The 288358-nt window shown below is 37.5% G+C and overlaps 3 protein-coding genes and 1 non-coding gene across 6 annotated transcripts; 2 read left to right on the forward strand and 2 right to left on the reverse strand.

The window, feature by feature from the left end:
- Positions 1-35551: 35551 nt before the first annotated feature.
- KCNMB3 (potassium calcium-activated channel subfamily M regulatory beta subunit 3) lies at positions 35552-57378 on the forward strand. Its single transcript, XM_061192751.1, is given in 5 exon segments — positions 35552-35658; positions 48890-49081; positions 52708-52770; positions 52772-52901; positions 57310-57378. Coding segments are annotated over 5 exon segments (561 nt in total).
- A 5532-nt stretch (positions 57379-62910) lies between these two features.
- PIK3CA (phosphatidylinositol-4,5-bisphosphate 3-kinase catalytic subunit alpha) lies at positions 62911-162420 on the reverse strand. Its single transcript, XM_061193403.1, has 21 exons — positions 162257-162420; positions 93791-94218; positions 93045-93254; positions 89916-90166; positions 87943-88188; positions 87147-87232; positions 83112-83217; positions 82482-82634; positions 82251-82385; positions 76583-76707; positions 75598-75679; positions 74602-74766; positions 74281-74384; positions 72707-72878; positions 70422-70528; positions 69785-69906; positions 68870-68948; positions 65501-65671; positions 64768-64885; positions 64209-64360; positions 62911-63398 (listed from the first exon to the last, which is right to left on the reverse strand). Exons 2-21 carry the CDS (start codon positions 94140-94142, stop codon positions 63128-63130), a joined length of 3207 nt encoding a protein of 1068 aa, XP_061049386.1. The 5' UTR covers positions 94143-94218; positions 162257-162420; the 3' UTR covers positions 62911-63127.
- On the reverse strand, positions 107367-107475 carry LOC133094151 (U6 spliceosomal RNA). The gene has a single exon (XR_009701370.1). It is a non-coding gene; the product is annotated as a U6 spliceosomal RNA (small nuclear RNA).
- A 51330-nt stretch (positions 162421-213750) lies between the features above and the next one.
- Positions 213751-239992, forward strand: ZMAT3 (zinc finger matrin-type 3). 3 transcript variants are annotated; one of them, XM_061193404.1, is made up of 7 exons: positions 213751-213943; positions 214119-214208; positions 217463-217789; positions 233602-233721; positions 236798-236964; positions 237083-237183; positions 239121-239992. In XM_061193404.1, exons 3-7 carry the CDS (start codon positions 217520-217522, stop codon positions 239330-239332), a joined length of 870 nt encoding a protein of 289 aa, XP_061049387.1. In that variant the 5' UTR covers positions 213751-213943; positions 214119-214208; positions 217463-217519; the 3' UTR covers positions 239333-239992. The 3 variants fall into 3 exon arrangements, with proteins under 3 accessions (XP_061049387.1, XP_061049389.1, XP_061049388.1); XM_061193406.1 differs by having other exon boundaries at positions 239124-239992; XM_061193405.1 differs by lacking the exon at positions 214119-214208.
- The last annotated feature ends 48366 nt before the right edge of the window (positions 239993-288358 follow it).

The following is a 288358-nucleotide window of genomic DNA, read 5'->3' on the forward strand; positions in this document are numbered from 1 at the left end:
GAAGTCATTTTGTTTTCAGACAAGATTTGAATGAAGCTATACGTGCTTTGGATGCCTTACTTGCATGTGTTCCCTCCCCACCTAGGTGAGGTAAGGCAGTTACTTATCTTCCCTTACGGCCAGTGATGGAGACTCAGAGAACATAGGTATGTATTACGTCGTAGACTTTGCAGTGAAATGAGCATTAGAATGTTTAGGCTGCACAATAATAGAATTAATTCTTTTTTTTATTCTGCTAAGCTCTCTTTCTTTCTGCTTTCCTCTAAATGTATAGGAAATCTATTAGATAAAAATCACCTCTAAAGTTCTTATTTCTTGTCAAAGACAGCACTCCCCAGATAAGAAATGGTATTCTAAGTAATAAACATCAAAATAAATAAACGATCCGGGTGGGAGGTTGAGGGAGACGATCAGTGGTGTTATTTAGCTTGCCACTCCTCCCAACCTTTTAAAACAGTTTTATTTTTATTTTTTTTATTTTTATGTTTTTTATAAATTTATTTATTTTTGGCTCCATTGGGTCTTCGTTGCTGTGCGCGGGCTTTCTCTAGTTACGGCGAGCGGGCGTTACCCTTCGTTGAGGTGCGCAGGCTTCTCATTTCGGTGGCTTCTCTTGTTGCAGAGCATGGGCTCTAGGTGCACAGGCTTCAGTAATTGTGGCTTGTGGGCTCTAGAGCGCAGGCTCAGTAGTTGTGGCACACGGACTTAGTTGCTCCACGGTATGTGGGATCTTCCCGGACCAGGGCTTGGACCCGTGTCCCCTGCATTGGCAGGAAGATTCTTAACCACTGCACCACCAGGGAGGTCCCTAAAACAGTATTATTGTAAAAGATTGCACATGTTTTCAGAAATATGCATCAACTTATTGGCACAGTTTAACAAGTATTTACTATAAAGCAAACACCCATGTAACTGGTACTAAGGTTAAGAAATTAAACATCATGAGCACTTCATCCCAATCCATGTATCAATTTCTGATCCCAGCTCCTCTCCTCTCCCAAAAGGTAACTGTTACCTTTCTTTTACTTTTCTTTTTGTTTTCTTGCTTTTCTTTATAGCTATACCATATATGTGTGCAGTATCTTTAAACAATGTTGTTGTGTTTGCCTGTTTTAGAACTTTATATAAATCAGACTGTATATATTCTTTTGTATCTTGCTTTTTTCTTTTTTACTCAACATTACGTTGTAAGTCACTCATATTATTGCATGTAGTTGAAATTCATTAATTTTGTTGTTGAGTGATATTCCTGTATGAATATACTCTGTATTTTTATCCATTCTATTGAAAATAGATTGCTTCCTATGGACATTTTCATATACATATTCTGGTTTGTATGTATACACATTTCTCTAGGATATATGTCCAGGAATATAATTGCTGCATCACTGGGTGTGTATATCTTCAACTTTACTAGATACTATCAAGTTGTTTTCCAAAGTGGTTATACTGATTTACAGCCTCACGAGCAGTGCATGAGCATTCCAGTTGTTCTGCATCTCTGTCAACATTTGGTATTTTCTTTCTCCTTTTTCCCTTTTCTTTTCCTTTCCTTTCCTTTCCTTCCTCCTCCCTCCCTCCCTCCCTCCCTTCCTTCTTTCCTTTCTATTCCAGTACCAGTATAGTATATATCCTTGTGGTTGAAATTTGCACTTTCATGATGACTAAAGAGATTTAGTACTTTTTCACTGGCAATTAGGATTTCCTGTTTTGTGAAGCAACTACTTAAGTCTTTTTTTTTTTTTTTAATTGAATTGTGTGCCTTTTTCTCAATAGATTTGGTTTGTCTTTCCTTTCATGAGTAATATAGGTGGATGTTGATAGAGAGTGGAGTTATGTGGTCATATCCCACCTTTTAGAAAACTGCCAAATGGAGTTTAAGTTATTGTGTGTGTGTGTGTGTGTGTGTGTGTGTGCGTGCGCGTGCGTGCATATGCAGGAGGTTTATTGAGTCAGTTCTTCTTTTCACATGTTACCTCCAGGCAGTTCGTGAGTTTTCTGCCCTGGAGTTTGGGCAAGAGATGCTTGGTAATATTTGAGTAAACGCCATCAAGGGAGGGCACAGGAATACGCCCTACCCCCCACCCCAATCAGGAGATCACTTAATAGAGGACATCATAGGATGTCCATTGCTTGGGGAAGGTCTCCAGTTAATCATTACCTAGAAGTAGAGAGCAGAACATGGTCCAGTCAATCCCCTGAACTGGTCAGACCCCTTTAATCAGTGCTTTGAAGACCTTTAAATTCCTGTTAGACCCATTAGTTCATCTGGAAACTAATGTTTACTTGGAAATGAGACAAATAAGAAGGGGATTCTCTGAAACAATCCTCTAGAGGAATGTGTCTTCACTACCCTTAGATAAAGATAAAGTGAAGAAAGTAGGAGAAAGTTACTTGCAACTTCTGATAAATAAGCTGCTGGAGCATTGCTGCATGTCTTTAAACATAATTTTTTTTTAATTTAATTTTATTTATTTTTTTATACAGCAGGTTCTTATTAGTCATCCATTTTATACACATCACTGTATACATGTCAATCCCAATCTCCCAATTCATCACACCACCACCACCACCTGCCGCTGCTTTCCCCCCTTGGTGTCCATACATTTGTTCTCTACCTCTGTGTCTCAATTCTGCCCCGCAAACCGGTTCATCTGTACCATTTTTCTAGGTTCCACATATATGCGTTAATATGCAATATTTGTTTTTCTCTTTCTGACTTACTTCACTCTGTATGACGGTCTCTAGATTCACCCACGTCTCTACAAATGACCCAATTTCGTTACTTGCTATGGCTGAGTAATATTCCATTGTATATATGTACCACATCTTCTTTATCCATTCGTCTGTCGATGGGCATTTAGGTTGCTTCCATGACCTGGCTATTGAAAATAGTGCTGCAATGAACATTGGGGTGCATGTGTCTTTTTGAATTATGGTTTTCTCTGGGTATATGCCCAGTAGTGGGATTGCTGGGTCATATGGTAATTCTATTTTTAGTTTTTTAAGGAACCTCCATACTGTTCTCCATAGTGGCCGTATCAATTTACATTCCCACCAACAGTGCAAGAGGGTTCCCTTTTCTCCACACCATCTCCAGGATTTGTTGTTTGTAGATTTTCTGATGATGCCCATTCTACCTGGTGTGAGGTGATACCTCATTGTAGTTTTGATTTGCATTTCTCTAATAATTAGTGATGTTGAGCAGGTTTTCATGTGCTTCTTGGCCATCTGTATGTCTTCTTTGGAGAAATGTCTATTTAGGTCTTCTGCCCATTTTTTGATTGGGTTGTTTGTTTTTTTAATATTGAGCCTCATGAGCTGTTTATATATTTTGGAGATTAATCCTTTGTCCGTTGATTCATTTGCAAATATTTTTTCCCATTCTGAAGGTTGTCTTTTCGTCTTCTTTGTAGTTTCCTTTGCTTTGCAAAAGCTTTTAAGTTTCATTAGGTCCCATTTGTTTATTTTTGTTTTTATTTCCATTACTCTAGGAGGTGGATCAAAAAAGATCTTGCTGTGATTTATGTCAAAGAGTGTTCTTCCTGTGTTTTCCTCTTAGAGTTTTATGGTGTCTGGTCTTACATTTAGGTCTCTAATCCATTTTGAGTTTATTTTTGTGTATGGTGTTAGGGAGTATTCTAATTTCATTCTTTTACATGTAGCTGTCCAGTTTTCCCAGCACCACTTATTGAAGAGACTGTCTTTTCTCCATTGTATATCCTTGCCTCCTTTGTCATGGATTAGTTGACCATAGGTGTGTGGGTTTATCTCTGGGCTTTCTATCCTGTTTCATTGATCTATATTTCTGTTTTTGTGCCAGTACCATATTATCTTAATTACTGTAGCTTTGTAGTATAGTCTGAAGTCCAGGAGCCTGATTCCTCCAGCTCCGTTTTTTCCCTCAAGACTGCTTTGGCTATTCGGGGTCTTTTGTGTTTCCACACAGATTTTAAGATTTTTTGGTTCTAGTTCTGTAAAAAATGCCATTGGTAATTTGATAGGGATTGCATTGAATCTGTAGATTGCTTTGGGTAGTATAGTCATTTTCACAATATTGATTCTTCCAATCCAAGAACATGGTATATCTCTCCATCTGTTGGTATCATCATTAATTTCTTTCAACAGTGTCTTATAGTTTTCTGCATACAGGTCTTTTGTCTCCCTAGGTAGGTTTATTCCTAGGTATTTCATTCTTTTTGTTGCAATGGTAAATGAGTGTTTCCTTAATTTCTCTTTCAGATTTTTCATCATTAGTGTATAGGAATGCAAGAGATTTCTGTGCATTAATTTTGTATCCTGCTACTTTACCAAATTCATTGATTAGCTCTAGTAGTTTTCTGGTGGCATCTTTAGGATTCTCTATGTACAGTATCATGTCATCTGCAAACAGTGACAGTTTTACTTCTTCTTTTCCAGTTTGGATTCCTTTTATTTCTTTTTCTTCTCTGATTGCCGTGGCTAGGACTTCCAAAACTATGTTGAATAATAGTGGCGAAAGTGGACATGCTTGTCTTGTTCCTGATCTTAGAGGAAATGCTTTCAGTTTTTCACCATTGAGAATGATGTTTGCTGTGGGTTTGTCATATATGGCCTTTATTATGTTGAGGTAGGTTCCCTCTATGCCCACTTTCTGGAGAGTTTTTGTCATAAATGGGTGTTTTATTGTGTCAAAAGCTTTTTCTGCATCTATTGAGATGATCATATGGTTTTTCTTCTTCAATTTGTTAATATGGTGTATCACATTGATTGATTTGCATATATTGAAGAATCCTTGCATCCCTGGAATAAATCCCACTTGATCATGGTGTATGATCCTTTTAATGTGTTGTTGGATTCTGTTTGCTAGTATTTTGTTGAGGATTTTTGCATCTATATTCATCAGTGATATTGGTCTGTAATTTTCTTTTTTTGTAGTATCTTTGTCTGGTTTTGGTGTCAGGGTGATGGTGGCCTCATAGAATGAGTTTGGGAGTGTTCCTTCCTCTGCAATTTTTTGCAAGAGTTTGAGAAGGATGGGTGTTAGTTCTTCTCTAAATGATTGATAGAATTCACCTGTGAAGCCATCTGGTCCTGGGCTTTTGTTTGTTGGAAAATTTTTAATCACAGATTCAATTTCATTACTTGTGATTGGTCTGTTCATATTTTCTATTTCTTCCTGGTTCAGTCTTGGAAGGTTATACCTTTCTACGAATTTGTCCATTTTTTCCAGGTTGTCCATTTTATTGGCATAGAGTTGCTTGTAGTAGTCCCTTAGGATGCTTTGTATTTCTGCGGTGTCTGTTGTAACTTCTCCTTTTTCATTTCTAATTTTATTGATTTGAGTCCTCTCCCTCTTTTTCTTGATGAGTCTGGCTAATGGTTTATCAATTTTGATTATCTTCTCAAAGAACCAGCTTTTAGTTTTATTGATCTTTGTTATTGTTTTCTTTGTTTCTATTTCATTTATTTCTGCTCTGATCTTTATGATTTCTTTCCTTCTGCTAACTTTGGGTTTTGTTTGTTCTTCTTTCTCTAGTTCCTTTAAGTGTAAGGTTAGATTGTTTATTTGACATTTTTCTTGTTTCTTTAGGTAGGCTTGTATAGCTATAAACTTCCCTCTTAGAACTGCTTTTGCAGCATCCCATAGGTTTGGATCATCGTGTTTTCATTATCATTTGTCTCTAGGTATATTTTGATTTCCTCTTTGATTTCTTCAGTGATCTCTTGGTTATTTAGTAACGTATTGTTTAGCCTCCATGTGTTTGTGTTTTTTTACGTTTTTTTCCCTGTAATTGATTTCTAATCTTATAGCGTTGTGGTCAGAAAAGATGCTTGATATGATTTCAATTTTCTTAAATTTACTGAGGCTTGATTTGTGACCCAAGATGTGATCTATCCTGGAGAATGTTCCGTGTGCACTTGAGAAGAAAGTGTAATCTGCTGTTTTTGGATGGAATGCCCTATAAATATCAATTAAGTCTATCTGGTCTATTGTGTCATTTAAAGTGGGTGTTTCTCTATTAATTTTCTGTTTGGATGATCTGTCCATTGGTGTAAGTGAAGTGTTAAAGTCCCCCACTATTATTGTGTTACTGTCGGTTTCCTCTTTTATAGCTGTTAGCAGTTGTCTTATGTATTGAGGTGCTCCTATGTTGGGTGCATATATATTTATAATTGTTATATCTTCTTCTTGGATTGATCCCTTGATCATTATGTAGTTTCCTTCGTTGTCTCTTGTAACATTCTTTATTTTAAAGTCTATTTTATCTGATATGAGTATAGCTACTCCAGCTTTCTTTTGATTTCCATTAGCATGGAATATCTTTTTCCATCCCCTCACTTTCAGTCTGAATGTGTCCCTAGGTCTGAAGTGGGTCTCTTGTAGACAGCATATATATGGGTCTTGTTTTTGTATCCATTCACTGAGCCTGTGTCTTTTGGTTGGAGCATTTAATCCATTCACGTTTAAGTAATTATCGATATGTATGTTCCTATTACCATTTTCTTAATTGTTTTGGGTTTGTTTTTGTAGGTCCTTTTCTTCTCTTGTGTTTCCCACTTAGAGAAGTTCCTTTAGCATTTGTTGTAGAGCTGGTTTGGTGGTGCTGAATTCTCTTAACTTTTGCTTCTCTGTAAAGCTTTTGATTTCTCCATCGAATCTGAATGAGATCCTTGCCGGGTAGAGTAATCTTGGCTGTAGAGTCTTCCCTTTCATCACTGTAAGTATATCATGCCACTCCCTCTGGCTTGCAGAGTTTCTGCTGAGAAATCAGCTGTTAACCTTATGGGAGTTCCCTTGTATGTTATTTGTCGTTTTTCCCTTGCTGCTTTCAATAATTTTTCTTTGTGTTTAATTTTTGCCAATTTGATTACTATGTGTCTCAGCGTGTTTCCCCTGCATTTATCCTGTATGGGACTCTCTGCACTTCCTGGACTTGGGTGGCTATTTCCTTTCCCATGTTAGGGAAGTTTTCGACTATAATCTCTTCAAATATTTTCTCGGGTTCTTTCTCCCTCTGTTCTCCTTCTGGGACCCCTATAATGTGAATGTTGTTGTGTTTAATGTTGTCCCAGAGGTCTCTTAGGCTGTCGTCATTTCTTTTCATTCTTTTTTTGTTTATTCTGTTTCGCAGCAGTGAATTACACCTTTCTGTCTTCCAGGTCACTTATCTGTTCTTCTGCCTCAGTTATTCTGCTATTGATTACTTCTAGTGTATTTTTCATTTCATTTCATTTTCATTACTTCTAGTTCATCTCTGTTTGTTTGTTCTTTAATTCTTCTAGATCTTTGTTAAACATTTCTTGCATCTTCTTGATCTTTGCCTCCATTCTTTTTCCGAGGTCCTGGATCATTTTCACTATCATTATTCTGAATTCTTTTTCTGGAAGGTTGCCTATCTCCACTTCGTTTAGTTGTTTTTCTGGGATTTTATCTTGTTCCTTCATCTGGTACATAGCCCTCTGCCTTTTCATCTTGTCTTTCTTTCTGTGAATGTGGTTTTTGTTCCACAGGCTGCAGGATTGTAGCTCTTCTTGCTTCTGCTGTCTGCCCTCCAAACGTAATTTTAAGAGAGCTGATGCATTGTCCCTGCAATATAATGACTGATAATTTCTACATTTGAACAGTTTTTCTACCCAGAGGATTAACTTATTGAGAATTTTATTAAAATAATACTTGGGCTGGTTGTAATTTTGCAAGGCATCATTTCTTAAATAAAAAATGTAATTATAGCTTTTGCTAAGCTCCACAGGGGCAGAGATTTGAGTCTCTTGTATTCGCCATTGTTTTTTCCAGAGGCTAGAGCAGTGCCTGTTACATGGCGGGCCCTCAAATATTCATTGAATAAATGGATGAATAGGTGATGGATGTTGAAAGCTGATAGCCTAATAACAGAAGGAAACAAAGATGATGCTTATTATTATGTGAACACACTCACTACTTTAGTTTGACTATATTTATGACTTTACAGGGAAAAAGTTGCAAAATTTCTGCCCTTAGGAAGATAATGCATATAAATAACTAACGAGCATGAGAATAGTCGTAAAACACAACCAATAAACTTAAAGGTAAGGTCTTAGTTTTTGAGGGCAAAAACTGTTTTTCTCCTCTTTTATTTCTTAAGGATCTTCTGACTTAGAAATGCCTAATATAGGCTCTGTACTCAGAAGGTTATCAAATAAGTATGCAAAGGGTAAATATTGTTTCAACACAGTTTACCTGGAATTAGAATTTAATTCATTGCAAATCAACACATTCTTTGCAGCATTTTTGCTTGTTGGAAATAAGCTCTGAATCAGGAAGTGTATGGGTGGGGCAGCAGCATATTTGTCTTGGTGTTCTCAGTGCATGTCACCTGGGATAGGACTTGGTCATGTTGCATGAATAAATCCTGTGAAGAAGAGTTGAGGGCATTAAGAATGACTAACTTGGAGAAGGAGAAGTCTTTGGGGAGCTGGCAAGATTGCTGTCTTTGGATATTGGAAGGCCTAACCTGTAGCAGAAGGAGAGCCAAATGAATACACTATGTGGGTGCTTCCAATAGGCAGATTTTTATTTGTCACATGTCAGCAGAGGAACAACACCATCTTAAAACCAAAACCTGGAAGAGAAAATAGTTGCATTCCTTTTCTGGTTTTATTTTTTTCCAGGGCATCTTTATGGTATACCTCCTTCCCCCCTATTATTTATTCCCTTATTTTCTCCAAGTTTCACTGTATGAGTTCCCTGATTCAGCAGGATCAGAAAACTCCAGCTTTCTATCAGCATATCTACTTTCTGGGGAATGATGATTCTCTCTGGGCCATTAAATGCATAATTCAAGGCTTAGGATTCCATGGCTACAGTCAGTTAAGAGCAATATATGGTTCTACCTTTGCCCATAAAAATGAGATCTAAGACCTGAGGTAAAACATAAATCAATTTTGGGACTATCTAAACCTCCACAGCATTGCTCCTGATGAGTGTCATATTGCTAAGGACTCCTCACAAATCAGCATGAAAAATTAGTCTCTATAGACAGTGCTGTGTCTGTTGCCCTTGGTATTATTTGTGTATTACCTTGTTGTTAACATGCATGGTATCTTGGATTAAATATATTAGTTTTACCTCGATTTTGGTTTGGATGATAAAATCTCAGTTATTGGGCTATTACACATCAATCTTTTCTCTTTTAAATTCAGACCTCATCCCTTGTTTGGAAAATGCAAGTAGTTTAGGAGAAGTGTTATGACTTAGAGAGATAGACCCAGAACAGGAATAGAAAGTGTCCCAACCTGAAGTCTGCTTCAGAATCCTTATATAATCTTAGGTAAATTGCCCAACTTCTTAGTATCTCATTTTTCTACCCATAAAATAATGTTAACAAGGGAAATTTACCATATTCTTCCTGTTGAAGAATGAGGTATACTTAAAGATTCTTGGCATGTAAATATTAAATTGTCCCTGAAAAGAAGTAGTGTAAAGATGACTAACTTTGAGTCACTGTCATATTGTTTTTTGTTTTTGTTTTAAATCTTTATTCATACTTCTAGCCTTCTTTACAAATAGGACTGTGTGGGACCTGGCTTTGGGGCACTCAGTGGCTGATGTTTACAGAGTGAATCATGGTGAGGAAGCAGGAGTCACCATGGTGAACTTGTCCAAGAAGGGAGAGAGCTGGGATGGACATGTGTTAGTTTGAGGGATGACCCCCCAAAATGCCAGCAAATCAACTACAGCAGCCCATCAGTTCAACAGTGCCTCACTACCTTGGTGTGGTAGAAAGGTCAGTGTTGAGAAGCTTGGGTTCATTCTGGCTCAACTACTAACTGGCAATAACCCTGAACAATTCACTTACCCTTTCTGAGCTTCAGTTTCTTTGTCTGTAAGTCTAGGGGGATTGGGCTAGATCTATACTGTCCAAAAACAGTAGCTGCCAGCCACATGGGGCTATTGAGCACTTGAAATGTGGCTAATGCAATTGATGAGGAGCTGACATTTTAATTTAATTTAAATGAATTTGAATTTAAATTTAAAAACGGGAGCAGTGTAAAATATTTTTCTCTTAAACACAACGTTATAACTTTGGTAGGACTACATTTCACTTAAATGGTTGAAAATGTAGCGTCCTTATTGGGATATGTTGTAAATGTAAACTACACCATATATCAAAGGCAATATGAAAAAGAGTGTAAAATATCTCATGAATAGTTTTCTGTATTGGTTACATGCTGAAATGATAATATTTTTAATATATTAGGTTAAATAAAATATCTTACTTTAGAAATTTCACCTATCTCTTTTTTACTTTTTATAATGTGACTACTAGAAAAATTTGAATTACATATAAAGCTCACTTTTGGATAGTGCTTGGCTAGATGATCTCAATTACATCTTCCAACAATAAAGCCTATTGTTCTAGGTAGCTATTGTGAAATTTCAGCTCTGAGGGGCTTTGAGCATGAATTTTAAAGTAGAGAGTGTGAATTATAAGGCCACTTGATAGCTGTGTGATTTTGGACAAGTTATTTAACCTCATTGGGCCTCAGTTTCCTCATCTGAGGAACAGAGATAAACACATCTACCTCACAGAGTTGATGAAAGGGTTAAATGAAATAGTCTATGCAAGGTGCCTGGCAAAGTGCCTGTGACCATGTTGAAATAAATTCTCTCCGATCTTCTTGTTTCTTTGATTGTAATTTTTAATACCCATGAGGACCAAAAGAGGAAACCAGGAAATTGACTCAGAGAAGTTAGAAAAATTTCCAATAATACACAATGGTATCAGGACTACCATTCAAATCCAGGTTTTTTCCGACCCCAGAGAGCTTATTTTCCTCATCACTATGAATAATCAATAATCAAACTAAAACTTGTGATGAATAAATATTGATCAAATAAAACTATTGTATGCCATACATCTGTTATCCTTGACACTTGGGATTGCTCCATTTCCTAAAACAAGTTTTCTATAGACCTTGCCCTTTTTATGTTTCATCATCCTGTCTGGGGACCTTTCTTGGGAGTTAGGGTGATGGGGTGGATATGAGGAGCCCATACTAAGTAAGACAACATTGACACCTGCTACAAAGTATTTTTTCTCACCTGCGTCCTAGAAACGTCCATGGTCCACAGTGATACCCAGGAAGGGAGGGGGACATGTCTTCTTTCCCAAACAGTCTGAATTATGTCTTCCAACATACCTACTTCCTGAGAGCAGGAAGCTTCAAAAGCCTGGAATATAACTAATTAGAAAGACTGTGAGGGCAGAAGGGGAAGAGAAAAATGAGACATGAGCATGTCTGGCTAGAAAGTGGGCCAGTGGATCACATCAAGGATCAGACCTGAACATGGCTGATTCATGGTAACAAAGCTACATGTTTCCCATGACCGCCTAGACCTCTGCTCACTTTGGGTCTTAATAAGACTGGTGCTTGTGCTAAAACCCTCATGTCCCGGTTTCCTCTTTTGGTCCTCATGGGTATTAAAAGTTACAATCAAAGAGACAAGAAGATTGGAGAGAATTTATTTCAACATAGTCATAGGCACTTTGCCTTGCACCTTGCATAGACTATTTCATTTAACCCTTTCATCAACTCTGTGAGGTAGATGTGTTTATCTCTGTTCCTCAGATGAGGAAACTGAGGCCCAATGAGGTTAAATAACTTGTCCAAAATCACACAGCTATCAAGTGGCCTTATAATTCACACTCTCTACTTTAAAATTCATGCTCAAAGCCCCTCAGAGCTGAAATTTCACAATAGCTACCTAGAACAATAGGCTTTATTGTTGGAAGATGTAATTGAGATCATCTAGCCAAGCACTATCCAAAAGTGAGCTTTATATGTAATTCAAATTTTTCTAGTAGTCACATTATAAAAAGTAAAAAAGAGATAGGTGAAATTTCTAAAGTAAGATATTTTATTTAACCTAATATATTAAAAATATTATCATTTCAGCATGTAACCAATACAGAAAACTATTCATGAGATATTTTACACTCTTTTTCATATTGTCTTTGAAATATGATGTAGTTTACATTTACAACATATCCCAATAAGGACGCTACATTTTCAACCATTTAAGTGAAATGTAGTCCTACCAAAGTTAGGTGGATAGAGCCACCTCATTACTTGGCCAGGTTCCCATGGCCCTTCGCCCCTACCTTTATTCCTGCACCTGTCACACATAGTTATTCCTTTATAGCACTGTCACTGATGGGAATATGAATGCCTCTGGCAGAGTGGTAAACTCCCAGGGACCCCATTCACACAGTAGCTGGTATGAATGGCACTGCCTAGTGGTGTGCCACATCTAGCCTGAGCAGCCGCTCTGTAGTGCAGGGGCTCTGCCTGGGGATGGGGTGGAGTGGGTAGTTAGCAAATTGGCCCTGTACATTTTTTTCCTGGCATCTGGTACATGGTAGGTACTCAACAAATATTTTTTGAATGAATGACACTGGTCTTACAATTTATTTTAAGTTGATTTGATCCATTTTCTTAATATGTGGATCTTTTCATCTAGACAATTATCTTATTATTATGAGATTCCTGCCCCCTCCATCTAGGAAAGTGCTTCAGCTTTAAAGGATTGATGTTATTGATGTTTCTTGTGCATCGAGCAGAACTTCTAGAGAGGTGAGCTCACTGTGGAGGAGCTGGGTGTGTTCAGGCTGCTTGGTGCCGCTGGGGTCTTGACTGCTGGGGTGACTGGGCTTGCAGGGCCCATTTGGTCCATGCTCCACCCACTTTCAATGCTGAGGAACAACTCAGTGACCTTCTGGCCTCATTTTCAATGTCACAGATATGGCTCTGGAAAAGAAACTGAGTTTATATTTTCAGCATATAATAGCATTGAGTTTGTGTCACAGCTGCAGCAAAATCAACCAGAAACAGATAAACAATACGTAAACAAAGTGGGGATGAATTTGATCCATTTTCCTAATGTGGAGTGTGGAGCTGGTTGGCGGGTGGGGGGAGATTGTGGGTGGATTATCTGTCTTGGATTCTTCTGATTGCTTGAATTCATACTTCAGTGAGGAGAAATTTAGCCCAGAATGCTAACAGTACCAGGATGGAAAAGCCTCTCCAGTTCAGGTGGATAAACAGTCACGGGGCACTCACTGTGTGTCAGGCCTGGGGCGGCCGGGACAGTTACTTCCCCCCAGGTCCTTTCATTGCGCACTGCCAGCATCATGTCCTAGGGGAGAAGAAAACATATCCTTTTTATGGTTTTGAAGAAACGGAGCTGCCCAGACCTGAGTTCACCTGATTTGCTTCTTCCTTTTTTTTAAAATACATTTATTTATTTTTGGCTGCATTGGGTTTTCGTTGCTGCACACGGGCTTTCTCTAGTTGCGACGAGCAGGGGCTACTCTTCGTTGCAGTGCACAGGCTTCTCATTGTGGTGGCTTCTCTTGTTGCAGAGCACAGGCTCTAGGCACACGGGCTTCAGTAGTTGTGGCATGCGGGTTCAGTAGCTGTGGCTCTCGGGCTCTAGAGCTCAGGCTCAGTAGTTGTGGCGCACAGGCTTAGTTGCTCTGCGGCATGTGGGATCTTCCCGGACCAGGGCTCAAACCCATGTCCCCTGCATTGGCTGGCAGATTCTTAACCACTGCACCACCAGGGAAGTCCCTGATCTACTTCTTGATTGTTAAAAAGGAACATAAAGACATGTAGGAAACCCTTTTTTCCTGACCAAGCCTGCTTTTCAAAATCTGTTGTGCTGCTGCAGACCCCAAAGTCACATATTTGGGTGTCAGGAACTGAATATGGAGTCTTCTTCTCTTGACATTCCTGCTGGGAAAATCCTATCCCCTTCTCTCTGCCCAGGTACCCCAGAGAGTTGTATGTCTCTGCCTGACTAGAGAGAAGATCACACACATGGAGATGCAAAACAGGAAAATCCATTAATATATTTTAAAAATGCTTCCTGTGATAACAGAATTCATGTTGAGACAAGAAGCTTCACAAATCCTCAGCTTCCCAGAGGACAGAAAATATTTCATGCGGAAAATGGAAAGAAACCCAGTACCAGGTGTTAGGACATGAGGATATGGTTTTGTCTCAAATTTCCCAGGCAGTTTGTGCTGTTGTCTTACATGTGACCCCTCACTCTACCCATTTCACTTACTTCCCTGACAATGGAAGCATAGCAGGGCACATACCAGGTTTGTGAAATCAAGCTTCTATAATTCTCTTTGTGAGGAGCAAATGGAAATAAATCGAGCTAATTAATATAAGGGTTTGTAAGAACTGACAGGCCATGCTATAAAACACAATTTGGAAAAGGGGAAACAAATCTTTGCATTTGGTGCTTAGGATCCAGTCCAGGATTGTGACATGGGGTTTCCTTTTCAGCTTTCTTCTTTTTTCTTTTTAACTTGGCAGGGAAATGTGGCCTAGATATTTCAGCTTGGATGAACCAGATGGGGTGATCCATGGAGTTGCTGATCGTTTTTGCTCCATGTGGCTGCAAAGCCAGGCACCTAATTGTGTGCTCTGGAAATAATCATGGTGTAACACGTCCTTTTAAAAGGGAGGTTGGTTTCCTTGCTGCCAAAATGACGGATGGCTGGTAATTTAACTTTGCCAATATTGGTAGATAGTTATTGGCTTTAATTTATGATTAATAATTGGCACAAAGAGAAAATTAGATTTTCTAGCCTATTTGCTCCTTCATAGATCCTTAGGCATTTAAAGTGGGTGAGTTGATGTGTACTGCTCTCTTCATCATCTTTCCACGTTTCCACGTGACTGGGTCAGGTTTTCTATCAAGGAGAGCAGAGAATAGGAATACTTACTTTAATATTCTGGTGAAACTTTTTCCTTTTACTGAATGGCTTAGAAATTGACTCTTTTTTTCAGAGACAGATGACAGAAACTCAACTCCATCTACCTTGAGCAAAAAAGTGAATTTATTGACTCATATAACAGGAAAATGCAGCCAGCAGTGGATTAGCTTCAGGCACAGCTAGATCTAGGGGTTCAAACATTATCATCCAGGCCACTTCCCTCTCTCTACCTTTTTGTCTGTCCTTGTCTGTTCTATAGGCAGGTTCCCTTCATGTGGTAGGCAAGATGGGTGACAGTAGCCCTAGGCCCATACTCTCCCGCTTAGCAACCCTGAGTGAAAATAGAACGTGTCTCTTCCATTGTCCTGACATTGCCCTCAGAGAAAGTGCTCATTTGCTGTGCTTGGGCCATGAGTTCATCTTTGAACTAGTCCTTGTGACCGGGGGTAGGTACATGTGAACTGGAGAGTCTGCCCAAGTGCTCATCCCTGGGGTGGAAATGGCAGGTCCTAACCCCAGAAAAAGTTCCTTTATGTCTAATTGGCTGTAATTCAGTCACATGGCCACCCTGAATCACACACCTGACCAAGGGGATATGGTGCTCTGATTGGCCAGGCCTGAGTCACCTGTGTCAGCTCTGGAGACAGAGACATAGGACAAGAACTGAGAGTGAAGGGGGGCGGGGGTGCCGCAAGGAAATTGGGGCACTGGCAGAGGGAGAGCAGAGGTTGGCTAGCTGAAACAAAAACTATGAAGAGACTTCAATAACAGCTTGCACTTACTGTCTAAACCTTTGGAGGTTGGATTTGTTTTTTATGTGACACTATATTGAAACCTAAGGAAACATAAGTTTACCCTGGTTACAAATCCCTATATTTAGAGAGTGTTTTTGATTTTACAGAGTTCTTCCCCCAATCCCAATAACAACCCCATGGAGTTTGTAACTATTCCCATTCTACAGGTGAGGAAACTAAGGTACAGAAAAGTTAACTAACCCCACACTACACAACTAGCAACCAGAGGAGCCAGTGCTCAAACCCAGGTTGACCCTACAGCCCTTGCATTTTCCACCCTGCCCTGTGAGAGAGAAGGACGGCTCATGGAAAGCCATTCCAGTGTGAATAGGAGCAGGGCACAGATTCAACAGACAGTTCAAAGGAGCTGTTAGCAGTAGACTCTGGTGACTCACTGATGGTAGGTGGAGGCGGAGGTGGAGGTGAAGGAGAGGAGGTGACTCAGCCTTCAGCTTGGGTGACGGGTGGGGTGATGCTGCTGCCATTAATTTAGATAGAGCTCACAGGCTGAGATGATTCCCAGCTTCTCAGGTGCATCCCCCCTCCCCACTTCAGTGCTTGAGCCATTCCTGATGACACCCAAGAGATGACCACCTCCCTTTTCCCTATGCCCTCCCCTATCTTGTGGGGCTCCTTCTTCTAGGCCTGGGATCCAGTGGTCTGGCTAGATTTGGCTTTTACGGTGGTCTAGTGGTCTGGCCTGTATGTCTTCTCTCAGAGTTCTCCAAGACTCAGGCTCCATTGCTGCCAAAGGGACCCTGAGAGTGAATCCTGGTGATTGGGTGGCCTGAGTTTCAGCACACAATAAGCTACCTCAGTTTCCCCTCCTTAGTCTTAGCACTCCAGCGCTGCTTGAGGACCTGTCCAGTGGCTGAGCCTTGGTGTCCTACTCAACTCTTGCAATCCCCTCTGTCTGATTTTCTGGCATGTTGGTTACGGCCATACCTCACATGGACAAATATCCCTCAGGGATGATCTATCATCCTGACTCCTGAATATTGGCCACAGTCTGGATGTCCCAGAGCATTGCTCTGCTGGACTATCTACCTGGCCGGGGGCCACTGGGCTTACCTCTTCCAAGAGTCTTAGATGCTGCTTCCCCATGTTGGGGTCCCTGCCAGAGGTATTAGGTCTATTCCTGTTCCCTTTGCTGATCAGACTCTTCCCACCTTGGAGCTTTTGCCCTGGCTGCCCCACTGTCGGCAGTGCTCTGCTCCCTAGTCTGGTCGGCTTTTCCTTGCCATTCAGATTGAGCTTAAACATCATGTTCCTATTCAATGTTGCCTGCCCTCTTCCCACCTCTTTCTAGATCCTCACCCCATTTCTTGTTCCTCATCACACTATATATTTGGAATTCTTTTATTTGGGTCTTTGCTTCTTATCTGTTTCCTCATTAGAATCAAAGCTCCTGGAAGGCAGGGATCTCCCCTCTTATGCTCACTGTTATATTGCAAGACCTGGAACAGGCCCTGTGATACAGGAGGTGCTCAAGGAACTACTTATGGAATGTTACTGAATGATTCTTGATTGCTGAGCTCATATCATGTCTGGTCTATACCAGTGGGAGAAGATGCGATGGATTTTGTGCAGGCCGAATTGGAGGACTGTCCACTTGGAGCTGTCTAACGCTGTCTGCCGGGAACTGTCCACCTGGTCTGTCAGGCAGACTCCTAGATTCAGCTTGGAATTGCCTTCTCACAAACCTTCCCTTGCCCTGACTCCCAAAGCAGTACTAGGCACCCCTTCTTCCTTGCTCTGGGAGCACCTCTTTCCAACCTTTAATTATCCACCTGTCGCACAGCATTGTATACTTGTTTGCTTACCTGTATTCCTCCCCAGTTAGACTGTGACCTTTTCACCAGCAGGAATTCTGTGGGGTTTGTCTTTGGACCTGGTGTCTCATATAGACTTACAGTTCAATTCCACAGTTATGTGTGTGGGAATATATAAGTTGGTGAGTGGGTTAATAGACTGGATGTATGAATCTGATACGCAAGAGATAAGTCAGGGTTAGTGATGCAATAATAAAATCAACTAATTAACAGCCATTTATCCAAAAACAGTGTCACTGAAAAACCTTTGAAACTTTGGCCAGTCGTGTGCAGAGAGCTCAAGTCATCATTATTGTGTCAAATTAAGTCCATCTGAGCCATTCTCCAATCACATGCTCCTATTCATAAGCCTAGAATAGAAATTCAGAATCGTGTCCTGACCCACTGGAGGTAACTCCAGAGTCATGGCTGTGACGTTCTCAGCTCTTGAACAGCTCTATTTTCATCTAACCTGAGTTGTAGTCACTAGCTCTTGAGAGTCTCAGCCTCATTAATCATAAAAGCATCTGTGCAGGGGAGGCGCCTACCTCATCCTGCCCACGTGTAGATTAATGACGCACAGCATGAGGGTTAGCTCAGGCTCATTCTTTTCACTTTTGATTCATTGATGGGTTTACTCTGTACTTGGCTAACTGTGTTATCACAGATTTAAGACCTAAAGACATAATTCATTTGGTAATTTTATGTAATGTCACCCCTGAGATGAAATTTTCATTGTGAAAGAAAATTAGTTGTTTATTCACCAACCATTTTTAAGTTGTGTGTTACATTGCAGGCATTGTGCTAGGGTTTGAGGACAAGGATGAGTATGATGCGTCCTTGTCTTTGAGGAGCAGATAGTCTAAAGGGTGATGCAAGACAAGAGGGCAGATGCTTTCAGTCTCATTTGGTGAGGGCCACGGTAGGGTAAATTCTTGGGGGATGAGTACAGGCAGGTCAGATAAAGGATAGAGAGCAGGGAGGGAATAGCAAGAACAAGAAACAGGAAAGCATGAACTGGGAGTGGCATGAGACCAAACCAGAGCCGTCTCTGGACCCCATAAGGCACTTGAATTTTAACCTGTAGACCAGTGTTTTTCAAAACGTATTTGAAGGAATACTTGTTCTGTGTGATGATAATTGCTCTTGCATGGTAAAAGGGTTTCCTGGTTAACCAAATTTGGGGAACACTGATTTAAAGGACAGTATTAATACTGTTCAGTTGGTTCCTGTTTTTCTCGAGTGCTGTGCACCATCCTGTGACAGGCGAGGGGGACAGAGGGGAACAATACCTACGGTCCCGTGCTCGTGGGGCTTGTAGGCCAACGAGGAAGACAGGAATTAAGCAAATGGCTATAAATGATTTCTTAAGTCTATACAAGTAGGAACATCCCAGAAAGGAGTTCGTGTTATAGGATATAAGCTAAGAGGTTAATAAGAACAAGAATTAACATTCTTTTAGCCCATGCTATTAGCCAGACATTGGGCTAAGGGCTTCACAATCATTATTACGTTTAAACAAAGCTAATTGGGGCAGTATGCTGGGTGCTTTTTGCATTTCCTGATGTTGGACATAGTCATAGGGCATTTCCTAAATGGGTTGGACCACAGGACCGTTTTTTCACAGATCACTCATTCACTCGTTTTAGCGTGGGGAACCATTGAAGGGTTCTCAACTGAGGAGAGATATGGTCAAGTTTAATTTTCCAAATGGCAGGAAACGTACTTTGTCATCCTGGTGACTCAAAAATGGTCAGAAGCTTTAGAAAGAGTTTAGGGATCTTCAGCCTTGCCAATGCATAAGACTTACCTGGGCTTCCCTGGTGGCGCAGTGGTTAAGAATCTGCCTGCCAATGCAGGGGACACAGGTTTGAGCCCTGGTCCGGGAAGATCCCACATGCCGCAGAGCAACTAAGCCCGTGCTCCACAACTACTGAGCCTGTGCTCTAGAGCCCGCGAACCACAACTACTGAGCCCGTGTGCCACAACTACTGAAGTCTGCGCGCCTAGAGCCCGTGCTTCGCAACAAGAGAAGCCATCGCAATGAGGAGGCCACGTACCGCAACAAAGAGTAGCCCCCGCTCGCTGCAACTAGAGAAAGCCCATGCGCGGCAACAAAGACCCAATGCAGCCAAAAAAAAAAAAAAAAGACTTACCTTTGTTTTCCAAAATACTGACCTATTAAATCTGAGTTTCCTGGAGGGCAGTCTGTAGCTCGTGGATACATAGGAAACTGGTAATATTGTCTACCTCTGGGGCGAGGTCCTGGGTGACTCTGTGACAGAGACAGGAGGAAGGCTCTTCACTGTAAAGTGGTGAACCGTGGTTACACATTACTTATTACAAAATAAATGTGGAAATTAAAAAAATCTCCATGGATGATCCAGATGTAGCAAGGATTGAGAACCACTAGTAGAGTTAATTAGTGAATTAAAAACAAAATAGTGTGAAACAAGTAATTAAGATTTTGTATTATAAATAAGATGTACTAGAATAGATTTGAGCATTAGGAGGATATTAGCCGTAAAGAAGCAACTTTCTAGTGATGGCACAGAGAAGTCAGACCACGAAGGGTTAAGAAGACAGAAAAACGGGGAGTGGAGGCCAAAGACTAGAAGCTGTTTTCTGGGAGAACCCTGACCCCTCTACTCACTAGCTGATTGACTGTGGGACTTGGGAAAGTTTCTGAGTCCCCTGGATTCCTAACTGTAAGGCAAGAATAATACTAGCCTTAGAGGTTGGTTAGGAAAATCAAATGAAACAATGAGTGAAGGTTTTACGCACGCACACGCATGCACACGCACACAGCACTTAGCATAGTGCCTCGTGCAATGTGAGCAGATAGGGTAGATCTGGACATTTTGGTTGGGAGAGCAGAAGGCTGAAATTACAAAAGTGGAGATAGATCAAGATCCTGTAGAAAATAGAAGGGGACGGGGGGAGCAAACGCATCAGCTGAAAGTGTTTCTCGGAAAGGAGGAGGACCCCTTTCCTCTGGTGGGGAGGGGAAGGAAGGAGAGGCTGAGCCAGTATAGAGGTGATTTGGCAACAGAGACATTTTGAGAGGGAGGAGGGAAGCTGAAGGAGACAAGGGTAAGAACCCTCACTCCTCTTCTCTGCAAAGAAAGAGGCAAGGTGAGAATTGCATAAAATGTTTCAAGTGCCAACAACATTTGATGCACAAAAGCCACATTTTTGGTTAAAATAAATTGGTACCAGTCATCCTATCTGAATAAAAATATAGGCAGCCTCCTTACTGTGTCACCTCCCTGCTTCTCCTCTTTTTTTTACTGCATTACTTCTGGCACAGATACCTTCAAGGGTCATTTATTCATTCAGACCTTTTATTTTGAGCCTACTGTGTGGCAGGTCCCAGACCAGGGAGGTCCTCATGCTGAGGGTGGTACGGGGCAGTGGGGGTGTGGAGGGATGAGGGAGAAAAGCACAGTTCACCTCTTCTTGTGCATGGTGTGTGAACTTAGCAACTCAGAGAAGGCTGGGTGTTTCCAGGGCAGGAATCGTGTGGGTTTCTATTTGTATGGGTGTGTTGACACCTGCTTATTTCCCCAAATGAGCTGATTGAGATGGGACTATGAATCTACTTGAGTAGACATGTCCCATTTGGCCCAAGAAAGATACTGGCACACTGTATCAAAAAGCCTGGAAGAGAATATGTTGGGGGGGAAAAAAAAGAATACGTTGAGTCAAGTTTTAAAAAAATTCCTGAAACATAATTATCCAATTTCTTTTTCTTTTTTTTAAAAAATTAATTAAGTTATATTTTGGCTGCGTTGGGTCTTAGTTGCTTTGCGCAGGCTTTCTCCAGTTGCATCAAGCGGGGGCTACTCTTTGTTGCGGTGCGCAGACTTCTCATCGCAGTGGCTTCTCTTGTTGCAGAGCTCGGGCTCTAGGTGCACGGGCTTCCGTAGTGGCTCACGGGCTCTAGGCGCGTGGGCTCAGTAGTTGTGGATCGTGGGCTCTAGAGCGCAGGCCCAGTAGTTGTGGCACACAGGCTTAGTTGCTCCATGGCATGTGGGATCTTCCCGGACCAGAGCTTGAACCCGTGTCCCCTGCATTGGCAGGCGGATTCTTAACCACTGCGCCACCAGGGAAGTCTCTCCACTTTCTTAACAAGGAGGACAGTAGTGTTCAATCCTTTCAGACCCAATGTCCCCTTCATAGCAAATATCAATACTTTACTATTCTGAAATGAGATCCATAGATGATATAACCTACCTACACATGTTTAAAAAATATAATGCCCAAACTGTGTTATATAGAAGAAATTAAAGTTGAGTAAATTCCCATTAAGTATGTAATTCTCCATGCGAATTCTTAGGCATGGCCACATCAGTGGTACAGTGAAGTACACATGCTGACATTTATATGGATAGTCATGTTGGATGTGACGGCTGAAAACATAGGCTGATTTGAGTTTTATTGGTAACTCAGATACCACGTGCAGCTTTGCTGATGGTAATATACGTTTCCAAAATGGTGAAGAACTTTTGATAAATTTCTGAACAAAACAAATACACATTTCTCTCAATTTTCACAGTAGGTGCATTTTGGAAAATTCAACAAATACTGAAAAATGCAAAAGCCAGTCAAACACAAGATATTTTGTGTTCGTATGTAAAACGGTGTTTGATTTTAGCTCAGATCATTATTAACAGACTTTTCATCTACATGAATGTCCAGCGGGCACGTGGAAAGTTCCATGGCACTCAGGGCAATTGTTTGTTGTGTGGGACTTTCCTGCAAACTGCGGGACATCTGCCACATCTGGCTGTCCACTCCAATCATGGTGACAACCAAGAAACACCCGACAGGTTTCCAAAATGTCCACCAGGGGGTGGTCCCGTCCCCTTTGAGAATCACTGCTGTGTAATATGTGACTATAATTGAACTCTACACTAAGAGAAGCTCACTAAATTCCTGTTGGATAGAATGACTAAGAATCTTGCAGATCCTCACAACCATCATTTTGAACTTTAAGTCACACCATGGAGAGGCTGTAGATATAAATGGAAGCTGTAGACAGGAATAACCAAATGCTTCAATCTTGCAAGCCTATCCCAACTGGTTGGAAGTGGTTGCCTTTAACACCATCCACAGAATAATTTCTGAGGTAGTGTCCAGCTTGTTCAGTCGTTCAGGAACTATTTCCCGGGCATCTGTGCTAGGCACTGTTCTAGGAGCTGGTGGTACAGTAATGAATAAAACAGACAGACTCAGACCCTCATGGAGCTAAATTTTTCAGCTCACGGGGAATGGACATTAAAGGTGTCTGCAGTGGGATCAGGAGTCCACTAGCCAAAAATTACCTGAACAAGGAGAGTGATCTGTATCTCTACTAACCTAGGAACTCTCCTGGAATTTTAAAAAATTAAGTGTCTCATATAAGTTCATTTTCATATACTTCGTTGTCTTCTCCTTGGAAAGAGAAACAGGAAACAAAACAAAACAACTTTTAGTTAATTGAGAATTCTGATTGAGTTTTTGTTAACAGAGTTATTCTATCATTTTAAAGGATGCATTAGAATTAATGACTGCATATCACTTGACAAGAAATGAGGGCTTGGTCAAATCAGAAACAAGAATTTGTCTAAAAGTGACTAAGACACCCGGACCTATCAAAATTTATGAACATCCTGTCTCTGTGAAGACCTGGCCACCAACATTCCTGGGCAAACCTTGAGAATAAGGCACATGTCCCAAGCCACTGAGTGAGAAGGCAGACTGTTAGTAAAAGCTGGGCTTTGAATCTGATCTCTTCTGGAGTCCTGGACCTGCCCCTTCTTGCTGTGGCTTTGTGATTTGGGTCTCTGTGTCCTCATCTGCAAAATGAGTGAATGCCTACCTCCTTGGGTTATGTGACTAAGGGAAATAACGTTCCCAAGGCACTGAGCACGACACCCGGCGCAGGGTCGCTCAGGGTGCCTAAATTGTTATTAGTTCTCTAGGAGAAGTAGGTTGAGGGCGGTTGGTTGGGTTCTCTTTTTTCTAGGTGAGCACTGTCACTCAGCAGGTGAGGTGAGGTGTTCTTACATTATTGTCACTCCAGGAGAGGAGATAACTTTTCCTTGCAAACTAACTTATGGTTTCATATACTCCATTGGATCTTAAAGATGGAAAGTACATTAAACATCTGTTCCAACCCCCTCACTGCATAGAGGAATAAGCTGAGTTCCAGAGAGGTCTAGTGATCTGGGACTAGAAACAGTGTTTAGGATCCCAAGGACCAGGCCTCCAAGACCTATTAAACCCATAACATGACCCAGCGTTTTCCAATGTATGAATGTAGGACCACCTGTATTAGGATCACATGAGGAGCTTTTCAAAATGCATGTTCCTGGGTGCTACACCCCAACTATTTGATCAGAATCTCTAAAGATGGGGCCTGGGAATCTGTATTGAATAGGTCACACTTGGAATCAAGTACCATTCAAGCAGTGATCAGTTACCTTGACTTACATTATTATATAATATGTCTGTGCCCAGTGCCACCTGGTGAAGACTTGGTCACAGTGGATTGCAAACGGGACCATAAATCAAGGGCTCTTGAACTATCTAACAATTTCAGCTATTGTTTCTATTAGTTTCTGCTTCAATTATCCAATGAGCTTTTTCTATGCCAGGTTGGACCAGTTCTGTGGCTCTTGTGAGGTTTTGTAACTCAGTGTAGCTCTCTGCTCTTAAAAATGCCCAAGGAACAGTCAGCTCTACCCACCACCAGAGCCTCCCATCAAGCCTCTTAGATAGCCTCAACCACCAGAGAGCAGACAGCAGAAGCAAGAAAAACTACAATCCTGCAGCCTGTGGAACAAAAACCACATTCACAGAAAGATAGACAAGATGAAAAGGCAGAGGGCTATATACCAGATGAAGGAACAAGATAGAACCCCAGAAAAACAACTAAATGAAGTGGAGATAGGCAACCTTACAGAAAAAGAATTCAGAATAATGATAGTGAAGATGATCCAGGACCTCAGAATAAGAATGGAGGCAAAGATCGAGAAGATGCAAGAAATGTTTAACAAAGACCTAGAAGAATTAAAGAACAAACAAACAGAGATGAACAATACAATAACTGAAATGAAAACTACACTAGAAGGAATCAATAGCAGAATAACTGAGGCAGAAGAACAGATAAGTGACCTGGAAGACAGAATGGTGGAATTCACTGCTGCAGAACAGACTAAAGAAAAAAGATTGAAAAGAAATGAAGACAGCCTAAGAGACCTCTGGGACAACATTAAACACAACAACATTTGCATTATAGGAGTCCCAGAAGGAGAAGAGAGAGAGAAAGGACCAGAGAAAATATTTGAAGAGATTATAGTCGAATACTTCCCTAACATGGGAAAGGAAATAGCCACCCAAGTCCAGGAAGCGCAGAGAGTCCCATAGAGGATAAACCCAAGGAGAAACATGCTGAGACACATATTAATCAAATTGGCAAAAATTAAAGACAAAGAAAAATTATTGAAAGCAGCAAGGGAAAAATGACAACATACAAGGGAACTCCCATAAGGTTAACAGCTGATTTCTCAGCAGAAACTCTACAAGCCAGAAGGGAGTGGCATGATATACTTAAAGTGATGAAAGGGAAGAACCTATAACCAAGATTACCCGGCAAGGATCTCATTCAGATTTGATGGAGAAATCAAATGCTTTGCAGACAAGCAAAAGCTAAGAGAATTCAGCACCACCAAACCAGCTCTGCAACAAATGCTAAAGGAACTTCTCTAAGTGGGAAACACAAGAGAAGAAAAGGACCTACAAAAACAAACCCAAAACAATTAAGAAAATGGTCATAGGAACATACATATCGATAATTACCTTAAACGTGAATGGATTAAATGCTCCAACCAAAAGACACAGGCTTGCTGAATGGATACAAAAACAAGACCCATATATATGCTGTCTACAAGAGACCCACTTCAGACCTAGAGACACATACAGACTGAAAGTGAGGGGATGGAAAAAGATATTCCATGCAAATGGAAATCAAAAGGAAGCTGGAGTAGCTATACTCATATCAGATAAAATAGACTTTAAAATAAAGAATGTTACAAGAGACAAGGAAGGACACTACATAATGATCAAGGGGTCAATCCTAGAAGAAGATGTAACAATTATAAATATATATGCACCCAACATAGGAGCACCTCAATACATAAGACAACTGCTAACAGCTATAAAAGAGGAAATCGACAATAACACAATAATAGTGGGGGACTTTAACACTTCACTTACACCAATGGACAGATCATCCAAACAGAAAATTAATACAGAAACACACGCTTTAAATGACACAATAGACCAGATAGATTTAATTGATATTTATAGGGCATTCTATCCAAAAACAGCAGATTACACTTTCTTCTCAAGTGCACACGGAACATTCTCCAGGATAGATCACATCTTGGGTCACAAATCAAGCCTCAGTAAATTTAAGAAAATTGAAATCATATCAAGCATCTTTTCTAACCACAATGCTATGAAATTAGAAATGAATTACAGGGGAAAAAAAGTAAAAAACACAAACACATGGAGGCTAAACAATACGTTACTAAATAACCAAGAGATCACTGAAGAAATCAAAGAGGAAATCAGAAAATACCGAGAGACAAATGACAATGAAAACACGACGATCCAAAACCTATGGGATGCAGCAAAAGCAGTTCTAAGAGAGAAGTTTATAGCTATACAAGCCTACCTAAAGAAACAAGAAAAATCTCAAGTAAACAATCTAACCTTACACCTAAAGGAACTAGAGAAAGAAGAACAAACAAAACCCAAAGTTAGCAGAAGGAAAGAAATCATAAAGATCAGAGTGGAAATAAATGAAATAGAAACAAAGAAAACAATAGCAAAGATCAATAAAACTAAAAGCTGGTTCTTTGAGAAGATAAACAAAATTGATAAGCCATTAGCCAGACTCATCAAGAAAAAGAGGGAGAGGACTCAAATCAATAAAATTAGAAATGAAAAAGGAGAAGTTACAACAGACACCGCAGAAATACAAAGCATCCTAAGAGACTACTACAAACAACTCTATGCCAATAAAATGGACAACCTGGAAGAAATGGACAAATTCTTAGAAAGGTATAACCTTCCAAGACTGAACCAGGAAGAAACAGAAAATATGAACAGACCAATCACAAGTAATGAAATTGAACCTGTGATTAAAAATCTTCCAACAAAGATTACTCTACCCAGCAAGGATCTCATTCAGATTTGATGGAGAAATTAAAACCTTTACAGACAAGCAAAAGCTGAGAGAGTTCAGCACCACCAAACCAGCTTTACAACAAATGCTAAAGGAACTTCTCTAGGCAAGAAACACAAGAGAAGGAAAACACCTACAATAACAAACCCAAAACATTTAAGAAAATGGGAATAGGAACATACATATCGATAATTACCTTAAATGTAAATGGATTAAATGCTCCCACCAAAAGACACAGACTGGCTGAATGGATACAAAAACAAGACCCATATATATGCTGTCTACAAGAGACCCACTTCAGACCTAGAGACACATACAGACTGAAAGTGAGGGGATGGAAAAAGATATTCCATGCAAATGGAAATCAAAAGAAAGCTGGAGTAGCAATTCTCATATCAGACAAAATAGACTTTAAAATAAAGACAATTACAAGAGACAAAGACGGACACTATATAATGATCAAGGGATCGATCCAAGAGGAAGGTATAACAATTGTAAATATTTATGCACCCAACATAGGAGCACCTCAATACATAAGGCAAATACTAACAGCCATAAAAGGGGAAATCGACAGTAACACAATCATAGTAGGGGACTTTAACACCCCACTTTCACCAATGGACAGATCATCCAAAATGAAAATAAATAAGGAAACACAAGCTTTAAATGATACATTAAACAAGATGGACTTAATTGATATTTATAGGACATTCCACCCAAAAACAACAGAATACACATTTTTCTCAAGTGCTCATGGAACATTCTCCAGGATAGATCATATCTTGGGTCACAAATCAAGCCTTGGTAAATTTAAAAAAATTGAAATTGTATCAAGTATCTTTTCCGACCACAACGCTATGAGACTAGATATCAATTACAGGAAAAGATCTGTAAAAAATACAAACACATGGAGGCTACACAATACACTACTTAATAACGAAGTGATCACTGAAGAAATCAAAGGGGAAATCAAAAAATACCTAGAAACAAATGACAATGGAGACACGACGATCCAAAACCTATGGGATGCAGCAAAAGCAGTTCTAAGAGGGAAGTTTATAGCAATACAAGCCTACATCAAGAAACAGGAAACATCTCGAATAAACAACCTAACCTTGCACCTAAAGCAATTAGAGAAAGAAGAACAAAAAAAACCCCAAAGCTAGTAGAAGGAAAGAAATCATAAAGATCAGATCAGAAATAAATGAAAAAGAAATGAAGGAAACAATAGCAAAAATCAATGAAACTAAAAGTTGGTTCTTTGAGAAGATAAACAAAATTGATAAACCATTAGCCAGACTCATCAAGAGAAAAAAGGAGAAGACTCAAATTAATAGAATTAGAAATGAAAAAGGAGAAGTAACCACTGACACTGCAGAAATACAAACGATCATAAGAGATTACTACAAGCAACTCTATGCTAATAAAATGGACAACCTGGAAGAAATGGACAGATTATTAGAAATGCACAACCTGCCGAGACTGAACCAGGAAGAAATAGAAAATATGAACAGACCAATCACAAGCACTGAAATTGAAACCGTGATTAAAAATCTTCCAACACACAAAAGCCCAGGACCAGATGGCTTCACAGGCGAATTCTATCAAACATTTAGAGAAGAGCTAACACCTATCCTTCTCAAACTCTTCCAAAATATTGCAGAGGGAGGAACACTCCCCAACTCATTCTACGAGGCCACCATCACCCTGATACCAAAACCAGGCAAAGATGTCACAAAGAAAGAAAACTACAGGCCAATATCACTGATGAACATAGATGCAAAAATCCTCAACAAAATACTAGCAAACAGAATCCAACAGCACATTAAAAGGATCATACACCATGATCAAGTGGGGTTTATTCCAGGAATGCAAGGATTCTTCAATATACGCAAATCAATCAACGTGATACATCATATTAACAAATTGAAGGAGAAAAACCATATGATCATCTCAATAGATGCAGAGAAAGCTTTCGACAAAATTCAACACCCATTTATGATAAAAGTCCTGCAGAAAGTAGGCATAGAGGGAACTTTCCTCAACATAATAAAGGCCGTATATGACAAACCCACAGCCAACATTGTCCTCAATGGTGAAAAACTGAAACCATTTCCACTAAGATCAGGAACAAGACAAGGTTGCCCACTCTCACCACTATTATTCAACATAGTTTTGGAAGTGTTAGCCACAGCAATCAGAGACGAAAAAGAAATAAAAGGAATCCAAATCAGAAAAGAAGAAGTAAAGCTGTCACTGTTTGCAGATGACATGATACTATACATAGAGAATCCAAAAGATGCTACCAGAAAACTACTAGAGCTAATCAATGAATTTGGTAAAGTAGCAGGATACAAAATTAATGCACAGAAATCTCTTGCATTCCTGTATACTAATGATGAAAAATCTGAAAGTGAAATTAAGAAAACACTCCCGTTTACCATTGCAACAAAAAGAATAAAATATCTAGGAATAAACCTACCTAAGGAGACAAAAGACCTGTATGCAGAAAATTATAGGACACTGATGAAAGAAATTAAAAATGATACAAATAGATGGAGAGATATACCATGTTCTTGGATTGGAAGAATCAACATTGTGAAAATGACTCTGCTACCCAAAGCAATCTACAGATTCAATGCAATCCCTATCAAACTACCGCTGGCATTTTTCACAGAACTAGAACAAAAAATTTCACAATTTGTATGGAAACACAAAAGACCCCGAATAGCCAAAGCAATCTTGAGAACGAAAAATGGAGCTGGAGGAATCAGGCTCCCTGACTTCAGACTATATTACAAAGCTACAGTAATCAAGACAGTTTGGTACTGGCACAAAAACAGAAATATAGATCAATGGAACAGGATAGAAAGCCCAGAGATAAGCCCACGCACATATGGTCACCTTATCTTTGATAAAGGAGGCAAGCATATACAGTGGAGAAAAGACAGCCTCTTCAATAAGTGGTGCTGGGAAAATTGGACAGGTACATGTAAAAGTATGAAATTAGAACACTCCCTAACACTATACACATAAATAAACTCAAAATGGATTAAAGACCTAAGTGTAAGGCCAGACACTATCAAACTCTTAGAGGAAAACATAGGCAGAACACTGTATGACATAAGTCACAGCAAGATCCTTTTTGACCCAGGTCCTAGAGAAATGGAAATAAAAACACAAATAAACAAATGGGACCTAATGAAACTTAAAAGCTTTTGCACAGCAAAGGAAACCATAAACAAGACCAAAAGACAACCCTCAGAATGGGAGAAAATATTTGCAAATGAAGCAACGGACAAAGGATTAATCTCCAAGATTTACAAGCAGCTCATGCAGCTCAATAACAAAAAAACAAACAACCCAATCCAAAAATGGGCAGAAGACCTAAATAGACATTTCTCCAAAGAAGAGATACAGATTGCCAACAGACACATGAAAGAATGCTCAACATCATTAATCATTAGAGAAATGCAAATCAAAACTACAATGAGGTATCATCTCACACCGGTCAGAATGGCCATCATCAAAAGATCTAGAAACAATAAATGCTGGAGAGGGTGTGGAGAAAAGGGAACACTCTTGCACTGTTGGTGGGAATGTAAATTGATACAGCCACTATGGAGAACAGTATGGAGGTTCCTTAAAAAACTAAAAATAGAACTACCATATGACCCAGCAATCCCACTACTGGGCATATACCCTGAGAAAACCATAATTCAGAAAGAGTCATGTACCAAAATATTCATTGCAGCTCTGTTTACAATAGCCAGGACATGGAAGCAACCTAGGTGTCCATCATCGGATGAATGGATAAAGAAGATGTGGCACATATATACAATGGAATATTACTCAGCCATAAAAAGAAATGAAATGGAGGTGTTTGTAATGAGGTGGATGGAGTTAGAGTCTGTCATACAGAGTGAAGTAAGTCAGAAAGAGAAAAACAAATACAGTATGCTAACACATATATATGGAATCTAAGGGGAAAAAAAAAAAAAAAAAAGAGGTCATGAAGAACCTAGTGGCAAGATGGGAATAAAGACACAGACCTACTAGAGAATGGACTTGAGGATATGGGGAGGGGGAGGGGTGAGATGTGACAGGGTGAGAGAGTGTCATGGACATATATACACTACCAAATGTAAAATAGATAACTAGTGGGAAGCAGCCGCATAGCACAGGGAGGTCAGCTCGGTGCTTTGTGACCACCTAGAGGGGTGGGATAGGGAGGGTGGGAGGGAGGGAAATGCAAGAGGGAAGAGATATGGCAACATATGTATATGTGTAACTGATTCACTTTGTTGTAAAGCAGAAGCTAGCACACCATTGTAAAGCAATTATACTTCAATAAAGATGTTTAAAAAAAAAAAAAAATCTTCCAACAAACAAAAGTCCAGGACCAGATGGCTTCACAGGTGAATTCTATCAAACATTTAGAGAAGAGCTAACACCCATCCTTCTCAAACTCTTCCAAAAAATTGCAGAGGAAGGAACACTCCCAAACTCATTCTATGAGGCCACCATCACCCTGACACCAAAACCAGACAAAGATACTACAAAAAAAGAAAATTACAGACCAATATCACTGATGAATATAGATGCAAAAATCCTCAACAAAATACTAGCAAACAGAATCCAACAACACATTAAAAGGATCATACACCACGATCAAGTGGGATTTATCCCAGGGATGCAAGGATTCTTCAATGTACGCATATCAATCAATGTGATACACCATATTAACAAACTGAAGAATAAAAACCATATGATCATCTCAATAGATGCAGAAAAAGCTTTTGACAAAATTCAACACTGCTTTATGATAAAACTCTCCAGAAAGTTGGCATAGAGGGAACCTACCTCAACATAATAAAGGCCACATATGACAAACTCACAGCAAACATCATTCTCAATGGTGAAAAACTGAAAGCATTTCCTCTACGATCAGGAACGAGACAAGGATGTCCACTCTCACCACTATTATTCAACATAGTTTTGGAAGTCCTAGCCATGGCAATCAGAGAAAAAAAGAAAGAAAAGGAATACCAATTGGAAAAGAAGAAGTAAAACCGTCACTGTTTGCAGATGACATGATACTATACATAGAGAACCCTAAAAATGACACCAGAAAACTCCTAGAGCTAATCAATGAATTTGGTAAAGTAGCAGGATACAAAATTAATGCACAGAAATCTCTTGCATTCCTATACACTAATGATGAAAAATCTGAAAGAGAAATTATGGAAACACTCCCATTTACCATTGCAACAAAAAGAATAAAATACCTAGGAATAAACCTACCTAGGGAAACAGAAGACCTGTATGCAGAAAACTATAAGACACTGATGAAAGAAATTGAAGATGATACCAACAGATGGAGAGATATACCATGTTCTTGGATTGGAAGAATCAATATTGTGAAAATGACTATACTACCCAAAGCAATCTACAGATTCAGTGCAATCCCTATCAAATTACCAATGGCATTTTTTATGGAACTAGAACAAATCATCTTAAAATTTGTATGGAGACACAAAAGACCCCGAATAGCCAAAGCAGTCTTGAGGGAAAAAAACGGAGCTGGAGGAATCAGACTCCCTGACTTCAGACTATACTACAAAGCTACAGTAATCAAGACAATATGGTACTGGCAGAAAAACAGAAACATAGATCAATGGAACAAGATAGAAAGCCCAGAGATAAACCCACGCACCTATGGAGAAGAAGAAAAAAAAAAAAAGAAGAAAAGAATGCGCAAGAAGTGAATTAATGCATGTAAAGCCTTAGAACCATGCCTGGCTCATAGTAAGTACTCAGTAAACGTTAGTCATTAGTATTATCACTCATCAGAGCAGGGAGACCATCTGCAGAGAGGTGACACTGGTTTCTCTGACATGAGCCTAGGTCATATAGGGTCAGTGTCCATTTGATTAGCAAAGACGTCTGGAGTTAGTCATTATGATAAAGGAAAAGGAAGATACCATCTAAGACTCTGTAAATGTGTAGCACAAATCATACTCCCTTATTGTTTGTTTTTCCTGCAAAGAGAATGTAAGATCAGATATTACTCTAATTTTTTTTTTTTTTAAATATTTTATTTATTTATTTATTTATTTATGGCTGTGTTGGGTCTTCGTTTCTGTGTGAGGGCTTTCTCCAGTTGCAGCAAGTGGGGGCCATTCTTCATCGCGGTGCGCGGGCCTCTCACTATCGCGGCCTCTCTTGTTGCGGAGCACAGGCTCCAGACGCGCAGGCTCAGTAATTGTGGCTCACGGGCCCAGTCGCTCCGCGGCATGTGGGATCTTCCCAGACCAGGGCGCGAACCCGTGTCTCCTGCATTGGCAGGCAGATTCTTAACCACTGCGCCACCAGGAAAGCCCTACTCTACTTTTGACAGTTTAAATTGCTGCTTGCACCAGCAAAAACTACTCATACCAGGATGATTGTTCAGTTAGAGGTTTATTTATTCTCCTACAAATAACAGAGACAGACAAAGAACATAAGCTGTTGTATACTTTTTAGGTTGTTGTATATGATTTGTACATCTTCAAATTTGAAGAGAGATACAGTTCTCATGAACATGGAGAATTTCAGCTACCAAAGAATTCGTAGCTCTAATAAGTAGTATGTAATTGAGAGAATATGAAAATGAGTGAGGAAGTGGTTTCTCTAGCCTGGTGAAAGGGAGAGATGGTTCTTTTTTCCCTTGAGTAAAGCATCTGTTCAGTGCAAAAGAAAATGTGGAGCCAAGAATCCATGATGCCAGCGTTTTGCAGTAACACCCCCTTTCATCTTCAGATCTCACAACAGTTTATGGGCACTAATTAAGTTACATCACACTCACACAACTCACACTGAATTTTATTTACTTTCTTTTTGCTAAGGAAAACCAGGGCAGGGAATGTATAAAGTGTTACCTGAAGTTACAAACCTGGGATTTGAACCCAGTACCCAAATCCTCTGGCCCAGAGAGGGAAGGGGGCCCAAATGGTGGGCTTGATGGTTGACTCATGGCTTTTGTGGAGTAGGAAGTGATCTCCAGCAACTCTGAGAGGAAAGAGTAAGCTGGGGACTCAGGGACGGTCTGAGGGACCAAGGATGGGGATCAGAGATCCTGATGTATAGTGAAGGTCCGTGCACCTGGCGTCTCTTACCACCACACTCCTTCTGGCTTAGCTTGTGTGTTCCTGAATGGATGCATTGGGATTGCAATTCATAGCAACCACTCTAGGTTCTTCTTGAGAGGTAGGCTGTGAGCCTTGAGTGGAGTGTGTGTGTGTCGGGCACTTGTTGTTAGGGTGAGAGGGGAGTGGTCTGCTATTGGTGGACAGAGAGACCAGCAGTTACCAAGTGAAGGGGCACCAGGAAGAAAATCAAAGGGTAAGAGGTTAAGTTACTCCTCCCACTTAACATCATGACCCTATGTAAAAAGGAAGAAAAAACCAAGCATAGGCTGGGTCCGAGGTCAATCTCAGATGGCCAACTCTGCCAGCTACTTCTAAGACATACCAGACCCAGACTTGTCCAGGACCCAAAATAAATCTGTCTGGATCTATCAGAACTTTTGAATTGGGGCTAAAAGTAATTTAAAATAACTCACTTTTTTTGTTCACACCCTCTTAAAATGAATTTTTAAAGATTCTGCATGAGTGTTTTCACTTAGGTGGAACTAGAATTATAAAATGGGAAGCCCCAGTAAAGGTGAGTGCAAATTCAAGTAGGGGGTCTTAGGGGCTCAGAAAGTACCCTATTTTTGAGGTTGAATCAAATACATAAAAATAGCAGAAAACCACTCATTTCTTCAAAGAGAGTTACATACCAAATTGCAGGGGAATTTATTAGCACATCTAAATCTGAAAAAGAAGATTTATTATATATTTATAAGGCTGTTACAAGTAGGAAGCAGAAGGAAAAAATTCTAGTTGGTATCAGTTTTTATTCCAAATTGCATTAGTTCATTAAAAACAAATAATTTACAAAGGAACTAGTCCATAACTCTAATAGAAAATTAATACAAATCATAAGTATATAAGTATGTTTTTTTCATTAAGTGATATTAATACAGCTGCAAGTAACAGTTAATAAATATGGCTGTATATATATGATGTTTATAGATGAGATTATGCTTACCTTCTTGCTAACACCAATGTTTTGGAAAATGTTAATATTACATTTACTAAAAAACATGCAGCAAAAGTAGTCTACCTAACATTCTATCATCATTTCGGTAAGCTACAATATAATAGTAATTTATGTTCATGATTTCGTGGTATTGAAAGATCCCCCAAATGTCTTTTAGTTATCAAAGAAAGATAAAATATCATTTGATACAGTTTTTTAAAACTTTGTTATAGTTTTAATGGTGAGTTATTTTATGACCCTTTGAGTCTTGAAAATTTGGGAAATCACATATGGTATAGAAACGAATTCTCTTAATCAGTTCATGCAATTAACCAGAAAAAATCCATCCTCTGAGCTTGCACTCTAACAGAAAATTTATGAAAAAGGAAACGTGGCCAGGGCAAAACATTTCCTCTTTTTATAAACCTTGAACTGCGTATGTCCTCCGCAAATTTTACAGGGTCCCTTGGGCCTCAGAACTTTCCACAAGCCTGTAGGTCTCTATGGCGACGCACCGGCTGCTGAAGCAGAGCCCAGGTGATAAGGCGGCGGCAGGCATTGGGCGACCACGGGGAGACGGTCTGGCTGCAGAAAACCACTTAGGGCCTTGAGCCTTTTGGACGGACCGCCCTGCCAGGAATCTGCAGAACCCCCAGACAGGCCTGCCCTAACCCCCCACCTTCCCAGGAGAGCGGGCACCGCACACCACCAGGTGGCAGCTCTGGAGGCGCACGTGCTTCCGATGGCTGCCTGCGCCGGGGACTGGTGGCTCCCCTGGGACCCCACTTCTGTTGATGTTTAAACTTCACCCTTCTGGAGCCCTCAGAGGCTATGGCTCAGGTGGAAGGAGTCCATTTTGCCCAGCCGCCTGGTCTCATGAAGCTGTTCAGCATCCCCGTGCAAATTACACTCCAGGGCGGCTGGAGACGCCAGGGGAGGTAAGTCACCACCGGAATCTCTCAGCTTTCATGGGCATCTCGCTGAACAAGTGGCTAGAAGAAGAGTGGCCATAAGGAGTTTGGGGGTTGAGTTTGGTCTTCATCCTCTGAGGGTGTCCACTTGTCATGCCTCCCAGGGGACCCTGGAGGCTTCCGCAGCAGCACTGCTATCCAGGGGTTGCATCCTTTCTTGTTGGCTTCCTCATCTAGGCTGCAAGTTTTTGGAGGCTAGGGATCTTTTTAAACTCCTCTCTGGCTCCCCAGCAGTAGAACATGGCCCAGCACATAGTTGGTGCTCAACAAATGTCTGTTGGTTAAATGAAATTACTACCAGCATTTGTCGCATTGGTGAAATCTGCTTGGGTCTTGGAGTCACAGCCTGGGTTCAAATCCAGCTCCATCACTTAAATAGCTGTATGACTGTGGGCAAGTCACTTAGCCTCTCTCTGCCCCATCCCCTTGTCTGCTGATGGAGATAGTAATGGTCTCTGCATGCCTTAGCATACTCTCTATGTACTACTTTCTATACTATTCCATTTCACATTTTAGCTGTGGTTATTAACCACCAGCCTCTACTATTTAAGGGGGAAGTGAGACAGGTTATCTTGAGGAGCAGGGGAATGCAAAGCAGAGGGGCTGTACTTCTGCCTGCCCCCAGGCGTGGGGCAGTGGGGCATTGAGAAGTGGGCACCAACATGGAGAGAAGAGCAATGCCTGAGGGTGTTTGAGGAATGAGATATTAAAACTTGCCAGCTTACTCCTGGGAGGGTACATTTCACAGCTAAGTTCACTCACTCTATCTGGAAACCTGGATGGTTTGTTAGCGGCTCAAGTGGAGCTGGGAGCTGAGAAAGTGGAAACAGTAAAGATCATAATGGTCATCACATTGCCCACTCCCATTGTTCTTTAACTACACTCATGGGCCTTTATGTATTTGGGAGAAAGAATGCAGGAGAGTGAGAGGGGTTTGGATGGAGGTTGGGGCTGGAGGAGGAAGGAACAAACAGAAGAAAGCGATAGAGGCAAAAACATTTCTCTCCTACAAGTGAACTAATGCTTTTGTGAGAAGACATTCAAAGTGAGCCATTGTATGGCAGAAGATCAAATGACAAACATGCAAGGGAACAATTTTTAATGCCCCATTAGCTATCAGAGCAGTTGTGTTCTCCCCAAAGCAATACAGCATCCCATTTTCACTTCTGAAATGCACAGTTGGATCACCCATCTTGCCTCTTGCTGAACTTATGAACCATGTTGACTTTTCTCAACCTCCTTTGCTGTTTCAAAAGAAGTTGTTAAATAATTTTGTAATTAAAAAATAGAAGGGTAAAAATAATTACCCAAATCTCTGCAACACAAACAAATTACAGGGAAATATTTATTTAACGTACTCAGCGCTTAGAAATTACATACACATGTGAAATGAATGTCAGCTGAATTATCAAGCTTTGATCAACCGCATCATCCTTCTAAGGAACACTACCCAAGTTACAGTGTTGGAGGGAGAGGCTGCGGGCTTCCGCAGGGATCACACCCAGATGAACATGTTCAAGCTCTTTGAAATTGAATTTGCCTCATGCTAAGCCAGAAGGCACCTGTAGCAACTGTGGTAGTCAGCGCTGGTGGGAAAGTCAGTTCTGTCTGCAGGGGAGCAACAGGAAGGGGTGGGTAATGCCTCCAGGTAACACATTGGTTAGAAGTGAAGATTATTGCTGGCAAAGAGGAATGAAAATGTTATTCACTCATCTCACTGGCTTGAGAACAAAATTAGATCACTCTTAAGCACTTTGAGGTCCTTTGATGAAAGGTGCTTGTAAATACCACAAACTTAATTACAGGACTGTTTATGGCCTCAGAAAACTGGAAAAAACCTAATATTCAACTATAAGGAAATGGTTAAGGAAATTATGGTATATCCAATTCATGGAATATTATGTAGCCAACAGAAGGGTTACAGAGAATTGCTACCAACATGGGAAAGTGGTTATTATGTTAACTGAAAAATACAAGCTTAAAATAAATAAATAAATAAATAAATAAATAAATAAATAAATAAATAAATAAATAAATAAATAAATAAATAAATAAATAAATATATATATATATATATATATATATATATATATATATATATATATATATATATATCTCCAGTGTGATCTCATTCTATTTAAAACAATATAGACGAGGGGAATAACCCAGTAAGTGAATAATAATTCTCTCTGAGTGGTAGAACTGTAGGCGATTTTTATTCTCTTCTCTAGACTTACCCATATTTTCAAAGTTTCATAAAATGAGCATACAAAATAAGTTCATTACTGTTACAAATCCTTTGACATTTATTGATGCTTTCTTTATGGCTTAGTTTGTGGTTAGGTCTCAAATATTTCATGTATGTTTGAGAAGAATATATATTCTGTAGGGGACAATATTCTACCTTTATCATTTAGAAAAAGCTTGTTAATTGCTTTGCTCAAATCTATTTCCTTACTGATTTGTCTGGTTGAGCTATCAATTACTGGGGGAGTGTGTAAAAATATGTCAGTCTGATAGTGGATTTTGTCTATTCCTATCGTTCTGTCAGTGAGGCAATGCTATCAGGTACATATAAATTAGTATCATTATATCTTCCAGGTGAATTGAACCTTAAATCAATGTCATTACCTTCTTTACTTCTAATAAAGCTTTTTAACCGTAACGTTCATATCACCTTGCTTTTCATTAGACTTTGCCTAACAAATTTCAACCTTTCTGTATATCAGTGTGTTTTATTTATTTTTTTAACATCTTTATTGGAGTATAATTGCTTTACATTGTTGTGTTAGTTGCTGCTGTATAACAAAGTGAATCAGCTATACATATGCATATATCCCCATATCTCCTCCCTCTTGCGTTTCCCTCCCACCCTCCCTATCCCACCTTTCTAGGTGGTCACAAAGCACTGAGCTGATCTCCCTGTGCTATGTGGCTGCTTCCCACTAGCTATCTATTTTACATTTGGTAGTGTATATATGTCAGTGCTACTCTCTCACTTCATCTCAGCTTACCCTTCCCCCTCCCATGTCCTCAAGTCCATTCTCTACGTCTGTGTCTTTATTCCTATCCTGCCCTTAGGTTCTTCAGAACCATTTTTTTTTCCAGATTCCATATATATATGTTAACATACGGTATTTGTTTTTCTCTTTCTGACTTACTTCACTCTGTATGACAGACTCTAGGTCCATCCACCTCACTACAAATAACTCAGTTTCACTTCTTTTTATGGCTGAGTAATATTCCATTGTATATAAGCCACATCTTCTTTATCCATTCATCTGTCGATGGACACTTAGGTTGCTTCCATGTCCTGGCTATTGTAAATAGTGCTGCAATGAACATTGCGGTACATGACTCTTTTTGAATTATGGTTTTCTCAGGGTTTATGCCCAGTAGTGGGATTGCTGGGTCATATGGTAGTTCTATTCTTAGTTTTTTAAGGAACCTCCATACTGTTCTCCATAGTGGCTGTATCAATTTACATTCCCACCAACAGTGCAAGAGGGTTCCCTTTTCTCCACACCCTCTCCAGCATTTATTGTTAGTAGATTTTTTGATGATGGCCATTCTGACTGGTGTGAGGTGATACCTCATTGTAGTTTTGATTTGCATTTCTCTAATGATTAGTGATGTTGAGCATCCTTTCATGTGTTTGTTGGCAATCTGTATATCTTCTTTGGAGAAATATCCATTTAGGTCTTCTGCCCATTTTTGGATTGGGTTGTTTGTTTTTTTTGATATTGAGCTGCATGAGCTGCTTGTATATTTTGGAGATCAATCCTTTGTCAGTTGCTTCGTTTGCAGATATTTTCTCCCATTCTGAGGGTTGTTTTTTCATCTTGTTTATGGTTTCCGTTGCTGTGCCAAAGCTTTTAAGTTTCATTAGGTCCCATTTGTTTATTTTTGTTTTTATTTCCCTTTCTCTGGGAGGTGGGTCAAAAAGGATCTTGTTGTGATTTATGTCATAGTGTGTTCTGCCTATGTTTTCCTCGAAGAGTTTGATAGTGTCTGGCCTTACATTTAGGTCTTTAATCCATTTTGAGTTTATTTTTGTGTATGGTATTAGGGAGTGTTCTGATTTCATTCTTTTACATGTAGCTGTCCAGTTTTCCCAGCACCACTTATTGAAGAGACTGTCTTTTCTCCATTGTATATTTTTGCCTCCTTTATCAAAGATAAGGTGACCATATGTGTGTGGGTTTATCTCTGAGCTTTCTATCCTGTTCCATTGTTCTATATTTCTGTTTTTATGCCAGTACCATACTGTCTTGATTACTGTAGCTTTGTAGTATAGTCTGAAGTCTGAGAGCCTGATTCCTCCAGCTCCGTTTTTCTTTCTCAAGATTGCTTTGGTTATTTGGGGTCTTTTGTGTTTCCATACAAATTGTGAAATTTTTTGTTCTAGTTCTGTGAAAAATGTTATTGGTAGTTTGATATGGATTGCATTGAATCTGTAGATTGCTTTGGGTAGTATAGTCATTTTCACAAAGTTGATTCTTCCAATCCAAGAGTATGGTATATCTCTTCATCTGTTTGTGTCATCTTTAATTTCTTTCAACAGTGTCTTATAGTTTTCTGCATATAGATATTTTGTCTCCTTAGGTAGGTTTATTCCTAGGTATTTTATTCTTTTTGTTGCAATGATAAATGAGAGTGTTTCCTTAATTTCTCTTTCAGATTTTTCATCATTAGTGTATAGGAATACAAGAGATTTCTGTGCATTAATTTTGTATCCTGCTACTTTACCAAATTCATTGATTAGTCCTAGTAGTTTTCTGGTGGCATCTTTAGGATTCTCTATGTATAGTATCATGTCATCTGCAAACAGTGACAGTTTTACTTCTTCTTTTCCGATTTGGATTGCTTTTATTTCTTTTTCTTCTCTGATTGCTGTGGCTAAAACTTCCAAAACTATGTTGAATAATAGTGGTGAGAGTGGGCAACCTTGTCTTGTTCCTGATCTTAGTAGAAATGGTTTCAGTTTTTCACCATTGAGAACGATGTTGGTTGTGGGTTTGTCATATACGGCCTTTATTATGTTGAGGTAAGTTCCCTCTATGCCTACTTTCTGGAGGGATTTTATCATAATGGGTGTTGAGTTTTGTCGAAAGCTTTGTCTGCATCTATTGAGATGATCATATGGTTTTTCTCCTTCAATTTGTTAATTTGGTGTATCACATTAATTGATTTGCATATATTGAAGAATCCTTTCATTCCTGGGATAAACCCCACTTGATCATGGTGTATGATCCTTTTAATGTGTTGTTGGATTCTGTTTGCTAGTGTTTTGTTGAGGATTTTTGCATCTATGTTCATCACTGATATTGGCCTGTAGTTTTCTTTCTTTGTGACATGCTTGTCTGGTTTTGGTATCAGGGTGATGGTGGCCTCGTAGAATGAGTTTGGGAGTGTTCCTCCCTCTGCTATATTTTGGAAGATTTTGAGAAGGATAGGTGTTAGCTCTTCTCTAAATGATTGATAGTATTCGCCTGTGAAGCCATCTGGTCCTGGGCTTTTGTTTGTTGGAAGATTTTTAATCACAGTTTCAATTTCAGTGCTTGTGATTGGTCTGTTTTTATTTTCTATTTCTTCCTGGTTCAGTCTCAGAAGATTGTGCTTTTCTAAGAATCTGTCCATTTCTTCCAGGTTGTCCATTTTATTGGCATATAATTGCTTGTAGTAATCTCTTATGATTCTTTGTATTTCTGCAGTGTCAGTTGTTACTTCTCCTTTTTCATTTCTAATTCTGTTGATTTGAGTCTTCCCCCCCTTTTTTTTAATGACTCTGGCTAATGGTTTATCAATTTTGTTTATCTTCTCAAAGACCCAGCTTTTAGTTTTATTGATCTTTGCTATTGTTTCCTTCATTTCTTTTTCATTTATTTCTGATCTGATCTTTATGAATTCTTTCCTTCTGCTAACTTTGGGGTTTTTTTGTTCTTCTGCGGTAGTTATTTCCACTATTTTATCTTCCAGGTCACTTCTCCGTTCTTCTGCGTCAGTTATTCTGCTATTGATTCCTTCTAGAGAATTTTTAATTTCATTTATTGTGTTGTTCATCATTGTTTGTTTGCTCTTTAGTTCTTCTAGGCCCTTGTTAAACATTTCTTGTATTTTCTCCATTGTATTTCCAAGTTTTTGGATCATCTTTACTATCATTACTCTGAATTCTTTTTCAGATAGACTGCCTATTTCCTCTTCATTTGCTTGGTCTGGTGGGTTTTTACCTTGCTCCTTCATCTGCTGTGTATTTCTGTCTTCTCATTTTTTTTAACTTACTGTGTTTGGGGTCTCCTTATTGCAGGCTGCAGGTTAGTAGTTCCCGTTGTTTTTGTTGTCTGCCCCCAGTGGCTAAGGTTGGTTTAGTGGGTTGTGTGGGCTTTCTGGTGGAGGGGACTTGTGCCTGTGTTCTGGTGGATAAGGCTGGATCTTGTCTTTCTGATGGGCAGGACCGCGTCCGGTGGTGTGCTTTGGGGTGTCTGTGAACTTATTATGATTTTAGGCAACCTCTCTGCTAATGGGTGGAGTTGTGTTCCTGTCTTGCTAGTTGTTTGGCATGCGGTGTCCAGCACTGGAGCTTGCTGGTCGTTGAGTGGAGCTGGGTCTTAGCGTTGAGACGGAGATCTCTGGGAGAGCTTTCACTGTTTGATATTACGTGGGGCCAGGAGGTCTCTGATGGTCCAGTGTCCTGAACTCGGCTCTCCCACCTCAGAGGCTCAGGCCTGACACCCAGCAAGAGCACGAAAACCCTATCAGCCACACATCCAGGTATGTGGGGAGTTTCTTGCCTTTTGGGAAGTCTGAGGTCTTCTGCCAGCGTTCAGTAGGTGTTCTGTAGGAGTTGTTCCACATGTAGATGTATTTTTGATGTATTTGTGGAGAGGAAGGTGATCTCCATGTCTTACTCCTCTGCCATCTTGAAGATCCTCCCCATCTGTGTGTTTTAGATGTAAAAACATATATTTAAATCCAGTCGGACAACCTTTATCTTTTAACTGGATCATTTAATCCATTTAGATTTATTGTAATTACTGGTGTACTTAGAGTTATTTTATCATGTTTTTGTGCTTTCTATCTGTCTTGTCTTTTCCATGAGTTTTTCTTTTTCCCCTTCTTCCTTGCTTTCTTTTGGATTGATTTTTTCCCCCTTTCATTCTTTCTCTCTCTACTGGTTTGGAAGTTATATCACCTATTTGTACTCTTTTAGTGGATACTCCAGCAATTTTAGCATGCAGACTTGAACTTAAAAAGTGAAATCAATATCTTTATCATCTCCTCAAAAAATATTAGTAATTTAGAACACAGTAACACTGTCACCTCCTATAAGGTACGTGCTCTTATAATGTATTTGTCTTTTCTTTTAACCCCACAAGACGACATCATCACCATTATCATCATCATTTTAATTAAAAAATTTTAAAATTTAAATATTTAACTATTGAAGTTTTATTATTACTGTTATTTTGTAAGGTTTGTATCTTTACTTACCTATTTACTCCTGTAATTGCTCTTCATTTCTGACTAAATCTCAGCTCTTCTACCTGTATTGTTCTCCCTCTGCCTGAAGTAAATACTTGACCTTTTTCTTTAGTGAGGGTCTGTTGATGGCAAACTCAGCCTTGTGTGTGTCTGAAATGCCTTTATTTCATACTTATTCTTGAGAGATTTTTGCTGAGTATAGAGTTCTGTTTTCTCTCAGCATATTGACAATATTCCTGTCTTCTGGCTTCTTTTGTTGTTATAGGGAAGTAGGCTTTCAGCCTAATTGTCATTCCTTTGAAGTTAATCTGTCTTTTTCTCTGGCTGCTTTTAAGAATTTCTCTTGTCTTGGTGTCTGTGCAATATCTCTGTGATGTATATAGGTGTGGGTTTCATTTTATTTTATCCCACTTGGCTTCTGGAATCTGTGGACTGGGTCTTCATCAATTCTGTAATTTTATTGTTTTTTTAAAAATATTGCTTGGCTTTCTTCTCTTCTTTTTCTGGAATTCTGAACAGACTTTATGTTAGACCCTTTCTATCTATCTTCCATGCTTCTTAACCTTTCTTCAATATTTTCCATTAAAGAAATCTCTGTATTATACTTTAGCTAAAGTATATTTAGCAATATACTTTATTTATTTTGCAGGTCCATCTATTTACTAATTATCTTTTCAGATGTATCTAATCTAACTGTTAAATCCATCCATTGATTTTTTTATTGAAGTATATTTGATTTACAATGTTTTAGGTGTACAGCAAAGTGATTCACATATATATAATATATATATTATATGTATACATTCTTTTTCAAATTCTTTTCCGTTATAAGTTATTACAAGATATTGACTATAGTTTCCTGTGCTCTACAGTAGGTCCTTGTTGTCCATTGAGCTTTTTATGTCAATTATTTTATTTTTTATTTCTAGAAATTCTGTTTGGTTCTTTTTAATATTGGCTTGGTCATGTTTTAGAGTCTTTTGCTCTTTCTGATATCCAATCCCTCCTTTATTTCTTCAAACATATTGTAGATATATTTTTATATATTGTCCAATATCAGAAGTTTTTTTTTGGATCTGATTCTATTGCTACTTTTTCTCACTCCAAGGTCCTTATTGTGTGCTTTATGACTTTAGAATGAGAGTACATACTCCTTGAAACTTTATAGGATTCCTTCGAGACCTAGGTTGAAGGTGATCTCCTCCAGAGAATTTATATCTTTGCTTCTGCCAGCTGCCAGAAGGCACTAACTACTTGAGATAAGATTAAGTGAAATTCTTAGCTTGAGGGTTTTAGATTTCCCAAGTAGTGTGAATTCTGGCTATAAACTCTCTTAAGGATCACCTTAAGGTTATGAAATCTCAGGGGAGATTATAGTTTTCCTCCTGTACTCAGTGTCAGGTTAGAGTAAGCCATGTTCCTTGCAGTCTCCTAGGGAGTTGTGTGTGGGAGGGAGGTGGCTACTTCCAATTCAGCCTTACACTGAGTACGAGGTCTTATGGGTCCCAGCTCTCGTTGAGAGCATTACCTCCCACACCTTTGATAGGCCCTGGGCATTGTCTCCTGTCCCTGTGTCCCCCCCCACCCCGAAACTGTGAGACTGAAGCTCAAGGTCACCAAGTTCTGCAAATGTCCTCAAGATTAAAATTTGCCCCAGTCTACTTTCCCTTCTGGGTTCCTACTTTCACATAGTTTTTGTCCTTTGAGTATTTCAAACTCGTTTTTGAAGCTTTGACCAGAATTTTTATTGTTTACAGTTAAAGTGGGTATCTAGTCCATTTTGCTGGAGAAATAGAAGACTATTATTATTACAACAATAAAAATATAGCTGTGTGGGCTTCCCTGGTGGCGCAGTGGTTAAGAATGCGCCTGCCAATGCAGAGGACATGCGTTCGATCCCTGGTATGGGAAGATCCCACATGCCGCAGAGCAACTAAGCCCGTGCGCCACAACTACTGAGCCTGCGCTCTAGAGCCCGCCAGCCACAACTACTGAGCCCGCGCACTACAACTACTGAAGTCTGCGCGCCTAGAGCCTGTGCTCTGCAGCAAAGAGAAGCCTGCGCACCGCAACGAAGAGTAGCCCCCCTCCCTGCAATTAGAGAAAGCCCGCACGCAGCAATGAAGACCCAATGCAGCCAAAAATAAATTTTAAAAATATATAGCTGTGTATTCATTTTTAGCAATTATTTTATATTATCTTTCCCTCCAAACATGAAATAACTTCTTCACAAGGGGTCTCTGAGGTTGTCAGCTTTTCATGAAGCCTTGAAACAAAGTGGACAGAAATATTAGAAAGATAAAACATAGTCTATTATACTACCAGGTCTGTCCTTATTCCTAAATGAGATCAGATTAGGTTATGCCAGTTGTAACTGGGTATGTTAAATCATACAGTTATAACTGGGTATGTTAAATCAATATGTCAGAAATGGCAAAGAGGCCTCATAGTAACCCTCTTTGTGCATGGATTCCATGGATATCTGAAGATAAACCTCCGGATACTTTACAGTGCAAAGCAACTAAAAGCCCAGTTTCAGAACACGAGGGAAATGCTGGGTGTTGGGTATTGGGAACCTACAAAATATCCAAACCTTCCTTTAGGGCTAAAACTCTTAATCAAGCTATCATATTTGTTGAGAAACTATAAAATATACTGGCTTAACTTTTGTTAAATTTTTCTTTTGCCTTCCCATTCTCTGAGGGTGGGATGATAGAAGGTAAAATATCAAAGGAGACTAAAAATCCCCAAACCAGGTCCTTGATTCCCAAAGTAGTGTAACGACACTGTTACCATCTCCTGAGAGCAGTGCTTCCCAGAGCAGGCTCCTGGAACACCCTGGATCGCCCGACATTCCCTTCACTCTCTTTGGAGTCGAAGATACTGCTAGGGAGAAAGGGAACTAGGGAGAGAAAGGGGGACGGATGGAAGATAAAGTATAAAATATGCTTTTGGAGGAAAACGATTCCCTTGACAGGGTTTTTGCTCACCTTCAGAATTTGGTAAGCTTTTTACACAGCTTGATGGACCCTGAATTTTTACCACTATGGCTGCATTTGTTTGGCTTAAGATTTCGTTAAGCTTCTTAAAATAGAAGGACCTCCAGGACACAAATGCCTGCTGAACAGGGAATAGCAAATCAGTGACAGTGACCACAGGAAGTGGTGGGACTGTTGCAGATTGGAGAAGACCCCGCTGTCCACAGGGGCAGCCTCTACTCGACTTGGCCAGCTGTTCATAGGCAGGAATGTGGACCTTGTGATTTTTTTTCAAAAGTAGAAATCAGGGCTTCCCTGGTGGCGCAGTGGTTAAGAGTCCGCCTGCCAATGCAGGGGACACGGGTTCGAGCCGTTGTCCGGGAAGATCCCACATGCTGCAGAGCAACTAAGCCCGTGCGCCACAACTACAGAGCCTGCGCTCTAGAGCCCGTGAGCCACAACTACTGAGCCCGCGTGCTTAGAGCCCATGCTCTGCATCAAGAGAAGCCACAGCAATGAGAAGCCCGCGCACCGCAACGAACAGTAGCCCCTGCTCGCCGCAACTAGACTGCGTGCAGCAACAAAGACCCAATGCAGCCAAAAATAAATAAATAAATTTATTTAAAAAAAAGTAGAAATCAGCATTTTTGTGAGAAATTTCATGATTTTTAAAGTGTTAGCAATGAATCCCACATTAAAAAAAAAACAAAACCACACACACAGAAAAGGCCAAACAGAACACATCTGTGGGCTGGATACTGTCCATGGGTCACCAGTTGGCAACCTTTGTTTTGGACTTTGATCCCTGGACACCCCCTTGTGAAAGAATTTATCACCTCCTTTGCTAGAGCAGAACAGAGAGAGGGAGAGAAGAGGCGTAAGGCCACTTGAGTGGAGCTGTATGAAGACAGAGGAGAGGTGGGCGAGGGAGACGCCAGCAGCGAGGCCCTCACTGTTCTGAATGGACTGGGCCCTGGGCCAGAAAGCCATGTGGTGGATGTGCTGCCTTCTCAACAGCTGGATATGAAAGAACAAGTCAGATCCTACTTCAGGATGCTATTAATTCCAAATGTGAGCTTGCCGAGTCATTCTTTCCATATGGAATTCATAAAAGAATGTAAAAAATATTTTCAGGGGAAATATGCAATTTCCCTGGAAGATAAGTAAGTTTATAACACTATTTACATAAAGTGAATGAAAGCTACTTATAGGTAATTCTTTCCTAGTCATTGATTAAACAGATCTCTAAAGACTTAGCCCAGGCAACATTCCTTAGTTTTGTTACATGAAAAAAAAATTTATAACACATCATTTTAGCTTGTTTAGATGGACTTTTAACCGTGCTCTGAATATAAGATCTCATTGTGTTGCATCAAGCCTGCTTACAACCCTCAGGTGGGCGGCAAACGGAATCATCCCTCCATCCCCCATGGGTTGGTAAATGTTCCCATTTTTTTTTCTAACATTTGTCAAAAAACGCTTTATGACTGAAATATGACAAATGGCACATATTTAAAGTGTGCCATTTGGTAAGTTTTGACATATGTGTATACCAGTGAAACCATCACACAATCAAGATAAAAAACATATCCATCACCTACTACCATGAAAGTTTCCTTGTGCCCTTTTGCATCCTCTTCCAACCCCCAGGTAACCGCTAATCTGCTTTCTGTCACTAAAGATAAGTTTGCATTTTCTAGAATTTTGTAGGAATGGAATCATACAGTGTGGCCTCTTTTGTTTGGCTTTTTTCACTCAGCATAATTATTTTGAGGTTCATCATGGGTACTGTGTTTATCAGTTCTCTTGCTGAGTATTATTCCATTGTATGAACGTAAGAGTTTATACTTGTCGATAAAAATTTGGGTTGTTTTCAGTTTTGGGCTCCTTACAAATGGGGTGCCATGAACATCGGTGTACAAGTCTTTGTATGATCATACGCTTTCATTTTGCTTGGTAAATAAATACGTAGGAATGGAACACCTGGGTCATATGGTCCCATATATGTTTAACTTTTTTAGGAAATACCAACTGTTTTCCAAGGTGGTTATACTGTTTTATATGCCCATCAGTAGTGTAGGAGAGTTCCAATTCCTTCACATCATCTCCAACACTTGGTATTGTCTGTCTTTTTGGTTAAACCCATTCTAGTGGGGGTGATATGGTATCTCCATGTGGTTTTAATGTACAAGTTACTAATGAGCATCTTTTTATGTGCTTATTTGCTCTTTATATAACTTCTTTGAAGTGGCTGTTGAAATTGTTAACTGGATTGTGTGGCATTACTGAGTTTGAGAGTTCTTTATGTGTTCTGGATTCAAGTCCTTTATCAGATAAATGATTTGCCAATATTTTCTTCCAGTCTGGGCTTGTTTTTCATTCTTTTAACAGTGTCTTTTGAAGAGCAGAAATTTTAAATTTTGATGAAGTCCAATTTACCAGTTTGTTCTCTTTCACATTGTGCTTGTGTGTTGTATCTAAGAAATATTTGCCTAAACCAAGATCATAAAGGATTTGTTTTTTGTTTTCTTCTAGAAATGTTAGAATTTAAACTTAGGCTTTTAAAAACAAATAGTTTACTTAATTTTTTAAATTGAAGTGTAATTGACCTACAACACTATGCTAGTTCCAGGTGCACAACATAGTGATTCAATATTTCTATATTCTACAGAATAATCAACACTGTTCCCAATTCTTTATGAGCTTACTGAAATATCTCCTTCCCTCTTCCCACAAAGGACAGCCTTTTCTACCTCAGGGAGGAAGAGAAACATAGACCACAATGACGGAGACCTGCCAGATGTGCACAGGAAGCTGCCATCCAGTGCTGCAGAGGACCGAGCCATACTGCTATGGTTTGCAATGATAGGCTTCTCTGTCCTAATGTTCTTCTTGCTTGGAATAACCATCCTAAAGCCCTTCATGCTCAGGTAAGAAACAGAGAGAGGAGACCTAGAATTTCCAGTTCAAATCAGGTGCAAGCACAGTGGTAGAGGAGGGGAGGGGAGGCTGGCTTTGGTTTCTCCAGAATCCCTGTTCCTCTCTCAGTGCTGGGTGTGGAGGAAGAGGTGGTAGGAAAGTGGAAGATACTCCTTTGCCGCTCCCCTCCTCCAATCTCAAAATTCTTTCAACAATGGTCCACATATTAGATATTTCTGTAGGTAGTAAAGTCTTTCTTTAACATGTACATATCACAGGGAAGGGGATGAGCATGAGCTTTTGCATGAGCATAACAAAAGTTTTTTGAGTTTGATAATATCTACCTGGCACATAGTAATTGCTCAATAAATATTAGTTTTCTTCCTTTTAAGTAGTTTCCTTAGTAAATACATGTAATAAGTTACCATTTATTAAATATATATTATATGTCAAATATATATTATATTTTATCCTATTTAAACCTATAGCAAGTCCATGATGGAAGCGTTATTTTATTACTTAACTTTCGTTTTATGAATGAGAAAGCTGAGGCTCAGAAAGGCCAAGTAGAATACCCAAGGTCATATAGCCAGTAAAGAATCTGCCTATTCATTCTGATATAAGGCTCCTTGCCTCCTGATACTTAACTGAAGTTTGCTGCAGTGAGGAGGATGGGAGTGTTGATTAGGGCTGTAGAGGAGCGATTTAATTTTGGAGACTGGCTCACACAACATGGGGTACTTTGGAGGAGGGCGGCACTGGGTAGGGGGTAAGCAAGGTATACCTCCCCTTTGGCTAGCCAAAGAGCAACAGAAAGCCCAGCAGGTACGGGAAGAGGGAGGCCTAGGAGTTCAGTGAAGAAAAAGGGTCACAGAAAAGGAACTGTGTGGCCTGCTTTTGTTATTCTGATATCAGATTCATCTCCCACCACTCCTGGGTTACCATTGTTAGGGCAATAATATGGAGGTTATCCTCCACTGTAGCACCCAGTGCCACCATTAGAAGGATTCCAGGGGAATTGTCTCTTTGATATTAGCAGCAGGAGAATCTGTTCTGCTCCTGATCAACCAGTTTGCTTTTATTCAGTGGACACCAGGAATCTTTTATCTGGTTGTGTTTCCTTCATTGCTTTGGCTGCTAGGAAGCTCAGAGCCAAATTTGTGGCCCTGCTTTTATAACTATAGGGGATCTTATGGTTTGGAGGCTACATGTTTGTACCTCACTCTTGCCTTCATTCTAGCTTTCTACCTTCCTTTTCCTGTTACTCCATTTTCCATCTATATATCTATATCTGCATTATATACATCTACATAAGTTCAATAAATGTGTGAGTGTGTGCATGTGTGTGCAGGTCAGATTATTATTATTTTTTTTAAATTTTATTTATTTATTTATTTATGGCTGTGTTGGGTCTTCATTTCTGTGTGAGGGCTTTCTCTAGTTGAGGCAAGTGGGGGCCACTCTTCATCACGGTGCGCGGGCCTCTCACTGTCGCGGCCTCTCCTGTTGCAGAGCACAGGCTCCAGACGTGCAGGCTCAGTAATTGTGGCTCACGGGCCCAGTTGCTCCGCGGCATGTGAGATCTTCCCAGACCAGAGCTCGAACCCGTGTCCCCTGCATTGGCAGGCAGATTCTCAACCACTGCGCCACCAGGGAAGCCCCAGATTATTTTTTTTAAATGTGATATGTGATATATTTGGGAGATGGTTTGAAGTTACCTTCTGTAAGCTAGCACCAAACTGTTACTCATATTTAAAACTTACTTTTCTAAGCATTTCTGGAAACAGTTTGCTGGAAGTAATTAAGGGAATGTTTAAGAGTGGTGAGTTCTCATCTCTCTTGCCTTGTGATCTTGTGCCACCAGAGAATAGTTTTGCTTCATAAAAGATGAAAGTTTTGCTTCATAAAAGATGAAAGTTTTGCTTCATAAAAGTTGAGAGGCTTGGGTAGCTCATACCTATCCCCACTCCCTTATACCCTCATTTCTCAATCAAACGATGGAATTTGTCTATTTGTAGACAGATAGACGCACAATACTATTGAAAGAACATGCTGAATGTTTCAGCCTTAAATACATTCCTGGTTCTACCTGAAAGCCTCTGGCCTGGCCCTTGTACATAGGAAAGAATATCCCACTCTCTATATTGGAGTTTCCTGAAATCTTCAAGGAAGGTTCAAACCAAACTCTGTTTGGCACTTGGTTAGGATTTAGAGAGTTTTAAGTTCTAACACAGAAAGGCAGACAACTCTAAATACTTTAAGATGCCTGGTCTAAATAAGTAGAGAAATTAATTTTGTGAAAATCAGGTCAGTGCTAAACCTGTGAAAGAACCTTATTTTCCATTTTTGTATTTTCACTTGCCCAGTATTTTATTCTTCTAAGGCCATATCTAGTGATTTTTTTTTTAATGCCCTGGGCCTTGAGATCATGTTAAAATGCACTGTGTGTCACGGGTTTGTTATGTTAATAAAGAAAAATGATTACATACAGTCCAAGATCTTAATGAGAGTACAGTCTGAACCTAGCTAAACGATGCTTTTCAAACATTCTGGCTTTAGAATTTGCTAATCTAACTTCTTGTGTTTAAGGCACAGGGAAATAAACACAAAGACTCACCTAGATGTGAGTGTGAGGATACATGAGGAGGTGGACCTGTGCATTCAATCAGAGCCTTTCCTCTCACTCTCGTTTACTTTATCTTGGACCTGTTCTCTAATTATTTTATACACAAGTGTCCTTTCTCTTCAACACCACCGCAAAGTCTTCATGGGCAGGAATTTTGTCTACCCCGTCTCACTGCACCTGTGACATTCTGTATATGCAGTGCATGTGCAAATTCTCAAGGAATGTTTTCCAAGTAAAATTTAATTCAGGACAACACGTATTGAGCCTCTACTGTGTGAGAGGCATTGTGCTTTATGCTTTGAGGAACATAAAGATGAATAGGATATAGTTCTTGATCTTAAGGAAATTACTAATAGTAAAAACATGGCAAGTTTTCTAATGAGAGATTCCCCATATGATTTGCATTTGCCTCTTTGGAAGTAGAGTGGAATTGAACCTTGTTACCACAACTTTCGGAGGCTATGTTGTCTAAGAGCCCTGTGGTTGGACTCCTTCCAGAGGCACGTTTTCACCAGGACAAGCCAGTGGGTGCATCTTGAGATGATGAGGCAGGAGAGAGATTTCTGAGTGTGAATCTTTGTGGTTACGGTATTTAGGATAATATTGCTCAAAGTGTGGTTCTCCAAATACCTGCAACTTAAATACTATTAAATATACAGATTCCTGGGCCTCAACTTGGATCAACTGAACCCGAATCCCTGGGAGTGAAGTCATAGAACCCACGTTTTAACAAATTCTTCATTCTAAGGAACCCACTCAGGTGATTCTGAAGTTTGAAAACCATTGATCTATAGTGAGAAATATGGGTCATATTGAGGGTCATAATTGAGATGGGACTTGGCACTTTGCTGCTGTTTGTCCCATTGCAAGGTTCTCCATGCTCCCAAATCATTGGATGCCTTCTGTAATCATCCTACATTGCTTTGAAATAGATGCCTTGGGTTACCACATTAGAAATATAGGACTAAATTTTCTAGGGGTGAAAATCATTTATTTTTTTCCAAATTGAAGCACCCAGAGAGAAGAATCTAACTGCACTATCATCCACACGCACATCTTGGACGACTGGATGGACTTTCACCTGTGGTGTGGACTGCCGATGTCAGGGCAAGTACCCGTGTCTGCAGGTGTTTGTGAACCTCACCCCTTCAGGTCAGAAAGTGCTCCTACATTATAATGAAGAGGCTGTCCAGATAAATTCCAAGGTAGTGTAAAGTTCATGCGATGAGACAGTTCTAATTACAGCAACTTTTCCATGGCAGACTGTCCCTAGCAAGGTGCAGTAGCCATCTCTAGATAAATCTGTTTTCTTCCAGTGAACATTGTGACAATGACCCAATCAGGATAAATGAAGCTAAAAGCATTCTTGGAGGAAAAATGGGGTATATAGAAAAGAGAGGTCATATTGGTGTCTGGAATTTAAAGACTGGGCCAATGAACAGAGTTATTTATAATTCTTATTTTTGGAGGTCCCATTCCCCATCATATCGAAAAGGTTAAAATGTACTTACAGTCCACCTTAAATCAAACAAGTAATTTTTCTTATCAAAGAAATTTAAATATTATCCTTTAAAGGGTACTGAACAGGTTCATATGATTTAAAGGGTACATTTTCACATAACTATAAAAGTTGAGTTGTATTAGCTTAGTTGACATTTTACACTTTGTCGTGTTTACTTAAGCACTGATTTCAATCTGATGAGTTTGGTTTTCTATTTTGGATGCAATAATCTTTAAGGTCTCAAACAGTTTTGTGGGCCCTTGGCACAGTGTCGTGAGTGCTTAGTGGATATGGCAATAAACCTCAATTGTCTTTATTCCCACATCCTGTTTAGTGCTCAGAAATGGCCATTTCACTATTTGCCCTCCTGGCAACCCTTCCCCATGAGCTATGTAATAGGTTTCATCACCTTCTGAGATTAAAACTCCTCACAGCTTCAGTCTAAAGCGATTTCAGAATTTAAACTTTTGTTTAAGCGCTTGTTTTCGGAGACAGTGCCCTCACCTTTCTTCCTCCTCCATATTCCTAGTGCTTCTATACACCTAAGTGCTACTGGGATAGAAATGATTTGCTCGACAGTGCTCTGAACATAGAGGAATTCTTTGATCACAAAATGGGACCCCCTTTTCATGCTTCCACACTCCAGACAGCCAATCCGAAGACGTCATTCTCATAAAAAAGTATGACCAAATGGTTATCTTCCGCTGTTTATTTTGGCCTTCATGACTGATAGATGGCGCCCTGACAGTTGGCATGGCGAGATTGACACAATACCTGTCCCTCTGATGTGAAAAATATAGCACTGCGCTCAGAGACGAGGTAAGTGACAAAGTTCCTTACATGGCACAGCATCAATTCAAACTGTGGAGTGTTGGGAGGAGCAAAGGAAGGAGCAGAGAAATCTTAAGATGGCGGCCAAATTAAAGTCCTGGCCTTCAGACACCTGCAATTTCTGCACTTGAGGACCTAATTATGCCTGCTTGCAAACTAACCATGTAGAAGCAAGGTATGACATTTCATGTGGGAAAGACAAATCTCATTAAGAAGTCTCATTATGTATTTATTTATTCTATAAATACATATAAATTCACCATGTTTTTTTACTCCAAATCTCTCCACGTCAGCCAGGGAAGCACGTTTTGTTTCCACAGGGCAAACTGAGCTCACAGTCACTGTGCTTCCTCTAATATCAGCTCTAGCTAGAACTCGTCATCGTGGAAATAAATGATGAGGGTTTCTAACCTACTGAGCACTGAACAGCCAGTCTAGTTCTATGCAACATAGTTCACATTAAAACATTTCTCAAAGAAGTCTTAGTGAAGAGCAGTTCATTCACTGTAGGAAGATAATAATCTGATAATTTCAGAAAATGTGGACCTACTGTTTTACCTCAGCATCCATGAGAAAGGAGGAAAGCCGCTGCCTAGGAAATTCACTAAGCTTAGCCTTATTTGTACTTAACCTTGCCGTGTACCATGTGATTTTTCTTTGAGCGACAAGTTTTTCTAATTATGCTTTCCGTAAGCGCATTTTGTTCTTCGTGTACATTCTGGAGGGAGTGGGAGAGATAGCTAGAAATGTGTTATGAAGTAGGGAGAAGCTGTACTGGATGGAATTTAACATTCACCTCAGGTAATCCGCATCACAGAAAAGTCCCACATGGATAGTCAACAATTGTCTGTACTTTAATTAATGAATCAACCATGGTTATTAAATACTGTCACAAGACTCTCCCAACAAGTGCTTTCCAGGTTAAGCTGAATATGAGTTGAAAACAGAGTTCATTCTGAAACCAGTGTTCCTCAAAGTAGCTTTACAATTTTACTAAAAAAATTGTACATCATGGACAATAGAAAGAATGACTTTTGAAACAACTTTTATACGTAGATGTAATCAAAACAGAAACTTTGACTCTAAGCCAATTTAATTCCTTTTAGCAAATAAGTGCAAGTCACACATTATTAAATAAACTGAATAATAGAGCACTATTGACTTCACCAGCAGTGAACAATTTTGGTGTTTTCTCCTCTTTCTAGTGTGGAATAGTGGAGAGAACATGTATCTCAGAGTACAATTTTTTTGCATTTGTAGGCCATAATTACAACTTTTCAGATATGTATCCTTGGGCAATTCAGCTGAACTGTTTGAGCCACTCTTATCTATAAAATGGGGATGATCTCTTCTTTCATGAGGTTATTTTTAGGGAAGAAACAAGGAAGAGTATGTAAAACACCTAGCTTAGTTTCTGGTACATAGTAGAGGTGCTCAAAAATGTTTGTTAGTAGATAACAAAACTTTTGCTAAGTTTCAGTTTTCAGTCAGCCGTATCCCTCTTCTGGGTATATACCCAAAGGAAATGAAATCAGTACCTCCAAGAAATATCTGCATTCCCATGTTCACTGCAGCTCTATTCACAACAGCCAAGATATGGAAACAACCTAAGTGTCCATCAACAGATGAATAAATTGTGATATATATATATATATATATATATATATATATATATATATATATATATAAAATGTGTGTATAAATACATGCAATGGAATATTTTTCAGCCTTAAAAAAAAGGAGATCCTGCCATTTGCAACAACATGGATGAACCTGGAGGGCATTGTGCTAAGTAAAATAATTCAGACACAGAAAGGAAAAAACTGCATTTCACTTATATGTAGAATCTAAAAACATCAAATACATAGAAAGCAGAGAGCAGAATGCTGGTTACCAGGGGGTGGGGAGGTGGGGGAAATTGGGGAGATGTTGGTTAAAGGGTACAAACTTTGTTACAAGATGAATAAATCTCGAGATCTAATTTACAGCATGATGACTATAGTTAATAATACTGTATTGAATACTGGAAATCTGCTAAGAGAATAGAGTCTAGGTGCTCTCATCACGCACACACACAAAAGGTAACTATGTGAGGAGATGATACGTTAATTGGCTTGACTGTAGCAATCATTTCACTATGTATACGTATATCAAATCATCATATTGTAAACCTTAAGTATACACAATTCTTACTAAAAATAAATTCACTCGGTCTTGGTACCTTTTGTTGGACAGCTGGGCATAGGGGCTGGGGTAGGGAGCTGCAGTAAAGGATTCCTCCCCACCTTCTCTTGGCTAAATATCATATGCATTTAAGGTCCAGAACATGCTGTTTAAAAGGTCGTAATAAATTATTCTGTATGCCAAAGACTTCCCCGTAATAAAATATATGTATGCGTACACACTTTAAATCATTCTGTAAATTGAGATTCTCTAGATTTCTTAAATTAAGGGCACATATCTATTCCATTTCTTAGTAAGTTTGACACCCATCTAACAATATGCAGTTCTTTGGATTTTTCTTCTAAAAAATTCAAAACAGTCTGAAACCTGAAGTGTATGAAAGTGTGAAACCTTAAGTGTTTCAAATACTACAATTTTCCATTTATATAGTGGCTACTTGGTTCATCTCAGGAAAGAGAGACATTATGCTTGAAGAACAAAGTCAGTTTACAACAATGTTAACTCAGTCACTCTAACCATATGGCAGATAAACAAAATTTTAGCAATTATTTGCTGTGAATTGCTTAGAAGTACTAAATATCAATGCCCATGTGCATTACTGGTCCAAGAAAAGCCCAGACTTACCTTTTGCAAGGTTTATGATAGCTGAATGCAAAACCAGTTTGCTTCTAGCCGAACTTCACTTTTAGGTTCTAGTCATCAACTGACTTGGGAAAAAGTCTGTCCACACATACAAACACATTCATACATGTATGTGTACACATATATTTCTGCTTAAAATACAAGCACATAATTCTTCATGCTTAAAGGAAGTTAGTTAATATATAAACAGGTATTTCTCTAATATTCATCACTTCACTGGGACAGAAAAATTGGCTTTTAAGGCATAATAGTTTCAGGTTTTTAGTCAACTATACTTAGTCATTATTGACAAGAACTCAAATTCAGCTAAATTTTGATTATTAGCAACACTGGTTTGCTGTTAAGTATTAAAAAGAAGTGGCAAAATATAATTATCACAGTTTTTTGTTTAACAAATAGTACACTAAGGATTGTTTGGACACAAGTCAAAGTAATATTTTTTTTTTAATAAACAGCGTGACGTTACAGACTGCAAAGTTAAAGTAAAGCAGACATTGACAGTTTCTGATGAGCATAAACAGTAAGTGCAGTCACAGGCCAAACTTCTTGCCAGGAACAGCAAGACTGGGGAGAGGTCTTAAATTTAGTGACACTGTATTAGTCTATATTCTCAGTACAATAACACATGCACTTGCTGTGCCAAATACTTTTTGGGCCATCATTAAAAGAACATTTAAAAACATTTTCCTCCTAACTAATGCAGTATACCACAGGACTCCAACTCATTGAATGACAAAATATAGTGAAATAGATTTGCTACAATAAATCGGGCTAAAGAGGGTGATGGGAACTCCTTTTTGAAGCTTCCAAAGTCAACATTTGATGTATCAGTAGTCTAATTTTGGTAGTGCCACATTCCCAAGATGTTAAAGTGTTACGTTCTAAAAGCATACATTCTTTTAGATTTTATTCAATCCAATAAAGTCTGAGGACTGAGTCACATTGAAACCATTAACTGCATTTGAAACTTTGGTTCCATAGCCAAAAACATTTCTACAAATCAGATGAAGGCCAAGCTGTCCAATACTCTTAGGAACATAAATCTGATAAGAGGATTTTTCTTATGAAATCAATGGGTAGTGACCACATCTGGAAATTTATACTAGAATTAAGTTTCATCTTATTAAAGATATTCTGAGAAAATAATAAAACAGTGAAGGTTTTCTGCCTCCTTGCTATCCTAGAAGGATTAACAGAAGTAAGAATCACCTAAAAGTATACATGGCTCTTAGCATAACCACAAAATTATTGTAGTGAGAGATTAAATAATGTTTTAGATAGATTCATAAACTTAATTTAATGCTTACAAAATGCATTACCCTCCCCATACTTACCAACATGAGGACTGGAGTCTACTGTTGGTAGTGAAAATCAGCTACCAAACTACACTAATATGTACAGTGGACTGATTTTACTTTTTTCTTCCCTGCTAAAACTCTTAAGTGTAGTTGTGTAAAAATTAAGTCATAAGATTTTCTTATGGCTCGTAACTATCACTTTATGCTAACTAGCATGGCTGAAATATGAACATATCTAAAACCAAGCAAAAGGAATGGCGCTGCATTGATAAAAAGTGCAAAACCTTACTCAAGTGGAGTACTTGAAGGAAATAAGCTTGTTTAAAAACTAACATCCCAACTTGGGAAACTCCTAATCAATTTAAAACTTCTGAATTTTAGAACCTTGATGTTTACACCTTTTATAAAAGATGCCTCTTGACTAGGGCTAGCAAGCACTGTGTATACAAATAGAAATGTCTGCAAATATACACACACCAATTTCACTAATAATAAAGAAAACAAAACTAATTTCAAATGCCGAATTCAAGAACCTAGTACCATGAACCTCCTGGCACTACTGCCTTTTCCTAATGGTTGGAGCAATGATTAAATTTTAACACAAATTTTTTCTTAATGTCTCCAGTGCCATTAAAAACAAGGCATGCCAACTCTGACTTTATAAATCTAAAATACAGTGCCCTGCAAATTTCTGTTGTATCAGAGCCGGAAGTACTGAATTTTTGACTCATCTTTTTTCCTTATTAACCTTCTGAGGTAGAGTTACCCATCCAATTTTATCAGGACCATAGTTATCTTGAGCTAAACACTATATTCTTTTCAGAAAGTGAAAATAACTTTTAAGAGAAAAGAAAAAAGGCTTCCCAGGCCATGGCACATAAGATACATTTACAATTTTTAATGTAATAATTAAAAAATAAAAATGGTTTGTCTTTATATTTTAAAAAACAGCCCAGCTGTATTATTCTCTGTCACCAAGAATTATTGATATTGTCTGAGGATTCTATCAGTGCTAAATTATATAGTTCAGCCTTCACAATCCCATCCTTGATGAATAGTTAATTCCCTCATGGTATGCACAATATACTCTCACAACTTTCGGCCATCTCTTAGTGCCCGATCTGAGCAGGATGGATATGAAGGATGTAATTCATTCAAGCAACTCCTCCCTGTCCTGCCCCCTCCCTCCACATTCCCCTCTTCTCAAAAACATCTGAAGTATGAAAGTTGTTTTTAAATAGTAGAAGCACCACAATCCATAACACCACATATGGTCTTTAAACTGAAGTATTTTAGTGATGTCTTGGACATCAAAATCAATTTTTAAGGTGGATTTTGAATGTGTGGGTCCAGCCCAGGTCTGCAGTTTGTGCAGATATAGAAACAAAAGGAACTTACAACATTCAGAAAATGTTAACTTGCTGATTTTAAAATAATGCTGGAAATTAAATTTCTTCAAAAGTTGGCAAGCATGAGCTATTGGTCATGATATGAATTAAATGGATTTACAAATCATTAAGAAACCCAAGTTTATGTACTGTGAAATTTCCATGGTGCCTTTAAAATAGGCTGCTCATAATTTTTTTAATAAACGCCAAATCACTAGATTTTTGATGGAAAAAAAAATACAGATGGACTGTGTTTTACCTATTTGAAAATCACCAATCCATTTAAAATAAAATCCAAGAGGGTATATACATTCTAACAAGTAATTGATTATTTTCCTAATTAATAAGAACTACACTTTACACAAAATACTTTATCAGCAGCTGTTTTCTTCAAAAAACCAATAGTCATAGTTTCACAGTTGAAAAAGTTACACATTAAAATATTTTACAATTCATTGTATATTCACCAGGTTCCCATTTCCTAAAGGGCTTGTAATATAAAGCAGATTAGAAGGGAAAACCTCAAAGTTGATTACTTTGACACTAAGTTTTACAGAGGACACTAAGAACCACAAAAAGCTTAGGTTCTATCGTAAAATAGTGACCAAATTCCATTCTTCTTTAAAAAACCCAATTAGAAACATCTTTTTAAAAAACCAAATTCCACAATATGAGTAACAGACTTTAAATTAACAGCATTCTAAAAATCTTCAAAATAAATCATTTTATATAGCTGAGAATGATAAAAAGTTAAAGCATGATTTTCAAATAGTTGATTATTTCTTGCTAGAATGTGTTTAAATTAGGTTTTATTTTCTTTAAACCTGCTTTTCTTTTCTCCAAAATAGTCATTGAAGGAAATATTGCTCAAGTGACCAAATGAAATTGTTGAGCCAATACTCAGTTATACCACATTCAATGACAAGGATGGTCAGCCACAGAAACTGACCAATTGGAATTGATCTCTGATACTGAAGTACCTGGAAGTAGCTATATTATCACTGACTTGAAACATATCCTAGTCACCCCCTGTAGCATTTAATTCAATTTCTGGTTCCTTGCCTTCTGAGTACTACCTATCCCTTTTCCCTTATTTTTAAGGTTGTTTACATAAACTCTGCTTGGATTTGTTTGAAATGTACTTTCCATTTAGCTAGTTCATTTAATGTATATTCTTTATAGAATTTGTCTACATTTCTTCAAATGGAATTAATTTGGTTGTAATAACTTAAAAATAAACGTAAATGATAAAATAAGTTATGTGGCTTGTGTTTTAATGGTGGAGAGGTCCTAGGGCAAGGGGGACTATCTGGACTGATGTGAAAAATGCAAAAATTGTATAAACTTTGTGCAAGGAAGCTCAAAGCTTTTTTGGCACTCAGTAAAACACAGTTCTCTGTTAAAAACTTCAGTTTCCACCATCAAAGCTTCAGATTTGTACCACTTCACTGAGTTTTCCTGTAATTAATCCCTGATATAGAAAATACTGGGATGTTAGTATGTATTAACTGAATAAATCTAAAAGACACAAATTGTTAATCATGAAATTTTAATGTTACGAAATCTATATCTGCAAAAGAATCTATCTGGTCTCCTGCTTAAAACAAAGTTTAAATTCTTCTTAACTATTCTAAGACAGTTTAGGGAAGTAAGTTCCCTAAATAAGTTCCCAAATTTATTTTTCTTGTTGGCAATATTATGTACATGCTTTAGTGAGGTACCTAAATCTCCAATAATTATGCCCTTTAAGGGTTCTAAAATAGTCAAATATTAAGAGTATTTGTATTAGAGTCCCGTTCACTATTCAAGACTTCCACTATAGGTAACTGATTTCATAAATGAATATTTTTTAAGTGATGCTGTATAAAATGTGTACTCTTCATAAAGTTGTACTCCAATAATATGCCTAGTCTAGAACACTGTCAGTAAATTATTGCACTTTTTCTGGTGTGGCACCTGGACATTTGCTAAAGCTATGTCCTAGGGCATTAATCATTCATTTCAAATACTGAGTAAAATATCAGATTGTAGAGTGATAACTAGCCTTAGCCCCTACATCTTGGGTTAATGTTTTTCAAAATGTTTAAGAATGTATCCTGTGCTCAAATGCAATTTAATAAAGTTGGAGAGTGAGCCCTGACAACTCGGAAATGGGACATGATCTTAAAATGGTTTAAGGCCCTAATTTTATTATGGAGATATTGAATAAATAGCCTAAAAAGGTAAAAAGTTCATGGGTTCTATTCCCCCTATTATAAAGTATTATTCATGAACATACCTTGGTAGAGGGGTTAAGCAATCAGGAAGATAGTCTAAATTGTGTTAATTTTGGTAACCAATTTCATATGGTTGAGGCATTCTCAACTATAAAAGAGGATGGAAGATGGGGGATTCAAGTGAAAACAGAAGAAAATAAAAGGAAAGAGGAGGAACTTTCATCTGTTTTCCTTAAGTAGTTATACACTAGTCATTGGTATAAATGGGATAGTGCCTGAGCCTCACCCACAGATCAAGAGAAAAGCTGACCATGCTGCTACAAACAATAAAAAATTTGGGGTGCAAAACAATGCATGACTATGGGACAGATCATGTAAATAAAGAATATATATTAATGATAGTTTCTATAATATAAATAGCCTTTAATAAAAAAAATAATCTTTTTAATAACATTAATACTCACTTCTATTTTCTGGAAAACATGCATGAAAAATGTATTCAATTCATTGCAAAAGGAGAAAAAAAATCAATCTAAGGTGAATACTGTACAATTCTGGAGCAAGAATTATTCCTGCTCGTTCTTTCTCTATGATGATTATTTGCTTTGTGGGAGCCCAGAATTTCCCTGGGAAATAAGAATCAGATTCTTGTAAATACTGTCCAGAAGAAAAACCCCAAAACACCACCTTATAACAGGTCTCATTTGTGACTGCTTCCCAAACTTTGCAGATAAGACCCCAAATCATCAAAAGGTTTGATTTATTAAAAAGGAAAAGTCTCTGATGAAATCTCAAGAGTCCCTTACACCCCAAGCATTTTTCTTCATCAAACAAGGAGTCAAAAACCCACTTCAAACTATAAGTTGAACAGCAATGGAAAAATAAAAAGTTTCATTATTTTCCAATCTTAGTGTAATTTAACATCAAACTCCAGTTTACTTGGACCTAATGCAATAATAGATTTTGTTGTGTCCACATTTCAAAACATAAAACATTTGCAAGACAAAAAAAGAACATCATTCTTTTTCCTTCTCCATCATTTCTATATATTTTGGGTTTTTTTTTGTTTTGTTTTGTTTTTTAAAAAAAGATACAAACAATCTTTAAAGTTTACCTTTTTTGGACTTAAGGCATAACATGAAATTGCGCATTATTCTAAAGCTTAATTTTGAAATGAACTAGTTTAGTGCTATCGAACCCTGTTTGCGTTTACATTATTTAAATTATATAGTATTTTATTTCTGTTCCTGTTGTAAATTCTAATGCTGTTCATGGATTGTGCAATTCCTATGCAATCAGTCTTTGCCTGTTGACAGTTATTAACAGTGCAGTATAGAATCCAGATACTGAGCTTTCAGTTTCTTAATCATTTCAGTTCAAAGCATGCTGCTTAATTGTGTGGAAGATCCAATCCATTTTTGTTGTCCAGCCACCATGATGTGCATCATTCATTTGTTTCATGAAATATTCCAAAGCCTCCTGCTCAGTTTTATCTAAAGCTAGGGTCTTTCGAATGTATGCAATATCATCAAAAGATTGTAGTTCTGGCATTCCAGAGCCAAGCATCATTGAGAAAAGATTTATGAAGAGATTGGCATGCTGCCGAATAGCTAGATAAGCCTTGTAACACATCTCCTGAAACCTACAAGTAATAAGAACAGTTTGGTTAGTATGGAGTAAATCGTGTTAATACCTTCAGGTCTCTGCTCAAATGTCACAAAGTTAGAGAGGCCTTCTTGGACAAAACTATAAAATACAGCATTCTTCTCCCTACTCCTCTTACCAACACTTTCCATTCCCTTTACCTGACACCAGAATGTGAACTCTGTGAGTCCATAAGGACTTTGTTTACTGCTCTATCACCAGCCCCTAAAAGAATGCCTGGCACATTAGCAATTTAATAAGGATTTATTAAATGTATGAACTGGTCCATACTAAAGCCTCTAGGGATTAGGTTAGGGCCAGGACTGAGTTATAGATAAAAGAGAATTTTATAAAAGGTTTTTAAAAGTACTTTAAGATTTAAGATAGACCAATGATACCTCATATGGTGGTAAGAAAAATTATGAATAAACATGGTATTAATGGTTGACTGAATTCCTCAGATTGTATGACTAAAAAGTGTTGTTTGAAGCACTATACATGATTTGTTAATAAAGAGAAGGTGGAATCCAATTTTTAAACGGCAGTGAACAAAAACTTTTAATGTACTATGAAGTTTAAGGATCACTTTCTTTTTAGGCCTTAACTAACTCAATAAATTAAACTGGTTTTTCTTTCCATTTCCTTCACAGCATTACACAATAAATAAATAATAATAAACACATTAAAATATCCAGTTTATGCTACGATGTTAATAAAACATTTATTTTTAAATTGCTTGAAAAATATCGATTGCTTTGGTAGAGCAGCAAGAATTCTTTATTTTGTGCTTTTGATTTCTTGAACTTACCTCTCAAATTCTCTTGTCTTTGTGCATTCTTGGGCTCCTTTACTAATCACTATTAAGAAATCTTGTGTCAAAACAAATGGCACACGCTCTCGTTTATAACCAAATTTTTTCTTCTTGTGATCCAAAAAGTGTCCAAAATCTATATGAAACAGCTTTCAAAAATAAGAAATTATGTTATAGTTTGACAAATGCAGAAATACAATGTCCTGAATTAGTAAATTTAAGAATGTCGAGGGACTTCCCTGGTGATCCAGTGGCTAAGATTCCATGTTCCTAATGCAGGGGACCCGGGTTCGATCCCTGGTCAAGGAACTAGATCCCACATGCCACAACTAAAAGATCCCTCATGCCGCAACTAAAGATCCTGCATGCCACAACTAAAGGATCCTACATGCCGCAACTGAAGATCCTGCATGCCGCAACTAAAAGATCCCACATGCCGCAACGAAGATCCCGCATGCCACAACTAAGACCCAGTGCAGCCAAATAAATAAGTAAAAAAATAAATAAATATTAAAAAAAAAAGAATGTTGACACATTTAAAAGAGGAAGCTATTACTTGTCCATCATCTTTAACCATGATGTTACTATTGTGACGATCTCCAATTCCCAAAATGAAGGTAGCAACACAATATCCAGCACATGAACGTGTAAATAGATCGATGGCTGCATCATATCTACAAAGAAGAAATAAACAACTTTGGGTTAGTATGGAAATACAGAATGATCCAGTCCAAACTGGGAAAAGATGGTCAAAGTCTTTTAGTAAAGTCTGTATTAAAACAATGAAAACAATCACTGACATTAGGGGGAGGAAGTAATTATGTTTGAAGATCTGAGGAACTTTGGGATTCTGAAGTGTTCAAAGGTTTCTAAGAAAATTTCTAGATATTCTCTGACCAAAGCATAATTCTTATTATAGTGAAAAAATACTTATGTCATTAAAATAAATTTTTTCTAATCATTTTAACAATGAATTAGGAGTAGAATTTTTAATTTTAATTTTTATTAATTTAACCATAACTTTAAAAAAAAGAATAAGCATTAAGAAAAACACATTTTAGATTCTTAAGGTGAATGTACAGGATTTCACCAAATTATAAGCAATTCTGATTATTTAAACTCAATAATCTCAAATATTTCAAAGGTTGAACATATCTTTTTCCAAATTTAATACAGTTTTTTTTTTTTCTTTTCTGGTCTAACTTAAAGAAATATACACAACCATTAAAAATCTTGTCTATCAGATACAAACTTCTACTAGCATAGAAAGAAAAGAATAATAAACTCACATTTCTCCCTTGTTCTTGTCTTTGAGCCACTGATGTAGTGTGTGGCTGTTGAACTGCAGGGCACCTTTCAGGCCTCCTTTACACTGAATTTGCATAATAGTGTGAGAATTTCTCACCACCTCAATAAGTCCCACACAGTCACCAATGGACAGACAACCATAAGGTAACATTCTGAAAAAGGAACAAGACATCTGCAGTTAAATGATGGGATTTTAAAACAGCAAATATTTTATCTTTTTTTTAATGTGAAGATCTAATTGGTTTTATTAGGAGATTCATGAATCGAGCATCATTCCATCTAGCAACTCGAAGGGCGCTCCCTAAAATAGCAAGTATTTTAATAGGCTAATACAGGAATATTCTATTTGCAAATTTTTCATGCATGACCTTTACTCCTTTAACCTAGTTTTACTTTTCTTTTATTACAACATGACAAACATTCCTAGAAAAATCATCAAATTATCTGCCATCATTTATTATAACCTTCAACTGTGAAAGCATTTAACTGTACATGAGAAAAGCATGAAGAAAATTATTGTGGCAATTCAAAGTTTATAAACATTTATGACTTTAAAAATAATGGGTGAATTTAAAGATGTTTAACTGACATCTAAACAATACCTTAGGGTAGCAGTTCTCAAGTTTTTGGTTTCAGAACTCCTTTAAACTCTTAAAAATTATCAAGGATACCAAAGAGCTTTTATTTATGTGGGTTAGATCTATTGACATTAGAAATTAAAATGGAGAAAATTTTAAAATTAAAATATTTATTAATTCATTTAAAGTAATATTTATACTCATTTATATAAAAAATACTATCTTTTACAAAACAAAAACCCTAAAAACAAACAAAAAAACTTAGAAGAGTGACATTGTTTCCCATTTTTTCAAATTTCTTTAATGTCTGGCTTAATAGTATGGAGCTGGCTTCTCATGAATGCTTTTGTATTCAATCTAATGCAATGTTTTGACTGAAGCATATGAAGAAAATCTGGCCTCGCACAGATATGTATTTGGAAAAGGGAGTAATAGCCTTTTCAGATAATTGTACATATTTTTCTTTCCTACTGTTCCAAAACTTGACAAGAGATAGTTTCTTAAGCTGCAATATGGAATGTGAAACCATAACAGTAAACTTTTCATACACTGTTACATGAAGACCCATTTGTTTATCTTGCCTCTGAATGAAATTTCTACCCATATATGACTTTATAATATCCTATATTGGTCATTTGGAAGATATTAGTTCACTGAGTTATGGAGATCTTCCAAATGTTGATACTTTTCATTATACCAACTAAAAAAAAATCACAATTGTTAACATTATCACTGATGTCATCAGAAAAGTCTTTAATTTGGGGGAAGCTCATAGCAGTAGATACAAGGTTTTCAAAATTCTAATTTTTACTTGAAAGCTTAAATTTGATTTTTGATAACAAATACTGTCAGTTGTTCTCCCTGAAGAGTCTCATATTGTTCATTTTCAAGAAAATGTCTACCAAATATCCGTGTCTGAATAATCATAGCTTGTCTGTTAGTTATTCTTTAAGTAAAAATGATGTTCCATGATAAAAGCAGTTAGTTTAGCCCACAACTCAAATAACCCACCAATGCTTTTTCCTTGATACAACCATACTTTGGTGTGCAGTTGAAGTGCTTTATGGGTATTTCCCATTCATCACATGTAATATTAAAAAGGACATGTAGTCAAGGGTAGAGATGTGAGGATTTAAAGAGACAATGAAAAAAAAGCACCTAATACGCCCATTGGCACATAAGTACTGAAGTATGGTTTTTCTTGCTCTCTTGTTCTCATATGCTACTGTCCATTCTTTCCACCTTTCCTTTACTTCCTAAATTCCTAAAAGAGTAACAGTCTAAACTTATTTTTATTTTCTCACTTAATTCCTTGTAGCTTAATTTCTATCACTCTACTGACTCAACTCTTCTTAAAGCTAACCATGAATCATCAAATCCAAGGCCTTTTTCATAGTCCTCATGCTCTTAAACTCCTGAAGCACCTGATACTGTAAACTGTTTGTGAATCTCTCCCCTCTTCTGGGTTCTGTGAATCACTTACTCTGGTCTTCCTACCCTTTTGACCATTTTTCTTGTGGAATCTTTTCTTCTATCTGCTCTGGTAAATACAGGAATTTCTTAAGGTGGTACTCCTGAGCATTTTCTCTTAATTTTATAACTGTTGAACATGCTCATAGTTTAAAGCGTTACATAGTCCTACAGGCTTATTATTAAAAAAATTAAACTTTAAATAAAATTTTAATTTAAATTTACTTAAGTTAAAAAACGTAACAACTTTCCAAAGATCCAACTTACTTTCCAACGATCTAGCTCGTTTAACTTTAGATGCTTTTTTGCATAGCCACTAATTTACAATTAAATATTGTAATTACCAGAGTTACAGACAAAAGTACTTTTGAAGAGGGTGGGCTTTGCCTGAATAACTCTGAATTTGCAAAGGGACAAGTAAGAGAAGGATAAAATATTAGACACAAAAATGACTAGGAGAAGATGTGGCAGGATAGAAAACTTGGAGATGATGCTGATAACTGGGAAGGTTGGGCAGAAACCAACAAAATGGCAAAAATTTTAAGATTAGTTGCTTTCATAAATTTTGCTGAAAAACTGACTCAAGATTAGAGAATTTATAAAGTTTTAGAATTAGAAAACTTATATAATGAAAGAAACCTTCTTTTAAACTCTTAACTTCTAAATGAAAAATGGGGCCTTTTGTGTCTCGTGTCTCCTATGTCCTGTTCCTAAATACAGTTGGCCCTCTATAACTGAGGGTTCTGGATACTCGGATTCAACCAACTGCAGATGGAAAATATTTGCAGAAAAAAATCGAGAAAGTTCCAAAAAGCAAAACTTGAATTTGCTGTGCACTGGCAACTATTTACATAGCCTTTACATTGCACTAGGTATTATAAGTAACCTAGAGATGACAAAGTATACAGGAGGATATGCATAGCTTATATGGAAATACTATGCCATTTTATATAAGGGACTTGAGCATCCATGGACTCTGGTATTGGCGGGGTCCTGGAACCAATCTCCTGCAGATACCAAGGGAAGATGGTTAGTGACCAGTTGCAGAGTCTTCACCAGCTTATTGGAGATAGCTCTTCTTACCTAGCTGAATCTCATTAGCTATTCTAAGCCAAGGAAGAAGAGGACAAATAGAAAGTACCACAGTGTAATCAACTAGTGTTAATTATTACTCCATACATTTATTTATAGATATATGCCTCTATATTGTTTATAATTAATATATTTTACAATTAATATTTACTAATGGTTTACTTTTTCAGGATAACTTTCAGCATACATGTTGTCTTATTGGTTACCTACCGAAGATCAAGACCTTGATTTTGCCAGATATTTTCCATAATGCGAATAATTTGAAGTGTTAGCATATCTTGCCGTAAATCTGAAATTCAAAGAATATGTATACCAACACTTAATGCCACAAGCACAAATTTGAGTATCACATCATCACAATGTTTTCAAACAGAAAATATACAGAACTATGTTTGCTCTTCAAAATAATCTGTAAGGAAGCAATAATCTTAGTCTTTAACCCATTTCTAAAGTATCTGCATAAACACATCTGTATAACAACGTAGGATAAGGTGGCATGTATTTCACAAAAAAATTAAATTAAAATATTTAAATTACTTATTTTTCTGAATCCTTAAACTTGAACATGTTTATATTAAAATATTTGGATTAACAGAATTCAGTGCTGAAAGGTCATTTCCTAATGAAAACCCATCAATGATACATTTGTTTAGTATATAAAAATGTATTCCCCCACAGCCTGTTCTCCAAATAAATTAGGACCTTCTTTTATGATTCCTTAGCAGACTACACTTTTCCTTTGTACCAGGGTTGTAATTTTGTTTTTGTAGTTATTTGTTTAATGTCTCTTTTCCCTGCTAGACTGTAAACTCTAAGAGGGCAGGGATTCTGTTTTGTGTATTCTTACAACTTCAGGGCCTAGCATGTCAAATATTTATGGAGTGAATGGATACACAGCTGAACAAAGTGATTTTCAGGCCTTCTGACTCTAAACCTAGTACTTCTTTCCTTTTCAATAATTATAAATACATATTCTAAAGGTTAAGACATTTGCTTAATATTAAATATTTTACCACATGCATATTCCTTAAATGGCTTTCAATAATCTTCATGGTTCATAAATATCCTGTGTATAAAAATATAACTAAATTCATGCATCATAAGTCCATTAATATTCTTCCTTACCATCCCCATTTTTAAAGATGATCTCATTGTTCTGAAAGAGTAATTCTGACATGATGTCTGGGTTCTCCCAATTCAACCACAGTGGCCTTTTTGCAGAGGACATAATTCGACACTCTTCAAGCCTTTAAAATAGTTGAAAAATTTACTAGGCACCTTAGCTGTTATTCTTTGTAGCCTCAATTTATTTTAAAATACATATACTGTACAACTTTTTGAAGTGTTATAACAATTTTAAACTTTCTCCTCAGTTTTATTTATGAATTAATTTCTGAGGTAGTATAAAGAAAAAAATACATATTAAGCTTAAAAATTTCTTATAAATGGAATATGAATTTTCCACAAATATAGGGACATCTCATTTGTTTTACAGATATTACATTCCATTTCTTATCCAATGACACCAGAAATTCTGGCCATAAAAAGTTTTAAATTCTATTATTAAAGTAGTAAAAACTCATTCTGAATAAATGCAGCTCTGAACTTAAGAAAATTTTACTACTCTTATTTTGCAGGGTAGGAAAACAGGAGAGAGAAGCGTATATTATTGAACACAATGACATTCTGACTTTTTCAAGATTTTCTCCAGAGAAAGTACTTGTTTAAATGTATCAATAAAACTTCCAATAAAGTACCTTACCTGAGATTTCCCAGCTGATGAGCAGGGTTTAGAGGCGATAGAAAGCCCTGTAGAGCATCCATGAAATCTGGTCGCCGCATTTGCTCAACTAAAAATTTCATCTGTACCTGATAAATGAGCATAATCATGGTTAGAAGTTGATTTGATAAAGGTAAAACTAATTGCTAATCTCTTTTATACACTGGAAGCTCATTACTGTGTAGTCTTTGAATCCATATCCTGGATTGGCTGCATTCTAATTAGAAGGGTTTCTATAACACAGAGCTGCACAACTCAGACAGAGGTGAGAGTGACAGTACTGTGTACCTTCCTGTGAGAAAAGCTCTGCATGCTGACAGAGGCAGTGTTCTGGCTCTAGAGCAGGGCTTGGTCAACTATGGCTTGTAAGTCAGTTGCCAGTTTTTGTAAGTCAAATTGCCTTGGAATATAGTCATGCCCATTCACTTAGATATTGGTGCTTTCACACTAGAATAGCAGAGCTGAGTAGTTACAACAAACTGCATGGCCTACCAAGTCTAAAATATTTACTATCTAGCTTTTTAAGAAAAAGTTTGCTGACCTTTGTTCTAGAGGAAAAACTGTGGAGACATCACGTTAGCTTAATAACCTTACTTTTAAGCTTTTCAGAAAACACCACATTCTCTGTTCAATAAAAAAGGTCTAGTGAGTCTAAAAGAAATGGTTGGGCAAAGTCTCATACTATACTCAAGGTTCTAGTACATAAGTGGAAAGAAACATCCTTTTTTAATCACTTTTTTAATCCACTGTATCACAGCCAATCTGTGATATGAAAACTTCACTTTAGAAGAAATGCTTATATTTACAAATTTAACTAATATCTAATTTCTTTTTTCTTACCTTAGTTACAATAGAATAAATTTTATTATTTCAAAGCAGTCTAATTTCCTCTTGCTCACAATTTCAGCAGCAGAAACAATACCATTATTTTCTAATAACCTGTATTTGAACTTACATACCACAATTTCAAAAAATCAACTCAGTCACATACTGTATGACATTTAGATTAATACAGTAACTTTGTTTTAAAGTTGTTTTTTTCTTCAAGCAATATTAATGAAAATGTTGAAAAAATTTATTCAGTACTACTAATTTACATTGTCTGTCCTTCGGGGACTCACTAATAAACTGGGATTTTCTTTTTTCATTTCACTAGAGGTGAGGAATGATCTCACTTTTTACTGTAGGGTGTGTTGGACTGAATAAAGGATAAGGAGTAGGAAAAGGTCATGAAAACCTTTACATTTCATGTTCCTCAGGTACACTAAGCAAGACTGCAGGTGACTCAAGTGTGTGATATATTTACTGTGTGACTAAGAGTCCATTTTAAACTTAGAAATACAGAAACTAATTTCTTTCCACTCATTTTCAGGGTCATTACTAAAAGAAAAGACACAGAGTAAGGAAAAATCATTTTTAAGACTTAGGGCTGGGACTTCCCTGGTAGCGCAGTGGTTAAGAATCTGCCTGCTAATGCAAGGGACACGGGTTCGAGCCCTGGTCCGGAAAGATCCCACATGCCGCGGTGCAACTAAGCCCATGCGCCACAACTACTGAGTCTGCACTCTAGAGCTCGCGAGCCACAACTACTGAGCCTGCGTGCCTAGAGCCCATGCTCCGCAACAAGAGAAGCCACTGCAATGAGAAGCCCTCACTCCACAACGAAGAGTAGCCCCTGCTCGCCGCAACTAGAGAAAGCCCGTACGCAGCAACGAAGACCCAACACAGCCAAAAAAAAGACTTAGGGCTAAACAAGGTCCTAATGTATAGCACGGGAACTATATTCAATATCCTGTAATAAACCATAATGGAAAAGAATATAAAAAAAGAATGTATATATGTATATAACTGAGTCACTTTGCTATACAGCAGAGATTAGCACAATACTGTAAATCAACTATACTTCAATAAAAAAAAATTTTTTTTAAAAAGACTTAGGGCTATATAAAAGAGAAAGGAAGGGAAAGAGGAGGGAACTAACATTTGCTGGGCAGCTCCTATGTTCTAGGGACTATGAGAGGTGCTTTGCATATCTTGTATGATTTAATTCTCACATCAACCCTATGAGGAAAGTTATTATTCCCATTTTACAGATGAGGAAAATGAATCTCAAGAGACTAAATAATGTGTCTAACATTACATTGCTTGGATCCAAATCTTAGTCTGCCTAATTCTAAGGCCCATGATCTGCATATATACTGGGCTCTCAAATAACCCTGCCCCACTGCAATGAAGGAGTCTGAAAAACAAACTGAAGAGTCACATACCTTTTGTGTTTCATCCTTCTTCTCTTGTTTGAGAATGTCAGTTAAGTTAATGAGCTTTTCCATAGCCTCAACCTGCCTATTCAGGTGCTTCAAATACATCCCACATGCACGGCAATAGGACTCCAAAAGCAGGCCAAACCTCTGACTAACTGTTTTATTGTGCATCTCAGATCTAAAAGGTCAGTGGGAGGGAGAGAGAGAGAGAGAGAGACAGAGAGAGAGAGAGAGAGAGAGAAAGAGAGAGAGAGAGAGAGAGAGAGGGAGATTCAAATGAGTAGTATACACATAACCTTTTTTAAGAAACCCATTTTCTAAATTCAAAAAATGTTATAATCATGTAACTAATACTAACTAATACAATCATACTAACGAATGATAGGCTTTAAATCATTTAAAACCTATCATTTAGAAGCAAAACAATTAAGAGTTTCAGGTAGTTCCTGGAAATATAAATTTTTCAAAAACTAGATTTTAGGTTTATTTCAACTACTTTTCATTTACTAATCTTAGCACAAAATACATAAACATGAAAAAAGGAAATTAGGCACAAAAATAATACAATGAATAGAGAGGGAGTGAAGAGCTCAGTGAACACTATTTGACTCTTCTGGCATACATGTCCTTTTTCTGTACTGTGTCTGAATTTAAGTTATTCTTAAATTTATTTTTGGCTGCATTGGTTCTTTGTTGCTGTGCACGGGCTTTCTCTAGTTGTGGAAAGTGGGGGCTACTCTTCATTGCAGTAGGCAAGCTTCTCATTGTGGTGGCTTCTCTTGTTGCAGAGCATGGGCTCTAGATGCGTGGGTTTCAGTAGCTGTGGCAGGAGGGCTCAGGAGTTGTGGCTCTCGGGCTCTAGAGCGCAGGCTCAGTAGTTGTGGCACACGGGCTTAGTTGCTCCATGGCATGTGGGATCTTCTCAGACCAGGGATCGAACTCGTGTTCCCTGCATTGGCAGGCGGATTCTTAACCACTGTGCCACCAGGGAAGTCCCTGAATTTAAGTTATTTTAAACCTAGCTTCTAGATTCCATTTTAAATTTATTTTAACATTTAAAAAATCATGTTAATTACAAATCTGTTTCTAAATTTATAAAAAAGTGCATGGTTTATGACCTCTAACTTTGTGTATTAGATATAGCATATTCTGCAAAATATTTTTTATTCTTAATTAGCTTATTTTCTAGCAAGAAACTTGGGGTTTTGTCATTATTGTTCTGAATCCCAAGGCAAGATTTTTTGGGGGTGGGGGGATATCTTAATCCACACATACGGTGAAATCAATTGCAACATTAATCTGGACCTAGCAAATTTTACTTTGCTTAAAGTAGAATCAAAATCTTTAAAAATATTTCAGCTCTCATTCCTGTATAAAATTTAGTTTTAATTTTACTGCTTACTTAATGTTAAAGAGAAAAAGCTGAGGGAAGTTCATCACTGGTACAATATACTTTCAGTATGGAAAACTCTTCTAGACAAACAAAAACAACAGTATATAAGTAATACATATTTATACATCAACTGAGAATACAAGTAATATATATATAAAGAATTAAATGGGAAAATAATTTGACTTACTTTAAATGCCAAAAGAAAAAGTGCCCAATCCTTTGATTAGTCAATGCTTTTTTGAGTAAAAACCTCACAAGTAGGTTATCCAAATACTGTTCATATTTTAGGACCTATGTGATTAAAAACAAACAAACAAACAAAAAGAAAAACAACTCTACATCAATCAAGGTCAGTTTCTGCATGGTTGGATTTAAAGAAAAATTTTTTAGGAAGAAAATAGATACTACTGGTAATAAAACTGACTTTTAAAAATGCATAAAACCAGCTAGTACAGTAGGTGTTGGAAGGTGCATGGATTTAGAATAAAACATTATTTTTCTATTTTACCTGTACTAGCTGAATTAGGTACTGAGAAAGTTTGTCATCTGTTAAATATTTTTCTAAGCATCGAACAGCAAAACCTCGAACCATAGGATCTGGGTAATTGCAGTCCAGAAGCTCCATAGCCTGTTCAGGTTTGATTGGAGGCCAATCTTTTACCAAGCAGTACATCTGTGTATGAGTGAGATAATAGATCATATTTAAAAACCAAAGATAGTTGTGAATGAACCCTCTTAAGACATTGTCTTAATTTCTTATTTTAAAATTAGATAAAAGCCCCCCTTATGAATTCAGTGCTTAAAATGTTTAGTTCTAATTAATCAGTGGAAGTTATGTAAACAGTATTTTTCTCTACTATACAGATCTTCCTCGACTTACAATGGGCTTATGTCTTGATAAGCTTATCATAAGTTGAAAATATCTCAAGTCAAAAATGCACTTAATACACATAATCTACTGAACATCATAGCTTAGCCTAGACTACCTTAAACATGCTCAGAACACTTACTTTAGCCCACAGCTGCGCAAAATCATTGAACACAAAGCCTATTTTATAATAAAGTGTTGAATATCTCATGCAATTTGTTGAACACTGTACTGAAAGTGAAAAGGAGAATGGCTGTATGGGTACAGAATAGTTGTAAGGATACTGGTTGTTTACCCTCACGATCATCCTGCTGACTGGGAGCTGTGGCTCGCTCCTGCTGCCCAGTATCAGGAGAGACTATTTTACCACATATTGCTAGCCTGAGAAAAGATCAAAATTCAAAATGTGAAGTATAGTTTCTACCTAATGCATCTCACTTTCTCACCATTGTAAAGTAATAATATCTTAAGCTGAACCATGGTAAGTCGAGGACCATCTGTATTATCATTATTAATTAATTTAAAACATAGTCTATTTCATTTCTCTTACTTATGCAGACTTTCTGAGAAAAAACAATTTGAATGACATACCAAATTTGTGCAACAGTTATTCAGTAATCTCAAACATGCATTTACCTGAGCTACTTCATCTCTAGAATTCCATTTAACAGACAGAAGCAATTTGGGTAGAATTTCAGGGATAGTTACACAATAGTGTCTGTGTGGAAAAGACAAAACAAAACAAAACAAAATTCTTACATATTATTCAAAAGGCCTAGATGTCTAAATTTGTGACTATGCAATCTTTAAGAAGTTCCAAACACTTTTAAAACTTCTTACCATTACTAGCCTTCTTTAAGATCAAAACAAACCTGTGTTTAACACTATAGCTGCACATGTATGTACATAGATACAGTTATAATGGCATGGAAGACTAAAGGAAAATCCAAATGGAGGACAGATACTTAGGAAAAATTATGAATTTATGTTATAGCACTCTTTATATAGCTCCTATTATTCATCTACTTATTCGGCATGAACCATGAGAAGAGTTACCACTTCTACTGTGGTCACTGGACAAAATTTATGTTTAAATGAACTTGCTGCAGAAATGCACTGCAACTGCCTTATTTAAATAAACCAGGGTACACCTACCAAGTTGCAGGATAATTTCTTCAGAAGTGAAAATAAGGCATTACAGTATTACTTTAAGGAAGTGTACGAAAAAATGAAAAATGGAAGGAACTCCTAAAAATGAAAATATCTAGACCAATTAAATCACAGCTAAACTGATCTAAAACTAAGGTTTTGTTTTTTTTTTTTGGATCTTAAATTTTATTTGAAAACAAACCAAAAAACCAAATCCTAAAAAATGCCATGTCAAGGATTCAGAATTTTAAAAAAGCCTTCAATCTGCAAGGTTATTACCAATGCAGCATGATTTTCTAGAAATACTGATCTATACCCACAGTTCAAAAAAGGATAATGTTTGTAATTTAAAATCATGTAAATTATGCTTTATTTGCTCTAACAGGTAATGGCAGAAGCATGGCAAGATCAGCCAAAGTCAGTTCTTTCTTCTGAAATGGAAGGAACAGAGACTCTCTATCTTAACACTTACCTGTGGCTCCACAGAAAATCTTTCTCTTGCTCAGTGATTTCAGATAGAGGATCTCGTGTACAAATTGCTCGGAGCTGTTCTTTATCATTTTCTCTTAATTCATTGTCTCTAGCTAGTCTGTTACTCTGTAAAATAAAGTAATATCTTATATAATTTTCTTTGCCATACCCCCCCCGATTCATGAGTGATCTGCAAAAAAAGAAAATTAATTTTCAATAAACTTTACATTGCTTATTAACTGTTAAAAAACAGTTTATTCTCATTGCAAGACTTTATTTTCAGGGATGGGGAGAACACACTTAAGACAGTTATTTGTGGAACAAATCCAATAATTTACTTGGTTAACATTATCACCAACCAAAGAACAGTTAAGTGCCAAAATTAGTCAGGGATAAGGCTAGATTTGGATACTAGGGGGTGGTAGTGAACAATTTACTTCTCTTCCTGATGAGGACCCTTCCTAGTATCCTATTAACTAATCTGCTAATGTTTCTGGAATAAGAGAGAAAACTAAAAAGTAAAATAATAAAATAAAAATATAAATTCTTTCATAATCCTTCCCTGAAAATATCCTTATAATCACTTGCAAGGCTTTCTAATTTTAAAAGTAAAAATAAGGGAAAAAAGGAGAAAAAAACCCCATCCACATTAAAACACTGCACATGGAATGTTTGGAAACTAAAAAGAAAATATCATAACTTTTGGTGTAATTCCAAGATTCCAAGTAATGTATTTATTCCCTTATAAATACAAATATATTAACCGCATAGTGAATAATTATGAACGCATATTAATGTATCATGCAAAACACACACCCCTTAGGATGAGTTACACATATTCCTATTGGCTAAAAATGAAAGCAGACATCCCTGCTACTTGGTTTTTATACATTTAAATATTGTTAATTTATCCAACAGTATAAAGAAATATTACTGGCATACATTCACTCAACAAATCTTTATTGATACATGTACTGTGTACCTTGTCCTGTTCTTACTGTTGGGCTCAGAAAATAGTAAAACACCCTGTATTAACAGAGCCTCTATTACAGTGGGAAATTAAATGAACAAATAAAAATACTGGAGTAGATATAGATAAGATACTCTGGGTGCTGTGACAGAGAAGGACTGAGTGGCTACTTTAGACTGGGTGTTCAGGAATGGCCTTTGAGAAGGTAATATTAATTTGTGATCCAAATGACAAGAAAGAACCATCCACACTAAGACCAGGGAAAGACTACTGCAGATGAAGGAAACAGTGAAAGTGCCCCAAGGAAAGAATGAGTTTGGTGTGAAGGAGGAACAGGAAGAAGACCAGGGCATCTGAAGTCCAGTAGATGAGGGAGAGGAGTGACAGGAGGTCATGTTCAGAGCATGTAAAATTTGCAGGTCAGGGTAAAAGGTCTGGATTTTACTTTTAGCGAAAGCTGTTTAAAGGATGAATACTATTACTTGATTTATCTTTTATAAGTATTATTCTGGTTGCTTTGGGGAAAGGAGGAGACCAGTTAGGAGGCTACTGCAATAGTCCAGGGAAGAGAATACTTAACCCTCAACTCATCAGAAAAAGTAGTCATTAAAACTTATCATCTGGGTTCCAATGGACTCTGAGTTCTTTTACTTACTGATTTTTGTTTATATTTTTAATATAAAATAATTTAAAGAATAAAGTGATGGTGAAAAACAATTTTATTAAACATCTTAGTAAGAATATAAACACAGTAAAACCAAATTTATAATCCAAAATGGGCAACATATGTTGAATGCAACAAACTTGCTCATCAACTGTCATGTGTGAGCCTGAATATATCCATCTTGTGAATACTGATTCCAGATTTCAAATACATATCTAGTAAGTTCTAGTTTATCATTACTTCTGGTTTTTCTTCTCACACTTGCATTGTCAAAATACTTTTGAAAACTTTGATGACTCATAATTTTGTTGAAGAAAGGACAGCCATCTTCTTTGCTTCAAAACTGCAAAACATTTCTATTTTTTATACTTACAGATATCAATCAGAATAATCAATCCAAGGATTTAAAAAATTTCTACATCACCTTTTTCCTTCCAGTCATTTTTATACATAACTGCCTGCAGCATTTATCTACTTACTAAGTAAATTCTGATGCACAACATCATAAAAGATGGAAAGAATACTGCAAAAGATGAGGTGTGGGCTGGGTTCTTGTTAAGAAATACCGTGTGATAAAGTCATTCCTGCAGAATGACTAACTGATGTTAGTCATTTTTTGTCCTTGGAGATATATTGTTCACTCATCTTTTCCTGAGTTTGAGAAAAATTCATCTAGGATATTGTCATCTGATATTTCACTTACATGATCAATTTTAACATCATCATTCAAGCCTGGAATAGTGGTTCTCAACTGGGGTGATTCTGTCCCTTCTAAGAGGAACCTTTGATACTGTTTGGACACATTTTTGATTGTCACAGCTTGTGGCGGTGGTGGTGCTGGCACCTAGAGGGTGGAGGCCAGGGACACTGCTAAACATCCTGTAATGCACACAACAGCCCCTACAACAAAGGAGTTTTTGGCCCCAAATGTCAGCAGTGTCAAGGCTGAGAAACTTTGCTTTAAAGTGCTATTATCTGTCTCTTTGTATTCATACTCTGATTTGCTAATAATTGTGAAATATTTTCCTCTGTCAATTTTCTTCTCTTTGGCATTATCAATGGAAAGGGAAAAATTCTGAATTATTAACAGTGTTCAATTAAAGCCTAAAAAATAACAACAACAAAACACTACAAAGATGGTGTTTGCAGACTTCTTTATACATCTGGAAATATGATGCAAAACACTGGGCTATGCAATGAGAAGACTGAAGGATGATGTAATAGTGATGATTTATCTCACTACTGTAACATCCTTCTAGGCTATTTTATCCTTTTATATTATTTTAGTCTTTTTTTTTAGCATAGTTGGAATTAATTCATGAATAATGATGAAATAGTAAAATGTTTTTTTTATTATTAATTAATTAATTAATTTATGGCTGTGTTGGGTCTTCGTTTCTGTGCGAGGGCTTTCTCTAGTTGTGGCAAGCGGGGGCCACTCTTCATCGCGGTGCGCGGGCCTCTCACTATCGCGGCCTCTCTTGTTGCGGAGCACAGGCTCCAGACGTGCAGGCTCAGTAGTTGTGGCTCATGGGCCTAGTTGCTCCGCGGCATGTGGGATCCTCCCAGACCAGAGCTCGAACCCGTGTCCCTTGCATTGGCAGGCAGATTCTCAACCACTGCACCACCAGGGAAGCCCAGTAAAATGTTTTAAGATACAGGAAAACTAAGATCCTATTATTGTTTCTAAGAGTTATAGAAGTTTGCAATAGATCCAAAGGTAATTGAAAGATACAGTCAGTTTTATTCTATTATAAAAATAAACAGGGACTTCCCTGGCGGTGCAGTGGTTATGAATCTGCCTGCCAATGCAGGGGACACGGGTTCAAGCCCTGGTCCGGGAAGATCCCACATGCCGCGGAGCAACTAAGCCCGTGCGCCACAACTACTGAGCCCGCGCGCCACATCTACTGAAGCCCACGCGCCTAGAGCCCGTGCTCCACAAGAGAAGACACCGCAATGAGAAGCCCACGCACCACAACGAAGAGTAGCCCCCGCTCACCGCAACTAGAGAAAGCCAGCGCGCAGCAACAAAGACCCAACGCAGCCTAAATATAAATAAAATTAAAAAAAAAAAAACAATGGATAAGGGTTCCAATTTCTCCACATCCTCACCAACACTTGTTATTAAAAAAAAAAAAAGTTTTTTTTCTTTTTGAAATAAAAAAAATTCTTCTAAGGAAGAAAAAGTCATAAAATATCAATCCTTACAGAGTTAGAACTGCTGAAAAAGGAAACTCAAAAGCTAAAATTGGCTCCAACAAGCCAATGATGTTGGATGTTTGATGGCAAACTGAGTTCAATGGCTGAATGTATGAATAAAATAGGAAATAAATGAGTTTCCAAGTATGTGACTTGACTCTTGTAATTCAGTTAGTTTAAAGGTATAACTAATTGGATAGGGTTATGGACATTTTATGGAAATGCTCATCAGTATTTTACCCCCAATTTCAAAAGTAAGGAATTCCTGTCTAGTTAGAATGGTTAAGAGTAAAAGACTTCATACTAATTAAACAGTGACACTGGATAACTTATTTCAACTCCTTAAACCTTTTCCTTACTGGTAAAATACGAATTATAATAGCACCTACCCTCATAGAGACTGCTTTTAAGATTAAATGACATAATATGTGAAAAGTAATTGGTATGGCATTTGGTATATGGTAAGCACTTAATAAACGTTAGGTATATTCAAAGAATTAAACTTACAGAGTAGGGTTTTTCAAGAAAGAGAATCCCTTTTTAATGTCAAAAAAGCTAATTGTACCTTCAGTAAATGACAGAATTCAGTAATGATTTTAAATTAATTTCTACTTAACAAAATATCTTCTAGATAGTTCTGAAAGTACACAGGCAGGAAGATTATTATTACTATTATTATTATTCTGTTTACAAAAGGGATTGGTAAACTCCTTACTGAGAATACAACTAATAAAGTTAAACTAATAAAGTTCCTAAGCATAGGATTCCAGGCTACCCCAGGGTGCTAATATTACTGTTACTGGGGGTAGGCCTATCTCAGGAACCACATTCATTGAATGGTCTATCTATAACTTTCAATTAGGCCAAAGAAAATGGTGATAAATTAGAAAACTGGGGAAAGAGACAGCAAAGAACAAAAATACCCTCTTCTCTCAGTACTGACACTTTTGCCCTTGAGAAATAAGGGAGAGTTTATGATCTTATTTATTTTTTTAACATCTTTATTGGAGTAGCATTGCTTTACAATGGTGTGTTAGTTTCTGCTGTATAACAAAGTGAATCAGCTATACATAAACATATATCCCCGTATCTCCTCCCTCTTGTGTCTCCCTCCCACCCTCCCTATCCCACCCCTCTAGGTGGACACAAAGCACCGAGGAGAGTTTATGATCTTTGAACGCAGTTATACTGTGGTTCAAAAGTTACAGCCAAGATCAGACAAATAGATCAATATTTAAACTCCATTTTATATATATTCTTTTCTAGCATGTCTGGACTATACTGGTATGCTATTTCCTCTGCTTCCTTGCTCAACTAACAACATACTTATACCTTGGTTTCAAGTTCAAGGTTATTATCCCAGAGAGGTCTTCCCTGAACCCAAAATACATTAGCCTTTCTCCCCAAAACCCTATGTTAGTCATTCTTGACACACTATTGTTTCCTTCATGGCACTCACCATGATTTATGATCTTATATTTCTGCTTTTACCAGTTTCAGGCCTATTTTCACCATTAGACTGTATAATCAGTGGAGGTCTCTTTAGGTCACAACTTTATTACCTGGTACCTATTGTATAATAAATATATACATATAGTCAGTATTCAGTAAATATTTGTTAAATGAGGCAGGCTAAACTAAGAAGACGCAGAGCTGCAGTAAAAATATTAGCATACAGAATTTTATTATATTGCAGTACTGTTCTAGAGCCTGAAGTATCTATGCCAGTGTGACTATAACACATGAAACCTCTTCTATACAAAGAGTAACAGTATGTAGCCAAAAGCACTGATTATGACTGATACTTAAGGAAGATTCAGTGATTTGCCTTACCAGTCCTGCATGGGAATAACTAAATCCTGCTTCTCGGGATACAGACCAATTGGCATGCTCTTCAATCACTGACATATCTGGAAACTTCACCACACTGCTGAACCAGTCAAACTCCAACTCTAAACATGGAGTTTCCTAAGAGATGGAATAAAAGTTATTATACATATTACACTTGACTGTCACACACACAAAAAAGAAAAAAAATCTAATTTATAATAATAAAAAGCTTACTTTATTTGGATTTGATCCAGTAACACCAATAGGGTTCAGCAAATCTTCTAGTCCATGAGGTACTGGCCAAAGATTCAAAGCCATTTTTCCAGATACTAGAGTATCTGTGTAATCAAACAAGTTTATATTTCCCCAGGCCAATGGACAGTGTTCCTTAAAAAACAGAAAAATGTTCACTACTCTGTAGATTAAATTGTAAAACGCATTTCAAAATATTGATACTTCTCTTTCCCAGAAAGGAGAAATCAACAACTGTCTTCTTCATGGTATCTATAACAAGTCACATTAATTTTTTCAAAGTATAGTTTCTTTCCTTTTTCCCATTTGAAATTACATGTATTTTTAAATTATAAATAGGAAATATGAACCAAAGCAAGCAAGACAGACATTTGTATGTAGTCACTCTGCAAGTTTAAAAATTTTATCAGTATGAACTCAGGAAATATTCATCATAAAATAAATTCTGGAAGCTCTACCAAGCTATTCTTCTTTAAATAAATATATTATTTTAAAATGTTTATTAAGTTTTTAAACAAAGAAAAAATAATATCCATTTCTTGAAAAAATTCAATCAGCAGTATAATTAGGAGTTTTTAGAGGTGAATGATTGTTCCTTTTGAAATACTTTACCTCTTTAGCACCCTTTCGGCCTTTAACAGAACAAATAGAAAGGCAAAGTCGAGCAGCACGAGGAAGATCAGGAATGTATATATCGTAATTCAGCCATTCATTCCACCTATGAAAAATTAAGAAAAAAATAATTTACCAAAAAAGACTTTATCTAGAGTATATAAATGACTCCCACAAATCATCAAGAAAAAGATAAATCAAATGAAAACCAAGCCAGAGATTGACTGGAACAAAGAGTTCACAAGGTCATATTTAAATGGCTAATACACATGAAAAAGTAGCCAATATCAGGACTTCCCTGGTGGTCCAGTGGTAAAGAATCTGCCTTACAACGCAGGGGACATGGGTCTGAACCCTGGTCAGGGAACTAAGATCCCACATGCCGCAGGGCAACTAAGCCCGCCCGCCACAACTACTGAGCTCGCGTGCCCGGGAGCCTGCACGCCACAACTAGAGAAGAGAAAACCCTCACAACACAACTAGAGAGAAGACTGCACGCTACAACTAAGACCTGACGCAGCCAAAAATAAATAAATAAATAAATAAATCTTAAAAAAAGAAAGTAGTCAATATCATGTCATTCAAAAAATGCAAAATAAAGGATATCACTATAAAAGAGAATGGCTAAAACTATAAAGACTGATGATACTAAGGGGTGGTAACGAGGTACAGTAACAGGAAATCTCATACATGCTAGGGGAGGTGTAATTTGTACAACCAATTTGGAAAGCATAATCTATTAAAACTGAACCATGACTCAGCTCCACCTCTAGGTATAAAACCACAGAAATGTATGCATTTTTGTACAGAATGTTAATAGAATTATTTACAGTATCCCCAAACTTCAAAAAATTCAAATGACCAACAGTAGAATAAATGGTAGTATATTCATATAATGGCATACTATATATCAACAGAAATGAACACCAGTTATTTACAATATGGATGAAATCTTACAAACATAACATTGAGTGTAAGAAGCTAGACACAAAAGAACATCTACTCCTTCAGTCCATTTATATAAAATTCAGGAACAACCAAAACTAACCAATAGTGTTAGAAATCAAGATAGTAGTTATCTTTGGGGAGGAGAGAAGATTAATGGATTGGGAAGGAGTGTGAGGAGGGGTTTTTGGAATGCTGGTAAATGTTCTAATTCTTGACCAGCACAGTGGCTATATAGGTATTCACCTTGTGATAATTCACTGAACTGTGCAATTATGATTTATGCATTTGTGCTATATTTCAGTAAAAATAAAAAACAAATTAGCTTATAGAAGAGGCAAAGAGAAAAGGGAAACTAAATAAGATAAAATTAGATTTCCTATTATGATTAAAATTATATTTAATTACTTTTATATATGATGTAGTTTCATTCAGAAGAGCCTATTAATTTAAATAAGTCAGTATGTAAATAAAATAAAAGATATGTAAGGAGAAAGTATGTAAATTTTAGAGTAACTAACTACTTCACAAGAGGTAATAAAACTTGACATTCATAATAAGGAAAGCATAAGAAGCTACTACAAGTGATGATAAAAATTATTCAAATTTTTATGATAAATTCCCTTCAATTTATTGGATGTGACATGCAAAATTATGTCTATATTTGGTAAACATACTTGTAAAGAGCCAAGTATAATAAGTAGTATTTTTTTTTTTTTAATTAGAAAACATTATAGTAATGGCTAAAAGTTTGGACTCAGAAGTCAGACTACCTGGAGTAAAATCTTGTTTCTACTATTTTACTATATGTGTAACCCTCGCTTTGTCTGTTTTTTCATCTGTGAAATGGGACGAATAATAGTACCTACTCTCAGAAAGTTGTTTTGAAGATTAAATGAGATAACATAAGTAAAGCACTTAGAACAGTAACTGGTCCATGTTAAAAGCTCAAGTGTTAGATATTAACTTTGAAAACTTTTCAAATGGCTTCTTTATAATTCTGTTCTGTTTTCTGATTATAAATAAAACAAGACTTAATTAACAAAACAGTATAAGAATTCTACTTTTAATTAGTCAGACTAAGGTATAAAACCATCAGTAAAATAAGTTCTATTTATTCTAGTATCTTTGCTTGAGTGTGGGCAAAGATAAAAAGAAATATATTGTCCTTTTATACAGAGAAGACTTACATTTAAAATGGGGGAACTTAGCTAGAAGGAAATCGAAAGGGAAAGGAGACAACAAATGCAGGGAAAAGAAATACTGTGAGATTTGATAAGTCCACAGTAATTCAAGAAAAATTAGAAGATGTATCTCAAATGTACCTAGTACTTTTTACTACTCTGAAATTTTTAGAAGTGCTCATAATTAGTGAGAAATTTTCTACACACTTTCTAAGAGAACTGTGTCTTATTAATGTAGCTCAGTATTATGCTAACCGAATAAAGCATGTTCCTTTCACACACACACCCACCCATACCCAATTAAGTTCTTTATTTTGGCAATGGTTTTATATATATATTCCAAATTGATTTTGACATTGGGAGATAACTGGTAACATTTATAAGGAAATCATAAAGTATCTAATTTATTTAGCATATAGAAAGAACAGATTTAGAACAATCACTTAATCTCAGTAAGAATTTTTAAGATTCTATCTTTCTAATAACTTCATATACTTTTACCTCTGATCTTTTTTGTAAATGCAGAAAAGTTTTAAAATTTACTTAAATCTTTATACTACTACCACAGGGATTTTACCTTACAGATATTCTTAAAGGAAAGACAATAAAATATAAGTCCTTTATGAATAGCTACTTTAAGATATTAAAATTTTGACATTTTAATCTTATATTATTAAATAAATTTACCTTTTACTTTTCCAAAGCCTGTTTATTCTTGGTACTTGAAAGAACTAGGATAAATCTATCCAACATTATTTTGGGGTCTTTGCTTGGGGCTTGTTGAACTCCTTAGATTGTTGGTTTTATAGTTTTCACCAAATTTGGAAAATTCTGGCTATTATTTCCTCAAATATTGTTTTTCTGCTCCTTGCACAACCACCCACCTAACCTGTGACAGATACGCTGTGTGAGTGGGAAATAAACATTTGTTGTTCTAACAAAAAATTTAGAAGATTCTGGTGTGGTCTGTTGCCACAGCATAACTTCTAACCAGAATGATGTATTGATACTTTCTGACCTATGATGGTTCAGGCAGGGCGGGGAACTATTTCCCTTCCTCCTGGTAGAGAAGGCTACCATCTCTTTGAACTTTACGTAGGCTCTCTCACCTCTATCAATTTAATTACAACACCAGAACTTTTTCTTGACTCTCCTAGAACTCAGTCTGAATTGATTATGAAATTTACTTCCGGAAGATCCACTAGTTAGCTCTATTGCTAGTCTAAAAAGTCCATCTTTAACATTTAATACCAGTTTGAGTTCTCTTAAAATATTACTATTAATTTCAAGAATAAACTTTTATCCCCAAATGATTCTATACAGAGAAGCAAAGAAATGGCAGGATATCAAGCTGTTGAATTATACTACCTTTTATTTCTTCATTTTATCTAGGCAGTAATCATTTAAAAATGTTCCCAATAACACCCCCTCCCACTAAGAAACTGGTTTGTTCCCCAAGATTCTTTATTTGAATGTCATAAATACGTATTCTTGGGAGTACTGTAAAGGAAACTGCCTCAGAGTAGTCCAGCTCTAAAGTTGTTTGCCAACTCTCACTTATTAATGGAAATGCAAATGGAGATAAAAAAGGAATAAAATGCTAGGTTTATGGATCTAATGTAAGGAATCATCAGCACAAAACTATAACCACATTCTGCTCTCTCCTTGACACAATGAGAAGAGAGGATCAGAAAAACCTTTCCGATAACATTTTAGGGAGAATCAATAAAGTGATCCTGTGATTGATACTCATTAGACGGAATGTCCTCATGTTCTATATGTAAATGTCTGGTAATTATATATGACTTGTATAAAACTAATGATGTAAACTATACTACTTTTATTTATTATACTGCTAAACACTAATATGACTTTTGGAAATATAAACTCATGTATACTTCCTTACCTGGGATTGGAACAAGGTACTCTTTGAGTGTTCACATTATCACATAAGGGTTCTCCTCCATGGTAGATACCTGTTCGAACATAGATCTAAGGAAAATAAAAAGTTATGTGTATACACATACATATATATATATACACATGCACACATACATACTAGACCAGACCAATATTAAACATTATCAAAACAATGTAACTGATATGAATGAGAGAATCAATTAAAGTTTCTGTTCAGATGTAGCTTTTCTGTTCTCTTTTTCTTCACATGTGTAGTAAATTAATACTGATGCAGATTCTTCACCAAAATGTACTGCTGCCTTCAGGCGGATATTACACTATTAAAAATCAAGATAGGCCCACAATCCCTTTAGGCCAGGTATGTAATTCAGAGTTTTTCATATTTTAGAAAGATAAATTGGTACATATACTAAATATTACTTAGTACTCTTAGCAGTTAAAGCAGCACTCCATAAAGAAATTAATATTTCTGCAACAAAACATATGGATATTTACACTAAGTGGGATAAATAAAGACTGTAAAAAACCTCGCTTCAGGTTAGGTCAGGTTTTCCTGCCAAATGAATTCTGTAAAAGTTTGGTTTTAAGAGCTTGGAATTATGGGTATTAGAATTATTAGAATTAGGGATATTAGAATTACAGAAAATGACTGTAAGCTGAGGTAGATGTTTTCTAGCCAACTGAAAACATACTGCAGGCCAACAGATTATTATACACGTCAATAAAAAAGATTTATATAAAATAATTTATATACAATAATAAACATCAACACTTGACCTTACCTTGTCAATGTCTCGAATATTTACATTCACATAGGTTGCACAAAGAATTTTTATTCTAAGTGCACTATTTATAACCCAAAGGGATTTTGTAGATGTTTCTCCATTCATATATGGTGTAGCTGTGGAGATGCGTCTGGAATAAGATGGCATTGTAAAACAGTCCATTGGCAGTTGAGAGTAGAGGCTTTCTTTAGCCATCAGCATCAAATTGGGCATCCTCCCAAGCATTATACAGCTTCTTATATACTGTAAGAGATTAAGGTGGGAGGAGAGAAGCCATTTCTTGTAAGGTTTTTCATTTTAAAGGCAACATATAAGAGTACTAGGAGAATTTACATACTAATCTGCAAAAGTAATTTAAAAATCAAACATTATAGACACATTTCTTAGCAGTTGCTATATTTATAACATTTAAAAAACTAACATTTGGGAGTTAGGTTATAGCACAGATAAACCAAACACATCTTAGAATATAAATTGTATAAAAGAAAAGAAAAACAAAGGTCAGCTTTTTAGACTGTAGCTCTACCTTTAACTGGAAGGAAAAAGAAAGAAAAGAAAAATGGAATTAAAAATAAGGATAAGAAGATACTCATTATGAAAACACTAGATATTAGAATTACAGAAAAGGACTATAAGCTGAGGTAGATGTTTTCTAGCCAACTGAAAACATAACACAGGTGCTTGTTAAAGGAAAAGCAACATCATTTAGAAAGCCTCTGCCATTCAATCTATTAAGTCATACTGATGTCAAATCCAAGAGTTGCTGCCCACTTGTTCTTCTGTCCCAACATTTCTTGAGAAATATTTGTTTTGTTAAAAAAAAAACAGAACAAAAACATCCAAAAACCACAAAGAGAGGAGACTAATAAAATTATGGAATATGTTTTAAAAAATATTAAAATGCATTGGTTTGAACTCTGAAATGGTAGTTAGGATAGAGATTTTTAAGCAACTGTACACATATTACAAAAACCTATTTTCTTACCCATAAGCCCTACTATACTGTAAGCAACCTAAAAGCCAGAACCATATCTTGCTTGGTATTGTAAATCAGTACTTGACATATGCTTGGTACAAATACAGTTGCTTCTTATAGGTATTTATTTAATGAATAGAAATAGAGAGTAGGGAAGTATTTATAGTACACCTTAATTAACTACAGATCATGGATTTTTTGAAATGTTTATTTTAATTCCTTCTAGTGCCACTGCTTGGGAGGGGACAAAAATCATTAAATACCCCATATTTGGGGATTAGTATAACTGCGAACTTTTTTTTTTTTTTGACAAAGAACACATTTACCTTATTCCTTACACTGCCTATTCAAATGAATACAACAAACACTTTTTTAAGAAAGTCAGGCACATGAAAAGCCTTTTGGGCAAGTTCCATGTTATTTAAAATTCCTATTGGCTATAAAAGTATTCCCACTATAGAACTGGACCTATCCAGAAAAGCACACGATGCATTTTTTGCATGTAGAATACCTGAAACATTATTATATCTTACCTCACGGCACAATTAAACAGTCACCAAATCAAATGTTTGTATCTGAATAATGATATAACTATTGTTACAACTGTAAAACATTAATCAGCTTACCCATATATGTAGTCAGGTCCCCAAATATTAATTATATAAAATCTAAAAGAATAGCATCAGTTGTCTCAAATTCATCAGTCTCTCAAATTAAATATAGTGTAAAAAATAAACTTATTAATGCTATTTACTAATATTAATTATTTAATTTTGGGAACTCCCTGGCAGTCCAGCGGTTAGGACTTGGCGCTTTCACTGCTGGAGCGCAGGTTCAATCCCTGATGGGGGAACTAAGATCCCGTAAGCTGTGCAGCATGGCCAAAAAAAAATTTTTTTAATTTTCAAAAACTATGTCCTAAATACAGATGCCAGTTCCCAATGTGATTTACCTTTTAAATTTAAAATTAAGATCTTTGAAATTTGTTACTCACCTTATACTGACTCAGAGGATATTTTTCTAGGAAGTATTCGTCACATCCACACACTTTTAAAATATACTTGCCCTGATATTCTAAAACACAGAGTTTTAGTTGTTCAGATGATAGCAACATACTTCGCGTTTTTTTCCTGATTGCTTCAGCAATTACTTGTTCTGGCACACAGTCATGGTTGATTTTCAGAGTATACTTCTGCTTGTCATTATTTGGAGAAACTATTACCCAAATCACCACTATTATTTGCCCTATAATAGGAAAATAATATTAGATGCAGTCACCACATATATTTCATTCTTCAAGAGACAAATTTCAAAAAGTATGCACTAACCATAATGATTTATAATCAACCTTAATTACATACAGGTAAATATCAGGTAGAACGACCAAATCTTCAAATCTGATAGGGCTGCCAAACCATGCCCAAATCTCATGTTTTAAGGCAAGCACACAAAACTGTGACTACTGTGTGTCTCAATGACCTGAGACCAAGCTAATTTCCATTCTAAACTACATGACATACTTCATAGATACAACCCCTGTGAAGAGTGACTCATGATGGCATCAAAGGTTCAATAGTACCTTAAGTAGAAGAGTTTCTGGGAACTGTGGGAAAGAATCATGGAGACTTAAAGAAAGATGCTGAATCAGAATGAGAGAAAAGATGGGGGAGGAAGGGGAAAAAAATAAATTTTCTATTTTTTTTCCTTTTAAGAAGAATAATTAAGCTTTAAGCTGGGGGACCAAAAAAAAAAAATAATGAAAATGAAAAGATTAAAACTATGTTAGAGTGGTGTAGGTATCCATAGTAAAATTCTTTCAAATTTTCTATATGTTGGAAATATTTCATAAAGAGTAGTGGGGAAAAATAAAAAGAGCATTCCATTTTAAAAAGTATGCTAAAGTAGAAATGAATTTTTTTTTAATTTATTTATTTAATTTATTTATTTTTGGCTGCGTTGGGTCTTTGCTCTGTGCGCGGGCTTTCTCTAGTTGCGGCGAGCGGGGACAACTCTTCGTTGCGGTGTGCAGGCCTTTCACTGCAGTGGCCCCTCTCGTGGAGCACAGGCTCCAGGCACACAGGCTTCAGCACTTGCAGCACGTGGGGCTCAGCAGTTGTGGCCTGCGGGCTCCAGAGCGCAGGCTCAGCAGTTGTGGCACACGGGCCCAGCCGCTCCACAGCATGTGGGATCTTCCCGGACCAGGGCTTGAACCTGTGTCCCCTGCATTGGCAGGCAGATTCTCAACCACTGCACCACCAGGGAAGCCCAGAAATGAACTTTTAATGAAGACCTTATGTTATATAAGCATTAAACTACTTTGAAAAATATGGCTAAGATAGTAATAAGATGTCTTAATTTATTCTACTGAGTGAATATTATATTTAATAGTGTATTAAGTTAACTTATTCTATAACTTTCAATTAAAAACTTCACTTTGTTATCCTGAAAAATACAAACATTTATCTGACACAATGATATTTTCATTTCTAAAACAATTAGTTTATATATTCTCATGTACACTTAATTCTAGAAATTGATATATTGTCAAAAGTCGACTTATATATTATCACTCACTATGATCAGAGTTAAATACTGCATCTAACATTAAGATTAGGAAATTTACTTTTTCTTTGTATATAGTAAGAATGTGTGACGTTTCCCCAAAATTTCATAAAATATTTCTATTTCTATTTATTTTTATTTGTAAAAAGATAATCAGCTATAATTCTGTAACAGTGAATTTCAAACTCAATGTTTTTTTTTTTTTCAGTTTTATTCTGAGATAAACAATTCACCAAGGGATCAGCACCATATGCACACATTCATTCAATCAATCACTACTTACTGCACACAAGTTGTGTACCTGGAAAAAAAGACAACCCTCAGAATGGGAGAAAATACTTGCAAACGAATCAATGGACAAAGGATTAATCTCTAAAATATACAAACAGCTCATGCAGCTCAATATCAAAAAAGCAAACAACCCAATCCAAAAATGGGCAGAAGACCTAAATAGACATTTCACCAAAGAAGACATACACGTGGCCAAGAGGCACATGAAAAGATGCTCAACATCACTAATTATTAGAGAAATGCAAATCAAAACTACAATGAGGTATCACCTCACACTGGTTAGAATGGGCATCATCAGAAAATCAACAAACAATAAATGCTGGAGAGGGTGCAGAGAAAAGGGAATCCTCTTGCACTGTTGGTAGGAATGTAAATTGATACAGCTACTATGGAGAACAGTATGGAGGTTCCTTAAAAAACTAAAGAAAGAATTACCATATGACCCAGCAATCCCACTACTGGGCATATACACAGAGAAAACAATAATTCAAAAAGACACATGTGCCCCAATGTTCATAGCAGCACTATTTACAATAGCCAGGTCATGGAAGCAACCTAAATGTCCATCGACAGACGAATGGATAAAGAAGATGTGGTATATATATACAATGGAATATTACTCAGCCATAAAAAGGAATGAAATTGGGTCATTTGTAGAGACCTGGATGGACCTAGAGACTGTCATACAGGGTGAAGTAAGTCAGAAAGAGAAAAACAAATATTGTATATTAACGCATATATGCAGAATCTAGAAAAATGGTACTGAAGAACCAGTTTGCAAGGCAGAAATAGAGACACAGATGTAGAGAACAAATGTATGGATGCCAAGGGGGGAAAGTGAGGGATGAGGGTGGGATGAACTGGGAGATTATGATTGACATATATACACTAATATGTATAAAATAGATAACTAATAAGAACCTGCTGTATAGCACAGGGAACTCCACTTCGCTGTACAGCAGAAACTAACACAACATTGTAAAACAACTATACCCCAATAAAAAATAAATAAGTAAATAAATTCAATTATAAAGAAAATACAGCACACAAAGTATTACACATTTCATGAGGACACACACAAATAAAATAATTCAAGATTTAAAAAAAAAAAGTTGTGTACCTGGCACTCAACTATATCTTGTCAGTAAAGCATTCCCTGCCTTCAAGAAGCTTATCCTCTAGCTAGGATAAAAAGACTGTACAAAGATATACGCACAGATAGAAGTTTTCACTATAGCGACCAATTATGGTAGATTTACAATTTTCTTACCTTTATCCAATTTATTATATATGTGCTTTGGCAGTTCTGGTGAAGATTCTACATTTGGAGGATAGACATACATTGCTCTACTATGCGGTGAATTGAGATCCCTAAGATCCACAGCTTCTTTACAAACATTGAGAATATTTCTTCGGAAGTCCTGTACTTCTGGATCTTTAACCATATCAAATTCACACACTGGCATGCCAATAGCAAAACCTTAAAAAAATTATATAGAGAATATAACATTCTGTTAAACACACAGTAAGACCATGTTTATTGTAAATAGGGAACTTGGTAGATATGGAAGATCACAATAAAGAAGTTTCTCTTTGTTAATAAAATTTTTGATGAATACATATAGTAAGAATTGACAAGATCTCAAATATTTTTAATATATAAAATATGATCTGTTCGGCAATTTGGAGCAAAGGTAGCAAACGTTATTCATATCAATTATTTTTTAAAAGACAAAACAAAACTGGGATATCACAAATATAAATCATCCCTACAAATGATACTTCTTAAAGAAAACTTTACAGAATAATACCAAGGTGTTAAAAATAGTTCCTCAGCCTAACAGTCAAAAAAACTTTAGATTTGTAATGATTTTTATTTTGAAATCTATTTATTTAAGATTACAAAGGTAATTAACCAGTTCAGACAAAATATTTTACTAATGAGAAAATAGTTAAGCTTCAAAGTTATTTGCATTTAGAATGGGATGACAAGGCCATTTCAAAATTTTATCATACCAATTTCTCGATTGAGGATCTTTTCTTCACGGTTGCCTACTGGTTCAATTACTTTTAAAAAGGGTTGAAAAAGCCGAAGGTCACAAAGTCGTCTCGTTTCATCAAAAAATTCTTCCCTTTCTGCTTCTTGGGTAACACTTACGAAAATGTAAGAAGATTCATCTTGAAGAAGTTGATGGAGAGGGTATTTTCTCGCTTCTTTAAATAGTTCATGCTTTATAGTTATTAATGTAGCCTCACGGAGGCATTCTAAAGTCACTATCATCCCATTTGGTAGTAAACATTCTACTAGGATTCTTGGGGGCATCAAGTGGATGCCCCACAGTTCACCTGATGATGGTCTTGGAGGCATTGTTCTGATCCTTTACAAGTTTTACATATAAAAGTACTTTAAGGAATTAGATGCGTGGTTGTCCCAAAGCAGAAATCTAAACCAAAGAAAGAAAACATATGTTAAAAGAGAAACAACCATCGAAGAATACATTTATGGCATTACTAAATGCAAAAATTCATTTTCTGTAGTTTGAAATGATTAGGGTAATTACAATTCATCTTAGATTGCTGCTCCTAATTAGGCTAAAAGAATTGATTCCAAAGCAGAAATCAGAAAAAAAATCACTTGTATTTAATAAATTCATTCAATAAAAAAAGTTTTATTTGAATGGATTTTTAAAGTCAGTTCTTATCAAGACAGAGCTGGGGCAATGGAGAGAATAAATAGTAAGTTGCAACTGAAACCAAAATTTCCATAATATATCATTCTTTTCTATTTTATGGAGCAACAGAATTTGGGCTGGAAAGGCTCTTTTAGATCATGGGTCCATTGTTTTTATTTTAAAGATGAGTAAAGTAAAGGCTAGAGAAGTCAAATCCTTTTCCTTTTACACCCCTACCTCCACCCTGTGGTAACTAGAATTTACATAGCTTAGTCTTTTTTTATTTCTTAAGAAAAGAAAGAAAAATCGTTGTAATTTCCTTTTTTGTATTGATTATTGTCTAAGTGATATCTTAGACCGTATCTAAGTATTTTAAGTATAATTAAATTTACTTAAGTATAAAGCTTAAGTATAATAAGCTTTTCAGTATAATTTAGTTATATATTCACTATAATGTAAAGTGTCATCAATGCATTTTCCTTGAAATATGATGATGAATTTGCAATGATCCATCCCTTTTATCAAATAACCCAGTGCTAATACTTCTGATTGAAATGAACTGATCTACACATCCAATTACTCTTTTTGTCAGTATAATGTTCTAACAAACTGTGTTAAGCACTTATAATATTTTGAAAAATATTAAGTATTATTACAATCTGAAGCCCTCACTTATTTTAGATGTCAACAACCTTAGGGGTTCCTTTGGAAGATACTGTCAAAACCCACAAAGCAAAATTTTATTTCTTGCTGTTTATATTTTCTTTTATTCAGTAAGCTAAACTGTAAAGATATAAGAAAAAATAAGGTCTGAGATATTAAGAAAATAAAAAAGAAATAAAAGTTAAGCCAGAGGAATGAATCAAAAAAGAGCCCAGATAACTTACGTATTCAATTACTCTATCAGGCACTGTAGACAATAGCTATAAATAACACTTTGTTTATTCACCAAAAATGTATTGGTGTTGTCCCCAGGACCATGTTAGGTGCTGGGAATATGATGATAAGTAAGACAGGCATGGCCCTTGCCCTCACAAGACAAAGTCAAGAGTGTGAAGGTTATGTGTATATGGGTGTGGGGTAATACATTCACAGGTACAAAACAGAAAAAAAATGTTCTTACGAAGTTCCAGGTGCTATAAAAGCACATAGAGTGGTCACCTAACTTAATGGAAGCTGGAGTGGGAAAGTTTTCCATAGGAGGTAACATATAAACTAAATTCTTTAGGGATAAGCAGAAGTTGAACAAACACAGTGAGAAAGAGGTGAGGAGCATGATATATCTAATCCAGAAACCTATCTCTGACTCCTTTATGTCATACTCGGCAACATCTAATCCATCAACAAATTCCGTTAATTCCATATCCTGAATCTCTTAGTACCTTGGGTCGGGCCACTACTATTTCTTGTCTGGACCACTGCAAAGGCCTAAATGGTCTTACTACATCTACATTTGCCCCCTACAATCCATCTTTCTCCTCACAGCCAGTGCAACCTAGAGAGAACAATAGGACCTATTTTGATCAGACATTTCTGCTGTACCCATTCTCAGTTGCAAACAAGTGTTTATGGTATGTTTCAGAGTTATAACATATGAAGGAGGTGAGGAGTAGAAATAGGAGAAATTTCAAGCCCTCTCCCTACCTCTGGAAATACAGAAATCAATAGAAAGACAATAAGGAATAAAAAATTATTTTTTAATACTTGAAAATATTTTCTTCAAATTTATAAAAGGGACTCACTGAAGTTATAGGATTTAAAATATAATTATCCTATTTTCTATACTTTTAAAAGAAAATTCATTGGCTAGCAAAAAGACCAGATGGATCAATCTGAGTGCATAATTATAAAGTGACTTAAGCTAAGCTTTTTAAAAACATACAAAAAAATTTGAAGAATGCAAGGGAAAATGCCAAATGACTACTTTTAAATGATGATCTGCCTGCACAAAAAAGTTCAAACAAAAACAAAACCAAACCACAAACCACACTAAAACAGCAGCTGTGTTTATAGTTTTCTTTGTTGAATGGCACTAACTGATCTATGTTACGGAATCATGTAGGCAACTATTTTATATATAATAAATAACAACCCCCAGAGTCCCATATGTTTCCTAAGAATTAGCAAAAGAGAAGTCTAGTACAACAGATCACTGATTTTAATCCTTATTCTACTATAGTATATTTATGGGCAATTAACAACTAGTAAATACTCAAGACACGCCCTTCTCATTAAGAGAATAAATTCAATCACAGCTATAAGACACTTGGCGATCCTGGAAGGCAGGCACTGGTCGACACGCTGGTAGTACTATACAGAAGAGAGAGGAAGCTAACTTTATTTGTCTTCTTCTGCCAGGCCTTATTCTGTTCAAACCATTACCTCAGAACTCACAAGAACAGAAGTGTAGAAGAGGCAAATGGAGCTAACACTTAGTATTTAGTATATATCTTGCACTTTTGCAGGCAATAACCCTTTTGGTGTAGGTAATAACCATTTTACATATGAGAAAACCGAAGGTCAGAGAAGTAAAGTTATTTGCCACCAGTAAATGTTAGATACGGATTTTGAATCCAGGTCTAGATGATTTCAAAGTGTACATTATAACCATGCTGCTATTTGGACTTCAGTTATGGCAGGAATATTCACTGGTGGTAAATAAGAGAATGGGCTCTGAAGTTATACTGGATTCACATTCTGTCTGCCTTAGTTAACAGTTGTATGGCCTTGAGCAGTTTAATTCATCTCACGGCACCTTATATCACTCCCCACCCCTGCCGCCCCCTGCCCCAATTTGTTAAGTTGGGATAATGGCATATACTTCATCAGACTGTGGTATTAGATGAGGTAATATATGAAAAACATGTAAGCAAAGAGACTGGCACACTGTAAGCACTCAAAAATGTTAAATATTATTAATAAACCTGTTAAGTATACCCATATTATCTTTTCAAGTTATTATGAATTATTCAGGACTGGCATCAGTTAGGGATGGGAAAAAGGGGCTTGGGTTCTTTTACAGAGGGAGGCAAGTAAATAAGGAGCTTCAGCTTCATAAAGCAGCGCCAGTGTCAAGTGCTGAAACTTGAAGGTAGCACTGGTATTGCAAGGCTCACAGATGAGTTTAGAATGTGGCTCAGATGCTGGTACTTTTGCAGCTGCTTCTAGTTCCCCAAACCCCTAGTATCCCTATATAATTGGTACAGCTATTTATGGCTTAGGTGTGAGGAATCCTCCTTTTTGGAGAAATACTTGCTTGTGCCAGGTTCTAAGTTAAATAGTATGAAAACAATGGTAAATAGATGCTTTCTCTTTGGTTGTTGAGTTTACTGGGGAAAGACAAGACACAGGAACAACTTTAACAATGGAAAATTGTTATAAGACAGAATATGAACTTTGGAAAAGTCACAGGAAATCTCCAACTGCCTGAGGAGGCTAGGGAAGGCATCACAGAGGTAAAGTCTGAGTATTACAGATTAGTAGGGATTTTGCAGAGAAGAGGTGGCTTGGACATGGGAGAGCTAGATGAGAAGGGTGTTTTAGACTGCCGCAAGAGTATGTGTGCAAAGTCACAGACCATGAAAGAATGCACCTTTTACCAGCAATACAAGTTGTTTTTATTACTTGAAGTGCATGAGAATAGGTAGGATACGTGATAAAGAAGGAGGGGTGAGAGGTAGGCAGGAGCCAGAAAGGTGGGCAGACTCCATTTTAAGGAGTTTGAATTTTATGTAGTACACTCTAAGTAAAAGGGAGTCTCTGAAGTATTTTGAACACGAGAATGATGACATTTTTTTCATGATTTTTAAATTCAGATTTCTTAAAATTTTGTTTTTAAATATAGGATATAATCAAATAAACATTAAACCAAGGTGTAAAAACTTAATCTTCTCAATTTCCCAAATTTGGAGGAAAATCCCTAAAGTTAAGAAATCAGAGTATATAATGTTTTAAATAAATGGCCTTTACACTATAGAAAAAATTAAATGTTGATAAAGAAGGTGGAATTATCCAAACTTAAGGGCATAACCTATTTACAAAGAAAAACTTACTTTAAAAGCAGTAGAGGGGGATAAATCACTCTAAGATTAATATTTAAAATATGAATCTATGCAATTTGGAGGTCTGAGGCGACAAAAATGTATTTGCTAAAAAGAAAACACTTTAAGAGTCAAGGAACTACTCTATTGGGCTTTTGAGTTCAGAATGCCAGGACTAAATAGTCACATACTGACAAATCACAATTATTCAGAACTGTTAGGAAATAAATTGGTTTTGCTTATCCTAATTTTTAAATATATCTAATAATAAGTTATTTCAACTGGGGCAGTTCTGTTTTCCTAAAAGAGTATATATAAATATATTTCACAACTTACCCTTGTCTTGATGAATTACAGTCCTCATTATAAAATGAATTGCTGTGCTATACTAAAACACAAGATAGCAAAGCTTTTCAGTATTACTGAGGAGTCTGAGGGTATTTCTGACCCTAAAACCAATGACCCCAGGTTGGAGACTGTGATTTAAAAACGCTCTCACCCCCTGGTTTTCTAGCAGTCAATGGTCACTTCTCAGCTGTGGCCAGACTGCCTTATGAGAGTAGCCTCCTGTTCTTCTGTTATTCATTTCTAGTCAGCATCCACATTTGACCATCATTTTCTAACAGCCTATTAGCTAAAGGCCAACAGACCAAATGATATGAGAACCTCTGCTTTATGAGGTTAGAACAAAACATGTAACAGATACCTTGCTGATCAGAGACTTCTGTTCACTTCCTTGTTCTGGTATTAAAATTACTGTTAAAAATTACTGTGCTTAGGCAGGAGGCACTGAAAGTCTTTTTTGTTCTTAGAAGGCCTGAACCTGCATTTATGTCTTGGTAGGAGTTGGGTCTGTCTGCATTAGCAGTCCATGCGGCATGGATGATATTGCTCAGCAGGAGTAAACACACCTTTAAGGACAAAATATGCAGCAGAAATGAACAGTAGAAAATAGTCTCAGACTCTCCACTGTCACTTGACTTTTATAGTGAAAGGTTTCTTACTTCAATGGGCAATTCAGTATTTTGAACACTTAGTGTGCACTCTTTCAGCCCAAAAAGACAATGACATTTTGACAATTTGTTTTTAACTCCTAAATTGAAAGCCTTTCTCCATTTATATTAGAATGTTATTTCCAGATTTCATCATTTAAGGCAAGGGTTGTCAAACTATGGCCCACAGGCCAAACCCTACTCACCACCTGCTTTTGTAAATGAAGTTTAATTGGAACACAGCCAATGAACCGTGTTTACGTATTGTCAATGATGCTTTTGCACTACAACAGTAGAGTTGAGCAGGTGCTACAGAGACCATGTGGCCTGCAAAACCGAAAATATTTACTATCTGGCTTTTTACAGAAAAAGTTTGCTACCTCTGAAAGGGTATCAGAATTACTTGATAGCAACTGGAGAATTTTCTAAATGCACACTGGCTAATAAGTCATCCCAACCCTGCCTTTTCAACCACAACCCTATACTTTCAATCTAAGTACTTTGAAAACAAAAACAAAGACATTAATTTTAAGCCAGTGAAGTTAAAATCTTGAAATGCTCAAGTATCTCATAAGTCACTTAAATATTTTCAGTGTTAGGAGCTCACTATCTGATGTAGAAGTTTTTGTGAAGCACTTCTCAAGTTATTCCTAAAGGTTGTTATTCCTAAACTTCTTTATTCCAACAGTTCCGCCTTCTCTCTCTCTTCACGTATTGACAGAGATTAGAATTTTCCCTAGGTTTTTTAACCCCAATTCCTTTAACCATAATCCAGGTGAGATAGTTTGTTGTCATCTTCTTTGCCATCACTGGATGTGTTCTTTTGCTAATAATATTCATCTCAAAATGCAGCAACCAAAATCTAGTACGATACTCTAGCGTCAATATCACCAAGGCAGAGTACAGAAAACTATTAGTTGACTGTGGATTATGAGTCTCTATAAACACAGGCTAAGACAGCAGAGACTTTTTCTAACTTGATTACTTTAAAATATACATAAAGCATATCTTATATATTTTTAATTCAGATTTTAATTTCAGAAGTATATTATGTTTAAAATAGTTATTTGTTTCTAAAATATCAATATTACATGTGCATCAGAAAGTCATTAAAAATAAGAAAGCTATTTTTAAGTGTACACTTGCAAACTTAGGGGATATCTATACTGACTCGGTTGCAGCTTAATCACCCCAAACAGCCACAATTTGCTAAAATAAGCACCTTGTATTTTCTAGATATATATATCCCACAAACATAGAAGCTGCATAAATGTTTGTTGAATGACCAAAGGTTTTACAAACACCATTTTTTTATTTAACTGATACATTTAACAAATGTTATCTGATTTCACTGACACATTTACAAATGTATATATATTTAGACATATGTTGACAAGATATTTTCTACCCTCATTCTCAGATAGGTCAACAGGAAAACATTAAAGTAGTTTTGTGGCTAACTCAGTTGCCACCATTGCATCTCAGCTGCATCTATTTGCTCATTAACTAGAAAATAAACTTTTCTGTTTTTTTAAAAAATTACAAATGAATCTTTAGTTTATTTAGAACAAGAGAACAAAAACTTGCCTCTACACTTACTACAGAAATAACATGATTTAAATCTCAGTAATTCCATGGTCTGATTAATCTCTTTAATATTTATTTCCAGAGTTAATTACTTCCTTTCTTAATGTTACCCAGCCTCTTATATGTATTTCTATAATTGTACCTTAATACGTTATTATTATATTATCTACATCCATGTTTGACTTCCTGATAGACTTTTCCAGGATAGGGTCTTTATTTGGGTCACCATAATCCTACAGCATAAATGAGTAAGTAGGAAAACTAATTTGTTGAAATTATCCCAGGGAAAATGTAACAAGGCCCTGAACGAAAGAGTGGTAGCAACAATAATAAGCAAGAAAAGAGATAGACAAAGATACCTTGTAAAGGAAAATCAAAAGCACTGAGAGACCTATTGGATTTAAGGGATAAGAAACCATTTTAAACAAATTTCACTGCAGTGGTTATGCATGGGAAGCAAGTGTCTTTCAGTACAATTATTCTGGGCCCCAGTTAGGGCCTCTAAAATTCTCTTCCTCTAAGAGTCACTGAGCTGTTGTTGGAGTGAGTCCAAACAGACAGCTGTAATATACACGAGCTCTGGAAGGATGCGTATTATCCATTTCTTTCAAAGTGCTGTCCTTCACTAACCTTTACAAGCATATCATGAGAAAACAGATTTAACTCATTCTTTTAGTGATTCAGACAGACCTTAACAACTTCGGGTTGGAAAATCAAGTTCTCATGACCAGGATATAGAAAATTTAAATTCCTTTAGAAGGTGATGCAATTCATTTTCACTATTAAATTTGTAGTGCTATAAAAAAGGTGTTATGAAAATACATTTCAGAGATTTAATGCATTATATAACATAAGCGTTCCCTAACATGAGGTCCATAGATGGGCTTAGGAAGGGTCTTGCTAATGGATTTTTAAAATAATGACAATTAAGGTCTAGGTCAGCAATGTTTATACTGATTTTTTTTTTTTAAATAAATTTATTTATTTATTTATTTTTGGCTGTGTTGGGTCTTTGTTGCTGCACGCGGGGTTTCTCTAGTTGCAGAGAGCAGGGGTACTCTTTGTTGCGGTGCATGGGCTTCTCTTGTTGCAGAGCATGGATTTTAGGCATGTGGGCTTCAGTAGTTGTGGAACACAGCCTCAGTAATTGTGGCTCTTGGGCTCAGCAGTTGTGGCACATGGGCTCAGCAGTTGTGGCTCACGGGCTTTAGAGTTCAGGCTCAGTAGTTGTGGTGCATGGGCTTAGCTGCTCCGCGGCCTGTGGGATCTTCCCGGACCAGGGCTCAAACCCGTGTCCCCTGCATTGGCAGGCGTATTCTTAACCACTGCACCACCAGGGAAGTCCCTCTACTGACAGATTTTTGATTACCAATAAATGTGAACAAATGTGAAGCAGAATCAAATGTGGTAAACAGGGACTTCCCTAGTGGTCCAACAGTTAAGAATCCACCTTCCAATGCAGGGGGCATGGGTTCGATCCCTGGCTGGGGAACTAAGATCCCACATGCCATGGGGCAACTAAGTCTGCACTGCAACTACTGAGCCTGTGCACTCTAGAGCCTGCGCGCCACAACCAGAAGAGAAGACTGAGCGCCGCAACGAAGAGCCCACGTGCTGCAACTAAGACCCGCCGCAGCCAAATAAATGAATTAATAAAAAAACGCTTAACTAAAAAAAATGTGGTAAACAAACATAAGTCATTAATAAGGTGAAATATAGATGAATAAATATTTGATCTTAGATTAAATTATAAATTTAATTTTCATATTTTATATAGATACATAAAGAAAACATACCAAATCTCAAAATATAGTCACTAATTTTCCCAATTTGAACTTATAAAAATTCAAATTTTACTGTGTGATAGGATAAATTAAAATTTCTTAAAATTTAAGCTCAAAGGGGCCTAAATATTAATAGAGGTGAAAATTGGAAGGACAGGATTATGAAGTAAATACAGTTAAACAATGTGGAAAATACAATAAGAGATATTTCATAGTATCACACAATTTAACAGGACAAATGATTCCACACTGACATAGTTTTCCAGAAAATATTTTTCTCATCTTTGTGACGGAGTCAAGACAGATGATCACAGCTTCATATAAAACAGGCAGCAGGCAGTCAGAAGTAAACTGTAAATCACGTAACTCTAGAATTCCCATTTACTTTTTCAGATCAAGATGGCAGTATTTGGTAAATTATGATTTCAAAATACAGAACTAAAAGAATGACTAATACTTCAAATAAAAAATACATTAATGTTTGCCTTGTTTTTCTATTTGTAGAAAAGAGTAGTAAATTCCAATTCTTTGATTCCTCTTTTTTAACCAGGCCACCTTGTGACTAATAGCAAGCATTGGTAACACAGGTGGACACAGTTAAGGGTGCCTCCTTCTGCCCAAAGAAACAAACAAAGCTAACCATTCCATAAAGAGAATCTAACCAGTGACTTAAGCTTTAACATCTTAACACCTGTAACAAATGATAACCAAGGGACCTGAAAACGTTTCGGAAACCTCTACGTTTTTTCAATTACGGTATTATTCAGTATTTAGTAGCATATATGAAAACAGTCTTATTTTAATGGCAGAGCAGAAATGGTCTAACCTGAGGGTTTGGTTTGGTTCACATCACTGCTCGCTCCATCACCCTCAGCTCTGCTGACCCTATGAAGAACTCTGCAATTATTAAGACTTCCCCAGGAGAGGAAATTTCAGGCAGTTTCCTTATTTGCACAAAGTGAAAAAAAAAGTTACTACCTCATAGTGATGGTATAAGAATTAAATGAGATAATACACGTAAAAAAATCCTCAGTATAGTGCTTGGAGCATAAAAATTCGATAAAGGTTCCCTCTCTCTTATCTATTGGATCAATGCTATCTAGATCCACGTGTTCAGAAAGGGACAGAACTTTATTGTTTCAGGCCTATTGTAAGGAGATGAAAGATATTTTTAAAAATGATTTTAAAAAATATTTTTGATGCAGAATATTTTATTGATATATTTGATATCTGTACAGATGTCTCTGTCCTCATCTTTGTATTTGTCTCTGTATTCTTACTGAAACATGAAATTCCTAAAGGATGAGGCCTGTGTCTGTTTAACTCAGTCCGTACATTCTCAGCAGAGCATAAGCATCAAATGGTCATCTAACATATTTCAATAATGATAAAACACAAGAGACGTAAGACAAAAGCAGATGGAAATACAAAAATTCTTATTTTAGAATTATGCTATACATAATTTGTAAAATCTACTTCTTTAAGTTTACACATGAGATTCTATTGGTTTTTCTCATTTAAAGAAAAAGGGGGAAAATTGCAATGAATAATAGAAATAAAAATGCAAAGTCATGGTAACAAGTATTTTTGGCTCTTTGGACTGAAAAAAAAAATAACGACCAGTGAGGAAAAGCAAAAAGTAAAGGGGAATGAAATAGACCATACTACCAACTTTCTCTTCATGTTAAAATAAATGCCTTTTAATCATATCTGGATTGACTGGAAATAAGCAGTGATGATCGATGATCTTTTTGGGCTAAGAACCAACAACATAGCTAATGTACATTTAGTAAGATACTATTTAGTTCACAGAAGCAATACTTAAAGGAAATTTGGTATAATGTAAAGGGTAATTTTTTAATGAGAAAAAAGATACTTTCCTTGAAAAATGGTTACAAAGTAGTATCTTTTATATAAAGAGAGAAACAACTCTATGATATTTAAGTTTGGCAGCTGTATTTACATTTAAGGGTCAAGAGTATACTTCAACACAACAGTGAAAACAGAAGCCTAATTATGCACCTGATTGCCTCCATGAAAATTTAACCAATATGAGATCAATGAAGAGAACAGCCCAGTAAGGAAGCATGGCCTACTACAAAGAAATGTAAAATATGGAGCAGTTCTTGAAATGTTACTCCAATTTCCTGCTAAGCAAAAATTTTAGCTCCCATGGAAGATGAAGAGAAAAGGTCCTGAAAGCTTAATCTCTTACAAGTCAAAGTTTATAACCAAACTTATTACTGATGATAACCAAAAAATAGGGCTCACAGTCCTTTCTAATTCCCCTTTACAAATGAGACTCATGTCCCATATATTTCAGAAATAAAATCTATTTATTACTTGGAGTTATATAGATGATGCTAACTACACACTGTTCCTTTTTTTTTTTTTTTATTAATTAATTAATTAATTAATGGCTGTGTTGGGTCTTCGTTTCTGTGCGAGGGCTTTCTCTCCAGTTGCGGCAAGCGGGGGCCACTCTTCATCGCGGTGCGCGGGCCTCTCACTATTGCGGCCTCTCTTGTTGCGGAGCACAGGCTCCAGACGCGCAGGCTCAGTAATTGTGGCTCACGGGCCCAGTTGCTCCGTGGCATGTGGGATCTTCCCAGACCAGGGCTCGAACCCGTGTCCCCTGCATTGGCAGGCGGATTCTCAACCACTGCACCACCAGGGAAGCCCGATGGGTTCATTTTAAAAAGTATAAAAGGGATCTACTTTCCAACTTAAAGTCAGTATTAAAATTAATTCTCCCCTCTTTTTCTTCCAAAAGCCTGGGGGCTTCACAAAACATAACTTCACTCTTTCTTACGCTAATGAAGCTAACACCTATCCAGGACTTGGATGTACTCTTTTGAAGAGACAAAAGAGTACATCATCCAGGGCCCATCTAGATAAATTCATTAGTTTAAGAATATCTAGAGTAAACATCTTAATTAAATTAAAACATCTAGAAAAAGGTAACACTAGCAATGTGTTTTCTAGCTCACTTGACTTGATTCTTTTAAAGACCTGTAATAAGCTGAAGGCAAGATGTTTCCGTAAGTCATCAGGAATGAGAACTTCTCTGCCTGAAGTTTACAAATGGCTTTTCCTCTTTTATTTTTGTTTCTTTCTGGTTTAGCATAATGCCATCATAAGCCTTCCCATGGCTTTGAATATCTCAACGGTCATCTTTCAAGTTCTCCTGCTACTATGGGTGAGGGCAGATGAACTTTTGGAAAACATTTGCTTCACACTGTTCTTTGTCTTTTCTTCTCTTTATCAAGAATGAACAGCTACCTTATTTCCTTATGTCATAGGATGAAGACAATTTGGTCACTATTGGGACTTCTAGTCAATTACTATTCCTACTGGTGGTACCTCTCTAGTGTCTAGATGTATTGAAACTTGTCTGCACCCCACTGATTAACCTTATGGTCTTTCCTGACAATGATGAAAAGATGAGTCCTGCATAACAAGTCTTATGCTATCATTATAAACAAAGTAAAACTTGTGTCAGCTACAGATTTCTCAGTAGAATGAGTTGCTCTATCCTCCTTGTACAGAACAAGTAGTTAGTATCCATAGAGAAAGGAAAAAAACACCCCAAATACCAAAATAGTAAATTTTCACTCTAGTTTGATCCAATAAAGTTGGAGCTAGCAACTTTGACTAGGGGTACTAGCAGACATAATATATTCACCTAATTGCATCCAGATATATTTCATAGAAAGTCTCTTTACTTTGGTAGTATTATTTTCATTTTTGACCAACTTAACATTCCAAATTTTATAGATTGTACTATCTGCCACAAGGCCAAACTTATCTAGGAGAGAGGATGAGGGGCCAATCATAAAGCTTCATTATGGTCTACAGTTTCCAATGGATTTCTCTACTTCCTGAGTTTTATGCAGTGTCATTAAACTTAAGCTATGGTGTCTGTAACTATTATTACATACTACCACACACAAAAAATGAACAAAGCATATATTTATATATCATTGCTGTAACTGGCTGCTGCAAGGACAATATTTTCAAAATTGAATGACAAGGTCTGGAATGTGCTGCAATGATCATGGTGGTGATTCTGGGAATACTCACAGGCTAAGAAGAAAGTACAACTGGACTCCACCAATTTCCTTTATGGCAGGAAAACAGCCTGCTGGTGAGTCAAATAAAAACATTAACTTAAAATTTGGAGTACTTCTTTTTTTTTTTTTAAACAATGATCAGACATTGAGGATTCTTTTTTTTTTTTTAATTAATTAATTTATTTTTGGCTGTGGTTGGGTCTTCGTTTCTGTGCGAGGGCTTTCTCTAGTTGTGGCAAGCGGGGGCCACTCTTCATCGCGGTGCGCGGGCCTCTCACTATCGTGGCCTCTCCTGCTGCGGAGCACAGGCTCCAGACGCGCAGGCTCAGCAGTTGTGGCTCACGGGCCCAGTCGCTCCGCGGCATGTGGGACCTTCCCAGACCAGGGCTCGAACCCGTGTCCCCTGCATTAGCAGGCAGATTCTCAACCACTGCGCCACCGGGGAAGCCCCTGGAGTACTTCTTGAATGTGTGTATCAGCCTTACACAGGGACCATGCTAGTCTTCTGCTGTCATTCTAATTTTAGTATATTTTAGTATATTTTCTGTGGAAACAGGTAACTATCCAATGAACTTTTACTAAAAATACTAGAAGGGTCTTACCTTTAGTTTCATTCATCCTAAGGCATAGTCCCCAATGGCTGTATTACAAAATTAAGCATCAGTATAACACAGTGTCATGAAAATATATTTTAGTTTTTAATTTAGATTAGACTGGGGAAATCTGGCCGAAGATGTACTGCACAACCTTGGTTATCATATCAATACATAGGTCCCTGACATTTTTGTCTAGTTATTTATCTACCCTTGCTATTATCCTTTTGTCCCAATATCACAATCTCACCGTTTTCCTTGAACTGGTTACCTTTCTTAGAGGCCATTATAGTAATCTCTTCAAGTATTCTTTCTTTTATGTCATATCTATTGATATATTACTGGCATTCTACGAATAGATACAAAGCATAGAATGCACAGGGCACTCACATTTTACTTCATTAAATTTCACTTAAGATGATCATATAATGTCTATTTTTAATCTGCTTAACATGCCAAATTTATTGGCCAAAACAAGCAGTCCCTACTTTTACTGAACTTAATCAAATAAACCTATAGAGAGCTACTTGAAAATGTTCCATTTTCTTCAAACTATACTCTAATAAATGTAAGATATTGTATTATTTGTTCAATGAGTGCCACCGAAGTCTATCTACAGGTAACAATACAGTTCAAGAGGGATGCTACAACACTGGATGAAAGACATGACATACAGTAGAAACTTGATTTAAAAATTTTGCTTTTTCAATGATAAAGACCAAACAGTAATATTATATTCTGATGTAACTCCTTGCCATCTGCTCCATTTTCTGGCAATAACAGAATACTTTAGTATTATACTAGTAATGGTGAAAAACTCCCCTGCAAGCAATTATTGACCAAATTTAATAGTGATTTATCATACTTCAGTATTTGATATCTGGTAAAACGGGCTACTTCACTAAAGCAAAATTTGGAGTAATACAGGATAGCTGTCTGGCAAGCAAAGGAATGCAGATCTCCCAGAAGCGCAATCAGAGAGAGGGTAGCTTAACTGCAGCACAAGCATCACCTAGTCAAGATGTGAAGAGAAGCAGTCCTACAAATGATAACAACAACAATGTGGAGTCATGTAAGCATAGATATTTTTTTAAAAACTCAATTTTTTAGCCAACACAATATGGGTAAGATACTTTAGAATCCATTTAATGATGGAAGAGAAATATTAGTAGATGGGTTTCACTTTGCCTTTTCAAACACTTACTATTCATGTATACTTGATATAGTACAACGTACCAAGTATCTGGGAAATCATGGTTACTATACCTTAACATGAGAGCAATGAGAATGACAAACTGAAATCGGTGTAACTGTGTATAAACAGCAAAATAAGTGATCAGTAAGTAGAATATTTCCATTTTATCCATTGCTGCTTAATATGTCATCAGTTGACCACCTAAGGCATAAAGTTAAACAATAAATTACCCTATAATTCAATAAGTTAAAGTGCTTCTTTAATATGTATCAACTGACAAAAACTTTAAAACTGGTTATTGAATGTAAGTCATTAAATTATTATCCCAACAATTGCTTCACACATTATGATTCATTAGTTAATTTTGCTGAAATTAAAATAAATGCACAGAGGGAGCCATAAGAAAGTTTGAAAAAGGGAACTTAAAGAGCTAAAATTCTAAACCTTCACTAGGGAGTAGTATCTCAAGAAAGAGAATGATTGCAAAGATTAAAGTGAAGAGATACGGGAAAGTTCCTAGGTTGAAGAGAGACACTGTGGGGGATATTAACAGAGACTTTTGTGTATGTGCTCAATAATGGTTATTACAGGAATGGACACATTGGAGAATCCTGATGTGGTGAAAATTCAGCATGAGAGCTTCTATTACGGCACATAAAGAGCACGTTTAAACCTCTATTTCTTAAATTGCAAGATAAAGGTTAAACTAAAACTGGAACATAAACTTTTAAGTTATCTAGTCAATACTAATAATCTCTATTATTTGATAGTTGCTTTATGGTCTATGTGATTATAATTTGATATTCTCATACCAATTTTGAGTGATATAAGAAAAAAATGCACAGAAGAAAATAAAGTATCTCCACTGTCACTACTGGAAGTCAGAAATTTACCTTCTGTCACAAAGTCTTTAAAACAATGAAGTATTTTTTTTTAAAAAGATAAAAGTATGTTCTATTTTTATAACATAATCAACAAAATCATGATAACTAGCTTATTAGTTTTTATTTTTAATCGACTTTTACATCTCTAGGAATCAGCTAATTAAAGCCTGTGCTTGGTTCCTTTGTTACAATTGGCCTTACAATACTAGTGTTCTTACCCATCACTAGTCTACTCACAATAGTATCATTAACACTAAGATCCAAATAACAGTGCTGTATTTATGACTGCACTTTAGTTTCCACAAAAGCAAAACTCTGAGAAGAGCATGAGTCATTATCCCCAGGGTAAAAAAAAATGTTTCTTTGGTCAGAATATGAAACTTATTACTGAAACTAGTAATTTAGCCTAGAAATTCATTTTCTGAATAAAAGGAACAGAATGTTTCTTTTCTCTATTAGAACACTCCAAAACTAGCACAGCTGTCCATCTGTCTGCTTTTACCACTCTCCATATCTGCTGTGTGGTGACAGAAAAACAACCTTTACTCTAGCTATTTTCAATACTGTTCTTTTGTTCTTCTGTCCTGTCAGGATGTCATTTTCCCAGGACAAAATACAGACACATACACACATGTGTTCACTCACACATTCTCTACTTCTCTCTCGCTATTTGAGCATCTATTACAAAGTCACTACAATGCAGTATACATAGAGAACATTCTAAAAGTGGATATTTCTACAATGGTAAATGTCAAAAAGTTCTCAGGTTCATATGTTATGTCTCATGTTAAAATACCTTCAAAATTAAAAAATTAAAATTACAAAGGTAAGGAACTATTAATATTATAAATGATTTAAAGTTTTTCCCCAAAGTTTCCTCAATAAAAAGTCAAAATGATCTTTCTGTGATATTTTTCTGGCCTCCTTTAATTGCTTCTTTTGTTGGTACCTCTTACTCTGCTTATTACTCAAATGTGGGGATTTTTCATGACATCACCACTCTCTCAATCTCCAAGGTTAGAACCTTTGGAATTCTCAACTCCTCTTGCATGATGTCACTTCCACCCACTAAACTGCCCTCAAATTCATCTTTTTTTTTTTTTTGGCCATCTTCTCTATCACTATTAGGCCCTAAAGAGTTCTCACATGGAACAATGACTTGTTTATAATTCAACGAGCATTCATTAAGCAATTGCTTTCTATAAGATGAAATGAAAAGGATTTCTGACAGGTACAGAGGGCACAGCAGGTTAAGTGGGCAGTATAAACTAAGGCAAAAAGCCCTGAAAGCATACACTATTTAATGTTTCCCCTTCCCAATTCATTATCCACAGTGTCACTAGAAGTGGCTACCTAAAACAAACATCTAATTATACCGTTACTCAATTAAAATAATATGATGAATCTCTAGTATCTACAAAATATAGCTCAAACTCAAAAGCCTCATGAACCGTTACAACAATGGTCTGCCTTTACTCTCCCCCTCCCCACCCACACTCCAAACTCTAATCCTATTGGATCAATCTTTTCTCTTCAGTCTTCTTTGCATTTGTAAATAGGGTCCATGATCTTCCTTCAATCTCCATTCCTATTCATTGCCATTTCAATCATTCTTTAAATTCAACCCAAATGCCTTCCCTCTAGTCCCTCACAGTCTCATTAAACTTGACTTTCAATTCCAGATGAACTTTAGAATCATTTTGTTAAGTTCAAAAACAGCTCAAAGCAAAACTTGGTCATATTTTGATTAAGAACACCTGATTTATGCTGAGATAGAACTGACATTTTTACAAAATAATCTTCCTATTCAAGTATGTATTTCCACATCTATTTTTCAATGTTCCTCAGTAGTTATTTTTAAATTGAATTATAATTAACATACGATGAACTGCTTATATCGTAAATGTTAAGTTTGATGACTTTTAATAACTTTTTACACCTATGTAACCACCACACAAGATATAGAACATTTCTATTACCCCAGAATGTCCCCTCATGCTCTTTTCCAATTAATTTCTCTCTATGCCCCAATCACATTTTGATTTCTGTAATTATAGATTAGTATTTCTGGTTCTTGACTTCATGTAAATCAAATCACACAGTATACTCTTTGGTATTCGGCTTCTTTTCTTTCATTATTTTTGAGATTTATCCATGTTGTTAATGTATCACTAATCAGTTCCTTTAAATCACCAAGTAGCATTCCAAAATATACTACAACTTGTTTATCCAGTCTCCAGTTGTTGGAGCTATTCCCAGTTTTGGCTATGGACATTCTTGCATCAGTTTTTATTGTTTTTGTTTTAGTGGACATATACTTTTATTTCTCTTGGTGAATACTTAGGAGTGAAATGCTGGGTTCTACAGAGTATAGACTGACTGCTTATCCTTTGAAAGTTCTGCTTGCAAAGCTAGCCCTTGGTTAGTGTCTGGGAATTTGGATGTTGTATACTGGGAGGATTCCCACCCCCTAACTGATAAGAGTGGCTCACTGCACCTGAACTGTTCATTGGAAACAATATGGTTTACGTCTAATGCCTGCTTTCCTCTGGAATTTGGGTATGTGCTGGGCAGAGGGATCAGCCTCTAAAGCTATACTTGTGCAGCACTGAATCTCTAACAAGCTTTCCTGATTGGCTACATTTCACATGTTGTCACAACTCCTTGCTGGGGAAATTAAATGTACCTTGCATGACTATACTGGGAGAGGACCCTTGGAAGCTTGCACCTGGTCTCCCCTGGATTTCTCCCAATGAACCTTTTCCGTTTGCTGACTGAGCTTTGTATCCTTTGTTGTAATAAATCACAGCAATGAGTATGACTACATGCTGAGTCCTGTGAGTCCTCCTAACAAACCATCGAACCTGGTCTTAGTAAACTCCTGACACATAAGGTAAACGTTATGTTTAACTTTATAAGAAACTGTCTACCAGTTCTCCAAAGTGGTTGATCATTTTGTATTCCCACCAGCAATAAAAGAGAGTTCCAGATGCCCTACATCCCCATAACTATTTAGTGGTATCAGTTTTTAATTTTAGCTATTCTACTGGGTAGGTAGTGATATCTCTACAAATTAAAACACTATTGTTTTAATTTGCATTTACTAATGACTAATGATGTTGAAAATCTTTTCATGTGTTATTGGCCATTTGTATATCTTTTGTGAAATGTCTATTTGTGTCTTTTATCCATTTTTATTTAGTAGTTGATTTTTTTAAATGTTGATTTCAGGTTCTTTATATATTCTGGAAATAAATTTTTTTGTCACTTATAAGTACTAAGAATATTTTTTTCCATTCTGTGGCATGTCTACTCATCTTCCTGTTGTCTTTTGATGAGCAAAAAATGTTAACTTTGATAGTCCTATTTATCTAATTTTCTTTTATGATTAGTGCTTTCTGTATCCTGTCCAAGAAATTTTTGCCTTCTCAGTAGACTTTTAAAAGGTTTCTTTATGTAAGTTCTGTTACGGTTTATTAACAGGTAACTGTTACAGATAACAGATAACTGTTTGCAGATAAGTGATCTTTTTGTTAATTTTGTGAATGGGTTCTTCTTTTCCATTATATAATTGGTTATTGTTCATATAAAGGAAAACTATGGTTTATTTATATATTAATGCTACAATACCGAGAAGTCATACAGAAAAAGATAGAGAAATATGACTAAAAAGTCAAAGATTTTTTTGGCAAAAGTACCATAAACCAAATTGTAAGACCATTGGCAAACTGGGAAGATATATTTGCAACATATATGACAAAGGGCTAATTTTTTTTTTTTTTTTTTTGTAATTTACAAATAGTTCAGACAGGGGAAAAAAGAATGGTAGGTCAAGTAAGGAGTATTAAATTTAAGTGTCTATAGATAATAAGCAAGCCAATTCTCACAGAACCTCAGAAAGGTTCAGGACCAGGGAGGGGCGGAGTCAAGATGGCAGTGTGGAAAGACGCAGAGCTCACATCTTCCCACAACTAGAGTGCCTGCTGGATGCTGGTGGGGGACCCCAACGCCCAAGGAGATAGGAAGAACAAACCAAGCAAACCACCCCAGGCAGCTTGCGGGATCTTGGTGCACAAGCCAGTGGTCAGGCCGAAGCTCCTGCAGTGGGAGCTCCGAGTCTGAACCACTGGACTAACAGAGAACCTCAGACCCCAGGGAATAGTCATCGGAGTGAGGTCTCCCAGAGGTCCTCATCTCAGCACCAAGACCCAGCTCTACACAACAGCCTAAGAACTGCAGTGTTGGAAGCCTCAGGCCAAACAACCAGTAAGACAGGAACACAATCCCACTCATAAAAAAAAGGAAAAAAACAATGAGATGGCAAAAAAATATGTCACAGATGAAGGAGCAAGGTAAAAACCTACAAGACCAAATAAATGAAGAGGAAATAGGCAATCTACCTGAAAGAGAATTCAGAGTAATGAGAGTAAAGATGATCCAGAATCTTGGAAATAGAACGGAGGCACGGATTGAGAAAATACAAAAAATGTTTAACAAAGATCTAGAAGAACTAAAGAACAAACAGACAGAGAGGAACAATACAATAACTGAAATGAAAAATACACTAGAAGGAATCAATAACATAATTAATGAGGCAGAAGAATGAATAAGTGAGCTGGAAGACAAAATGGTGGAAATAACTGTAGAAGAGAAGAATAAAGAAAAAAGAATGAAAAGAATTGAAGACAATCTCAGAGACCTATGGGACAACACTAAACGCACCAACATTCAAATTATAGGGGTCCCGGAAGCAGAAGAGAAAAAGAAGGGGTCTGAGAAAATATTTGAAGAGATTATAGTGGAAAACTTCTCTAACACGGGAAAGGAAATAGTTACCCAAGTCTAGGAAGCACAGAGAGTCCCATACAGGATAAACGCTAGGAGAAACACACCAAGACACATATTAATCAAACTAACAAAAATTAAATTCCAAGAAAAAATATTAAAAGCAGCAAGGGAAAAGCAAAAAAAAACATACAAAGGAATCCCCATAAGGTTATCAGCTAATTTTTCAGCAGAAACTCTGCAGGCCAGAAGGCAGTGGCAGGATATACTTAAAGGGATGAAAGAGAAAAACCTAAAACCAAGATTATTCTACCTAGCAAGGAGCTCATTCAGATTCGAAGGAGAAATCAAAAGCTTTTCAGACAAACAAAAGCGAAGAGAATTCAGCACCACTAAACCAGCTTTACAACAAATGCTAAAGAAACTTCTCTAGGCGAGAAACACAGGAGAAGAAAAAGACCCACAAAAACAAAACCAAAACAATTAAGAAAATGGTAATAGGAACATACATGCTGATAATAACCTTGAATGTAAATGGATTAAATGCCACAACCAAAAGACACAGACTGGGGGAATGGATACAAAAACAAGACCCCTATATATGCTGTCTACAAGAGACCCACTTCAGACCTAGGGACACATACAGACTGAAATGAAGGGATAGAAAAAGATATTCCATGCAAATGGAAATCAAAAGAGAGCTAGAGTAGCAATAGTCGTATCAGATAAAATAGACTTTCTAATAAAGACTGTTACGGGCTTCCCTGGTGGCGCAGTGGTTGGAAGTCTGCCTGCCAGTGCAGGGGACACGGGTTCGGGCCCTGATCTGGGAGGATCCCACATGCCGCGGAGCGACTAGACCCGTGAGCCACAGTTACTGAGCCTGCGCGTCTGGAGACTGTGCTCCGCAACAAGAGAGGCCGCGATAGTGAGAGGCCCGCGCACCGCGATGAGGAGTGGCCCCCGCTTGCCGCAGCTAGGGAAAGCCCTCGCACAGAAACGAAGACCCAACACAGCCATAAATAAATTAAAAAAAAAAAAAATTAAAAAAAAAAAAGACTGTTACAAAAGATAAGGAAGGACACTACATAATGATCAAGGGATCAATCCAAGAAGAAGATATAACAATTACAAATGTTTATGCACCCAACATAGGAGCACCTCAATACAAGGCAAATGCTAACAACCATGAAAGGGGAAATCGACAGTAACACAATCATAGTAGGGGACTTTAACACCCTACTTACACCAATGGACAGATCATCCAAACAGAAAATAAATAAGGAAACACAAGCTTTAAATGACACAATAGACCAGATAGATTTAATTGATATTTATAGAACTTTCCACCTGAAAGTGGCAGAATACACTTTCTTCTGAAGTGCACATGGAATATTCTCCAGGATAGATCACATCTTGGGTCACAAATCAAGCCTCGGAAAATTTAAGAAAATTGGAATTGTATCAAGCATCTTTTCTGACCACAACATTATGAGATTGGAAATCAATTACAGGAAAAAAACTGTAAAAAACACAAATACATGGAGGCTAAACAGTGTGCTGCTAAATAACCAAGAGATCACTGAAGAAATCAAAGAAGAAATTAAAATATACATAGAAACAAATGACAAGGAAAACACAAGGACCCAAAACCTATGGGATGCAGCAAAAGTTCTAAGAGGGAAGTTTACAGCAATCAATCTCACCTCAAGAAACAAGAAAAACCTCAAATAAACAATCTAACCCTACACCTAAAGCAAGTAGAGAAAGAAGAACAAAGAAAACCCAAAGTCAGTAGAAGGAAAAACATCATAAAGATCAGAGCAGAAATAAATGCAATAGAAATGAAGAAAGCAATAGCAAATATCAATAAAACTAAAAGCTGTTTTTTTGAGAAGATAAACAAAACTGGTAAACCCTTATCCAGACTCATCAAGAAAAAAAGAGAGAGGATGCAAATCAATAAAATTAGAAATGGAAAAGGAGAAATCACAACTGACACCGCAGAAATACAAAGGATTATAAGAAACTACCACAAACAACTATATGCCAATAAAATGGACAACCACGAAGAAAAGGACAAATCTTGGAAAGTTACAATTTTCCAAGACTGAACCAGGAAGAAGTAGAAAATATAAACAGACCTATCACAAGTAATGAAATTGAAACTGTAATTTAAAGTCTTCCAACAAACAGAAGTCCAGGACTAGATGATTTCACAGGCGAATTCTACCAACCATTTCAAGAAGAGCTAACACCCATCCTTCTCAAACTCTTCCAAAAAATTGCAGAGGAAGGAACACTCCCAAATTCATTCTATGAAGCCACCATCACCCTGATACCAAAACCAGAAAAAGATATCACAAAAAAAGAAAATTATAGACCAATATCACTGATGAACATAAAGGCAAAATTCCTGAACAAAATACTAGCAAACAGAATCCAACAGCATATTAAAAGGATCATACACCATGGTCAAGTGGGATTTCTCCCAGGGGTGCAAGGATTCTTCAGTACACGCAAATCAATCAATGTGATACACCATATTAACAAATTAAGGAATAGAAACCATATATGATTATCTCAATAGACACAGAAAAAGCTTTTGACAAAATTCAACACCCATTTATGATCAAAACTCTCCAGAAATTGGGCATAGAGGGAACCTACCTCAACATAATAAAGGCCATATATGACAAACCCACAGCAAACATCATACTCAATGGTGAAAAACTGAAAGCATTTCCACTAAGATCAGGAACAAGACAAGGATGTCCACTCTTGCCACTCTTATTCAACATATTTCTGGAAGTTCTAGCCATGGCAATCAGAGAAAAAAAAGAAATAAAAGGAATACAAATTGGAAAAGAAGAAGTAAAACTGTCCTGTTTGCAGATGACATGATACTATACATAGAAAATCCTAAAGATGCCACCAGAAAACTACTAGAACTAATCAATGAATTTGGTAAGGTTGCAAGATTCAAAATTAATGCCAGGAATCTCTGGCATTCCTATACACTAACAACAAAAAATCAGAAACAGAAATTAAGGAAACAATCCCATTTACCATCGCAACAAAAAGAAAAAAATACCTAGGAATAAACCTACCTAAGGAGGTGAAAGACTTGTACTCAGAAAACTATACAACACTGATGAAAGAAAGCAAAGATGATATAAACAGGTGGAGAAATATACCATGTTATTGGATTGCAAGAATCAATACTGTGAAAATGACTATACTACCCAAAGCAATCTACAGATTCAATGCAATCCCTATCAAGGTACCAATGACATTCTTCACAGAATTAGAACAAAAAATTTTACAATTCGTATGGAAACACAAAAGACCCTGAATAGCCAAAGCAATCTTCAGAAAGAAAAACGGAGCTGGAGGAATCAGGCTCCCCAACTTCAAACTATACTACAAAGCTACAGTAATCAAGACAGTATGGTACTGGCACAAAAATAGAAATGTAGATCAATGGTACAGGATAGAAAGCCAAGAGGTAAACCCACACACATATGGTCACCTAATTTATGACAAAGGAGGCAAGAACATACAATGGAGAAAAGACAGCCTCTTCAATAAGTGGTGCTGGGAAAACGACAGCTACATGTAAAAGAATGAAATTAGAAGACTCTCTAACACCATACACAAAAATAAACTCAAAATGGTTTAAAGACCTAAATGTAAGACCAGACACTACATAACTCTTAGAGGAAAAACACTCTTTGACATAAACCACAGCAAGATCTTTTTTGACCCACCTCCTAGAGTAATGGAAATAAAAACAAAAAGAAACAAATGGGACCTAATTAAATTTCAAAGCTTTGGCACAGCAAAGGAAACCATAAACAAGACGAAAAGACAACCCTCAGAATGGGAGAAAATATTTGCAAATGAAACAATGGACAAAGGATTAATCTCCAAAATATACAAACAGCTCATGGAGCTCAATATCAAAAAACAAACAATTCAATTAAAAAATGGGCAGAAGACCTAAATAGATATTTCACCGAGGAAGATACACAGATGGCCAAGAGGCACATGAAAAGATGCTCAACATCACTAATTATTAGAGAAATGCAAATCAAAACTACAATCAGGTATCACCTCACACTGGTCAGAATGGCCATTATCAAAATATCTACAAACAATAAATGCTGGAAAGCGTGTGGGGAAAAGGGAACCCTCTTGCACTGTTGGTGGGAATGTAAATTGATACAGCCACTAAGGAGAACAGTGTGGAGGTTCCTTAAAAAACTAAAAATAGAACTACTATACGACCCAGCAATCCCACTACTGGGCATATACCCTGAGAAAACCATAATTCAAAAGGAGTCATGTACCGCAATGTTCATTGCAGCTCTATTTACAATAGCCAGGTGATGGAAGCAACCTAAGTGTCCATCGACAGAGGAATGGATAAGAAGATGTGGCACATGTATACAATGGAATATTACTCAGCCATAAAAAGAAACAAACCTGAGTTATTTGTAGTGAGGTGGATGGCCCTAGAGACTGTAATACAGAGTGAAGCCAGAAAGAGGGAAACAAGTAACATATGTTAACACATATACATGGAATTAAAAAAAAAAGGTACTGATGAACCTAGTGGCAGGGCAGGAATAAAGACGTAGACATAGAAAATGGACTTGAGGACACGGGGTGGGAGGGGGAAGCTGGAGTGAAGTGAGAGTAGCATTGACATATATACACTACTGAATGTAAAATAGTTAGCTAGTGCGAAGCAGCAGCATAGCACAGAGAGCTCAGCTTGGTGCTTTGTGATGACCTAGAAGGATGGGATAAGGAGGGTGCGAGGGAGGCTCAAGAGGGAGGGGATATGTGCATATATGTATGCATACGGCTGATTCACTTCGTTGTACAACAGAAACTAACAGAGTACTGTGAAGCAATTATACTCCAATAAAGATCTATTAAAAAAAAAAAAAGAAAGAAAGGTTCAGGACAAGGAAATACCTGGAACTACTAGAACTTCAGGTCTCCAACTCCTCTTAGTGTAGTCAATGACTTCCCAATCCTTCAGAAATCAGAAGGCATAGTTTCTGGAAAAACTAAACCCCCAAATCTTTGGACTTCAATAGACACAAATAGCAAAGGGTAAAGTTGTGACTAAAACCAGAGGATTACTTGAAAGTCTAATGAGATTCAAAGCCCCTTTCTTCAGTAAACCTCTAGACATATAAGCAGCCCCACATAAGAGATGGTAGATTTTTCTCCAGAAAAGAAGCCAAAACTGACTAACATAGAAAAAGATCATGACATTTAAGGATTTCCTACAGCACAGTCCACTAACAGACAAGAGCTCTGCCCTCAAACTCAGCGCTCTTTATCAGCTTTTTATACTTTTTAAATATGAATGACAGCCAAGGATCTTTATGCTTTTGAGGAAGCTTCCAATATTAAAGACAGAGACCAAAACAAAACAGGAGTGCTGAGAAACAAAGAGAATGATGGGACAGAAGAAAATGTCAAAGAAACTAATTAAAATATTCTCAGATAAGAGAAAATATTGCATCATTAACCAGAAGAGGAACCAGTAAGAAAAAAAGAATCAGAGAATAAGAGCTGAAAAAAAAAATTCAATAAAAGTTTAAAGTCAAGGCAATTTTCCAGAAGGCAGAATAAAAAGAAAGAGATGAGTAATAGGGGGAAAAGGTAAAAAACCAGAAAGAGCAATTCAGGAAGTCTAATATCTGACTTGTCAGAATTCCAGAAACAACAATGAAAACAGAAGAGAGAAAATATCAAAAAAGAAAGGCAAGAAAATGTCCAAGAACTGAAGGATGTAAGTCTGCAGAAAGCAAGGACCTACTGAGTGCATAGCACAATAAAGGAAGAGACCCACACCAAGATACAGTGCCATAAAATTTCAGAACACCAGGCCTGAAGGGAAGATAATAATAACTTCTAAAGACACCCCCCACCCCCCAACACCCCACACAAGCCAAATAAAAGATCAGGAGCCAGAATGGCACTAGATCATGCAATAGCAAAACGGGAAGCCAGAATATATTATAGCTGCAATACTTTAAACATTCTGAGTGAAAATGATTTTCAACCTAGAATTCTATGCTCACCAAAAGTATCCACGTAACAACAGGAGTAGACTATGACATATTCAGGTATGTAAAATCTCAAACAATTTACCCTTCAGTTATCCCTTTTCAGGAAGCCACTAGAGGGTATGGTACTGTAAATGAGAGGGTACACCATGAAGGTATGGGACATGGGAAATCAAGCCTCCAACACAGGAAGCAGGGGTAGGGAATTTCCAGGATAAGAGCAAAGAGAAGTCATAAGACAACAGCTGTGAAACAGACCTAGAGGGCAGTGAAGATTAAATCAGAAAAATTGAAGGCTCTAGGAAGGTATCTTAGGAAAATAACCAAACTACTTATCCTACAGGTGAAAGTTATTATTACAAAGATGGTTTGAAGCCTCTGAGAAGACAGACTCAGATGCAACCTTAACTAAGCAAAATTTTAAACTGAGGTAATTATTTAATTAAAACAGCAACAACAACAAAAGTTGTACCAGAAAAGACATAACCATATGCGCTGTTTGCTTCACTGTTGAACAATACTTTTATGGTCATAATAATGAAAACACTAGGTATGGTTAACCAGTAATAATTAAATACATCAGGATGACAAGATAAGGTGAAGGAAGGCATTGAGAGTTAAAATCATGTTATAAGAGGAAATCAATGTATGTTAAATATTGGTGGACCAAGAGATAGGAGTATATATACCCCATTATTATAAGGTGGTAAATAGAAGAAGTAGATAAAATAGTTGAAAATGGTTTTTCTGAAGAATGACACGGGACAAGACAGGTTAGGGGGACAGGACAGGAGAAACGAGGGGTAGTAAACTGCTGTTTTTACTAACTTTTCATAGTATTTTAAAAATACATGATTGTATTATTTTTATTTCAGCTTTATTTGAGGTATAACTTAAAATTCAATTCGATGAGTCTTGGCAAATGTACACAGTTGTGAAAACTACCACCACAATCAAGTTAAAAACACTTTAATTACTCATCCTGAAAAGTTTTCTTACTTTACAGTCCATCTCCACTCCTATCCCAGGTCCTCGGTAACTACTAACCTGGTTTCTGTCACGATAGCTTTGCTTATTCTAGAGATTTATATAAATGGAATCATACAGTATGTAATCTTTTGTGTCTAACTTCTTTCGCTTAGCATGATTTTTTTTTATCATTTATGTTTAGGTCTAGGATCTATTTCGAATAAATTTTTGGGTTTAGTGTGAAGATAGTGTTAAGAATTTTTAAAATTCCTCCATATGGATATCTAGTCATCCTAGCACTGTTTTTTGAAAAGATTATTCCTTCCTCCTTGAATTAGCTTGGTGTCTTTGTAAAAAATCAATTACATTAAGCATGGTTCTATTTCTAGACTCTCATTTTCTCCCCATCCATCTATATGTCAATCCTTATGCCGATACTGTACTATAGTGACTACTGTAGCTTTACAGCAAGTCCAAAAAGTCAGGTACTGTAAGTCCTCAGATTTCATACTTAAAAAAATTTTTTTTGGCTGCTTTATGTCCTTGCACTTCCATATAAATTTTGGAACCAGGTTTTCAATTTCTATGAAAGACTGACAAAATTTTGATTGAAACTGCATTGACCCTATAGATCAATTTCGTAAGAACTGCCATCCTAACAATATTCAGTCTTCCAATTCAAGAACATGCTGTAACTCTCAATTAATTTAGGTCTTCTTTAATTTCTGTTAGCAAAAATTTGTAGTGCACAGGTTTTGCATATCTTTTGTTAACTTTATTTCTAAGTAATTACAAAATGCTAATGTGGTTTTGTTTTTTAATTTCATTTTTGGATTGTTCGTTACTAGTATATAGGAATATAATTAATCCTTGTTAATTATCTTGTATCCTACAGCCTTGCTAAATTGATGCATTGGTTCTATAATTTTTTAAATGCAGATCCCTTAGAACTTTCTACACACGTGCCAGCTGTGAATAAAACAGTTTTACTTCTTCCTTTCTATTCTGTATGTCCTTTCATTTCTTTTTCTTATTGCATCAGCTAGGACCTCTAGTATAATGTTGAATAAAAGTGGTGAGAGCAACATCCTTGCCTTGTTCTTGATCTTAATTGGAAAAACAAAATCATTCACCATAAGGTATGATTTTAGTTGTGTTTTCATAGATATTCTTTATCAAGTTGAAAAAGTTGCCTTCATCCCAGTTTGCTGACTTTATTATGTGTTTATGTTGAATTTTATCAAATACTTTTTCTGCATCCACTGAGATGATCATACAATTTTTCAACTTTATCTTATTAGCATTATGTATTACACTGAATTGATTTTTGTAAGTTAAACCAGTCTTTCATTGTTGGGATAAATCCCACATGGCCATGATGTATTATCTTTTTCACATATTGCTAGATTTAATATGCTAATATTTTGTTAAGGATTTCTGTGTCTACGTTCATGAGGAATATTCGCTGCTAGTTTTCTTTTCTTGCGATGTCTTTCTTTGGCTTTGGTATCCAGGTAATACTGGCCTCATAAAATGAGTTGTGATGTTCTCCTTACACCTATATTTTCTGAAAATTTGGATAGGAATTATATTTTTTCTTTCTTCAGTGTTTGACAGAATTACCAATTATGCCACTGGCCTGAATTTTTTTGTTGTTGGAAGGTTTTTAATTACTAACTGAATTTCCTTATTCTATATAGGTCTATTTAGATTTTCTATTTCTTCTTGAGTCAGTTTTTGGTCATTTGTATTTTTCAGGGAATTTGTCCATTTCACCTAAGTTGTCAAACTGGTTGGTGTAAAGTTGTTCATAATATTCTTTTATTATCTTGTTAAATATCTATGTATCTGTAATAACATCTCATTCCTAATATTGTTAATTTACATCTTTTTTCTTAATTATTCTAGTTAAAGGTTTATCAATTTTACTGAACTTGATTGAGATTTTCATCTCATTGGTCTTCTCTGTTTTCTACTTACCTGAGTTCTGCTCTGATCTTTATTATTTCCTTTCTTCTATTTACTTTGGGCTTAACTTACTATTTCTTTTCTAGCTTTTTAAGGCAGGAGCTTAGATAACTGATTTTACACCTTTCTTCTTTTCTAGTATATAAGCATTTAAAGCTATAAATTAATTTCTTAGCACTGCTTTAGCTACATACCAAATATTTTGATATGCTGTATTTTTATTTTCATTCAGTTTAAAATATTTTCTTCATTCAGTTAAAAATATTTTCTAACTTCCCCTGTGAATTCTTCTTTCACCTATAGGTTACTTAGAAACACATGATTCAACTTCCCCATATTTGGGAATTTTCCTTATTTCTTTCTGTATTAACTTTTAATTCCCTTAATTTAATTCACACTGCATAATTTCAACACACTGTAATTTCAATCCTTTCATATTTACCAACAAATTTTATGTTTGTGGGCCATTATATGGCTCATCCTGATGAATCTTTCTAATGCACTTTGAATGTGTTGGTGGGTGTGGTATTCTGTAGATGTCAGTTAGGTAAAATTGGTTGATTGCCTTATTCAAGTCTTCTATATATCCTGTTTTTCTGCCTACTTAATCTACCAATTGTTGAGAGAAGAGCACTGAAATCTGCAACTCTAAATGTTTAATTGCCTATTTCTATTTTTGATTCTGACAGTTTTTACTTCATGGATTTTGTGCCTCTGTTGTCAAGTGCACATATATTTAGAATTTCATATTTTTCTGCTGTGTTCATTTTATAATTTATCTCTAGGATTACTCTTTGTTTTAAAATTTATTGGCTGATATTAATATAGTTACTCCAGCATTCTTATACTTATTTTCTACAAAGGGGAATCACCCAACCTCTTCACACTGTCATTACTGGAAGATACATTTATTTTGATGATGAAAATTAAAAACTTAAAAGAGGAATACAGGGCTTCCCTGGTGGGGCAGTGGTTAAGAATCCGCCTGCCAAGGCAGGGGACACGGGTTCAAGCCCTGGTCCGGGAAGATCCCACATGTGCGGAGCAACTAAGCCCATGCACCACAACTACTGAGCCTGTGCTCTAGAGCCTGTGAGCCACAACTACTGAAGCCTGAGCACCTAGAGCCCATGCTCCACAACAAGAGAAGCCACTGCAATGAGAAGCCCACACACCACAATGAAGAGTAGCCCTCACTCGCCGCAACTAGAGAAAGCCCGCACGCAGCAATGAAGACCCAACACAGCCAAAAATAAAATAAATAAAAATAAATAAATTTTAAAAAGGGGAATACAACGACAGACTCAGAAGATATTTGAAAAAAAATGTTGATTATAATTGTATACTAATAAAACTAAAAACCTGGATTAAAAAGTATTTTACATAAATATATATTCCTATATCCCCTCCCATGTCTCCCCCTAAAATTAATGACATGTTATTAACATTGGCTACACTTTGAGGAGCAGGATATGAGTGGGCAGTGAGGACAGACAGAAATGAATACAGTAAAATTTGCAAATAATAATTTGTCTTCTCCTTTCATTATACTTGTTTTCTTTCCCTCATTTAACTGTACCAGTATTGTACACCAACACAAAAAAAGGTGAGAAAATAGCTGATTGTTCCTTATGTTATTCATAACATGAATGGAATGTGAATCTTTCATTATTGAGCTTGAGCAAAGCTTCTGGCTTGGGACAGCTATTATTTAATACATCAAGGAACAGCTTTCTATTACTATTTTACTAAGGTTGTGTGTGTGTGTGACAGAGAGAGAGAGAGAGAAAGAGAGGGAGGGAGGGAGAGAAAAGGAAAGAATATGTGTGTTTATAAGTGTTACAGATTTCCTAACATTAAAATGACCCCTGTATTTCTAGAATAAATGCCATTTGATTGTGGGGTGTGTGTGCATGTGTACACGTATGTATATGTTTTAACAAACTTTGAATCTGTTAGCTAATACTTTATTTAGAATAAATACTTGAAATGAGAATGGTCTGTAATTTTCTTTGTGTGTGTGTGTGGCTCAAAAACAGTTTAACAAATTTTACTATAGCTTTTAATATACTGAATATTTGAAAGAAGAATAATGAGAAGAGACTAGCCTTAATAGACATCAAAGCCTCAGTAACAAAAATAGTATATATAGTATTGGCCTACGTAGACCCAAGGAACAGAACTGAGTTCAGAAATGAACCCATCATTGCTGCAATTTTGTATAGGAAAGAACCCAGAATCTCTAATTAGGGTACTAGGATGAATTACTTAATAAATGGTCCTGGTAGAAGTGACCAGCCACTTGGAGGGAAAAAAAAAAGTTGAATTTTTACTGCCTTACTTTAAGATACATAAAGAAAACTTTAAAATGTTCCTGAGAAACATAAAAGACTTGAAGAAATGGAAAAAAATACCACATACTTAGTAAAGAAGACTCAAATTCATAAAGATGTCAATTGTCGCTTAAATAATCTGTACACTGAACATGATACCAATAAAGCATCAATATGATTCATATGTATAGAATTAATCATGCTGACTATAATGTAAAAAAAAAAAAAAAAAAAAGCAGGAAACCCAGGAAAAATTTGGGGACGGGAAAAATCAGGGGGAGAGAAGGGTCTAGCCCTACCAGACATTAAAACATATAATAAAACTACAATAATTAAAATGGTAAGATACACGTCATGAACAATCAGATTAATAGAATAGAACAGAAGGGACTTCCCTGGTGGTGCACTGGATAAGAATCCACCTGCCAATGCAGGGGACCCAGGTTCAATCCCTGGTCCAGGAAGATCCCACATGCCACAAAGCAACTAAGCCTGTGTGCCACAACTACTGAGCCTGTGCTCTAGGGCCTGAGAGCCACAACTACTGAGCCAGTACTCCACAACTACTGAAGCCCACACGCCTAGAGCCCGTGCTCCACAACAAGAGAAGCCACTGCAAGGAGAAGCCCGCACACCACAACAAAGATTAGCCCCTGCTTGCCACAACTAGAGAAAGCCCGCGTGCAGCAACCAACCCAGCCAATGATAAATAAAATTAAAAACCAAAGAACAGAAAATTTAAAAATAGACAAAGAATGTATTATATGATAAAGGTGTCACTTCAAATTAATAGGGAAAAGACAATTTGGAACAAGTATCTGGAAACTTGAAAAAAAGTAAGTGTGGGTTCCCAATTTACAACTACATTAAATAAATTCTACTTAGAATAAAAAACATAATGTAAAAATAAAACCATAAAAGTACAAAAAAATATAAGGTGATCGTTTTTAATATGTGTAAGTTTTTTCCCAGTAAAATAGAGATGCCATAAAAAGAAAAGACTGATAAATACAACGATATAAGAAACAAAAATTCCTGTATGTAGGAAAAAAATACCAGCGGCAAAGACAAAAGAAAAAGTAGTAAAAACTATCTGCTATTCATATAACTGACAAAGGGAGAAATCCCTACTGTATAAATAAAAACAATTCAATATAAAATGGACAAAAGATATGAACTGAGAGTTCATAGAAAAAGAAACACAAACAGTTAATAAACGTATGAAAATTACTCATCTTTATTCATAATAAAATGCAAATTAAATGATAAAACACTGGAATTTCAAAATTAAAAAAAAACTGCTAGAACATACAGCGAAAAGACATACATTGAAAACAAGGGGCGGGGGGAGGGGGAAGACATGAGATGTCCAATAACCAAATACTTCTTATTTTAGAATAAGAGAAAAATGGAAGACAGGAAATTAAAGAAATAAAAGAAAAATATTTCTGAGCTGGAGAGACTTACATATTCAGATTAAAAGGGACCACTGAGCAGAATAGGTGTTAAAAAAAAAAAAACTATACTGGACAATAAAAGATAAAGATAAGAGCCTAAAGGCTTTCAGAGGGGGGGAAAATAGGTAATATGGAAAGGAACGATTATCTGACTGACAACTCCTCTCATCAACAACAATAGGAGTGAAAAATTAGGCAGTAATTAGAATCTGTTGGAAAGTGTTTTGACCAGGAATTTTATACCCAGCAAATTATCATATGTAAAGAAAATATAAAGTATTTCTATGGGTTTCACCTCCCATGAACCAATTCTAAGGCATGTGAGTTATTACTCAAGCCAACCAAAAATGGAGGTCAAGAAAGAGGAAGATATATGCTAGAGATGGTAGAACTGACTCAGAGGCCAAATCACATAAATAAATAAATCTTATTTATTATAAGAAAAAGCAATCCTAGGAAAAGCTTTACATCAATCATAGAAAGTAATAAGGCCAAACCAGAATGAAATCTGTGTGGCCAAAGTAAAAAGTATTCAGAAAAAAGAATACAACAGCTTCTAAGCAGCAGATAAAGGAACTGAGGAGTCACGAAGTATTAATGGCATGCTGAAGAATGTACATGCTTATTTTCACAACAGGAAAAAAAATATGCAATTTGAAACTTTAGGGGAAAAAACAACAAAAATGTATAATAAAATCATGCTCAAAATATGAAGCAAAACAGCACAATTTTCAGCAACTTGTGGAGTGTATAAAAAGAGTAACCATGTGATCTAAATGCTAAGAATATTCTCTGTGTGGTTCATGATGTTGAACATATAAAGAAATCTAATCCTAGCACTCTACATGGTCATGGAGTGAAACATTTTTAAATAATCATATTAATGTAAATACTACTAGCATAAGCTATTAAAATCCTCCTACAGTCAAAACAGAAGAGGATTTAAGTATGGTCATACTGATAGAATAGAATGTAAAAGTTACCATTACTTGACAATATAAGTAACTGTATATATAACGTGCTGTGGAAGAGCGGGACAAAACTTGAAAGGAAAATAGGGTACTATTACCACTGTCTAACGGTGGGATATCAGGAATATTAAAAGTTGATGTGATAGAAAATGGACATTTGAGTATATTAAAAGCAGAAAGTAACAACAAAAACTAAAGAAAGAGAGAATGGAAGGATAGTGAGATGCTGATTAAACAGGTAACAAAATTAACAGTAGCAGGAAATTTTTAAAATGAAATTAAAATGCTCAAATTTACTTTAATAATCTTCATGTCCAGTGACTATTAAGAAAGGCAATTCTTCAACTTCTCAAATGCTATTATTTACTAATGTATTGTATTTCAGCTTAATCTTGGAGGTTATTATACATTCTTCCTTTCTATAAAATATTTTGAGACACTGACTGAGGAACTCGGAAATCTTTATAAGATATAACTGTTTTTCAAGTGTTTAGTGTATTTCAAAGTGTGGTACCCTAATTTCCATTTTCTTGATTTCAGTTCCAGAAATATTGGCAGAAAAAGTAAAAAGCTGACAGCTGGGTGTAAGGATATTACAAGATGACTCTAATTATCTAAAATGTTTCTTTTAAAAGAACAGTTGCTACTAAATATTTCATTGCTAACATTTGGTTTAAGCCATAGCTAGATGTCTTCTATGGCATACTGGATCTGAACTTTGCAGCTGGTCGTTGATTTCCATCAACACATCAAGACTGAAATCTATAGCAAGGCTAAACACAACTAAACTTTGAAAATTGAACTTTAAAAAATACAACGCAAACCCACTTGAATACTTATCTATGTATTATATATGTGTGTGTGTATTTATTTATATATATAGTTTTTTGTCTTAATTACTGCAGAATAAAATGCTAACTACGTAAATGTCAGCTGCATTTAATTAAACAAGTATTTGTGGACACCCCATTAGGTACTATAATATGGTTTCTGAAAGGGATACAAAGAATCAAAAAGCAGAGGATAGGAGATTGGACGTAACACTAAGAGACAACAGCTTAATATCCAGTAATCAGTTCTTGCCCTAGAGGAATAGATATTATTTATAAATTGTGACATATGATGAAAAAGTTTATTAAAACGCCTTCTCCCCCAAACATGATAAAAGATCAACTAATACATAAGCAGGAAAAAATGCTTAAAAGGCTGTGTGTGTGTGTGTGTGTGCGTGTGTGTATAATTTTACAGTGACAGTCTGTCTAACTATCCTGTAAAGACTAAAATCAGAAAAGCAGCCAAATATCTTGGGGGCAAATCTCAAGTCTATAGTACTAACAAGCTAGGTAACTGTAAGCAAATATTTAACTTTTTAAGACTTCATTTTTCTCACTGAAAAGTGGGACTAATCAATCCTCCCCTGCCTTCTTTACTGGACTGTTATTCACATGACAAACATTTATTAAGCAATTATGTACCAGGCTTATACTAGAGGTACAAGATAAATAAAACGACATCCCTTTGGGACTTCCCTGGTGGCACAGTGGTTAAGAATCCACCTGCCAATGCACGGGACACGGGTTCGATCCCTGGTCCGGGAAGATCCCACATGCCGCGGAGCAACTTAGCCTGTGTGCCACAACTACTGAGCCTGAGCTCTACAGCCCACGAGCCATAACTATTGAGCCCGCGCACCACAACTACTGAAGCCCATGCGCCCTAGAGCCTGTGCGCCACAACTACTGAGCCCATGTACTGCAACTACTGAAGCCTGCGTGCCTAGAGCCCGTGCTCTGCAGCAAGAAAAGCCACTGCAATGAGAAGCCCGCGCACCACAACGAAGAGTAGCCCCTGCTCGCCGCAACTAGAGAAAGCCCACGCACAGCAATGAAGACCCAATGCAGCCAAAAAAAAATGACATCTCTGACCTCAAGAGGCTCATAGTCTATTGAGGAAAACAGATATGTAAATAAATAAGCATAACTTAATATGTGTGTGTTGCAATGAGTAGAGGCTATGGAAGTACAAAGGAGGGAGAGGTCTACTCTGCCTAGGAGTGTTGAGCCCAGGAATACTTTACACAGAAGCTGAAGAGAGTGTGCCAGGTCAACAAGTTATTGGGTAGAAGCAACCATAGCAAAAGGAGCTCTGAGCAGGAGGAACAGCATGAGCACAAGCACGGGAGTCCAGAAAGGCCTAGGTGACTCTGAGGCAGTTCCAAATGGCTAGATTGCAAGATGTTCACGAGGGACAGTGTAGAAAACGTGTACGAAAAGTGGGATGGTGCCAAATTGTGAGAATTACGGTAAATGAATGAGACTGCACTTTATTTTGAGGTCAGCGTTCCTTAAAATCTTGTCTTGGGATCACATGCAGGAGGCTCAAGAGCAGAAAGGCTTGTTAAAATGCATGTTCCCAGGCCCACAGATCCACCCAATCAGAATTTCTAGGCTTTGGGTAATTCATATTTTAACAAGTTCCCCCTGGTGATTCTAATACACCTAAAGCTTGAGAAGCAGCAACGTAGGTCACAAAGAATTACTAAGCTTTAAGCAGATCAATTTTGTATTTTAGGGTGATATTTTGGCAGTGTCAATCTCTCCCCTGCTTTCTTCCATAAAACCTATTCATTATAGCACATACACGAAATTCTGCTGATTATTTACATGTCTGATAATTCTGGCGGCAGTGTGGAAAGTAAAACAGAGAGGAGTAGAAAAGTGAAGAGACTTGTTGGGATACTTCAGTGACACAGGAAAGGACTAAACTAAGGCAGTGACTATGAGAACAGATAGAGATGAAATCAAGAGGCATTTCGAAGAAAAATATCCAAGATTTGGTGATCAGTTGGATTTGATAGGTCAGAGTCCAAGGTTAACAGAAATTTCTAACTTAGGCAAGTAGTGATGTTATTAACAGAAAAGGATCACATAAAATAGAACCAGATTCCTTTTTAGAACACTTCCCACACTCTCCTTAACTTAGATGTGGATTGTATTCATATTTCTTTCAAAGTAAAAGTAACTCATGCTTATTATAGAAGTTCATTCACTTAAATACTGACTGAAGTGTCTATTAAGAACCTGGGACTGTGCTCCGTACATACTCGAACTACAGGGGTACATGAACAAATGAGGAAAACAAAACAGTGAAAAATGTACCTAAGACAACTGTTATTACCATTTTTCGATGTAGTCTCTTACAGATTTTTAATATGCATATTTTTAGTTTACTTCATTTGTTTATATAGTTGTGCTCATATGATTTTGTATCTTGCTTTTTTCACTTCAAAAAATTTCCTCAAATTTTTGTAAATTCTTCATAAACAATAGCCTTCTGACTGCCCATTTCTATGAAAGATATAGCACAGTTTACTTGTATACTTCAGCTGTTTTTAAATTTACATTACTACGAGACCTTCAAGATGACAGAGGAGTAAGACCTGGATATCACCTTCCTCCCCATGAATACACCAGAAATACATCTACACGTGGAACAACTCCTACAGAACAGCTACTGAACGCAGGCAGAAGACCTCAGACTTCTCAAAAGGCAAGAAACTCCCCACGTACCTGGGTAGGGCAAAAGAAAAAAGGAAAAACAGAGACAAAAGAATATGCATGGGACCTGCACTTCTGGGAGGGAGCCATGAAGGAGGAAAAGTATCCACACACTAGGAAGCCCCTTCACTGGCGGAGACAGCAGGTGGCAGGGGAAAAAGCTCTGCAGTCACGAAGGAGAGGGCAGCAACAGGGGTGCAGAGGGCAAAGCAGAGAGATTCCCCCACAGAGGATCGGGGCCGACCACCACTCACCAGCCCGAGAGGCTTGTCTGCTCACCCGCCGGGACGGGTGGGGGCTGGGAGCTGAGGCTCTGGCTTTGGAGGTCAGATCCCAGGGAGAGGACAGGGGTTGGCTGCATGAAGACAGCCTGAAGGGGGCTAGTGCACCACAGCTAGGCGGGAGGGAGTCCGGGAAAAAGTCTGGATCTGCCTAAGAGGCAAGAGACCATTGTTTAGGGGTGCACAAGGAGAGGGGATTCAGAGCACCACCTAAACGAGTTCCAGAGATGGGCGGGAGCCACAGCTATCAGTGTGGACACCAGAGACGGACATGAAACGCTAAGGCTGATGGTGCAGCCACCAAAAAGCCTGTGTGCGAGCACAGGTCACTATCCACACCTCTCCTCCCGGGAGGCTGTGCGGCCCGCCACTGCCAGGGTCCTGTGATCCAGGGACAACTTCCCGGGGAGAACACACGGTGCGCCTCAGGCTGTTGCAACGTCATGCCGGCCTCTGTCACCGCAGGCTCGTCCTGTATTCCGTACCCCTCGCTCCCCCCGGCCTGAGTGAGGCAGAGCCCCCTAATCAGCTGCTACTTTAACCCCGTCCTGTCTGAGCGGGAACAGACACCCTCAGGCGACCTACATGCAGAGGTGGGGCCAAATCCAAAGCTGAACCCCAGGAGCTGTGCAAACAAAGAAGAGAAAGGGAAATCTCTCCCAGCAACCTCAGGAGCAGCAGATTAAATCTAGACAATCAACTTGATGTACCCTGCATCTGTGGAATACCTGAATAGACAACGAATCATCCCAAAATTGAGGCGGGGGACATTGTGTGATTTTGTCTGTATAGCTTTGCTTTTACCATTTGTCCTACAGTTCTGTCTGTTTTCTTAGTATAGTTTTTAGCACTCGTTACCATTGGTGGATTTGTTTTTTGGTTTGGTTGCTCTCTTCTTTCTTTTTTTCTTTTTATTTTATTACTTTCTAATGTTTTTTTACTTTTAATAATATTTTAACTTCTTATCTTAATAACTTTCTTTCCTTTTCTTTCTTTTCTTCTTCCTTCCTTTCTTCCGTTCTTTCTTCCTTTTCTTCTGAGCCGTGTGGCTGACACAGTCTTGGTGCTCCGGCCAGGTGTCAGGCCTGTGCTTCTGAGGTGGGAGAGCCGAGTTCAGGACATTGGTCCACCAGAGACCTCCCGGCTCCATGTAATATCAAATGGCAAAAGTTCTCCCAGAGATCTCCATCTGAATGCTAAGAGCCAGCTCCACTCAACGACCAGCAAGCTACAGTGCTGGACACCCCATGCCAAGCAACTAGCAAGAAAAGAACACAACCCCACCATTAGCATAGAGGCTGCCTAAAATCATAATAAGGTCACAGACACCCCAAAACACACCAGCGGATGTGGTCCTGCCCACCAGAAAGACAAGATCCAGCCTCATCCACCAGAACACAGGAAACGGTCCCGTCCACCAGGAAGCCTACACAACCCACTGAAACACACAACTTTAGCCACTGGGGGCAGACACGAAAAACAATGGGAATTACGAACACGCAGGCTGCGAAAAGGAGACCCCAAACACAGTAAGTTAAGCAAAATGAGGAGACAGAGAAACACAGAGCAGATGAAGGAGTAAGGTAAAAAGCCAACAGACCAAACAAATGAAGAGGAAATAGACAGTCTTACCTGAAAAAGAATTCAGAGTAATGATAGTAAAGATGATCCAAAATCGTGGAAACAGACTGGAGAAAATAGAAGAAACGTTTAACAAGAGCCTAGAAGAACTAAACAGCAAACAAACAATGATGAACACCACAAAAAATGAAATTAAAAATTCTCTAGAAGGAATCAATAGCAGAATACCTGAAGCAGAAGAATGGAAGAGTAACCGGGAAGATAAAATAGTGGAAATAACTACAGCAAAGCAGAATATAGAAAAAAGAATGAAAAGAGTTAAGGACAGTCTCAGAGACCTCTGGGACAACATTAAACGCACCAACATTCGAATTATAGGGGTCCCAGAAGAAGAAAAGAAAAAGAAATGGACAGAGAAAATATTTGAAGAGATTATCGTTGAAAACTTCCCTAATATGGGAAAGGAAATAGTAAATCAAGACGAGGAAGCGCAGAGAGTCCTATACAGGATAAATCCAAGGAGAAACACTCCAAGACACATATTAATCAAACTATCAAAAATTAAATACCAAGAAAAAATACTAAAAGCCGCAAGGGGAAAACAACAAATAACATACAAGGGAATCCCCATAAGATTAACAGCTGATCTTTCAGCAGAAACTCTGCAAGCCAGAAGGGAGTGGCAGGACATATTTAAAGTGATGAAAGTGAAAAACCTACAACCAAGATTACTCTACCCAGCAAGGATCTCATTCAGATTTGACAGAGAAATTAAAACCTTTACAGAGAAGCAAAAGCTAAGAGAATTCAGCACCACCAAACCAGCTTTACAACAAATGCTAAAGGAACTTCACTAGGCAGGAAACACAAGAGAAGGAAAAGACCTACAATAACAATCTCAAAACAATTAAGAAAATGGTAATAGGATCATACATGTCGATAACTACCTTAAATGTAAATGGATTACATGCTCCAACCAAAACACATAGATTGGCTGAATGGATACAAAAACAAGAGCCTTATATATGCTGTCTACAAGAGACCCATTTCAGACCTAGGGACACATACAGACTGAAAGTGAGAGGATGGAAAAACATATTCCATACAAAAGGAATTCAAAAGAAAGCTGGAGTAGCAATTCTCCTATCAGACAAAATAGACTTTAAAATAAATACTACAAGAGGTAAAAAAGGACACTACATAATGAGCAAGAGATCAATCCAAGATATAACAATTGTATATATTTATGCACCCAACATAGGAGCACCTCAATACATAAGGCACATACTAATGACCATAAAAGGGTAGATCGACAGTAACACAATCATAGTAGGGGACTTTAACACGCCACTTTCACCAATGGACAGATCATCCAAAATGAAAATAAAAAAGGAAACACAAGCTTTAAATGACACATTAAACAAGATGGACTTAATTGATATTTATAGGACAGTCCATCCAAAAACAACAGAATGCACATTCTTCTCAAGTGCTCATGGAATATTCTCCAGGATAGATCATATCTTGGGTCATAAATCAAGCCGTGGAAAATTTAAGAAAATTGAAATCATATCAAGTATCTTTTCCGACCACAACGCTATGAGACTAGATATCAATTACATGAAAAAATCTGTAAAACATACAAACACACGGAGGCTAAACAATATACTACTAAACAACCAAGAGATCACTGAAAAAATTAAAGAGGAAATCAAAAAATACCTAGAAACAAATGACAATGAAAACATGACGAACCAAAACCTATGGGATGCAGCAAAAGCAGTTCTAAGAGGGAAGTTTATAGCAATACAATCCTACCTCAAGAAACAAGAAACATCTCAAATAAACAAGCCAACCTTACACCTAAAGCAATTAGAGAAAGAAGAACAAAAAAACCCCAAAGTTAGCAGAAGGAAAGAAATCATGAAAATCAGGTCAGAAATAAATGAAAAAGAAATGAAGATGATAGCAAAGATCAATAAAACTAAAAGCTGGTTCTTTGAGAAGATAAACAAAATTGATAAACCATTAGCCAGACTCATCAAGAAAAAAAGGGAGAAGAATCAAATCAACAGAATTAGAAATGAAAAAGGAGAAGTAACAACTGACACTGCAGAAATACAAAGGATCATGAGAGATTACTACAAGCAACTATATGCCAATAAAATGGACAACCTGGAAGAAATGGACAAATTCTTAGAAAAGAATTTGAAATAGAAAATATAAACAGACCAATCACAAGCACTGAAATTGAGACTGTGATTATAAATCTTCCAACAAACAAAAGCCCAGGACCTGATGGCTTCACAGGTGAATTCTATCAAACATTTACAGAAGACCTAACACCTATCCTTCTCAAACTCTTCCAAAATACAGCAGAGGGTGGAACACTCCCAAACTTATTCTATGAGGCCACCATCACCCTGATACCAAAATCAGAAGAAGATGTCACAAAGAAAGAAAACTACAGGCTAACATAACTGATGAACATAGATGCAAAAATCCTCAACAAAATACTAGCAAACAGAATCCAAAAGCATATTAAAAGGATCATACACCATGATCAAGTGGGATTCATCCCAAGAATGCAAGGCTTCTTCAAAACACACAAATCAATCAATGTGATAAAACATATTAACAAACTGAAGAAGAAAAACCCTACATGATCATCTCAATAGATGCAGAAAAAGCTTTTGACAAAATTCAACACCCACTGATAACAAAAACCCTCCAGAAAGTAGGCATAGAGGGAACTTACCTCACATAATAAAGGCCATATATGACAAACCAACAGACAACATTGTTCTCAATGGTGAAAGACTGAAACCATTTTCTCTAAGATCAGGAACAAGACAAGGCAGTTCACTCTCACCACTATTATTCAACATACTTCTGGAAGTTCTAGCCACAGAAATCAGAGAAGAAAAAGAAATAAAAGGAATCCAAATCGGAAAAGAAGAAGTAAAGCTGTCACTGCAGATAATATGATACTATACATAAAGAATCCTAAAAATGCTACCAGAAAACTACTAGAGCTAATCAATGAATTTGGTAAAGTAGCAGGATACAAAATTAATGCACAGAAATCTCTTGCATTCCTATACAGAAACAACGAAAAATCTGAAACAGAAATTAAGGAAACACTCCCATTTACCCTTGCAAGAAAAAGGATAAAATACCTAGGAATAAAACTACCTAAGGAGACCAAAGACCTTTATGCAGAAAACTATAAGACACTGATGAAAGAAGTTAAAGGTGATACAAACAGATGAAGAGATATACCATGTTCTTGGACTGGAAGAATCAACATTGTGAAAATGACTATACTACCCAAGGTAATCTTCAGATTCAGTGCAATCCCTATCAAACTACCAGTGGCATTTTTCACAGAACTAAAACAAAAAATTTCACAATTTGTATGGAAACACAGAAGACCCTGAATAGCCAAAGCAATCTTGAGAAAGAAAAGTGGAGCTGGAGGAATCAGGCTCCTGGACTTCAGACTATACTACAAAGCTACAGTAATCAAGACAGTATGCTACTGGCACAAAAAACAGAAATATAGATCAATGGAACAGGATAGAAAGCCCAGAGATAAACCCATGCACATATGGTCACCTTATTTTTGATAAAGGAGCCAAGAATATACAATGGAGAAAAGACAACCTCTTCAATAAATGGTGCTGGCAAAACTGGACAGCTACATGTAAAAGAGTGAAATTAGAACACTCCCTAACACCATACACAAAAATAAACTCAAAATGGATTAAAGACTTAAATGTAAGGCCAGACACCATCAAACTCTCAGAGGAAAACATAGGCAGAACACTCTATGACATAAATCACAGCAAGATCCTTTTTGACCCGCCTCCTAGAGAAATGGAAATAAAACCAAAAATAAACAAATGGGACCTAATGACACATAAAAGCTTTTGCACAGCAAAGGAAAACATAAACAAGACCAAAAGACAACCCTCAGAATGGGAGAAAATATTTGCAAATGAAGCAACTGACAAAGGATTAATCTCAAAAATACACAAGCAGCTCATGCAGCTCAATATAAAAAAATCAAACAACCCAATCCAAAAATGGGCAGAAGACCTAAATAGACATTTCTCCAAAGAAGATATACAGATTGACAACAAACACATGAAAGGATGCTCAACATCACTAATCACTAGCGAGATGCAAATCAAAGGTACAATGAGGTATCACCTCACACCAGTCAGAATGGCCATCATCAAATATCTACAAACAATAAATGCTGGAGAGGGTGTGGAGAAAAGTAAACCCTCTTGCACTGCTGGTGGGAATGTAAATTGATACAGCCACTATGGAGAACAGTATGGAGTTTCCTTAAAAAACTAAAAATAGAACTACCATATGACCCAGCAATCCCACTCCTGGACATATAACCTGAGAAAACCATAATTCAAAAAGAGTTATGTACCACAATGTTCATTGCAGCTCTATTTACAATAGCCAGGATATGGAAGCAACCTAAGTGTCCATCGACAGATGAATGGATAAAGAAGATGTGGCTTATATATACAATGGAATATTTCTCAGCCATGAAAAGAAACGAAAGTGAGTTATTTGTAGTGAGGTAGATGGACCTAGAGTCTGTCACACAGAGTGATGTTAAGTCAGAAAGAGAAAAACAAATACCGTATGCTAACAAATATATATGGAATGTAAAAAAAAAAAAAGGTTCTGAAGAACCTAGGGGAAGGACAGGAATAAAGACGCAGACGTAGAGAATGGACTTGAGGACACGGGGAGGGGGAAGGGGAAGCTGGATGAAGTGAGAGAGTGGCATGGACATATATACACTACCAAATGTAAAATAGCTAGCTAGTGGGAAGCAGCCACATAGCACAGGGAGATCAGCTGGGTGCTTTGTGACCACCTAGAGGGGTGGGAGGGAGACACAAGAGGGAGGAGATATGGGGATATATGTATATGTAGAGGTAATTCACTCTGTTATAAAGCAGAAACTAACGCACCATTGTAAAGCAATTACACTCCAATAAAGTTGTTTAAAAAAATAAATTAAAAAAATAAAAATAAAAATAAAATTTACATTATTTTAATGCCACAAATGGAATTAAGAGATCAAAAGGTATGTTAATTTTAATGGGAAAAAAAAAAAAAATCGCTGACTTGTTTTCCAGAAGGGTTGAATCAATTTAGACTGCCAATAGAAATACACAAGCAAGGACACTTCACAGCACCTTTACCAGCAACAACGTGAGAAAAAATTTCTTGCTAACTCAAAAAGTAAAAATATATCACTGTATCTCACAGTTTCACTTCTTTATCTTTCTGGGAAAAACATTTTCCCATATGTTTTTATTTTTTCTTTAGTAAACGAACCTGTTTTTTCAAGTTCTTTGCTCATTCATTTACATGGATCATGGTTTTTTTAGAAGTATTTGTATGAACATCTTAAAACTTAAACATCTGTATATTACATTTTTGCAAATTTATAATCCTGGTTTGCACATCTTTTAGTTTGTTCACTTGTATTGGGAAGTGGAGTAGGAGGGGAGGTGGGAGAAATAGACAGAATGAATACCAATGTTTTATTTGAGAGTCAAATGTAATAAACTTTCCCCTTCCAATTCTTTTACGTTTGGAAGTTATTTCCCCATCCAGACAAATATATTTCTTAAATGAGATTAGCATAAGAATATTTACTGTATTCCACTTAACTCTTCAATTTATCCAGAATTTATTTTGGTACAGAAGATGAGCTAAATATCAAATTGATTTTGTTTTTGTAACTATTTAATGCTCTCAAAAACATTTATTGAATGTCTTCCTTTTTCTACTGATTTTTAAACTCCTTTTTTATATTTAGAATGTCTGTTTCTGGGATCTCTATTCCCTTTTACCGACTTTCCTATCTATGCTTATACCAGTATCCAACTCCTTGATTTACTATAATTTTATAGTATGTTTTGATATCTGATAGGGCTACAGGGTTAGCTCTCTGACACTGTTCTTGATTTTTCACTTAAAAGTTATCCCATTTTACCTGTTTAGTCTCTTGGACAAAATCAAGAATTATCTTGCTAATTTCTCAAACACATTTTTTAAAAGTTAGGACTATGTTAAATCTGTAAGTTAACTTGAGAAAAACTGGTATTTGTAATAGTTGGACTTCCCTCATAGGAACATGACATTGTCCTCATTACACCCGTACTCTGTCCATATCCTAATAGTTTTTAGGTTTCTTCACATGGGTTCACACATTTCTTATCAACATAATTTAACCTTTTTCTGTATACTGTTAAAAATGATTTCTTTTCTATTATATTTGCTAAACAATTATTGCTACCATAAAGAACTACCGATTTTAAACTATTTGTCTTAAATCTAGTTTCTCTATATTCTTATTAATTCTAGTAATTTCTCAGTTGGTTTTCCTATGAATGCAATTAAGTAACACTGAAAATGGGACTGTGCAGCTTCTTTTTCAGTATTTATTCCTCTTCTTTCTAATTCATGTCTTATTTTATTGGTCAGAACTTCCAGAACAATGCTATGTAATAATATAGTGATAATGGGTTTCCAAATTTTAAAAAATGGTTACTTTTTCACCATTAACCATTATTTTAGCTTTCAGTTTGATATACTTTTTAAGAAAATTCTCTTTGTTCCTGGTTTTAAAGAGACAAAAGGCAATTATTAATTTCTTTTCCATATTTACTGATATGATCTTTATTTCCCTTATTGGATTTATTGCTCTATGCATTATAAAATTTCATATTAAGCCATGTTTGCATTCTTAGAATAGTTCCTACTTGGTAATCATAAAATAGACTTAATATACTGTTGAATTACTCTTGCTCCTATTGTATTTAGAGTTGCTATTTTATTTGAATTCTACATTCTTATTTGAGTTCTACATTCTTAAAGTTTGTTTGCATAAGCTCATTTCTGGAACACAGTACCCTGGAAACATCTCTTTCAGTCACTAGCCATCCAGTATCAACTTTTCAGGCTTATAAAACATAAGTGGCTCATTCAGTGTCACGTAGTTAGCAGGCAGGTTAGATATTCTGGTTCTGATCTAGAATTATAAGCAAATGACCTGTTTCACTGCATTAAACCTTTCCTCCCCCACCACATGGCAGCTCAGCTCTTTCCAGGGACCTAGGGGAAGTTCTCTTTCCCTACACAAATCAGATAGGAATTCAAAAAGTATTTGTACAAAGGGAATAAATATTACATAAGGAGGCGAGAATAACATGTAGATTTGTCACCTTATTTACATTTTCTATCCTTCAGTCTTTCCAGTTTTTTAGGTAAAAGAGCAGAAACCCATTCAGAGTTTTCATAAAATAAATTTTGCCTAGTATAATTGTATTTCCTTTAGCAAATCCATATACATATAAAAGAACAGATAGGAGAAAGGAAAGAAACATAAATAACAGTAAGTCAAGTGGTCACATTAGGACCAAATGTGAGATAGTTGTTATTTCTAATATTCTATTTTCTGCATTGTTCTAATATGACTTAAGATTAATCCATCTGGGGAATAAAGCAGATTTTTCAAAAGTGCCTTCAAAATCTGGGCTTAGAAAATGTGATCACCACATATATATTTGTATTTAAAAAAAAATATGTAGCTGAATGATTAAACTTTTTTTGCCCATTTATTCAATAAACGTTGTGCTTGGTTACATGCTAGACTCTGGGTATATAGTGGCAAACAACACATACATAGTCTGCAGATTTACAGTCAACATTTTCCTTGAAAAAATCTCTTAAATCCCCCCAAAATTACAATGTACATTTTTTGTATACCACCTTGTATAGAAATATATTTTGTGTAAAGATATAACATATATACAGCAACTTAGAATACAATAAATTTATATATGGAATATATAAAATATATGTGGTATTTAAAATGGTGTGGATTTATGCAGGTGCAGGTATGTACCAGAGAGAATGCACATGCATAGATTCTTGTGGGCACAACTGCAAGGCCACCTTGGAAATCACCACAATTGCTCAAACAGTCTAAAACAGCAGTTTTTCTTCCAACACTGGAACAAATTGCTGTTTCCTTAGTTCAGCACTAGAGAATTGGTATTGGAGGCCATGTTTTATGAACATTACATATGTCTGAATAACAGAATCATACTCAACACAGTGAGTTCATACCTACACAGAGACCTGTTGAGGTGACAGCAAATTCACATCTTTAATCTCACATCTACTTTAAAGCAAATGCTCAGTAGTGGGATGTGATTGCAATATTTAAATGATTACTTTTGCCATGTTTTTACTTTTGGCTGGGTATATGTAACTGAATTCTTGTAAATTAAATGTGAGGGGACTCCACTGTACTGAATACATGTGGAACTTCAATTTCGTAATCTGTGAGATGGAGAGGGGATGTGTACTGAAGTGTTACTGTGAAGATTAAGGGATATAACATATACAAAGTCCATAACATTCCCCTTTCCCAGATTCATGAGATTTAAAGTTTGGTTTTGCGGTAACTCAAAATATATATATACATATATATATATACACACACACACACACACACACACACACACACACACACACACACACACACACTAACAGGTACAGTTAGAAAATAGAGGAAATTTTCTCCCACATTCTGTCAATAAATTCTCTGTCAGTTCAAGGGCAGTCCACTGTTGTGTTGTTTTTTTTTTCATTATGGATATCATCCCCCTCCCAAAAGATACAAAATTCTATACAGTTTTACATGCATAAGAAATGTTTGGGGGCTTCCCTGGTGGCGCAGTGGTTGAGAATCCGCCTGCCAATGCAGGGGACACGGGTTCGATCCCTGGTCCGGGAAGATCCCACATGCTGCAGAGCAGCTAAGTCCGTGCGCCACAACTACTGAGCCTGCACTCTAGAGTCTGCGAGCCACAACTACTGAGCCCGTGTGCCACACCTACTGAAGCCCGCGTGCCCTAGAGCCCGTGCTCCGCAACAAGAGAAGCCACCGCAATGAGAAGCCCGTGCACCTCAACGAAGAGTAGCCCCCGCCCTCCGCAACTAGAGAAAGCCTGCGTGCAGCAACGAAGACTCAATGCAGCCAAAAATTAAAATAATTAATTAATTTTAAAAAATGTTTTGCCATAATTCAAAAAGAGACATGTACCGCAATGTTCACTGCAGTACTATTTACAATAACCAGGACATGAAACCAACCTAAATGTCCAATGACAGATGAATGGATAAAGAAAATGTGGCACATATATACAATGGAATATTACTCAGCCATAAAAAGAAACGAAATTGAGTTATTTGTAGTGAGATGGATGGACCTAGAGTCTGTCATACAGAGTGAAGTAAGTCAGAAAGAGAAAAACAAATACCATATGCTAACACACAGCAGCAGCATAGCACAGGGAGATCAGCTGGGTGCTTTGCGATGACCTAGAGATGTGAGATAGGGAGGGTGGGAGGGAGGCTCAAGAGGGAAGGGATATGGGGATATATGTATGCATATGGTTGATTCACTTTGTTGTTCAACAGAAACTAACACAGTTTTGTGATGCAATTATACTCCAATGAAGATCTATTAACAAAAATATTTGGGAGTATGATAACAATTCTTTAAAAGTAAAAATGAAAAATGTTGAACAATTATACCAAAAATTAGATACTTTCTAAAGCAATCTCCATATAAATTAAGTACAATAATATATGTATTTAAAAGTGTGTGGGGGAGAGGAGCTTCAAGATGGCAGAAGAGTAAGACAAGGAGATCACCTTCCTCCCCATAAATACATCAGAAATACATCTACATGTGGAACAACTCCTACAGAACACCTACTGAACACTGGCAGAAGACCTCAGACCTCCCAAAAGGCAAGAAACTCCCCACGTACCTGGCCGTATGGAGGACAGCCTCTTGGTGCTCCAGCCAGGCGTCAGGGCTGTGCCACTGAGGTGGGAGAGCCAAGTTCAGGACACTGGTCCAAAAGAGACCTCCCAGCTCCACGTAATATCAAATGGCAAAAATCTCCGAGAGATCTCCATCTCAACACCAAGACCCAGCTCCACTCAATGACCAGCAAGCTACAGTGCAGGACACGCTATGCCAAACAACTAGCAAGACAGGAACACAACTCCATCCATTAGCACAGAGGCTACCTAAAATCATAATAAGGCCAGAGACACCCCAAAACACACCACCAGACGTGGACCTCCCCACCAGAAAGACAAGATCCAGCCTCATCCACCAGAACACAGGCACTAGTCCCCTCCACCAGGAAGCCTACACAACCCACTGAACCAACCTTAGCCACTGGGGACAGACACCAAAAACAACAGAAACTACGAACCTGCAGCCTGCGAAGAGCAGACCCCAAACACAGTAAGTTAAGCAAAATGAGAAGACAAAGAAAAACACAGCAGATGAAGAAGGCAAAAACCCACCAGACCTAACAAATGAAGAGGAAATAGGCAGTCTACATGAAAAAGAATTCAAAATGATAATAAAAATGATCCAAAACCTTCAAAATAGAATGGAGAAAATACAAGAAATGCTTAACAAGGACCTAGAAGAACTAAAGAGCAAAAAAAAGGGATGAACAACACAATAAATGAAATTAAAAATTCTCTAGAAGGGATCAATAGCAGAATAACTGAGGCAGAAGAACGGAATAAGTGACCTGGAAGATAAAATAGCAGAAATAACTACTGCAGAGCAGAATAAAGAAAAAAGAATGAAAAGAACTGAGGACAGTCTCACAGACCTCTAGGACAATATTAAACGCACCAACATTCGAATTATAGGGGTCCCAGAAGAAGAAGAAAAAAAGAAAGGGACTGAGAAAATATTTGAAGAGATTATAGTTGAAAACTTCCCTAATATGGGAAAGGAAATAGTTAATCAAGTCCAGGAAGCACAGAGAGTCCCATATAGGATAAATCCAAGGAGAAACACGCCAAGACACATATTAATCAAACTATCAAAAATTAAATACATAGAACAAATATTAAAAGCAGCAAGGGAAAAACAACAAATAACAAACAAGGGAATCCCCATAAGATTAACAGCTGATCTTTCAGCAGAAACTCTGCAAGCCAGAAGGGAGTGGCAGGACATATTTAAAGTGATGAAAGTGAAAAACCTACAACCAAGATTACTCTACCCAGCAAGGATCTCATTCAGATTTGACAGAGAAATTAAAACCTTTACAGAGAAGCAAAAGCTAAGAGAATTCAGCACCACCAAACCAGCTTTACAACAAATGCTAAAGGAACTTCTCTAGGCAGGAAACACAAGAGAAGGAAAAGACCTACAATAACAATCCCAAAACAATTAAGAAAATGGTAATAGGATCATACATGTCGATAACTATCTTAAATGTAAATGGATTACATGCTCCAACCAAAAGACATAGACTGGCTGAATAGATACAAAAACAAGACGCTTATATATGCTGCCTACAAGAGACCCATTTCAGACCTAGGGACACATACAGACTGAAAGTGAGGGGATGGAAAAACATATTCCATACAAATGGATATCAAAAGAAAGCTGGAGTAGCAATTCTCCTATCAGACAAAACAGACTTTAAAACAAAGACTATTACAAGAGACAAAGAAGGACACTACATAATGATCAAGGGATCAATCCAAGAAGAAGATATAACAATTGTAAATATTTATGCACCCAACATAGGAGCACCTCAATACATAAAGCAAATGCTAACAGCCATAAAAGGGGAAATCGACAGTAACACAATCATAGTAGGGGACTTTCATACCCCACTTTCACCAATGGACAGATCATCCAAAATGAAAATAAAAAAGAAAACACAAGCTTTAAATGATACATTAAACAAGATGGACTTAATTGATATTTATAGGACATTCCATCCAAAAACAACAGAATGTACATTCTTCTCAAGTGCTCATGGAATATTCTCCAGGATAGATCATATCTTAGGTCACAAATCAAGCCTTGGTAAATTTAAGAAAATTAAAATCGTATCAAGTATCTTTTCTGACCACACGTTATGAGACTAGATATCAATTACAGGAAAAAATCTGTAAGAAATACAAACATATAGAGGCTAAACAATACACTACTAAATAACCAAGAGATCATTGAAGAAATCAAAGAGGAAATCAAAAAATACCTAGAAACAAATGACAATGAAAACACAACGACCCAAAACCTATGGTATGCAGCAAAAGCAGTTCTAAGAGGGAAGTTTATAGCAATACAATCCTACCTTAAGAAACAAGAAACATCTCAAATAAACAACCTAACCTTACACCTAAAGCAATTAGAGAAAGAACAAAAAAACCCCAAAGTTAGCAGAAGGAAAGAAATCATAAAGATCAGATCAGAAATAAATGAAAAAGAAATGAAGGAAACGACAGCAAAGATCTAAAAGCTGGTTCTTTGAGAAGATAAACAAAATTGATAAACCATTAGCCAGACTTATCAAGAAAAAAAGGGAGAAAACTCAAATCAATAGAATTAGAAATGAAAAAGGAGAAGTAACAACTGACACTGCAAAAATACAAAGGATCATGAGAGATTACTACAAGCAACTCTATGCCAATAAAATGGACAACCTGGAAGAAATGGACAAATTCTTAGAAAAGCACAACCTTCTGAGACTGAACCAGGAAGAAATTAAAAATATGAACAGACCAATCACAATCACTGAAATTGAGACTGCGATTAAAAATCTTCCAACAAACAAAAGCCCAGGACCTGATGGCTTAACAGGCAAATTCTATCAAACATTTAGAGAAGAGCTAACACCTATCCTTCTCAAACTCTTCCAAAATATAGCAGAGGGAGGAACACTCCTAAACTCATTCTACGAGGCCACCATCACTCTGATACCAAAACCAGAAAAAGATGTCACAAACAAAGAAAACTACAGGCCAATATCACTGATGAACATAGATGCAAAGATCCTCAACAAAATACTAGCAAACAGAATCCAACAGCACATTAAAAGGATCATACACTATGATCAAGTGGGGTTTATCCCAGGAATGCAAGGATTCTTCAATATACACAAATCAATCGACATGATACACCATATTAACAAATTGAAGGAGAAAAACCATACGATCATCTCAATAGATGCAGAGAAAGCTTTCGACAAAATTCAACACCCATTTATGATAAAAACCGTCCAGAAAGTAAGCATAGAGGGAACTTTCCTTAACATAATAAAGGCCATATATGACAAACCCACAGCCAACACTTTCCTCAATGGTGAAAAACTGAAACCATTTCAACTAAGATCAGGAACAAGACAAGGTTGCCCACTCTCACCACTATTATTCAACATAGTTTTGGAAGTTTTAGCCACAGCAATCAGAGAAGAAAAAGAAATAAAAGCAATCCAAACTGGAAAAGAAGAAGTAAAGCTGTCACTGTTTGCAGATAACATGATACTATACATAGAGAATCCTAAAGATGCTACCAGGAAACTACTAGAGCTGATCAATGAATTTGGTAAAGTAGCAGGATACAAAATTAATGCACAGAAATATCTTGCATTCCTATACACTAATGATGAAAAATCTGAAAGTGAAATTAAGAAAACACTCCCATTTACCACTGCAACAAAAACAATAAAATATCTAGGAATAAACCTACCTAAAGAGACAAAAGACCTGTATGCAGAAAATTATAAGACACTGATGAAAGAAATTAAAGATGATACAAATAGATGGAGAGATATACCATGTTCTTGGATTGGAAGAATCAACATTGTGAAAATGACTCTACTACCCAAAGCAATCTACAGATTCAATGCAATCCCTATCAAACTACCGCTGGCATTTCTCACAGAGCTAGAACAAAAAATTTCACAATTTGTATGAAAACATGAAAGACACCGAATAGTCAAAGCAATCTTGAGAAAGAAAAACGGAGCTGGAGGAATCAGGCTCCCTGACTTCAGACTATACTACAAAGCTACAGTAATCAAGACAGTATGGTACTGGCACAAAAATAGAAATGTAGATCAATGGTACAGGATAGAAAGCCCAGAGATAAACCCTCGCACATATGGTCACCTTACCTTTGGTAAAAGAGGCAAGAATATACAGTGGAGAAAAGACAGCCTCTTCAATAAGTGGTGCTGGGAAAACTGGACAGCTACATGTAAAAGAATGAAAGTAGAACACTCCCTAACACCATACACAGAAATAAACTCAAAATGGATTAAAGACCTAAATGTAAGGCCAGACACCATCAAACTCTTAGAGGAAAACATAGGCAGAACACTCTATGACATAAATCACAGCAAGATCCTTTTTGACCCACCTCCTAGGGAAATGGAAATAAAACCAAAAATAAACAAATGGGACCTAATGAAACTTCAAAGCTTTTGCACAGCAAAGGAAACCATAAACAAGATGAAAAGACAACCCTCAGAACGGGAGAAAATATTTGCAAATGAAGCAACTGACAAAGGATTAATCTCCAAAACATACAAGCAACTCATGCAGCTCAATATCAAAAAAACAAACAACCCAATCCAAAATTGGGCAGAAGACCCAAATAGACATTTCTCCAAAGAACATATACAGATTGCCAACAAACACACGAAAGAATGCTCAACATCATTAATCATTAGAGAAATGCAAATGAAAACTACAGTGAGATATCATCCCACACCGGTCAGAATGGCCATCATCAAAAAATCTACAAACAATAAATGCTGGAGAGGGTGTGGAGAAAAGGGAACCCTCTTGCACTGTTGGTGGGAATGTAAATTGATACAGCCACTATGGAGAGCAGTATGGAGGTTCCTTAAAAAACTAAAAATAGAACTACCATATGACCCAGCAATCCCACTACTGGGCATATACCCTGAGAAAACCATAATTCAAAGAGTCATGTACCAAAATGTTCATTGCAGCTCTTCTTACAATAGCTAGGACATGGAAGCAACCTAAGTGTCCATCAACAGATGAATGAATAAAGAAGATGTGGCACATATGTACAATGGAATATTACTCAGCCACAAAAAGGAACGAAACTGAGTCATTTGTAGTGAGGTGGATGGACCTAGAGACTGTCATACAGAGTGACATTAAGTCAGAAACAGAAAAACAAATATCGTATGCTAACACATATATATGGAATCTTAAAAAATAAAAGAAAAAAAAATGTCAGAAAAACCTAGGGGCAAGATGCGAATAAAGATGCAGACCTACTAGAGAATGGACTTGAGGATACAGGGAGGGGGAAGGGTAAGCTGGGACTACGTGAGAGAGTGGCATGGACATATATACACTACCAAACGTAAAACAGATAGCTAGTGGGAAGGAGCCACATAGCACAGGGAGATCAGCTCGTTGCTTTGTGACCACCTGAAGGGGTGGGATAGGGAGGGTGGGAGGGAGGGAGATGCAAGAAGGAAGAGATATGGGGACATATGTATATGTGTAACTGATTCAATTTGTTTTAATGCAGAAACTAACACACCATTGTAAAGCAATTATACTCCAATAAAGATGTTAAAAAAAACAAAAACAAAAGAAGTGTGTGGGTTTTATTGTTATTATTAACCTAGTACATGAGAGATATAGACTATGGGATCATCAACGTGAGAAAAATAAGTTACCTTGTATGACCATCAAGAGCAGTCTGGTGAAAACTGTTAAAAGGTAAGAGGTAAGAAAACATAAATTCACATATAGTTACCAAAAACTTAAATATGAACTAATAGTCTCATTTATATAAGGTGCCAACCACAGTACTGAAACCAGGTACAGTAAGTCCCTTATATACAAACGAGTTCTGTTCCGAGAGTAAGTCCAACAAAGTCAGCCTAGGTACCCAACTAACACAATCGGCTATATAGTATCGTACCGTATTAGGTTTATAATACTTTTCACACAAATAATATGTAAAAAACAAACAAAAAATGAAGAAAACATTTTTAATCTTACAGTACAGTACCTTGAAAAGTACAGTATAGTACCAGCTACATCACTGCTGCTTTTACACTTGCTTCCAGACATCCTGGGCTTGAAATAAAGATACTGTACTACTGTACTCTATACAGTACTGTACAGTAAAGTACAGAAAAGCACAACCATACGCACGTGACAATGTATGCCAGACACGTGAACTAACTTATGTGATTGGACATGCGAATGCACGTTCTCACGTTTGAAAGTTTGCAACTTGAAGGTTCGTGTGTAGGGGACTTACTGTAGATGATGCCATAGAAACTTGCACCAGTGATGCCAGGTAGCATCATTAGTGATTAAGGCAAATACTTAAGAGACTGAACTGATGAAAATATTCAGTATACATGGCTGCTTTCCTTATTTTCACGTAAATGACTTGTAAGGTTTACACAATGCCCAGTCAGTGTAAACTAGATAACAAACAGAATAATAACAAAAAAGTTAAATCTGTATTAAGACTTCATAGCAAGTATAATAGAGAAGTGAAAGACAAGCAGCTTTAAAACATGACATGAGAATTCTACAAAAGCCATGTAACATAGCAACTATGTGACAATATGACACAATTACCACTTAGTGCATAGAAAAAGACAGGGAAAGGAAATACCTAGTACATGAAACAAGTACTGCTTCAATGGCAGAGTGCTATTAAGACAGCTGCTGGAGGCAAACAGAAGTCCAGGACCAGAGGGCTTCACAGAGGAATTCTACCAAACATATAAAGGAGAGCTAACACCCATCCTTCTCAGACTATTCCAAAAAATTGAAGAGGACAGAAAACCCTCAAATTCATTCTGTGAGGCCACCATTACCCTGATACTAAAATCAGACAAAGATACTACAAAAAAAGAAAATTACAGGCCAGTATCTCTGATGAATATAGATGCAAAAATCCTTGACAAAATATTAGCAAACAGAATTCATCAATATATAAAAAGGATCATATACTATGATCAAGTGGGATTTATTCCAGGGATGCAAAGATGATTCAGTATCTACAAATCAATGTGAAACACCACATTAACAAAAGGAAGGATAAAAACTACATGATCATCTCAATAGATGCAGAAAAAGCATTTGACAAAATTTGACATCCATTCATGACAAAAACCCTCAGTAAAGTTGGTATAGAGGGAACATATCTCAACATAATAAAGGCCATTTATGACAAACCCACAGCTAATATCATACTCAATGGTGAAATGCTGAAAGTTTTTCCTCTAAAATCAGGAACAAGACAAGGATGCCCACTCTTGCCACTTCTATTTAACACAGTACTGGAAATCCTAGCCACAGAACTCAGACAAGAGAAAGAAATAAAAGGCATCCAAATTAGAAGGGAAGAAGTAAAACTGTCACTATTTGCAGATGATGTGATACTGTATATAGAAAACCCTAAAGTCTCCACACCAAAACTATTAGAACTAATAAATGAATTCAGGAAAGTTGCAGGATACAAGATTAGTTTACAGGAATCTGCTGCTTTTTTTATACACTAATAATGAACTACCAGACAGAGAAAGTAAGAAAACAATCCCATTTAAAATCACATCAAAAAGAATAAATACCTAGGAATACACTTAACCAAGGAGGTGAAAGACCTACACTCTGAAAACTCTAAAACACTGATGAAGAACATTGAAGATGACACAAAGAAATGGAAAGATATCTTGTGTTCATGGACTAGAAGAATTAATGTTGTTAAAATGTCCACACTACCCAAAGCAATCTACAGATTTAAGGCAATCCCTACCAAAATACCCATGACATCTTCCACAGAACTAGAACAAACAATCCTAAAATTTATATGGAACCACAAAAGACCTCGAATAGCCAAAACAATCTTGAGAAAAAAGAACAAAGCTGGAGGTATCATATTCCCTGACTTCAGACTACACTACAAAGCTACAGTTATCAAAACACTATGGCATTGGTACAAAAACAGACAGATCCTTGGACAGAATAGAGAGCCCAGAAATAAACCCTTGCGCCTATGGTCAATTATTAATCTACGACAAAGGAGGCAAGAATATACAATGGAGAAAAGACAGTCTCTTCAACAAGCGGTGCTGGGAAAACTGGACAGTTGCACGTAAAAGACTGGAATTAGAACATTTTCTCATACCATATACAAAAATAAGCTCAAAATAAATTAAAGACCTAACTAAGACTGGAAAACATAAAACTCCTAGAAGAAAACATAGGAAGAACACTCTCTGACATAAATCTTAGCAATGTTTTTTTGGCTCTGTCTCCTAAGGCAAAGAAAACAAAAGCAAAAATAAACAAGTGAGACCTAACTAAACTTAAAAGCTTTTACACAGCAAAGGAAACCATCAACAAAACGAAAAGACAACCTGAAGAATGGGAGAAAATATCAGCAAATGATATGACTGATAAGGAGTAATATCCAAAATATATAAAGAGGTCACACAACTCAACACCAAAAAAACAAACAACCCAATTAAGAAGTGTGCATTAGACTAAATAGACACTTTCCCAAAGAAGACATACAGACAGCCAACAGGCACACAAAAAGATGCTCAAGCTTGTTAATCACCAGAGAAATGCGAATTAATACCACAATGAGATACCACCTCACAACTGTCAGAATGGCTATCATCAAAAAGACCACAAATAACAAATGTTGGTGAGGATGTGGAGTAAAGGGAACCCTTGTACACTGTTGGTGGGAATGTTAACTGGTGCAGCCACTGTGGAAAACAGTATGGAGGTTCCTCAAAAAACTAAAAATAGAATTACCATATGATCCAGCAATTCCACTCCTAGATATATAGCCAAAGAAAACGAAAACACTAGTTCAAAAAGATACAAGCACCCTAACGTTCACAGCAGCATTATTTACAATTGCCAAGATATGGAAGCAACCTAAGTGTCCACCAACAGATAAACAGATAAAGAAGATGTGGTATATATGTATGCAATGGAATATTACTCAGCCATAAAAAGGAATGAAATTTTGCCATCTGCAACAAAATTGATGAACCTCAAGAGTATTATGCTTAGTGAAATAAGTCAGACAGAGAAAGACAAATACTGTATGTTATCACTTACATGTGGAATCTAAAAAATAAATGAGTGAATATAACAGAACAAAAACAGACTCACAAATATTGAGAACAAACTAGTGGTTACTAGCAGGGAGAGGGAAGTAGAGGGAAAATATAGAGGTAGAAGATTAAGAGGTACAAATTAATAAGTATAAAATAAATAGGCTACAAGGATATGTTGTACAGCACACGGGAGATAGCCAATATTTTATAATAACTTTAAACGGAGTATAGTCTAGAAAAATACTGAATCACTATGTTGTACACCTGAAACTAATTTAATATTATAAATCAACCATACTTCAGTAAAAAAGAAAAAGAAAAAGGACATCTGCTGAGGATTCTGAGATTCCAGGAATGGACAGGGGAAAACAATCCATAGGAAGCTCAGACTAGGTGTGAAAAATGTACGTCCATTTACTTAATTCCTTTCTGTCCACTAAACCTTCATTCCGATCATGCTAAATCTCTATATGCTAACTTCTCTTAGGACTAGGTATGAAATAGAATTCAAATTCCCAGAGTGAGAATGAAACTTTAAAAAGTTATAATAGAACAAAAAGCAAGCAGTAATGTCAAGAAGCTTGTTAGAAAGGAACCTTACTGTTCATTCTTCAGAGAAAGGATTCATTAGTAAATCCTCAAAATGGACAGGATTCAATTCACTACAAAATGTTAAAGCTCCCAAATAAATCGATGAATATGACATGGTTAGTGCTCTCAAGTAGCATACAGATATTTATTAAGTGCTTACAACGTACTAGGCACTGTTCTAAACGCTTTCATGTATTCAGCATTTAACCTTCATTATAATATTATGATGTAGTATTGCTATTATCTCTTTTCTACAAATGAGAAAATACGTATTAACCCAGAGAATATTTAACCCAGACAGGTTAAATAATTTGCCCTCAATTACAAAACTAGAAATTTTGACAGTCTGGCTTCGGAGCACATGCTCCTAGCCATTGTGACATATATTTAGGAAAAGAAAAATTAAAGAAGCCTACATACACTGACCATATTTTGTGGATTTTCTAAGACTGTTCTGACTTCAAATATTCCGTACCATTGTCAGATTACTTGATCCCATTTTGGCTGGGGAAAAAATTATTTGCAGGAGGAATGTACATAACAAATTTATATATCTGATATTTAAACTCAACAAAACACCATCGCATGATACATTTAGCTGTGCTTTAGTCGTTGTTCATTAGTAGATCATTTAGCTGTATATTAGTAGTGTCTGTGAACAACACATGGCTGTAAAAAGAGCCATTTCACTTCAAAGAAATAGTCAAAATTATTCACAGTGATTTTGAGGAAATCTTAGTCCTACAATATCACTAAGAAATTTGAAAGTTGGTCACTTCTAGTGAAAACAAACTACCAGTCTCCGAACCATAAAATCACTAATATTATAAATTGCTTTGAATTTTACTACCATTGTAATTATCAAGACTAGTACAGAAACTGCTTTGATAAAGTCATGTTCAACTTTTACAACTGGTATATAGTTAGAGAAGAAGAGTACAAATATCACTTTCATAAATACTTTAAGATGCTGCCTATCAAGGTCTCAATTGCAAATAATAGCCATTAGATTTTAAGGAAATCTTCATAGGAAAAATAACTTTAAAATGATGTTACTACTAATGTTTACAATAAATATAAAAATGACAGTGTGAAAATATAATTTTTCCTTTCTTTGCTGTCATATATGATTTGATTTCAGATCGACTTTATAGTTGTGCCTAATTTCAATCTTTTTCCTGACAATTTTTCCCATTAATGCTGCTTTAGTTTTGATAACATGCCCCATAAATCTATATTCCAGAAAAGCAGCTTATTTAGCAGAAAACTCCAAGGTTTTTGTACTTGTCAAGAAGTTAACCTCCTAAGGAAAAACCCAAAACACACACACACAATTCACTTGCTTTTAGGCTAAAGGCAGCCAATTGTTTCAAAATGCAATAGTACTTTCAGGTCTAGACCTGCAGTTAGTCCATCAGAAAAGTACTTGGAAAAGCATGATCTGTCAAAGAAAAGCCACAGAAATCTGCTTAGCTTGTTGAAAAATGAGTACATACTCAAAATAACTCTAAATAATATCTAATTACCTGAACAGTTTGCTGGTTAAAAACTATTCAAAAGTTGAAGGTAATTTGAATATTCATAGAAACAACAAATCAACAGCATACACACCATTGCTTTCTGACAAGGACAATTATTTTTGTCATCTTTTCATATATTTGTCTGCACAACAGAGGATACATCTAGAAAAAAGAGGGTTACTATGCCTCTGGAATTATGTTTCTAAGATTAGAACATATTTTCTGAAAATCATCTAGTGGGATGGGTTACCAAAGGAAAGTATGGAACATATTTTCCTAGAAGTCTTTAACTAAAGTAAAGATGGTTGCCAATGGCTATTAAGGGTGCTGTGACAGGTTTTTTGGCCTTCTTAACCCTGGCAACTGGTGTGCAATGGATGATCTACTCTCAATGCCTGTCAGTCGCTTACTGGCAATGCCTTTGCCAGTAACCAAAATGGCCATGCCTGTACAACTTTGATCCTCCAAAGTCACTGAAGGTTTCAGAAAGAAAGAAAGAAAATCTTTCCAGTCCATTCTTTTCTGATGGCAGCTTTTCTCTGTCACAGAATTTCACAAAGGGCCTTCAAATATGTGAAAATTTATAAAAAGGCAGAAAAAAAGATTTTTGCTTCTTAAGATACAACAAACTGAGATAGGACCATCTTCCCTCTAGGGAGTGGCTTAACTTACTCTTCCCTGAAATCAGAAATAGGCTTTAGGACTTCCCTGGTGGCGCAGTGGTTAAGAATCCGCCTGCCAATGCAGGGGACATGGGCTCAATCCCTGGTCTGGGAAGATCCCACATGCCGCGGAGCAACTAAGCCCGTGCGCCACATCTACTGAGCCTGCGCTCTAGAGCCCGCGATCCACAACTACTGACCCCTTGTGCCGCAACTACTGAAGCCCGTGCGCCTAGGGCCTGTGCTCCACAACAAAAGAAGCCACTGCAATGAGAAGCCCGTGCACCGCAACGAAGAGTAGCCCCCGCTCGCCGCAACTAGAGAAAGCCCACGTGCAGCAACAAAGACCCAACACAGCCAAAAAAATAAATTAAAAAATTTAAAAAAAAGAAACAGACTTTAAAATGCTAGGAATCTCATAGAATTTTGGAATTGTAAAGAACCTTAGAAATGTTGCAGGTAAAGAAAAGTGCTAAAAGGTCAAGATCTAACGCCAAAGAGCTAGTTAATAGTTCAATATAGAACCTAGATTTTCAGACTCTTGACCCAATGTTCTTTTAGGACACAGCTTCTCCTAATCTATCAATCTTTGTTAAAAATGTCTACAAACATCAGTAGAAATATGCACTAGTTAACAACTTATAGAAATGTGTTTCCTATCTACTTCAAATCTATACTCAGTAAATGATCAACTAAGACTGGCACAGCAATTTATATACTTTTCAGATAGCTTAAAATATATAGCTACTAACTGATAGAAAGATAAGAAAAGTGTTTTGATTCCCAATTATGATTCTACTGCAAAAATATCACTTACTGATCACCTACTTTTGGGTACTATGCTATGTGCTGAGGATATAAGAATGAACACAAACATGGTCTCCTCCTGTTAAAAAATTTATGCTTAAAATTATCTTCATAATATTGCTTTAAATCTCTACAGTACTTTATAAGATGTGTCTCTCCACTGAATCTTACTAACTCTTGGTGAGTTTGGCAAGAGAGTTATGATCAGAACAGAATGATTCTATCCTAATGTAGCTTTTTTCACATCACAACACTGACTTCTTTGGCTTCCACTACACAAATATTTAAAATCTGAAGTGTAGCAGATAAGTATGGCCTGTAAAAATTCTTACTTTTTTTTTTTTTTTTTAAATCCCACACTTATTTCAAATGGCAATGCTGGCCCTGATACAGAGACTCCTTTGTAACAATTCCAATTATATACTAAAAGTTACTAAAACTTAACCTCTTATAAGTGAGTACAATTTAGATAAACTATCAAGCTAACTAGCAAAATGATACAGAAGAAATGAGTGTTTAATTGTCAGACCAAATATGAAACATGTTATTCTTGTACTAGGTATAAATTTAAAATAATGATTAATATGTATACATTTTCCCATGAATAATTTTATGCAATTTGGATCATTTAAATTACCTCAATTATATGAATTATTAGCAAGCAACATATTATAATTCCTATTGTATCATTACAGAAAGAGAGGCAAAGATGTGATATAGTCTGTCTCCTCTCCCCCTTACACAAATACAAAGTAGCAGTTTGGGACTGGAATTTAGTCTTTCAGCCATCCAGACCACAGCACCATAATCCATACTAAAAACAGTTTCACTGTAAGGAATATTAAACTTGAAGAAAAAACTCTAAGCCACCACTTTTACTACAAACTTATAAACTTTTTATTGAAGCATTTTAACTTTAAACTCCCCAAACTGTATAGCTGAGGAGAGGGATAGAGAACATCTAAAAATTCCTTAACCAGCATCAATTGATTCATGTTAATAAAGGATTAAATGTGAAAAATATAAATGTCTATAAAACGTTATCAGTATATCTAAGGTTGAATAACCTTTCTGAATGATGGAAATCTCCAGCCTTTAAGTCGAATCCTCAGACTCCACTGAGTGTTGCCTCATGCTTCTTTTTTTACACCCTTAAGACTTCAGTTTCTCCTACCCGCTATTCTTAATTTTTATTACAGTACTTTTTCTAAAAAGATGATAAAGTTCACTTTAAACATAAACTTAAGGGAGAACTCAGACAAGTCAATTTGCTTTATACAAAAATAAGACTGGTATCCAGAAACTTCAGCAGAGATACTATTACATTGTGTGTAAGGTAACTCTCTATTACCAAATAAATGAAGGTTAAAATAACCATATAAAATTAAGATACATGGCTCCCAAATAGAGAAAGATATCAATAACTTTAGTCTGCTAACTGCTTTCTGTAACCACTTCTGATATTGAGAACAATATTCTGAAATTGGTCCTGAGCAGAGGTATACTCCCTGTATCTCCTAGAAATTACTAAATAAATGTTCCTGAATTTTAAGGTCTGGCAAACAGAGATTTCACCAAAACCTCTGGGTCTTCTTTTGTAAATCATCCTTAGTTTTAATCTGTCCATTCTTTTGGAATGGTCAAGTCTGATTTTACTTATCTTTGGAGATGGCATAAGGTTATCAGTTTAGATTCTCCCTTCCTCCATATTATGTATTATGGATGTATAGATAGCTTGACACTTGCTAACCCATCATGGTTCAAACTTCTAGGCATAATTCTTTCCCAAGCAGATTGACTAACACCTGGATGTTTGACAGTGGAATAAGGTGCTAAGAAAATGAAACTAAAAGCCACGTGGTTTTTGGTCCCTAGTCACACCTGTAAAGCTAGCAGTCAGCAAAGTGGAAAACAGGATTTATTACATAAACTGTGTCTTTTTTCTTATCTCAGATAAGTCCAATCATGAGATCTAACACCTTTTAAGGGGAAAGGAAATGAACATGTATTAAACATCTGATCCAGGACAAAAACTTTCTTGGATCTATATTATCTCATTTAATTCAACAACAACAACAACAACTCTGTTGAGTAGTAATTACTCCCATTATACACATTAGGAAATCTGTCCAAAGTAATCCTGCCAGTAAGTATAGAAGCCAGGTTTTGATCCAAGCAGGTTCAGATTTTCCAAAGTCAATATTTTTAGTACTCATAGGATTTTAAGGCACGATCACTGAGTACCATGTAGAACATTCAGTACAATTCCTCTATGTTACAGATAAGGAAACTGAGGCCCAAAAAGATTGAGACTTGCCCAAGGTCACACACTTGTGATGAGGCTGGGATTTGAATTCGTATCTCCTGATTTCCAGCACAGTTCTGTGTATAATTATTTGTGTGTGTGTGTGTGTTTGGGGTTGAGTATCACTCTTGATATAATTTATATTTAATTTAGAACATCTCAACTGTCTCCAAATAAAATTCATATGTGTGGCAGGTGCAGGGATGTATATTTTTAGTGACCAAAAATAATAAATGTGTTCGGCAAGAATAAAAGCTTAATTGGCATTTATAAATTATTACATGTTGTAAAGAAGTCTGTTGTCAATATATTTATTTATTCAGTGAATAACTGCCTATTATGTACTGGCTACTGTGCTTGGCAATGAGAATACAACTGTATATAAGATAGAGCCCCTATCCTTCTCATGATTTACATCTTGGTGGAGGATACCAACAAATAAATTGGCAATTACCAATGCAGTGAGTCAATGCTATGACAGAGGAGTACAAGATATTATGGGAACAGGAAGCAAGGGCACCTAACCCAGACTAGACTTTTCAAAGGAGTTGATATGAAAGATGAGTAGGAGTCAGCCAGTTAAGGAAAGGGTATGAAATATGCAAATGTTTCAGGAAAAGCAAACAGCATTTGCACATCAAGCAGGAAAAGGCCAAGGGAGCTGTAGGAGGAGGAGGAAGAGATGAACCTAGAGAGAGAAGCAAGAAACAAATCATATAGGTCTTCGAAAGCAAGGGCTTTACAATCGTGTCTATTAGAATTACCTGGGGAACTTAAAAATAAATAAACAGATGTCTGGGCTCCCTCTCAGACCAATTAAATCAGGATCTCTAGGAATGAGACCCGGCACTGATATTTTTAAAAAGCTAACTAGATGATTCTAATATGTGGCCAGGATCAAAAACCACTGTTTAAGCTATATGGGCAATTAAACATATACATTTATTACTGCAAATAAGGGAAAAGGTGATCTTAGTATCTCTGGGCCCTAGTTTCTTTACCTATTAAAAAGCAGGCTGGAGCAGGTTAGAGGTAGCATGATAAAATGAAAGGAGTCACAAAGCATTAGTTTTGTCAATGAGTTGTCACCTGACACCTGTCTGACCTTAGATTAAAATGTCATTTCTCAGAGACAGTAATACTGCCTTCTCTACAGGGCTGTTGTGTAGCTCAAGATAAATATATTTAATAGAACAGCTCAATAACTATGCTAATAAAATATAAACCATGGTTTTCCAAGATTTATGCTTCTAAAGTTGCACAATTTTAAAGATTATAAATATTTTCACCAGAGATAAAATCTTTTATGATGCTTAAGAAACACATTTCATTTAAAGAATCACCCCTACCTTGAAGTTCAAGATATTTAAATAATAAAATAGAGAACTGATCCTTTTAATACTATTTTAGTTTCTAAAGAGATCAAACGGGATTAAGTTAGTCCTTTTCAAATAAACAGATCAACAGAGCAAATGCCCTTTAAATGGTAATAGTTAATGTTAAAAATTCTTTATTCAGTAAAGGGCACTAATAAGGAAAGCTATACACAAAGTAAACTGTTTTAGGAAATGTATGATCTACCTTATCATATATGTATTTAATTTATAAATTTACTTTTTTTTTTTAAGGGAATACTTATTTGGGATGGAGAGGATCTTCCCCTGACAGGAAGGAAGCTCTGCCTCAAGAAGGGCTGTTCCATCCAGAGCCAGGCAAAGCCACTGCACTTTTATAGTCTCCCTTTCACATATATCTTGCCCATGGGAATATACACTTTCATGCAGTAATTTTTGGGTTTAAGTACAGCATTTGTATTTAGTGATATCTCTTTAATGCTCTACCCAATTTACTTAAAATTGAAAAAAAAAACTTTAGACATATAAAAACACTGTTCTGCATTTATATGTGGTTCATTTCTAACTCTTCAACTGAAACTGATAGGAATGCCTTTCAAACTTTATATTCATAGTCAATGATAAACTATTAAGTTAATATTCATTCACTTTCATTTCATGATGCTATTACTATTACGATGTGCTATCACTTCTTTCAATGACCTATTTTGTGATTTTAATAGGAAAGCACTCTATTTTACAATGATGAAAAACCCACAAGAAACTTTTGAAAAACGTCATGGATGAAATTTAATTTTATCCAAAAACGTGAAATGAGAAAACTTAGAAAACCAAACAAAACACCAACACACACACACACACACACACACACACACTTGGCCCTCTTCAGATAATTTTGGCTGATGACACTGCAGAACAGTTAATCTGATAATTAAAATTTTCCAAAACATGTGATGTTTAGATAGAGATCTATGCTGTCAACCAGAATTCAATGCTTCAGTTAAAAAATGTTAAAACTTGAATACACAGACATATTAACAAATTCTTACACTGCAATTGCTTCTGGAGTCCATTAATAGAGACGTGTTCTGATTTATACAAATTAAATTAGCAACATGGTACCTTAAGTATTTTGCAGGTCTTTCCTTAACAACACGCAATCCAGCAAATAAATTTTGTACGGTGCAATGTAAGCAAATACCTAGAGAACCCATCTTCTGAGCAGGAAAACATGCGATCAGTACTGCCCACAGTGGTTCAAATGTGGCCGCAGTAACTATCGACGACTTGAGTTACCAGGAGTTCACCTACCCAAGTTTTCTAGGGGTTCTCCCAGGCCTCACGAACTATGATTCAAAACATCGCCTCGCAAACCCATGTCCTGCATGTGCACAAAGGCGCAGTGCTGGAATGAGGAAGCTTCACCAAACAAAATCACAACTCTACTTCACTAAAGAATATGTAGGTTGTTTTTACAGAGGCCCCTCTTGTTGCGCTCCCCTTACCCTTTATATAACTACGTAAACAGCTCCCCAATTACTGACATCCAAGAAAAGAGCTTTCGATTCCTAAGTCTGGTAACTAGCCACCATCACCACTATTCCTTTTGCATCCTAAAATAAACCCCTCAAGCCGCGATCAAAACACACTGGCCGAACGTCTGGTGTTTACACAGCCCAATCCTGGGCGCTACCCTACCTTTCCGAGCCACTTAGGAGCTATGAAGCAGGCACCACATAACAGAATTAGTAAAGGCACAAATCACGAGACAACGTCTCAGGTCTATGAATGAAAGATCCAATACGTTTGACTGTCTCGGTTAAGACGAAAAAAACAACTTCGAGAGGAAGGGTGGGAGGAGAACTGCGGGGTGGGGGGAGGTTTTCCTTCCAAGCCCCAGCCGGGCGATTTAAACCCAGTATGAGGCAAACGCAGGGTCGCCGGGCTGGCGGGGCCGGAGTCCTCGGGCGTGACAGCCCCTCAGGAACAGCTCGTGGCTCGGCGCCGGGATCCCTCACGCCGCGGTGCTCGCGGGCCGGGTGGATGTGCAAGGACGCGGGGGACCGAGCCACCGCGGCCGGGGCGGCGGCCCTGGGCGCACTTCCTCAGTCCTAGCCGCCCCATCCCCAAAAATGGGAGAGGAAGGAAACGAGGAGCGAGGCGGCGGCCAGAGGGAGAAAAGAGGGAGCGGCGAACCCTCGCCTCTGCATCTGGGTGAGGCCAGCAGCAGGCGGGGGAGAGGGAGCGGCGATCGCAGGCGAACTCCGATGCGGGCCGACGCTGGGAGAAACGACCGGCAGGCAGCCCCCGCCCAAGACGAGCACCCACCCGGTCCCATCCCGACCGCGCCCGCTCCCGGCCAGTCCGCGTTCTACTCACGCTTGGGGCTCCTCGAGGCTCCGCGGCTCTAACCGCATCGGGTCCCAGCCCCGCGGGCGGCGGCGGCGGCGGCGGCGGCGGCGGCGCCGAGGGAGAGGAGAGCGGGCGGCACAGCCCCCGCCTCCCGGCCCCTCTCCCCCGCCGCTCCGGAGCTGCCCGGCCGGGCCCGAGCCCTGCCTCGCCGGCGGCCCCAGCCCCAGCGGCCCGGCGGCAGCAGCCCGAGACCTCAGCGGCCGCAGCGGCGGCACCGGAACTGCCGCTTTCTCCTTCTCGTTGCCTCTCCTCGCTAGCCCCAGCCACACGCCCCCGCCCCCGTCTCCTTTCTCTGACACCCCTGTTTTTTTCCTTTTGTTTCCAGAATAAACTTTATTGGTCTCTTTTTCCGCTCACATCGTGTAAACAAACAACGAACTCTTCCCCACCCCCTGGACTCCCCCCTCCTCGGGTAGAGGAGGGTAAGAGCTGAGGAGGGGCCGAGCCTACTATGCCCCGGAAGCAGATGTGCAAATGAGGGGAAGTGAAACTGCGGAGACCAGGAGTGGGAAGTGGGCAAATCGGGTAACAGTGTGCCAGTGCGCTTGCGCTTTGGTGTTGTGCCTGAAGTTGGGGTGGCGTTATGGGTGCTTTTCTGGCGCGCTGGTATTTAATGTTGTTGTCTTTTGCAGTAGTGAGGCTGTTTCGTCATCCTATGGCGGCATATGTGTCGTACATCTGTTTCTACGAGCGAGAGATACAGAAAGGAGGATTGGGAGGAAGCGGGTCCATTCACTTTTACGCCCGTAGAGGAAATGAGATTTCCTCTCGTTTAGGGGCGAGGGAAGGGAATGTGGTGGCTAACCGCCTCTGTCAGTGGCTAACCAGAATTGGATATCAATACTAGAAACAAGGCCTTTTACAAAACGTTGCTACGCGTCCTTCTGCCAACGTAAGGTTAAGTTATAGCCCATCTGGAAAGAGGAATGCACTGCCACATCCCACCGCAATTCTTTGACTCACTCGGGGAGACCTTTTGCAATGTCCTTTTTTTCAGATTTGAGTCAGCTTGTAGGATTCATTTCTGACTATTCAGAATACGTGCTTTTTTCGCGTAGTGCCCACGGAGACTTCAGAAAAGCCATTTCGGTTGCAGATTAGATGCAAGGTGTTTTGGTTCTGCGTACCATAGAAACCTCTCTTTGAGAGTAATAGGATCTGTTGCCTTTTGAGATCACTACTGATAAGGATGCGCTTTTCTGCGTGTTTGTCCCCCTAGTGGCCTTTCATTGTATTGAAAAGGCGTAGGAACGGTGATTAGTAGAAATCTGTGATACAAGTCCTCAAACTAGGGCTCTCCCTTGAATTTTAAGGAGCAGAGGACTTGGAAGTGACCCACTCTAGAGATGTTACAGTCCAACTTGTCATCCAGAGCAAAAAGCTAACCAATAACCAGTTTTTGCTGGAGCACACATCCATACCCAATCTTAAATAAGATCCATTCCTATATGTGGTCATAGTTTCATTTAACTGTATTTCTGTTTCTGTATTTCCTGTGCTTTCTCTCTTTTCTTAAGCTCTGGTTTTTATCTCACATTTCAGGGGTCTAAGTTTATAAATATTTTTCTTGAACCAGTGTTTTTCAGCACTTTCAGAACATTGTGTTACTCAAAAGCAGATAATTAAAAAAAAAAAGCAAGCTTAAGGCAGCATTTCCCATATTGTGTTTCCAGGCCCAGAGTTTAGTGAGATATTAATAGATAGTCCTTAGTGGGGAAAAATTATGCTAGGTATATAATTTTTCTAAAATTAATTTTAATAGAAAAATGCTAATTACACTATATGATTTTTGTTATGTGATAATCTGCCTTTAAGGAACCATGTGTCACAGCAGAAAATGCCATAACTGGTACTTGAATGTATGATTACTCAGAGGTGCAGGATTAGCATTTACTGCCCGATTCACGACTGATGTATTTGGTTTATTTGGTGACCATTGATCTGTCATGTGTTTTATCTTGCTTCCGAAGGTGTTTGCACTGTAATTCAGTGTTTAGAATATGTTAGGCATCTGTATCAGCAGTCCCCAACCTTTTTGGCACCAGGGACGGGTTTCATGGAAGACAATTTTTCCATGGACCGGGGTGGGGGGGATGGTTTCAGGGTGGTTCAAGCGCATAACATTTACTGTACACTTTATTTCTATTATTATTACATTGCAATATATAATGAAATAATTATACAACTCACCATAATGCAGAATCAGTGGGAGGCCCTGAGCTTGTTTTCTTGCAACTAGATGGTCCCATCTGGGGGTGATGGGAGACAGTGACACCTGAAGTGTGTTGCTTATGTCCAGTCAACTCCATAATCTCATTTTGGTTGCTGTCACTGCAGAAAACCCTGCTTCACAAAGATAGGATGTTGGAAATGGAAGCAGGCTTTTCAGGCAGTCTCAGGCTATTCTGCCTTGACTTTAATCCAGAAAGTATGGAAGTTTGAAGTTGTCTCAAACATACTTTTTTTTTTTAACATCTTTATTGGAGTATAATTGCTTTACAATGGTGTGTATAACAAAGTGAATCAGCTATACATATACATATAACAAAGTGAATCAGCTATACATATACATATACCCCAATATCCCCTCCCTCTTGTGTCTCCCTTCCACCCTCCCTATCCCACCCCTCTAGGTGGTCACAAAGCACCCAGCTGATCTCCCTGTGCTATGCGGCTGCTTCCCATTAGCTATCTGTTTTACATTTGGTAGTGTCTATAAGTCCATACCACTCTCTCACTTCGTCCCAGCTTACCCTTCCCCCTCCCCGTGTCCTCAAGTGCATTCTCTATGTCTGCATCTTTATTCCTGTCCTGCCCCTACGTTCTTCAGAACCTTTTTTTTTTTTTTTTTTAGATTCCATATATATGGGTTAGCATACAGTATTTGTTTTTCTCTTTCTGACTTACTTCACTCTATATGACAGTCTCTGGGTCCATCCACCTCGCTACAAATAACTCAATTTCGTTTCTTTTTATGGCTGAGTAATATTCCATTGTATATATGTGCCACATCTTCTTTATCCATTCATCTGTCGTTGGACAGTTAGGTTGCTTCCATGACCTGGCTACTGTAAATAGAGCTGCAATGAACATTGTGGTACATGACTCCTTTTGGAGGAGTCATGTACCACAATTATGGTTTTCTCAGGGTATATGCCCAGTAGTGGGATTGCTGGGTCATATGGTAGTTCTATTTTTAGTTTTTAAAGGAACCTCCATACTGTTCTCCATAGTGGCTGTATCAATTTACATTCCCACCAACAGTGCAAGAGTGTTCCCTTTTCTCCACACCCTTTCCAGCATTTATTGTTTCTAGATTTTTTGATGATGGCCATTCTGACTGGTGGGAGGTGATACCTCATTGTAGTTTTGATTTGCATTTCTCTAATGATTAGTGATGTTGAGCATCCTTTCATGTGTTTGTTGGCAATCTGTATATCTTCTTTGGAGAAATGTCTATTTAGATCTTCTGCCTTTTTTGGATTGGGTTTTTTTTTTTTGATATTGAGCTGCATGAGCTGCTTGTATATTTTGGAGATCAATCCTTAGTCAGTTGCTTCATTTGCAAATATTTTCTCCCATTCTGAGGGTTGTCCTTTCGTCTTGTTTATGGTTTCCTTTGCTGTGCCAAAGCTTTTAAGTTTCATTAGGTCCCATTTGTTTAGTTTTGTTTTTATTTCCATTTCTCTAGGAGGTGGGTCACAAAGGATCTTGCTGTGATTTATGTCATAGAGTGTTCTGCCTATGTTTTCCTCGAAGAGTTTTATAGTGTCTGGCCTTACATTTAGGTCTTTAATCCATTTTGAGTTTATTTTTGTGTATGGTGTTTGAAGTGTTCTAATTTCATTCTTTTCCATGTAGCTCTCCACTTTTCCCAGCACCACTTATTGAAGAGGTTGTCTTTTCTCCATTGTATATTCTTGCCTCCTTTATCAAAGATAAGGTGACCATATGTGTGTGGGTTTATTTCTGGGCTTTCTATCCTGTTCCATTGATTTATATTTTTGTTTTTATGCCAGTACCATATTGTCTTGATTACTGTAGCTTTGTAGTATAGTCTGAAGTCAGGGAGCCTGTCCTCCAGCTCCGTTTTTCTTTCTCAGGGTTGTGTTGGCTATTTGGGGTCTTTTGTGTTTCCATACAAATTGTGAAATTTTTTGTTCTAGGTCTGTGAAAAATGCCATTGGTAGTTTGATAGGGATTGCATTGAATCTGAAGATTGCTTTGGGTAGTATAGTCATTTTCACAATGTTGATTCTTCCAATCCAAGAACATGGTATGTCTCTCCATCTGTTGGTATCATCTTTAATTTCTTTCATCAGTGTCTTATAGTTTTCTGCATACAGATCTTTTGTCTCCTTAGGTAGGTTTATTCCTATGTATTTTATTCTATTTGTTACAATGGTAAATGGGAGTGTTTCCTTAATTTCTCTTTCAGATTTTTCATCGTTAGTGTATAGGAATGCAAGAGATTTCTGTGCATTAATTTTGTATCCTGCTACTTTACCAAATTCATTGATTAGCTCTAGTAGTTTTCTGGTAGCATCTTTAGGATTCTCTATGTATAGTGTCATGTCGTCTGCAAACAGTGACAGCTTTACTTCTTCTTTTCCGATTTGGATTCCTTTTATTTCTTTTTCTTCTCTGATTGCTGTGGCTAACACTTCCAAAACTATGTTGAATAATAGGGGTGAGAGTGGACATCCTTTTCTTGTTCCTGATTTTAGAGGAAATGTTTTCAGTTTTTCACCATTGGCAATGATGTTGTCTGTGGGTTTGTCATATATGGCCTTCATTATGTTGAGGTAAGTTCCCTCTATGCCTACTTTCTGGAGAGTTTTTATCATCAGTGGGTGTTGAATTTTGTCAAAAGCTTTTTCTGGTGGGAGGGAGATGCAAGAGGGAGGGGATATGGGGATATATGTATATGTATAGCTGATTCACTTTGTTATGATGCAGAAACTAACACACCATTGTAAAGCAGTTATACTCCAATAAAGATGTTTTTTAAAAAAAAAGCTTTTTCTGCATCTATTGAGATGATCATATGGTTTTTCTCTTTCAATTTGTTAATATGGTTTATCACATTGATTGATTTGCATATATTGAAGAATCCTTGCATTCCTGGGATAAACCCCACTTGATCATGTTTTATGATCCTTTTAATGTGCTGGTGGATTCTGTTTGCTAGTATTTTGTTGAGGATTTTTGCATCTATGTTCTTCAGTGATGTTGGTCTGTAGTTTTCTTTTTTTGTGACATCTTTTTCTGGTTTTGGTATCAGGGTGATGCTGGCCTCGTAGAATGAGTTTGGGAGTGTTCCTCCCTCTGCTATATTTTGGAAGAGTTTTAGAAGGATAGGTGTTAGCTCTTCTCTAAATGTTTGATAGAATTCGTGGCAGACAGATTCTTAACCACTGTGCCACCAGGGAAGTCCCAGAAAACATACTTTTAAGTTTTCAGTTGTTTTCCATTTGTTAAGGTTTATTTTGCCCCAGAATATCTTGGTAAATGTCCTATGTGCCCCTATAATAGAACATTTCATGTGTGTTATTGGGTGGAATGTTCTATGTTAATCATATCAAGTTGGTTGATAATGTTAGATCTTCTATATCCTTACTGGTTTTCTCCTGTAGTTCTATCGATTTCTGGGAGAGGAGCATTGATGTCTCCAACTATAATTGTGGACTTGTCTATATCTCCTTTCGTTCCTGTGTATTTTTGCTTTACGTATCTTGAAGCTCTCTTGTTAGCTGTAAACACATTTAGAGTTATGTGTTTTTGATGAATTGCCTCTTTTTATCATTATGTACTGTTTTTGTCCTTTGTGATATCCCTGTTCTGAAATCTGTTTTTTCTAATATTAATGTAGTTACTCCACCTTTCTTTAATTAGTATTTGTATGATATATATTTTCCTATCTTTTTATTTATCTATCTATATTGTTATATTTAAAATGGGTTACTTGTAGACAATACATAGGTCTCTGTTGTTTTTTTTTTATTTTTTTATATTTAAATGTTTATTTACTTATTTATTTATTTTTGGCTGCATCGGGTCTTAGTTGTGGCGCATAGGCTCTTCATTGCGGCATGCGGGCTTCTCTATAGTTGTGGTGTGCAGACTCAGTAGTTGCAGCGTGCGGGCTTGGTTGCCCTGCTGCATGTGGGATCTTAGTTCCCCGACCAGGGATCGAACCCACGTCCCCTGCATTGGAAGGCGAATTCTTAACCACTGGACCACCAGGGAAGTCTGAGGTCTCTCTTTTTTAATCCAATATGATGTTCTCTTTTTTTAATCACTGTGTTTAGATTATTTACATTTAATGTAGTTATTGATATGATTGCCTTTAGGCCTACTATTTTATTATTTATTTTCTGTTGGTCCTTATGTTTTTAAAAAAAATTTTTTTTGTTCCTAGTTTCCTGCCTTCTTGCAGATTATTTGAGTATTTTAATATTACATTTTAATTAATTTATGTATTATCTTTTTGGTTATATCTTCATTTTTTTTTATAGTTGCTCTATGGCTTACAATATATATACATAAACTTTCACAGTCTACTGAGTGTATTACATCACTTCAAGTAAAATGTGGAAAGACACCTTGCAGCCATATAGGTCCCTCTCCCTACCACTCACTGACCTTTATGGTATAGTTGGTATATGTATTATATTGATATATATGGAAACCCCATTAGACAATTTTATAATTTTTGCTTTCAACAGTTATACAGGCATACCTTATTTTATCATGTTTCACTTTATCGCACTTTGCAGACATTTCATTTTTTTTGCAGATTGAAGGTTTGTGACAACCCTGAGTCAAACATGTATATTGGTGCCATTTTTACAACAGCATTTGCTTACTTCATGTCTCTGTGTCACATTTTGGTAATTCTCATGATATTTCAAACTTTTTCAATATTATTATATTTGCTCTGTTGATCTGTGATAAGTGATCTTTCTTGTTACTACTATGACTTGTTGAAGGCTCAGATAATGGTTAGCATTTTTTAGCAATAAAGTATTTTAAAATTAAGTTATTTACATTTTTTGACATAATGCTATTGCACATTTAATAGACTACAATATAGTGTAAACATAACTTTTATATGCACTGGGAAACCAAAAAAATTATTTGACTTGCTTTATTGTGATATTTGCTTTATTGAGGTGGTCTGGAACTGAATCTGCAATATCTCTAAGGTATTCCTGTACATATTTTAGAGAACCTAAGTGGAAAAAAACTAATCTTTTAAGTTTACTCATCCATTTTCCATTTCCATTTGTCTTCTTTCATACCTGAAAACCCATGTTTCCTTCTGGTATCATTTCCTTTTAGCCTAAAGAATTTCAATTAGTATTTCTTTTAGAGCAAGTCTGCTGTTGACACATTCTCTTAGTTTTCCTTCATTTGAGAATATTTTTATTTTGTTTTTATTCCTAAGGGATATATTCACTGGTCATAGAATTCTAAGTTAACAGGATTTTTCCCCTATGGCTTTAAAGATGTTGTTCTACTCTCTTCCCTATCTATGATCATTCAAATAGTTTTTTCCCTGTATGTAATTTGTCTTGAAAATTCTCTCTAGATTATTTCAAGTTTTGACATTTTTTTTCCAATGGTTTGATTATGTGTTGAGGGTTTTTTGTTTGTTTGTTTGTTTGTTTTGTTTTTCTTTGAGTTTATTCTGTTTGGGTTTGCTGAGGGCCTGAATTTGAAAATTTATATAATTCACTAAATTTGGGAAGTTTTCAGCAGTTGTTTCTTCATGTATTTTCCTGCCCAATTTCCTTCTCCTTTTCTGGGAATCCAATGACGAGAATGTTAAGACATTTTGATATTGTCCTCCATCTCTCTAAGGCTCTGTTCATTGTTTCAGTCTTTTTTCTGTCTCTTGTTTGTATTGGATAATTTCTATTGATCTGTCTTCCAGTTCACTTACTTTTATCTTTTATATCCATTTCTGCTTTTGAGCCCACCAAGGGAATTTTAAAATTTCAGATATTGTATTTTTCAATTTTTAATTTTCTAATTGGCTCTTTTTTATGATTTCTATTTCTCTGCTAAGAACCTGTATTTTCCCATTCATTTCAAATTTTTGTCTTTACCTCAGGGAGCATAGCTACTAATGTACCTTGCAGGTATTTTTATGAAGTTCAATTGGGAGAAACAGCTCTTAAGGGAAAAATAATCAGTTTTACTGCATTTTAAAAAATTCAACATTGTTAAAAAAATTTTGCATGTAGACCACAAGATAGAACAATTTTCTTATAATCAGTAGCTATGGTTAAAACTAATTCTGTGGTTGCCAAATATATTTTCAGTGCCATTGTATAGTCTAAGGATTTACATACTATTTTGTTAAAATATTTCTGCCTAAGAAACAACAGGAATATTTGTGTTTGGAACCCCTTATATTAGTTAAATATCAGGGTGTTAGAAGGGTAGGATCATGAGGTTCTAATAGAAGGGACATTTCAATGTTGGGTAAAACAAATCTTTTAATATAGCTAAGTGATTTTCAGTGCACCCTAACTCAGGGATACCTGAATGTTGAAAAATGTGCAGTTCATTTTCTTCTTCACTTTGGTGTACGATTCTCATGTGAAACAAAAATTTTACATTGTGCTGCAATAAAAACAAATTGTAGAAAGAGATTTGATTTTGTAGTAAGAGTATCCATTTCAATGACATCATCCTAATAGTTAGTGGGTGTTATATGATAATAAGGCAAAAACCACTGTTCTCATTTAAATGTTGGCAAATGTAATTTTATAAAAGCTGCTTCACTCAAAAGTTATTTTTACTCTTTAAAAATAATACATGACAATAGGACTTCCCTGGTGGTCCAGTGGTTAAGACTCTGTGCTGCCACTGCAGGGGGCACGGGTTTGATCCCTGGTCTGGGAACTAAGATCCCACATGCCTGCCGTGCAGCATGGTCAAAAAACAAACAAACAAACAAACAAAAATGACATTAAAGAAATGTTTAAAGGAAAAAAATTAAGTCTCCCAAAAGGTAAAAGATGGTTATTTTTACTTTGGTATACATCTTCTAGTCTTTTTTCCCTGATATATATACACACAAAAATTATTTTACAAAATAGTCAAAAATTACAACTACCTTAGATGTCCTTCAATAAATGAATAGTTAAAGAAACTGGTACACCCATGACATGTAATACTACTCAGCAGTAAAAAAGAACAAACTGCTGATACACACAACTTGGATGAAGATTGAGATTCATCTTCTTTAGTAAATGACTTATTCTACCTCTTTGCCATTTTTCTAGTCTTTTCACTTACTTGAAATGCCATATTTATCATGTAATAAAATCCTATATACCTCTGAATCTATTTCTGAACTTCACTCGGTTCCATTAATCTCTCTGACTATGCTAGCATGGCAGTATTTGAATCATGGTAGCTTTATTATTCATTTTGATATCTGATAGATCAATTTTGCTCTCATTATTCTCTTCAGAAATGTATTGGCTAGCGACTTCCCCGGTGTCACAGTGGTTAAGACTCCGTGCTCCCAGTGCAGGGGGCTGGGGTTCGATCCCTGTTCAGGGAACTATATCCCACATGCATGCCGCAACTAAGGAGCCCACCTGCCGCAACTAAGACGTGGTGCAACCAAATAAATAAATAAATAATTTTAAAAACTGTATCGGCTAATCTTTTTGAGAAATTTTAAATTCAGAAAAATACAAAAAATTATATAACACCCATTTTCCTTCTACCCAGAATTAACAATTATCTAACAGTCTGTTATGTCTGAGTGAAATTTATTGTTTCACATCAAATAAATAAAATATTGCAGTAAAGCTAAGTATTATCTGACCCCATACCCAAGCTGCATTCTAATCCTTTCTTCCCCAGAATGAACCACTATTTTTAATTTGGTATTTTTCCTTCTTAGTTTTATTCTAAAGTTCTGCGTTTTCATACTTTACCTACCTATATCTAGGAGCAAGAAATAGTATTATTATTTTAAAAAATAGTGTTTTGGTACATTTTTAGCCTTTTTGTACTCAACTTTGTCTTTTTGAGATCTATCTATGTTGGTATATGTTGATCTAGTTTATTTATTTTAAAGGCCTGGCACACTCTTCTCTCCACTCCCAACTCCTGTATTCACTTGGCTTGCTTGCTTACTTCTTTCAAGTCTTTATTCAAATGTCAGTATGGATTTCCCTGACCATCCTTTTAAAAATCACACACACACACTCTCTCCCAGGGCTCCTGTTAGCCCTTCCCAGCTTTGTTTTTCTCCATAGCTCCTATTACCATCAAACATATTATGTACTTCTTTGTTTGTTTATTATATATCTCCTTCTACAAGAATGTAAACTACATGAAGGCAAGGATTTTTGTGTGTATTAGTAACTGCTATGTTTCCAGTTGTCAGAACAGTGCTTGGGACATAGCAGCCACTCAATAAATATTTATTGACTGAACCAATACATTTTAGTGATATGCCAATCAATGGTCAGGTTATTTCCAATTTTTCCAAATTACAAGCAATACTGCATTGGATATCCTTGTATGGCTCATGCATGAATGTGAATTTCTAGGTAGTAGTGTGCCCATGTTTTCAATTTTGTTGAACTGCTAAATTGCTTTCCCCAGTTGCTATTCCAATTTACCATCCTACCAGTTGTGAATTTCCCCTTATCTTTTGTAGCAATTTATCATGTAAGAATTTTTAACTTTTCTAATCTGTTGAGTAAAAACTGACATTCCATTATCAATTTATTTTCTTTTAACATTATTATTCATGAGCTTCCTTTTGCTCTTTTTTTTTTAAATTTTAACACAGTTAATACATGCACATGGTTAAAAAATATAATACTGAAAAGATTATATAGGAAACAGTAGTTCCCCATTCCTTCTATCCTATAATTTGTATTAAAGCTCTATTTTGCAATTTCTTGATTTAGCTCTTTTACATAGACACATATGCACCCTTGCTTCCCCTCCTTTTATAGACTCAGTGTAATTATAATTTTCAGTTAAGGATCAGTATTTACATTATGACTATATTAATATTGTTAACTTCATAGCCAAGTAGTGTGTGCTTTTCAGTCTTGAAAAGCTTTTAATTTTCCTTAAGAAAATAATTGCATCATGTATCAAATGTGTATTTTTCTATGTACCTATTCTTACTATTTTTCCAATTACGTATCAATTCTGTCATGTGCCTAATACTAGTTTTCATCCAATGCTCAGAAATATCAGCTAGTCTATTAATTCCACTTGTTTTTTCTCAGAGACCCTCATCCTGGAGCCCTTCATCCTCCTGTTCCAGTCCAGAATGGTTACTTCCTAGGCTCCTGCAGTCTGTCGTCTGGGACATCCCTCTGCTATTTCCTATTTTAGAGTCATTTTCTGGATCCTGTGTTTTCCTCTTCCTTGATTACCTCCTCATTTCAGAGGAGTGCTCCTCCAGTAGCCTCCTGAGAAAGGGTGAATGGGAAGTAAATTCTTTGAGATCTCATATATCTGAAAAGGTTTTCATTGTATTCTAGTGGTTTTCAACCCTGATTACATATTGGAATTACATGGGAGAGGCTTAAAAGCAAAAACAAAAGCAAAATCTTCTCAGACCCTGCCTCAAACCAACTAAATGAGAATTCTGATACTAGGATTTAATAGTTCTCCAGGAGATTCTAATGTGGTGCTGGGGTTGAAAACCAGATTTTCTCAAACTCGAAATGAAGGTTTAGCTGGATGTGGCAGGCCAAATTCTAACATGGTCCTCAAGATTTCCTTTCCCTGATGCATAATACACTTCTATTGAGTGTGGATGGTACTGGTACATATGATGGGGTATTATTCCATGAATAACTTACTAATAAGTTGACTCTGAGTTAATAAAAAGAGGGATTATCCTGACTGGCTCTTACGTTATTAGGTGAATCCTTAAAGAGAAGGTAAAGCATCAGAGAGTTGTTCTCCTGTTGGCCTTGAAGACGAAGCAAATTGCTATGTTGGGAGAGGAGGGAGCCATATGGCAATGACATGAGGGGAAGCCATTAGGAGCTGAGAACAGTCCCAGGCTGACAGCAAGAAAACAAGGTCTTCTGTCATACAGCTTCAAGGACTGACTTCTGCCAACAACTCAGATGAGATTGGAAGAGGACTTTAAGTTCCAGATGACAGCACATCTTTAGCTGACACTGCAGCTTTGTAAGACCCTGAACAAGAAACCCAACTACTCTGCTCAGACTTCTAACCCACAGAAACTATGAGATAATAAATGGGTGACTGAGATTACGGTAATTTGCTCTATAGCAATAGAAAACTGATAATACAGCTGAGTATAGTATTCTGGGAGGGAAATCATGTTCCCTATGAATTTTTGGAGCATTGCTCCATTGGCTTGTAACTATGTTGCTAACATGAAATTAGATACCATTCTAATCCCCATCTTTTTGGAGCCATTTGTGAGTAAATTTCACAGAACACATCCCTTTACCATTAAATATTCAAGTGTGTATTTCATAAGAACAAAGACATTCACTTAAATAGCAATAGTGAAATTATAAAAATCTGGAAATTTAACTTTGTTATAATACTTTTATCCACAGATTTTATTAAAAGTTCACCATTTATCCTAATAGTGTCCTTTGTAACATTTTAAAAATGACCAGGATCCAATCCAGGGTCATGCACTGCATTCAGTTTCCAAGTTTTTATGTCTCTGTAATATTGAACAGTTCCTCAGACTTTCTTTGTCTTTTATGACATTGACATTTTTGAAAAAAACAGGCCAGTTATTTTGTAGAATGTCCCTCAATTTGGGGTTGTCTGATGTTTTGTCATGCTTAGATTCAGGTTATACATTTTTGGCAGGAATACTGCACAAATGTTGTTGTGTTCTTTTCAATACATTTTATCAGGAGGTACATGATGTCAATTTGCCCTATTATTTGTGATATTAACTTTTTTTATTGAAGTATAGTTGTTCTACAATGTTGTGTTAATTACTGCTGAACAGCAGTGATTCAGTTATACATACATACATATATATATATACACATTCTTTTTTTATATTCTTCTCCATTATGGTTTATCATAGGATATTGAGTATAGTTCTCTGTGCTATACAGTAGGACCTTGTTGTTTATCCATTCTCTATATAAAAGCTCACATCTGCTAACCCCAGCCTCCCACTCCATCCCTCCCCCAACCCCCGCTTCCCCTTGGCAACCACCATGTAATACTAACTTTGATCACTTGGTTAAAATGGTATCTGTCAAATTGCTTCACTATAACTTACTATTTTTCCTTTAATAATTAATAAAGTATGTGGAAATTCTTGACTATATAATTATTCTGTTCTCAAATTACTTCACCTACCAGTTTTAGAATTTTTGTCGATTCTTGCCTGACTCAATAGTCACCATTTTAAAATGATCTAAATTAATTGTTGCATTTACTTTTTAAAAATTAATTAATTAATTAACTTTTGGTTGCGTTGGGACTTTGTTGCTGCGCGCGGGCTTTCTCCAGTTGCTGCGAGTGGGGGCTACTCTGTTGCAGTGCGCGGGCTTCTCATTGCGGTAGCTTCTCTTGTTGTGGAGCATGGGCTCTAGGCGCGTGCGCTTCAGTAGTTGTGGCACATGGGCTTAGTTGCTCCACGGCATGTGGGATCTTCCCGGACCAGGACTCGAACCCGTGTCGCCTGCATTGGCAGGCGGATTCTTAACCACTGCGCCACCAGGGAAGTCCGCATTTACTTTTAAGTGATCTGTTTTTCTCTCTGAGAGTTCTAAACTTTCTATTCTAAGTGTACCATAATTTTATGATTTTTGGTACTAGGGTTTAATGATACTGGTGTAGTTTTTCTTTATTCATATTCCTAGGTACTCAGTAGATTCTTTTAATCCGGGAATTCTTGTCCTTTGGAAAAACTTATTTTGATTGTTTTCTTTCTTCCATTTTCTTCTTTTGGAATTCTTTTTAGTCATATATTTATACCTCCTGTATCATTCTTCTTTTGGTTTTTGTTAATATTATCTGCACTATAGTCTGTCTCTTTAACCTTTCCTTTGCTGTACCATCTGGAACATATCAATCTGATCCCTCTATTGAATTTTTAGTTTTTATGATTATGTTCCAAAATTTCCAGAGCTATTTCTTATTCTCTGATTGTTACTTAAAATAAAATCCTGTCCTTTAAAAAAATGTTTTCCCTGTACCCAGCCAATGAGCATAACAAATGTCTGGATGTTTTCATTTGTATATTTTCTTGCTTCTGGATTGGGGTTCCTTCCCCCTCACTCACTATCCACCTCTGTTTTGTTTGTTTTAGTATTACATGTTAGAGACTTTCCTCAAATGTTTGGTGACCCAGACTATCCATTTGTATTTTAGAATGAGGTACTAAAAAGGCTGAGTGGTAGGCTTCACGGTAGGGTGATTCAGCTGTTAGAATCCCTAGACATTAGTATTAGATGCTAGTAAGTAATTGTCCCAGAGCTGCTCAGTTTCTTTTTAAAAAAAGATCCTCTAGTCTTCTGCTTGTGAGATACGTGTCTGATCATTGGGATTCCTAGGATGAAGGAAGAATCCTGGCTCCTCACTACTCAGAATTCAGGTTTTTACAACGTACTTCTCTCCTACTCTTTGCTGTGCCTGTTTTGGCTAAGCACAGAAACTTTCTGATTTCAGTTTCTTCAGAGAGGATAGTGATTTGGCTGTGCTGAATCGAGGAGAGAACCTGTTATTCCAGTCATTTTGCATACAAACTTTTGACGAATTTCTCTGTTTTCATCCCTGCCTCTCATCCTCACAACTAGGGTTTGACTCATCCATATTTTGAGCTTGTCAGGGATTCAGTGAGGTAAATCAACATGCTTCTCTTTGATAGGCATCTTACCTTACTGCATCCTCTTCTTTTCTGTTATCATTTCTATTTGTTTTCCATCTTCCCAAAATTTGCTGATATCATTTGCCATGGTCCTCCTTTTCCCTGGGAGTTTATTTATCTTTTTCAAGAATCCATTTAATGTCATTTTTAGGTGGGACTGGAAGAAGAGGGACTAAACATCTATGATCAATGTGCCATCCATTTCTGTCCATTTTAATGTATTTATTCTTCCTGATGAACTTATAATCAGTTTCCATGTTATACTAACTCACCTACCCGTCCACACATGGAAATTTATATAAAATTACATTGAATCTATAGGTTAATTTGAGAGGAACTGATATTTCTACAATACTGAATCTTCCATTCTCCATTTATTCAAGGGTTCTTTGATATGTTTCAGTAAATTACTCTCAGGTTCTTCTTATAAAGCTTGTATGTGTCCTGTTTCCTGTAATTGTACTGACAGATATTTCATCTTTTTGATTGCTCTGTGGAATAACCCCCTACTCCAACTACCCCCATTACATTTCTAATTGATTATAGAACAGATTTGTATCTTGTACTGATCACTTTGATGAACTGCAAGTTCTGAAAAAGTATAGTTGATATTTTTATGTGTGTGTATAAATGTAATTAATAAATGTGTATCATTTTATAACAAGAATATGAAATGAAAGCTGTTTTATTAAGCTTGGTAAATTTTGTTAATAATTATTACTTTCTATTTTCTTGTAGCAGTTAATCTGTGAGACTTTTTTTCTGTTTTCTTTTTATGCAAATAAGCATTATATGTTAGACGTTCCTTTTGATGGAGACCTATTCACAAACTTTCATTTGAAAAGTATTCCATGATCAAATAAATTTGAAAATGCTGTCTTAAAATACCCACCAACACCTAGCACAGTGCCAGACACTTAGCAGTAGTTCAACAAGAACTTACTGAGTAAACAAATATATTTAATCTTCCCAACCATCTTCTTTCCTTCAGGCTTATTCTCTAAACTCAGACAGATGGGAAACATTTTCTAAAAACTCTCCAAGGTGAATATTTCATAACATCCCTAGAAACCCATGTTAGTGTTTGACAAATCTCAATGTCAGGAAACTTCCTTACCCTAAGGCTATTTTGCTGTAGTTTAAGTCATTTCCTTTTATTCTTTCTTTAATGCTGTTAGAAAATAGGTTTCCATTCCTTGTGTATAAATCTGAGAAGGTTACATGGAACTAAAACTTAGTTTAAGGTGTGCTTTAGAAATTCTTTTTTCCTCTTTCCACTATGATTCTATAAAATGAAGATAATTCTGCCACCCACAAAAAAAAGTGGATTTATTTTTTTTGTTTATTTATTTATTTATTTTTGGCTGCACTGGGTCTTCGTTGCTGCGCGCAGGCTTTCTCTAGTTGCGGCGAGCGGGGGCTATTCTTCATTGTGGTGCGTGGGCTTCTCATTGCAGTGGTTTCTCTTGTTGTGGAGCACAGGCTCTAGGCTTGCGGGCTTCCGTAGCTGTGGCATGCGGGCTCAGTAGTTGTGGCTCATGGGCTCTAGAGTGCAGGCTCAGTAGTTGCGGTGCACGGGCTTAGTTGCTCTGCGGCATGTGGGACCTTCCCGGACCAGGGCTCAAACCCGTGTCCCCTGCATTGGCAGGTGGATTCTTAACCACTGCACCCCAAAAAAGTGGATTTATTTATAGCAGAATATTGGAAAAATATGTCCAACAATTTTAGAAAAGTGATACTTCAATATGAAAATGTTTACCTCGCTCTCCTCAGAACTCTTTAAACCAATGGTTTCCAAACTTGACTAATTTTTATTTTTTTATTTTTTATAAATTTATTTATTTTTGCCTGCTTTGGGTCTTCGTTGCTGCACGTGGGCTTTCTCTAGTTGCAGCGAGTGGGAGCTACTGTTCGTTGCGGTGCGTGGGCTTCTCATTGTGGTGGCTTCTCTTGTTGTAGAGCACGGGCTCTAGGCACACGGCTTCAGTAGTTGTGGCACACGGGCTTCAGTAGTTGTGGCACGTGGCTTCAGTAGTTGTGGCTCACGGGCTCCAGAGCACAGGCTCAGTAGTTATGGCGCACAGGTTTAGTTGCCCCGCGGCATGTAGGATCTTCCTGGATCAGGGCTCGAACCCGTGTCCCCTGAATTGGCAGGCAGATTCTCAACCACTACGCCACCAGGGAAGTCCCTTGACTAATTTTTAAAAACACTTGGGGAACTAAATAGATATAAAGATTTTTGGTCCCATGCAAATGTATTGAATTTGATTACCAGAAGGGTAGTGCTTGGAAACTTGTAATTAAAAAAAAAATCCACTCTGGAAGCTTTTAGGATCTCCTTTTTATTTCTAGTGTTATCATGTTTTGGTTTGGGTCATTTTTCACGCTTTGTGCTAGGCAGTGGGGAAGTTCTTCTAGGAAGTTAGAGGGGGGTCTGGGCAAGATGGCGGAAGAGTAAGACGCAGAGATCACCTGCCTTCCCACAGATACATTAGAAATACATCTACACGTGAAACTGCTCCTACAGAACACCCACTGAACGCTGGCAGAAGACGTCAGACCTCCCAAAAGGCAAGAAACTCCCCACATACTTGGGTAGGGCAAAAGAAAAAAGAAATAACAGAGACAAAAGAATAGGGACGGGACCTGCACCAGTGGGAGGGAGCTGTGAAGGAGGAAAGGTCTCCACGCACTAGGAAGTCCCTTCGCGGGCAGAGACTGCGGGTGGCAGAGGGGGGAAGCTTCAGAGCCACGGAGGAGAGCGCAGCCACAGGGGTGCGGAGGGCAAAGCGGAGAGATTCCCGCACAGAGGCTCGGCGCCGAGCAGCACTCACCAGCCCGAGAGGCTTGTCTGCTCACCCGCCGGGGCGGGCGGGGGCTGGGAGCTGAGGCTCGGGCTTCGGTCGGATCGCAGGGAGAGGACTGGGGTTGGCGGCGTGAACACAGCCTGAAGGGGCTAGTGCGCCACAGCTAGCCGGGAGGGAGTCTGGGAAAAAGTCTGCAGCTGCCAAAGAGGCAAGAGACTTTTTCTTGCCTCTTTGTTTCACGGTGCGCAAGGAGAGGGGATTCAGAGCGCCGCCTAAACAAGCTCCAGAGACGGGCGCGAGCCACGGCTATCAGCGCTGACTCCAGAGAGGGGCATGAGATGCTAAGGCTGCTGCTGCCGCCGCCAAGAAGCCTGTGTGTGAGCACAGGTCACTCTCCACACCTCCCCTCTTGGGAGACTGTGCAGCCCGCCACTACCAGGCTCCGGTGATCCAGGAACAACTTCCCCGGGAGAACGCGCGGCGCGCCTCAGGCTGCTGCAACGTCCCGCCGGCCTCTGCCGCCGCAGGCTCGCCCCGCCTCCTCCGTACCCCTCCCTCCCCCCGGCCTGAGTGAGCCAGAGCCCCCAAATCAGCTGCTCCTTTAACCCCGTCCTGTGTGAGCGAAGAACAGACACCCTCAGGCAACCTACACGCAGAGGCGGGTCCAAATCCAAAGCTGAACCCCTGGAGCTGTGTGAACAAAGAAGAGAAAGGGAATTTCTCCCAGCAGCCTCAGGAGCAGTGCATTAAAGCTCCACAAACAACTTGATGTACCTGCATCTGTTAAATACCTGAATAGACAACGAATCATCCCAAATTCAGGAGGTGGACTTTGGGAGCAGGATATATTAATTTTTCCCCTTTTCCTTTTTTTGTGAGTGTATATGTGTATGCTTCTGGGTGAGATTTTGTCTGTATAGCTTTGCTTTCACCATTTGTCCTAGGGTTCGGTCCATCCGTTTTTTGTTTTTTTTTTTTACTTAAAAAATTTTTTTTCTTAATAAATTTTTTCTTAATTTTTTCCTTATTTTTCATTTTAAAAAATTTAAAAAAATTTTTATTTCTTAATAAGTTTTTTCTAAATTTTTATTTTAAAAAATTAAAAATTTTATTTTCTTAATAATTTTTTCTTATTTTTTATTATAATAGCTTTATTTTATTTTATTTTATTCTCTTTCTATTTTTTCTCCCTTTTATTCTGAGCCGTGTGGATGAAAGGCTCTTGGTGCTCCAGCCAGGCATCAGGGCTGTGCCTCTGAGGTGGGAGAGCCAACTTCAGACACCGGTCCACAAGAGATCTCCCAGCTCTACGTAATACCAAATGGGGAAAATCTCTCAGAGATCTCCATCTCAACATCAAGACCCAGCTCCACTCAATGACCAGCAAGCTACAGTGCTGGACACCCTATGCCAAACAACTAGCAAGACAGGAACACAGCCCCATCCATTAGCAGAGAGGCTGCCTAAAATCATAATAAGGCCACAGACACCCCAAAACACACCACCAGACGTGGACGTGCCCACCAGAAAGACAAGATCCCACCTCATCCACCAGAACACAGGCACTAGTCCCCTCCACCAGGAAGCCTACACAACCCACTGAACCAACCTTAGCCACTGGGGACAGACACCAAAAAAAACAGGAACTACGAACCTGCAGCCTGTGAAAAGGAGACCCCAAACACAGTAAGATAAGCAAAAGGAGAAGACAGAAAAACACACAGTAGATGAAGGAGCAGGGTCAAAACACACCAGACCTAACAAATGAAGAGGAAATAGGAAGTCTACCTGAAAAAGAATTCAGAATAATGATAGTAAAGATGATCCAAAATCTTGGAAATAGAATAGACAAAATGCAAGAAACATTTAACAAGGACGTAGAAGAACTAAAGAGGAACCAAGCAACGATGAAAAACACAATAAATGAAATTAAAAATACTCTAGAAGGGATCAATAGCAGAATAACTGAGGCAGAAGAACGGGTAAGTGACCTGGAAGATAAAATAGTGGAAATAACTACTGCAGAGCAGAATAAAGAAAAAAGAATGAAAAGAACCAAGGACAGTCTCAGAGATCTCTGGGACAACATTAAACGCACCAACATTCGAATTATAGGGGTCCCAGAAGAAGAAGAGAAAAAGAAAGGGACTGAGAAAATATTTGAAGAGATTATAGTTGAAAACTTCCCTAATATGGGAAAGGAAATAGTTAATCAAGTCCTGGAAGCACAGAGAGTCCCATACAGGATAAATCCAAGGAGAAACACGCCAAGACACATATTAATCAAACTATCAAAAATTAAATATAAAGAAAACATATTAAAAGCAGCAAGGGAAAAACAACAAATAACACACAAGGGCATCCCCATAAGGTTAACAGCTGATCTTTCAGCAGAAACTCTGCAAGCCAGAAGGGAGTGGCAGGATATACTTAAAGTGATGAAGGAGAAAAACCTACAACCAACATTACTCTACCCAGCAAGGATCTCATTCAGATTTGATGGGGAAATTAAAACCTTTACAGACAAGCAAAAGCTGAGAGAGTTCAGCACCACCAAACCAGCTGTACAACAAATGCTAAAGGAACTTCTCTAAGCCAGAAACACGAAAGAAGGAAAACACCTACAATAACAAGCCCAAAACATTTAAGAAAATAGGAATAGGAACATACATATCGATAATTACCTTAAATGTAAATGGATTAAATGCTCCCACCAAAAGACACAGACTGGCTGAATGGATACAAAAACAAGACCCGTATATATGCTGTCTACAAGAGACCCACTTTAGACCTAGGGACACATACAGACTGAAAGTGAGGGGATGGAAAAAGATATTCCATGCAAATGGAAATCAAAAGAAAGCTGGAGTAGCAATTCTCATATCAGACAAAATAGACTTTAAAATAAAGACTATTACAAGAAACAAAGGAGGACACTATATAATGATCAAGGGATCAATCCAAGAGGAAGGTATAACAATTGTAAATATTTATGCACCCAACATAGGAGCACCTCAATACATAAGGCAAATACTAACAGCCATAAAAGGGGAAATCGACAGTAACACAATCATAGTAGGGGACTTTAACACCCCACTTTCACCAATGGACAGATCATCAAAAATGAAAATAAATAAGGAAACACAAGCTTTAAATGATACATTAAACAAGATGGACTTAATTGATATTTATAGGACATTCCACCCAAAAACAACAGAATACACATTTTTCTCAAGTGCTCATGGAACATTCTCCAGGATAGATCATATCTTGGGTCACAAATCAAGCCTTGGCAAATTTTAAAAAATTGAAATCGTATCAAGTATCTTTTCCGACCACAACGCTATGAGACTAGATATCAATTACAGGAAAAGATCTGTAAAAAATACAAACACATGGAGGCTACACAATACACTACTTAATAACGAAGTGATCACTGAAGAAATCAAAGGGGAAATCAAAAAATACCTAGAAACAAATGACAATGGAGACACGACGACCCAAAACCTATGGGATGCAGCAAAAGCAGTTCTAAGAGGGAAGTTTATAGCAATACAAGCCTACATCAAGAAACAGGAAACATCTCGAATAAACAACCTAACCTTGCACCTAAAGCAATTAGAGAAAGAAGAACAAAAAAACCCCAAAGCTAGCAGAAGGAAAGAAATCATAAAGATCAGATCAGAAATAAATGAAAAAGAAATGAAGGAAACAATAGCAAAAATCAATGAAACTAAAAGCTGGTTCTTTGAGAAGATAAACAAAATTGATAAACCATTAGCCACACTCATCAAGAGAAAAAGGGAAAAGACTCAAATCAATAGAATTAGAAATGAAAAAGGAGAAGTAACCACTGACACTGCAGAAATACAAAGGATCATGAGAGATTACTACAAGCAACTCTATGCCAATAAAATGGACAACCTGGAAGAAATGGACAGATTCTTAGAAATGCACAACCTGCTGAGACTGAACCAGGAAGAAATAGAAAATATGAACAGACCAACCACAAGCACTGAAATTGAAACTGTGATTAAAAATCTTCCAACACACAAAAGCCCAGGACCAGATGGCTTCACAGGCGAATTCTATCAAACATTTAGAGAAGAGCTAACACCTATCCTTCTCAAACTCTTCCAAAATATTGCAGAGGGAGGAACACTCCCAAACTCATTCTACGAGGCCACCATCACCCTGATACCAAAACCAGACAAAGATGTCACAAAGAAAGAAAACTACAGGCCAATATCACTGATGAACATAGATGCAAAAATCCTCAACAAAATACTAGCAAACAGAATCCAACAGCACATTAAAAGGATCATACACCATGATCAAGTGGGGTTTATCCCAGGAATGCAAGGATTCTTCAATATACGCAAATCAATCAACGTGATACACCATATAAACGAATTGAAGGAGAAAAACCATACGATCATCTCAATAGATGCAGAGAAAGCTTTCGACAAAATTCAACACCCATTTATGATAAAAGCCCTGCAGAAAGTAGGCATAGAGGGAACTTTCCTCAACATAATAAAGGCCATATATGACAAACCCACAGCCAACATTGTCCTCAATGGTGAAAACCTGAAACCATTTCCACTAAGATCAGGAACAAGACAAGGTTGCCCACTCTCACCACTATTATTCAACATAGTTTTGGAAGTGTTAGCCACAGCAATCAGAGAAGAAAAAGAAATAAAAGGAATCCAAATCGGAAAAGAAGAAGTAAAGCTGTCACTGTTTGCAGATGACATGATACTATACATAGAGAATCCAAAAGATGCTACCAGAAAACTACTAGAGCTAATCAATGAATTTGGTAAAGTAGCAGGATGCAAAATTAATGCACAGAAATCTCTTTCATTCCTATACACTAATGAAAAATCTGAAAGTGAAATTAAGAAAACACTCCCGTTTACCATTGCAACAAAAAGAATAAAATATCTAGGAATAAACCTACCTAAGGAGACAAAAGATCTGTATGCAGAAAATTATAAGACACTGATGAAAGAAATTAAAGATGATTCAAATAGATGGAGAGATATACCATGTTTTTGGATTGGAAGGATCAACATTGTGAAAATGACTCTACTACCCAAAGCAATCTACAGATTCAGTGCAATCCCTATCAAACTACCACTGGCATTTTTCACAGAACTAGAACAAAAACTTTCACAATTTGTATGGAAACACAAAAGACCCCGAATAGCCAAAGCAATCTTGAGAACGAAAAATGGAGCTGGAGGAATCAGGCTCCCTGACTTCAGACTATATTACAAAGCTACAGTAATCAAGACAGTTTGGGGCTTCCCTGGTGGCGCAGTGGTTGAGAATCTGCCTGCCAATGCAGGGGACATGGGTTCGAGCCCTGGTCTGGGAAGATCCCACATGCCGCGGAGCAACTAGGCCCGTGAGCCACAACTACTGAGCCTGCGCGTCTGGAGCCTGTGCTCCGCAACAAGAGAGGCCACGATAGTGAGAGGCCCGCGATAGTGAGAGGCCCGCGCACTGTGATGAAGAGTGGCCCCCGCTTGCCGCAACTAGAGAAAGCCCTCTCACAGAAACGAAGACCCAACACAGCCACAAATAAATAAATAAATAAATTTATTAAAAAAAAAAAAAAAAGACAGTTTGGTACTGGCACAAAAACAGAAACATAGATCAATGGAACAGGATAGAAAGCCCAGAGATAAACCCACGCACATATGGTCACCTTATCTTTGATAAAGGAGGCAAGCATATATAGTGGAGAAAAGACAGCCTCTTCAATAAGTGGTGCTGGGAAAACTGGACAGGTACATGTAAAAGTATGAAATTAGAACACTCCCTAACACTATACACATAAATAAACTCAAAATGGATTAAAGACCTAAATGTAAGGCCAGACACTATGAAACTCTTAGAGGAAAACATAGGCAAAACACTCTATGACATAAATCACAGCAAGATCCTTTTTGACCCAACTCCTAGAGAAATGGAAATAAAAACACAAATAAACAAATGGGACCTTATGAAACTTAAAAGCTTTTGCAGAGCAAAGGAAACCATAAACAAGACCAAAAGACAACCCTCAGAATGGGAGAAAATATTTGCAAATGAAGTTACTGACAAAGGATTAATCTCCAAGATTTACAAGCAGCTCATGCAGCTCAATAACAAAAAAACAAACAACCCAATCCAAAAATGGGCAGAAGACCTAAATAGACATTTCTCCAAAGAAGATATACAGATTGCCAACAGACACATGAAAGAATGCTCAACATCATTAATCATTAGAGAAATGCAATCAAAACTACAATGAGATATCATCTCACACCGGTCAGAATGGCCATCATCAAAAAATCTAGAAACAATAAATGCTGGAGAGGGTGTGGAGAAAAGGGAACACTCTTGCACTGTTGGTGGGAATGTAAATTGATACAGCCACTATGGAGAACAGTATGGAGGTTCCTTTAAAAACTAAAAATAGAAGTACCATACGACCCAGCAATCCCACTACTGGGCATATACCCTGAGAAAACCATAATTCAAAAAGAGTCATGTACCAAAATGTTCATTGCAGCTCTATTTACAATAGCCAGGACATGGAAGCAACCTAGGTGTCCATCATCGGATGAATGGATAAAGAAGATGTGGCACATATATACAATGGAATATTACTCAGCCATAAAATAAAATGAAATGGAGGTATTTGTAGTGAGGTGGATGGAGTTAGAGTCTGTCATACAGAGTGAAGTAAGTCAGAATGAGAAAAACAAATACAGTATGCTGACATATATATATGGAATCTAAGGGAAAAAAAAAAAGTTCATGAAGAACCTAGTGGCAAGACGGGAATAAAGACACAGACCTAGTAGAGAACGGACTTGATGATATGGGGAGGGGGAGGGGTAAGATGTGACAGGGTGAGAGAGTGTCATGGACATATATACACTACCAAATGTAAAATAGATAGCTAGTGGGAAGCATCCGCATAGCACAGGGAGATCAGCTGGGTGCTTTGTGACCACCTAGAGGGGTGGGATAGGGAGGGTGGGAGGGAGGGAGACGCAAGAGGGAAGAGATATGGGAACATATGTATATGTATAACTGATTCACTTTGTTATAAAGCAGAAACTAACACACCATTGTAAAGCAATTATACTCCAATAAAGATGTTGAAAAAAAAAAAAGAAGTTAGAAATGTGTCTTTCAATTCGGGGAAAATTTTTAATTTAATTATTCCCCCTTTTATTTTCTTTGTTTTCTCTTCCTGAAATTCCAATTATTTGGGAATTTGAACATCTGGATTAAAACTGTGTTTTTCTTACCATTTTCCTGAGAGTAACCATCTCTGACTTTTTGTCAACTTTTCTTAACTTTACCTTTTAATGTGCCTACTAAATTTTTATTTTGATGGTCATGCTTTGATCATATTTATAATTTCCTAGAGCTATTTTTCTTCTTGTGTGGTGGGTTAAAGTATTTCCACAAATTCTTTGATGCACCCATCTAAAAGTAAAGCCTAATAATCCTCCCTTTGATTATGGGCTAGACTTAGTGACTTGCTTCTAATGATTATAACAAAAAGTGCAAGTGAGAGTGTGTGATTTTTGCATACCAGGTCATAAAGGGCAATGTGGCTTTCTTATTGCTCTTTCTTTGGATTACTTGCTCTAGGGGAAGCCAGTTGCCATGTTGTGAGAACACACAATAGTGTTACAGAGAGTTCCATGTAGTGAGGAACTAAGGTCTCCTGCCAACAGCTATGTAATGAGTCACGTGAAGGAAGATCTTCCAGCCCCTGTCAAGTCTTCAGAAAACTGCAGCCCCAGCTGACAGCTTGACTGCAATCTCATGAGAGACTCTGAGCCAGACCATGCTTCTAATTTCCTCCCAGATTCATGACCCACAGAAACTGTGTAAGATAGTAAACGTTTGTTGTAAGTTGCTTAGTTTGGGGATAATTTTTCATGCAGCAGTAGATAACTAACATATCTTGCCTCTGAATGTTTCTTTTCATAGCATCCTGTTCTTGTTTCAGATGCCCTATCTTCTGTCATTTCATTGGACATTAGTAATCTTTATTTGCTTATTTTAAGTTTTCTTTTCCTCACTACATTGTCTCTAATTCCTTTGAATTTCTTTTTTTTGGATTCAGGATAGTTGACAAAAAAACCAAAGAGATGGAAGGGGGTACAGATTCTGGACATGAGGTCACAGGAGAGGAGGCAAACAAACAGCTAACATCTGCTACAGGAATCAAGAAAAACAAAGTAAAAGGAAAAGCTTAAATAGCCTGTAAGAGAAAGAGATGTATGAACATATTTTAGAGGTGTTTGTTTGTTTTGCTCACGATATCATCAACTATCATCAGTACTCAGATTCCTTAATCCACGGCATCTTTGGCAAAGATTTCTAATATAGTGTAGGTTAGAAGTACTCAGTGGTGCCTCTTTACTGTTTTGCTTGAATTGAATTCTTCTATTCCTAAAGCTGTATGATAGATAAACCAAGGTGTTATAAGGCTGTGTTAAGAAAACCTACATATCGTTTGTATAACTAGTGGATTGAGTGTTGAGTTAGTCTGATGGTAGGTTTCAGACAAAACTAAAGGTCAATGGAATCATTGTAGATTCCATCACCTACTGTCTGTCACCTTGAGTATGTTTTTCAAATGTTAAGAGCCTCTTTTGTCAAATGGGAATAATAATAGACCCTACCCTGGGGTATTATAAAGATTTAATGAGATAAGTTGCTTAGAAGAGCACCTGGCACCCTGTTCCCTTCTTTCCTCTTATTCTCCATCTGCTTCCCCTTCTTCTCTCCTTTCTTCTCTTCTCATTCTTTTCTTCCTTTTCTGCTTCTCTTTCTCCACCTCATATTTCTCCTTATTACAGGCATATATCATTTTATTGCACTTTGCAGACATTGCATTTTTTACAAATTGAAGGTTTGTGACAACTCTGTGTCGAGCAAGTCTATTGGCGCTATTTTTCCAATAGCATTGGCTCACTCCATGTCTCTGTGTCACATTTTGGTAATTTTCACAATATTTCAAAATTTATTATTATTATTATATTTGTTGTGGTGATCTGTGATCAGTGATCTTTGATGTTACTACTGTAATTGTTTTGGGGCACCATGAACCATGCCCATATAAGACGGCAAACTTAATGGATAAATGTATGTATTCTGACTGTCCCATGGACTGGCCATTCCCTAGTCTCTCTCCCTCTCCTCAGGCCTCTCTATTCCCTAAGACACAATAATATTGAAATTAGGCCAATTAATAACCCTACAATGGCCTCTAAGTGCTCAAGTGAAAGGAAGAGTTGCATGTTTCTCACTCTATATCAAAAGCTAGAAATGATTAAGCTTAGTGAGAGAGGCATGTTGATAGTCAGGATAGGCCAAAAGCTAGGCCTCTTGTGCCAGTTAGCCAAGTTGTGAAAAAGTTCTTGAAGGAAATTAAAAGTGCTACTCCGGTGAACACATGCATGATAAGAAAGTAAAACAGTCTTATTGCTGATATGTGGAAAGTTTTAGCAGTCTGGATAGAAGATCAAACCAGCCACAACATTCCCTTAAGCCAAAGCTTAATCCAGAGCAAGGCCCTAACTCTCTTCAATTCTATGAAGGCTGAGAGAGGTAAGGAAGCTGCAAAAGAAAAGTTTGAATCTAGAAGAGGTTTAAGGGTCCACCTCCATAACATAAAAGTGCAAGGTGAAGCCTCAAGTGCTGATGCAGAAGCTGTAGCAAGTTATCCAGAAGATCCATGAAGGTGGCTATTCTAAACAGATTTTCAATATAGATAAAACAGCTTTATATTGGAAGACTATGCCATTTAGGACTTTCATAGCTTGAGAGAAGTCAATGCCTGGCTTCAAAGCTTCCAAGAACACAGTGATTCTCTTGTTAGAGGCTATGCAGCTGGTAACTTTAAGTTGAAGCCAATGCTCATTTACCATTCCCCAAATCCTAGGGCCCTTAAGAATTATGATAAATATACTCTGCCTGTGCTCTATATGTGGAACAACAAAGCCTGGATGACAGCACATCTGTTTACAACATGGTTTACTGAATATTTTAAGACCACTGTTGTAACCTGCTCTTCAGAAAAAAAGATTTCTTTCAAAATAATACTGCTCATTGACAATGCACCTGATCACCCAAGAGCTCCACTGGAGATGTGCAACAGAGTAATGTTTCCACGTCTGCTAACACAGCATCCATTCTGCAGCCCATGGATTAAGGAGTAATTTCAGCTTTTAAGTCTTATTATTATTATTGTTTTATAAATTTATGTATATATTTTTGGCTGTGTTGGGTCTCCGTTGCTATGCGCGGGCTTTCTTTAGTTGCGGCCAGCAGGGGCTACTCTTTGTTGTGGTGCGCGGGCTTCTCACTGTGGTGGCTTCTCTTGTTGTGCAGCATGGGCTCTAGGTGCGCGGGCTTTAGTAGTTGTGGTGTGCAGGCTTCAGTAGCTGTGGCTCGCAGGCTCTAGATCTCAGGCTCAGTAGTTGTGGTGCATGGGCTTAGTTGCTCTGCGGCATGTAGTATCTTCCCAGACCAGGGCTTGAACCCGTGTTCCCTGCATTGGCAGGCGGATTCTTAACCACTGTGCCACCAGGGAAGCGCCCAAGTCTTATTATTTAAGAAATATATTTTTCAGGGACTTCCCTGGTGGCACAGTGGTTAAGAATCTGCCTGCCAATGCAGAGGACATGGGTTTGATCCCTGGTCCAGGAAGATCCCACATGTCATGGAGCAACTAAGCCTGTGCGCCACAACTACTGGGCCTGCGCTCTAGAGCCCACGATCCACAACTACTGAGCCTGCGCTCTAGAGCCTGTGAGCCACAACTACTGAGCCCACCCACCGCAATTACTGAAGCCCGTGGGCTCAAGGGCCCACATGCCTCAACTACTGAGCCTGTGCGCTGCAACTACTGAAACCCGCGCCTAGAGCCCGTGCTCCACAATAAGAGAAGCCACTGTAATAAGAAGCCCGCGCACCGCCAACGAAGAGTAGCCCCCACTTGCCACAACTAGAGAAAGCCCGCATGCAGAAACGAAGACCCAACGCAGCCAAAAATAAATAAATAAAATAAATAAATTTTCTTAAAAAGAAATATATTTTTTAAAGGCTATAACTGCCATAGATAGTGATTCCTCTGATGGATCTGAGCAAAGTAAACAGAAAATCTTCTGGAAAGGATTTCTCATTCTAGATACAATTAAGAACATTTGAGATTCATCAGAAGAGGTCAACATATCAACATTAGTAGGAGTTTGGAAGAAGTTGATTCTGATCCTTATGGACAACTTTGAGGGGTTCAATACTTTAGAGGAGGATTTAATTGCAGATGTGGTGAAAATAGTGAGAAAACTGGATTAGAAGTGGAACCTAATAATGTGACTGCATTGCTGCAATGTCATGATAAAACTTTAAGCATGAGGAGCTGCCTTTTTTTTTTTTTAACATCTTTATTGAAGTATAATTGCTTTACAATGGTGTGTTAGTTTCTGCTTTATAACAAAGTGAATCAGTTATACATATACATATGTTCCCATATCTCTTCCCTCTTGCGTCTCCCTCCCTCCCACCCTCCCTATCCCACCCCTCTAGGTGGTCACAAAGCACCCAGCTGATCTCCCTGTGCTATGCAGATGCTTCCCACTAGCTATCTATTTTACATTTGGTAGTGTATATATGTCCATGACACTCTCTCACCCTGTCACATCTCACCCCTCCCACTCCCCATATCCTCAAGTCCATTCTCTAGTAGGTCTGTGTCTTTATTCCCATCTTGCCACTAGGTTCTTCATGACCTTTTTTTTTTTTTTTTCCCTTAGATTCCATATATATGTGTTAGCATACTGTATTTCTTTTTCTCTTTCTGACTTACTTCACTCTGTATGACAGACTCTAACTCCATCCACCTCATTACAAATACCTCCATTTCATTTCTTTTTATGGCTGAGTAATATTCCATTGTATATATGTGCCACATCTTCTTTATCCATTCATCCGATGATGGACACCTAGGTTGCTTCCATGTCCTGGCTATTGTAAACAGAGCTGCAATGAATATTTTGGTACATGACTCTTTCTGAATTATGGTTTTCTCAGGGTATATGCCCAGTAGTGGGATTGCTGGGTCATATGGTAGTTCTATTTTTAGTTTTTAAAGGAACCTCCATACTGTTCTCCATAGTGGCTGTATCAATTTACATTCCCACCAACAGTGCAAGAGTGTTCCCTTTTCTCCACACCCTCTCCAGCATTTATTGTTTCTAGATTTTTTGATGATGGCCATTCTGACCGGTGTGAGATGATACCTCATTGTAGTTTTGATTTGCATTTCTCTAATGATTAATGATGTTGAGCATTCTTTCATGTGTCTGTTGGCAATCTGTATATCTTCTTTGGAGAAATGTCTATTTAGGTCTTCTGCCCATTTTTGGATTGGGTTGTTTGTTTTTTTGTTATTGAGCTGCATGAGCTGCTTGTAAATCTTGGAGATTAATGCTTTGTCAGTTGCTTCATTTGCAAATATTTTCTCCCATTCTGAGGGTTGTCTTTTGGTCTTGTTTATGGTTTCCTTTGCTGTGCAAAAGCTTTTAAGTTTCATTAGGTCCCATTTGTTTATTTGTGTTTTTATTTCCATTTCTCTAGGAGCTGGGTCAAAAAGGATCTTGCTGTGACTTATGTCATACAGTGTTCTGCCTATGTTTTCCTCTAAGAGTTTGATAGTGTCTGGCCTTACACTTAGGTCTTTAATCCATTTTGAGTTTATTTTTGTGTATGGTGTCAGGGAGTGTTCTAATTTCATACTTTTACATGTAGCTGTCCAGTTTTCCCAGCACCACTTATTGAAGAGGCTGTCTTTTCTCCACTGTATATGCTTGCCTCCTTTATCAAAGATAAGGTGACCATATGTGCGTGGGCTTATCTCTGGGCTTTCTATCCTGTTCCATTGATCTATATTTCTGTTTTTATGCCAGTACCATATTGTCTTGATTACTGTAGCTTTGTGGTATAGTCTGAAGTCAGGGAGCCTGTCCTCCAGCTCCGTTTTTCTTTCTCAGGGTTGTGTTGGCTATTCAGGGTCTTTTGTGTTTCCATACAAATTGTGAAATTTTTTGTTCTAGTTCTGTGAAAAATGCCAGTGGTAGTTTGATAGGGATTGCATTGAATCTGTAGATTGCTTTGGGTAGTAGAGTCATTTTCACAATGTTGATTCTTCCAATCCAAGAACATGGTATATCTCTCCATCTATTTGAATCATCTTTAATTTCTTTCATCAGTGTCCTATAATTTTCTGCATACAGGTCTTTTGTCTCCTTAGGTAGATTTATTCCTAGATATTTTATTCTTTTTGTTGCAATGGTAAACGGGAGTGTTTTCTTAATTTCACTTTCAGATTTTTCATCATTAGTATATAGGAATGCAAGAGATTTCTGTGCATTAATTTTGTATCCTGCTACTTTACCAAATTCATTGATTAGCTCTAGTAGTTTTCTGATAGCATCTTTAGGATTCTCTATGTATAGTATCATGTCATCTGCAAACAGTGACAGCTTTACTTCTTCTTTTCCGATTTGGATTCCTTTTATTTCTTTTTCTTCTCTGATTGCTGTGGCTAACACTTCCAAAACTATGTTGAATAATAGTGGTGAGAGTGGGCAACCTTGTCTTGTTCCTGATCTTAGTGGAAATGGTTTCAGGTTTTCACCATTGAGGACAATGTTGGCTGTGGGTTTGTCATATATGGCCTTTATTATGTTGAGGAAAGTTCCCTCTATGCCTACTTTCTGCAGGGCTTTTATCATAAATGGGTGTTGAATTTTGTCGAAAGCTTTCTCTGCATCTATTGAGGTGATCGTATGGTTTTTCTCCTTCAATTTGTTAATATGATGTATCACGTTGATTGATTTGCGTATATTGAAGAATCCTTGCATTCCTGGGATAAACCCCACTTGATCATGGTGTATGATCCTTTTAATGTGCTGTTGGATTCTGTTTGCTAGTATTTTGTTGAGGATTTTTGCATCTATGTTCATCAGTGATATTGGCCTGTAGTTTTCTTTCTTTGTGACATCTTTGTCTGGTTTTGGTATCAGGGTGATGGTGGCCTCGTAGAATGAGTTTGGGAGTGTTCCTCCCTCTGCAATATTTTGGAAGAGTTTAAGAAGGACAGGTGTTAGCTCTTCTCTAAATGTTTGATAGAATTCGCCTGTGAAGCCATCTGGTCCTGGGCTTTTGTGTGTTGGAAGATTTTTAATCACAGTTTCAATTTCAGTGCTTGTGGTTGGTCTGTTCATATTTTCTATTTCTTCCTGGTTCAGTCTCAGCAGGTTGTGCATTTCTAAGAATCTGTCCATTTCTTCCAGGTTGTCCATTTTATTGGCATAGAGTTGCTTGTAGTAATCTCTCATGATCCTTTGTATTTCTGCAGTGTCAGTGGTTACTTCTCCTTTTTCATTTCTAATTCTATTGATTTGAGTCTTTTCCCTTTTTCTCTTGATGAGTGTGGCTAATGGTTTATTAATTTTGTTTATCTTCTCAAAGAACCAGCTTTTAGTTTCATTGATTTTTGCTATTGTTTCCTTCATTTCTTTTTCATTTATTTCTGATCTGATCTTTATGATTTCTTTCCTTCTGCTAGCTTTGGGGTTTTTTTGTTCTTCTTTCTCTAATTGCTTTAGGTGCAAGGTTAGGTTGTTTATTCGAGATGTTTCCTGTTTCTTGATGTAGGCTTGTATTGCTATAAACTTCCCTCTTAGAACTGCTTTTGCTGCATCCCATAGGTTTTGGGTCGTCGTGTCTCCATTGTCATTTGTTTCTAGGTATTTTTTGATTTCCCCTTTGATTTCTTCAGTGATCACTTCGTTATTAAGTAGTGTATTGTGTAGCCTCCATGTGTTTGTATTTTTTACAGATCTTTTCCTGTAATTGATATCTAGTCTCATAGCGTTGTGGTCGGAAAAGATACTTGATACGATTTCAATTTTTTTAAATTTACCAAGGCTTGATTTGTGACCCAAGATATGATCTATCCTGGAGAATGTTCCATGAGCACTTGAGAAAAATGTGTATTCTGTTGTTTTGGGGTGGAATGTCCTATAAATATCAATTAAGTCCATCTTGTTTAATGTATCATTTAAAGCTTGTGTTTCCTTATTTATTTTCATTTTGGATGATCTGTCCATTGGTGAAAGTGGGGTGTTAAAGTCCCCTACTATGATTGTGTTGCTGTCGATTTCCCCTTTTATGGCTGTTAGTATTTGCCTTATGTATTGAGGTGCTCCTATGTTGGGTGCATAAATATTTACAATTGTTATACCTTCCTCTTGGATCAATCCCTTGATCATTATATAGTGTCCTTCTTTGTCTCTTGTAATAGTCTTTATTTTAAAGTCTATTTTGTCTGATATGAGAATTGCTACTCCAGCTTTCCTTTGATTTCCATTTGCATGGAATATCTTTTTCCATCCCCTCACTTTCAGTCCGTATGTGTCTCTAGGTCTGAAGTGGGTCTCTTGTAGACAGCATATATACGGGTCTTGTTTTTGTATCCATTCAGCCAGTCTGTGTCTTTTGGTGGGAGCATTTAATCCATTTACATTTAAGGTAATTATCGATATGTATGTTCCTATTCCCATTTTCTTAAATGTTTTGGGTTTGTTATTGTAGGTGTTTTCCTTCTCTTGTGTTTCTTGCCTAGAGAAGTTCCTTTAGCATTTCTTGTAAAGCTGGTTTGGTGGTGCTGAACTCTCTCAGCTTTTGCTTGTCTGTAAAGGTTTTAATTTCCCCATCAAATCTGAATGAGATCCTTGCTGGGTAGAGTAATGTTGGTTGTAGGTTTTTCTCCTTCATCACTTTAAGTATATCCTGCCACTCCCTTCTGGCTTGCAGAGTTTCTGCTGAAAGATCAGCTGTTAACCTTATGGGGATTCCCTTGTGTGTTATTTGTTGTGGAGCTGCCTTTTATGGATAAGGAAAGAAAGTGGTTTCTTGAGATGGCATCTACTCCGGGTGAAAATGCTGTGAAGATTGTTGAAATGACAACAAGGAATTTAGAATATTACGTAAATTTAGTTGATAAAGCAGTGGCAGGCTTTGAAAGGATTGTCCAATTTTGAAAGAAGCTCTACTGTGGGTAAAATGCTATGAAACAGCACTTCATGCTACAGAGAAATCATTTGTGAAAGGAAGAGTCAATAGACATGGCACACTTCACTGTTGTCTTATTTTAAGAAATTGCCCCAGCTGCCCCAAACTTCAGCGGTCACCACCCTGATCAGTCAGCAGCCATCAAAACATCAAAGCAAGACCCTCCACCAGCACAAAGATTACTACTCATTGAAGGCTCAGATGATGCTTACCAATTTTTAGCAATAAAGTATTTTTAAATTAAGATATATATGCTTTTTTAGACATAATGCTATTGCACTCATAATATAGCATTACATGTAAACTAAGCTTTTATATGTACTGGGAAACCAAGTTCATGTGACTCACTTTATTGTGATACTCGCTTTATTGAGATGGTCTAAAACCGAACGTGCAATATCTTGGACATGTGCCTGTATTGGTATTATGTAACAATGTGTCATCATGAACCTTGAATCTGTTTTGGAGGGAATTCTGGTCTGACCACTTTTACAAGTCTTATCCATATGGTACCACAACAAATTATAAGATATTGGCACTTACATTTGCTAGTCATAAGCAGACCTCTAACACAGAAGCTTGATTTCCTGTAACGCAGCTAAATCACTCAACAAAATTTTACAGAAGGCCTCCTCTGTAAGAGAATCTGTGCTGGGTGGTGACTATATAAAAATGTGACACACTGCTCATAGTCTAGTGGAGAAGACAGTCAAATATAACACAGAACTCCCCACTATTGTAGGCATTCTCAGGATGCTGTGGGAACTTAGAAGAGTGAGCTCTGATATACTTATGATAGTCACTGAAGGTCAGGCAAAGAGAAAGCACTTGAAAGGGGTGGGGTGTGTGTGTGTGTGTGTGTGTGCGTGTGTGTGGTGGGGAGTTGGGCATAATTCCAGATATAGAGAACAACATACGAAAAACTACAGAGGTATGAGAGTGCATGTTGTGACTGGAAACTAGTAAGTAACTGAATGTAAAGTCTGAGAACCTACTATGTATCAAAGTTACACAGTAAATGGGGAGTCTTCAAACACCAAAACATAGCTCTTTGTACAAGAGCAACAAAGTAAGTCCTCGTGTGGTATCTAAGAATTATAGAATCAGCATAGAAGTACTCCCATAGTACTTTGTAGTAGTCTAAATTTTTGTTTAATAATTTGTTAATGTTTGTTGAATGAAAGAATAAATAAATGATAAATCTTAAAGAATGTTTATGAGTCAGCCAGGTTTTGTTTTTCTTTCTCAAATATTACCATTCTGTCTCTACTCACTCCAGCGCTTCAATATTTATGTGACACTCAAATGTTTTATTTGGCCCTTCTAATTATTTGCTGCCATCTAGTGTAATAAAGTTGATGTTGTAATTTTTCCCCCAGTTTTATTGAAAACTAATTGACATACATCAGTGTGTAAGTTTAAGGCATACAGCATGATGGTTTAATCTAAAATATTGTGAAATAATTACCACAATATGTTCAGCTAACATCCATCTTCTCATATAAATACAATAAAAAGGAAAGAGAGAAGAAAAGAAAAAAATCTGCTGTGATGAGAACTCTTAGGATTTATTGTCTAAACAACAGTCCTATATATTGAACAGCAGGGTTAGCTATAGTCATCCTGTTGTATATTACATCCCTAGTACTTATTTATCTTATAACTGGAAGTTTGTACATTTTGACCACCTTCCTCCAATTCCCCTTCCCCATACCCTCCACCTATGGTTATCAAAGTCTGATCTCTTTTTCTAGGAGTCTGGGTTTTTTGTTTGTTTGTTTTTTGAAGATACCACATATAAGTGAGATTGTACAGTATTTGTCTTTCTCTCTCTGACTTTTTTCACTTAGTATAATGCCTTCATGGTCCATGCATGTTGTCACAAATTGTAGGATTTCCTCGTTACATATCTCACAACTTCTTTATGCATTCATCCATCAGTGGACACTTAGGCTGTTTCCACGTCTTGGCTGTTGTAAATAATGCTGCTATGAATGTGGAGGGGCAGGTATCTTTCTGAATTAGTGTCTTTTGTTTCCTTTGGATATACTCCCAGGAGTGGAATTGCTGGATCATATGGTAGTTCTATTTTTAATTTTTTGAAGGTCCTCCATACTGTTTTGCATAGTGGCTGTCTCAATTTACAATACCACCAACAGTGGGATTAAAGCTAAGTCAGTGAAAGAAACTGATATAAAATTCAAGGAATTGTGGGTACAAAAGGTAACTCATATAATTTTAAAAATTAACACTAGGAGGTAGTGCAGTGGAATGTGGTGCAATTTGGAATACACTCTGTCCAATGTTGCTCTCTCCTGGGTTCATGTACTCCATCTGCTGAAAGTTCATTAATGTTTTCCTCTTGATGATTTTTAATGTTTAAAATGATGTGTATCTTATCATTTCTTGATAATTAAAAAAACCCTAAGTAAATTAAGGTCAGAAAATGCCATTTAATTTATTCACTGGCTTTAATTTGTCATATGCCTATCACAGTGTCATTCTCTCTTTCTCCCTCCACCCCATCCCCTTTCTTTTTTATTCTGTGCAGAGGAAAATACTGCTTTGGTTTTTATTTCATTTTTAGAAAACTTGTGGTCCTGAAGGAGAGTTGGCTGGGTAGGTCAGCCATGACATCATCACTAGACTTTCAAGGCAGCTGTAAAATTAAGTTGTTTTTGAAGCCAGTACTTGCTGTGATGGAAGAGACTCCGGAAGGAGGACTTCTGCCTTTCCAGGCTTAGGGGCCCTTGAAGTTTCCTCTGAGAAATACCAAATTAGAATTGGAATGATTTATTAGAATATTTTATCTTTCTCCTTTTCCCCAATTCTCTATCCAGTTGTACCATCAACACCATGAATTCCTAAATAGAAGAAGCTCTAAGCTGATGCCAGGAGACCTGAATTCTAATTCTGGCTCCTGTTGGAAGTGGTGGTGTGACATGAATCAAGACACATGGGCCTTACTTTCCTCTTTTATAAACTCAAGGCTTGAGTTTAGATTTTTGTTTTGTTTTGCTTTTATCTTTCAGTCTCTAAGATGCAGTGATTTTTCTTGCTATTTACTTTGCTGAGCTTTATTTATTCTCCAGTTTTGAGGGGAATGCAAACCTTGATTAGAAAACCATTCCTGAAGGGTGGGGGATTATAGTGAAAGAATTTTTGGAGCAATAAGGAAAGTTAACTGGTTGCCATTCTTCTTTTAAGTCCATCTGCTAAAAGGTAGCAGAATCATTTCAGACATATCCTCATCCTCTCACAATTAAAAAAAATCCAGAAGATTAAGTCTGAACATGTTTCTATTATTAAAATGATTCAATATCCAGTATTGGGAAAGATGTATGTTTACAATATGCAGTTTATCACAAAGAAACCTAAAGCTGGGGGGAGAGAAAATGGAATGGAAGGTACAGTAAGTACTGGAAGCATGTTTAAATATTCAAAACACATAGGAGATGCAGAATATCTTGACTCCTCTATGACAAGTTGCAGGCTGTAGCCATCTACTTATATTACTTGTGGAAACTGGAGCTCTTTTTTATGAAGAAATTACTGATTTTCTAGGGTGGTTTATGGAATTGGTCTTATTATTATCTCATAAATAGGATATTAGACTTGAACACATTCTTCAGATAATCTGAAAAAAGAAAGAATTTCACCTTTTTTTAAAAGTGAGGCAATTTTACTTCATTTGGGGATAGCAGCAAGGAACCACTTAACCTTATGAAAAAAATAAAAAGTTATGTGTCAGATTGAGAGTTTATCACTGTTAAGAACTTTTCCCAGGAGCTTGTATTATGGGAAAGAAGATTCAAGCACTTCTTTCTTTTCTATATTCTGCTTTCAAGCCCCTCTAACCTATTCAAAAACATTTGTTTAGCACCAGTTTCCTATTGCAAGGGCCCCTTGTTAAAAACATAAAAAAAGTTTATGATGCCCATCTCATTAAAATTATATTTTTGTATCTAGTAATTAGAAGATGACACACATATAAAAACCTGCCATAAATTTAGACCACTTTTAATAGAATTTGATTAGTTATGCCTAGCAGTTCTATGCATTTGAAACATAGTACAACAAGTCCCCTACAAGTTGCAAACTTTCAAAGATGCGAACGTGCCTTTTCACATCCAGTCACATAAGTTAGTTCACATGTCTGGCATACATTGTCACGTGCATGCATCCTCTGCAAGTGATTGTGCTTTTGTGTACTTATGTTGTGCAGCTTACTAATGAAGACCTGATGGAATTGGAGGCCCAGAGAAAGGACAAAGAGAGACAAGAGGAAGAAGTAACTGAAGAACCGAAGAGATTCATGATGCAGGAAATGGCATGGGGATTTTCTTTATCTGAGGAGGCACTGTTAGTTTTTGAGGCACAGGACCCAAGCGTAGAACACTACACAAAGTTTGCAGCAGTCATTCAGAATACAATCCAGTGCTACCATGTCATCTACAATGAGAAAAAGAGCTACTACCCAGACATCACTGGATCGTTTTTTCAAGAGGGTCGATAGAATTGAACCAGAACCTGTGCCATCAACATCAGGCATGACTGAAAGTGCAGCTTGCCCTCCGTCTCCTATTGCTGACGATCCTTCAGCTCTACCATCTCCCACCTCCTCTCCCTCCTCCAGTCAGTAACTCTTCTTTCCTGTTCACTCGATGCCAGCCCCTGTATGCCAGCTGTTGTACTGTACTACTGTACTTTTCAAGGTACTGTACTGTAAGATTAAAAATGTTTTCTTTATTTTTGTGTGTTTGTTTTTTATGTGTTATTTGTGTGAAAAGCATTGTAAACCTATTACAGTACAGTACTATATAGCCGATTGTGTTAGTTGGGTACCTAGGCTAACTTTGTTGGACTTACATCAAATTGGACTTACAAACGCGCTCTTGGAATGGAACTCATTCATATGTAGGGGACTTACTGTACATATATTATCTGGAGACATTCTTCAGACTGTAGGTAATGTTAAGTGAGCAAACGTGTTGTATAATCTCTTGTATTATCTCCACAGGCCAAGGGGCAAAGGTAGGAAGCTGTCTATCTACTGCTCTGGAACACTGAAACTCAACCAGGTTGGGGTGGGGGGAGGGCCTGAGGTGCACGTTGGTTGAGCTTTCTTGTCTGGAGTTCGTGTTATGAAAACAAAGTGTATACTGAAAGTATGTATGTTTTTCTCCCTCAAACATGGCCTTGCTTTGAGATCTGTGCACTGCCCTGCCGCCTCTACCACCATCCCTCAATACTTCTCTAGGACCAGTGGTTTCTGCACTTAGTGGTTTCATGCACAGGGAGCATTATGAAGACACAACCAAACAAAAACACATAAATATTAGGAGAAATGGGGAAATTGTGTGATTAAGAACATTTAAAAAAACCCACAATACACTATCATTACCATATTCTAAAAGAAGATACATCAAGATTAGAAAGAACATAATCTCAATATAAACAGCCAAATTTAAGTTAAATAAATTTAATTTAATGGAAAATTGACTGCATTGCCCTTATTTTTCTTATTTTCTAGCAGAATGGTGAAATTATCTTTGTGGAGTAGTGGTTCAGAATCCCTACTCAGAGGATAAAAGCATAACCTTCATTTCAAGTAGCTTATACTTCTGTTGAATATTTTTATTTTTTCCTATCTAGAACTTACATTCAAATCCTTCAAGAAAGCCTCAGATAATAGCTTTGTTTCTTCCATGTTGAAGAAAGCTTTAAACTTAGGTCTAGCATGGAATAGTAACTTCTTTACTTATATCTCGTTATCCTCCTCTGGTTATTTTTCTTCATTTTGTCATAAAAAATACTTTGCCTTATTCCCATAAAAACTATCTGAAGTGGCTTTAGCATATATTGTAATAAAAGTATATAAATAGAAGAGGAAATTGAGATAAGGGAAAAATAAAAATAAGGAAATAATGTTAGAACACAAACATACATGCTGAGAGTCCTGTATAAATTTTAGAGGTGAGTCTCATATTTGAATCTAGGATTCCTAACAGTCAAAAGAAAGAGGGAAGCAGATTGATAAATGATCTATTACTGTATAACAAATTACCTCAAAACCCAGCTGTTTAAAATAGCAAACATTTATTATCTCTGAGGGTCAGGAATCTAGGAGGGGTGTAGCTGGCTGCTTTTGGCTCAAGGTCTCTCCTAAGGCTGAAGTTAAGATGTCAGCTGGGGCTGCAGGATCCATTTCCAAGATAGTTCATCACATGGCTGTTGGCTGAGGCTGATGGTCTTGGTTCTTGGCTGGCTGTTGGCAGAAGGCGTTGATTTTTCACCATGCCTCTCCACAGGGCTGCCTGGGTGTCCTTATGATATGACAGCTGGATTTCCCAGAGTGACTGATTTAAGCGAGAAGGCAAGAGAGGAAGCCATATTGCCTTCTGTGATCTAGTTTTGGAAATGACATACCATTACTTCTATAGTATTCTGTTGGTCACATAGACCAACCCTATTACATTGTGAGATGCAACTACTCAAGAATATGATCATTGGGGATCACTGGGGGCTGTCTTGGCAAACGGCTTCACCACAATCCAATTAAAAGATTCAGCATTATTAATTTAAAAAACGAAGCAGTTTTGTGGGAAAAAGAAAATTGTTTCCCATCCCCCCCTCCAGACTGAGATATAAAAGAAATTTAATTTATTTCATGGAACTGCATAAAGAGAACATTATATGAAATCATAGAAAATGCTCTCAACAATATATCTAAAAGAGCTCTAGTACGAGTTACATATGAATATTTTTTTTATGTTCCAAAATTTATCATATATATGTTATATGATATTGGGAAGTGAGGCTTTGGGGAGGTAATTAAATTTAGATGAGGTCATGAGGTCATGGGGGGCGGGGTCCTCACCGTGGGAATTTTGTGTCCTCATAAGAAGAGACCTAAGAGCGTTGGTTTTCTCTCCTTTTCTCTCTCTCCCTCTCTCTCTCTTTCTGCCACGTGATGGTACAGCAAGAAGATGGCCATATGCCAATCAGGAAGAGAGTGCTTTCACCAGACACTGAATATGCCAGCACTTTGATCTTGGACTTCCCAGCCTCCAGAACTGTGAGAAATAAATTTCTGTTGTTTAATCTACCCAGGCTATGATATTCTATTGTAGCAACCTGAACTGTCTGGTACGCCTTAATGTAAACTGATGGCATAGAAACAAAATATCACTAAGTGAAAGCACTGATATGAAAAATCTACACACTCAAAATTGAAAGTGTTCAGATGTACTAGGGTAATACAAGGATAATCTGTAGGGAAATTGGAGTGATGCTTCTCAAATTGAGGTAATTCTGTCCCTGGGATTATATATATCAGCATACTGGGGATACTTAAAACCAAAGAATTAACATGTCCCATCTTTCTGAAGCATTAAATTTATGTGAAGATTTTGGGGGAAAGTTGTGAATATTTTTTATTAAAACATTTTGTCACATAAGTCCACAAGAAAAATCAGTAGTTATCTTGTGTTTTTATGTCTTTTACCAGTTTTATGTTTTACATTTGTTCAATTTTTATATGTTTTAATATTTTTATATACCGGGAATTACTGGGAAATTTGGACTTTTGTATCATTAAGGAAACCTTGTTTATTTGCCCCTTTGCCCCCTCCCAATTGGGTACATTTTTGCTGTGAACCCACTTCCACTCTATTATTCATCCTCTGCCCCATAGATCTAGACCATGTGATTTTTCAGTCACCCTGCGGAGGCTCACACATTTAGTATTTTGAAAAGGTAACCTCTTTTCAAACCCCTGCATACATTTGTTTGTGTATTTGTTTATATATGATTTAGATTGTAGAAAATAATTTTCTCACAAATCAGCTTAACTTCCTAACATAATTTCCCATAATTAAATCTTTTGTTAATAAATATGAAACTTTACTTAGTTTTACTTTCCTTGGCGGTGAGTTCCCTTGTAATACAAATATACCTGAAATTCTGCTTTAAAAATTACTGTAATGCCTCTCTTTTTCCTCTTAAAAATGTAATATTATACATTTAAAATTGTATTTTCAACTAGGGCCACCCATGGGTAGTGGCAAATGAAAATTTTGATGTACAGTATAAGCTTAAAACCTATGAATATGTAAATTATTCATACTCGAATAAAGAAAATAACTGAAATGATCAAAGGTTGTGAGCGAGTGGCATTTTCCCTGAAGACTACCTCATTGGCAGAAAATAAAAGAATTAGCATTACTCCAATCACAGTAGGGAGAGTCAGCAGTAATCAAAAATTGTAGAATGTACTCAGATGCTAGGTTATGCTAGGTTAACAAATTAACCTCAAAATCTTAGTGGCTTAATAGTACAGTGGCTATTTTTCACTTGATCAGTCAATTGTGGATCCAGTTGCTCTGCAGGGCAGCTCTGTTCCAAACAGGGACTCAAGAATCTAGTTTGCTTCCATATTGTGACTGTTATCTCAAAACCTGGCTTCCAGATTGGAAGATCACATATTGGCTCTTAAAAGCTTTGAGTTAGAAATGACATACATTATTTTCTTTCCCAACCCAAAGCTAGTCACACAGGCTTATCTAACTGCAAGTGTCTAAGGAAATGTGGAGTAGCACATGTATATTTGGTGAGGAGTACAGGACTCTACCATTGGTGCTTCTTCAAGCATGAGTCTTATTATTATGGAGGTGCAAAATAGCTTGAACCTTAGCGTGACTTATGGGGATAAAGTCAGAGTACCTACATAAAATGACCCATCTTTCAGTGGTTTTTAAAAACCAACCACACAAATTATGAAGAAAATCACTAAAAATTTTAAACAAAAATGAAATAATTAAAGCTGCCTTTGAAATTATTTTCAGAATTCTTGTGGCCAATGATGCTACTGAATGGGAGAAAGTCTGGAGAAGATTTGGTACTGTAGATTTAGCTAAAATATGTTTTGCCTCAAAAATTGGTATCCAAGCTGAAACAATTGACCTTTCTGAACTATACTGTTGAAGGGCACATTTTTATATGCTCAAAACATGTATGCAAACATGTTGATGACAAACATTATTGATCTAGCTTCTCATTGATTTTTGTTTACTATTGTTTACAATGAGAATATTTGTGAATTCATGTTTATTTGCAAAGTACAAACAAAAATATTTTCAACAAGATGATGAGTTTTTAGTGAACAGAATGGAAACTGAAAAAATTAATAAATGTGGTGAAATCTATCACATATAAAGTTGGGAGGTGCTTATCTCCTGAATTTATTAGCTAATACTGTGGAATTTGTTGAGAACATTTCACAGGATGGTAAAAATGATAAATTGTGAATGTTTTTACTTAAAACAATAGTGTTGCTTCAATGAAAAATGAACTTTGAGGGTAGATCTTGAGGATTGAACAAGAAGGTTGATCTTGAGAATCATGGACCATTTGAGACTGTTAAATATACATGTGATTGAAAATTATAGCTTTAATGGTAAAAATCTCACTTTCTTCATTGAAAATGTCTTTTGACAAGTAATCCCCAAATTGTAAAATATACTGACCCTGGATTAAGGAGCCTATCAGTCTTTCTTATGTTACTAGTAACTTGTTCTCACAGAATGTCTAACATTAGCCTGATGTTTCTGCTTGCGCCCACTTATCTTAGTAGCTGCATTCTGAGTGCCTCCTCTTGATGATTTCCCTTCATAGCTCGAAATGTAGTAAAAACAAACACATACAAACAAACCTCTTGTTATCTCTACCTACACATTTATGGGGTTCTGGGTCTCCAAAATATTGTTACCTCAAGAGAATAGAGAAAATTGACCAGAAATTGAAAATATGTTTGGTAGGAGCTTGCTTGAATCCAATTTTTCAAACTGGTGTTCACTGTTACAGAATTCTGTCAATTTACCACAAGACATGCTTTTACTAAAATTTTCCCTAGCAGTGACTAATTCAAAACATTGTTTCTATATTCAAACAAACATATAAAGTAGGATACAAGAGTTCTAATAGACATTTTTTTATTCTGGAGATCCCCACTGGGTATGCCAAGACTGTCAGATCTACATTGTTTTTTTCTTTTATTAATTAATTTATTAGTTATATTTGGTTGCATTGGGTCTTCGTTGCTGCGCGTGGGCTTTCTCTAGTTGCGGTGAGCGGGGGCCACTCTTCGTTGCGGTGCGTAGGCTTCCCATTGCGGTGACTTCTCCCGTTGCGGAGCACGGGCTCCAGGCCGTGCGGGCTTCAGCAGCTGCAGCACGTGGGCTCAGCAGCTGTGGCTCGCAGGCTCCAGAGCGCAGGCTCAGTAGCTGTGGCGCACGGGCTTAGTTGCTCCATGGCATGTGGGATCTTCCCGGACCAGGGCTCGAACCCGTGTTCCCTGCGTTGGCAGGCAGGTTCCTAACCACTGAGCCACCAGGGAAGCCCCTCTACATTGGTTTTTGATGACTTTTCCTGCCTAGTCCTGCTTTATTCCCTCTAACTTTGATAGATCTCACCCTCCAATAAAACTCTTGCACTCCTAATACTACCTTAGTGTCTGCTTACTCAAGGACCTGAAGTGATGCAGTAAGGCACCAGCAGTGAAGATTATGAACTGGATCATTCACCATTTGGCTGGCATCCCAAGTGGTATGTGTGGCAAAGATAGTTTCTAGCACAAGATGGCAGCCAAGTTGTTTACACTTTCACCAATGATGATTTGGGAAAATGTTCTGGTGGAGAATGCCTTGACTGGTACAATAATTCAAGCTTTTGAAAAGTGCCAGGGTGGTAGTGGGTGAACAATGAAAACAATGACATGAAATGTGCTGACTGATAGTAAGTAAGTTGCATTGATGCTTTACAGGGGGCTAAAGAAATGTCGAGGGCATTTAACAAACCCTTGAAAACTAAGTGTGAAGGTCGTAAGACCTCCTTGGTAATTACAAAAGGCCTTTATCTCCTGCAATGAGAGAACAGAAATTGCTGAAAACCATACTCAGTACTTAGTTTGAGTCACCGGTCTTCAAAGACAATTGACTTCTTAGCTAAGGCAGGACTTCTACGTCAAGGTGAGGGCTTTGGTTGGAAAACTTGGGTCCCTGATGTATGGGATGAGGATATTTGTGTGGATAACCTCAAAGATTTTGAATCCCCAGATTCCTCTGAACCGTCAGAGTCTGCAGAGATATCCCGCCCCTCCGTATTAAGAGCTAGTACTCCTATCTTCTGTTCCCCATGGGGGAAGACACTACAGAGGACTCTCTTCTGCAAAGCAATGGAGACTCCCTCAAGATCTGTCCTTGCTTCCTCTTCTGGCTTCCAGGCCAATAACTAAGATTAAGTCACAACATAACCCATCCAAGGACATGCTGGACTTGACATGGAAAGAAAGTGACCATACCCCAAAGGAGCTGCAAAAATGAGTCAGCATGTACTGACAGGAGCCAGGGAAGTTTCTTGATCAAAGTGACTAAAATTTAAGACTGGATAAGGAAGAGGTTATTGAATTGGGGCCACTTTCTTAGGATATGAGATTTAACATCCTGACAAGGATGCCAGAGGATGGTGCAAACTCAGAGCTAGGATGACTCTTAGAAGCTTGGAGAAAGCAATGGCCCAGGCTGAATGAAATTTAAATGCCTGAACTACCATGACTGATGGTGGAGGAAGGGATTAAAAGGCTTAGGGATTGGGCATGCCAAAATTTTTATATTATGCACCACCAGAAAACCCACCAGGGAATTATAGCCCAAGACCCAGAGGACATATCATAACCAAGACCATCATGAGTGCATAAGTGAGAGGGGAATAACTAACAAGGTCAGTGGTGGCTCTCCTTTGTAGGTTATAACTGATGGAAGGAGAAGTTGTCACAGAGCTTGGCTCATGATAGCAATGGGAACAATGGGACCCCAAAGTTATAGAGGCCAGAGGGTGATGCTTATCTGCCAGAAGCCAGGGGGTTGCAATTATTGTAATGTCCAGAGGGGCTGGAATGGCAGCTGTCTTAGTCAGCTTGGGCTGTTATAACAAATACCATGCATTCGGTGGCTTACACAGCAGAAATTTATTTCTCACAGGTCTGGAGGCTGAAAGTCAGAGATCAAGGTGCCAGCACGTGTGGTGGTTTCTGGTGAGGGCCCTCGCCCTGGTTTATAAACAGCAGCCTTCTTGCTGTATCCTCACATGGTAGAGAGAAGAAGCTCTGGTCCCCACCTCTTCTTACAAGGATGCTAATCTCATCATGGAGGTACTACCATCATGATCTCATCTGAATTTAGTTACTCCCCAAAGGCTCCACCTCCAAATATCATCACATTGGGGATTAAGGCTTTAAATGTATGGCTTTTGTGGGGACACAAACATTCGGTTCATAGAGGCAGGCTTGAACCACATAGCATTGTGAAGATGGTTAACAGAGCATGGCATCCCTAGAGACAAAAGAGATGAGCAGGCAATGAGGGTGCTGTTTAGTACATATAATCAAAAGAAAGTGGCAATGGATAAGCAGGAAACTGAGGGTTATCTTCCATTAAAAAGTAAAGATTAAAGGTGACATATTAATATGATTCTATTTATATGAAATGTCTAGAATAGGCAAATCCATAGAGATAGAAAGTAGATTAGTAGTTGTCGGGGGCTGGTGGGGGGTTGGTGAGATAGAGAATAGTGACAACTATGTAATAGGTACAGATTTTCTTTTTAGAGGTAATAAAATGTTTTGGAATTAGATAGGGGTGATAATTGTACAACATTGTGAATGTACTAAAAATCACTAAATTGTACACTCTAAAGTGGTTAAAATGATGAATTTTGTGCTATGTAAATTTTACCTTAATTTGAAAAGAGATGATCCCTTGCCCAGACCAGAGTCAGTGTTCAGGTTCAGAACCTGCTACATGAAGAGGTAGCTAGATTCCTAAGAGGAAGTTCTCTGAAATACCACAGGAAGTACATGCCCTGATGGTAGCCTCAGTCTTTGCCCTAAGGGACCTATGGCCATTTATTCAGGTGACAGTTCTGTTCACTGAGGAAAGGGAACTGTCCAGACATGTTGAAGACTATTAGATGCTGCAAGAAATAAGTTGACATTGATAACAGAAACCCAAAGTGTCATAATGCCCCCTATATTAGTCTGCTTGGGTTGCCATAACAAAATACTACAGACTGGATGGATTAAACAACAGAAATTTATTTCTCACAGTTCTGGAGGTTGGGAAGTCCAAGATCAAGGTGATGTCAAGATAGGTTTTATTCTGAGGCCTCTTCTCTTCACTTGTAGGTGGTCACCATCTCCCTGTATGCTCACATGACCTCTTCTATGTGCACATGTGAAGAGAGAAAGAATGAACTCTCTGTTGTCTCTTCTTATAAGGGCACCAATCCTATTGGATCAAGTCCCCACCCTTATGATCTCACTTAACCTTAATTACTTAATTACTTATGTCTTTACAGGACTCATTTCCAAATACAGCTACACTGGAGGCTAGGTCTTCAATATATGAATTTTTAAGGGACACCAACATTCAGTCCATAATATGCCCTATTAGTTTGCAAGCACATGGTGGGGCAGGTAATGAATAGAGTCCTGATCAAAGTGTGAGTTCCCATTGGTCCATTAGACTGCAGACCCACCTGGTGTTCATTTTCATGTTGCTAAATTGGGAATGACATTCTTGGTTATGTCAAGCATGTCATAGCCCCATAATGGGTCTTGGTTTGTGAGGTAAGAAATATCATACCAGGGAAAACTAAGTGGAAGCCTTTGAAACTTCTCACCCTCACCCCTAGCCAAAATAGTAAATCAAAAACAATGTTGCATCCCAGAGAAGACAGTGGAGTGCATCCCTTAAATATCTAAAAGATGCAAAGATGATAATCTCAATTTAATCCACTGCACTGGCCTCTGCAGAAGCCATATAGATCCTGCAGAATAACTGTAGACTACCTCAAGTAATAGCCTCACTGCAGTAGTCATGCTGGGTGTAGTATTTTTGTTAGAACAGATGAATGTGGTTTCAGGTACATTATTTGTGGTCACTGATTTTGGTAAATAAACTCTTTTCCATGCCAGTGAAGAAAGAGGATCATGAACATTTGCATTCACATGAAGTGGATAACAAAACCTTACACCTAATGGAACTAGAAAAAGAAGAACAAACAAAACCAAAAGTTAGTAGAAGGAAAGAAATAATATAGATCAGAACAGAAGTAAATGAAATAGAGACTTAAAAAATAGAAAAGATCAATTTAACTAAGAGCTTATTTTTGAAAAGATAAAACATTAAAAAAAAAATTTATTTATTTATTTTTGGCTGCATTGGGTCTTCATTGCTACGCGTGGGCTTTCTCTAGTTGCGGCGAGCGGGGGCTACTCTTTGTTGCGGTGCCCAGACTTCTTGTTGTGGTGGCTTCTCTTGTTGTGGAGCATGGGCTCTAGGCGTGTGGGCTTCAGTAGTTGTGGCACGTGGGCTCAGTAGTTGTGGCTCACAGGCTCTAGAGCGCAGGCTCAGTAGTTGTGGCACACGGGCTTAGTTGCTCCGTGGCATGTGGGATCTTCTCGGACCAGGGATCAAACCCGTGTCCCCTGCATTGGCAGGCAGATTCTTAACCACTGTGCCACCAGAGAAGTCCCGAAAAGATAAACAAAATTGATAATGCTTTTGCCAGACTCATCAAGAAAACAATTTAAAATTAAATAAATAAAATCATAAATGAAAGAGGTTACAACTAACACCACAGAATTACATAAAAGATCACTACAAACAAATACATGCCAATAAAATGGACAATGTAGAAAGAATGGATAAATTCCTAGAAATGCACAATTTCCCAAGACTGAATCAGGAAGAAATAGAAAATATGAATAGACCAATTACCAGTAATGAAATTAAATTAGTAATCTAAAAAACTCCAAACAAAAAAAAGTCCAGGACTAGACAGCTTCACAGATGAATTCTGCCAAACATTTAAAGAAATTCTGTCCTTTTCAGACTATTCCAAAAAATTGAAGAGGAAGGAATGCTTCTGAACTTACTCTACAAAGTCAGCTTCACGCTGATACTAAAATCAGTCAAGGACACTGCAAGAAAAGAAAATTATAGGCCAATATCACAGAATGTAGATGCAAAAATCCTCAACAAAATATTAGCAAATGAAATTCAGCAATATGTTAAAAGTATCATGTACCTTGTTATAGTGGGATTTATCCTAGGGATGCAAGGATGGTTCAGTATTTGTAAATCAATCAACATGATACACCACATTAACAAAAGGGAGGATAAAAATCACATGATCACCCCACAGATGCAGAAAAAGCATTTGACAAAATTCAATATCCATTTATGATAAAAAACTCTCAACAAAGTGGGTACAGAGGGCATATACCTCAATACAATAAGGGCCATATATGACAAACCTATAGCCAACATCATACTCAATGGTGAAAAGCTGAAAGCATTTCCTCTAAGATCAGGAACAAGACAAGAATGTCCACTCTTGCCACTTTTATTCAACATAGTACTGGAAACCCTAGCCACAGCCATCAGAGAAGAAAAGGAAATAAAAGGAATCCAAATTGGAAAGGAAGAAGTAAGACTGTCACTGTTTGCAGATGACACAATACTATACATAGAAAATCCTAAAGATGCCACCAAAGAACTATTGGAACTCATCAATGAATTTGGTAAGTTGCAGGATACAAAATTATTATACAGGAATCTGTTGCAATTTTATACACTAACAACAAACTATCAGAAAGAGAAATTAAGGAAACGATTCCATTTACCATAGTATCAAAAAGGATAAAATGCCTAGGAATAAACTTACCTAATGAGGTAAAATACCTGTACTCAGAAAACTATGACACTGATGAAAGAAATTGAAGATGACACAGACAGATGGAAAGATATACTGTGTTCATGGATTGGAAGAATCAGTATTGTTAAAATGACAATAATACCCCTGGCAACCTACAGATTTAATGCAATCCCTATCAAAATACCAATGGCATTTTCACAAACTAGAACAAATAATTCTAAATTTGTATGGAAACACAAAGACCCTGAACAGCCAAAACAATCTTGAGAAAGAAGAACAGAGCTGCAGGTATCATGCGCCCTGTCTTCAGACTATACTACAAAACTACAGTAATCAAAGCAGCATGGTACTGGCAAAAAAACAGACAGATCAATGGAACAGGATAGAGACCCCAGAAATAAACTCATATAGTCAATTAATCTATGACAAAAGAGGCAAGAATATACAATGGGGAAAAGACAGCCTATTCAATAAATGGTGTTGGGGAAACTGGACAGTTTCATATGGAAGAATCAAACCAGATTACTTAAAAACAATGTGGCCATTTAAAAACTTGACATATAAAGTATGTATATATAAACAGAAAATTAGTTCAGAAAAACAATTTGTTTTCTACCTAAGCATGATGGATTACTCTCCCCAAATGGCCTGTGTACACTAGCTGTGGGTGTGATTGCTAAACAGTCAATGTATTTATTAAGTCATTTCTAGAAAACAGTCAGTTTGGTGTGTTGGTGGTAGCATTGGATGGTGTGTTTCAACCAAAGAAACAGCTTTAATTTCCTGCAGTAGTTTGCCTACTACTAGGGCACATCTTTCTGTAAGTAGGTCTCCTTGACATTTTAATTAATGATTAAAAAATAAGTACACAACGTTGTGAATGTACTTAATGGCACTGAACTGAACACTTAAAATGGTGAAAATGGTAAATTTATGTTATGCATAGTTTACGTGCCTCCCCCCCCCCGAAATATTCCTATGGGATAATTTACAAGTTAACAGAATTTTAGAGCTGGAATTTTCTCAACTCATCTCTCAATGTCAACCCTGAAAGTGTGGAGGTTGACTATGAGAGGATGTGACATTTTGGCCTTAGCCAGTCTCTTCCTAGGCTTTCCTGTTTTGCAGGCGAGGCTGGCGTGTGTGTGTGTGCGCGTCTGTGTGTGCGTGCGTGTGTGTGCGCGCGCAAGAGAAGGTCTTGTCTATCCCTTGCCCACTTTGATGCTGGGGAGAGGGCAAGTCTGTCTGCCTGTCTGTGTCTGTCTCTCTCTCTCTCCCTCTGCCTCCGTGTTTTCTTGTGTGATTGGAGACCACTGAGTAGGCAGCCGCACTAGTCTTCCTCCTTCCTGGGGAAAGGTGCAATTTAAAGGTTCTGTCGCAGCAGGTTAAAAGATCCTGGATATTTTGGCCACTCCACTCTGCCGCCTTAGCCGGCAATCAGCGGACTGAGGGTGGGGCTGGAATGAAAAAGGTTTGGATCTCAATGACAGGAGATGAAAGTTGCAAAAACTCTGCCCAGGTTTCTGCTCTGGATCAACTTTCCAGGTTATATGATGAACAGGTCTTAGGACTCGCGGTGTTGCATCCTCCCTCTGACTCCTGCCTTGGTTCGCCGCTCCTGCTCAGCGCCCCTGCGCTCACAGTCCCCGCACCTGCCAGGCGCGCGCCCCACCAGCCTGGGGCTGTAGCCTCCGCCGCCGCTGTAGTTGCCGCCGCCACGGGGCCTGCTCCACCAGGCACATGCGCACTGGCGACGCCGGGCCGGCGCCTTCAGTCTCCTCCTCCGCCGCCTCCCGGTTCCGCAGTCACTTCCTGCAGCTGTTTCCCTGTGGGTCCGGTTGGACTGACTTTTGACAGTCAGCCTTTAGCTGCGGAGGGGGCTCGGTGGGACCAGCGAGAAAGTTACGGGGAGGGAGCCGGAGTTGAACCGGACCGAGCGGGGTGCGTAGGACAGACGGCGGCGGGCGTCCCGAGCAGACGCGGCGCCCAGACTCCCGGCGCGTTCCGGGGGTTCCGGTAAGTGCGGGCGATCGCGAGCCTTGGGGCATTTAGGAAGAGCACAGGAGCGACGGGACTAGGAGTTCCTTTCCGGTGCGGTCGTTCCACCTGCCCTCCACGTGACAGGCTTGCGCTGCTTTTATTTATCTGTTTGTTTATAAGCATTTCACGTGTACTGTTTGGATCATTTTAGGCGTGCAGCTGCCTTGGCCCTCGCGCTTGCCCCCGCCCCGTGGGAGACCGGGGATTCCATCTTTCGTGATGGCATCCTTACGGGATTGAGGTGCGTGTGTATGTGTATGTATGTGCGTGCGCGCTCGTGTGTATGCATGCACATTTTAAGAATGTAAGGTATATGTGGGCGATGCTGAAGTATATGTAGCTTTGATTAAAATAACGTGAAAGGTTCCCTAGGATTAGGAACCGTCATAGCTGAGCCTAGAAAACATTCGCCAATCCACCAAGGCCTCTTCTCCCCCCAGATTCTTCCGTTCTTTTGGGTCTTCCTTATGTGATATACCTTACCTCAACTGATTATTTTTCTATTTTCCTCTCTCTCATTCCTTCTCGCTGCGTTCTGATGACCTTTGAATAATGCTCACCGTCTTCACCTCGTTTCGAGAATTCCCAATTACAGACTTCCCTAGTTTGCTGAGGTGCCAGTAACCTGTTCCTTTATTGTGTTCCCTTTCCTAAGAAGATTTCTCCAAATGAGAAAGTGGTTGTCTTTAATACAGTAAGTGAAGAGTAGGCCCCAGTCCGATCATGAAAACTATGCTATATGATCATTCGTTTTCTTTAAATAGGGTACACTGAGGCTTTGATTTTCTTTATTGTCCCCTCAACCCCTTCCAAACCGGGATATTAACCACCATAAATCCTTCATTTATGCCACTTCAAGCATCAAATTGAATGGCTTTTATGATCCGAGGAATATTTTATTTATATCAGCTATCAAGTTAGTTTCTTTTAATCTAATGCGGTAGTTGAGCACATCTGAGTCGCAAGTGCTTTGAGTCTCTTTATATTCCACCATTCCTGCTTTCACTGAAGGCTTCGTTTTAGTATTTCTTTTAGATTTTTATTTTACGCTAGTTTTTTTTTTTTTTTTTTTGCAAGTATAGAAATACCTGATGTAATTGTCATGCACAGATGCTTTTGGGGGGAGTTGACATTGTTTCGATTGTTAAATGTTACCAGAAAGAATTTTGGACTATCTAGCTGTTCTTTAAACATTATAAAGGTAAGATGCAATGATGGGTAAGTCTGTACTTGGTGAGAATTTTTTCTTCAATTCAGGGGATTTTATCAGGCCTTTATTTTGATGGAAACCTGTAGACAACACTGGGGGAGACACATGATGTATTTCCTCAAGTGGGAGTAAACTTTCATAAAACAAGTCCAGACATGTCTAGGCATTTGGTAGCATTTGATTTTCTGTTTATATTGCTGATTTCCTTTATCCAGATGTTTTGACACCCTCCTCCACCATTTCTCTTCTGAACTGGCAGCTTGTCGTTGGCACTTTGGTATCAGTATGTCTCTGTACAGGTGGTATGTGTAGTTTTTTAATATTATGAATTATTATAATTAGGTAGTTGAACTTAAAAAAAGTGGTCTTTGTCTCCTTAGTTTCCCTTTTCAAAATATCCATGTCTGCCTTTGCTTTCTGAATGTCTTTGATTTAATTGAGAGAAATATTATGGTTATAGAGACCCTGACTTTTTAAATGTTCTAAATCTGTATTGCTTTTTAAAAAAATATTCTCAGAGACATGGACAGCATACTTCTGCTTGAGAATAAAATAATATTGTTGTTTTTCTAAATATCATGTTTAATGAGAAGTATTGTTAAGTACTATGACTAATAATTTATGTACTTTGTCCTTTACTATATTATTTTCCCATTGCACTGATGTCCTTTGCTGCCCCAAGACCCTGAATTTAGTATAAAAGCTGTTACTTGGTTGCAATTTCCATGTGTATGTACTTATTAAATGTGGTAAAAGAGACTTTTAACTTTTCAAAATGTTCTTGGTTAATTTTAGTAAATCTATTATTGTCATAAAATGTACACATTTGTATCGCAGATGGAAAATTTCAGCAGCTTAAAATAGCCATATTCTATTGACCAAGAAAAGAGGTTTTAATAGTATTGAGAGTGAAAAGAATAGAGGATTTTGAAATAAGGATTTTCATTTGGGTTAATTAGAATCGTGGGAACTCAAAGTGCATACTGTGGTTCATTTTGAGATACTCAAAATGTTGCCATCTGGGTGGGAGGCCGGAGAAATCATATCGATAAAATTGAAGTGGGATTGGAACATACTGGGTCTTTTCTGAGGGAAACAGAATAGAGACTATCAGCTATTTAATAAGAAGGGGAAAGCAAGTAGTCGAAAGACTGAGGAACTAGAATTATATTGGGGCTTGTGGTAGTGTGATTCAGTACGCCATTGGACATTTACTTGATACACTATTTCATGTAGGTAATTTACCTCTAGAGGGAGAGAAAATACTCTGATTTTATAGTGGACTCATGAATGCCGTCTAAGGCTATACGAGGTGGGGTCTTAAACTCAAGCCTACGGGGAGCAGGCAAGTAATGAATATAGGCAGCAGGCTGAGTGGGGACTGAGGTGGCCTAGAGAATGCAAGCTTGGCTACCCCGGGACAGTGCCTCTCAGCACTAACTAGCTAATTATTGCCCATGGAGGATCATGGGCCAAGTGTTGCCAGATCACCCTTTTATCAAGAGGAGCCACAAATCTTTTGATTTTTAAATGTTGACTTTAATTCAATTTAAAAATGAAAGCAAAACAAAACACTGTATATTCCAAACAGAGCACATCTGTGACTGCATGTGGCTTATAGGTTGTCTGCTTGCAGCCTCTGCTCTGAGGAGTCATTGGCTCAATTATTTAAATATTACTAGTTGATCAGAAGGTACACTTTTATTTATTTTTGTCACATGGTAACTCAGATTTTTTCCCAGAGTCCCTTGATATTTTAGCTAGTTCTAGAAGTGCTTGCAGTAATCTGAGCAGTGACACTCTTTATTTCATTCCTTTTGATATCATTTGGATAGAAAGACTAGCTTGCACGGAAAGGAGATATTTGCTAAGGTTCTTTGCTGGTGGTGTTTTTGTTTTTTGTCTATGCATTATTATCATCAGGAGTGTTTAAGTGTGCCTGAGGGAAGGGGTCTGGACTGGGTGACCTTTGATGTCCATTTCAGCCATGTGATTTTTAGATTTAATTAGCCACAGATGCAATACTGTTAGTAATGTTCCTGGGCCAGAGGGACTGCATTTGGAGCTGTGCCAAGCAAAATCAAGCCAGATCTATAAAGCTGTTCTCAGTGGAAGAGCACTGTGTCAGTGTGGATTAACACACAGGGGCAGTCTGCTGGATGAGGTAAAAGGAAAGGAGTCCTAAAGATGGTTTGGAGAAGTAGAGGAAGGGGCAGATGGTGTGGTCATTTACACGTCATATTGCAGAGGACACATTTTCAAGTATTTTTTTGCTGTTGATTCAGATTTGAAGACCCGACTTCTCGTCACCCACTGGATTATGCCCAAGTCTTTCCTACCCAATGATCCTCTTGCAACACGCCGGGCTTCCTCTGCCTAAGCGGCCCTCATCCTCTCCTCCTATGTCAGTGGCCGCCAGGTCTACAGGAACCTTGCCGCTTCCGCCGCAGAAGCCTTTTGGGCAGGAGGCTTCCTTGCCTCTGGCAGGGGAAGAAGAGTTACCTAAGGGAGGGGAGCAAGACACTGCCCTGGAGGAGCTATGTAAGCCCCTGTACTGCAAGCTCTGCAATGTCACCTTGAACTCAGCACAGCAAGCCCAGGCTCATTATCAGGTAAGGGAAGAAAAGAAAAATCAGGCATTTAGTGGGAGAACATTTCAGGGCTCTTCCCAATTCAGAGTTGTCTCTGAAATGACCAGTTGTGCCTGGAATTATAAGATGGCTAAGTATTTGTTTGGCTAAAAGCACAATGTTCCTACTTTAAAAGAAAGCATCACTTTTCATAGAATGGCGTCTCTCTCAACCTCCTACACTTAGCTGTGTGGCATTTGATTGCTTACCAGTTGTTAAATGTAAATCGTCTATGCGCGTTTGAACCTGTGATCCTAAGGAGAACAGCTGTTTGAAACATGGTGTACCAAACTCAATCCAGTGTCAGAATTGTTTAGAAGAATTCGTTTTATAAATATTCTCTTCTAGCTAATACAGTTTGTATCAGTTCAGGGTATTCTCTGTCTATGAATCTTATGCTTTTCCTGTTGACCTCTGTCACTGCTAAGGAAAACACAGGTATCTTTCTGTAGTGAGAATAAAATGACATTGCAGTATTGAGCCCTGTTCTTCATTTTTAATAATCATACTCTGACTCCTTTTAGCCTTTAGTATGAGCTGTTACTTATTTCTAAGATGTAAAGCTTCCACCTCCATGTAGAATAACTAGTGGAAAGGACAATTTTAAAGGATGTTATTACCTAAGAACAAATGGAAAATTAAATTTTGGCTAGAAAGAGAGTACAGTATTTCTTTTTATTCTAGATTGTTTTCTGTATATAAAATTATATCCATTTTTTGAGAAAAGAGCTCAAAGAAGCAATTGAGGCCAAGCTATTGATTGAAAGTGTATCTTCTGGGTCATCATTGATTTGACTATCTATTCTCTGCATGAATATCTAAAATAATAAGACAGTATGGTAGAAAGATGACTGTTACAAAGATGTTTCTTCTATTGTGCCTCTATAACTTTCTCCAACTTAAAGTTTTTATTTACTCTGGATGTAAGTCTTTTTTGTTTTGTTTTGATCTTGAAGACTGATAATTGTGTCACTTTGTGATTGTACATCAGAAACATTTTGGTGGTGAATTGTTTTCTCTGGGATTTAGGGGAAAACATGATATGTTACTTCTCTGGAGTTCCCGTTGTTTGGGTTTGTTTTGCCCTCTGGTGCAAAAAGTTGAGTTGATTATCACCCAAATCTTGGCACGTGTCATTATTGGTTCATAAAGGCCTCTTCTGGTTTTAGTTTACATTTTTTTCCTTTTCCCCAACCCCTACTCTTATTCCCTCTGTGTACCACTCCCCTCGATGATGGTTTTATACAGGGTCTTCCTTTGCCTGTTTTGCCATTCAGTTGGAGTCTGTTAGGATGGATGATCTATCTCAAATCCAAGACACAGTGCTAGTTTTTGTCTTCATTTGTTCCTGTGGAATATTCGGTTTTATGGCCTACGACTCACTATGAAAAATCAAGCCTGTGTTCTAAAGTTTTGATTTTTAACTGTGTAAAGCCCCTAGTAAACCATTAACTTGGGAGCAAACCCACTTGTGTGTCATACAAACATATAATTACTCTTTACAGAAGAGTTGTTTACTTTTATGAGGGAAAACTCTCGGGCAATGTGTAATTTTAATATTTGTGCATGGATTGTGCATACACCTCCTGCCTTTTTTTCTCCTAATATCACTTTGTGACTTTATAGACAGTGATGGATGCTTCTGGTTATGCATAGAGAGAATTCAGTTTGAGCAGGGTCATTGGATTCTAAGGCTTAAACTAGATAAGAAAGAGAATCAACATTTATTTAGGTTTTTTCTTTTCTTCTACATTTGTGTGTGTGTGCGCTCTGAACTTTTTAGCTGACGAGTAATATATACTTAATTTCAGCTCCCTCAGTGATACAGTGAATATATAAATTAGAAAATAGAAGAAAATGGAAGTAAGTTTTAGATAAATTTCTCAATAATCAGAATTTTTAAGTGGAAAAGTTGGAGGAAAAGGACAGACTGTCATAGAAACAATTTAAGCAGCCAAAAACTAAGGAAGGTTAGAGTAGAGAAGAAGCAAGCAGGTATCAAGAGAGTGGAACCTAATGGAAAATGAAAAGTTTGGGTGTAATAAAAGCCGGTTCCTAAGAGCTTAGAAGCAAAGATTTGAATGAAACCAATGTCACTGGTAATTCTTAAAGAAGAAGAAGTTTTCTGCAGAGAAACAAAGCAAAGTAGTTCATGTATACAAGTACAGAGCAATTTCATTAGGATAGCATAGACGAAAGCTAATTTAGACGTGAAATCTGGATTTCAACGAGATAGAAATGTCAGGATGAGAGAGTGTGGATCAAAGAGTAAATCAGAATAATAAACAATCAGAACATGAACACAACCTAGAGGTGGGTGAACCAACATAGAAGGAAAGCATAGAAATGTTGGCCTGAAAGATGCATCAAAGACTACACCAAGGGTACATGAATAGGCTGTGATTTTAAAAGGCTGCTGAAGACAAGAGTAAGACTAGTGAGTAAGTCTTATTGCGAACCAGAAATAGGCAGAATGGCAATGATTGTAGACTAATAAAGCTAATGGTTGATGAGATGGTGGGAGTAAAGTTTTATTTCAACTCTAAAAACTTGCTTTGTAATTTTTAATACAGAGTGATACCAAGACTACAAATTCATTATTTCAATTTTGTGTGAGATAAAAGGGGTCAGTGGTAGCTTATTTATAAGCTAGAAATGCATTCATGTGAGGTAATAAATCACAGTTGATTACATTACTCAAAATGTTTTAGTTAGTTGATGCCATTGTTGAAATCTCAGAGTTTCAAATTGCCCAGGGTATTGTAAACAACCTCTAGTCTGGTTTGAGTGGTGTTACACTAGAGTCTGACCATATCATGTTCCAGTAATCCAGGACACACAATGGAAACCGCTCAATAAATACTTCCCTTGAAGCTCACTGCAATCTTTCCCTGCCATCCTTGTGTTCTTAAGTTGGGGCTGCCTTAGCAATGACCCATGCGTATCAGTGGTCATCACAGATTTAGTTTTATTCCCAGGACTTTTTAACCCAGTCAGCTTGCTTCAAGATACCCTTAGCTGTTGTTTTATTTTTAATGAGGGTACATATTTTTGTGGTCTCAAAATTATGGCTTTAGTTATAATTTAAAGTAAAATCTTTGGAGGAAAAACATGTCTTCATTTTATTAAAATTTGTCTGCAGGCTTCAGGTTACTTAGGGTAAGCCTGGCATGGAGTAACATAACACTGTTTCAGCAGCATAAATGCCCAGAGGAAGAACCACTTTAGGATGGAAGGTCATTAACAGAAATTTAGAAAGCAAAAAGCATGGATAAATTTTGCTAAAGCATCTACATTTTAAAATAAAGTCAACCATTTTTTTTTTCTGTTAGTTCCTGTACTCTTTTGAAAAAGAACTAGTTACTCAAGGTAAATTTTTAAAATCTGTCATAAACATAGATTTCTATTTGTGATATTTAGTAGCCAAATAATAACCTATCATAGTAATCAGGTTAATTTGAAAGAGAGCTAGGGACTTCCCTGGTGGTACGGTAGTTAGGAATCCGCCTGCCAATGCAGGGGACACAGGTTCGAGCCCTGGTCCTGGAAGATCCCACATTGCTGTGGAGCAACTAAGCCCGTGTGCTAGAACTACTGAGCCTGTGCTCTAGAGCCCGCAAGCCACAACTGCTGAGCCCGCGTGCCACAACTACTGAAGCCCGCGTGCCTAGAGCCTGTGTTCTCCAACAAAGACAAGCCACCGCAATGAGAAGCCCGTGCACCTCAATGAAGAGTAGCCCCCGCTCACCACAACTAGAGAAAGCCCGCGCACAGCAACGAAGACCCAATGCAGCCAAAATATAAAAAAAAAAAAGAAAGAAAGAAAGAAGGAGAGATAGAACACGGGGAAAAAGTTGCTTTAGAATTGTAATACTGAAGGTAGTGATCTTAATTCATAATACAGAGAATGCAACTGATGTTATCCCCAAATTTAAAGTACTGATTTTGGCACATACATTTTCACGTTGATCACCCAGCTTTGGATAGCATAATCTCTAAGTTCAGCTAATTTTTATGTTTTCAAAAATTTCCCATCTGATTGTTTTTCATATGAACTTGCAGTGTACTGAGAATGGTCAAAATACACTTCATTAGTGGATAGAAGCTCTTCGTGATCCTGTTAGCTGGATCTCACCACCTTTCTGCCTCCCAAACTGAATCCATCCCTACCTCATTTCTTTGTATTTCAGAAGAATAGATATTCCTTCTTCTGTACAAGGCTGATTCCTCATCCTGTACTCTGGATTTCATCACCTGTCATCTCTTCTTTACCTTAGTCAAATTAAAAACATGCTCAGGTTTTTTCCCCATGTAAATAAAAATAGCAACAACAACCTTCCCTTTCTTTTTAATTCTTGTTAGCAACCTTTCTTTTCTTCTCTCCTGTCCTTAGAGTTCTGCTGGGTATACTTGTCCTCTTCAGGTCTTCATTTCCCATTCATTTCCCAGCCCACCGTACTCTGGTTTCCATTCCAATATTCTAGTGAAATGGTCTTTTCAAGGTCATCGTGATTTTACAGGCCAAATCTAGCTCTTTCTCACTTGACCTCTTTGTAGCATTTGCACTGGTAACAGCCTTCTCCTTAAAACATTAAAAGATATTTTTCGCAAAATAATGCCTATAGAACAAAGTACTTATAATGAAAAGCAGTAATCACCTGTTCTCCCTTCCTTATCCATCCCCTACCTTTTCTTTCTTCTCCATTCTTCTTTCTACCTCCCATCTCGGGTTGGCTGTAGTTTTATTTTGACACTATCAAGGTTTATCACATTTTTGTTTATAATCAAATTAAGTTTCCCATGCTTCATATTTGCAGGTTGATTCCGACTGTTGAAAATTGATATTCAGCTTTTGCATTATTAACAGTAGGGAAATATTCACTGCAAAGCTGTTTCTTTCTCTTTGTTTCCAATGTCATGATTCCATGCTACTTAAAAAAGGTGTTCAGATGGGTAGCCCTTTCTTTTAAGTCACCAGTTACTCAAAATCATGTCCATTTTAGTTTGCTTCATATGTGGATTATAACTTTGAAATAGCTTTTTGTTTTTCTTTGAGTTTCTCACACTTTTAAAAAATATACAGAGAAGAATCTTATGCCTTAAAAAAATCTGCTAGTTTCTTAATCTTTCTGTTTATTGTTTACAGTCCATTTCACTTATCTTCATGAAACCCACTGATTTCCTGTTCTAATTTGGACTAGATATTTTACATTTGGATCGTGACTTCATTTTGTAGATTTTTGTATTCCCTATAGTTTTTCATTGCTTTTCTTTTCTCCTTTCTTTTTCTTACATAATGTATTTTTTTTTGTCATATCCTCATTTTCCCCTCCAACTCTTGATCACTCTGTCTATTGTGTGGCATCCTTCTCCCCTCCCCCCACCCCCCCGCCCGCCTTCCAGATTCCCCTATCTTCTTGCTCCAGTCTCAACTGCTGGCCCTCTGGCTTTGCTGCACAGCTGTTAATTTTGAACTTCTCTTCATTACTCTATGTCTTAGGCTACTATTTCTAAATATACATGTTTTCTTTTTTTTTTTTAATCTTGTTTTGTTGGAGTACATCTTCACCTTACTTGAAGGAAGAAAGGATAAATATAAATTTATATTACAACACATCTCTCTCTTTAAAGTGAGGGAAGGACTTCCCTGGAGGTCCACTGGTTAAGACTTCACCTTCGAATGGAGGGGGTGCGGGTTTGATCCCTGGTTGGGGAGCTAAGATCCCACATGCCTTGCGGCCAAAAAACCAAAACATAAAACAGAAACAATACTGTAACAAGTTCAATAAAGACTTTAAAAATGGTCCACATCAAAAAAATAAATAAATAAAAAAGTGATGGAGTAATGAATGGGAAATAAATTTTTCTGAGCCTTTGTGTTTCTAAAAATGTCTGTATTATATCTTCATATTTGACAGTTCAGTTCCAGGCTGAAAATTATTTTCCTAAGAATGTTAAAGGCTATACTGCATTTTTTTGTGTTTGTGTATGTGTGTGTTTTGTTTTGATTTGTTTTGTTCTTTTGTCTTCCTAGTGTTGCTGAAGAGAAGTCTTATTCAGATTCTTATTCTCTTGTGGGTGACCCACTTTAATTTGGAGTTTTTTTTTTCTGGAAGTTTTTAGGCTTTCCTTTTTATCCTTGGTATCTGAAATTTCACAATGATGGATGTGTCTAGGTCTTGGTCTTTATTCATTTGTCCCTGTCAGCACTAGTGGATCCTTTCAGTTTGCATACTCCTGTTTCTCTTGAACTCTGGGGAATTTTCTTTGGTATTATTTCCTTGATAATATTCTTCTCTATATTTTCTCTCTCTTTTTTTTTTTCCCCAGTAATTCTGTTAGCTCTATCTTGGATTAGCTGGATTGATTCTTCATACTTCTTTTCTCTTCTCTCTTATTTCTTTAATTTCTGAGAGATATTCTTAAATTCTAATGCTATGTTGAATTTTTTTTTATTTTGACAATCATATCTTTAATTTTTAAGGATCTCTTGATTTCTTATTATTTTCTTTTCTAGCATCTGTTTTATAGGATATTAGTTAAGAACATGAAATCATGGACTTTGGGGTTAGACTAGTGTTCAAGTTGTAGTCTTACTACTTACTAGATGTATGATATTGGAAATATTTCCTCATTTCTCTATGCCTCATGAAGATGATGATGATAATGATCATACTTATAATACCTGCAAGTTAGTATGTTTAAGACATTTAGGACAGTTCCTGGCACCTGAGTTAGTCTTTAATTGTGTTTAGTTGTCCTAAGGTGCAGTGGAGCATGTTGGTATGGGGTCTGGAACAAGAGTGTTCCCAGCTCTGGCATTTACTTGTGGCTTTGGGCAAGTTTTATTTTATTTTATTAACTTTTTAATTTGAGTAACTTTTAACTTACAAAACGCTTCTAAAAAATTTCTACATGCACCTCATCAGATCCTCCAAATTTAATATTTTATGTAACTGCAGTGCAATTAGCAAAATCAGGAAATCAACACTGATAACAACAATATTATCTAATCCACAGACTGTTTACATTTCACCAATTGTCTACTAATGTACTTTTTTTGATTCCAGGATCCAATCCAGGATAAAATTTTGCATGTAGTTGTTATGTATTCTTTAATCTGGTTGGCTTAAGTTTTTCTATGCTTTTTACCATCTTGCAATTTTTGAAGAGTTGTTTTGTAGAATGTCCCATTTTGGGTTCGTTTGTTGTTTTCTCATGATTATATTCAGGTTATGTGGTTTTTTGGACAGGAATACCACAGAACCAAGGTTGTGTCCTTCCCAGTTCCTCATATTGGGAAGGACATGATGTGAATATTTTGTATCACTGGTGCTGTTAACTTTGATCACTGGTTAATGTGGTGCCTGCCAGGGTTCTCCTTTGTAAAGTTATTATTTTTCTTCTCGTGTTTAATAAGTATCATATGGGGGGATACTTTGAGACTATGTGAATATTTCTCATTATATTTTTACTCAGTGATTTTAGCATGTATTGATGATTCTTCCCTGCAACGATTATTACTGTGGTGTTTGCCAAATGGTGATTTTTCTGTTTTAATCATTCTTTCTACATTTATAGTTAGAATTTTACTCTAAAGAAGGACTTTTTTCTTCTTAATTAGTTAATTAATTAATTAATATCACTATGGATTATTATTTTATTCCAGGGATATAAACACTTACTATAATTTATTTTGATGTTTTAACTGTCTCACATTTGACCAGTGTGTGTCCCTTCAGGCTGCTGCTTATGTTCTTTTGATATGTCTCCATAATTTTTTGCATAGTTCCTTACTTTCTGACAATACAAAATATTCCAGGATTTTGTTGTACCTTCCCCATGCCAACCATTTCTTCAAGGAGGTTTCTTTTATTGGAGAATGGTATTTAGAAACCAAAATCTAAGTGTTAGGTGTGCCCTTTGGTACTGGAGTGTCATTGCTTCTAGATCTTCTCATGATAGAGCTAGTAATATATATGTATGTATACATACATTTGTATTTATCTATATGTACACATATTGAAAACTGAGTTCAGGCTGATGCTTAAAATTTCAGTACAACATGACAGTGTTCATTCCAGCTTTCCATCTTATCTTAATGTTTAACTCCTTTCTTTGATAGTGAGAAACCTGGACTTTCATTATTCACAACACAGACACACACTCACTCACAGTACACATAAAGTAGTTCAGGGATTGATAATCTATGTCCTTTTGAAAAACAAGCCTACTAATGAGAAGGAAATATTTGTGCATTGTTCTTTTTGTCTTTAGCATTACAGTGTGTAGTTAAAATACTGTTTTACAAAGTTACTTAGTTTATAAAGGTGCTACCTGCTAGGTTTGTCCTTTGTAAAGTTACTATTTTTCTTTTTGTGCTTAATAAGTATCATGGGGGAGATACTTTGAGACTATGTGAATAGTTTTTTTCTTCCCTCCACCTTCAGTGTGGTTATGTTATTTATTTTTTCATATAGTTAGGCTTATTTCTGTTTGTATGTATTTCATTTTGGGTCTTCCCCAATTCTTGTTGGCTCTGATTCTTTTTCTAAGTCTGTAAAATGTTAACATAGTTCTAAAAGTCAGAATCATACATAAAGGTATATTTAGAAAAGTGTCACACCATACCATCCTTTGTAGTCCATTTTCATTCTCTTATTGTTTATACTATTTAAAATGATTTTACCAGCCTGTTTGTTCATTTAATGTTTTACTGTCTGGTTTGTCAGTTTTTAATGGTATCCCAACAGTTGCCTATTGCAGAATCAATAGCTTATTCTACTTTCCTCTTTCCTTTTTCTTCCCATTTTTTTGTTGCATTATTTCCATTGTATCATAATGTATAATATTTGAACATTGATCTTTCACCCTCATCTTCACCTTTTATTTAGTCTTTGATACAATGAGACATATGAAAATACTTACCATCAGCCCTTTTGCTGAAGTTTTCCCAGTCATTTCTTTGTTGAATGAAGCTCTAATAGATTTCTCAAGAGTGACTTTTAAGTATTGAATTCCTAAGGTCTTATATATTTAAAAATGTTTTTCTATAGTCTTGACACTTGATACAGGAAGAGTTGGCTGGACATAAAATCCTTGTTTCACACTTTATTTTTTTAAAAATGCTGCTCCATTATTGTCTTGTTTTGCATATTGTGGATGCCATTCTAATTCTTTTGCCTTTGTAAGTTATTTGATCTTTTTGCCTGGAGAGCTTGAGGACTTTTTTCTTTTTCTTTGAAGTCTCATACCTTTTAAAAGATCTACCCCAGATTTGATTGTTCTGGGTTAATTTTCCCAGATACCTGGTATGCCTTTTCAGTATGTAGATTTAGATCTTCATTTACTTTTGGACAATTTTAGACAATTATAGTTTCAAATACTAGTTTTTCTTTTTTTTTTTGGCCGTGCTGAGTGGCATGTGGGACCTCAGTTCCCCACCCAGGGATTGAACCTGCACCCCCAGCATTGGAAGTGCGGAGTCTTAACTACTGGACCGCCAGGGAAGTCCCTCAAATATTAGTTCTGTTTGATTGTTTTGCTTTTCTTCTTCAGGGACTCCAGTTTTACATAAGTTATTCCTTCTTTACTTGTCTTCACTTCCATTGCTTCCTCTCTGACCCATTAAAATTTTTTCTTTGTATCATTTTTATTTTCTTGACTGCTTTTCTGTCTTTCTTCAATGCCTCTTATTACATTTTCATTTGAGTCTATTCTTCTTTGACACTTGTATTTACTCCACATTTTTTTTTTTTTTTGAATGTCATTGTGAGTTTTATTACTAGGCTGCTTATGATCCCAAGGAGTAAACACAAAATAGGAGATTTCTTATTTACTGAAATCCCAAGAAAACAGTATGCTACAAAATAGACGTCCCGTGAATAACGACATAAAGGAAGCAATAACCCACCAAGAAGCATTAATAGAAATGACCAACACTCCTTGGATGTCGTGTTACTCCACATTTTTGACATAATTATCTTTTTCTTTCCTGAGTTTAATTTTCCTTCTTTTCATTTCTCATTACGTTTTGCCCATTTTTCTTTGTACATTTTGAATTCCTGATTCAAGGTGATTTTTTATATCCTCAAAGTTTTGTTTGAATACTATATTTAATTCAGTTTGGAGTGTTGTTTTCTTCTGTTTTTTTTTTTTTTTGAGGGGTGGTTCATTTGCTGAGATGTATTGATTTTTTTGGTAGTAACTTTGTATAGAATTGATTTGTTTTTGTCTATTCATTATGTGGATTTTGGGTAGTTTATGAGATTCTTAATTCAATGGCAACCTTTTCTATCACTGTATCAAAGTCCAGTTCTTTAATAATTTGTGAGTTTTTTGTTTTTTCTTTTACAGTGGTCAGGAGAGTGTTTGCATGTTCTCTGATTTTTGCTTTGTTCTGTTTTGTCCTGAAGGACGCTAACTTTTCCTGTTTTGCTTCTTTTCCCCTTCACCTGCCAGTTGCCAAAGGGTGCCTCTCCCTTCCTTTTTGCCTTTTTTTCTCCTCTAGAAGCCACTTTGAAGATACCCACTTCAGATCATGTGTACATTTAAGTCCCTCTCCAGCAGTCAGTGACTGGATCATGTTTTAGTATTTATAAAATTAAGGGATTTACTTTTTCTGGTAGTGGTTATGAAGCAATTTTAGGCCTGCTGCTAGCTCCCTCTTTTCTCTGTCCTTCAGTTTTTGTTGGACTGCTGTTTCTTACTGTGAAGGCGTATGGCAGGAGCATGAGTGATTACTCACTGGGATTTGATGTTTTTTTCTTTTTCACTTACAGTTATTTTGGAGTCTGGGCATTCTGTGGCTTCTAGTTGTATGGAGGACATGGTTTTTGTGCAGTTTTATTTGTTTTTCTTATTGTTCTATATTGTTCGGAGAGGATATATGTAGAAAAGCAAATCTGGGCAGCCTCTACCTAGCTATCTGAAAGCTCTTGGGCAAATTTTTAACTCTCTGAACTTAGTTTCCTCATATGTAAAATAGGGATAATAATTATACCTACTTGATAGGGATTTTGTGAAGGTTAAATGAGATAATATTTATGAAGTGTTTATAATACTGCCTGTCACATAAGTGCTCAAAATTGTTAATTGCCATTATTATCGTTATGTATGGATGCAATATCTGCTCGAATACTACTGTGGATACTGCTTTGGAAATAAAATGCTTGACACTATCTGAAGTTGATCCCTCCCGTGGTCCTGTGCACCTCATCTTCTTCTGCCTTTTTATGGGCTATGCTTCTATAGCTATGCTGTAGCTCCTGCATCATCTGTTCTTTTGTTTTTATTGACTTCCTCCTGTTGTCATGCAAACAAGCCTAAGCCATCTTAAAAAAAATCTTCTGTTGACCCATTTCCCCTTCTAACTCTGTACCCTATTTCTCTGCTCCCTGTCATGGTAGAACTCTTCTATATAGCTGCCTATATTGGTTGTCTCCATCTTCACATCTCCCATTCTCTCTCTAAGCCACTTCATATGACCTTTCATCCCCTGCTACTCTACTGAAGTGGTTCTTACCAAAGTTATTCTTGACCTGTGTCTTTTCAAATCCAAGTATTACTTCTCTGTCCTGACCTGGTGAACCACTCCTTTTTTTGTTATTGGTGTTTTAAAATCATTTTGAAGTCCCTCAGACATAAAAAGTATTTAAAATAATATAATGAACATGTGTATTTGCCATCTAGCTTCAAGAGTGAAAATTATCAATTCAGTTGAAGCTGTGTCCTTTCCCAACAGTAGCTGCTCCTATGCTCCCAGATGTAGCCACTATACTAAGTTGGTATTTATTGTCCCCACCCCACACTTTTTTGTACTTTTGCTACATATGTATCTTCCTATAAAAAATGTAATGGTTTTCATATTTTAACCCCCAGATTAAAATGATTATTCTTACATATCTTCTTTTCCAACATGTTCTTTTTATTCAGCATTTTGTTATGAGAATCATTTATGTTGACACGCATGGCCTAGGACATGTATTTTCACTACAGTATAGTGTTACATTGTATGAACAGTTTATCCATTATCCTGTAGTAAGTGTTACATTGTATGAACAGTTTATCCATTATCCTGTAGTTGGACACTTAAGTTGTTTCCACTTTTCAGTGGTTACAAACCGTCCTTCTGGGAACATTTATTACAGGTACCTCCTTATATGTGTGTTTCTGTTTTGTAATATCTGGAAGTAAAAGTTCCTGGGTTAATAATGCATATACCTAGACTCTTCTTTTGAAACACCTTGTTCTAGACTTCCATAATGCCACACTTCTCTGGTTTTCATTTTACTTCATAAACCAGGCATTCTCAATCTCATTTTTCTGGATCCTCATTCTCTACTGCACTATATTGTATCATCCTAGGGCTTTGTCTTTGGCTCTCTTCTCTGTCTTCACATTTCCTATGATCTTTATCAAATGCAATCCAGTCATGTAACTGCTTTGCTTAAAGTCGTTCAGAGGGCCCCCTACTGCCTCTGAAGTCTGAGTTCTGTATCATGGACAAAGCCATGAATAATTAGCTCCCTGTGTATATCAACTCCTACCTCTTTTCCAAAGGATCCTGAAGACCATCTCTCCAGCAGACTGGGCCTTTGCTCACCCTATTTCCTCTTTCCCAATTTTCTTTCCCCTCACTCCCTACCTGCCTAGTAAACTTGCTTATTTTAAAAGATAACTCACATGTCCCCTTTTCAGGGAAGCTTTCCCTGACACACTCAGGCAGAAGTAAGCCATTCCTTCTCTGTGTTCTCCTAGCAGTTTGTTCCTTATCTCCACTATAATAGTGATTCATTTATCCAACAAATATTTATTGATTGCCTGCTATATGTTAGAAACTGTTCTAGAAATTGGGGCTATACAAGACAGACAAGGCCCTTATTTTCAAGGAGTCTACATTCCAGAGGGTAGGAAAGAGACAAATATAAGTAAACATTATTTCGGATAGTGATGAGTAGCACTATGATAAAGTGAAAGCAGACAGTGTGGCGGTGTGACGGAGAGTGTGTGTGGGGAGTGGGGTTTGGGCGATGGGGGTGACACCTCATGTTGAGTGAGATGCTGTTTGAGTTGAGACCTGAAAGATAAGACGGCGCCAGCCATGTAGAGATTGGAAAGAAGAACATTCTAAGCAGAAGGAATAGCGAGTACAAAGGCCCTAGAGTCCATGTGTTTGGCATGTTTAAGGAACAGCATGACGGGCCGTGAGGCAGGAACGTGATGAGGAGGAAGGGGTGCTGTGTGAAATCAAATCTGAGAAGAGACAGGACCAGATCAAATAGGACCTACAGGTAAGAGTTGTGGATTTTAGTTTATGTGTAGTGGGAGGCCATTGGAAGATTTTAAGTGAGAGGTGACAAGATGTGATTTATGTCTAGAGTTGTCAGTATGGCTTATATGAAGAGAATGCTAGGGGGATGAGAGTGTAGAGCAGAGACCATTGGGAGGTGCTGCCCACTACAAGTGAAAAAAGTTGGTAGCTTGGATTACTGTGGCATTTGAGTGTCCATGGAAAGAAATGGAATGACTTAGGAAATATATTTTGGAGGTAGGCTGACAAGACTTGCCGATGGATTGCATGTGTTGGCTTTAAGGAGAGATGGACTCAAGAAAAGGACCCCTCGGCTTTTCTTGAGTAACTGGGTGGAGAGTAGTGCCATTTACTGACATGTGGATGAATAGTGGTGGTGGCACTGATGAGAAAGTTCTGTGGTGGGGAAGGAACCCAAATTTATGTTTTAGATGTTTTAAGTTGGATATGCCTCTTAAGAATGCAATGTGTGGGGCTTGCCTGGTGGCGCAGTGGTTGAGAATCTGCCTGCCAATGCAGGGGACACGGGTTCGAGCCCTGGTCTGGGAAGATCCCACGTGCTGCGGAGCAGCTGGGCCCGTGAGCCACAATTACTGAGCCTGCACGTCTGGAGCCTGTGCTCCGCAACAAGAGAGGCCGCGATAGTGAGAGGCCCGCGCACCGCAATGAAGAGTGGCCCCCGCTTGCCACAACTAGAGAAAGCCCTCGCACAGAAACGAAGACCCAACACAGTCATAAATAAATAAATAAAAACAAATACTTTAAAAAAAAAAAAAAGAATGCAATGTGTGGATCGCACGAAGGCAGTTGGGTATATGGCTCTGAAGGTCAGGGATTGTCTTAGTCTGTTGGGGCTGCTATAAAATTACATAGACTGGGTGGCTTAAACAACAAACATTTATTTCTCACAGTTCTAAAGGCTGGAAGTCTGAGATCGGAGAGCTAGCATGCGTGGGTTCTGGCGAACTCCTCTTCCAGATTGCAGACAGCCTTATATCCTTATATGTAAGGATATCTCCTTATATCCTTACATGGTGGAAAGAGGGCCGGGGAGCTCTCTGGCCTCTTCTTTAAAGGGCACTAATTAGGCTCTACCCTCATGACCTAATTACCTCCCAAAGGTCCCACCTCCAGATACCATCCCATTGGGATTAGATTTCAAAATAGGAATTTTGGAGGGACACAAGCAATCAGCCCATAACAGAGATGGAGATGGGTAATTTTGGGAGTCACCAACTTATTGATCATATTTTAAAGCTGTGAGACTGGGTAAACCAACCTAGAGTTTGCGTATAGATGGAGATAAAAGAGGGCTGAGGGTAGTGCATTGGACGCTGCAGCATTTAGAGAATGAGAGGTAGGGAGGTAAGAGGTAGTCATAGAAGACAGTAGAAGGAGGGAGTATGAATAGTATGTGCTTCTTAGAGCATAATGACGGCACAGACGTGACTGTTGTATTTGACTCCTGGAGATCACTGTGACCACGGTAAAAGCACCTTTACAGCATTCCAGTGGCCAAAAAGTGGAACTTAGCTCATTCCTTTAACTGCTTACATATCTGTCTCCTCCTCTAGACCATATGCTAGTCCTATTTATTTCTAGGGCTTAGCATGTAGTAGATGGTGAATAAATATTTGTCTACAGGTTTGGATTTTACAGTGCAGTTTAAAGAATAATATACGGTTTTACCCTCATTTAGAATGCTTTTAGACCACTGACCCTTCCCACCAGTTTGTATCAGCTCAGCCATAAACTTGTGAATAATAAATTAAACGAAACATGATGAGAGAGGAAAGCCATTTTAATAGAGGTTCACAGTGTATCCTGAAGCCATCATGCTGTACTGAAAAAGGGCCTTGCTTTGGATTCAGAAGGCCTGCCTCAAGCTCCGGCCCCATTGCTAGGCCTCCTGAAGGTGTTGGGGGCAAGTTCCCCGCACTCTCTGGATTGCAGTTTCTCAGCTGTCATATGTGGATAACATTAACAAATTCCTCTTACAGGATTTTTGTGAGTGGCAAATGAGCTAATGCATATGAGAGTTCTTTGTAAGTAAAAAGATGCTCTGTAAGTGCCATTTTTGTAAAAGTAATTGGATTATCCATTTCATTACTGACTTATAAAGTAGATTAGATCAGAGTGTCATAAAATTCATATTTAGGCGGTGGCATATGAATGGCAACAAGTTGGGAGAAGACACAGATCTGGAAAGTGTGGTGCTTTTCCAGAAATATATAGGAAATTAATGTCTTTTGGCTTTGTTCTCTTATCGTTCCCAGATAAATTTAATCATTCTGTTAGAATCAAAGAGTAGACTCTTCTGCTTTAAGGTGTAATAATCAAATCTAGCTAGTGGTCTGTTTGTCCCACTGATGCATATCTCTGAAAGAATAAAATTTATTTATTTATTTATTTTTCAGTGAATACATTAACTCAATTTGACAAATTTTCCTCACAGTGATTTCTCATTTCATTTTTCATCTAGGGTAAAAATCATGGTAAGAAACTCCGAAATTACTATGCAGCAAACAGCTGTCCTCCTCCTGCCAGAATGAGCAACGCAGTGGAACCTGTGGCTACTCCAGCTGTTCCAGTCCCTCCGCAGGTGAGACACGTGTGTCAAGGTGGGAGCTGTCCTATGCACAGATGGTCATGGATAAAATTTGTTGTCTATGTGCCCATCAAGGTACAGTTGAGCAAATATTCCTAAAAGGTCCTACTTAGTGCTTTTAACTCCTTGAACTCCATGGTGCTGGATTTAATGCATGCAAAAATCCATGAATCCCAAGATTTCTCATTGGCTTTGGTTACGGTGCATGAAATGATGAAACAAAATTATTTCATGAGTCTTTCTCTATGCATTTCTCAAAATTCTGGGTTAAATGGCCCTGAATGTCTAGGCGAAGCCCTGAATGAGAGATTTTTAAACATTTATATCTCTATTGCAGTTAATCCCATTGACTTTATATTTTGCCTTCCAGCAAGATCAGTTTCTTGAGGCTGCCCTTTTCTTACCTCTATGCAGAGAGCCTGTATAAACTCTTTCTGGACTTAGGTATCATGACACACACTTGAGAGCCAAGTTCCTTTCACTCTTTGGGAGATAGATCTGGTGCTTTGAGGCAAGATATTCCTGTACTTTAGTAGCCTCTGAAATATGGATGCTACTCTGTCTTTGAAGTATTATTTTTCTATAGGTCATGAATAATAATAAATAATAATCACTTTAATTGAGTACTTACTATGCCAGGTACTCTGCTAAGCACTTTTCATGCATTACTTCATTCAGAGCTGGGCCTAGGGTGAGATGAGGGATGCACTTGACTTAGGCACCGAATTTAAGAGGGAGCCAAAATACTCAGTAATCAAGATAAATAATGTGATATTTTAAAAATTCAAAATTAACGTGAAAAAGTCAATGGTGAACAAAATGTCAAAAACTTAAAGACAGGATAAGTATTATTAATTTTCCTTTTGCCTTAGGCAGCAATGTGGCTTGACATGGCACTGTTGCTGATCCTGTCTTTTTTTAAAATTTTGATATTTTGTTCCTCATTGATTTTTTTGCAGTAAGTTTGATTGGTAAAAATATTCCATTAAGTATTTTTTTTTATTCTATTTATTTATTTTTGGCTGCGTTGGGTCTTCGTTGCCGCACGCGGGTTTCTCTAGTTGGGGCGAGCAGGGGCTACTCTTTGTTGCGGTGCGCAGGCTTCTCATTGCGGTGGCCTCTCTTGTTGCGGAGCACGGGCTCTAGGCACGCAGGCTGCAGTAGCTGTGGCTCGTGGGCTCAGTAGTTGTGGCTCGTGGGCTCTAGAGCACAGGCTCAGTAGTTGTGGCGCTCAGGCTTAGCTGCTTCACGGCATGTGTGATCTTCCCGGACTAGGGCTCGAACCCGTGTCCCCTGCAGTGGCAGGCGGATTCTTAACTGCTGTGCCACAAGGGAAGCCCCCCTTTAAGTATTTTTAATCCTGATTGCTGAGTTTTTTTTTTTTTTTTTGGAAGGAATTTGCCCCCTCCCCCAGGGGACAGTTGCGATCTCTGGAGACATTTTTTTTTTTTTTTTTAATTTATTTATTTATTTATTTTTGGCTGTGTTGGGTCCTCGTTTCTGCGCGAGGGCTCCCTCTAGCTGCGGCGAGCGGGGGCCACTCTTCATCGCGGTGCGCGGGCCTCTCACTATCGCGGCCTCTGTTGTTGCGGAGCACAGGCTTCAGACGCGCAGGCTCAGTAGTTGTGGTTCACGGGCTTAGTTGCTCCGCGGCATGTGGGATCTTCCCAGACCAGGGCTCGAACCTGTGTCCCCTGCATTGGCAGGCAGATTCTCAACCACGGCGCCACCAGGGAAGCCCGATTGCTGAGTTTTTTGATGCTGCCTTAAATTGTGTGCCCATGGCAAGTGCCTCCCTTGCCTCATTCTTGGCCTGGGTCCTGACTTCATTTAATGCTTGCAACAACTCAGAGGTATTGACCTTATTTCTCAAAGTATGATCCATGGGCCAGCAGCATTGGTTTCACCCGGAAGTTTATTAAAAGCCCAGGTAAACTAAGTAACTTGTCCATCGTGTTACAAATTTTATAAAGTGGTGGAGCAATGATTTCTCTTGACCTTAGACCTCTACTCCTAAACACCATGGGATAATTTTACTTTTCTGAGTGTCAGTTTTTCAGTACTTACAGTGTGGATAGCAATATCAGATGTTCCTCTGTCCTCATGAATTTGTGGGGAAAATGAGATATGTTAAAAACAGAATCAGAGGACAGGAAAATACCCAGAGAGATCTTCAGGCTGAGTAGTTGTCACAGTGCTAATACCTGAAGGCTGCTCTAAAAATGGACAGCTGCTTCCTGTTAGGGGCTCTTTTCAGCTGGCTCCACCCTCCTGGGCAAACAGCCTTAGGCTTCTTTCATAGCATAGCCCTTTGTGATTTTTGAAAACAGTTATCCTGTCCCCAGAAAAATCTTCCCTTCCAGGTGAAACAGTGCTTTTTCCTTCAGCTGGTCCTGATATGATATGCTTTCCAGATTCTTTATTGTATATTTTATTCTTCTTTAGCCAAAATCTAATGTGTCATGTTTTGTTAACCCAGCAATACTTACTGATTTCATACTATTTTCCAGGCACTGTGTTAGGTTTCCCTTAACTCACTGTTTCCCAACCTGAATACAATTGTCTGGATCTGCTGGTTATTTCCCCCCTAATTATATTATATCTGTAGCTAATTTATAGACTCTGAGGACAGAGGCTCATTTTTTAAGTACATGTCTGTATATCACTTTTGCATTAGGTAGCAAGCCCTATAAGCAGTAGGCATTCAGTAAATACTTGTTGATGGATTCTGGGAGGACTTCGTTCTTTCTGGTAATGTGATTTTAGGCCTTACCTGTACTGCCCTAAATCTTCCATATTGGGTTTTTAAACTTCTTTTCTAAAATTTCTTCAATGGAGATAGCAATGAGGCATTCATCAGTTTGGTACACAGGTGATTGTAATGCAAAACAATGATTGTCTCCCAGCCATTTTTTCTTTTTTCTTTTCTTTCTGGAATGAATTATTTCCTGTCCTTATAAAGCTGAGTGTTCATGGTCATTTTTCAACTCTTAGAAGGAAGGAACTTTGAGGAGAAGAAGAGAATAAAGTGCACATTTTAAAACCTTGTTTCTCGTATCTTTGCTGTCAGATGAGCTCCTTTAAGCCAGGAGGCAGAGTGATTCTGGCCACAGAGAATGATTACTGTAAGCTCTGTGATGCCTCCTTCAGTTCTCCGGCTGTGGCCCAGGCTCACTATCAAGGGAAGAATCATGCCAAGAGGCTGCGGCTGGCGGAAGCTCAGAGTAACTCATTCTCGTAGGTATTGCTGTTTTCTCTTAGGCCAGCGTGTTATGTGAGAATGTCTCTAGAGAGAAAAGAGTTGAAAGGGATCCTTGTTTAGAAGTCTCACTCTTTTAAAATTTCTCTTCTCCAGAGAATCCTCAGAGGTTGGTCAACGGCGGACCCGGAAAGAAGGGAATGAATATAAGATGATGCCTAATAGGAGAAATATGTATGCAGTACAGAATAATTCAGGTATTCTGTGGATTTCCACATACCTTCACTAAGTTCTGCAAATGGTCTTCTCTATTTTTATTTCCTTTAATGGTAATAGATAGCCCTGAGAATTTGGGGTTAGCTGTTGTTTTGTGGAATTGGTCCAGTGGTTTCTCAAGCTGGTGTTTATTTCAGGTCTTATTTATTTATTTCCTATTTAGTGTATTATTTATTTTGATTTTAAACCAAGTCTATGTTTTAAGGTCTCTTATCACAGTACCTTTATGTTTCTTCTGGTATTTGTCAGCTGAGACATTTAATTGCATTATAAAAATGGGCTATTTGGTTTAAAGTTGCACCATATTAAATCCCCATTTATTGGGGAAAATAAAAATTATAGCAGTGGTGTTTAACCAGGATAGTGACTCAGATTATCTGGGGAGTTTTTATAAAATACACATGGCTGAACCATGACTTAGAGATTTTCAATCACTAAATTTAGAGTGGTACTCAGACATATGTGTGTTTTGAAAATGCTTCCGCAGTGGTTCTGATATATACCTTCAGTTCAGAATTACTAGTTTATAGGAATATTTACTGCATTTTCTGATTGCCTTCAGTAGGGAGAGTAGGACTGAGCAGTCCCTCATCCTTTCCCTACCCCAGCCTCCAATGCATACACATATGAGCAGAGGTCACTCATGTGAACAGTAAAACAAACAACAACAAAAAGCTAATTGGAAAGGCAAGAGAAGCATAGAAAAAAGGGACATATAGAAAGCACAATATAATAAGATTAATGAAAATCTAAACATATATCAGTAATTGCAATAAATGTAAACTTACTAAAGTCCCAGTTAAAAGACAAAGATTTTAAGATTAGGTAAAAAATATTCAGCTGAAATGAAGGAAGCTCAGATAGCTATCTTAATATTAGATAAAAAAAACTTTAGGATAGAAGGTGGTTTAGACTTATGTTCTCTGATCAGAGTACAATTAAATGAGATGTCAATAATAAAAATATAAAAAAACGAACAAAATTTTTATGTGTTTGGAAGTTTTTAAACATTTCTAAATAACTCATGGGCCAAAGAAGAAATCATACTGGTGATGGAGAATTCTTAGACCCAGATAGTAATAAAAGTACATCAATATTTGTAGCATGCAGTTAAAGTAACATTTTGAGAAAAGCCGTAAATGTTTATTATTATAGTAGAAAGGAAAAGCAGAAAATTATTGAGCTAATGGTCCAACTCAAGAAGTCAGTTACGTAAAGAAAAAAATTATCAATAATTCCACTATTTCTGTATACGTCATTCCAATTCTTTGTGTATGTTACTTCTGTAAAATGGAAATGTAATCATATTTTGTGATATTCTTATTTTACTTAATAGCATATTATAATCAAATATTGTTACTAAAGAGTTTTCTATAACATTGTTTTTAGTGACTGTATAGTTTTTCATTGTATTCATTACCATGATTTTTCGAGTTATATTTTTGGATCTTTCCTTTCCCCTCACCCTCCCAAAAAAGCTTTTATAAACTCTGATGAAATGAATGTCCTTGCTCATAAATCTCTATGCAAAAATTCTCAACATTTTCTTAGTATAATTCTTAGAAGTAGAATTTTTGGATTAAAGAATTAGCATAATTATACAGATTTTGATATAATGCTTGGAAATGAAAGTATTTTTTGAATTATATTTACTTTTTAGAGACACTGCCATTTAGAGTTTGGGTCTGGCTCTACAGTAACATTTCTGACGATAGTTGGAGGAATCATTTTAGCTTTTTAGATTGAACCTGTATAAAATTGTAATTTAAAAAACCCATTAACTTTACATTCTTTTAAAGCTAGGAATCTGTGAATTTTATACTTTGAGCTTAGAATTACAAATTACAGTGATAATTGGTCAGACCACCATTCACTTAGTATGTTGAAGTGAATACATTACTTTTGCCTCTTGCTTTAGCAGGTCCTTACTTCAATCCCCGCTCTCGGCAGAGAATTCCACGTGATCTGGCCATGTGCGTTACTCCAAGTGGCCAGTTTTACTGCTCCATGTGTAATGTTGGGGCCGGCGAAGAAATGGAATTCCGGCAGCATTTAGAGAGCAAGCAACATAAAAGCAAGGTGTCTGAACAGCGGTACAGGAATGAGATGGAGAATCTGGGATATGTATAGTGATTGTCATATTCAGATAGAGCAGCTTGTCCTGCCTGTTGTTTGCCTTCTGTCAACATGTTCTGCTTTGTGGTTCTTTTGATATGAGTACATTCCTCTGCTTAATGTTAATACACGTAACCTGCAGTGGTACCACGAGGTGTCAAAACTGGGGAAGGAAGAGAACGTGCTTAAGTCATGATACTTTTTCAGGTCAGTTGTGTTGAGCTGCTTAAAGCCTGTGACCTACCTACCCCATGAGAAATAACTTTTTATCTTGACCAAGTTCTGGTCAACTAGTAGCCTGACCACTTAGAGCTTTAACTACTTAAAAGCTTCATCTTTTTTTGCAGTTTTAGTGTTACGTACTGCTAAATAAATAATTTTATTGAGTTCTTGCTTCAGATCATAGTAAAAACAGGTAAGCAAAGATTTTAGTTTCCCAAGGCTTCTTTGGAATCACCACCTCAACTCAATGCATTGTCAGTAGGATGTACTGTGTAAAACTGCATTAGAGTCCTTCCCAGGACAGTTTTTCTCTGTATCATGTCCTCCAATTATTGAAATGCAGGTTTTCTTGGATTCAGACAGTTCTAATGTGCTTGTGTACTTCCAAACAGTGAAACTTCATTTCCAGTTGTGAATTTCACAAATTTAAATTCACCTTCTTCCCGCCTCTTTTTTTCCACCAGTTGAATTAGCTTATCCAATAAGCTCATTTTCATGCCCCAGCTATGTTGTGGGTTTTCCAAGCCCCACATTTGAATATCCAATGAGTTTAGAATAGATGTGATTTAAAAAAAAAAACAACTTTTTTTCAGTTGGTTTTAGGAAATGAAATGTGTTTGATATTTCAATTTAGAGTTACTTGATGATAATAACATGTACTTATATGATGGTCTCAACTGTAAGTTCAGATCCCTTGATGTTTGTTTTGGTAGACTTTTTAGGTAAACAGATCCTTACGTTTTACTTACATTCTTCTTTGTCTTGCTACTTTGTTGACTGTCCTGAAAAATACCACACCTTTACTATTTCTGAGATAGTGAAGAATTTTTTAAAAAGTTAATCAAATTTTAGTATCATCATTTCCAATAGAAAAATACCTGAACTTTGGCATTATTCTTTATAATCTAGCTTCCTTGAAGATAATAAAAATATATTATAGATTACTTTCATATCTGATAATTTCAACAGTATTATTATTTTTGTTCTTTGTTTTTAAAATGAGAAGCTCTAGTGTTATATCTAGATTAAATAATGGAGGATTCTATTAACTTTCATTAACCATATTTTACCTATTTACTATATTTACATGCATAAGACTGGTGCTCATCCATACTTCTTTTGAAAGGCCATGTTCACCAGGTAGTTTGTATTGAGCAGTATCTTTGCACTATGGTAAATTCACTTTTGATTGCTTATATTATTAATTAAAAATAAAACTCCTATTTTTCCTTGAAAATTCTGTAGGCAAAGAGATGAGGAGAAGGAAAATTATCATCATTCCTCTCCTTTAGTACTTCTGAACAATTTTTAAATACTAGACCCATATTTAAAATTAAGTTTTGTGATTAACCTCTGGTACACCACCAAGTTGCCCTTCTGTTGAAGTGGTGGTTTTTTGAAAAGTAAAATTGCTTAGTAATTTTATTTTCTCCCAGAAACAGAAGAATGGAATAATATTCTGTTGAGGTTCTATCTAGACCTGTGACTCTTAGTATAATAACCCTTTTTGTAGTAATCTATAAAGTATAATTGATTATTTTAGGGCAATTTAGAGCTTATCTTATTGGTCAGTAGGTTACTCATTTTGCTGCTAAGTATAATTTTTTGGTAGATTTTAATATGACAGCTCTGGCCACATGGTTCTGTGATTATTTAAAAATCTCATTTTTTGCCCTATCTCTCTGTATGTTGACTATATATATGTATACACATGTATAGGTATGTGTGTGTGTATATATATATATTTATATATATACACACACATATATGTATAAAACTATGTACATATAGCTTTATGTGATACCATAGAGAAGATTTCATTGAATCCTTAGATAACAGTAAAAGATTGTGGATAAGAATTTACATTTTATAAAAGTGGCATGCATCCACTTTCGGTTTTTCCTTTGCAAATAAAATTAAAGGAAGGATTCCCTCTACTCTCCCCACGTAACAATTTCATTATATATATATAACAGCAGTGGACTTAAGGCCTTAATGTTTTTCCTGGCCTTGCATATTCAGGTTTCTCATCTCTCAGTGCCCTTAATGGATGTTATGAATCCATAAACGCATTTTCTTTTAAAGAAAAAAGTTAGATTTATAGTGTTAATTCTTACTTGTTATATTTCTTTGCACTAAAAAAGAGTGATGTGTTTGTTTTATATGACACTTTAGATACCATATTGCCTACAATAGCTGGGTTTGCTCCTTAATTTCCAAACTCTAGGAATTTGATAAATAACTTCTATGATCATTTATAAAGGTTACAGACACGTCCAAAAAAAATCACACATCTCTGTGACTAGGTTATGTTTTGAGCTTGTTACCTTGCAGTATTCTCCTGTGTTCCATAGGTGAAACAAAGGGTGACAGAGGTGTCAGAAAGGAAATGCCTAAATAAATACATCTCTTCGTGGTACAGTTTCTCATACTCATGCATTCCTTACAGACAGTGTTTTTTTTTCCCCTGTCAAAGAAGGCTGTTGTTACTACTGCAGTCAGTGATACTCATTTGGTTTCATTTAGTGAAATCGAGCCCTGCTCTTTATTGTGCTTTAGAATTTGCACCCTGTGCTCCCCAGGAATCATGTTAGTATCTTTTTATATTCTGTACATAAGGACGGACAGAGGCCTAACCAATGGAAAACCTTTAGTCAAATAAGTAGATTCCAGTAATCATCTGTAAGAAGAACTCAGAGCATCAAAGTCTCTTTTCTCTGTGAATATTTTTGTGTAAGTTGTCATTCAAAAATCAGTGTTCGAAGATAACAATTAGAAACTCTTCTAAGATATTGAGGGCAAGAAGTTGTGAAGGAAAAATTTTGGTGTTCCAATTAAAAGGTTGGATTGCTTATGCCTTCGAAGTGTTTTTTCAAAAATATTCAGCTACAGAACCGAGTGTGCCATGTAATCCTTTGGACCCCACATTGAAAACACTTTGTTGGTCTTGTCTTTTTATATCACGTACTACAACTTGTAAATATGTGCATGTTGTTTATGACGTTTGTCTGCTTGTCTCTTATTGCACTGAATTCTGCAAGGTGAATACTTGTTTTATACCATTCATTTAGAAAAAGTTCCACCTCCAACTCCTCCTCCCTATTGCCCCTTTTCATTCGTTGGTAAACTTAGAAAACCATTTAGAGTTTTTGAAACCCTGAGGTTGAATGAAGAATCATGGCTATCAGAGATCATCCCCATGTCCCTCTTACTTAAACAGCTAAAAGTAAAGCATGAGATCTTCCACTTTATTTTACAGAGCTGTTCTCCAGTACTGGTGTGCTTGCTTGTAGCTACACTATCTACACTTTGAACAAGGATAAAAGGATATATGTATATATCTATATCTGGTTAAATCTTCCTCTGGAGATAGACTCGAAGGATTAGTGGTGGGATTAATGATTCCTTCACTCCTGAATTGGCTGGGATTATGAGCAACGACAGTTTGAGTACTATCCAGTGACCCATGTGAAACGAGTCTTGCTTGTGTCAGGGGAGACAGGTAACTGTTCTGCATAATATCCTCTACAGAGAGGCCTAGGAGTGATGGATTTGGAACCTAATCTGTTTTGTTTCCTCAGTGTCAGAACATAGGCTGGAAGTACCTTCTAAAAAAACTTGGTGGGACATGTACTAAAGACAACAGAGCTGCTTTAGAGATAGAGAAATGTTTTGTCAGTATAGGCAAAAGTTTAATGCAGGCTTTTGAACAGATATTTTAAAAATACTCCACCTTACCAACTTTTTTTTTTTTTTTTTTTTAACCAGCCAAATCACCCTTCAGGAGCTTCAGGCATAATAAAGAATGTTTTGTTGTTGCTTTAGTTTTTTGGTGGTGGACCCCTGCCATTGTGAGCTATTACTATCAATCTAACTGAATGGACAAATAGCTGTGTAAATAGCTTCTCATATGATATTTCTACTGATAGCTGTTTGACTTTGCCTTCTTGTTATGAATGGGAGGATCATTTATCAACTCCCTTTCTGGGTAGCTACCAAAAAAAATACTGGCTTATGGTACCATGTGACCCTGTCTTTGATAAGTCCAGAATATGAGTGCCTTTAGCAAGTTTTAGCATTTCACAGAGAGAAGAGATGATAGAATTATTGCCATTAATCACGATTCATAAAACAGGAGCTTGGAATAACAAAGCTTTATGTGCATTCTGTGTTCTACATCTTTTTTTTTTTTCTTTATGCAATCTCAATTGGATATTGAGTAAGACTGTATCATTATTGATCAGGAACCATACATCCTGAAAATGAATCCAGTTGTCCCAGGCTGGCATCAGTCATTGATCTTTTTTTGTCGCCTTGATCTGTGTTACATTTATATTTAGTGAATAGTAGTGTGGTGGATTGGGAGAGCTTGATATTGAAGTCTGGAAAAACTTTATTCCAGTGTCTTTTTCAAACTTATCTAATACTGTAGAGAGGATAGAATTATGTATTTGCAAATGAAGTGTGTGGAGAGACTGTCTTCACAATACTTATTAATTGTGCTAGTTCATCTCTACATTAAAAACAGGCATCTTCACAAATCAGGTTCAAGGTGTTTTAAAGCAAAATTTTCCTTACTTCAATTAATTTAAAATTTTAAATTGCCTGAGTACTTTGAGTCTTTAAAACACACTGCTAAATTAATTTTGTTGTAGAAATATTAACATTTTTCTTGACATTATGAAAAATTTTAAACATAGAGTTGAAGAATTTTACAATACACTACCACTAGATTCTACCATCAACATTTTCCAGTACTTGTATTACTGCATATCTGTCTATCCCTCTATTTATCCATCAAACAATGGACTTTTAAAAAATACACATTTTAATGTAAATTTCAGACATTTCCCTTTAACACTTCGGCATAGGTGGCATTAACTCTAGTTTAATATTTGTCTGCATATTAACATCTTTTAAAAAGCTGTGTATGAAGTTGAAAACCTGAGCCAATTAACATATGTCCTTTTCTCCTGTGGACTTTAGCCTTCCCCTTTCAGTTTCTGTACGTGGTTAGAGTGAGGGAAGACGACTCCTTTTCAAACTGAAGTTTTCTGGTGTTGGTCATTTTAAATGCTAATTGTCATACATTTTAAAGCTTCATGACAAGAATTTTTTCTTTACCCCTCCTCTTATGATGTATTTTTGCTGAACTATGCAGCTTCTTTAGAAAACTGTAAATTACTCATTGGGGTTTATTAAATCAGCTTATACCTCATTTCAATCTACTGCTGCTTTTCTCCATGGTATCACTTCTTTTACTACTTTCACATGTTCTACCAGAAAGTAGAGAGGAGTAAAGAGTCAAACCCATAGACTATTAGCTGTTTTAATCAACTCTACAGGAACAGATTGAGTAGTTTAGAAAGTAGAAACCACTAATTTATCTAAAGCCTTTGACTTCCCTGAGAATTGTAATTGCCCATGCTTTCTCTTAGCCATAATTAGCAGGATTAAAAATGACTGTACTGTACGATGCGTTGTTGAAATTGTGAGCCTTAGTAACCATCTTCAGCTTTACTCTAGTACTGTTTAGGAAAAAGTTTTGACATACGCCTTTATTTTTACGCCAATTTTTTTGTGGACAAAATCGGAAGAATTTAAGTGACTTACTGCAGGTCATGAAGATTCAGCGGGTAAGTCAGAACTGAAACGTCAGTACTCCTGATGCATGTGCTGTGCTTGCTTGATAAAATTCATGGCTTTCAAAGTAACACTTCCTTTGGGGCCCTTAAAATGAAAATATGTATTTTTACTAATTAGACTTTCATTTTTAGACATTTCACAATTCTTTGAACGTCAAGATTTTTCCATGGTCAGTTCCTCATTAAGTCAATGCAACTGCTAAAAATCTCACTAACAATACAGGTTTTATCAGATTTCCTTTTGCATTATATAACCTTCTTGATTCATTCATAACTCTTTCTATGTAAGTGCTTAAGTGACCCCCTCACTAGTGAAAATAAATGTTCTATATCGCTGATTATATGTATACTCTCTACATGATATATTTTTTTAAGGAAAAGTAACCCCATGTGTCTGGATGAACGATATTACCCTAGGGCAAAGCACATATAAAGCAGTTTATTTCTACTCTGAAAAATCTGGCATTTGTGGGAACAAAACTCTTTTAGAGTGACTGGTCATTGTTTTGCCTTCTTTTGGTAACTGAGCACCTTTCTGTGGTTTTGTAAATTAGTGTGTCATTTTGTAAGAATTTCATGTTATTCTGTATTAATTGGTGTTCACCTTGTGGTATCCTCGGCTGCCGTAATAATTTACTTTGGGTATGGTGTGTCTGCTTTGAAATGCCTTGCTAGAGTATGTCAGACTCAGCTCTAAAGCATTTCATGTATCTGCTAGGACAATAAGTTGCCTCTCTTGGATGTATGCTCTAGATCCAGAAGCAAAACTGATTTTGCTTTCACTGTTAATGTTGCATTTTAGCGCAATCATTGTTTTAAAATAGAGAATAAAATCGTGGAAAACCAACGGAGACTTTAGAACCCTTCATTTAATGGCATGGCAAACTTTTAAAACTGCTTTTACTATTTCACTAGGACAATGTCTCTGGTAAAGGATATAGCTAAAAAATGCCAGCCAAAACTGTATGAAATTGGGATTGTTTCCTACAATTTTCCCTAAATGTCATACAGGGGTTTAACATCTGTATATGCTGTATATGCTATGTGCCAGTCACCACTTTGGAAATCTGTTTGTGTTCTGAGGCTACATAAATGACAAAAGTGTCATGGGATTAAAACCACTCAACTGTGAATTGTGAAACTGAAATTGCTCTTTTGGTTTTATTTTCTTCAGCATATTGGATAGAGAAATCTGAAAGTTATTTAAAATTTACACTGGTTATGTTGATGGCTCATTTTGGCTGTGTATCCTCACTTATGTATTGATTTCTGATAAAGGCTTGACATTATTATAACAGTCATTTTGTGTTCAATTTAATAAAAGAGTTTCTGAGTCTTGTCTGCAGATCATTTGCTTATGAGTTGGAGATCAAGGAAAGAAGGTACATGGTCAGCACTGAGGTGCTGAGGTGTTATTTTTGATGCAGATGGTTGATGGCTGTGGATTCACCATTCATCAGTCTGCACGTACTCTGCCACCTGCTTCTTGAACTCATGCAGAGTATTGTCAGCTACTTGGGCTTGCAGTAGAATTGACCCAGCTGCCCATACTACCTACCCCTTTCCCCCATCACTGGAGTTCGCCTGGGACTGGAGCGAGTTCTCAATTTTGTTGATATATTTTAAAGTTTATCTTTCCTTCAAATTCTGAGAAAAGTTGCTTAGCGGGACCATAACTGCTGCTTCTGGAAATAAACACATATTAAAAGGCATATAGGCCCGCTAATCTTTTGTGTATTTCACATATAAAATACTCCTGCAAATATAATCAGCTTATATAAACAATATATTATTGGGGTATGGTCTTTTAAGCACTCTGGTTAACTGTATGCAATGTGCTTTTGAATTTGAATGCTTATTTTAAAAAGAAGATTATAGGCCTGGAAGGTGCTGTTGTGGTTTTTTAAATTGGGATGCAAGACACATACGCTTACTGTCGTGGGAAAAATTCTTGTGTCTGCACAGAAAAAATGTTTCTGAATGAAGTGAACAGATTGCATTGAATCTGTGTGTTGTAAAATACTCAAGGCATCGGCACATTTTATTAAATCATCTTCAAGAGATTTTAAGCTTAAAAGAAAGCCACGATAATGGGCATAAAAACAGAGTTTTAAACCACTTGAGCTTGTCAGATTTTCTTTCTTCAGGCATTTCTGAGGCTTATGTGTTTGCTGAAAATCTATTCAAGGTCAAGCATGGGGTCTTATCTTTTAAAATTGCCTATATGGAAAAGACTAACACTGAACTTTCCCAGTCTGTTGTAAATTGATACAAGATTGTTAAGATCAGAAATAGATCTTCTTGTGATAAGTTTTAAGATTTTTATCATCTGAGTTGAAACTTAACCCACCAAGTCTTATTCCTATTTGTGAGACATTCATAAACTGTTGAAAATTGGGAACTTAGAAAAAGATAAAGACAGGTAACTATTTTGAAGTATAAATATTATTTAATAGAGATGTGATTATGAGTTCTTACCCTGTATCAGAAAACAAAAGTCACCTGAAAACACACTCCATTGTGTGTGTGTGTGTGTGTGTGTGTGTGTGAGAGAGAGAGAGAGAGAGATGTGTGTTGGGGAGAGTAGATGGAAAGATGGAAATATGTTTAAGATGATCAAATACTTGTAATGAAGTATGTCCAAAGGAACAGATGGAAATTTGCCACTGGAAGAAATATGCTCCACCACGGGCAGTCTATAACTTCTGTTTGGCATTTTGGATAAGTTTTTAAGTATGTAATTGGAGCTTCAAACGTGTTTTGGCTGGCAGCCATCCCTCCAGACAGGAACAAGATATCTTTCATATTAGCCTCAATTTTTTAATCTTTGCTGATGCTAGAGGCTCTTCTCTATCCTTGTTTTCTGGAAACAGCTTACCAGGTTATGGACTTTGACTAAAGGTATCTAGTGCCACCCTGTGGACTCTCTAAATCTTGCAGTTAGCAGTTTGAATGTGGTTGGTACACTACCTTTGAAGCAGGATCTTTGGCTAAAAAACACCTAGTGGTGGAAAGGACTTTTTATCTGTAAATAAAACAGAGGAAGATATGTCTTTGGGAGATACTGAGGAGTGTATTCTTTTACAGCTTTAGCTGCTAAAGTGTGCAGAGTGGGAAAAGTGGTGGATCTGGATTCAGGATACATATGTATGTATATGTCTGTATATATATGCCTATGTGTCTATGATTTTTTTGTGATGTTTTAAAAATGTCTATTTTGCTTTAAAGAATCCATTATCCATACATTTTTGGGTATGTGAACAACAAGCATGGAAACTACATTAAAATGATGGTCAACAAAAGTCCCAAACTAGAAGGAAAGGACTAGAAAAATCTTTCATCAAAGAAGATTGTTGAAAATTTTAAAAATTATATACAGGGACAAATGTTAACAGACATGTGTAAATCATGCTGACAATATACAAACTAAACTAGATAATACTGAGGTTTTCTCAAACATAATTTATTTTGGAGAACATAATGTTTTCTGCCTCAGTAAGCTAGCAGCACATAAAGAGACATATTTTTAAGTCTTTTATTAAATATTTCAAACGTTTAGAAAAAGTACATACTAAGATAAGTGGTTCCAGTTCTGTCACCTGTGTGCTCTTGGGCATGTCACTTAACCTCTCTAAAATTCAGTTACTCAGAGTTGGGGTATTAGGTGTGAATTCCAGTTATTTATTTTCATCCCTCTTAGTAGTATGGATAATTTAGAGAATTGATCATTTAAAAATCAGTTGAGTTTTTTGAATAGATAAGTCTTGATCTCACCCCTGAGCTCATGCTTCCCTGTTTCCTTCCCCAGAGGCGATCACAGTTACCAGTTTCTTAGCTATTTTCCCAGAGGTATTCTATGCAATATGAATGGTGGCATTTCATACACTTTTTCCAGTGACCAATGTGCCTTGGCAGTCATTCTATACCAACACATGTGGATCTCATTCTTTTTGACAGTGTGGTGTTCCCTTGTATAATTTCCAAAATTTCTTTTATTGGTCCTCTACTGATGGATGTATATATTCTTGTGATTTGTTTAAGTTTAAAAACCTTTAAAAATCGTAGTAAAACATACATAACAAAATGTATCATTTTAACCATTTTTAAGTCTACAGTTCAGTGGCATTAAGTATATTCACATTGTTGTGCAACTATCACCACCCTCCAACTCCAGAACTGTTTTCTTCTTCCTAAACTGAAACTCTTTAACTCATTAAAAAACACTCTTTCCCACCCCCCACCCCACCCCGAGTATGGCAACCACCATTCTACTCTCTGTCTTTATGAATTTGACTCTTCTAGGTACCACATGTAAGTGGAATCATACAGTATTTGTCTTCTTGTGACTGTCTTATTTCATTTAGCATAATGTCCTCAAGGTTCATCCATGTTGTAGCATGTGTCAGAATTCCTTTCCTTTATAGGCCAAATAATATTTCATTGTATGTATATACTGCATTTGGTTTATCCATTCATCTGTTGATGGACATTTGGGCTGCTTCTACCTTTTGGCTATTGTGAATAATGCTGCTATGAACATGGGTGTACAAAAATTTTAAACTTTTAAAATTATGAATTATTTCATATATGCAATATAGAGGAAAACCAAACAGACGTACATATACTCATCACAAAGCTTGCCAGCACTATCAAATCCTAACATTTTGCCATATTTTATTCTGATATTTTGAAGTACAGATTCAGCTGAAGCCCACTGTGCACCTTTTCCCAATTCTAATCTCATCTCTCCCCAGATAAACCCACATCTTGAACTTGGTATTTATTATTCCACATACATTACTATATTAATATCATATGTATCATAAACAATATATAGTATTGTTGTTTATGCTTTCAAAATTAATATAAATGGCATCACAATATGCAGATATCTCTATTTTTCTTTTTTTCTCATCATTGTTTTTGAGATTTATCAATATACATTTAGCTATAATTCATTCATTTTAAATACTATATAGTGTCCCACTCTCTGAATTCATCCTTCTGCTGATGAACACCTAGGTGGTTTTTCAATATTTCCTTTTCAGAAACAATACTGCAGTGGATTTTAAAAATTTATCTCCATAGACTCTAGAAACTGGATCCTTGCTTCATCACCTCAGAACTTGTTACAAATGCAGCATCCCAGACTCCACTCCAGACCTACTGAATTAGAACCTATCTTTATGCAAGATCCCCAGGGGATTTGTAGGCATATTAAAGTTTGAGCAGTTGTCCTCAAACTTAGTCCCACAGTTGAATCCCCTGGGGAGTTAAAGCCAACAGCAGTAACAATAACAGCAAACTTATGCCTGGGTCATGCCCCAAAGATTTTGATTTAATTGATTTAATTGCTCTAGGATGTGCCTGAGTCTCCAGGGACTTCTAAAGCTTCTTAGGTGATTCTAATATGTAGCCAAGATTTAGAATGACTGCTTGGACCAAAACAGCCATGGCTGCCTTGTGTGTGTCGCTTAGCTTTTACTGGGATGCCGCTTTAGAAAGGACAGTTTTACCAACAAGGGGCTAGAGCAGACAGGTAGATATTATGATGGAACTTCTAATGCAGGAAATTTTCAAAACACTTGAGCAAATGCTTTGTCCTATTTTAAGCACAATTAGTTCTTAGTCCATAGAGTTTAATTTGCTTAACTCACACTTGTAAGGCACTAACTATATATCAGATAATCTTCTAAAGAGCACTTTATTAATGTTATCTCTCTTAAAATTTGTTGCAAAATTTCCTTTCCACTTAAGAAAACTTTGAAATTTTGAGTGAAAAAGTGCAGTTTGACAGAAAGTCAGAATACGTTAGTCCTAAGAAAGAACGCACTGCAGGATGCTGAGGCTCTGTGCTCTGTGCTCAGCGGGCTGTGAAGCACTCCACTTTCAGCATCCAGTCTGGGGCTCTTCCTGGGGGAAGCTGCCACCCACTTACTGGACAGGGCATAGGATTTGAGTGCATAAAAACTGCTGCTTCCCAAAGAAAGAGAACTTGGGACATTGTCCCTTTAGTGATGTGGGCTTTTCTGCCCAACACTGAAATTGGAGAAATTTCTGACCTTCAGTGGAGTCTTGGGAATAATTATTCACCTATCTAGTTACGCTGCATTTTTGCAAATAAGTTGTAGAACAGAGCATTAAATCACAACTGGATCAGCTATTTTGAAGTGTATTTATGTGACCTGAAGGAACTTTCTCAGAAATTCGTTTTTTCCCATAACTTAAGTTCACGTTTAATCACGTAAGTAGACCTACAAACATTTTCACTGTCAAATATTCCAACACTTTTGAAAAGGGAAAATGCTCCTTAAAATCTCCATTTCCCCAACCCCACGTTTCCCTTCCTAGAGGTAACTCCTACTACTAGCATCATGTGCATCCTTCCAACCTATTTCACTGTATCTCTAAGTATGTAGCTTTTATGTTTTACTGGAGAAGTTTTCTAAGCCCTTTACTTTTAGTATCTGTTATAGTGCTTCTTATTTAACCATATGTTCTCATCTCTATCCCAGATTTGCTAAATTCTTCCATGTGTTACACTAGATATGAATTTATTCACCTCCGTTACAGCTTAAAAATACACTCTAGAGAATTAAAACAAGTGACCAAAGCTGAAGAGTTCACTGCTGTAGCAGAATTGTGTTTTAAAAGGCAAGCAGCGACGCCTTAGTTATATGTTTCCTGTTTTGGATGGATAAAACTATATAAGGCAAAGCCTTTCCCTGGGACGAGAACTGTGCCTCTATTTCTGCATGAGGACTCACTATCGCTTTCCTCTAGTGCCAGTGGCTCGCAGTCAGCAGCCTGGGGGATTTTCATTTGCTGCTGTTTTTCCTCTGTTCCCTTCCTCCACCTGTGCAGGAGGATGATGAAATTTGTTCCTTAGGAATTCTCTTTGATTGCTGGCAGCACAGTATCCACCCAATGGGTTCATGAGCAAAGGCCTTAGGAAATGCTCTTGTGTTCTGCAGATGGGCACTCTCAGAATGGCAGTTGCCTGATGCCGCCATATATTTCATGCACATGCCCTCCTGCCAAGTCCTTCTTAGTGGACCGAGGAAAGAGAATGAACAGCTTCATGTTTCTTTGCGTGTGATCACCATTTGATCACTTGGTAGCTGGCGAGGAAAACAGGAATTCATCTTTGGGTTCAAGGACTCTACAGAGTCACTACCAGTTAGGAAAACTGTGGCCTGTGCTGGATTTCAAGAGAGATTTATGTGCTACCTTGTAATTGCCCTATCACAGGTGGTTGCCGCTTTTGGAATTCATAGACTGATGCCCTGAAGAGTAAAAGCCAAGCATCTGAGGAAGGAGCCTAAGTCAAATCTGGCCGTGTCATTCTTTGCCTTTAAAACCTTCACTGCTTCCCTATTGTCATAGAATTAAATCAAAGTCTTCTTAAAGCAGAGCTCACAAACCAGCAGCCTAAGGCTGAATTTGTCTTGCAGATATATTTTCTCTGGCCCCACAGTGTTTTAGAAAAATTAGAATTAGTTCCCAAGAGACTAAAGCCAATGGATTTACCATAAAAATTTGGATTTCTGGCCATATTGGGCAGCATTTCTGGATAAGTCAGATGATGACGTGTGAGCTGTGGCTACACTTTTTGGATGGGGCATGAGCTCTCCACTTTGCAGAAACAGCCGGCCCTCCGCCCTTTATTGGACTCCTCTGGGGCTTCTGGAACTACAAGCCTGCTCTCTGCCCCGCAGCTCCTCTGCTGCTGCAGGATGGAAAGCAGGAAGGAACTCTAACCTTTCTGTTATAGGTGCAAACCTGTAAGCGTCAAGGTGTTAATAACCTATGTGGCAGCCCTTTGGTGATGAGGATCAAGAGCCAGCTGATAAATGCTCCCTATTTTTATGTCTTGGGGGAATAATTCCAAGCTGTGTTCCATGTAGTAATTCTCCATAGCTCCTGGAGAGTCCCTAGTGGAACAGAGCTGCAGTTTTCCACCTGCAGTAACCAGATCACCTTCACCCTTGGATTGGTTTTCTCTTCTCGTTTTCACTCTTTCCAGTCCCTCACTCTCATTCTTTGGGAAGACCTCCTTAAGATGAACTGCTTGTACTTAAGCCCCTGTCGCAGGCTGTGCTTGGTGGGCACCGAGGCTAAGACCTCCTCCATTCCCAATTTTCTTAACCAGCCCACTTGACTCGTTCAGTTTACCTTCCTGGTTCTGCAGGCCTTTGCAGTTGTGACCCTGTCCTAGAGACTCTCCTTTAGCGACTCACTCCAGGTATTCTACGCCATGACCACCCAGAGCAAGTCCTCAGGCACTCCATGCAACATCAAAGCCCTTTGCTAGTGCTGTTTCCTTTGCTTAAAACCCCACTCCTGCAGCCCTATGCCGATTCCCTGCTCCCCTCCTTCCATCAGCAAATTCCTACTCAGCCTTCAAGGCCAGCTTCAGTTTAGATTCCTCTGTGGACCCTTACCTAACTCCTCGACACTCGAGCATCTTTAAAGGCTGAGGAGAAAGAGCTAGGAGAGAGGGAGAGATTGCAGATAGAGGAGGAAGACACTGATGGAGCCCACTCTTGTTGGAGATGATGGGAAGGGCATCAGGGGTGCAGATGCAGGTGCTCACCTCTAAAAGGTGAAGGATTCTTCATTCTCTGAGATAGGAGTAATGATAGCCAAAAAACTATCTACTATGTGCCTGGCACATTCTGAGTGTTTTCAAAGTATTTAACAAGTATAAGCCTTTCTTCCTCACAAGGACTCTTGTATCCTGTGAGGTATGTATTATTATTATCCCCATTTTACAGATTAGAAAATTGAGGCACAGAAAGGTTAAGTAACTACCCAAGATCACACAGCTGGTACGTAGTCAGATTGCTAGGTAGTCTGGTTTCAAAGTTCATGCTCGTTACCACTGTGTCTTATGGTTTCTTAAGGGAAGCTAATGTAGAAAATACATACTTAGGGAAAAGAAAGCTGAGATGGGTGATGTTAGTTGACCTAAATTTTCTCAGTGGAGCAGGAGACAAAGCCAGCCAGTGTGATTGTAGGAGGTGGTGACCCTGTTTGAATTTGACTAGAAAGTGAGAAAAAAAAGGAAGAGTAAATTGGTCTTGGTCTTGTTTTTCAAAAGCTTCTAAAATATGAGTAACACTGTGCCTGCCTCTTAGAACATTGTCAAGTTCTTGGCAACTAAACTTCTACTTTTGCCAAATGGCACCATTCCTCTGTTGTTGGTTTTCCTTGTGGCACTTCTAGAAACCACAGTGCTTGAGGCTCGACATATTTTGGAAATGATACAGGAATGGACCTCAGATTGTACAGAACATGGGGGAACATGCTTCTGGAAAAAGTACCTTTGCTTTCCCCAGCATTGCTGTAAACACCTAAGAAGGATTTGGGGGTGTTTTGTAGTCTGGCACAGTCTGGGTGGTTTCCAGAACAGAGGGGCACCAGTCTCCATGAGAATGGAAAGGATGTCTCCTGCCCAGCAAATTCTCATGCCCAGAAGGGTGGTTTATCCACAGCCATGCATCTCCCTGTGGAATGTGGGGGGACCTGGGAAGTTTTGCTTCTATTTGTGTTATTGCCTGCTTTATACAACCATCTTCAAAGTTTTCACATCCTTGCCATTAAATAAACATTACATGCTTGATGTCTGTGGGAATCTTTCCATTATCTCATAACCATCCTGTGAAGACATGCACAACTGATTCACCACAACACAGGCAGGAATATAGCTGCATGGAGTGATGGAAGGACGATATGCCTGATTCAGGGATGCAACACTCAACTTAACTACATTTAACAAATTTAGTCAGGAGCCTAAATCGAAGTAAACAAACCAACCAACCAAAAGTGTGGATGCATATATGAGTAAAGTAATGGGAAAAAAAAATGTGGGAAAGGGAAATTGCATTTTCCCACTGAGGCTGGCTTTTCCATATTTAGTTTTGTGAAAATCTTGTTTGCATCATCATCTTTGCTTTATGAAGCAAGGCTAAAAGCCCTTTAGTTGTGGCAATTATTTTTCACTCATGGGATGGTAACAAAAGATAGAACAAGAATGAAGAATAAAAGGTAACATTCTGAAAACAATCAGGCTGTTTTCACCTCAGGGCTTCTTGAGGTGAGGCTGGAGTTCTCAAGCTTCAGTGTGCACTAGAATCCCTGGGGTGCTGGTTCTTTAGCCCCACCTTCAGGGGTCTGGATTAAGTAAACCTGGGCTTGAACCCAGAAATCTGCATTTTGAACAAGTACCTACGGTGAACCTGACTGGGGGGCAGTGCCCACAGTGGTTTAGAGGGAAGGTTTTGTTTTAAAAGATAAGAAAATGAAAAGAAGGTATTGTTTTCAAGCTTCAATTAACTTATTGCTGGGATTATTATTAAAATGAGTAACCTAGCAAAATCTCCGAGACTTGGTTGAGTTTGCCTAAACTTTCAATGTTTGTTATATGTACTATTTCAAATGCATAGTATTCCCTTATCATCCTTTTGTTGGCTGCAGAATCTGTAGTGCTAGCTCCATTTTATTTGTAATATGTGTCTTTTCTCTTTTTAATCTTTGTCAGTCTTGCTAGAGATTCGTTGGTTTCATTGATCTTTTCAGAGAATTACTTCTGCATTGGATTGATTTTTCCCTATTGTTTTTCTGTTTTCAATTTCACTGATTTCTTCTCTTCTCTTTAGTATTTCCTTCCCTAGGCTTGCTTTGAGTTTATTTTGCTGTTCTTTTTCTAGACTGTTGAGGCAAGTGCTTGGATTATCAATTCGAGAGTTTTCTTTGTATCTAATTATGCATTTAACACTGTAAATTTCACTCTCAGCACAGCTTTAGTGCTAATGTGTTGTGTTTTCACTTTGTTCAGTTTAATATATTTTTAAAAAATTCCCTTGAGACTTCCTCTTTGATGTGGGTGATTTAAGAGTGATGAGCGTGTTGCCTAACTTCCAAGCGTTTTTCCAAATTTAACTTAACTTCCAAATTTTCCTATTTTTGATTTCTAGTTTGATTCTCCAGTGGTCAAAGAACGATGCCTGATTTTTTTTTTTTTTTTTTTTTTTTGGCTGTGCTTTATGGCTTGTGGGATCTTAGTTCCCTGACCAGGGATCAAACCCACACCCTTGGCAGTGAAAGCACGGACTGCTAACCACTGGACTGTCAGGAAATTCCCTGCCAGATTTCAATTTTTTTTAATTTGTCGAGGTTTGTTTTATGGCCCAGAATATGGTCTATTTTGGAATATATTCTTTGGGAACTTGAAAAAAATATGTATTCTGCTGCTGCATGGAGTATTCTATGAATGAGTAGATCATGTTGATTGATAAGTTTTTGAGTTCTATATCCTTGCTGATTTTCTATCTAGTTGTTCTGGTAATTGTTGAGAAAGGAGTGTTGAAGTCTTCAACTGTAATTGTGAATTTGTCTATTTCTCCTTTCAGTTTCATCATTTTTGCATCACATATTTTGAACTTTATAATTTGGTGTATCTAAATTTAGGACTGCTATATCTGCTTGGTGGATTGACCCCTTTATTATTATATAATGGTGGATTGACCCCTTTATTACTATATAATGTCTCTAGTAATTTTCTTTGCTCTGAAGACTTGTTTATCTGATATTCATATAGCCACTACTGCTTTTTAAATGAATGTTTTCATGGTATACCTTTTTCCATCCTTTTACTTTCAACATGCTTATATTGCTATGTTTAAAATGAGTTTCTTAACACAACGTAAAACAACTATAGCCCAATAAAAAAAGAAAAAGTAAAAAAAAGAAAATAAAGTGAGTTTCTCGTAGACATCATATAGTTATGTCATGATTTTTAATCCACTCTGCCAACCTGTGTCTTTTAATTATTGTATTTAAACCATTTCCATGTAATTATTGATATGTTAGGACTTGAAACTGCCATTTTATTTTATTTTTTGTATTCTGTTCTCTCTGCTTTTTGTTTCTGTTTTCTTTTTCCTACCCTCCTGGGGGTTACTTGAACATTGTTTAGACTTCATTTTGATTTATCTATAGTGTTTTGGTGGTATCTGTTTATATAACATTTTAAATGGTTGCTCTAGGTATTACATTATGTATACCTAACGTTACCATTTACTAGTGTTGTCCTTTTACTATTTCAAATGAAGTGTGGAAACCTTACCCCTGTTACTTTCCTTTACCCTTGCCTCCTTATAATTGTCTTAACTATTTCCTCCACATACATTTAGAACCATGTCAGACAGTGTAATAATTTTTGCTTCAACTCTCAAACATAATTTAGAAAACTGAAGAGCAAAAGGAAAGTCTGTTGTACTTACCCATATTTTTGGTCCTTGTATTTCCAAGGTTCCTACTATTATCATTTCCTTTTTGTTTAGAGAACTTTCTTTAGCTATTCTTTTATGGTAGGTATGCTGGTGAAAGATTCTCATAGTTTTCATTCATCTGGGAATGTACTGTTTTTCTCTTCCTTCCTAAAGGTTATTTTTGCTAGATATAGGATTCCGAGTTGACAGTTCTTTCTTTCAGCACTTGAAAAATGTTGTGCCACTTCCTTCTGGCCTCTGTGGTTGCGAATGAGCAATACCCTTTCATTCAAATAGTTTGTTCCTATGGATGGCATGTCATTTCTCTCTTACTGCTTTTAAGAGTTTTTCTTTGTCTTTCATTTTCAGAGGTTTGACTATAATGTGTTTTGCTATGGATTTCTTTGGATTTCCTTATTTGGGATTTTCTCCCAAACTGAATCTGTAGGTTTATGTTTTCTGCCAAATTTGGGAAGTTTTCACCATTATTTCTTTGAGTCCTTTCTCAGCCCCTTCCTCTTTCTCCTCCCTTTTTAGAATTCTGATGACACAAATGTTCAATCTGTTGTTATCATCCCACAAGTGCCTGAGGCTATGTTCATTTCTTAAAAGTATATATTTCTTTCTGGTTGTTCAGGTTGGGTAATTTTTATCATTCTATCTTCTATTTCACTGATTCTTTCCTCTGTCCCTTTCATTCTGCCTTGAGCCCATTCACTGAGTTTTTTATTTTGGTTATTGTATTTTTCATTTCTAAAATTTCCATTTCACTCTTCTTTATATCTTCTATTTCTTTGTTGAGGCTTTCAATTTTTTTCATTTGTTTCAAGTGTGTTAATTATTGCTCATTGAACATTTTTGTGATAGATAAGTTAAAATGTTTGTCAGATAATTCTGTCATCTCAATGTTGGCATCTATTAATTGTCTTTTTTATTCCGTTTGAGATCTTCCTGTTTCTTAGTATGACAGATGACTTTCTATCAAAATCTGGACATTTGGGTAGTAGTTTGTTATGAGACCTTGGATCTTAATTAAACCTTCTGTATCAGCTGGATTCCTGAAGCCCCGCTCCAGCAGGGAAATGGTGGCAGAATATTGTGACAGCCAAGTGAGGCTGGAAGTTCAGGTTTCCCACTTGGCATCTATTGACATTCAAGAGGAGGCTCTTTATTACTGCCTTTCAGGAGTGGGAATTCTGGCTCCCCATTTGGTCTCCACTGACTCCTGCCTGGCTGGAAGGGGTTGGAGTGCCTTGTTATTGCTCCCCAGATAGCCTCAACTGACACCCTGAGGGGAGAGTGGCCTCATCACTGCTGGGCAGTGGTGAGGATCCTGACTCATCAGTAGGCCTCCTCTGATCCATGCCACTGGGGATGTCAGGGGGCACTAAGTGGAGATGGAAGTCCAGGCTCCCATGTGATCTCCAATGACACTGCTAGAGTGGGAGCTCATTACTGGCTGATGGGAATGCAAGTCCAGGTTCTCTACTTGGCCTTCTCAGATGCAACCCTGGCAGGGGTGTTGGGGTGCCTGGTGAGCGTGGAAGTCTAGCTCCCCACTCAGCCTTTGCTGGCATGGGTGGGGTTGGGAACCACAGGTTTTTCTGTGGTATTTGCCTAGAGTATAGCTGTTTTTTTCTAAACGTTTACTATCTTGCTTGGCTCCCCCTCTCCTAGTCCTTTGGCTAGAGACAGCAGGCTTTTGTCAGAGCTTCTTAAAAATCTGCACTTATTTACTGAGTAGCTGGCTTCCTTAGCTATTGTACAAGTCTGGGATATATGAGGCAAACAGAAAATCCAGAAAATACTCACGACCATATCATTCCTTGCATCTTGAGGTCCCTAGCCATTCTGCCTTCCTTTCTCCACCTTTCTGATTATTCCCATGATTGTCTTACATATAACATTTTACTTAGCAGGAGGACTAGAGAAAAGTACATCCTCCCCACCTTCCCAGAAGCAGAAGCCCAGTGCTTTAAAAATACATCTCCACAAAACTAATGTGAGCTATGAGCTATAGCTACTATTTCTACTTAATATTTTATTATAGGGATTCTCTTTAGGCTATAAGTCCCTGAAAAGCACCACTTTTAATTGTTGTATAACATAACATTGCTTCAATGGCCTTTTTGTGACATTTAGTCTGTTTTCAGTTTTTCACTAGTGTAGATAACATTAAGTAAACATATTTTCCTGATAACTGTCCAATTCTCTGATTATTTTCTTAGTATATATTTCTAGAAGGGGAGTTGCTAGATCAGAAGGAGAAAAAAATTAAAAGGCCCTTGATATATATTTGTTTCCAGAACAGTTGTACTGATTTCGACTCCTAGAAGCAGACCATGAGAACGCCAGACTTACTATACTCTAACGTTGAATATTATCAGTTAGGAAAATTTGCTGATTTAAAAGGAAAAAAGAGTAATTTAAAATTTTACACAGTATTTCTTTGATTAATAGTGAGGTTGACCTTCATTACAATACTAGTTCAATAACTTCACCAACAACATGGAAGCTTAAAAAATAAATCACCATGTTCCAATTTAAAGCTTGATAATATTATTATGCTATGATATGGTATCATAATATCATGATAATATATCATAATATTATAATATTACATGAATCTCCATATGTGATAAAATTGCAGAGAACCATACACCCACATAGAAACACATACAAAGGAGCACATATAAAGCAGGTGAAATCTGAATAAGGTCTGTGGATTGTACCCATGTTAATTTCTTGATTTTGATAGTGTACTGTAGTTATATAAATTGTTACTAGTAGAGGAAACTGGCTGATGGCACCTCTCTGAACTATTTTGTAAACATGGATAATCGGTATCTTCTGTTTTATTTTCATAAACATTATTCTTTTGGGGTGTCTGAACCAGTCTGGCTCTTAAATTAGTTTCTTTCAAAGTTTCTCTGTTTAGATCAGGGACAAGAGAAGCTTCTATTCTCTTGTCACACCTGAAATCTGATATGGAGACCTGTCTCTGGTCATGGGGAGGCCTCGCTCCTATTGGGCATATCAGATGTCTGGCCAGGACATTGCTTCATGCCTTGTTCCTGATTCATACCTGAACCTGGAGTTGCTACTTTCCACTTCACTATTCTGCTGGGTAGGACGTTGTGTCTCCACCCATTTAACCCCAGCTGAAAATGGAGTCTGTTCTGTCCTTTGTTTTTCCGAGAAGGAGCTCTTAAAATTGTCCACAGATCCTATGACACTGGGAACTTATGAAGAATACTGACAGGGTGGTCTTGGATCAAAAGTAAGAATAGGCACATAAAATGAGTTTTAGAATAGTAAATAATTCTTGAAAGACTATAATAATAGTAAAAACGTTTCAACTAAAAAGAGATCAGTGTATAAGAATATTCCTAGGCTGTCAGGATCTTTCCTGTCAGGCAGGACCAGGGTCAGGACTGAAAAGACTGTTTTTAAATTATATCTGCTCCCATCATAATAAAACTCCAAATACAACTTCCACAGTTATGATTTGGGTCATATCAAACATATTCACTTAGACATTAAAGTTAATGTGTTTTGTAGTTATATTCCCAAAGGACAGAATTGACAAAATATTTTATCCAAAAGAGGTGAGGCTTTGAAAATAGGTTTGTGTGTCCAGATCAGAGAGGGTTATTGTTTCACTCGACCTTGAATTAGAAGGAGGGAGTTTGAAGTGCCACATCCAGTTTGTGACATTACACTTTAATGTGGCAAGAATATACTAGCAGTTTCTCAAGTGTGGGTCTTAGGCCACCTGCATCAGGAAGGGAGACCTAAACATTCTGATTCAGGTCCCATCCTAGATATTCTGACTACAACAGAACATGGGGGTGGGGTGTGGCTGGCAGGCTTCCTTTCATCTTTACAAGCATTCCAGGTGATTCTTAGGCCCCTGAAGTTTGACGCCAAAACAGAGCTCCTAGGGTGTTTTGTTTTGTTTTTAATTAATTAATTAATTAATTAATTTTTGGCTGTGTTGGGTCTTCGTTTCTGTGCGAGGGCTTTCTCTAGTTGCGGCAAGCGGGGGCCACTCTTCATCGCGGTGCGCGGGCCTCTCACTGTCGCGGCCTCTCTTGTTGCGGAGCACAGGCTCCAGACGCGCAGGCTCAGTAATTATGGCTCACGGGCCCAGCTGCTCCGCGGCACGTGGGATCTTCCCAGACCAGGGCTCGAACCCATGTCCTCTGCATTGGCAGCTCCTAGGGTTTTGAGAGACCCTAGGAGCCATGTCATCTGACTTTCAAAGGGAACTGTAGCTATTTGGTTTGGAGAAGAGCAGGTTGGAGAGGGATTGATAACTGCCTTCATTTTTTAAGAACTGTCACAGAGACTTATTCTCACTACTCCTAGGATCAGTAAATGTGAGTTATATGGAGGCAAGTTTCATCCCAATGAACAAAGAAAAATTTTCAGTCAAAGGCTACAGAATCATGTGGTATGGAACAAGGGTCTACATCTCTAAAACATTTTCCAAGAATCTGTGATCCTATGTCATTTAATTGGTTCTTCTGCCTTTGGAAGAATGTGTGTTCCAAAAATCTACAGAATTCACATCTTCTCTTGTTAACCCTTGGTTACCAGTGTGTTAACTGCTCTCTCTTTTCAGGTGCTTTTTAAAGATGAGACCTAAATCCCTCTTGATATGTTGAGCCTCCTTCGGACCCCAAACCTCTATCTAAAGCTGAATTTGAAAAGTTTCCAGGCATCACAGTGTCATGGATGCTTTCTGTTTTCCTTCTGCTTCTTAAATGACAGCCCTACTCAGCAGAAAAGCACCACTGGCAATGAAGCCTCACTCTTCTTCTCCATTTTATAATCACCCACACCTTTAACCCCTCAGTTTGCTTTTGAAAAATATCTGTAGTTATTTCTGTCTACTCTTTCACTTTTCTGAGATGATTTTGATGTGTTGTTTTGAGTAAATGTCTGAACTCTGGGGCCCAGGATTACCCTTGGACTGCTTGACTGGCCTCTGTGAACTTAGTGCACCTCTTACCCATTCCACCTGTATCTTTGAAGATTACCAGTTTGTTCAGTGTCAGGATGGTGTATATGCACTCACACACCCTGTGTGTGTGTGTGTGTGTGTGTGTGTGTGTGTGTGTGTGTAGTATGATAGAGAACTGATTGACAACAATGGTCTCCAAGATCCTCCTCTTTCCAAGTGTCCTAGAAGATGGGGCAAAAAGTATGGTGAGAGAGGGATGTTGCACTTTCCAAGTTAATACTGTTAATATTCATCAGAAGGGCAGATTATGGGAGAGGACAGAGCCCATACTTAGCCAGCATTTTCAAAAAGGAATCGACATCTTCAAGTGAAGAAAGTGTGCATGTTCCCTGATAGGAGAATCTTTTTCCTGGCAGGTGACATTTTGTAGCTTCCTGTAGGAATGCCTAAATGTCTCTGCTATTAACAGTTTTTACTGCCAACAATTCTGACACCAAATGTGTAGGCTTTCCACACCAAGCAATTCTCCAATTCTCTGTGGACTCCAACAGGGCTGTCATACAATTTAATTCAATTTGACAATAACTACCCAGAGTTAGAGAACCCTGAGGTTAAGGACTCAGTCCCATAACACTGCCCCTCACTTCAGAAGCCAATTGCACGTAGTGGGCCCCCAGGTAACCCACACTTCTGTCTGACTTGGCTACAAGTTGGAGGTTCCCCTGAGCCCCTCCTCAGGCTCGATAATTTGCTACAATAGCTCAGAGGACTAAGGAAAACATTTTACTTACTATTATTGGTTTATTATAAAGGATATTATGAAGGATGCAAATGAACAGCCAGATGAAGAAGTATATAGGGTGAGATTGAAAGGGCGCAGGAGCTTCTGTCCTCATGAAATTTGGGATAGGCCCCCTTCTTGGCACATGAATGCATTCACCAACCCAGAAGCTCTCTAAACGCTGTTGGTTAGGGTTTCTATGGAGGTTCTATTATGTAGGTATGACTGATTAAATCATTGGCCATTGGTGATTAACTCAATTTCCAGTCCCTCTCTTTGCCTTGGAGGTCAGGCGTGGGGCTGAAAGTTCCAACCTTCTAATCACACTATTGGTTACTCTGGTTACCAGCCCCATCCTGAAAGTATCTAGCAGTCTGCTGAGTGTCACCTCATTAGCATAAACTCAGGTGGGGTCGAAAGGGGCTTATCATGAATAGCAAAAGACACTCCTCTCACCCCTACGACTTTGGAAATTAGACGGGTTTTAGGAACTCTGTGCCAGTAATCAGGGATGAAGTCCAAATATATACATATCTCTTATTATGTCACAATATCACAATCCTATTTATTCTTGATCATTTAAATTTTCCCTTTCTTAAAAGTAGGGTAAATGATAGCAATGATAACTTACTACAGGGGAAGCTGATTGACTAATGAAGTTAAACTTATTTGACGTTCTTGATTACTTTGGAAGAGAAAGCCTTATTAGCGTTAAAACTATTAATTATCCTTTTTCTAATGATTTTTTTTCCTAGATGATTATAAGTAAATTCTGGGACTTGAATCTCCTTTCCCTCATTTTACAAATTAAATACTACATCTATGTCTCCTGTATAGAGCTGCCAATTTTGGAGTCCTTGCTGAGGTGGGGGTCACTCACTACAGGTCGCCTAGTCATTACATCTAACACCGTAAGCGCTTTCCGTCCAGCAAGTGTGTTCCCAGTTCACGTTGTCTCCCTGGATCTTCTAGAACCTAGTGAAGCAGGCTGAAGATTAGTGGGGCTCTGGGGTTTGCTGCTTAGTGATTCTGCTGTTCAGTGAGCAGGAAATCCTGGTCCCGATTTAGCTTGCCTGTGCTTCTGTGGCCTTCCCCCCTCTGCACCTGCTGTGGAGGGGGAGGCTGTCTGCTGTGCACCATTGTCTCCCCCACCCCATCCCCTCTTATCAGCAGTAACTGAGTTTGCGCCACAGAGGGGTCCTCTCCTCGGAATGGTAGCATCGTGAGGTTCTATGAGACTATCTTGAAAAGGGTCTCAGTGATGGGTTCTTTCTTCTTCTCCTTCTGTGTTTTGTTCATTTTCTGTAGGGTGAAGAAAGTGAAAATGAAAAGTAATAAAAATCTCATTGATTTGATCATTTTTCAGTTATAATCAAAGAGTGTGTGGCACATGGTAGATGGCCAATAAATATCTGCTGAATAAATGAATGAATGACATCTGTACTGGAAGGCGGTGTGCGTAGTTGTAAAAAGTCTGAGCCAGACTACGGGGGTCTGAGTGTCAGAGATTCTGACATTAGTAGCTGGGAGGACTTAGGCAAAATACTTAATTTCTCTATCTCAGTATTCTTATCTGTAACATAGGAATAAAATAGTCTTCACTTTGTAAAGCTGTTGCGAGGATTAAATGAGTTAATAAATATAAAGGGCAAAGAATAGTGTTACTGTGAATTTCCATATATAATCTCATTTTATCTCAACAGCCACTTGACAGTGTAACAGGAAACAGATCTATTTCTGAATCTTACAAGGAATCTCAAGTTCAAAGGACTGGTAAGTAGTAGAGAGGTGTCTAAAATTCACTTCTGATTCCAAAGTCTAGTTTTCTAGATTAGAGTTATTTGTTTAGTTTTGAAGATGATTAAAAGACAAAAAAAAAAAAAAAAAAAAGCGAATAGCTTTGATTTCAGCAAAGGTTACACATCTTACATAAGGACAAACTCACTTTCTGTAGTTGAATGAGATGAGAAGAGGTTGTATGAAGTACCAAGGATGAGAACAGCCGCTGCTCGTGTCAAAACCCCTCAGTGCCTCCAGGGAAGAGGGAAAGAAGCAGTTTAGAAGAACCCAGGAAAAGAATCAATCAATTCAATTTAAAATTACATAATGCCTTCTTTATTCTTTAGTGTTAGCACTGAGCGTTTGCTGAAAAATGGCTTTGCTCTAAAATGGCCTAATTTTTCCTTTGAATTTGCATTTCCTTCCTGCCCAGATGCTACTGGCAGCGGCCCAGAAGCAGTTCCACTAAAACAACTGTGCTCCAGCACCTCGATGTGGATCTCGGAACTGTCCTTTTACATTTGGTTCTTTGCATAATTTGTCAAACTTTGCAAGTTGCACAGCAAAACTCTGCCAACAAAGAACAGGAAGTTTGGGCTGCCCTTCTGGGTTTACTGTTATCTTATTGGTTTTTCAGCAACTGGAATCAAGCCCTGATGAAAATATTTAACACATTAACAGTTTGGAATTGTGCTCAAGGCTGTGGGCAGTGAATATAAAAAAACTGAGCAACAAGGGGACTTGGGCACATTATTTATACATTTGGTGAGCTCATTCACTCGCCCAGGGAAATCAGGCACACGGCCGCCAGCCCAAGGTTAATTTTATTTTCTTCTCAGCCAGGAACAGGGTATACTATTACACAGAGAGGAATGAGGACTCTTTAATTGGCAAAGAGGAACTTCTGCTGCATAAGGAGATATTCCAATTGCTGGAGGTCAATAGAGTACTTTAGGATTTTAAAATCCTGCTGTGTTCACAGTTTAATATGAAATCCTCCAAAAATTGCTTGGATTCAGTAACCCTGCATTAACTGTTTAGAAACAGAAGAGGGCATCTCATCATGCCTTTTGTCAGATTTATTTATTTTTTTTAAGAATGAAAAGGAAACTGGTCTTTGAATGAAAATGAACAGCGTTTCCTTTTCGGGATGAATGAATGAAAATATTATGTTAACGTTTTCAAAAGCTGGAATGTGACTAAAAATGCCGTATTTGCCTTCTAGCTGAAGACTAGTCATAATAAGCTTTTTATATTATAAAGTAGCTGTCAAATACAACGCATTTAGACTTTAAGCAAAGTATCACATGAATACCCTTCTCCCACACTGGCTAGGTAGCCCTCATTAGGTCACCCTCCTCTGTCCCCTTAATTTCTCATGTTCAGATTCCAGTTTTTCTCAAAACTTTCTAAGGGTCAGTGAGTCTTCTAAAATTGTATGCAAAATGGGTGTTTGTGTATTTTTTTTCTGGGGGAGATTTATAGTTTTAAACATACTTTCTTTCACAGATTATGCCCCTAGGGAGTTTCCATGTTTAATTCTACTTTATACTAACTGGTTCTTTTCTCTACGTTCTGTGTGTATTTAAAGGCTCAGTTTATGATATCCTGGACAAAGCCTGTTATAAGAAACACCACTGAACTGAAAAGCTCAGGATTTTCCTAATAATTTAAACCATACCATTATGGAATACAGCAACAAGCCTTTTGAAGGTCTTTGGTATTCTTCGTATTAAGTCCCAGTCAGAGCCGAAAGGGAACTTTTCTTTCTCTTTTTTTTTTTTTTCATGCATACATGTTCAATTTATTTTCAACAAATGTGCCAAGGTACTTTAATAGAGAAATAAAAGTGATTTCAAAGATGGTACTGCAACAATTGGATATCTATATAGAAAGAAACAAACTTTAACCACTTCTGTATATCATTTATAAATATTATTTGAAAATAGTAATGTCTTTTGGAAAAACTGAAAATTATTTTTAGCAGCACACTTGCTGGGGTACTTCAATATGAAAGAAAATGACTTCAGATCATCTATTTATAATTTTTAAAAAAAAAATCAGAGTTATGTGTAGAATCTAAGGCATTCACTAAAAGGCTACTTTTGGAAAGTATAAATTATCAAGCTAACAGAACCACAAAATAATGAAATGTAATGAAAACAAGGCAAAAAGTGAGAATATAAAAACATCTCAGAAAAGAAAATAATTAGAAAACACATGATAAGTTACTTTCAAAGAAAATTGTAAAATTAATTTCCTTAAAAGGGAACTTTTCTATCTAATCTGGTCACTTCACTCACTGGTGCCAGAGAGGAACCATGTTCTGTGCAGGGTTACACAGGCAGTGCGTGTTGTGTAAGCGTTCAGGATTACAGCCCATTCTTTGACCTTTTAGTTCACTGGTCTTTTCCCTCAGTCTTGCTTGGTCCAAAGCTTGCATTTATCCAAAAATACATGGGGCCCTTAAATTGCTCTGCTCATGCATATATATTGTTTGTCTGTGTTTTATAGTGTTGTGGGTAGTTTGATTCTCTAGGTGAACACTTTGCAGAAGAATATATTTTGCCTCTTTTCCAGGAGTCCAAATTGTTTCACCTGGCAGTGCTTAATTCAGTTTTATGAAATAATTAATTTAGTGAAGGCAAAGTGAGTTTGAAAGCAGGGAGGAGCTGTTGGACAGATGGGGCAGGAAAAGTTAGCTCCAGATTTGACCCCTGGACTTTTAAAATACTTATTGTACGGTCAGAACCTGGTATTCATTGCTTTATTAACGTCTTCGTCAGTGGCCCCCTTTGAAACTTGAAACTGGCCCTTTGTAGCGTCCTCTCTATTTCTATGAGAGCGTCTAGAACATCCAAGTTGGTCATTTTCTGAGAACCATTAAACTTGCAGGAAAAGAAAATTCCTTGTCATGTGAGACGTATCATTCCTGAAGCTGACCCTCTATCCCTGAAATCCAGGATTGGGGTAAAGATGAGGAATGTTTGTAGCACACATTACTTGGTAATTTAAAAAAATCTTTTACATTTTGATGTAGCTATTTTGATTTGGTTGATCAAATCCACCAACATAATGTCTAGTTTTGCCCTGGGAGTCTCCAGTGGACATCATAAATTACTCTGAAGTTGAAAGAAGAGCCTTAACCAGAATGGCCTAGGATGGGTCCTTCCTGGGACTACAGATTTCATGTTCTAGTTAGGGCTGAAGTGCAGGGATCTCACTGTCTTGCTGGGCAATGTTTCAGTGAATAGGTTGCTTCCAGGACAGATAATTAAGACTCACTCTGTGTTATTCAGTGGTATTCATGCCCTTATATTTTCCCCTTACTGCATTAATGGAATGCATATATTGGAATCTAACAGCTGCCTTTGGTCTATTTTTGTTAAATTATAAATGATGCTTTGTGTATTCCTTTGAATTAGGTGCATTTTTACTTTCCTTTCCTTTCCTTGCCTCAGATTACCATAAATCTCTAACCGTCCAAGCAGAGGTTCTGAGGACAATGGGAAGGAAGTTGAGTTGTAAGCACCTCCTTTCAGAAAGGAAAAATTCAGAGCTAGAGTAGGGAGCTCAAGGGACTTGTACTTAGATGGGACATTAATATTTGTAGAACTTCAACTTTTGTTGAAGACATAATTGTTATTATTTTTAAACAAGTTACTTAAAAAAAAAACCAACTAGGAATATGTAGGCAAAGTGAGTAATTTGGAGATTTGATGTAGATATTTAGACATTTCAGGATCCAAGCTCTACTAGTTGCTTTGAAAGGTTAAAAAAAATTAGGACCTGAATTATCCAGGCAAATTAACTGTCTACATTAGTTCAATTTATTAGATAATTGCTTTGTTCTCTAACCAATTTTAATTGTGTAGCCATAATTTCATAAAAATGTTTATATGTGTCCTGGGGATAGATTAGTTTTACAAAGCATGATTGTTTCCACTGACACTCGACAATGTGGGAGTGCTTATAGGGGTGGTTGCTTTTCTATAAGAATAATAGCAAAGATGTATATAGCATTTACCACTTACCAGGCACAGTTCTGAGCACTTAATTTCACCCTCAAATGACCTTACAAGGTGGATGCTATTATTATCCCCATTTTACAGGCAGGACAACTGAATCTCAGAGACTTTAAGTAATTTGCCCAAGGTCACAAAATCTATAGTGGCAAAGTCAGGATTTGAACTCAAGTAATCTGGCTCTAGGATCTACGCATGTAACCACTATACTATGCAATCAATTGACTTTTGGACAGCTTCTGGACTACCTTCTGGCATAGGCCAACCTGATAAGCAAGAGCCCCACAATCTTGAATTATTTCTATTTCAAGAGATTATTTGGTTTTAATCTAGGAACGAAAAGGGAAGATCACAAATTCAAATGCCTATAGGGGTTAGACAAAGGGCATTAAGTGAAGAGAACTGGGTGAAGGATAATCAAATAGCCCTCTTAGTTTCTATTTTGTCTTCCCATTTTTAAAAAATATTTATTTATTTATTTATTTTTGGCTGTGTTGGGTCTTCGTTTCTGTGCGAGGGCTTTCTCCAGCTGTGGCGAGCGGGGGCCACTCTTCATCGCGGTGCGCGGGCCTCTCACTGTCGCGGCCTCTCCCGTTGCGGAGCACAGGCTCCAGACGCGCAGGCTCAGTAGTTGTGGCACATGGGCTTAGTTGCTCTGTGGCATGTGGGATCTTCCCAGACCAGGGCTCGAACCCGTGTCCCCTGCATTGGCAGGCAGATTCTTAACCACTGCGCCACCAGGGAAGCCCTGTCTTTCCATTTTTAATAAAGACATTTTTACAAAAAATATTTCTCTACCATAAAAAGAAAAATAACGCAAGTGAAATGATTGATGGCAGCTGACTTTGGTTCTCGATGTCAGGGAAACTACCGGGACAGGTGGAGGTTGCAACATATTGGAGACTGCTTGCCCTTTTTTCAAAAAAAAAAGCAGGTGCTCATTTTTTTTATGTGAAATATGAGGATTTTTAATTATTAGCTCAATATTTTAAAATGTATTATAAGAGCTAAATAAAACCTCTGTTTCAGCCAGAGGTTACTAGTTTGTAGCCTCTGAAATAAAGACTATCTTGCAGTTATGTTTATGGGCATGTGCAGGTGAAAGAATAGATGGAAAAATAAATCCAGTTACTTTGTACCTTAAGAGCCCCAAAGTCAATAATGAATGATTGCATTTATCACCTTTTAACTGGACTATATTATAAATAGGAGTGGTTTTCAATGATTTGTCTTCCTAGTCGGAAAGAAGAGCTATGGAAACTTCATAATAACAGGTTTATAGATTTATAAAGCTAAAAAAAAACCTTCATAAATATTTAAAATGAATCAGTATGGTCCCTGAACAATGACAGTAGGTGAGAAGCTTTTGACTGTGTAGACAGAGTAACCTGCAATTGCTGTAGCAATTTGCATCTTGATGGATGGATTATTTTATCTAGATCTTGAACTCTTCCTTTCATCTATAAAATATAGGCTTAGGCAATAATACTCTTTTCTTTTACTATTGAGATATTGAGAAATGTAGACAATAAATATGCTTGAAGGGAAAAAGAAACTAAATTATTGTCAGTTCCCGCTCCGTTCAGTCCCATCCCAACTGTGCAGAGAGAGCATTTCTGGAGACTTCTCTGCCTCTCTCCTTTCACTACTGAGAGTACAGTTGCAATGTGGCAATGGCTCTATTTTTTTTTTTAATTAATATTTATTTATTTATTTATTTATTTATTTATTTATTTATGGCTGCGTCGGATCTTCATTGCTGCGCGTGGGCTTTCTCTAGTTGTGACAAGCGGGGGCCACTCTTCGTTGTTGTGCGTGGGCTTCTCATTGCGGTGGCTTCTCTTGTTGCGGAGCACGGGCTCTAGGCGCGCGGGCTTCAGTTGTTGTGGCACACAGGCTTAGTTGCTCCGCGGCATGTGGGATCTTCCTGGACCAGGGCCCAAACCCGTGTCCCCTGCACTGGCAGGTGGATTCTTTTTTGCTTCCATTGAAATCTTTATTTTTTATCATTAAAAGAAAATGCAACCTGAGGTTTTTAATAATCAGATATGTTTAGTAAGAATAGAATGTATTTGCCTTGAAGTATTTAAAAAAACAAAACAGAGTTGTATTTTGCAGCTAAACATTTTTCAAAATCTTATCGGTTCTATCATTTCTAATTAGTAAGTATGTAAAATTTTTTGCAGAAAATTTGTTAAACCTTGATGTGTAATGACCCAAGTCTACTTCTCAGTCAGTCTGTATCCTTCTTTGTTTAATAGCCGGCAGGCGGATTCTTAACCACTGCCCCAAGAGGGAAGCCCAATGGCTCTATTTTTAGTTAATATTGAGAGATTGGAGCAGTAGAGTAAGGAGCACAGCAAATCCTCTTCTCAGAACGCAATGATAAAACTGGATAACACTACCAAAAACAACCATCTCAGAGATCTGGAAATTGACTTAGGGCATACAGCAAATTGATAAGTGTTTATTTGACAACAACTGCTGAACCTCGGGTACAAGCAATGAGTCTGTGCTGTATTAACCTGGGTTGCTTCCATTCCACCTCCCACAGTTCTAGCCTGTGATACTTTGGTCAGGGTGGAGCAAGCCATGAAAAAGAGCAGGTTAGCCACTAGAGGGGCCTGACTTGATTTGGAGAGGAGAGTGGGAGACCCCATGCCCTCAATTATTGTCAGAAATGGCAAATAAACAGGGAAGGTTAATGATGCAGCTAGCCTGATGTTGTGCTCCTAGTTGGAATAAACAAGAAACCAACAGACTAGTGAGAAAATTACCAGGGAGATAAAGGGAATGAGACAGTTCACAGTGGGTCTTGGTAAACTCTCACTTATTCTTGGTGGTCTGGAAGATGGCCTACATGCCCAAGGCTTTGCACATGCTCAAGAATTCTTCACAAACCCCTGGATGAACTTGAGGCCTGCAGCCGAGAAGTAAAAGCTAGAACAGGCTTGTAAACAATGTGCTTTGTGTAGTGAGCTGAATAATGTCTCCCGCAAAGGATAAGTCCAAGTTCTAACCCCAGGTACCTGTCAATGTGACCTTAGGAAAGGTCACAAAATGTGATATTTGGAAATAGGGTCTTTGCAGATGTAATTAAGTTAAGGTTCTTGAGATGAGATAATCCTGGATTTAACATGGGTCCTAAATCAATTACTAGTTTCCTTATAAGAGAAGGGAGGGGGGATTTAAGATACACAGACACAAAGGAGAAACATGGAGAAGGCCATGTTAAGATGGAAGCAGAGATAGGAATGGTGCACCTACAAGTCAAGGAGCACCAAGAATTGCCTGTACCTTCCACAATCTAGGAGAGAAGCATGGAATAAATTCTCCCTCTAAGGAACCAATCCTTCTGACATCTTGATTTTAGGTATCTGGTCTCCAGAACTATAAGAGAATAAACTCCCATTGTTATAAGCCACCAGGTTTGTGGTAATTTGTAACAGCAGCCCTAGGTAACTGATATACTTAGTGTTGGGAATGTACAATGAATATGTTAACTTCCCATAGTGGAAAGAGGGGGAATGTTGGGCTCAGACAGACCTGCTGTGTCTGCTTTCTGGCTCCACCAATTATTAGTTTGTGATCATGAACATTTAACCTCTGTGAACCTGTTTCCTTATCTGTAAAATGGGCTTCCTTGCAGGAGTTTTCCCCCAAATCCAGGCTATAATAAACTCTTACTCTCTGGGCAAATTCTCCCTTAGCCCTTTGTGTGAATTTGCACAAATTTGATTCCATCAGACTGAAAGTTCTCTAAGGTCACAGAATGGTTACATTGTCTGTAACATGATAGTTATAATCATTCCATGCTTATAAGGGTGGTGTGATGTGAAAAGTAAATCTAGTACTTGGTAGCAGCGGTACCTATGATTATTATTTATGTCTGTCTTCAAGGTTTGTATTCCCCTTTTTCATTTTTAGCTACACATTTGTATATCCCTCAGGAAAAAGGCAGAATTTGAACTGATCTTTGAGCAATGTGTAGGCCTTAGGCTGGTGGAGATGTTCAGGGAGGATGCTCCAGGTGAAAGAAACAATAGGAAACACCATGGTCTGCTCACAGGATGCTAGGAGCCTACTGGCCTGGAGAGGAAACTTTGCCCCTGCATAAAACGATGCCAAAGATACTCTTAGCTGTACTATCAGTCCATTCTCCCTTAAAGTATGGTATGCAACTTTACAATATAGGATCCATGTTTGTGCACATAAGCTTCGTGTTTATTAAACTTCTTAGTTCACATACATGCCCTAATGTGTTTGTGGCCTAGAGTCATATGTGGTAAAACTAAATGAGATTATAGATCTCCAAACAAGACCAGCTGTCCGAATCTGGGATTATTTCCAGCTATAAATAGTGACTGGGCACAGAATTAACTAGCAAAATTAAGGGGTAAAGGGCTTGGGTATTTGGGGGAAAGAAAGAAAGAGTGCCAAGAAATCCACATGTTATAAATTAACCCTACAGGAGCAAGAGCAGTAGAAAGTTACAGGCAACTGCAGTTGAGGGTAATAAAGCTTTGCCAGGAAAGGAAATGTATGAATTGGTAAAGAGAAAAATACAGGGTGTTTTGACAGGCTAAACTCCCTCTTAACCAGAACTGTGCCCCCTCCTTTTAAAAGTAATTTAAAAGATTCCAGTCTTTAAGGAGATTATTTGTGGAAAAATGTGAATCTTTAAGTTTCTAAAACAACTGCAGAAATAAAATTAACATTTAAAAGGATTTTTTTGTTGTTGAATGTCATAAAATGCTATACGTGCTCTCTCAGAAAGCATCATATATTGTTAAAATCTCTGGAATCATGTAAAATTACCAGTAGAATTAGAAAGCTCTTCCCTTCATTATTATTTTGGTAAGAAATTATTACACACGTAATACATATAAGTGTATATAAGTGGCAGAAAAATTTAGAAGCTCTAGCTGAGAGTAAATTTGTCAAAATTACTCATTTCCCACCACCCAAAGATAATAGCATAAATGTTATAATGTGGATCTTCCTATATATATTATATGTACCATGCTAAAGTTGGCTTCTACACTATTATTAAATTCTTGAGATTAGTTGGAATATTGCATAGTGATCAGTTTCAGTCACCTTTAGAGGGGCTTAATTTTTGTAGACATGGATGTATTTCTTTAAGTTTCTCAAATATATTACTTGTTGTGAACAAGGGTTTATTTATGTCTGTCAGTCTGTTTGTCTAGCTAGCTGGCTAGCTTCTCTGGATCTGACCCCTTCCTATATTTGGGGAATTCCTGTGGCAAAGCTTGCCTTCCATGCTAGAAGCTGAAAAGGCCAGATGCATGTTCTTCAACCTGCCATGTAGCTAGGGCTTAGGTGCAGGGCTTCACCTTGACTGTTCTTTGGATCTTGCAGCAAATAACCAAGGCCAGTAGAGAATCCAGTCTAGGGTGATGGCAACAGCATGCAGGGTCTAGAGTGTGGGGGCTGCTGTGGTGGTGTCCCCACCAGTCTGGTCTAGGACCTCATTTTTGTTTTGGTCTTGGCTGCTGTCAAACTTCCCTTGTTTCTATCTTCCTACCCCTTTTTTCCCATATTTTCTGGTGATTCTAGAAACTACCCAGAAAGCCTTAATTTTTTTTTTTTTTTGTCCTTCTTAAATCAGCTAAAGTCTTTTGTTACTTGCAACTAAGAACTCAGATTGATGGAGTGCTGCTCTCAGTTCCACTCAGAAAATGGAAGGCCTAACTGTGTTTAGTACCATACGAACCATCTAGATTTTAATCATCTCCAGGGAGCCTAGAAATTTAGACTAGAAAGAATTTTGGATATGGTTTTGTCATTTGTGTATATTGAAGGATTAGTTTCCCTTAATGGAAAGAGCTAAAAGGTCTGGGCTCAGGTCCTCAATGTCACTTGCTAGCTATAGGATATTGGGAAAATCAGGTAATTCTCTGGGTTATATATGTATGTGTATGTGTGTATATATATGTATATAACCTTTAAAGTGAGGGAGTTAGACTTGAATTTCCTCCAGATTTGGGATTCTATGACTTTTAAGCAGACCCAGAAACTTTAGATTTCAGATCATAGCTCCTAATTCTGAATTCTCAGTCCCACTAAATACACGACGCTGAATAAGTATAAATAATAATTAAAACATCAAGGAGATATACAGAGAGTAAATCTATATCCTTCTTTTGAAAGTTTAAATTCATTTGACCTTTTGATGAATTTAGTAGCAGCAGAGATATCCAGATGGAATCATTTATATGGATGAAAGGGCACTGTGTGTTCATGTTCACAGCTGAAGACATGAATTAATCCTTCACAATTATAAATTATTAGTTTCCTCTGTTATTGCTTCTCAACTCATAAAAGAAAGTTCTTAAATGTTAATACTGTGTGTGTTAAGTATGATGTTTTTTTCTCCCAATTGCATTCAAGGACCCAAAAGTCTTGTCTGAGGTGAAGCTTTAAAGATTAAAACTGGACATAGTTGACCTGTATGTTCATGGTAAGACACAAGTCAGTAAACTTCACACTGTCCAGTTGATGTTTGGAAAATGAATACTTCAATCTGCTTCCTGTGATGCAGACCCAGCAGCGGCAGCAGTATGAATACCCGTAGTATTTTAGTGCTCATAAGGATCTGGTCCAACTTCTATATTTTACAGATGAGAAAAAAGAGGCTGATAGATTAAGTGACTTGTCCAAGATCATGTCACTACCTTCAAGCTGAGTTGTAGATTTGAGACTAGAAACCAGAACTTACACCGTAAGTAATATGATGGCTGAGATGGTGTTTCTCTTGATCACTGTTGAGACCCAGAGTCTTGTACGTAGTGGGCACTCAATCATTAAATGTGACTATAAGTCAATTCCAGCACAGTGGAATTTTTGCTATGACATGTGTACTGAGGAATCTGAAAAAATATTCAGAGATTTAATTTTTTAAAATAACAGGACTGAATATTTTAATGCTGGGAGCCCGTGATTTATTTTAGTACTTAGGTTTAGATTCAAGTTGCGCAAATCCATGACTGTTACTACTATGTGGAAATAGTTGATAATTGACCCAGTGTCTTTCATTCTGAAAGCGCGGGTTGGTGTAGGATGGTAGTGACATTGCTCTTTCTTTAAATAGTTTATCAGAATATTGATGTAGAGCAGATGGTGGGCCCCTTTAACCTGTGCTCTGATTAATAGGCCATTATTACTCTATCAAGGTATTTGATATATACTCAGCATGGCTCAGTGATGGTGCTCCCTTCCCAGCTGTGTAAGGATTATTTGGGTAAGGTTTATACTTTGTTGTTGTTGTTTTTTAAAAATTAATTAATTAATTAATTTTTTGGGCTACGTTGGGTCTTCGTTGCTGTGCACGGGCTCTCTCTAGTTTCAGTGAGCGGGGGCTACTCTTCATTGTGGTGCACGGACTTCTCATTGTGGTGACTTCTCTTGTTGCGGAGCACGGGCTCTAGGCGTGCGGGCTTCAGTAGTTGCAGCACTTGGGCTCAGTAGTTGCTGCTCGAGGGCTCTAGGGCACAGGCTCAGTAGTTGTGGTGCACAGGCTTAGCTGCTCCGTGGCATGTGGGATCTTCCCGGACCAGAGATTGAACCCATGTCCCCTGCATTTGCAGGTGGATTCTTAACCACTGTGCCACCAGGGAAGCCCTTGGGTAAGGTTTTGATTTGAAATATTTACAGTGTATTAAATAATACTGGCACTTATTTGAATGTGACTAAAGCAGAATAGCAAATCTTCTCCAACAGCATATAATGACTTAGTTAAAATGTAGTTCATCACATGAGACTGCTGTGTTCTGACAATAACGCCCCAACTGAGTTAAAATAAAGGGGAGCAGAGATAAAATCCCACTGAGGATGAGTTCAGAAATGTGTGTCTAGATTAATTTTGGAATCTTGGTAATTAAGACACAGCTAATCTGATTTCTTAAATCTCCTCTGCCTCCTTCCACATTTCACTGTCATCTCTTCCCAAGTGATGGCTCCTGTTTCATTTTCTGCTTTAGTGTGCTGACATTTTCTTCATCTCCGGTGAGAAGTGGTTGGACTTCTTTTCATACATAAAAAAGCAGTCTTTTACATCTTAAGGTTTGCAATTAGTTCTCTGGAGTTAGAAGATCTTCCTGAATAAGATAAAAATGTATATTCTTCAATAGTTATAGATCTGGAGTTTCCATATTGGGGCTATTTCCTGGCAAAAGAGAAGTGGCTTTGAATACGTAACAGAAGAAGGTACTCTGCTCTGAGACTTTTTGCTGTGGGATTACCCTTTCACAGAATTTAGACTGTGGCTGGAACCTTTCTACGGTCTGTGTTCTACAGAGTACTGTGAACATTATTTATATGCTGATGTTAGTTAGAAGATAGGAGATTAACAGAAATGACCCGGGATATATAGTAACCACTATGAAAGGAGGTAAAAGGAAGTGGGATTTTTAACTGCTATAAAAGAATCACATTGTACGCAATGAAATTCAACAAACATTCTGTTATCTAACATGCTAATTACTCCATTGCTCCATTACCTGGTACTTCTGTGCAGATACAGTGCAGAAAAATTTAAGATAATAATGATGATCTGAGGAACTGTGAGATCACTGTCTTATTTCAAACAAATGGGTTTTCAAACCAAAAAATTAGTGGAAACCTTTTAAAAATGAAATGAGAAAAAATGCCTGGAACTGCCTAAGAGGCAAGAGACCATTGTTTCAGGGTGCGCGAGGGGAGGGGATTCAGAGCACCACCTAAACCAGCTCCAGAGATGGGCGCGAGCCACGGCTATCCGTATGGACACCAGAGACGGGCATGAAACGCTAAGGCTGCTGCTACAGCCACCAAGAAGCCTATGTGCAAGCACAGGTCACTATCCACACATCCCCTCCTGGGAGCCTGTGCAGCCTGCCACTGCCAGGGTCCCGTGATCCAGGGACAACTTCCCCGGGAGAACGCACTGCGCGCCTCAGGCTGTTGCAATGTCATGCTGGCCTCTGCCGCTGCAGGCTCGTCCTGCATTCTGTACCCCTCCCTCCCCCAGGCCTGAGTGAGTCAGAGCCCCCTAATCAGCTGCTCCTTTAAGCCTGTCTTGTCTGGGTGGGAACAGATGCCCTCAGGTGACCTGCACGCAGAGGCAGGGCCAAATCCAAAGCTGAACCCCAGGAGCTGTGTGAACAAAGAAGAGAAAGGGAAATTTCTCCTAGCAGCCTCAGGAGCAGCGGATTAAATCTCCACAGTCAACTTGATGTACCCTGCATCTGTGGAATACCTGAATAGACAACGAATCATCCCAAAATTGAGGCGGTGGACTTTGGGAGCAACTGTAGAGTTGGGGTTTTCTTTCTGCACCTAATTTGTTTCTGGTTTTATGTTTATCTTAGTTTAGTATTTAGAGCTTATTATCATTGATAGATTTGTTTACTGATTTGGTTGCTCTCTTTCTTTTTCTGTTACATATATATATATTTTTCCTTTTTCTCTTTTTGTGACTGTGTATGTGTATGCTTCTTTGTGTGATTTTGTCTGTATAGCTTTGCTTTTACCATTTGTCCTAGGGTTCTGTCTGTCCATTTTTTTGTTTTTGTTTTTGTTTTTAGTATAGTTTTTAGGACTTGTTATCATTGGTGGATTTGTTTTATGGTTTGGTTGCTCTCTTCTTTCTTTCTTTCTTTTCAATTACTTTTTTATGATTTTTATTTTTAACAATTTAAAAAAAATTTTATTTTAATAACTTAATTTTATTTTCTTATTTCTTTCTTTCTTTCTTTTTTTTTTCCTCCCTTTTCTTTTGAGCTGTGTGGCTGACAGGGTCTAGGTGCTCTGGCCAGGTGTCAGGCCTGAGCCTCTGAGGTGGGAGAGCCGAATTCAGGACATTGGTCCATCAGAGACCTCCTGGCTCCACATAATATCAAATGGTGGAAGCTTTCGCAGAGATCTCCAACTCAACACTAAGACCCAGCTTCACTCAACGACCAGCAAGCTACAGTGCTGGACACCCTATGCCAAACAACTAGCAAGACAGGAACACAACCCCACCCACTAGCAGAGAGACTGCCTAAAATCATAATAAGGTCACAGACACCCCAAAACACACCGTGAGACGCGGTTCTGCACAACAGAAAGACAAGATCCAGCCTCATCCACCAGAACACAGGAACCAGTCCCCTCCATCAGGAAGCCTACACAACCCACTGAACCAACCCTACCCACTGGGCGCAGACACCAAAACAACGAGAACTACGAACCTGCAGCCTGCAGAAAGCAGACCCCAGACACAGTAAGTTAAGCAAAATGAGAAGACAGAGAAATACACAGCAGATGAAGGAGCAAGGTAAAAACCCACCAGACCAAACAAATGAAGAGGAAATAGGCAGTCTACCTGAAAGAGAATTCAGAGTAGTGATAGTAAAGATGATCCAAAATCATGGAAATAGAATGGAGAAAATACAAGAAACGTTTTAACAAGGACCTAGAAGAACTAAAGAGCAAAAAAAAATGATGAACAACACAATAAATGAAATTAAAAATTCTCTAGAAGGGATCAATAGCAGAATAACTGATGCAGAAGAGCAGATAAGTGACCTGGAAGAAAAAACAGTGGAAATAACTACCGCAGAGCAGAATAAGGAAAAAAGAATGAAAAGAATTGAGGACAGTCTCAGAGACTGTCTGGGACAACATTAAATGCACCAACATTAAAATTACAGGGGTCCCAGAAGAAGAATAGAAAAAGAAAGGGACTGCGAAAATATTTGAAGAGATTATAGTAGAAAACTTCCCTAATATGGGAAAGGAAATAGTCAATCAAGTCCAGGAAGCACAGAGAGTCCCATACAGGATATATCCAAGGAGAAACATGCCAAGACACATTAATCAAACTATCAAAAATAAATACAAAGAAAAAATATTAAAAGCAGCAAGGGAAAGGCAACAAATACCATACAAGGGAATCCCCATAAGGTTAACAGCTGATCTTTCAGCAGAAACTCTGCAAGCAGAAGGGAGTGTCAGGACATAACATATAAAGTTATGAAAGGGAAAAACCTACAACCAAGATTACTCTACCCAGCAAGGATCTCATTTAGATTTGATGGAGAAATTAAAAACTTTACAGACAAGCAAAAGCTAAGAGAATTCAGCACCACCAAACCAGCTTTACAACAAATGCTAAAGGAACTTCTCTAGGCAGGAAACACAAGACAAGGAAAAGACCTACAATAACAAACCCAAAACAATTAAGGAAATGGTAATAGGAACATACATATGGATAACTACCATAAATGTAAATGGATTAAATGCTCCAACCAAAAGACATAGACTGGCTGAATGGATACAAAAATAAGACTCATATATATGCTGTCTACAAGAGACCCACTTCAGACCTAGGGACACATACAGACTGAAAGTGAGGGGATGGAAAAAGATATTCCATGCAAATGGAAATCAAAAGAAAGCTGGAGTAGCAATTCTCCTATCAGACAAAATAGACTTTAAAATAAAGACTATTACAAGGGACAAAGAAGGACACTACTTAATGATCAAGGGCTCAATCCAAGAAGAAGATATAACAATTGTAAATATTTATGCACCCAACATAGGAGCACCTCAATACATAAGGCAAATGCTAACAGCCATAAAAGGGGATATTGACAGTAACACAATCATAGTAGGGGACTTTAGCACCCTACTTTGACCAATGGACAGATCATCCAAAATGAAAATAAATAAGAAAACACAAGCTTTAAATGATACATTAAACAAGATGGACTTAACTGATATTTATAGGACATTCCATTCAAAAACAACAGAATACACTTTCTTCTCAAGTGCTCATGGAATATTCTCCAGGATAGATCATATCTTGGGTCATAAACCAAGACTTGGTAAATTTAAGAATATTGAAATTGTATCAAGTATCTTTTCCGACCACAACGCTATGAGACTAGATATCAATTACAGGAAAAAATCTGTAAAACATACAAACACATGGAGGCTAAACAATATACTACTAAATAACCAAGAGATCACTGAAGAAATCAAAGAGGAAATTAAAAATACTTAGAAACAAATGACAATGAAAACATGACGAACCAAAACCTATGGGATGCAGCAAAAGCAGTTGTAAGAGGGAAGTTTATAGCAATATGATCCTACTCAAGAAACAAGAATCATCTCAAATAAACAAGCTAACCTTACACCTAAAGCAATTAGAGAAAGAAGAACAAAAAACCCCCAAAGTTAGCAGAAGGAAAGAAATCATGAAAATCAGGTCAGAAATAAATGAAAAAGAAATGAAGGAAATGATAGCAAAGATCAATAAAACTAAAAGCTGGTTCTTTGAGAAGCTAAACAAAATTGATAAACCATTAGCCAGACTCATCAAGAAAAAAAGGGAGAAGACTCAAATCAATAGAATTGGAAATGAAAAAGGAGGAGTAACAACTGACACTGCAGAAATACAAAGGATCATGAGAGATTACTACAAGCAACTATATGCCAATAAAATGGACAACCTGGAAGGAATAGACAAATTCTTAGAAGAGCACAGTCTTCCAAGACTGAACCAGGAAGAAATAGAAAATATAAGCAGACCAATCACAAGCACTCAAATTGAAACTGTGATTAAAAATCTTCCAACAAGCAAAAGCCCAGGACCATATGGCTTCACAGGTGAATTCTATCAAACATTTAGAGAAGAGGTAACACCTATCCTTCTCTAACTCTTCCAAAATATAGCAGAGGGAGGAACACTCCCAAATTCATTGTACGAGGCCACCATCACCCTGATACCAAAACCAGACAAAGATGTCACAAAGAAAGGAAACTACAGGCCAGTATCACTGATGAACATAGATGCAAAAATCCTCAACAAAATACTAGCAAACAGAATCCAACAGCACATTAAAAGGATCATACACCATGATCAAGTGGGATTTATCCCAGGAATGCAAGGATTCTTCAATATACGCAAATCAATCAATGTGATAAACCATATTAACGAATTGAAGGAGAAAAACCATATGATCATCTAAATAGATGCAGAAAAAGCTTTTGACAAAATTCAACACCCATTTATGATAAAAACCCTCCAGAGAGTAGGCACAGAGGGAACTTACCTTAACATAATAAAGTCCATATATGACAAACCCACAGCCAACATCATTCTCAATGGTGATAAACTGAAACCATTTCCACTAAGATCAGGAACAAGACAAGGTTGCCCACTCTCACCACTATTATTTGACATAGTTTTGGAAGTTTTAGCCACAGCAATCAGAGAAGAAAAAGAAATAAAAGGAATCCAAATTGGAAAGGAACAAGTAAAACTGTCACTCTTTGCAGATGACATGATACTATACATAAAGAACCCTAAAGATGCTACCAGAAAGCTGCTAGAGCTAATCAGTGAATTTGGTAAAGTAGCAGGATACAAAATTAATGCACAGAAATCTCTTATGCACAAAAAATGAAAAATCTGAAAGAGAAATTAAGGAAACACTCCCATTTACCATTGCAACAAAAAGAATAAAATACCTAGGAATAAACCTACCTAAGGAGACAAAAAACCTGTATGCAGAAAACTATAAGACAGTGATGAAAGAAATTAAAGATGATACAAACAGATGGAGAGATATACCATGTTCTTGGATTGGAAAAATCAAAATTGTGATAATGACTATACTACCCAAAGAAATCTACAGATTCAGTGCAATCCCTATGAAACTGCCAAAGGCATTTTTCACAGAACTAGAACAAAAAATTGCACAATTTGTATGGAAACACAAAAGACCCTGAGTAGCCAAAGCAATCTTGAGAAAGAAAAACAGAGCTGGAGGAATCAGGCTCCTGGACTTCAGACTTATACTTCAAGCTACAGTAATCAAGACAGTATGGTACTGGCACAAAAACAGAAATATGGATCAATGGAACAGGATAGAAAGCCCAGAGATAAACCCATGCACATATCGTCACCTTATCTTTGGTAAAGGAGGCAAGAATATACAATGTAGAAAAGACAGTCTCTTCAATAAGTGGTGCTGGGGAAACTGGACAGCTACATGTAAAAGAATGAAAGTAGAACACTCCCTAATACCATACACAAAAATAAACTCAAAATGGATTAAAGACCTAAATGTAAGGCCAGACACTATCAAACTCTTAGAAGAAAACATAGGCAGAACACTCTATGATATAAATGACAACAAGACCCTTTTTAACCCACCTCCTAGAGAAATGGAAATAAAAACAAAAATAAACAAATGGGACCTAATGAAACTTAAAAGCTTTGGCACAGCAAAGGAAACCATAAACAAGACCAAAAGAGAACCCTCAGAATGGGAGAAAATATTTGCAGACGAAGCAACTGACAGAGGATTAATCTCCAAAATATACAAGCAGCTCATGCAGCTCAATATCAAAAAAACAAACAACCCAATCCAAAAATGGGCAGAAGACCTAAATAGACATTTCTCCAAAGGAGATATACAGATTGCCAGCAAACACATGAAAGGATGCTCAACATCCCTAATCATTAGAGAAATGTAAATCAAAACTACAATGCGGTATCACCTCACACCACTCAGAATGGCCATCATCAAAAAATCTACAAACAATAAATGCTGGAGAGGGTGTGGAGAAAAGGGAACCCTCCTGCACTGTTGGTGGGAATGTAAATTGACACAGCCACTATGGAGAACAGTATGGAGGTTCCTTAAAAAACTAAAAATAGGAGTACCATACGATCCAGCAATTCCACTCCTGGGCATATACCCTGAGAAAACCGTAATTCAAAAAGAGTCATGTACCACAATGTTCATTACAGCTCTATTTACAATAGCCAGGACATGGAAGCAACCTAAGTGTCCATCGACAGATGGATGGATAAAGAAGATGTGGCACATATATACAATGGAATATTACTCAGCCATAAAGAGAAACGAAACTGAGTTATTTGTAGTGAGGTGGATGGACTTAGAGACTGTCATACAGACTGAAGTAAGTCAGAAAGAGAAAAACGAATACCATATGCTAACACATATATATTGAATTAAAAAAAAACAAAAAGAAATGGTTTTGAAGAACCTAGAGTCAGGACAGGAATAAAGATGTGGACGTAGAGAATGGACTTGAGGACACGGGGAGGGGGAAGGGTAAGCTGAGACGAAGTGAGAGAGTGGCATGGACATATATACACTACTAAATGTAAAATAGATAGCTACTGGGAAGCAGCTGTATAGCACAGGGGGATCAGTTTTGTGCTTTGTGTCCACCTAGAGGAGTGGGATAGGGAGGGTGGGAGGGAGGGAGATGCAAGAGGGAAGAGATATGGGGATATATGTATATGTATAGCTGATTCACTTTGTTATACAGCGGAAACTAACACACCATTGTAAAGCAATTATACTCCAATAAAGATGTTAAAAAAAAAAGAAATGAATGATCTAATATCACCACTATGTAACCCCTGATGAACTAAGGATGCTGAGAGGTACAATAAGGACACTGCTAAAAAAAAAAATACCTCTAAATATCAATAAATTATATATGTTCACATGCTCCACTACCAAAAAATAAGAAAACACCAAGATATTAAGAATGCAAACAGGATGTAAACACTTCTGTGTAGCTAAGTGATTGAATGTGTGTTTTATCTCTGCAGATTGTTCTAAATGAGCAACAAAATGACAATCTCTGAGCCACAAACTACTAGCTACGCAATATAATTGTGAAAATGTGTTCCTTATACCCAAATGAAAATAAAAATTCACCAGTGCTGCCAATTTAAAAAGGGCGTCTCACACACACACACATATACACGCGCACACACACACACACACACACACACACACACCACACACACACAGTTGATTCCTGTACTTTCTGAAACCCCACTAAAAAAAAAAATACTGCAAAATTAGCCTAAAAATGGGTGGTGTGAGGAGGGCAATTAAATTATAGGAAACTATACAAATGTCACAAATATCTGGAAGACATTAAGCAGAGAAAAAAGGAATTGGCATATAGTCAGAGCCTAGGATGTACCAGAACCCAGAGGGTGCAAAATCATCAAACAAGCAAGAAATATTGATGAGGAACAGACAGCCACCACCCCATCTATTCCCCTGAAGTGAAGCCTGTCAAAGCCAATGCTCCACCTATTCACACAGAGATGCCAGTCAGGATCCCCACTCCAGGCAACCCTCATATCACAGCAGAGAAACCTGCTGTAGCCACACAGTCGTCAGTCACTGATGGAATGAGAAATAGAGGTTTACGGATATTATTTATAGAGACAAAGGTAGCCAATAAAGGAACTAAGTAGTGTAACTGAGGGAGAAGGGAGAGGTAGTAACAGAGGGGAAAGAGAATATACTAAGGAGAGGGACAAGTGGAGAACAAGAGAGAAGAGGGTTTACGTTTAGGAACTGCATGTTTTTCAGCAATGTTAGGCTTTACAGGGTAAAGAAGGGATTGAGGAGAGATGATGAGTCTAGAGAAGAAAGTAGAGGCCAGAGCATTACCTCATACTAAGGAGAGTTTGAGCTTTATCCTGAAAGCTCCAAGCACTTTTAAGCACAACATAACATGGTTAGATTTGCATTTCAGAAACATGACTCTGGCTTCTGTAAGGAGATTTCTGGGGAACAAGCCTGGAGAGAGGGAAACCACTTAGGCAACTGCTGAAATCATCCAGGAACTAAAGATAATCAATCACTAAACTGAGAAAGTGGCAGTGGGCTTGGAGGAATGTTTTCAACTTCAGAATGCATCCAAATCACCTGGAGGGCATGTTAAAACACTGGGCCCCATGGGCCTCAGAGTTCCTTATTCAGTGTGCCTGAGGTATATCTCAAGAATTTGCATTTCTAATAAGTTCTCAGTGATGCTAAAGCTGCTGGTCCAGGGACCACACTTTGAGAACCACTGACATGTAGGAACAAAAACAGTATCTGAGAGTAAATAGGATCCCCAGACCAAATACCAACGTGTGTGTGGGCTTCCCCACACCAACAAGAAATTCTCAGATGCCAGCAGAGTGTCTGAGAATTCAACTCAATTCTGATACTCTCTACCCAAAGATAGAATCACATTCCACAGATAAAGGGCTCAGTCCCACAAGACCGCCCTCCACTTAAGATGCCAGTCACAAGTCTATGTTATTACCTGTACTTCTGACTGACTGGCTATTAATCAGAGGTTCCCATGACCTTGGGTTCGATTAATTTGCTAGAATGACTCACAGAACTCAGGAAACCTGTTTACTCACTAGATTGCCTGTTTTATTATAAAAGAATATTGAAGGATAGGAATCAACAGCCAGATGAAGAGATAGACAGGGAAAGGTCTCAAACAATGGAATGTCTGTCCTCGTGGAGCTTGGGGCCCAGCAGAGTGGCATGCAGAAGCATTCTGTTTCCCTGATGTGGAAGCTCTCTGAAAAAAGGACCAAAAACTGTCCTTTTCAGTTTTTATGGTGACTTCATTACATAGTCATGATTGAGTAAATCATTGGCCAATGGTGATTGGTTCGACCACCAGCCCCTCTCCCCTCCCTGGAAATCAAGGGGTAGGACTGAAAGTCCCAACCCTCTAATCACTGCTGGTTCTTCCAGCAACCAACCCCACTCCTTAGATGCTTCAAAAAGTCAGTACATTCACATAACAAAAGATACATTTATCACTCTCAACACTTAGGAAATTCCAAGGGTTTGGGGAGCTGTGAGCCAGGAACTGTGGATGAAGACCAAATATATATGAGAAATACCTTTTGGTCATCTGAATGACCAAATATATATTTCTTACAACATCACAGAGAGTATATAAGAAGTGGAATCAAGGACTTCCCTGGTGATGCAATGGTTAAGAATCTGCCTGCCAATGCAGGGGACACAGGTTCGATCCCTGGTCCGGGAAGATCTGATCCCACGTGCTGCGGATCAACTAAGCCCGTGTGCCACAACTACTGAGCCCACGCACCATAACTACTGAAGCCCGTGTGCCACAACTACTGAAGTCCGCATGCCCTAAGGCCCACGTGCCCCAACTACTGAGCCCACATGCTGCAACTACTGAAGCCCCTCATGCTTTAGGGCCCATGTGCTGCAACTACTGAAACCCGTGCACCTAGAGCCCATGCTCTGCAACAAGAGAAGCCACCACAATGAGAGGTTTGTGCACTTCAGTGAAGAGTAACCTCCGCTTGCCACAACTAGAGAAAGCCCACGTGCAGCAACAAAGACCCAATGCAGCCAAAAAAAAAAAAAAGTGGAATCAACAATACTTGGTGATTGACCCAACAATCCCACTACTGGGCATATACCCAGAGAAAACCATAATTCAAAAAAACACATGCACCCCAGTGTTCATAGCACCACCATTTACAATAGCCAGGACATGGAAGCAACCTAAATGTCCATCAACAGAGGAATGGATAAAGAAGATGTGGTACATATATACAATGGAGTATTACTCAGCCATAAAAAGGAATGAAATTGGGTCATTTGTAGAGACGTGGATGGACCTAGAGAGTGTCATACAGAGTGAAGTAAGTCAGAAGGAGAAGCAAATATTGTATAATAACGCATATATGTGGAATCTAGAAAAATGGTATAGATGATCTTATTTGCAAAGCAGAAATAGAGACACAGATGTAGAGAACAAATGAATGGATACCAAGAGGGAAAGGGGTGGGGTGGGAGGAATTGGGAGACTGGGATTGACACATATACATTATTGATACTGTGTATAAAATAGACAACTGATGGGAACATACTGTATAGCACAGGGAACTCTACCTAATGTACTGTGGTAACCTAAATGCAAGGGAAATCCAAAAGGGAGGGGATATCTGTATGTGTATGGCTGATTCATTTTGTTGTGCAGTGGAGGCTAACACAACATTGTAAGACAACCATACTCCAATAAAAATTAATTTAAAAAAATTTTGAAACTATTAAAAAATCAAATCAAGTCAACAGTTCTCAATGTATACTATTAAGAATAAATGTTTTGGTTGTTATCAGAAGAAAAAAGCAACATTCTGACTATTCTAATTAGGACTGTAGGAAGAAAATGCTTTCAACTCTTCCTCAACATTGCTTCAACACTTACTAAAAAATTAAATGTGAACACATTCAAAAAAAAAAGAAAAACAATACTTGGTGACTGGATGAAAATGTTGAAGAGAGGAGTCATGATTCTTCTCAACTTTCTACCTTGGGCAACTGGGAGATTGTGGAGTCAGTCATCAAGGTAGGAGGAATACTAAGGAAGAACATATTTGATGGGGGCATAGGAGTAGTGAATATGAAGAGATCCATTTGAGCACATATCAAACTTCACATTCACATTGGAC

This window comes from Eubalaena glacialis, chromosome 6 (genome assembly GCF_028564815.1).
Source record: "Eubalaena glacialis isolate mEubGla1 chromosome 6, mEubGla1.1.hap2.+ XY, whole genome shotgun sequence".
Lineage (NCBI taxonomy): Eukaryota > Metazoa > Chordata > Mammalia > Artiodactyla > Balaenidae > Eubalaena > Eubalaena glacialis.

Excerpts from the sequence above, each read along its gene's own strand:
- ZMAT3 (XM_061193404.1), top strand. The coding sequence starts at position 217,520 with ATGATCCTCTTGCAACACGCCGGGCTTCCTCTGCCTAAGCGGCCCTCA. Across the intron at positions 233,722-236,797 it reads CTGTTCCAGTCCCTCCGCAG|ATGAGCTCCTTTAAGCCAGG; the intron begins GTGAGACACGTG and ends CTTTGCTGTCAG. Across the intron at positions 236,965-237,082 it reads GCTCAGAGTAACTCATTCTC|AGAATCCTCAGAGGTTGGTC; the intron begins GTAGGTATTGCT and ends TCTCTTCTCCAG.
- PIK3CA (XM_061193403.1), bottom strand. The coding sequence starts at position 94,142 with ATGCCTCCAAGACCATCATCAGGTGAACTGTGGGGCATCCACTTGATG. Across the intron at positions 74,385-74,601 it reads ACCTAATTCAGCTAGTACAG|GTCCTAAAATATGAACAGTA; the intron begins GTAAAATAGAAA and ends TTAATCACATAG. Across the intron at positions 63,399-64,208 it reads AAGACAAGAGAATTTGAGAG|GTTTCAGGAGATGTGTTACA; the intron begins GTAAGTTCAAGA and ends TATTACTTGTAG.